General features: G+C 36.3%; 13 protein-coding genes across 29 annotated transcripts in view; 7 read left to right on the plus strand and 6 right to left on the minus strand.

The window, feature by feature from the left end:
• The first annotated feature begins 4,501 nt into the window (after positions 1–4,501).
• LOC128234223 (multidrug resistance-associated protein 1-like) lies at positions 4,502–40,161 on the plus strand. 5 transcript variants are annotated; one of them, XM_052948312.1, is made up of 35 exons: positions 4,502–4,996; positions 12,324–12,500; positions 12,900–13,025; positions 13,239–13,367; positions 13,689–13,811; positions 14,302–14,363; positions 15,804–15,941; positions 16,503–16,520; positions 19,304–19,455; positions 19,824–19,962; positions 20,321–20,504; positions 20,911–21,007; positions 22,151–22,374; positions 22,654–22,791; positions 23,128–23,274; positions 23,699–23,783; positions 23,917–23,983; positions 24,691–24,817; positions 25,527–25,703; positions 26,043–26,210; positions 26,772–26,958; positions 27,307–27,415; positions 27,666–27,816; positions 28,200–28,431; positions 29,343–29,487; positions 33,526–33,691; positions 35,323–35,413; positions 35,719–35,827; positions 36,100–36,223; positions 36,484–36,585; positions 36,942–37,088; positions 37,547–37,705; positions 38,064–38,230; positions 38,628–38,822; positions 39,438–40,161. In XM_052948312.1, the coding sequence occupies exons 1-35, from the start codon at positions 4,952–4,954 to the stop codon at positions 39,547–39,549; spliced, it is 4,719 nt and encodes a 1,572-aa protein (XP_052804272.1). In that variant the 5' UTR covers positions 4,502–4,951; the 3' UTR covers positions 39,550–40,161. The 5 variants fall into 5 exon arrangements, with proteins under 5 accessions (XP_052804272.1, XP_052804273.1, XP_052804271.1 ...); XM_052948313.1 differs by lacking the exon at positions 33,526–33,691 and adding an exon at positions 34,250–34,415; XM_052948311.1 differs by lacking the exon at positions 33,526–33,691 and adding an exon at positions 32,947–33,112 and having other exon boundaries at positions 4,503–4,996.
• A 733-nt stretch (positions 40,162–40,894) lies between these two features.
• On the minus strand, positions 40,895–55,341 carry LOC128235032 (calmodulin-A-like). Of its 2 annotated transcripts, none has more exons than XM_052949722.1 (7): positions 55,180–55,341; positions 45,032–45,077; positions 44,499–44,642; positions 44,082–44,191; positions 42,692–42,782; positions 41,426–41,482; positions 40,895–41,230 (listed from the first exon to the last, which is right to left on the minus strand). In XM_052949722.1, exons 1-7 carry the CDS (start codon positions 55,207–55,209, stop codon positions 41,049–41,051), a joined length of 660 nt encoding a protein of 219 aa, XP_052805682.1. In that variant the 5' UTR covers positions 55,210–55,341; the 3' UTR covers positions 40,895–41,048. The 2 variants fall into 2 exon arrangements, with proteins under 2 accessions (XP_052805682.1, XP_052805683.1); XM_052949723.1 differs by lacking the exon at positions 55,180–55,341 and adding an exon at positions 45,927–46,235.
• A 3,479-nt stretch (positions 55,342–58,820) lies between these two features.
• On the plus strand, positions 58,821–103,289 carry LOC128234502 (nicastrin-like). 2 transcript variants are annotated; one of them, XM_052948760.1, is made up of 16 exons: positions 58,821–58,904; positions 61,546–61,650; positions 62,121–62,244; positions 63,979–64,112; positions 65,412–65,554; positions 67,318–67,569; positions 68,173–68,331; positions 69,243–69,443; positions 74,617–74,789; positions 84,546–84,741; positions 89,263–89,350; positions 90,925–91,112; positions 92,656–92,749; positions 93,654–93,751; positions 97,710–97,842; positions 99,038–99,174. In XM_052948760.1, exons 1-15 carry the CDS (start codon positions 58,850–58,852, stop codon positions 97,839–97,841), a joined length of 2,142 nt encoding a protein of 713 aa, XP_052804720.1. In that variant the 5' UTR covers positions 58,821–58,849; the 3' UTR covers position 97,842; positions 99,038–99,174. The 2 variants fall into 2 exon arrangements, with proteins under 2 accessions (XP_052804720.1, XP_052804719.1); XM_052948759.1 differs by lacking the exon at positions 97,710–97,842 and having other exon boundaries at positions 99,038–103,289.
• Positions 103,290–104,226: 937 nt separating this feature from the next.
• Positions 104,227–117,230, plus strand: LOC128235364 (ribosomal RNA processing protein 1 homolog A-like). Of its 2 annotated transcripts, none has more exons than XM_052950174.1 (11): positions 104,227–104,354; positions 107,327–107,409; positions 107,946–108,089; positions 108,563–108,757; positions 109,528–109,592; positions 110,219–110,345; positions 111,299–111,396; positions 111,565–111,722; positions 112,351–112,457; positions 114,021–114,822; positions 115,114–117,230. In XM_052950174.1, exons 1-11 carry the CDS (start codon positions 104,228–104,230, stop codon positions 115,398–115,400), a joined length of 2,193 nt encoding a protein of 730 aa, XP_052806134.1. In that variant the 5' UTR covers position 104,227; the 3' UTR covers positions 115,401–117,230. The 2 variants fall into 2 exon arrangements, with proteins under 2 accessions (XP_052806134.1, XP_052806135.1); XM_052950175.1 differs by having other exon boundaries at positions 114,021–114,810.
• A 2,607-nt stretch (positions 117,231–119,837) lies between these two features.
• LOC128233377 (N-chimaerin-like) lies at positions 119,838–152,527 on the minus strand. Of its 6 annotated transcripts, none has more exons than XM_052947027.1 (14): positions 152,429–152,527; positions 145,465–145,596; positions 139,093–139,131; positions 138,020–138,075; positions 137,617–137,648; positions 135,811–135,927; positions 134,125–134,425; positions 131,761–131,838; positions 130,242–130,398; positions 129,088–129,261; positions 127,468–127,545; positions 126,185–126,322; positions 125,759–125,864; positions 119,838–125,377 (listed from the first exon to the last, which is right to left on the minus strand). In XM_052947027.1, exons 2-14 carry the CDS (start codon positions 145,538–145,540, stop codon positions 125,200–125,202), a joined length of 1,530 nt encoding a protein of 509 aa, XP_052802987.1. In that variant the 5' UTR covers positions 145,541–145,596; positions 152,429–152,527; the 3' UTR covers positions 119,838–125,199. The 6 variants fall into 6 exon arrangements, with proteins under 6 accessions (XP_052802987.1, XP_052802989.1, XP_052802990.1 ...); XM_052947029.1 differs by lacking the exon at positions 152,429–152,527 and adding an exon at positions 152,218–152,237; XM_052947030.1 differs by lacking the exon at positions 152,429–152,527 and adding an exon at positions 146,099–146,117.
• Positions 152,528–152,599: 72 nt separating this feature from the next.
• On the plus strand, positions 152,600–163,010 carry LOC128233378 (protein amalgam-like). Its single transcript, XM_052947031.1, has 8 exons — positions 152,600–152,759; positions 153,710–153,852; positions 154,525–154,747; positions 155,515–155,675; positions 156,016–156,127; positions 156,840–156,996; positions 160,962–161,104; positions 161,502–163,010. The coding sequence occupies exons 1-8, from the start codon at positions 152,714–152,716 to the stop codon at positions 161,624–161,626; spliced, it is 1,110 nt and encodes a 369-aa protein (XP_052802991.1). The 5' UTR covers positions 152,600–152,713; the 3' UTR covers positions 161,627–163,010.
• Positions 163,011–167,258: 4,248 nt separating this feature from the next.
• On the plus strand, positions 167,259–181,436 carry LOC128236158 (protein amalgam-like). Its single transcript, XM_052951043.1, has 8 exons — positions 167,259–167,402; positions 169,171–169,313; positions 169,930–170,152; positions 170,501–170,661; positions 170,990–171,101; positions 171,654–171,804; positions 174,442–174,584; positions 180,652–181,436. Exons 1-8 carry the CDS (start codon positions 167,348–167,350, stop codon positions 180,774–180,776), a joined length of 1,113 nt encoding a protein of 370 aa, XP_052807003.1. The 5' UTR covers positions 167,259–167,347; the 3' UTR covers positions 180,777–181,436.
• An 860-nt stretch (positions 181,437–182,296) lies between these two features.
• Positions 182,297–184,871, minus strand: LOC128235159 (protein toll-like). Of its 2 annotated transcripts, none has more exons than XM_052949903.1 (2): positions 183,410–184,871; positions 182,297–182,848 (listed from the first exon to the last, which is right to left on the minus strand). In XM_052949903.1, the coding sequence occupies exons 1-2, from the start codon at positions 184,866–184,868 to the stop codon at positions 182,502–182,504; spliced, it is 1,806 nt and encodes a 601-aa protein (XP_052805863.1). In that variant the 5' UTR covers positions 184,869–184,871; the 3' UTR covers positions 182,297–182,501. The 2 variants fall into 2 exon arrangements, with proteins under 2 accessions (XP_052805863.1, XP_052805862.1); XM_052949902.1 differs by having other exon boundaries at positions 183,389–184,871.
• An 11,077-nt stretch (positions 184,872–195,948) lies between these two features.
• On the minus strand, positions 195,949–199,222 carry LOC128234916 (uncharacterized). The gene is made up of 3 exons (XM_052949537.1): positions 198,771–199,222; positions 197,542–197,703; positions 195,949–197,172 (listed from the first exon to the last, which is right to left on the minus strand). The coding sequence occupies exons 1-3, from the start codon at positions 199,077–199,079 to the stop codon at positions 196,810–196,812; spliced, it is 834 nt and encodes a 277-aa protein (XP_052805497.1). The 5' UTR covers positions 199,080–199,222; the 3' UTR covers positions 195,949–196,809.
• A 2,687-nt stretch (positions 199,223–201,909) lies between these two features.
• On the plus strand, positions 201,910–224,165 carry LOC128235896 (transcription factor RFX4-like). The gene is made up of 16 exons (XM_052950683.1): positions 201,910–201,984; positions 203,757–203,802; positions 210,584–210,688; positions 210,992–211,052; positions 212,202–212,325; positions 214,786–214,847; positions 215,154–215,231; positions 215,573–215,606; positions 215,773–215,871; positions 216,024–216,101; positions 216,286–216,449; positions 220,990–221,090; positions 222,045–222,248; positions 222,482–222,576; positions 222,965–223,082; positions 224,020–224,165. The coding sequence occupies exons 1-16, from the start codon at positions 201,910–201,912 to the stop codon at positions 224,163–224,165; spliced, it is 1,590 nt and encodes a 529-aa protein (XP_052806643.1).
• A 368-nt stretch (positions 224,166–224,533) lies between these two features.
• Positions 224,534–225,367, plus strand: LOC128234158 (uncharacterized). Its single transcript, XM_052948194.1, has 3 exons — positions 224,534–224,664; positions 224,887–224,950; positions 225,065–225,367. The coding sequence occupies exons 1-3, from the start codon at positions 224,635–224,637 to the stop codon at positions 225,274–225,276; spliced, it is 306 nt and encodes a 101-aa protein (XP_052804154.1). The 5' UTR covers positions 224,534–224,634; the 3' UTR covers positions 225,277–225,367.
• Positions 225,368–245,230: 19,863 nt separating this feature from the next.
• On the minus strand, positions 245,231–266,788 carry LOC128234909 (E3 ubiquitin-protein ligase TRIM33-like). Of its 4 annotated transcripts, none has more exons than XM_052949529.1 (2): positions 266,615–266,788; positions 245,231–250,574 (listed from the first exon to the last, which is right to left on the minus strand). In XM_052949529.1, exon 2 carries the CDS (start codon positions 250,518–250,520, stop codon positions 247,791–247,793), a length of 2,730 nt encoding a protein of 909 aa, XP_052805489.1. In that variant the 5' UTR covers positions 250,521–250,574; positions 266,615–266,788; the 3' UTR covers positions 245,231–247,790. The 4 variants fall into 4 exon arrangements, with proteins under 4 accessions (XP_052805489.1, XP_052805486.1, XP_052805485.1 ...); XM_052949526.1 differs by lacking the exon at positions 266,615–266,788 and adding an exon at positions 265,433–265,606; XM_052949525.1 differs by lacking the exon at positions 266,615–266,788 and adding an exon at positions 258,071–258,210.
• Positions 266,789–273,159: 6,371 nt separating this feature from the next.
• The window catches only part of LOC128236172 (heterogeneous nuclear ribonucleoprotein A2 homolog 1-like), a 12,396-nt gene continuing 11,066 nt past the window's right edge, over positions 273,160–274,489 (minus strand). Inside the window, exons 11-12 of the transcript XR_008261276.1 lie at positions 273,838–273,948; positions 273,160–273,269 (exon numbers count right to left, since the gene is read on the minus strand). The gene's annotated coding sequence lies outside the window, so the exon portion shown is untranslated. The remainder of the gene's footprint in view (positions 273,270–273,837; positions 273,949–274,489) is intronic.

Raw genomic sequence — 274,489 nt, forward strand, 5'->3', positions numbered from 1 at the left:
AGTTGAAAGCGTCGACGGACCACGGGGCTATGTCGTAACCATATGTTGAATAAGAGCGTCACTTTAAGATAATTAAAATAAATACAGATAATACTGTACTTGCTTTTTGGACTATTCCCAATAGGGCTTCATGTTAGTAAATTGTTATATTCATTTACGTCAATGCAATGAAGTTAATGTATTCCATAACTGTTGTGATTTATTTAATCTCACCCTTTATATCTGATTTTCACTAATTGTTCTTAAGGTTGTTGTCGAAATTTTCATATTCCCTAACGGAAACTGGCAAACGTCATGTATTGAAGAATTCCATTACTAGTTTGTAAACAAACAAAACGATCGTAATGAACCAATTACCTGGTGGAAAATACAAGCTTTCAACGAATAGAAATGGAATTAGACTTCACAGCCATGGGACACTGTAAGGTCTAATGGATGCTTTCATAGAACACATGTCATATGTGATCAAACAGGAGTGCTCTAAGGTAGGCTCTGACCTCTTTTGTGCCAATAGACACGCGCATGCTATATCTGGGTCAATTTTTATTTAAAGAGTAGTTAAGGATGGACAGTCTGAAAACAATAAACCGACTTTATGAAGTAATCTGATAGCTATGTTTTTGTTTATTACTGGCAATCCTTACTTGTCCAACTCAATTGAAGAATTTAGTATTCATATCCGCCACTTTAGTTTTTTGCCCATCTGAGCACGAAGTATACACTAGTGTTTATTGTATACGCATAGAAAATGCAAGCAATAGCAGGGGCGGATCCAGGAATTGACGTTAGAGGGTTTAACTTAAGGGTGCAAGCTTGTGACATGCCAAAAAATGAATTGATATTGTTTTAATTGTTGGCAGAGGTGTTTGGGGGTACTACCCCATCTTTTACAATTAAAATCCGAAATGGTTTATTTTATTACTTGTTTTCTTTGATATTGACATTAATTGTTAACTTGGACGATTAAAGTGTATCTGCTAGTCATTACATATTCGAAATACAAATGTCTTTAGGAACACGACCATATCCCTTGACGTCACATCATAAGAAAGTATCATTGCGTAATGTTAACGTGACGTTTTAAAAGGACCAGTGCGTTAATAAAATGCATTTCATATAAACAATATTATATTACAAAGTTATTTTAACCAGAACTGTGTATATATCCACACATTTTGACCAGCCCAATTGCGTTCATACCCCGATAATGACATCTATCCCGCAATTCAATCCTTAATTGGAAATACAATTGTCTATTGGAATACGGCCGTATCCCTTGACGTCACATCATAACAAGTATCATTGCTTAATGTTAAAATCACGTTTTAAAACAAATGGGCGTCAATAAAATGCGATTAATTATGTTACAACGTGTAATTTAAGTGAGTTTCATCGATACTGTATATGATTTAAGGGTTATTAGTACTGCGTTTTTAACCGGAAGGTCGTATTCGATTCTCATGAAGGTTTTTTTTCAAGAGAGTGTTGCTTTCATTCGGCCAATGCCTTTTGCAAAGGTTCGCTGAAGTCAAATACAAAATTCCGAATCAAAACCAGGCACAAAGTGAGCGAGGTATGGGCGTGACCTCTTATTTTCAGTAGAACGATAAAATATACAACATGGATGTTTAGTGGATGTTACCATTTGTCGACCAATAAGAACCGTGTTTTATTCCAATGTCTGTGTCAACGCACGTTTCCGGGCTGCATCCTCATTTCGGACAGTTCTAATTTTGTAGAAAGTTAAAATATACACTATTATAAACATAGAAGTTGAAAACAAACTCTATTATTTTCTTTATGTACACATTACTGTCGATGTAACTTGAGCGTTAATGATGCTCGACTAGGGTAATGTGTTTAGCATTTCTAAGAATTTCAAAATAATGTCGAACCTTTTCAAGTTAACGTGACACTCTTATGCAATATCAATGCATACACATGAATAACAAACATATATGTTGACTGATAAACTTTTAACTACTTACTTAATAATGCATTTGTGGAAAATATAAACTACTGATAAACATATTGTAACAGTGGATTTAATAACAGAAAGCGCAAAAATATTAAATGATTGGTCAATGCTAAAAGGTTTACTGTGATCTACAACGATCTCAAATGGTAAAAATACTGTGTTTTATGCACATTTCTGTCAAATTAAAATAGTTATCCCTCGTTAGAGCCATTGTTTTCGACATTTATTCATCCTTTTTAGAATAATAAAACAATAGTTTTAATTGTGGTAAATCTTATGTGGGAGTAAAAGTGCTTCTTTAACGATTCCAGTACGTTCCTGCCTGTATTGGTGGTGTTGTGTTTTTCTTCAAAATATAATGGTGTGTAATGGTTGAGATCATTTTTGAACCGATGGGACGCAGTAGCATATTTCAATGATAGCTTATTTCAGCTTAAAAACACAAAGAAAATACAAAAAGTCAACCGCCACAATTGTTGAAATGACGAAACATACGTACATGTATTGATATTGCTTCCGTTTCTTACGCGTACTTATATGCCGCAGAGGCAAAACATGTTCGATTGAAAGAGTCATGTCTTGTCATTGAACAAATATGATTTCAATCATTACATACGTTTTTTAAATCCATGTATTCATTTGGAGGTCTTTTTGTTATGAAATTCAACTTTTGCTTCGCTTGAATAATACAAATATAAGGCATATCCCACGCATAGGCTCGACCATAATGAACACCGGCGTCATATTGTTCTAGTTTACATAACCAATAGAATTAAAATTGCAAACTGACGAACTCATACAACCAGAACGCTTTATATACCTTTATCTAGAACATTAACAGAACTTGAGGCCTTGCTTCCAAACGCTTTTCTATACAAACAATTTGGTTATTTCTTCAGTTATTATGAATGATTATATTGCACCAGCTTATGCACCAGTCATTTGTAATCACGCCCCCCGCCACCCCCCACCCCCAGGTCAAGGGAATAGTGGGGACTTTGACTTTCGGTCCAGCCAACCCCGGCTAAACGAACAGATGGTAAAATCCCCGACAAATGCCCTCGCACCCTAGGGACCCTAGGTAAGGCACATTCCCCGTTATATTTAAAGCGAATACAAAACCACGGCATTCACCCGGCACTGCTGGGCCACCTGAATGGTAGAAACACGGCCCAGTTCCCTGGCTATCGCCGGTATACCCCCGGAACTATAACCACACACCCCAAAACAGTTGGAGTTTTTTACCACAGGACACACTGGTGTGCGACAACGTCAAAACATGATGCAGCTATTATTCTTGAATTATAAATAGTACGTTAAAAGAGTAAATACTTTATGTCATTATATGATCATACTCTTCTCATGTGCACGTGCGTGCGTGCATGCGTGGATGCGTGGATGAATGTGTGTATGTATGTATGTATGCATGTGTGTGTGTGTGTGTGTGTGTGTGTGTGCGCGCGCGCGTGCGTGCGTGCATGCGTGCGTGCGTGTGTATGTGTGCGTGTGTGCGTGCGTGTATGCGTGTGTGCGTGTATCTCCGTATGTATGTATGTCCGTATGTATGTATATACGTAAATGTAACTGCCATATGTAAAGGCGATGAACTTGAATGTTTATGCTAATGATTTTAATGATTATTTCTGCTTCATTAATATGTGAAAATTCTTTTCTGTCAATTACTTGTTATAGTTTGATTGCACTAGGCTGTATTAAACGCATACTTTTAAGATCAAAACTAGGATTTGTTTACTTACACAACGACCGTATTGTCAACATGATTGACTTCATGCATGAGTGTCGCCTAGTAAATATTTAAAGGTGCACTCTTACTGCCAAATAATATGAACCACAATTAATACATTTGTTTTAATTTACCGAAAAGAACGAAATCATACCGAAATATATCTCTCATGAAGGATCTCGCTGTAATAAACTCTAAATTTAGACAATAAAAGTTAAGTTATTAACAGAACTTATTTACAGTCGAACGCCGTTGACTCGAACTCGCTTTGCTCGAATTCCTCGTTGGCTCGTACTAGATGAAAAGGACCGATTTTTATATACTGAAGTAAACATTCCCGCTTGGCTCGAATTTTCCGAGGCTCGGGTATTTTCGCCGGTCCCTGGGAGTTCGAGCCAACGGGGTTCGACTGTACTATAGTATATAGCAGGCTTGGTGTGATTTTTCCCTGAAACACTTGCATAAGTTGTATGCAGATATAGATAATTAAGAACGGTCCAAGAAAGTGTTAGGTGTACGCTATTATTATATGATCAAGCTTCTTTCGATTGGTAGAGACGCCCTCTGTTGAACCGAAATAAAGTGTCATATTCACTGGGGTTTTTTCCCCTATAAAATATCATAAAGTTTACCAAAGTATATACATACATGATGATAATTAAGTCACTATCATCTTAGAGAGAGCATGGAGTGAAATTATACCCGCAACTGATAAATACCATACCCTAATATAGAACGCGTATTATGTATATAGGAGATCTTTAGTACATACACTGGAGGTGTATATGAACGTTTACAGGTCGTTTGTCCTATAAATCGTCCTAGTTAATTCAGTTTAATAACGCTATATAAAGCAAACAAACGTGGGGAAAGGTGAACACACATCCAGAATAAACATGCTTGATAATTAGAAATTGAATGGATTATGCCTCTAGGAACTTACAGTGTTATATAACTTGATTTGTTTTTGCGTTTAATCACATCTGTCATATAACCTGCTCAACGAGTGTTCATATCACACGTAATTTCAGTAAGGATTATAACTCCAAAAAGTGTTTAAAAAAGATAATGGTGCATTCGAATTATCAGGAATGGAACATTATTTGACGTTCGTATCGTCCAAGCATTGACCGCTTGTACGAATAAAGTCAGTGCTATTGAACTGCATATTATAAATTATACAACTTCTCTGATTCTGAAGATTTGTTTCGGGTGCCACAGTTTACACAATGGGGCAATCTTTTGACGAATTCTGCGGGGAAACGAAAATATGGGTAAGCTTGTATACGATTTTAAACGAGTATTTACAGATCTAGGTCATTTAAACTGAGTACATATATATATATATATATCCTACGGTCAACGATTTCATATGAAAAAGTGTCATATAAGTATTCTATATGCAATCCAGGGGCGGCTCAAGGGTTTAACGTTAGAGGGGTGTAACTTCGGGGGCGTAACCTTTTGACTTGCGCCCCTTCTTTAGAACCAAAATTTATATGCCTGGCCCCGATATCTCGAATCTTCTTATATATATATATATATATATTAATCCCTTATAAGAAGATTCACTTAGCTTACTATTTTTGTCTTGGTAAATTTTGTGTTTTGTTTACATTATTAAGAGAAATTAAATTAATGATAAACACGATAAACTAATTGTTTAATCTTGTAAAATCATTATTAAGTAAGACATTGTTCATAATGAAATAACCTATTTAAGCATGTAACCATTAAGAACTTTCAGAAAAATGGGGACCTGGTGACCTCATCCTATTGATATATCATTTAAAAGGGTTTAATATGTAGTACAAAGAAATGTTTAAAAAGTAAACTTAACATTATTTTACTTCAATAAACCGTTTTTGGTTCAGAAAGCCTGCAAAAGTGGCCATTTTAAGCCAAGCTTAGACTAAATACATACGGCTATCGACCGACCTATTGACTACCTATAGTTGACAGTATATATCAGACAGTTTGATAAAGTACTTTAAATTGTTCTCAAATATGACCTGGTACCAGTTATTATCAATGTTCTGTTTTATATTCAATTATTATCAGTTATGACAGTACCCTATTTTTATTTAAGTGTATATTCAGGTTATTGAATAAGCACACAGTCAACTATCGTCATACAAACGAAAAATGAAGAACTATTGAATGTATGATAAATTCATATTGAGCCGAAATTCCGTATTAGCTTAACCCCTGTTTTACGCGAAGGTTACTCAAATAAAGCGAGAAATAAGAGTACTTTTAACACAAACTCGATTCTAAAGCGTTAAAAGTTTCAAATCTCAGTTTACCTTACACGCTATCAAACCAGTGTTTTTTTTTGTTTTTTGTTTTTTAAATGAGGTAAATGTCATAAGAAGAAACAAAATCATGACAATTTACGCATGCTCTTTTTTTAAAGTTACGATATTGAAAATGAGGCTTAAAATCTGATTCATAGTATATATCTTTAATTATGCAAGCATTATATAATGTAAGAACTGTGTCTTTATGCGATTTTTATCTTTATATATGTTTATTGTTATTTGTATTTACTTAAGTTCTATATTTCTATACTTCTAATATAGAATCGTTTTTTGAGCATCTCCAATAAACCTGACCGGTTCGGCAAACATCTTACGAGAGGTTTATTACAAAGGAAATATCGTAATGACACTTTCTCTGATGTGATATTTCGTAATGATTATCTCAATTCACATATGTAATGATATCATCTGTTGATACTGCAGATACCATTAGATTAAATACATGTACATTAGCGAACCGGGTTATACGGCGATCAAACGTGTTATCTTGAAAATGATAAACAAAAAAGATCACTACAATGATACGCATGAAAAAGATCTCTACAAACGATCACTACATTCACACACATGAAAACTATCATTACAATAAATACTACAGAAGATAACTACAGAGGTACAAGTGAAAATATCAGTACGGAAGATTACCATAAAAGATCACTCAAGTGATACCCATGAAAAAGATCACTACAGAAGATCTCTACAGAAGATCACTACAGAAGATCACTACATATCAACAGTTTAAAAAAAAAACGACTAACGAAATTACGTAAAATCCTAGCATGCACCAACGATGACAGGGTTTATAACCACAGTGGGTATTATCTGTGCGCAATTATATATATATATATATATATATATATATATATATATATATATATATATATATATATATATATATACAAATCATCACATAAAACACGAAGTATACAGTCATTTCTGCGTTCTACGCTTGCCAGACTTGTGTTTAATCAATAATTCAAGCAAAACAACGTATTAAACATGTGTAAAAAATGTCTTTAGAGCACAATTTTCTAATTGTCAAGTCAAGTCAACAAATACGATGTGATTTAATATGCAATTTAACGAATCAATATGAGGGCAAATAATACCTTGAATAAAATGTTTTGAGAGAAGCTATTTGAGAGCATTGCCCCACATATATTAACAATGTTGCATCATTATTATCTAAACTTTAATTCTCACGTCTGTGATCATGATTAGATAAGTCATATTAGTTGGAAGTACCACGTGTTCATGAATAACTTTAATCTAATTATTACATCATTTGTATTGATATATAATTGAACAATAGTAACTACCTAGTAATTGCTCTTAGCAAAATAAAAAATAAAAAAACACATCGAAGATTGTGTTGTTCTTTAACACGATCGTGCGCGAATATTTGAAGAAAAAAAATAAATCTAACGTTCGCTCCCTCAAATATAAGAAATCATTTTTACATAGTCTTTGTAAATCAAAAGATATGGTTTGTCAGACGTTACAGCCTTATGACGTTCCGGCGCGATGAAGTACTTATAGTGCATGGTGTCCAACAACATGGTAAAACAACTATACAAAGAAATGTGGAACAACGCTTCTACAGCACACATGACCTCTTTAATTGGTACAACAACCGAAATGCACTTGGATTGGTACGACATGCTCTTAGAGTGGTACGACAGTCGACATGCTCTTAGAGTGGTACGACAGTCGACATGCTCTTAGAGTGATACGACAATCGACATGCTCTTATATTGGTATGACAGTCGACATGCTCTTAGAGTGGTACGACAGTCGACATGCTCTTAGAGTGGTACGACAGTCGACATGCTCTTAGAGTGGTACGACAGTCGACATGCTCTTAGAGTGGTACGACAGTCGACATGCTCCTAGAGTGGTACGACAGTCGACATGCTCTTAGAGTGGTACGACAGTCGACATGCTCTTAGAGTGGTACGACAGTCGACATGCTCATAGATAGGTACGACAATCGACATGCTCTTAGATAGGTACGACAATCGACATGCTCTTATATTGGTACGACAATCGACATGCTCTTAGAGTGGTACTACAATCAACATGCTCTTAGATTAGTACGACAATCGACATGCTCTTAGATTGGTACGACAATTGACATGCTCTTACATTAGTACGACAATCGACCTGCTCTTAGAGTGGTACGACAATCGACATGCTCTTAGATAGGTACGACACTCGACATGCTTTAAGCTTGGTACGACAATCGACATGCTCTTAGAGTGGTTCGACAATCGACCTGCTCTTAAATTGGTACGACAATCGACATGCTCTTATCGACATGCTTTAAGCTTGGTACGACAATCGACATGCTCTAAGAGTGGTACGACAATCGACATGCTTTTACAGTGGTACGCCAATCGACCTGCTCTTAAATTGGTACGACAATCGACATGCTCTTAGAGTGGTACGCCAATCGACATGCTCTAAGAGTGGTAAAACAGTCGACCTGCTCTTAGAGTGGTACGACACTCGACATGCTCTAAGAGTGGTACGACAATCGACCTGCTCTTAAATTGGTGCGACACTCGACATGCTCTTAGAGTGCTACGATAATCGACATGGTGTTAGAGTGGTACGACACTCGACATGTTCTTAGAGTGCAACGACACTCGACATGCTCTGAAAGTGTTACGACAATCAACGTGCTACGACAATCGCAATGCTCTGAGAGTGGTATGACAATCGACATGCTCTGAGAGTGCCACGAAACTCGACATGCTTTGATAGTGTTTCGACACTCGACATACTCTTAGAGTGCTACGACACTCGACATGCTCTGAAAGTGTTACGACACTCGACATGCTCTGAGAGTGCTACGACACTCGACATGCTCTGAGAGAGCTACGACAATCGACATGGTCTTAGAGTGCTACGACACTCGACATGCTCTGAGAGTGCTACGACGCTCGACATTCTCTGAGAGAGCTACGACACTCGACATTCTCTGAGAGTGTTACGACACTCGACATTCTCTGAGAGTGCTTCGACAATTGACATGCTCTGAGAGAGCTACGACGCTCGACATTCTCTGAGAGAGCTACGACGCTCGACATTATCTGAGAGAGCTACGACACTCGACATTCTCTGAGAGTGCTACGACAATTGACATGCTCTGAGAGTGCTACGACAATTGACATGCTCTGAGAGAGCTACGACGCTCGACATTCTCTGAGAGAGCTACGACACTCGACATTATCTGAGAGTACTACGACGCTCGACATTCTCTGAGAGTGCTACGACAATTGACATGCTCTGAGAGTGCTACGATAATCGACATGCTCTTAAATTGGTACGACAATCGACATGCTCTTACGAGTTACTTTTTTTTTAAACTTCGTGAACCTTGCTTCGCTGCAACGTATGTGCTAGCTACCACGCGATGCTTCTGCTATACAAACTCGAACTATGTAATAATCTGAAATACAACATTGGACACCAATGATAAATTAATGTCTTTAATTCATAAATTATCATCCTGAAGCGATTATCAACAAGTTTTTAAAGAGTCGATCAAGAAGTTCAGCGGCCTAGTGTCGTGAAGTAAGCGGACTGGCGGCCTAACGGCCTAAAATTGTTTACTATTTTAAAGCATTTTTATATGCGTTTTCTTCTAAAACAATGATAAATTGATAGTGTGTATTCGCAATTAACACCCATAAGCGAATATCAGCATTTTCCCCCAAACTCGATCCAGCAGCCTAGAAAGTTTATTTTTTATTTTAAAGCAATTGTGTATGCGTTTTCAGCTAAAACAGTGATAATGTGATGGTTTCTATTCACAAATCAACATCCTTTAGAAAATATCAGCATTTTCCTCAAAACTCGATCCAATAGCCTAAAATTGTTTTCAATTTTTATGCATTTTTAAACGTTTAAAAACAATATGCGATTAACATCACAATGGTTACTTTAAAGTAGACTTTTCGCTTGATAGTAAACATCTTTTGACTGTTTACAACTCCCGTTAAACAATGGTGACGTTTTTAATGATGGGGTTCTTTTCCTTGTATCTTATCTTTTGAAACTGAACTTCTTGATTTACTTGTTAAAATATTGTCGATAATCACTTCAGGATGATAATTTATGAATAAAAAACATTCATTTATTATTGTTTTCCGAGAAAACGCATGAACAATTGCTTTACAATAGGGAACAAGTTTGGGCCGCTAGGCCGCCAACTTCACGCACCTAGGCCGCCAGGCCGCTATAACGCTAACTTCACGCCGCTAGGATGCAACGCCCCTAACTCCACTCCGCTAGGCCAATAACTTCACGCTGCTAGGCCGCTAGGCCGCTAACTTCACGCCGCTAGGCCGATATCTTCACGCTGCTATGCCGATAGGCCACTAACGTCACGCCGCTAGGCCGCAAACGTCACGCTGCTAGGCCGCTAACTTAACACCGTTAGGCCGCTTACTTCACGCTGCTATGCCGCTAGGCCGCTGAAGTCACGCCGCTAGGCCGCTAACTTCACATCGCTAGGCCGCTTACTTCACGCCGTTAGGCCACTAACTTTACGCTACGAGGCCGCTACACTGCTAGCTTCACGCTGCTATGCCACTAACTTCACGCTGCAAGGCCGCTAGGCCGCTAACTTCACGCTGCTATGCCGCTAACTTCACGCTGCTATGCCGCTAACTTCACACTGCTAGGTCGCTAACTTCACACTGCTAGACCGCTAGGCTGCTACCTTCACGCCGCAAGGCAGCTAACTTTACGCTGCTGGGTCGCTATGCCGCTAACTTCACGCTGTTAGGCCGCTAACTTCACGCTGCTATGCCACTAACTTCACGCTGCAGGGCTGCTAGGCCGCTATCTTCACGCTGCTAGGCCGCTAACTTCACACTGCTAGGTCGCTAATTTCACTCTGATATTAGGCTGCTAACTTCTAGGCCGCTAGGCTGCCTACTTCACGCCGCTAGGCAGCTAACTTTAAGCTGCTGGGTCGCTATGCCGCTAACTTCACGCAGCTAGGCCGCTAACTTCACGCTGCTAGGCCGCTAATTTCAATCTGCTTGGCCGCTAGGCTGCTAACTTCACGCCGCTAGGCCGCTAACTTCACACTGCTAGGTCGCTAATTTCACTCTGATATTAGGCTGCTAACGTCTAGGCCGCTAGGCTGCCTACTTCACGCCGATAGGCAGCTAACTTTAAGCTGCTGTTTCGCTATGCCGCTAACTTCACGCAGCTAGGCCGCTAACTTCACGCTGCTATGCCATTAACTTCACGTTGCAAGGCCGCTAAGCCGCTATCTTCACGCTGCTAGGCCGCTAACTTCACGCTGCTAGGCCGCTAATTTCACTCTGCTAGGCCGCTAGGTTGCTAACTTCACGCCGCTAGGAAGCTAACTTTACGCTGCTTGGTCGCTATGCCGCTAACTTCACGCTGCTAGGCCGCTAACTTCACGTCGCTATGCCGCTAACTTCACGTCGCTATGCCGCTAACTTCACGTATATTTAACATGCAAACATTTTTCGGGCATGATTCTTCAACAAAACAGCTCCTACCAGAGATTTTTAAAACATATTTTCAAAAACTATTTTTCTGCTATAGATGCGTACTATTTTTCTTGAATTTGCTCTTAATGATAAAATATACTTTGTGTGACATCCAGTGTACTTTACTTTCAATTCAAGACATACACCTTCTACTAAATAGATGAATTTGTCTCATTGTTTGGTCTAAAAGGTTTAAATTCCAATACTGATTTCAATTTTGATATCTTTTCGTGACCTGATTTTTCCCCAAAATTGTTGTTTTGTAACTATTTGATTTTAAATACTGTCAAACATAATTTCTGACCTCTGAACAAGCACATGAGATAACATTCCAGTGCTACTAAAAGTTCTTTCCCGAGCAGCACCTCAATCGCCGGCAGCCACGGTACTTAATGCCGTTATACTTCATAAACAGCGCATAGCGTAGTAGCGTATCGAGGGTATCCGACGATGGTAGACCTCCTACTGAACCGTTCCTAGCCGAGGAGAATGTTTATGGACAAGACACTGACGCCGGATTTTAAAACTCAATCTAATTTTTTTTAATCCAAAAACATCATATAATTCCAAACTAAAAATTACTTTACGAAAATGGTAAAAAAATATCGATTAAAAAAGAAAATGTTTGGGTTTGAAAATCCGCCAGTGGGGCATGATTTTTTTCCAGTGGATACAGTATGCGTAGCTGTATGTATGTATATCTGTATTGTTCGCCGCCGTAATATGTGCCATTCCTCTTCCAGGACACAGACATCCTACTGAACAGCTCCTACCCGAGGTTCACGGAATGTTTTCAGAACACTTTACTGATATGGATCCCGTGCGCGGTCGTGTGGGTGTCACTTCCGTTTTACATGAGGTTCTTCCTGAAGACAGACAACATGGCGCTCCCGCTGTCGTTTCTAAGCGTCACAAAGACGGTAAAATGAATGTTTTTACTACGAACAGTTTGGCATCCCAAATTTCACATAAAATAAAAAACTTCTATTCTGACAATGTGAAAGCGTAAAAAATAGAACAGATGGCACCCAACCTTCTATTTTGAGTCCTCGAAAGGTTTGCGAAAAGTAATGCACAGGCACCTTGAAGCCCAACCAGGTGACCGTTCTCCTGGCCTTTCTAGAAACTAATATATATATCCCGAAAATTGACACAAGGAGGACAAAATCAATATGTATCATCCTAAAGCTATCTCCACGATCGATTATATATATATATATATATATATATATATATATATATATATATATATATATATATATCCATACACAAATTGATATACTCTTTCACGTTAATTATATTTCATTTGTTCACCCCAGTTCGTCTCTCTCGTGCTGTTCTTGCTGACATGCGTGGATCTTCTGTACTCCAGTCAGAATCAGACCACCGGTCTCAACGACTTCACGGCCTTCTTCGTGGGCGGCAGTGTCAATGCGGCGACGTTTGTAAGTCTATTTAATACATTATTCCATTGTCCTACCCGGCTCCCTAGTCAGGGCAACTTGATTGCCAACACTGTCAGATGGTCCATTTTGTCCTGGTTCCTCGATCATTTTATGAATATTAGTCCCAATTGAGTTTTAATTTTGGACATTCGATAATTTGCCCCAGGGCTCAATTTGATGCGTTCAAATAAATGATTCGCTGTGTCTTTCCAGCTGCTTGTTGCGGTACTGGTTCAGATGGAGAGACTCCGAGGACTCACGACTTCCGGTGTGATGTTCATATTTTGGTTCCTAACTGCCATAGCATCTGTGGTACCATTCTACACGCGAATTGAAGAAAATGTAAGTAGTCAACGTCTAAAGCTGCTCATGAATATTTTAGTCAGTCACATGCCGTTTTCTTTGACAGGGCAATACTCCGTCTGGACTGGGTTATGTCGTAGTTTCGAAGTAACAAACTTTTTGTATTCTACAATATATCAAATCGAATAGTCTAAAACATGCATGAGTGAATCAAGAAGTGGAAGTAAACAAGTTATTTCTGCCTCTATTTAGATGCTGATTCGCAACCGATTGCTTGCATTCCTCGAAGTGCTGTATGTTATAATATCTGCTTCTTCTTCTCCGTGGAACAAGTAACCTTTGCGTTTTTGTCTTCTACAGGAGACAGACGACACCTTCCGTTTCTCTATGTTCTGTGTTTACTTTGGTCTTGTTTTGGTCCAGCTGGTTCTCGCCTGCTTCGTGGAAAAGCAGCAGAGACGCGGGTACCAGGCACTGGAAAAGGTACAGAATCAGAATGAATATCATGTTGAACACTCCAGTAAATATTATACTGTGATAATTTTATTTCATCGTATGATGTTATATCCAAAGTATTTTAAACTTCATGTGGTTGTCATTTCGACCTTTTTACTTATATTATGTTAAAAAGCTTAAAGACCGCCAATGTAACCATCCTTTGTTTTTACCTTCGTAGTTCTTATGACCAACCTCTTAATTTACTGTTGGTTACAATGATGTTATTTTTCAAATTAAGTGGTGAGTATTTAAACGTTCGCAATGTGTTCGGACACTTTTCATCTTCAATAGCTGGGTTAACTAGCCTCTTGCGCTTTCATTGCTTTGATTTTTATGTGTGTTTTTTTATCAATTATCAATATCGAATTTGCTGTGATTTAAGCGCTTGTTAAATGCATTTATAGCTGTTATATATACCCTTTTATCTTTAACATTTAAGCTTTGTCACTGAGATCCAATTTGGTCCATGTTTCAGCCCCAGTGTCCAGAAGCAACAGCCTCGTTTCCATCCCAGCTTACATTTAATTGGATCACATCGTAAGTTCTTTTACTTCAAACAGATTTGTTCAGATGTATTAACTTTGCAATAAGCGATATTCGAGAAATACGTTTCAATGATCTATGCTGCTATTAAATGGAAACTTTCGTTAATGTTGAGGATTTTGTTCTAGTCTCTAATCCCCTTTCATGTCGCGAAAAAAACACCTTTATTGATAGGCTTAATTGAGCCAGATATTATGTTACTTATTAAGTAGAATTTGTAAACCATAACTAGTCAACCTGTTAGTGTTGTACAGCTAAGGGGGGTAGAAGGTGGCAACTGTGGGCACTTTCAATCCTGTTTTTTAGTCTGATGATATTTAACTTACCATAAAAAGTATCGCGAATATTAACTAGATGGCTAGAAAAGTATCGCGAAAATTAAGTGGTTAACACGAAACAATTAGCAAACGCTATCTGGTTATCTTACGGCAGTTATATTCCACCATAGTTTTCCTCATAACATTCATGAAACCTGACGAAAACTTTCACAGCTTGATGAACACAGTTGTGCTTAAGTTTCAAGTGTACCGTAAGATTAAAAATAATCAACATCATGGCATATTTGTCGATGTCGCACATTTGTATTTGGCGCATAGTAACTGTGGCTCTCAAATGAAGTAGATAGAATGCTACATGACTGTGTTTTCGCCTAAAATCGACTGTGAGCCAAATATGTAATGGGACACACTTATGATGATCATATACCAGTGTGTGTATACCACGTGATAAATTTAGTCATAAATGCTACGTCGGAAGGCAATATTTTTATTTGAATGAAGACTTTAAACTAAGATAATATTACTATATCTTCACCATTTTAAATGAAACATAGCGCAGTCTACGCCGCTTACAGAGCACCGCCTTCGGTTTTTCACAAGAGTTTGATTAAGAGTTTAGTTTCTTAAAACACTTCGATAAACCTTTTCACAAAACGGCCGCCTGATGGAGCACTGTCAATACATTATTTGGGAAACAGGTTTGTCAAAGTGTTTGAGGAAACTAATCATCAAAAAAACAAACAAAAAAACACCGATTATAAAACACAGGCTGGGCTCTTTAAGCAGCATAGATGTCCATATGATTCATTTAAAATGGTGAAGAAAAAGAAAAGTTTATATCTTTGTTTTAAGTTTTCATTTGAAGCAAAATGTTGCCTTCCGGCGTAGCATAAATGACGTAATTGATCGCGAGGTACACACACACACACACTGTATATTATTATTATTATTATTATTATTATTATTATTATTATTATTATATAATTAAATATGATTGATCTTATCCTCTCGCATACCGGAGTTAAAAGCATGGTTTCAAAGAAGTTAATTTATTGAAGTTGCACGTAGGCGATCAGTCTTTCATAATATTTATGTTAATGACGTCACGATATCTTTCCTTAATAATTGTGCATAACTTAAGCCCTGTCTCCTACAGGTTAGTGGTCCAGATCTACAAACATGGAATCAAAGATGGGGAATTATGGGAACTTCATCCTCGTGACCAATCAGATTCATTCATCCCTGACGTCTTGCGCGCGTGGAAGCACGAGCTCGCGAGAGCGAGACAAAAACAGTAAGTAGTCGTCTGCTTTTTTGTCGTTTGCTGCTGGAAGAAGTGAATGACGTTTTCAAAGTATGATATTATAAGAAATATACTGTTGGGGACATTTAAACACTTTAACCTTTATAACGTTTATTCGATTGTGTTGCTGCTACTATTTAAACACTCACACCTCAGTATTACAAGTATTTCATAATCTACCATACAGAGTATCGAAATATTCTTACTTCCTGCTGGTTTCAATCTTTAGTTCTGGTTGTATGTCTTCAAAAATGGTCGGTCGTTGTAGTGAAGTATTTTTTTAGTCACTGACCAACCATACATTTTCACACCTAAAGTAAATCAGAGATCCTTTCGTTAATATGCTGTTCTCGTATTTTGTGACCGCCTTGTTATTCACAAACACGAACAAACATCACAGTCGGGCTACTGTAAATATACAAAAAAAAAGGACTAGCGTATAGTCTAAAAACGTAGACATTTGATAAAATAATGTCCATCTCCGCGTCATTAGATTAACCTTTTGATAGGAACGGTCACATATACAAATATTACGTTTTCTGCTTTTTACAGAAAATTAAAGGAAAGACGGTAAGAAACAAGTAGCTTCCTAGTTTCTATTGTATAAATAACATGTTGGCTGTGTGTTAAATCCCTTGCCATAATGTTAACAGTCTTATACGTGTGTTACAATACAACATAGTGAGTAGATGGGATGCGCTTATCATTGACATACCATAATGTATCATATCATACCGGTATATGTATTGCCACGCATGGCCTTCCACACATAACGTATGATATCATACCGGTATATGTATTGCCACATATGTATTGCCACGCATGGCCTTCAACACATAACGTATGATATCATACCGGTATATGTATTGCCACGCATGGCCTTCAACACATAACGTAACATATCATACCGGTATATGTATTGCCACGCATGGCCTTCAACACATAACGTAACATATCATACCGGTATATGTATTGCCACGCATGGCCTTCAACCCATATACAAATGACATAATATGTTAAATATAGTTGTAACTGGATGTGTCATATGAAAGCATGAAAACGATAAAATCTTGTGTATAAATACAATGATCCTTATGAATAATGTATATTGATTCAATGGAGGCAAATATTTAAAATAAAATTTATATTCAGATCACGAATGTTCGTGACTTTCTCCATTCGTCCTAACTTTGAATGGCAAAAATGTCTAATGAATCATGCTTTCAACTTTTTGAATATGTTTTGCCTTATATTGATGAAGCCCCTTCATTCTGTAAGAATTCTTCTCTCGCCCTCCCTTTCTTTCGAAATACCTTGTACAGATGTAGCTTAGTATGGTCTGTATATGAAACCAAGACAGCTGTTCTGTCTATGAAACCAAGGTTCTGTCTATGAAACCAAGGTTCTATCTATAAAACCAAGGTTCAGTCTATGAAACCTTGGTTCTGTCTATGAAACCAGGGTTATGGCTATGAAACCAAGGTTCTGTCTATGAAACCAAGGCTCTGTCTATGAAACAAAGGCTCTGTCTATGAAACCAAGGCTCTGTCTATGAAACCAAGGTTCTGTCTCTGAAACCACGGTTCTGTCTATGAAACCAAGGTTATGGCTATGAAACCAAGGTTCTGTCTATGAAACCAAGGCTCTGTCTATGAAACCAAGGTTATGGCTATGAAACCAAGGCTCTGTCTATGAAACCAAGGTTATGGCTATGAAACCACGGTTCTGTCTACGAAACCAAGGCTATGTCTATGAAACGAAGGTTATGTCTATGAAACCAAGGCTCTGTCTATGAAACCAATGTTCTGTCTATGAAACCAAGGTTCTGTCTATGAAACCAAGGCTCTGACTATGAAACCAAGGTTCTGTCTATGAAACCAAGGTTCTGTCTACGAAACCAAGGCTCTGTCTATGAAACCAAGGCGCCGTCTAGGAAACCAAGGTTCTGTTTACGAAACCAAGGTTCTGTCTACGAAACCAAGGCTCTGTCTAGGAAACCAAGGCTCTGTCTACGAAACCAAGGCTCTGCCTATGAAACCAAGGTTCTGTCTATGAAACCAAGGTTCTGTCCATGAAACCAAGGTTCTGTCTATGAAACCAAGGTTCTGTCTATGAAACCAAGGCTCTGTCTATGAAACCAAGGTTCTGTCTACGAAACCAAGGTTCTGTCTATGAAACCAAGGTTCTGTCTATGAAACCACGGTTCTGTCTATGAAACCAAGGCTCTGTCTATGAAACCAAGGTTCTGTCTATGAAACCAAGGTTCTGTCTATGAAACCAACGTTCTGTCTATGTAACCAAGGTTCAATCTATGAAACCACGGTTCTGTCTATGTAACCAAGGTTCTGTCTATGAAACCAAGGTTCTGTCTATGAAACCAAGGTTCTGTCTATGAAACCACAGTTCTGTCTATGAAACCACGGTTCTGTCTATGAAACCAAGGTTCTGTCTATTAAACCAAGGTTCTGTCTATGAAACCAAGAAGGCAGATGTATATCACTGTTGTAGGCTAGTTCATATTTTGCAATGTTTGATTTTATACATTTAGAAATTTCAAGACAGTAATATCAAGACAAATCATCATGAATTTTAGAAACAATTCTATAACATGTACATTTTATACATGTTGTTATACCTTGTTGGTGTATATAAATTGAATATCTTACAATGTACTTTCCATTGACATATATAATATAAATTTAATGGTACATATGAAAAGACGATATACCTATGTATACGCTTAATTAATAAACATATGTTCTGTTCTGTTCATGATCTGTTCAGTTTTGTTCTGCAAATTTAAAACAGAAACTCGATTACTTGTTAGTCAACAAAAATGTTATTTATAAGCCATCGTTGGAAACCACGTTGCTTTTTCCGTATTTTAATAATTTTTAATAATCCTTTATTGTCAGTTCTTTCCTCAGGCTTTCGCCAGAATACTTTTTCTACGGAAATACATGAGTATGCGTATGATGCATGTTTCCGCATTGGTACCTTGCGGAACCAATGAAACTACCTCATTAATTATTCATGAGTATGCGTATTGATGCATGTTTCCGCATTGGTACCTTGCGGAACCAATGAAACTACCTCATTAATTATTCATGAGTATGCGAATGATGCATGTTTTCGCATTGGTACCTTGCGGAACCAATGGAACTACCTCATTAATTATTCATGAGTATGCCTATGATGCATGTTTTCGCATTGGTACCTTGCGGAACCAATCAAACTACCTCATTAATCATTCATGATTAGGAGATTTTCCTAGCCCACGGTACACAACTATGCAAATCGCAGACGTATATTGGTGGTATCCCCCGATGTTCACAGCTTTTGTTTTGAATTACCAGGGCGAAAAAAGACAGTTACCATGGACAGCACGAGACGAGCTTTACCAACCGGCTGACATCATCATCGGAACACACGCCGCTGCTTGCGTCATCGGGCGGGAAATATGGCATTAATGCATCCACCAAAAAGGAAGATGATAAAAAGAAAGGTAGAGTTGTAGTGCACATCATTCTAAGAAACACTTTTATGTTCTTGAAACAACAGGAAAGGCGCCAATTGAAATTTTCTTTTTGTTATATGTGTTTCGTCATCTGAGAAATCTTGGGAACACCTCATTTACATAGGCGTTTTGTAAATGCAATGGGTGCAGTTAAAAATGGAAAAAGACTGTACGCCGCCATATTGGATGGAGTATCACAAGAACATCCAGATTGCCGATATAGACATTTTTATATCCCTTTATTACACAACGTGTAGTGTTAATTGTTGAATGGTGGTAACAGTGACATGTATAAATATTCAATTTAATAATTATATATAACGACATTTGACATACGTATAATGATTGTATTACAGAAAATGAGACAAAAAAGAATCAAGCTAGCCCGTCACTGTTAAAAGTGATCGTCAAATGTTTTGGATGGGCTATATTGAAGGGTTGGGCGTGCAAGTTGGTATATGATGGTCTACAGTTTGTCAGCCCTTTGGTGCTCAGGTTAGTGTACTATGATGCTACTGTGTGTTTTCATTGAAGGTGAAAATCAGGAGTATTTTTGGGTAATATTTTCAAGGGTTTGGCGTGTGTTATACGAATATAATACTTATAATATTAATTTTGCTCCGGCGTAGGTTTTATTAAATTGCCGTGTTATCGGGTTGAAACATCCTCGGCACCTATGTAATACTTTTATGTAGGTTATGATACACTGGGGTGCCGAGGATGGGTTAAAAAACGTCGGGAGATATTGTATAAGAAATCAAATATGACCATAATTTCTTTCACTTCAGCGTTAAATTTTCTTGTTGCTGATCGGAAACTGGTTCACTTCCATGCAATGTGTTTCAAATTTCAGCCTGCTGATTAGTTACGTTGAAAACAAAGAAAACGAACCTTACGTATGGAAGGGGTACGTCTACGCCGCCTCCTTATTCGTCGTTGCAATGACCCAGTCCATCTTCTTCCACCAGAATTTCCACGCCAGTATGACCGCGGGTATGAGGGTCAAGTCGGCCCTGATTGCGGCTGTTTACAATAAGGTATGAGCACGTGATTAATGGGGTGTCGTGGAGAAGGTGGTGATGAATACGTGTTTATAAGGATGTCGTAATTTAGTTGTTAAAAAAATGAAATTTCATTTTTGCTCCTGTTACAAAAAGTGAATCGATCAAATTCTATTTAGGACGGATATATGTGCATGTACCTGTTTTTCGAAAGCTAAGCTACTGACGCTTCCAGAAATCCGACCACATGGGCTAATTGCTTTAAAACATCCGGACTGTATCCCTGTAAACGTATGCAAGTATTTGTAGGCTTTTAACACTATTTTGCAATTTCAAAAATAGTTACATTAGCGCAGTCAAACTAATAGACATGGCACTTGCTGTGTCAAATTGTGACGGTCGAGAATTTTAAGCCAGTATTAATCCAGTTTGACTTTTGCAGGCTCTGACAATGACGAGTGAAGCCAAGCAGACATCTACAGTAGGAGAAATTGTCAACCTGATGTCTGTGGACTGTCAACGCCTGCAAGACCTTACAGGTAAAGGAGAGTTGGCAGTCACTAGTATGTGTGTGTATAGCCAGTTAGTTTTGACCTATTGACTGGTATTTATAAAACTTCATATTATGAATGGATTTCTTATCTTAATTAAAGGGACTGGACACCAGATTGGCACCAAAAAAGTTTTTTTTCTGTAACGAATCTCAGGACAATTATTTAATAAAATGTTTTACTCTTTGATATCATAATTTTAAAAAACATACCAAAATGTAAAACTAAAATCGAGTCGGAGACCGGGTTCGAACCGGTGTCGCCAAAATTGCAGTCCAGTGCTGTATTCACTTTGCTACGAAGGCTTACTCTAACTGTTGGAATATCTAAGCTATATACCTAACATGTTCATATCACGTGATAACATCGACTAGCCAATCACGCATAAGGAATGAATTCTACTAGGTAGACATACCTAGATATATTTTTTAATGGAAAAATACGAAAAAACAGCGAAAATAAATTAATTGTAAACTATGTGGTACTTCAGTTAGTAAGTTCCAATGCATTGTACTCATCGATACCAAGTTTATGTCAGTTTTCGACATTTTTTTTTCGCTGTTTTATCATACGGAGTACCGTCCCTTTAAGTCACTTTCCAAATTTTAGTATCAACCTGATCATATGAAAAAATAACTTAATCACTTATGAAATACTTTATTTTCATTGCTTTATAGAAAATACATATTTATATATATATAAAAAACATATATATAAAAAACACTTATACTTTTCTTGTAATTTGGCAATGATTCTTTTTAGGAAATCGACATAAGATAGGACATGATCTAAGATGTTTTATGAATACCTACCCCGATATGATGTTACAGCCTGCCTGAAAGGGTTTATTATTCATGATAATATGCAATAAGTCGAAACATTTATATACAATAACCTTCAATCACGGAAAAGAGTTTTTATATATAGTGTTTACATGTAACCGGAACCCTTTCAGTTCCATTGCAACATGACATTCTGCCTTTATTAAGCGGATTTGGCTAATTCATTCTGGAAGGGTGATTCCTCTGAGCATAAACAAGATCAAAGTTTAAAAATTGAAGTTAAAGTTTGAGTGACCCTGTGAACTAAAAACAATGCAAACTGTGTTTAAATTATTCGCCTACCTTCCAGGCTACCTGTGGATGTTATGGTCTGCGCCTGTACAGATGATTCTGGCCATGGTATTGCTGTGGAACACTTTGGGACCGTCCGTCCTGGCTGGGCTGGGCATACTGATTCTGCTAATGCCCGTTAACGCCGTGATCGCTACCAAGATGCGGAAGTTCCAGGTCCAACAGATGACCTTGAAAGACTCTAGGATCAAACTAATGAATGAAGTTCTCAATGGAATCAAGGTGAGTGTGCCGCTTGGATAAGTGAACTAGTTACAATACATAGTCTATAACGTACACACATTTTGACAGTTTGCAAGAGTTTTCAAGAACATTGATTTAGTAGGTTTTCTATAAACAAGAGGTCATGTACCTTCAACTCAATAAACTTCCCACATTTGTAGCGATAAAGTAATTTGAGCAATAGCCGTTCTCGCTGTACCAAATCGCTTAAAATAAGAAAAGATGTACCTTTATGATAAATAAATAACTCATAAACCTACTTATGTCCCTCTGCTGCAGGTTCTCAAACTGTATGCATGGGAGCCGTCTTTTGAGAAAAAGATCCTCGAAGTCCGGAATAAGGAATTGAACGTTATAAAGAAGGCGGCATACCTGGGAGCCGTTAGTACGTTCTTCTGGTCGTCTGCACCGTTCTTGGTAAGTTCTTAAACACTTTTTTTTTGGAAATATTAATCGGATTTATACAATGGAATGGAATTTTCTTTTTATGTATCATTTACATGATTAAGGATTTTTTTCCAGAATGTAGGTAGTTTCTTGTCCGTGGAGATCAATAGATGTTATAACCGCTAGTAATTCATTAAAACATTCCATTGCAAAGGAGTTTAGCTATAATAGAACTGCCTGGCGGAGCGGCCTCACTTAAAAAAATAACAATTAGCGTTGTGATTGTCAATTGAGCGCCGCATGTAATAATGCTGTCAATTTATTGGCTGACGCGATAAATGTATAAACTTCAATTCCAAAAATCAGGTGACGCTAGCGACGTTCGCTACCTACATCCTGATTGACGACCAGAACCAATTGGACGCCAACAAGGCCTTCGTGTCCCTGTCGCTGTTCAACATCCTCCGATTCCCCATCAACCTCCTTCCAATGATTATCTCCTATGTTGTTCAAGTAAGAATGATTTTATGGCGTGAAACATTGGTCGAACTTTTCCCTTCAAAGTGTTTACTATAGTAAGTTTTTTTGAGTTCTAAACACTTTTTAGAATTTCAGCCCATTCAAAATCTAAATTCAACGATCGAATATTTTATTTTTGTTAGTGATTTGACATCTTCAAATACTATTTATTCTTTTGGGAGGGTTCAGCTTCTGTATTTTTATCAAAATACCGTCGTTCCTCGAGTCCTTTGTTTTGGAAGACTTTATATATGTATTCATCATTATCAGCGCCTTTCTTGACCTACAGGCCATTCATAGTAACACTCTTCATGTGTTTCCTGTTTGAATGCATGTAGTTAAATAATAAAACTGTTACAACTCAACATCTTAAGTTTTGATGAAAATTGTTCTGTTATCAATAACTGTACTTTGGCAGTGTAATGTGTCCCTCGGTCGAATCAGCCGATTCCTACAGAACGAGGATATCGATCCCAACAACGTGATCCGAACCGACTTTTCAGGTAGCTAAGTCACGTGATAATTCATGCTCTTGTATTTTTCGATTTCATTCCGAAAACTACTATAATTTAGTTTTTAAATTTAAAAATAAAGACAGAGTTTATGGTTTAAACTATATGATTTTTTCCCTTGTAGATCACGCGATGTCGATAGAAAATGGCGTCTTCTCTTGGTCAAAGACGGGAACACCAACTCTGCAAGAGTAAGAATTTGTATGCTATGTTAAGATATATTGTCGGTTATGTCAAACCCATGACAAAACGTAGTAAGTATTACCAGTACAAGTATATTCCGTTTCTAGCAGAGTATATTGTCTGCCGGCCTAACAATCCTCCCTTGACATTTTAAAGGGGTACAATATAAGTTGATGCCAATTTTGATTGTAATGCATTATTATAGGTTTTACTCATTTGACTTACTAAATGATCAAAATAAAACAAACAAAAAAATGTGATTTGTGTACAGATGTACGATATTATCCATTATAAGTAAAGTTTTATTTTCAATTAATAACTACTTGGCAACAAATGAAAAGCTCCAACATATCCATAATACATTATTTTTACTCAAATCATATATTGTTTTGTTTTAATCATTAAAGTCAAATGAGTTAAACATAATATTGCATTTAAATTTACATAAAATGTTTGCATCAACCTATTTTGTGCACCTTTGAATATAATTTATAACAATAGAATTTGGGAAAAAATGTGAGCAATTGACACTGGCACCTGATTTTCAAACTCAATCATTTTTTATTTTTATTTTAAATAAAAAAAAATATAATTCTAAACTAAAAATCATAATACCGAAGATTTTTTTAAATGATTGAGTTTGAAAATCCAGTGCCAGTGGCAATGGACTAGTCCTCAGTCCGAACATGGTTGCATTTACGTTTTACTTTTTCAGTATCAACATTGAAGTGGGTGATGGTAAGCTAGTCGCTGTCGTGGGGCAGGTCGGAGCGGGAAAATCGTCTCTTGTTTCTGCCTTGCTCGGAGAAATGGAGAGAATTTCCGGTACAGTAAAAGTGAAGGTAAGTGTTGAATATAACTTTATTCAGACGGTAATAATTGCATATTTAACACTTTCCGGGTTGTTTTGTATGGTTCTATGGTATGTTTCGTCATAGGAAATGTCGAAACAAAACCTTCGGTGGAACAACAGACTTAAATCGATTGTAAAGAAGTTTTGATTGGTCATATAAGTTTGGAACTCATCTAACAAAGCAAGCAATAACTTTCAATGATCGTTTCAATATAAATTGAAAACCTGCGATATTAAACTCTACTGCACGGAAACGCATATCGTTCAGATGTTGAAATTCGCTTGTGATTGGTAGATGCTGTATATGACACATGCATATAATCTTAAAGCCTTCTATAAGTCATCCCCAAACCCAACCCCACACCCCCCAAAATAAAATTACAATTTTAATATACAAATCCAGGGTTTGCGCGAGGGTTTAATTGGTCCTAATATGCATTGCCTTCTGGTGTTTGTCCTCGTCAACCAGATAGTCCTCGTCAACCAGATATCAGAACAATGCATGTCTAAGGATAACCGATGCAGTCCTTTAACAATGAACTCGGCCCCTGTTGGCAAATCACCTATAAACAATACACGTGAAATTTTCCTCCCTGCTTTACCAACATGGCAATACAAAGGGGATGCATAGCTGGGGTGGACACGCCAGACATTTCTTAAACCAGGCCTTTAATGTTTCGATTATGGACCTTTTCCAGGGCTCTGTGGCTTATGTCGCACAGCAGGCTTGGATTCAAAACGCCACCGTCCGGGACAACATCTTGTTTGGTAAAGAGCTGGACCAGAACAAGTACCGCCAGGTGATTGAAGCATGTGCTCTCGAGCAGGACCTTGAGATACTCCAGGGTGGGGATATGACAGAGATCGGCGAAAAGGTAATGTTAAAACTCATACTTTCGTTGAGGTGTTGAAGCCTTAACACAAGGGGCTGGCTTTACCCTCAACTTGAAAGTGCTTTTATGAGGAGAAGGAAACTTTGCATTAGGTACATAACAACTGGTTACGCCTATTCATAATAAAAACACGATAATTTTGTTTAAACTTTGTTTGTGTCATCAACGAAACAAAAGAAAGTGTTTTCGTTAAGATGTCTTTTTATCTCAAGTACAGCTAGATCATTCCACTCCCAAGTAGCGGTTCTTGCAGGGGGTTATTTAAAAAAGTGGTTAGTATTAAAATGTTATAATTTTGATGTGTTATATTGTATGTATCAGGGTATCAACTTGTCGGGAGGTCAGAAGCAGCGAGTAAGCCTTGCGCGTGCAGTGTACCACAACGCCGACGTCTACCTCTTTGACGACCCGCTCAGTGCCGTCGACTCTCACGTCGGCAAACATATCTTCAACAAGGTCGTCGGATCAAAAGGACTGTTGAGAAACAAGGTCAAATATACCATTACACAGTATGGCAGTATTTTTTCAATAACCAGCAGCGATTTGCATAAAACTATGATAAAGTGTCTACAGATTATTTTTGGCTGCGTTGCTCATGAAATCGATTTGATTGGTTAACAGTTAATATTGGATAAATATTGACCAATCAATAGTCGTTTTAAATAATTTGACAAGTCCCTATATTATACTTAACCAGTTATACTATTTCCTACAACAGTCTACAGTATGTGAAAAGCATTTTGTAAAATCAAGCACCAGGTGGAATAGAACTTAAAAATAATATGTGAGATAACAGTAAAAACTCGTTATGTCGAACTCGTTTGGACCTCTGGAAATACTTCGAGATAACGAACATCAGATATAACCGAAACACAAAAATGTATGACTAAACCTAACATGTTCGAAATAAATTTGACATTACCAGAACATTGCTTTTAGACAAACATGAATCCACGTAATTTACTACAATTTGTATACAATAAAAGTCACATGTCATATGTCTTCATTTTCTCAAGCCCAATTTAGTTACACGTTATTCTGTCTTTATAGACACGTATCTTGGTGACGCACGGTGTTCACTGGCTGCCGATGGTGGACACAATCGTCGTAATGATTGACGGCCGTGTGTCAGAAATGGGCTCTTACGAGGAGCTTCTATCACACGATGGAGCGTTCGCCCAGTTTCTCAAGACATACCTGACACAGGAGCATGACGATGAAGATGACGACCCCGAGGGTAAGTAAGGATGATGTAGGGATTTGCAAATGAGTAGGGGTTAGGGGAAAAGTTGTTTTAGTTACGTTCATATGAAGGGCTGCTCTTACATGATATCGCATTCGCTCAATTTCTCAAGACGTACGTCACCCAAGTGCAGGAAGATAACGGAAGGTATGCGTTGGAAAGTGGAAATAAGAAAATTCTTGTAAGATATCTCTTGAATAGTCAGTGTGTAATACCTTATCGTACAAACAGTAATACAGATTATTGTTAATTCGCATTGCTGTTTTTTTCTCACTTTCTATATATGTTTAGTATGTATGAAATGCACTATATGATTCATAGCCTGGTGTTTTATTTAAACAGTTCAACAAATAAAGAGCCGGATATTGGAGCGGGTTGACTCGGTCACATCCGGCACAGATGGAACAGAGAAATCAGGAGACGAAGACGTCGTCGCCCGTCTAAGAAAAACGTAAGCAAATCTCCTTAAATATGATGTGTTTTTACTCTTTTGCACAGTTGGTCATAGGTACAGGTAATAAGTGTATACTGGTATATTCTAAGAATTTACTCCGAATGGCCCTTTGCATGTTTGATTTTATTATGTTGATTTCAAAATGTGTGATAAAGCCTGCATGTAATATTGGTTTCATGCAATAAAATAGTATTATTTCAATTAAAAAATCAACAGCTGTACTTGTCCGCATGTTATTTTTCAACAGTCCGGCGAAGAGTACTAAAACCTCTAAACCCCCGATGGCGCGTTCTATCTCGGCCATGGAACCGGAAGTCGGAAAGGGAAAATGGCAAGAAGAGAAAGACCCGAAAAAAACAGACAAACTCATCGAGGCGGAGAAGGCGGAGACCGGAAACGTACGATTCATTACAATTATTCTAATATGTTTTCATATCATAAAGTTTCCTTTTGTTTGGTAATTAAAGGTTGGAAAATGGCTTAACGTATATTAAGGATTGTATGTTAACGAAGATTAACGAATGCATGAAATAATATTTGTACATAAAATGTTGTTAACATGACTGATTTATCAGTCCCTAATATGAGTATGGGTTCAAGCGGACCATGGTCATCTTTTAAATCGGTATATTCAAATAAGGTTATAGAGTATGTTTGTCTATAATTCATGCCGTACCATATAGTAACATTTAGTTTCATTATTGCATTTAAGTTATTTTAGTTTGCCATATTGAAGTAAACTTGTGTGAAGAATAATGATGATATTTGCGTGATTTTACAGGTATCATGGCGCGTGTACTTCAAGTATCTTGCGGCGATCGGAGCCTTCTACTCGGTTCTCATTCTGGTTTGCTTCATCCTGTACCAAGGTGCGGCTAACGGCGCCAACATCTGGCTGCAACAGTGGACCGATGACAAATACCTTCAGGACCTCAATAACGTTAACACGACCGAGTACAAGGACAAGAATTACATGTACCTTGGGGTTTATGGCGTGTTTGGTGTGGGGCAAGGTACGTTTATAGTCTTACTGGTTGCCATTTTGTGACAGAATCTCCGAAACTAACTTAGATAATTACATCGTTTTATTGGTCGCCTTTAATAAGAACGAATTTACTCCAGAACACAACGTCGCTTTCTTCTGATCACAGTTATATTGATGGCGAGATACAACACGGTTTTCTACATTCGGAACTCCTCGGCCATTTTATCGAAAACAACCTCGGATGTATGCCGGTACATCAGTTGAAGTAGTTCGTAAATTTTTGAATTATATCATTAATTAAATGTATTGATTTAGAGTTGTATTTATTAATCTAAGTTTAAATTGATTGCCAGTGAAGTGAATTATTGTAAACAAAATTAAAATTCCCACGAGTAAAGTCATAAAGTTTAACTGCTTAATAAAATTACTACGCGATCTACTTGCAGCGGACTTAAACGTGCCACTTTTTGAGTATGTAAACCGTCCAAATACATCCGAGGTTGTTTTTGAAAAAAAAAATGGCCGAGGAGCTCCGAATGGGTTTTCTAACCAGTATGCTCTAAATATGTAGTTCCATTGGTATTTCCCATTCTCATTCATCAGAGGTTTGGTAACGATAACTCTAACAAATGTGGTAAGAATAGCCTCAATGCTCTTGTGTAGGAGAATGCTGAATCCCTGATCTTTTTGCAGCGATTCTTGTGCTGGTGTTACTTATCTTCGAAACTATGCTTATGATGCACGCGCCGGGTGGACGTGATGCACAACGTCATGCTGGCTGGAACGCAATAAACCGCGTAGCAAATTAAGCATCACATTGCTCTTTTTGTAGCGATTCTTATACTGGTGTAGCTTATTTTGAATGGTATGCGGATGATCCACTTGGCTGTTGAAAATTGAAATACGTAATATCTTACCCGTTATATTGCTCTGTTGCAGCGGTTCTTGTGCTGAGTTACGCTGTTTTCGCGGCTATGCGGATGATCCACGCGGCAGGCGTGATGCATAACGGTATGCTGGCGAACATCCTCAAGCTGCCCATGGCGTTCTTCGATACGACCCCGCTTGGCAGGATTGTCAACAGGTACCAGGCCTATCTAATACGTAAACCAATAATACTCATACAAATTTGCGCGCTATGACGTACATTACAAACATGAATATAATAAAAGCAAGTTTTGCAATGTACTTGTATGGTTGAATTTTAATATCAAGCTATGAAGATTAAAGTGTTTTAAATTTCTATTTATGATAAAATTTATATTGATAATTATAATGATGTCAAACTATCTTACATTGTGTTTTTCACATTCTGTATCCACTATATATAAATATCTGATACAAATTGTTGTCATACCAAAAACAAATGTCTTTATAATATTTTTTATTTAAAAATGGATTATTCCAGAAATATATACAGCAGACTTTAACCCTCTTTGCCATTGAACCAGGTTTTCTGCAGATATAAACGCACTCGACAGCATCCTCCCTATGAGTGTTCGCCTCTTCCTTCTGACGTTTTTTTGAGGCTTTGAGTGCCATTATTATAATAAGCTATTCTACGCCATTATTAGCTCGACTATTCGAAGAATAAGGAGAGCTATACTTCTAACACTGGCGTCGGCGGTGGCGTCGGCGTCGGCGTTGGCGTCACACCTTGGTTAAGGTTTTGCATGTAAGCACCTTTAAGTCATTATCTCAGTAAATACATCAGTTATTGCATTGAAACGTTGGATATATATTCCCAACTATCTTAGATACTAAATTAATGAAGTTAGATAACAATTATTTGAATATAATGCAAAAAATAGGCCTTTATTATTCGACTTAGAAATTCTGGTTAAGGTTGCGCGTGTAAGCACACATAGGTTAATATCGCAGCAACTACTTGAGGTATTGCATTGATACTTGATACAATGGTACTTAACCATCCAACCTACTAAATTAACCAAGTTAGATAACTCTAGTTTGCATTTAATGTAAATAATTGCCCTTTATTATTCGACTTAGAAATTCTGGTTAAGGTTTTGCGTGTAAGCACACATAGGTTAATATCTCAGCAACTACTTGAGGTATTGCATTGAGACTTTATACAATTGTAGTAAACCATCCAAACTACTTAATTAACCAAGTTAGATCACTCTAGTTTGCATTTAATGCAAAATAATTACCCTTTATTATTCGACTTAGAAATTCTTGTTAAGATTTTGCATGTAACCACATTTAAGTCAATATCTCAGCAAATATATCATGTATTGCATTGAAACATTAGATATGTATTCCCAGATAACACTTTTTGAATATAATGCAAATTATGGGCCTTTATTATTTGACTTAGACATTCTGGTTAAGGTTTTGCATGTAACCACACATAGGTTAATATCTCAGCAATTACTCGATGGATTGCATTGAGACTTTATACAATGGTACTCAACCATCCAATCTACTTAAATAACCAAGTAATATAAATCCAGTTTGCATTAAATTAAAAAAATGGCCCCTTTTTTATTCGACATAGAAATTCTGGTTACCGTTTTGCATGTAACCACTTTTAAATCAATACCACAGCGAATACATCATGTATTGCATTGAAACCTTACACACAGGCTCCCATCTATTTAACCTTATTTAATCAAGTAAGGTAACTCTATCTTTTATAATATATAATTTTTGCCCCTTTATTATGCGACTTAGAAATTCTGGTTAAGGTCTTGCATGTTAGCATACATAGGATAATATCTCAGCAACTATTTGATGTATTGCATTGAGACCTTATACAATGGTATTCAACCACCCAACTCAATTGAATAACCAAGTTGGATAACTATATTTTGCAAATAATGGCCCTTTATTATTAGACTTAGAAATTCTCGTTAAAATTGTGCATGTAACCACATTTAAAACTTTTCAATCCTTACATTAAAAAGCGACGGAATAGTCGAGCGCGCTGTCTCTGTGACAGCTCTTGTTTTTGATTGTACTGATACCCATTGCATTCTTGTACTATCTCCTTCAGGTAAATAAGAAGGAATTGTGTTACTCAGAAAAAGGATCCTCTGCACCGAAACATCTGCGAAACATTGCATGCACGATTGAACCGAAACACAAACATTTTGGCCAAACTATACTAATATGAAACACAGTAGTTATATGGGAATTAACTCCAGCTTTTGTTGCATGACATATAAAGAATAAAGTGACATTTAACCTATATATTTGTTCACTTCTTCAGAAAATGTCTCTCTTAACAACGATCTAGGATAAAGTAATATTAATTACTACAGTTTAACAATATCAGAAAATTTCAAAATGCAATGTTCACTGCAGCAATGCATAGTTATTTTATGCTGGACGGTTGGTACAAACGACCCATTTAATTAATCTGATTTTTAGGTTAAATGTCACTATATTTTACAGGTCATATGACACCAAAGCAGGAGTTCATTCCCAACAAACTATTGTGATATGAAAGGCAAATCACACATGTCAACTATTCAGCTAGCTAAAGACTGTTTAATTATGTTATATGTACCAGACCATGTTGAATACAAATGTCCAATTTTTATCCAGGTTTTCAACGAAAACCGGGTTATTAGAATGAGGTTGTCGTTGGGCGGGCGGGCGGGCGTCAAACATTGGTTTCTGTTCAATAACTTTAGTTAGCATTGATAGATATTGATGAAACTTGGTGTGTATGTAGCTTATGGGAAGAGCAAGCTTGGGATTGCTTTTGAGGGGGTGTGGCTAAGGTCAAGGTCACTGTTACTAAAAATAGAAAAATGGTTTCTGCCCAATAACTTTAGTTAGCATTGATAGATATTGACGAAACTTGGTGTGTAAGTTGCTTATGTGAAGAGCTAGCTTGGGATTGCTTTTGAGTGGGGAGGGGCTAAGGTCAAGGTCACTATTACTTAAAATAGAAAAATGGTCAAGGTCACTGTTACTTAAAATAGAAATCTGGTTTCTGCTCAATAACTTTAGTTAGCATTGACAGATATTGATGAAACTTGGTGTGTAGGTAGCTTATGTGAAGAGCTAGCTTGGGATTGCTTTTGAGGGGGGTGGGGCTAAGGTCAAGATCGCCTGTTACTAAAATAGAAAAATGGTTTCTGCCCAATAACTTTAGTTAGGATTGATAGATATTGACGAAAGTTGGTGTGTAGGTAGCTTATGTGAAGAGCTAGCTTGGGATTGCTATTGAGGGGGAGGGGCTAAGGTCAAGGTCACTGTTACTTATTTTATATAATATTCAAAACAAACGATAGTGTTGCAAACAAACCTACTTCAAGTTCTTAAAACTGTCCTGAACTTAAAACTAACATTTGTGAGATTTATTTTCGGCCGCAATAAGTCCAGGGGTGAGCTATAGAAATGTTCAGTCACACAGCCTATTCATTGAAGGATTCCGCATTGCCTATTATCTAACCCATTTTTGTTTTGGACAGAGTTCAGGCAAATAGATGTCAATGATGGATATGAAGACACCGACTAGACACATAATGCTGTACACACCTGTACCAATTACCATTCCTTTCATCACCAGGTTTTCAAGGGACGTGGAAACCATTGACAACACGCTTCCGATGAATTTCCGCATGTTCCTTCTGACGTTTTTCGGAGCCCTGAGTTCATTCATTGTCATAAGCTACACTACCCCATTATTTTTGGTTGCCATGATACCCATTGCATTCTTGTACTATCTCATTCAGGTAATTACGGTGTGCATAAGAAACATATTACCAATACACTGGTGTTAGTATGCACATATGTCAGTGATTGAATTTAGCTCCGGTACCAGAAACGTAAAGAAGATTTCTCAATGCAATAAGTATTTATAAAAGCAGGGTTTTTTTTAAAAAATGACCAAAATGTAAAATTTATTCTTCTAATTTTAAATAATTATAATCTTTATTAAAGTTTTCCTCACTGACAAATGACAGAATAGAGACTTAATCCAGTAGCGCAGCTGAATATATTCGCGGCTTCTATATGCTCTAACCCTGTACTTATCACTTACATGTTTCAGACCCATGAAACCTGAAGGATTCAGCAATAAGTTCATCTTACGCCATACATACATATAACACGTTTAACATGCACTCTACTTACCATTCACTACCAGGTTCTCAAGAGATGTAGAAACAATAGACAACGCTTTGGCGATGAATTTCCGAATGTTTCTCACCACGTTTTTCTCAGCTCTCAGTACCGTGGTGGTAATCAGTTACACGACACCAACCTTTTTGGCTGTGTTGGTTCCCGTCATGTTACTGTACTACATGGTCCAGGTTGGTTTCCGGCTTTGGAAAGCTTGTAGTTGTGTTGGGCGTACAATTTGGGTCAAAAGTGTATGATATATACATTCAGAACAACTGTTTGATAGCAGTTTGTATAGGCTGAACCAATTGGAACACCGTAGATTTGCGTTTAAATGTTATTCATTTAGATATATTTGTTGTGTCCTCTCTTGGTGTGTTTTTGTAGAAGTAATGCTTTTGAACTCTATAATCACCTTAGATCTTTAAAGAGGTACTGGGTTGTTGTTTCGTGTTTACGATAAAGCTCCAAACTGTATACACCTGATAAGCCTCTGCTACAAGTACTAACAAACTATATCAATATACTACACTATAAATAAAATATTGTGTTTTTAGACGTAGAGTCTTAGCTAGAATACGTTATGTAAAATAGTATACAAGCGATGTACAGATTTAATGAGGGGTTTTTCATACATGTATCCAAGAATTAATCATAAGAGTATACACAGAAAGTTAATTCCTAAAGTTTTTGCTAAACCACAATGATGTAGGTTGTAATATTTATTTATATGCGACTATCACTCCCAGATTTTCTCGAGATGTCGAAACAATAGACTTCACCCTCCCTATGACCATGCGGAACTGTCTCAACCAATTCTTCACAGTCGTCTCAACTATGGTCGTGGTCACATACACTGCTCCATTTATATTAGTCATTATTGTCCCGCTGTTGGGTGTTTATTACATTATACAAGTAAGAATTAGTTTCTCCGCATGTCGCCGATCCTTTTTGGGGCTGCATGGGTCTGAACTTGTTTTAACATGTGATAGTTACTTAACTTGGAAGAGCATTCAAAATGACGCATATGTATCTAGATATCTATATTATTACATCATATAAATAGTTTACCCGCAAAAGCACGCTGTCGTTTTATTGATTGTTGCGCCCTATGTGTGTTTTAATATACACATGCTGGATGCTTAACAGTAATAATTCCGACTGCATCTTTGTTCTACAAAAACAGTTGAACCTATGCACGTGTCACACTTGTATATCTAGTTCCAAAGATATTTTAACGTGTGAAGGTTATGTTATCTGAAGTAGAGAAAGCACTTTTCTAGACATGAAGCTAAGTGTATGTTTGATTCATTTTTATCATGTTTGTGCCAATCATTAACATCATACACCTACAGTTTTATCAATGTTGAAACTATGTTAGCATCTTGCCACATTGCTTCACGCTTGTACAACCCTTTCTCAAATGTAAGCTTACTCCATCCCTGCCCTTCTCTCCTGGGCTTAAATGTGCCATGCCTAGTAATTGGCTAGATTGCTTGAAAAGTTTTGCACTTCTTGTTTTACATAAAAAAATATTTTAAAGATAGTCATATATTTCATAGGAAGAAATTGTATTTAATAATTGTTTCGTTCGAATGAATATTTACATGTGTATTTCATCTCTCTTAACATAATGTGTTTTTGTTAAACTCTAAGTATGATAATACTGCATGAAATCGTCAAATTTGCATATGTATTTCAAACAAAACATACTTTATTCCATGTTCAGTTAGTATCTTGATAGAATTAAGAAATGTTTGGACATCCGATTGCATGTGCTCTGAGGGTTGTACTCATGTATGTACCTTTCCGCGTGTTTCAGCGTTTTTACATCCCCACATCTCGCCAACTGAAGAGAATAGAATCCACTACTCGCTCGCCCATATACAGTCACTTTGGGGAAAGCATAGCTGGTATGTTAGGCGTTTTTACTTTTGTTTGGAACTGTATACATGAAATAGAGCATATAATAAAGCACGTAACGATCAATGGGGTGATGTTAATTTTCGCAATAAGGGTTGGTTTACTCTGATACATTATTGATACCTTAAACAGTTAAATGACTATAATTAACTATACAAAGGAGTTATTTCGTTTTGGGACTATTTCACAAACAGATTTAGGTATAGAATTGTTTCTTGGAGTATTGATGAAAATGCCCTGTATTATGATTAATGAGTGTAGCCGTTTGATAAATAAGTCTTATTTGGATACCTAGGTGCAAGCAGTATCCGAGGGTACCGTGTAGAACAGCGCTTTATGTATGAATCCAAAGAAAAGGTGGATAAGAACATGGTATTCTACTTTGCTGGGATAGCTTCGAACAGGTGGGTTTAAAATTCATGTTAAATGAAATTAAATTAAATAAGGAACTTGGCTGTAATGTATATTACTCACAATATGAGTATTATCCATTGGACATCTCTAATAATGTCTTGTTTTTCTTCGTGTATAATGTTGGCATAATAGTTATGAGCATGTAAACATCTGTCCTTTTTCATCGGCATCGTTTCGAGATGATTGAGCTAATGGAAAACTCCAAATTATGTTAAGCCCCTTACAGGAACAACCAATTTAGATTAGTAATTCAATTTAACAGATGGCTTGGTTTCCGACTGGAGGTACTCGGCAACCTCATTGTGCTAGCGGCGGCAATATTTGCAGTTGTCAAAGACGGGAACACCGGAGGTTTAGTCGGGCTATCTATTTCATACGCTTTACAGGTATGGTGTTCCTATTAACTGTTTTATTGTCCCCAAAGGGCAACATCCGAAAGACTAATTTTGCAAAACACAAGTGTACGAGAAATCAAATGATATGGTCTATAACGGCATTTAAAAAAACAACAACAGATGATATTCTTTAGATGAGCTATTTTAAATAATGCTCGTTAATACTCTTTTCGGTAAGCTTTATGATCAAGCATTATATTATGTCAATGTAATCACAGAATCATGGCATAATAACAAATGCCTGTTTGTAGGTGACGGGCGCTCTGAACTTCCTGGTGCGAAACACGAGTGATGTTGAGACTAACGTGGTTTCTGTTGAGCGCGTGCGGGAGTACACGGAGGAACCCACGGAGGTACAGTTGTTGCCCTTTTGTTTTGAAACAATTAGTGAAATATGCATTAGATTTGGGTTATTTTGTTTGCTTAAAAACAAATATATAAAGACGGTAAAAATCGTACAAGCGATAGTGGCCAGAATTTATACTACAAAATAAGTATATCTCGATTTTCTCACACCAAAAATGATAAACGCTTCCTCGATTAAACTGCACCGTCTTAGTCTGTTTTGGCTGCTTTGCATCAAGTAGGTGTAACTAGGATTACTGTTTCAATACGGCATCTCGAGAAGTACATGTATAAGGATGCCATTAAAGAGAGTTAACCTTTTAAACTTCAATACTTACTGTACTTTTACTATGTTCAATTACAGGCCGAGTGGGTGTTGCATTTCAAGCGTCCTTCATCAGATTGGCCTGACCAGGGTAACGTTCGCTTCAACAACTACTCGACCCGTTACAGGGACGGTTTAGATCTGGTGCTGAGGGGCATCTCTTGCGACATACGAGGAGGAGAGAGGGTAAGGATGATTTCACGTCGGTGATATACCCTTTATGATAAAGAAACAAGCACTCGGTCTGCTTTAGTCTATTTTGTGGATACTGGCTCGCACCGAAAACACTACAAATACTTTCGCAACGTGGTGCAGCTAATCATTTCAGAGCAAACATACCCAAAAGTTGACTTGACGTAATATGTCCGTTCTTCCTTCCTTCAAATAAAGTGTATGATCACTAAATATAGTAGCATGCATAGTACTCCGGACGAACGTGTGTATGTTTTATTTTGTTATCCCGGTTGATCGAGCGCATCGACATCGAACAACAGTTGATATCATTATTTGATTAGTTATCGTTACACATAAAACGAAACCATTTGTTCAATACTCAGGAGAGTAAGGACAGATGAATGTGTATATATCGTCTTACACAGTAGTGGTTCGTTTGTGTTTCAAACATATTTGTTTACTATCTATAGGTTGGAATAGTAGGACGAACAGGCGCGGGTAAATCTTCCCTGACGGTGGCGCTGTTCCGGTTGATCGAGGCGGCGGGAGGCAACATTGTCATTGATGGCCAGCGGATATCAGACCTCGGACTGCATGACCTGAGGTCCAAACTTACCATCCTACCACAGGTTAGATTACACATAGTTCAGCTGTTTTAGTGAGATTGCGCCGAAACACTTTATTGAATGTTCAAAACAAATGCAAAAATGTAAGCAAGTCTTGTGCGTGTATGTTCGTGATGTCTGTTCGTTTGTATCTCTCGTTCAATGTCCCTTGTGCTCTTATCTTGTGCCTCTAAACAGGGTTTGTATTTGAATTTTTGACTACCGAGTTTGTCACTGTAGTTTCCATTGTATTATGAGAATGAAATTCGAACTGGCGATAAAGGTTTTCTAGTTTCGGTATGAAAATAAACCGTCTGTATAATTATTTGATTTTAGAAAGGTATATACAATTGATAGATGCTTCATTTTTTCAACTTGCCAGGACCCTGTACTTTTCTCCGGTACCTTGCGAATGAACCTTGATCCGTTTGACCAGTACACGGACAATCAGGTGTGGGTGGCCCTCGAACACTCGCATCTTAAGGCGTTTGTAACCGGTCTGCCGGATGGACTGGAGCATGAGTGCGGGGAGGGAGGACAGAATTTGAGGTTTGTAATAAATGAATTGCATGATAAAAAAATAGTTTGTCCCAATAATAAACCTGTCGCTTTTAGTCTGACATATGGTCTTAAGCATGGGAGAGGGAACTGGAACAAATTTATGTATTGTATGCAATCGTGATGGGTTTAGGAGTAAGTAGAATTATTGGCCCGGGTCCTTGCGTCTAAATTTGGCCCAAGGCACTTTGTGCGTAAAAGATAAATGATGAATTACTGAAATCGAATTATTTATGTCTAATTCGAATATCCACGTGTTTTCGTCGTGTATCACGGCGACATGGGTGTAGTATATACAGAACGCTTCTAAAGAACACGAAGAAAAGAAGCAAGTGAATGCATTTAATGTCTGTCAATTGCTAGGGCGTGGTTTGTTTTCTATTTCTAGCGTTGGACAAAGGCAACTGGTGTGCCTAGCGCGGACACTCCTCAGAAAGACCAAAGTGTTAATCTTGGATGAGGCAACCGCAGCTGTGGACATGGAGACGGATGATCTTATCCAGAACACCATCCGGGAAGAGTTCAGGGGCTGTACCATACTGACAATTGCTCATAGGCTCAATACTATCATGGATTACGATAAGTAAATACATTTCTGGTGGATCCAAAATTATTACGTACTAAATATTAAAAGGAAGAAACAATCTTTTAGAAAGTTGGCATCTAACCAGCTTTAAGCTTTCATTAATTAAGCTCAATCTGTTCAAATTATTCACGCAGTAGTATCACTTACTAGTGGCTATTTATAGAATTAATTGCGTGATTGGCGTCATTATCGGGATATGAACGCAGTTGGGCTCGTTTAAGTGTGTGATATCCGAAACACTGATAAGTATGTAAATGTACACGGTTATGCCAATAATGATGTATGTGTGTTTTATTGCTGGATTTTTTCTCCGTTACAATCGGATTTTGTTCTACATGAGATTATGGTAGTTGTAAGGGTGATTGTGGTCTAGGGGCTTTCACCCCAGAAAGAGGGTTCGATCCCCACCAGGTGTGCTTGTTTATGGCCTGTTAAAGGGACACCAGTACTGGTTTCTTCCCAGGAACGGACTCGAGAGAGATTCATATCGTCATTCAACTGTCTTCATAATCCAGCTAAAATAAATTAATAGACACAGACTATAAAATGTATGTCTAAACATGTTATCTATTAGGCGATTAACACTGTAAGACTCTATGTATTGTATTTCAGAATATTGGTTCTTGACCAAGGTCTCATAAAGGAATTCGACTCGCCCGAGAATCTGCTAGCCGATACCACCACAGTCTTCTACGGCATGGCGCGCGCAGCAAATCTCGTCTGAAACAAAGTTACGAGTAACTAGTTGTCCCCAGTGAACAGTTGTCCCGAGTATATGAACAAAGCTTAATTCGAACAGTTTGAGAATTACAGGGTTGGACTAGAAGTGAAAAGTACTGATTCAAAACAGCCAAACAGGGAAGAAATCTAGTGCAAGTGAAAAAATAACTTATATCAAAGGGTTGTATAAACCAAGGCAGCAACTTGTATTGAAATTACGATAGCAAATAAGATATTCATGTATGGAACTAAATAGTTTTGTTCAAAGTGGAAATACATCATCTTTACTGTTGTATGTAATCTTTAGTATGTGAGAAATGTGTTTGCTTTCAAAAGGCTTTCAGACCTGAATCAATTAATTTCATATTATACATGAATGCATGATTTATAGATTGACATGTATATACATATGTAGTTTGCTCACACGTATGTATTTTTCTTATATTAGCAGTATTTAATCATAGGACTTTCATTCCTATAGGGAGAACTTGGCCGATCGAACTTCTGTGATATGGCAATTAGTTTTTTTAGAATAAATATTTACTGGTGCTTGTTATATGGATGAATATGGAAGATTTGTATTGAGTGATTAGTTAAATAAATATGTGGACTCTTTTGATTTGTTTCTTCTTAAAGAAAGTATACCCTAGCGGATCCAGCCCCCCCCCCCCCCCCCCCTAAATCTTCTTAGTTTTCACTTTTAATTTCTATATAGAAGAGAAAAAAGCAATTAAGTACGTCCAAACTGCACCATTTCAGACCAGCAATTGTTAAACTTTACTTGAGGAAATACCAAAAAAAAACCTTACCAACATTTTAAGACGAATAAATTTCGGTTCTGAAGGAGTGGCGCAGTTCAAAAGGTTTCGCCCCTTAGTAACGCCCCCTCTGACGTCAAATCCTGGATTCGCCCCTGGTGTATATCACCTTCATATAGAATATTTCACGAGCCGTCATATAATACACACTTCTGCTCAGGAATTTGTAAGTATGCGAGCCTTTAGCGTGAATACAGTATTGTCTGATAAACACGGTAAAGTGCATGTACTTAGAGGATCAGCGATAATGCAGTAAGAAGGCGCAGCTCAAATTGTTCAAATCAACGTCGGGAAATTTGCAAAATCGTACTAGTGCGTTCATAGTCTAAATGAACGCACGAACAATAAGAATCAATCCTTACTGCATTATTATCTTTATTACATTTTTACCCTTGTCTGTTTTAATTTGTATGCGTTTTAATTACATAAGAAGAAATAATAAGCTTGTAGTGTCTGATTCAGAATGAAGATTAAATAGTTTACAAATACAGTAGTTCAATCATTTTTATAATAAAAACAATCTAAGATGGGTTTTCAGTACAACATTTATTACTGAATTGTTATTCATTTTAGAACGTGTACAGTATATTATTAAAACAAAAAGAAGAGAATACAAAACTTAAAACAACACAAACTTAGAATTTGTCATTCATTTTCTGATAATACTGATTCTAAAAACTCATTTCTACTCTGGTCCATCTTGTGCCTTCGACTTGCTGGGATCAGCGTTTCTTGCGACGCCTTCTTTCCGGTCTCCAACGGAGGCACCGCCCAATTCTGCGGGTTTGGCTTTCGTCTCTGCACGGGGCGTTTCCGGTTTGTCGTCTTCCTTCTCATTGTTTTCCGAGCACACGCACGCGATAAACTCTGAAACGCAACAACGGCGTTTAAACTAAAATGTACACAGGTTATAGTTTGGCTGGTTTGCACATACAAGCAATATGATTTTTATCTGTAATTATTGGATAAATATTGACCAATCAATAAAATATTTCGGCAAACTTTTACCACACCAAAAAAGGTTTTATACATCTGGCTGCAAAACTGCCATGGGTTATTTACCGTCATAGTCAATCCGACCGTCACCATCTATGTCCACCTCCGCTATCATCTCGTCAACTGTGGAAGAAAGAAGCCACTGGTAAAGAGACTGACAGTAAGAACTGTAAATGGTGGTTGTTGTTGTTGTGGTAGTGGTGGTGGTTGTGGTTGTGGCAATTATGGTGGTGATGGCAGTGGTGGTGATGGTGCTAGTGATGGTGCTGGTGATAATCCTAATAATGGTGATCTTGCTGGTGATGGTGCTGGTGGTGGTGATAGTGGGGGTATGAGGGGTGGTGGTTGAGGTGTTGATTGTGGTGATAATGGTGTTGATTGCATTGGCTTTGGTGGTAGTGTTGGTGATTGTGATGGCGGCTGTGGTGGTGTTGGTGGCGATGGTTATGAATGTTAAAGTAGTGATGGTGGTAATGGTTTGAGTGTAGCGGTTTGGGTGGTGGTGATAATTGCGATGGTGCTGAATGATGGTGGTGGTGACAGCGGTGATGGTGATAGTGGTGGTGGTGGTGCTGGCGGTGATTATGATGGCGGAAGTGGTAATGATTGCGGTAACGAAGATCATTGTTTTATTGATAACGATGTTTTTGGCCAAACAATTAAGTGCGGAATTAAACTAACCGAGAATTGGATCATGCTTACTGGATCAAACATAACAACTACAATGAATAACAAATGATGAGTTCAAGAGATCTCCAAACATTTGCAGCGACCGGGTTGAAATGAAGGCTTGTAAGGAGCAGTCTGCTCTAATGAACCGCGATCAATAACGTAGCAGAATTTGTCGCATTTCAAAATAATTCAATGTTATTTTACCATCCATGTACACATTCCCACAAATGACCAGTAGCACATTTGAGTCTGGATCTATTTTTGTTAGTGTGTGTTATATACACGGAAGCTGGGAGCAAAGGTTCACCAAATATGCACATGCGATGCAAAATGTTCGTTTCAATAAAAGACTTAAGTCGTATCTTCAATAATTTAAATTCTGTATAAACGTCACAAATGGCAACACATTGACTTTATTTCAACTTTGTGTTCATAGTGAACATTGGCTAAAGTTAAATTCACTCAAGCATATAGCAAAATAGCGAATATATGATAATATCAATTTACGTCTTGGACTTTAATTGAAACGGCCCAGACTGTTATTATAAATGTTGTTGCTGTTGGATTTTTTTTCCTTTTGGAATAAATATCAGTGATGATAAATTTAAATGTCAATGATCATAGAGATTATGCCAATGACAAGTTCCGGTGAGTACGTACTTTCCTCCTCGGTCAAATCCTCCCCCAGACACTGCAGGATTGCCCGAATGTCGGAGGCGCAGATGTAGCCGCACCCACTCTTGTCGAACACCTGAATAATACAAACTCTTAACCTTCGAAAGACGAACAAATGTGCATTTAAAATATATTTCTGAGTATTCGTCTACACACATGTATAGTATTCTAGGAGCAGTGAGCATTTGGGTATTATTAGGGATACAGGTTTACAATTTCTGATGGACAAGGGTTTATGGATAACTTTTTTAGATTTAGGAAACTTTTTGATGGTGAATAGATAAAACACCGATATAAAAAAATGTAAAAAAATAACCAGACCATAGCGAAAATTAATAAACTTATTTGCTTCCTTTTTATTTAGGCTGGTCGCTGGTCAGCTAAGTGGTTATTTCTCTTTGTCAGTGGAAACACTGTGCTTGTAAATCGCTATACATTCACGCGCATACCTGCCGTAAGTTTTAACGATAAGAAACATAGGGCACCAGTATTGGGCTTACCTCAATACTCAGATGATTGCAATAAATTTAAAGAAGGCGATAACGCACCTGGATATCGACCGTACGTGTATGGCACATTTTCCGCATATCTCTTTAATTGTTCCGCATAAATTTAATAGGAAATGACGTATTGGCTGATATTCGGGTGATACATGTCTCATTTAATATTTAAAATGTTTCTGACAACATGGCGCTATCTTGATTTGATATCTATATTGTAGGTTAACTACGGTGAACGCTTGTCAGTTACTTACGGTGAACAGTTGTTTGTTACTTACGGGAACGCATGTTTGTTTCTTACGGTGAACGCTTGTTTGTTACTTACGGTGAACGCTTGTTAGTTACTTACAGTGAACACTTGTTTGTTACTTACGGTGAACACTTGTTAGTTACTTACGGTGAACACTTGTTTGTTACTTACGGTGAACACTTGTTAGTTACTTACGGTGAACGCTTGTTTGTTACTTAAGGTAAACGCTTGTTTGTTACTTACGGTGAACACTTGTTAGTTACTTACAGTGAACACTTGTTTGTTACTTACAGTGAACACTTGTTAGTTACTTACGGTGAACACTTGTTTGTTACTTACGGTGAACACTTGTTAGTTACTTACGGTGAACGCTTGTTTGTTACTTACGGTGAACACTTGTTTGTTACTTACGGTGAACTCTTGTTTGTTACTTACGGTGAACGCTTGTTTGTTTCTAACGGGAACGCGTGTTTGTTTCTTACGGGAACGCGTGTTTGTTATTTACGGTGAACGCTTGTTTGTTACTTACGTTAAACGCGTGTTTGTGAGTTACGGTGAACGTTTCTATGTTACCTTCGTTGAACGCTTGTTTGTTAGTTACGGTGAACGCTTGTAAGTTTCTTACGGTGAACGCTTGTTTGAGCTCCTTTTCTTCATCCTCCTCCGACTGTTCACTGAGCCCACCCATGTTAGCCATCACTTGAACAAACTCTTCAAAGCTAAACGTGCCATCACCTGTAAACATACACAAACAACAATCGTTGGTGAAGAATGTGTCCGACTGTACGAGGAGGCCTTTAATGTTGGCCATCATCAGCACACACTCATTATAATAAGCTTAAGTGGTCATCACCTGCGCCATTTGCAATCCACGTCAAATTTAAAGAAATATCCGGCAACCTGAAGGTAATTTGGGCACTGCACTTCCTGAAAATAATAACATCATCTGCAAAGAGATAACCAAATACCGTGCCGATGCAAAGAGGTATTCTTAACATTTTGTTTAGTATTGAAGAATCATTTGAACGAGTTAATATCTCACCGTCAATGTCAATCTCCTTCAGCATCATATTGAGCTCGTCCGAGGAGGGAAATTGGCCCAGGTTCCTCATCACCGTACCTAACTCTTCAGCGGTGATGGACCCGTCCCCATCTTTGTCGAACAGTTTGAACGCCTCTCGCAGTTCTACAGGAAGTGATGTCATAATTTTGAAAGAGACATAAAGTCCCTTTAAGCATGTTCTTGATAGGTATGTTATGAGTATTCTATGCGTTATGTTACAGAAATAAGAAAAAACGCACACTTAAAAGATGTTGAGCACATACCAGTTTAATATCAAGGTGCATATAAAAGATTTCGTTTGTAACTAAATACCTGTGTATTGTTCTATCGAAGTTATATTTGTCTTTGTTTATTCAAGATTGATTTTTTATACTCGAACATCTGGCTACGACGGAATATAATAACCCAGCTGTATCATTTGCAATTATAGTGTGCATGGTTGTATCTCAAATACAGCACTGTTTCTATGGAGATAAAAACATGTATATCGGGGGGGGGGGGGTATATATTACCTCGAATCTGCCCGGGTGAATACCTGGTCAAGATGTCAGAATCTTTCTGAAATGGACAATGGTTATTGAATAACTTTAAGAAAAATACTTGTATTAGGATATTTGCTTCGCCTTTTTTTACAGCCTTGACGAGTAAGTTTGTCAGTCCGCCCGTTACTGCTTGTCTCTGTCCGTCCGGCTGTCGGTCAGAACGTACATTCTTCGAATATCAGTCAAGTTGTGTCGGTGAAGCATAATACTCATATAACGATGCATTTGTACAAATCATTCAAAAATAAACATTCATAAAATATATCAAGTTTGTTTGCAAGGAAATGGGGCTATTTGCTTGCTATATACTATGGAAGTGTAAATCGTATTGACTGATGATGTGATCGTGCAGTTGTGTCGGCTTATTTTAAAGTGGATAAGTTAGCTCCACTTTGTCGACAAGACTACTTTAACATGCAAATGCCAACCTCATGTGTGTAAAATCGACAGAAACGCGTTTAACCCGATTTGTCGACAAAACGTATAGGTGATCATATTCAGTCAATAATAATTCGACATAATTTTGACGACATGTGGTTTTATAACTCGTTAAGTTCGCAGGAAACATGTCGTCAATAATACATGATCATATTATCAGAATAATTATACGATATACGCTTCCATATGTATTATATGATACAAACATCAATCGAGTGACATACTTCTGCATATTATTGAAACACTCAAACACTTGCATTGTCAGCCTCATGTGTAGAGAGTACATGTTTAGCTATGTACGGTGTAGCTGAAATATTTTCAAGCCACGACACAATTTATACACGTATACAAAACCTCCTGTATAAAACATTAAGACATTTCCCATTTCAAGTAAAATACTAAAACGATTACTGAAAGACACATTTACCTTTTTCGACATTTTATCCGATTTCTTCCTTGTTTAGAGACTCAAAATCACAGATTCCTTGTGCTGTGTTCAAATTAAGATCAATGATGCCGGCTGCTGAGAATCATCAGATACCAGCCCTGTCCTCATTAGATTACTTCATTGGTTACGTGTGAGGAATATCCTCGCTTTTAGGACGCTGTTTGCGACTTTATATCCTCAGAATATCCACAAACGTTGAGAAATTAGGAAGTTATTTACGCCTTTTTACCGAACCATTATCACCTATCTATATAAATCTGATAGCTTGCAACGTAGACGTTTCGTCACAGATATAAAACATGATATATATTGGTATAAAAAGGACACACACTATTAACTATGGCATTTACCAATGGATGACAGCGAGAAGGTTCTAAATGGCATTGAATTGTGAAGCAGATAGAACGTTTTCGCCTTCAATTTCGAATTATGGTAGTAGATTTTCAAACAGCGTTGGCTTTAAAGCTGCACGCACACAGATTGGCGGTTTTGACAACTTTTTTATGTCTTAAAATCAATCAATTTTTGCGTAAATGCCTGGAAACCAGTGATATAATACTGTTGCCAAAATATCAGATCGCAGGCTGCCATATTTACAGTTTATTTATGCCAAAAACTCATTTTTCTGAAAAAGTTAGAAACGCTTTTAGCCATAAAACATTATTTTTTAACGTGAATATGAAAAGTGCGATCTAATGCACCAGTCAATTGTAACAACGGCCTCCCCAGGTCCGGGGCTATACCGGGGATAGCCGGGGAAATGGGCCGTGTTTTTACCTTTCAGGTGGCCCCGCAGTGCCGGGTGAATGCGGTGGTTTTGTCTTCGCTTTAAACATAGCGGGGAATGGGCCTTACCTAGGGTCCCTGGGGTGCGAGGGCATTTGGCGGGGATTTTACCACCTGTTTGTCCCCGCATAACGGGGATTTTAGCCGGGGTTGGCTTGACCGAAAGTCAAAGTCCCCGCTATTCCCCGGACCTTGGGGCATTGGTTACAATTGACTGGTGCATAATATTTTGTCAGCAATCTTATGTCAATGGTTTACAGTGATTTACGCAAAAATTGGCTCATTCCAAGACAAGAAATTAAAAAGTTGTCGAAACGGTCGATCGTGCTGTGAGGGTGCAGCTTTAAGGGATTTAACCGTACGACAGTTTTAGTCTCGTGAATTATGGCAAAGCGAAATGCATTTTTAAGTGGTAAGCAAACACATATTGAATATAAAATCTCAATTGATCGGTGAACCATTGATTAATTGCATGTGTAAGTCAAGTGGTCAATTGCAAATGTCAGATACGTATTGGGACAATGACTTTCTGATTATAATTTTATTTTGGTTCGTCCAGGTTTTCCAGCAAATATCGAGTGTCTGCCGCTGACGTCTGCTATATACGTAAATAAAGCGGCCTGGGGGCCTAGCGTAGATAAGTTGGCGTCGTAGCGGCGTTGGCGTCGCAGCGGCCAGGCGGCGTGAAGTTGATGACCTGGCAGCCTAATGTGTTTTATAGTCTGTAGCAGCACATTTGCATTGAATAAAGTGCAAAATAATTGTTTACCCCAAAATCTACCTTGGACAACCCTTTGGTGAATTTGAGTAAAAACACGTTATCTTCTAACGGGACGCTAAATCAAATATCAAAATATTCAAATAAAAGTAACTTTATGCAATGAAAACGCATATGCGTTCGTGCAGTTTTAACGTACAAATGAATGAGAGTCATGACACGATCGGTAAAGTAATACCTGTAAAAATTGTTATTTGGTACTTTGTTCAATGAAAATATCAAATTGATTTGCTATAGTTTTATATGTAAACAAATTCGTTTGCTGAGGCACTAGGACGCCAGGCCGCTAACATCATGCTGTCAGATCGCAAGGCTGCTAGGACGCCAGGCCGCTAACATCAATCATGCTGTCAGATCGCAAGGCTGCTAGGACGCCAGGCCGCTAACATCAATCATGCTGTCAGATCGCAAGGCTGCTAGGACGCCAGGCCGCTAACATCAATCATGCTGTCAGATCGCAAGGCTGCTAGGACGCCAGGCCGCTAACATCATGCTGTCAGATCGCAAGGCTGCTAGGACGCCAGGCCGCTAACATCAATCATGCTGTCAGATCGCAAGGCTGCTAGGACGCCAGGCCGCTAACATCAATCATGCTGTCAGATCGCAAGGCTGCTAGGACGCCAGGCCGCTAACATCAATCATGCTGTCAGATCGCAAGGCTGCTAGGACGCCAGGCCGCTAACATCAATCATGCTGTCAGATCGCAAGGCTGCTAGGACGCCAGGCCGCTAACATCATGCTGTCAGATCGCAAGGCTGCTAGGACGCCAGGACGCTAACATCAATCATGCTGTCAGATCGCAAGGCTGCTAGGACGCCAGGCCGCTAACATCAATCATGCTGTCAGATCGCAAGGCTGCTAGGCCGCCAGACTCATATTTATGGACAAAATCCATATAAGCGGGAGGAATGGTACAATATTATGGTAAGGGACTTGATTAAATTTGAAAAACCCATAGTTGGCTACATGCCTTTAGTTTTTCATATGATTTATTTTGTGCAAATTCAAAGTTCAAATCGGCGACAAATGGCTAATTATAATGACACGTTCAAAAAGAACTTGAACGTACATGTCTTAACTCAAATTTGGGAAGTGACAGATTATTTTGACAAGAAACAAAAAGAAACGCAACTGCATATTGATTATATCTATTACAAAAAAGTGTTGCCTCCCGTGCAAGTTTTTTTTTCCAGCAGACCTTACAGTATTCAGCATTTCTTTATTATTATTTTTTTGTTCTCCAGACAACCAGGATTCCGCATGAAATCCATTACTTCGAACAACTTTGAAAGGGACCATATAATGATGGAGTGCTTAGACGATGGCCAAACGGGATTTGACGTTAAGGGGGCGTTACTTAGGGGGCGTAGCCTTTTGACTTCCCCTTCCCAAGAACCGACATTTATTTTGTTTTAAGTGCTGGCAGGTGGGTTTTTCCCCAAGAAAAATATAACCATTTCTAGTCCGAAATGGTGCATTTTATTGCTTATTTTCTCCTATATCGAAATCAAAAGTAAACTTGGTCGATATAAGGAGCGGGTCACCCTCCGGATCCACTAGTGAGCACAACTAGCTCCCATTGATTTGGTTTATTTATTTAAGTTAGCAATGATATTACTAATAAATGCTGGTGCAAGTGTGAGGTACTGTACGAGTAAACTAGTTAAACCCCCAGTGAGTTCATGTTTTACTGACCGTTCCAAGGCGATTCCTCAAATAATTTGCTAATAAATATATACTGTTGCAAGTGTTGTATGTCAATGTTGTTGTATGGTTTATAAGGTTTATAAGAGCTAATGTATGTGGTATATATGTGATCTTATATGTGGTATGTATGTGTTCTTGTATGTGTAATATCTGTGTTGTTGTATGTGGTATGTCTGTGTTATTTTATGTTGTATATATGTGTTGTTGTATATGGTATTTTTGTGTTTTTGTATGTGGTATTTTTGTGTTTTTGTATGTGTATGTATGTGTTGTTGTGTGTGGTATGTATGTTTTGTTGTGTGCGGTATGTATGTGTTGTTGTGTCTGTTATGTATGTGTTGTTGTGTGTGATATGTATGTGTTGTTGTGTGTGGTATGTATGTGTTGTTGAATGTGGTATGTATGTGTTGTTGTGTGTGGTATGTATGTGTTGTTGTGTGTGGTATGTATGTGTTGTTGAATGTGTTATGTATGTGTTGTTGTGTGTGATATGTATGTGTTGTTGTGTGCGGTATGTATTTGTTGTTGTGTGTGGTATGTATGTGTTGCTGAATGTGGTTTGTATGCGTTGTTGTGTGTGGTATGTATGTGTTGTTGAATGTGGTATGTATGTGTTGTTGTGTGTGGTATGTATGTGCTGTTGTGTGTGTTATGTATGTGTTGTTGAATGTGGTATGTATGTGCTGTTGAATGTGGTATGTATGTGCTGTTGTGTGTGTTATGTATGTGTTGTTGAATGTGGTATGTATGTGTTGTTTTGTGTGGTATGTATGTGTTGTTGAATGTGGTATGTATGTGCTGTTGTGTGTGGTATGTATTTGTTGTTGAATATAGTATGTATGTGTTGTTGTGTGTGGTATGTATTTGTTGTAGAATGTGGTATGTATGTGTTGTTGAATGTGGTATGTATGTGTTGTTGAATGTGGTATGTATGTGTTGTTGTATGTGTTATGTATGTGCTGTTGTATGTGTTATGTATGTGTTGTTGTGTGCGGTATGTATGTGTCGTCGTGTGTGGTATGTATGTGGTGTTGTATGTGGTATGTATCTGTCGTTGTGTGTGGTATATATGTGTCGGTGTGTGTGGTATGCATTTGTTGTTGTATGTGTTATGTATGCGTTGTTGTGTGTGGTATGTATGTGTTGTAGAATGTGGTATGTCTGTGTTGTTATATGTGGTATGTATGTGCTGTTGTATGTGATATGTATGTGCTGTTGTATGTGGTATGTCTATGTTGCTGTATGTTGTATGTATTTGTTGGTGTATGTGGTATATGTGTTGTATGTATGTGTTATGTATATGTTGTTGTGTTTGGTATGTATGTGTTGTTGTGTGCGGTATGTATATGTTGTTGTGAGCGGTATGTATGTGTTGTTGTGTGCGGTATGTATGTGTTGTTGTGTGCGGTATGTATGTGTCGTTGTATGTGTTATGTATGTGTTGTTGTGTGCGGTATGTATGTGTTGTTGAATATGTTATGTATGTGTCGTTGTATGTGGTATGTATGTGTTGTTGTGTGCGGTATGTATATGTTGTTGTGTGTGGTATGTTTGTGTTGTTGTGTGCGGTATGTATGTGTTGTTGTGTGCGGTATGTATGTGTTATTGTGTGTGGTGTATGTGTCGTCGTGTGTGGTAAGTTTGTGTTGTTGTGTATGATATGTCTGTGTTGTTGTGTTTCTCTCATATAGTGTATGTCCGGCCTTGTTTGTGTGCCTTTTAAAAGGATCATCGTTAGTGTTTGGATACTGGGAATGAACATAAAGATTTCATTGTATGTTTGAGCTAAACCCTCATGTAAAAATAGGTAAACAAAATCAACACCAGTTCATTTATGGTCTGCGCGGGTCTGCTTTATAAGGATGTACAATAAAAAGACCATAAAATAAGATTTCACAACTCATACATATGAGGATTCTGTTTAATCTCAAACTGTAATCGAAAGTCGAATATATGAATTAAGTCGTAAATTTATAAATTAAAGGAGGTCGATGTGCTATTTTCATTGCTTTGATGTAAATGCCGTGAGACTAAATTAATTTTCCGATTCCTATTCAATAATGTTTCATTACCCCTTATTCCTAAATAGAAACATATAACCAACGTAGGAGAGGGAGGCGGTTATTTTTGTACCAGGATGTCGGTCTCTTAAGTCCGTTGGCATGCCATAAAGGGACTCGCTCATGTTTTTGTAAAATGCACTATTTTTTATTACGAAATAAAGTGTGGCAAATCATTAGGAGTGTTAAAAGTAAGATACTGACAGCTGAAACCCTTCATCAAATATTGATCACAATTTTCAAAAACAATTGTTCCGAACATCTTTCGGCGATTTCGTTGTTGCGTGTTTTGTTGATTGACATTTCACAGTATCACGTGATATTTCCAATGAATTGTTGTAAAGTCAAAATATTCAACTCCATAGAACAATGCGTAATGGCCTTGTGGTTAAGGAGTCGGTTCTCTATTTATTCTAGACTTTACCTGCGTGGGTTCGCACCCCACTAAAAAGTGTTTTCATTCTTTAATTGCATTTCTTTCAGCAATTTCGATATTCCATGGTGCAATATGTGTTTTTAGATTAATTACCGGGGAAACTTATTTTTGGGACGAGTCCCTTTAACCCGACCCTTCTTCAGAACAATGACAAAATTGTACACAGTGAAACTCTAATGTTTGTTAGAAATTAGGAAACGCAAATAACGTGTTATTTACATGTGCAAAGTGCTATAATTCAAAGGCACGTGAAATATTTGATGAAATTTTAAGTGATTTTACTTATCCTGGGCGTCAAAGCAAAGCTTTTATTATAGTTTAAAAGCTTTGATTGAAAGGCAGACGTCCTTTTTGTTTACTGTAATGCAAGCGAATAATGCATCAGGAGATTATCATATTGTTAAGTCTGTCATGTATCATATTTCTATCGTTTACACCCTAAAATTATTGTCAAACATATATATAAATATGACATTTATTGCCTTAATCGAATTTCGAGCGCAATTTAATTAGGCAAGTTTAGTTTTCATTGAAGTTCTAAATCATTTTTGAGATTTTTAAAACCTTTTGCAAATCAATTTTCTTTTAATGGATGACAAATTAACACGTCTGTTCTGTCAATGGAATTATTAAATAATTTCAAACATGGGCACACTGTACAATGTGTAACTAGATATTTAAAACATAATGTTACGATGTCTTTCCACATATTAACAAAGATAACACTTAAACTGTGTGACTATTCCAACATGAGTTTGACTATACCCACAGGAGTCTGACTTTACCCACAAGAGTCTGACTTTACCCAAAGGATTGTGACTAAACCCACAAGATTTGACTATACCAACAGGAGTTTGACTATACCCACATGATTTGACTATACCCACATGAGTTAGATTTTACCCTCAGGAGTGTGATTATACCCACAAGATTTAATTATTCCCACAGGAGTCTGACTATACCCACAGGGGTCTGACTATTCCTACAGGAGTCTGACTATTCCCACAGGAGTCTGACTATACCCACAGGGGTCTGACTATTCCTACAGGAGTCTGACTATTCCCACAGGAGTCTGACTATACCCACAGGGGTCTGACTATACCCTAAGGGGTCTGACTATTCCTACAGGAGTCTGACTATTCCCACAGGAGTCTGACTATACCCACAGGAGTCTGACTATACCCACAGGAGTCTGACTATACCCACAGGGGTCTGACTATTCCCACAGGAGTCTGACTATACCCACAGGAGTCTGACTATACCCACAGGAGTCTGACTATACCCACAGGAGTCTGACTATTCCCACAGGAGTCTGAGTATACCCACAGGGGTTTGACTATACCCACAGGAGTCTGACTATACCCACAGGGGTCTGACTATACCCACAGGGGACTGACTATTCCCACAGGAGTCTGACTATTCTCACAGGGATCTGACTATACCCACAGGAGTCTGGCTATACCCACAGGAGTCTGACTATACCCACAGAAGTCTGACTATACCCACATGAGTCTGACTATACCCACAGGGGTCTGACTATACCCACAGAAGTCTGACTATTCCCACAGGGGTCTGACTATACCCACAGGGGTCTGACTATACCCACAGGAGTCTGACTATACCCACAGGAGTCTGAGTATACCCACAGGAGTCTGAGTATACCCACAGGAGTCTGACTATACCCACAGGAGTCTGACTATACCCACAGGGGTCTGACTATACCCACAGGGGTCTGACTATTCCTACAGGAGTCTGACTATTCCCATAGGAGTCTGACTATACCCACAGGAGTCTGACTATACCCACAGGAGTCTGACTATACCCACAGGAGTCTGACTTTACCCACAGGAGTCTTACTATACCCACAGGGGTCTGAATTTTCCCACAGGAGACTGACTATACACACAGGAGTATAACTATACCCATAGAGTTTGACTCCACAGGAGTTGGACTTTACCAACAGGAGTTGGACTTTACCCACATGGGGTTGACTTTACCCACATGAGTTTGACTTTACCCTCAGGAGTCTGATTATACCAACAGACGTTTGACTTTACCCACATGAGTTTGATTATACCCACAGGAGTTGGAGTTTACCCACAGGAGTTGGACAATACCCAAAGAAGTTTGTCTATACCCACAGTAATTTGACTTTACCGACAGACGTTTGGCGATACCCACATGACTTTGACTATACCCACATGAGTTTGACTATACCCACAGAATTTTGACTATACCCACATGAGTTGGACTATACCCACAGAAGTTTAACTATACCCACATGAGTTTGACTATACCTACATGAGTTTGACTTCACCCCCAGGAGTCTGATTATACCCACAGAAGTTTGACTATACCCACATGAGTTTGAGTATACCCACAGGAGTCTGATTATACCCACAGAAGTTTGACTATACACACATGAGTTTGACTTCACCCCCAGGAGTTGGAGTTTACCCACAGAAGTTTGACTATACCCACAGAAGTTTGACTTTACCCACAGGACTTCGACTTTATCCACAGGAGTTTGACTTTACACACCAAAGTTTTACTATACACACAGGAGTTCGACCCTTTCCACAATAGTTCGACTATATCCACAAAAGTTTGACTATATCCACAAAAGTTGGACTTTACCCACAACAGTTTGACTATACCCACATGAGTTTGACTTCAACGTTAAAATTTGATGCCATACCCATATATTTTTCTGGATTTATTTTTTAAAGATGTGTGCTTGCGGATAACTTATTCATGATATAAATTACATCATATATGTTGTAATTACAGTTTGCACAATAAACAGAAATCGGACATAAAATTACGTTATTATAATCTTTTGGGCCAATATGACCAAACCTTTTTCGTTACAATATTTTTGGTAGGTGTTTTACATTTACATTTTCTATGCCCTTTCAAATGATACGAACATAATAGTGAGTCATCAGGCATCAAAATCTAATATATGTTTGGCTGAATACCTAAACATGGCAATGCTTGGCCAATATGCATGAAACTGACAATACATGTATATAGGGAAACAACTTAACTAAGTAATTTAGATTTGATCGTAAGGGACTTCATTATCCCACAATGCAATAGTACGTTATCGTATTAATTAAAATAGTCATTGTCATCACGGTCAGAACAACATTTAAGTGGTTTCTTTGTTTAGTGATTTTAAAGGGAACTTTAGTTGTTTGTGTTTTATTAATCAAAAATATCTTTTAGCATCCATTTAAATAAAAAAAAAAAACTCTGAATAAAGTAGAGATTTACACTACGAATGTTAAGAACCTTACAGTAAGGTTTATGCTTACGTTAAGTTATTAATATAATACAAGCTACTAGTACTATGTTAAAACATCATCCAGTTCAACGCCTCGTTATACTAAAGCAAATGCCAAACCTTGCACCATTTTACATTTACGTGAAAGAAAATAAACATTCAAGCAAACTACTTACAAAGTTGAAAATATATTCATCCTCACTCATTTTGCTCGCGTTTTGGTAATTCCTATCCAGTCCTTCAGTGAAAACTAGCAACCCGACCGAACCGTTGACAATTATACGCCTCCTCACAAACGAGATAAGTTCCGATTATTGCAAACGCCCCGGTCAATATTTCATACCTCACTGTAAAGGGGAAACCAAACACCAGGAATAAAATGCTCAATAAATATTGCTATATGACTCTCCTTTATATGTTTTAATGGCTATGAAAGGTACGGAGTCTTTTGAATGTTCAGCATGTTTTAATGTATAAAGGTATGTTTTACTTAGAGCGAATACAAATGAGTCCCAAATTTGACGATGTCTATGTAACGACCCGTTAATTTTATCTTTTCATGAAGATTAACGCGCGATTTTAGTCGATACATGGATAGGCCGACTGTTCATAACATTTTTTAAATAACAACGTTGTTAACTTCATCATTGTTAACTTTAAAATCGATTCTGCTCTTAAAAGTTTAAAGGATACACTTGTTTTCTGGTATATGTTTAAAAAGATGCGAGACAAATGTTTCAGCTGTACTTGTTTATAATTAAATAAATGAGCACATCATCAGATAGTTTAAGTTTACAACAATGTTGTTAATCACGTTGTTAAGTTCATTGTGTGTAGCTGTATTTTTTATGGATCGTTTGTATGTCGTGAATGAATGTATATGTTATATGCTTGTATAGTTAGAAAGTGGCGAGTCCGGCTTTTGTATAAGAGAGCTATTTATAGGTATATAACAGGCGCTTTATTTACCTAATTACCCGTGCTAACTTCCTAGACAAAATCACTTCTATCTCTTATTTATTCAGTCTATCACAATAATCTTGCAAGAGAGTATTTAATACACTGCTCCTGGCTTCTTTATTAATACGTATGAAGAAGTAAGATGGCATGAGATCAAATCAAGTAAGAATGTACGGAGTGAGCGTGGCGAACGAGCACTTCTTAATCATTAAGGTTTTACTTCAGGTCATCTTACTGACTTTGAATACAGCATCATTGGCTGACAGACCTTTGAACATTCGCGAAAGTTGAAATTCTTAACGATTAAGCACATATCTGCAATTTTATTGGCTGAAACTGTAGGATGAATTCTAAAAGCGAATAAAGAACCCCCGGTTATACGTGTTATATACTGGTAGATGAAACCGTTCACATGCATATGATAAAAACACTCACAAAACGGTATAGGAATTGCAGAGATATAGGTATGTATGCAGGTCGAACATTTCGAAAACCCACAGTTTTATCCCATATAGTTTCTTGGTCCGTTCACGTTGTCAATATCGTTGAATGCAGGGAATGTTATCATTATTATTTAGGCCTTAAACTGATTATTATTGGCTACATTGTTGAAGCATTGAGTTATTGCGGCAATTAAGAGGTCTAATTTAGCGATAGTGTTTGCGATGCCGAGACAAATCCACATGCGACAGATTGGAGCGGTCGATGGGAAATCCTATAAACCAAATAGTGAACATAAATCATATTAAATGTATTTAAAACAATTTCGTATTTAAATACTTAGGACTACGTTGTTACGATATCTGACCTGAAGAACCCTTTCTGATGTTCCACTCACTTTTAAGAGAAGTCCCAATACTTAACCATACCACTATTAACGCATGCGTATGAAAAAAAGTATGTTTGAGTGATCTTTAAAAGTGTATATCTTAACACGTTTACACCTTTTTTATAAATACAACCGCGCAATTTTGAATAATTTAAACATGAAGAGTTGGTCGACTCGATCGTGTCGGCGGTATGCACAGTCTGACTATACCCACGGAGGTTTGACTATACCCACAGGAAATACCATACTACAAGGGGTTTGACAAAACGCGATCGTACGATGATGAAAACACGACAGTACGATGATGAAAACGCGATAGTACGATGATGAGAACGCGACAGTACGATAATACGATGATGAAAACGCGATAGTACGATGGTGAAAACGCGATAGTACGATGATGAAAACGCGATAGTACGATGATGAAAACGCGATAGTACGATGGTGAAAACGCGATAGTACGATGATGAAAACTCGACAGTACGATGATGAAAACGCGACAGTACGATGATGAAAACTCGACAGTACGATGATGAAAACGCGATAGTACGATGATGAAAACTCGACAGTACGATGATGAAAACGCGATAGTACGATGATGAAAACTCGACAGTACGATGATGAAAACTCGACAGTACGATGATGAAAACGCGACAGTACGATGATGAAAACGCGATAGTACGATGATGAAAACACGACAGTACGATGATGAAAACTCGACAGTACGATGATAAAAACGCGACAGTACGATGATGAAAACTCGACAGTACGATGATGAAAACGCGACAGTACGATGATGAAAACACGACAGTACGATGATGAAAACGGGATAGAACGATGGTGAAAACGCGATAGTACGATGATGAAAACTCGACAGTACGATGATGAAAACGCGATAGTACGATGATGAAAACGCGACAGTACGATAATACGATGATGAAAACGCGAAATCACGATATAACGATGGTGAAAACGCGAAAGTACGATGGTGAAAACATGATAGTTTATCGCATTATCATAATGTTACTGTCTTGTTATCGCGTTTTTGTTATCGTAATATCGCGTTTTCATCATCGTTCGGTCGTGTTTTTACCATCGTAGTTTCGTGATTATGCGTTTTCATCATCGTCCTATCAAGTATCGCATTTCAGATCAACACATTCATAGGCGATGGCCCTTACGGCATTCCGTACTAAAGAGGCTGAGTCTCACCTGTTTTTTTTTTGGGGGGGGGGGGGGGCTCATGAGTTTTGATGGATTTTGGTTCATTTTGAGAATTGGGCATAACTTCTTATATATATCAAACAGGTTTTTGAGTCACACATTTGGAAGGGTAGGGGAAGTGTGGGGGGGGGTATTTTAGTATTTTTGGACTTCGTAATTTTTAGCTAGTCTGATTTTCTGTGCTTGGGTCACTTACAAGCAAACCGAGTATCAAAATTATCACTTTCAAACATTGGAAAACCTGTTCACTATCAATTGTACAATATGAAAAAAAAAAACAGTACAGAAGTTAATTTCTATATGCATGACATTCAATTTAGGAATCCGACCAATAAATAAGCCGGCCTTGTTAGCTAAATTAACCTTAATGTTAAATTTTAATGCCAACTTCTGGATCCATTTGAGAACTACCTGGTTTCTGATTAGCTTAAATTTAAGTCCAAAATTATTTCATACAAGAAATGTTAGTTTGTTCTTTATTTCAACTGAAATCATAAACAATTTTAAACTTTTCGTGAGGAACTCTCTCTTTTCGGTTCAAAATTCCGATGGATGTGGTGACGTGTTACTGTTTGATGTACATGTATTTCGAAATTAGTATATTCATCGTTTCCAATTTACCCTATATTTCCAATTCATTTTATGATTTCCTGCAAGAGCAGTTATTCTTATATCAAACATATTATACAACATTTAAAAATGAGTTTCTGCCATAGCAAAAGTCGAGAACAATGACCGTTTAATTATGACCGTTTCTTATGTAGACGTTATTACTAAAAAGCCATTATACAGTACAATATTTTACAACCAATGCGGAAGACAAACAACAAAAAATGAAATTGAAAGATATCTTAGCATTTTGTGTCATAAATCTAATGTGTTACAGAGGTAAGCTGTCTTTTAGAAGTTTTTTTCTTAGCTGATACAATAATTCCAAGCAGTTGATAGTTTCGTTTTTCTGTATCACCAAAAAAATGTCTGAAGTAGACATCATTTCGGACACACAATTTGTGACAATGGATGAATCATCATGTGCTTATCGGTATAAAAGACCATTTGCCAGTTTAAACCATAAGCTCTGTCAAGAAAGCATAGTGCTAGTGTTTTGATGGCTGTTTGTCCAAGTCCAGCACTTGGCCACTCCCAGCTTTACTTAGTCCATATAAACATCCACCTCAGATTCGTGACAATTTTTGCTTTGGTCAATTGTGTCTCTATGCGTCCATATCGCACTTGTTGTTTTCCTAGCCAAGAATGTCAGATCCAATTGCTAAGTATATTGAGCAAAAAGATAACAGGCACCTGCTTGATAGTTAAAAAATGGCGATGCTTTGTTGACAGATCGATCTGAATTTGTGTTTCATGAAACACTAAGTCAATAAGTGTAATAAGAGAAAGGTGTTGGCTAAAAATAATTTATGTGTAACTTTGGAGTTTTTATTTAACAATGCAGTGCTATATATTGTTGAGTTACAGTTGAAGGATATATTTTACATTTGTATGGATCATTCGACTTGTGGCATTTAGGGAACAAAATGAATATCCAAATGTTAAAAAAAGTTCCTACACATGCATTATTGTGGCTAAGCTTTACTAAACTGGTGTGAGGAGTAGGTTCCAAATAAAAGTAGTGAACAGATTTCTAATGATTTATTGTACGGCAAATTTAGACATACCAATCGTTATGTCGCCTTTTTGGGCCATTCATTCTGATTTGTATTCTGAGTTAAAACATATTTCCTCTTTTAAAAAACAAGCCACATTACCATTATCATTATATGCTATTTGGTATTAGTTATGTGCAAGAAAAGTCCATAACAAACGAACAGTAACGTCAGTTATGAGTTTAAAGGTGTTTTTCATTTCTTACTGTCAAACCAAGACGGTTTATACATGAAGGGCACCTGCAGCTCACAATGATTTATAACATGCACCTTACCTGGGTCCTCAGGTACCAAAATTAATTACAGTACACTCAATGAGTGCCTACTTTCCTCGATAGCGGGTAAAACTGTTTGCCTTGCTGAAATCCCCCGAGTTTCTATGAGTGGCAGTTTAACTGCAGAGTTTAAAATGAGCGGTAGCGAGGGAAATGCCAATGGTACGATTTTATGACCCTGCGAGTCTAATCAGATATGCAAGAAATAATCTTGTTCTGAATTATTTTTTTATGCTAATGAAGTTATGTACATTGTAAATCCGTGGAGGGAAACAGAAAGTAGATCTCATTCGTTGAGTGTACAGTAACTATAAAAAATATATAAACCCTTTTTAAATAAAAACACAGTATGGGTACCGCTGGAAGACATATTTTACATATGTTTGAGATGCAAAAATGTTGTCTGTGTCATTAGAAGCTTTGTTTACATACTTCTCTTATTACAACTCATTATTTTTCAAAACACCCCCTGTTTTTTTATCCACCTATTTAGATGATTAGGGATAAGAGGAATCCTGTTTTACATGTCTATTATTTTAAGACTACCACAAAAATGGGCTTTCGATCAGTTTCAGGGAAATTTGATTATTATTTGGTAATTTGGTCACTTTTTAATGAAAAAAAGGATTTGCTTTTACTCCACAACTTTTAAATGTATAACCCTTGTAAAATATGTTTAAATTAGATTAAATTCCATTTTAATTTCTCAAAGAGTAATAATTTATTTTCAAATACACAAAGACATAAATTTGTTGCTAAAAAATAGTTCATTGTTTACACTATTAAGGCATTCCTCATAACTGGAAGGCAATGACTAGCACTTGCCCATCATTTTATACCTAATATAAGATTTAGATTTTAATTCAAACATTTTTTTCTGAAGGAACATTAAGCCAAGAGATCGATAAAAGTGTTTGATATTAATATTGACTTTGAATAGCTTCTGATAACATAAAAAAGGAACCAATGGCGCTGCATTCACTATTTAATTGACGGCAGGGAGTATGGGCGCTCAAGTCTGCCGATACCGATATTTGTCAAAAGACCCATGGGCGTTTATTAATATGGACTAGTGTTAGGAGAAACAGACAGAAACGCCTGAATTGTCATTTTGTTCATCAGTGGAAGAGTGTAATGTGCATTGTCAAGAACAAGCCACCCTGTTTCCTCAGTGTTGAGAGTGCCATGTATTCTGGCATTCTTGGTGTAAGCCTTTCACCTCGCACATTGTTTCCAGAACTAACTGCGTGATTGGTAGTTTCAATTGCTGTACTTCTGATCATGCTAGGAGTATATTTATCTGCAACCTACAACCTTTTAAAAGTCTGAAGTTACAGATACAGATATTATTATTTTCTTCATGTTAAACCAGATTCAATTGCAAACTTAAACGTTGTGTATGGGAAATTTCGGCTTGATCAAATTGACTTGATATTTTTTTATGTCGTATGAATAAACACACCATTACTGGTTTTTAATGTTTGATTGGTTAAGTCTTCAATATTGACTGGCAAAAAAAAGATAAATGAACCAACTTCAAGAGTTAACATTCATACCAAGATGTTTATAATTTACACTCTGACTTTTCAGTTTATTCCGAGAGAACAAAGGGAAAAATATATTACGAGATTAATGCAAAATCTGGATTGGCTTGCATACGGCGTATGAATGGCACGCACCAAATTGGATGTACATGTGAGTATAATTGCTTTACACTATTATTATGAGGACTTGAGAATTATAAAAAGGTAGTTTTAATTACAAAAAAAATATTTTGGAAGTCTCTAATTTAAATACATGTATACGGAAAGTTGAATCTCAGGAATGACAAAATAATCAACATTATAATTTAAGCTTTTTTAAAATACTTGTCTTTTGACACTTGCTTTGAGGAATTTTTAAAAATACTTTAATAATAAAAAATACTTTAATAATAATAGTAATCCATTATTGATAAATTATATGTTGTTTTTACCCAGCACTCCATACCTTAAGAAGCGGTCTTTTGGGCTATCGTGTCGCTACCAAAGTTCTCTGCCAATAATAAATATTGTAGACCACTCAAAATGGACACACAAGTGCCTTATTTGGTGTCTTCAAAATGAGGGATTTCACAGAATGTATAACTTAAGTATTAAATAAGTTTCACGTTTTTATTTTTCCAGCTGATCCAAAGGGGAATGTTGGCATTGTCCACTATATTGAAGACGAGAGTGATATACATTGGCTGATAAAAAGTGGTCCTCACCAGCCATATGCCGTTTTGCTTAAAGCCACCAACTTCACTAGGTACAGTAGATTATAACTTGCCTTATACTACATTTGGGTTATAATTATGCAAAGCAGTAGATATTGTTGTCCTGATTGTTCAGACTTTGTTTAAGTTAACAAAGTGATTAATGACATCATTGTTTATACTTAAACATGAAAGATTTGATCATGTGCCCACATATTTAAATATGTTCAGTTTAAACAGTTGCCTCAAAGTAAACTCAGAGAGGTGATTATAAGTATCTTCCATGGTCGAGAGTGTAAGATAGGTTCATTCAGATCTGAGCGTAGGGTGTTTTGCGGATCGAGGTTTACCGAGTTTCCGCAAAACACCCTGTGCACGGGTCGAGATGAGCCTATCTTACACTATGGTAGATGCCTTTTCTCCCACCTCAGTTAAACAAAATTAAGTGAAATGTATTTTTTGCTGAAACTCTTTTGTGCTTAGTGAAACTTATTGCATATGGATATGCGATAATTTGTGGTTGCCATGGATATGCGCGCAGTGATTCAGATTATGTTAATAGTCAAATCGGTCTTTAAATAGTTCTAAGGAGAGTGAAGCATTTTTTATTTTAAGGTGCGTGAGAACTGTTTTATGGTAAAATATGAAGCGAGAAATAATTAATTAGCGGTTTAAATATTGCCACAAAACAAGGTTTCCATGATGCTACAGACAACAGTCTTCAACAAGGGAGGTAATTACAATGTGATGACCATTAAAAAGGAGTTCCATACGGGCATTTTATCTTCGCCCGTGGGCAAGATAAGAATTTCGAGCATGGTTAAATTATTGGATCTACTTATCTGAGGTGGGAGAAACAAAATAATGTGGACTTTTCTTAAAACTTTGAATGCATTGCTCTAGGTATATTCCCCAGGCTGGATATTTAGATTTTTGTCTAAAATGCTAACAACTTGAACAAATGTTTGGCCAATTGTAAAGGCTTTTTAAGCCCTCTACAGAGCTTATATTTGTCCTTTTTGGAAAATATTTTAATTCTAACACTACGGTGCATTTAATCTTTCTGGTAACATTATGGAAAGTCACCTGCTGTTATGGTTACGTTAGATTTATAATTTGATTGAAAATTCAAATTTCATGTCCATGTATAATTTGAATAATAAGAATTTCAATGTAATAGACTTAAAATCCTGAATCAATAAATGAAATGCCAAATTGCTCCTTTTAAGGAAAAGCCATGCATTGAAAAAAAAAACTGTGGTACATACTTTGAAATAGGCATTATGACAGGCGGTGCAAATAAAAAAGTAAATGATTGATCTGACTTTTGTGTCTTCAGTTGAAATGGACAATTTCTTCATGAGTATGGACCTTATTTTAAAGAATTACCATTCTACTTAAGTATACTAATGATTTCAAACAATGCTTGCATAGTTTCCCAGATGTTTTTAATGTTAATTTAATTCATCATGAACATGTGCTTTGGATACCCTGACATGGCTGTTTTTAAATTAATGTAAATTCCACACAAATTTTGTAAAATTCACTAACAGTCACACAGATCATTGATCATTGTCTTATATTTGTTTAAAGATATTTGAAAATATATTTTACAAACAAATGGAAACTAGACATTTCTTAATTGATTTAAGGAAACAGGACATTGCATTGACTTTAATGTTTCATGTTTTTACACATTTTGAAGGATAAAAGCATTACGTTATATCATGTCACATTAAACAACTTCGCTATAGCCCATCGAAATTTATCTTTCTGCACTTTAACAGGACAAATTTGATGCTGTTGAAGGACTCAGGGAAAGTGAATGGCTTCATGATAATGCACAATTCGTCCATTGATCCAATACCAGATCTACCTGAGGGCTTTTCTCCTGACTCCACATGTCCAAATGATGCATACGGTAAATTTGATTTTAAGTCATTGTAAATTTACAACATAATGTTTACACTTCAAATTTCATTTTGTAAATGAACTGCCTTTCAGCAATTGTGAATATTTTCCAATGAATGCAACATCTTTGGATGTGTTTGGATCGCGATTCTTCACATAACAATATATACATGTAAGTTGAAAATTGTTTATCTTGTTATTGTTTGTATTGTGTCAGCAGGTCCCAAAAACTTAAATCAACATATTAGAAAGAGTTTTAAGGTCGGGTCGTCCTATTTACGGAATGGGTGAGAAAGAATTAAGTGTAAGTTTTTCTTAAATGAAATAAATTTTTGAATAAAATAAGGACTTTTGGTGTAAATATAAGTAATGAAACACTTTAACCAGCCCAACTGCATTCATACCCCAATAATGACATCAATCCCACAATCTATTTTGTTATTGCAAACTGCATGGTAATTATAACACAATTCTGAATTTGAGTTAAATTAGAACAATAGGAACTACAGTGGCAGGCCTATGAATACTAAAACAGAAACTACAGGTGCAGGCCTATGAATTTTTAAATATAAACAAAATGGGCAGGCCAATGAATGTTAAAATATGAAAAATAGGGGCAGGCCTATGAATGTTAAAATATGAAAAATAGGTGCAGGCCTATGAATGTTGAAATATGAAAAATAGGGGCAGGCATTGGAATAATGATGTAAGAACTGAACATGCAGTATAAGTGCCATCATACAAGAAGTATGAACAGCTGGACTTTTGTCTCAGGTCAGTTGTTGAGAGGATTCCAAATTTGAATTGTGTTTGTTAGACTGTTTTTCATTGACTATATGCAATACGCATGGTTTGCCGACTCCAAGCAAATTTATAAATAGAAAACCACAACACGGCTCTGATTGGCTGAAAGTTACGCTGTCTGCACTCAGAATCTGGGGGATTGAACCAGAGTATTGTACCCATAGCATCATCGCTCTGGTCCTAATTTCTCGAAACTTCTTAACCTTTACAGGCTTAAGTACCTTAATTGAATAAGTCAAAACACATGCTTGAATTGGATTTTGATTAAGGATAAATGGTTTATAATGATTATCATAACAATTATTCCAATCTAAAGTATAAAAACTCTTAAAGAAGTAAATATTACGCAAACTATTTGAATACAAAAATAGTGAGCTTAGCTTAATCCTGTTATAAGGGACTTAATTGAAATGGTCTTACATCGTATTTGACCTGTCCTTGCTTGTTTTCACCAATTAACCAAGTAATGAAGTAGAACTACATATAGTATTCTCAATGTCTTCAGGTTTCTACAACAACCACAGTGAATATAGACAGTGTTCTAAAGTGGAGTGGAACCCATACGGGAATGGCCTCATGTGGACAGACATCAGTCTGCCAGTGTTTATATTGAATAATGCTACTGATATTGATTTCATCATCAATAAGGTAAGATTTTGTATTTCATTTTATTTTTGAAATTGTTAACTTTTTAGCTAGACTAGACTTTTTCAAGAATAAGGCGAACTTTACTTCTCCCTCTGGTATCAGCGTTGTTATCACACCTTGGTTAAGGTTGTGCATGTAATCATATTTAAGTCAATATCTCAGAAAATACATCATGTACTGCATTGAAACTTTAGACATTTGTTCCCAACTATCAAACCTACTACTGTGAAATCATTAATGTTCGTGGGGCATTAATGTTCGTGGTTTTCGTGGGTTGGGTGATCCACGAATTCAAGATCCCACGAAATATAAACCCTTTATTCACTTTTTCAATTGCCTTGTTGCGTACATACTCTAGTATATTCTTTACAGAGGTCGCAGTATACAGTGTTAAAACCTGTCTCACTGTATAACTTACGATCATTATTCTGTTAATATATTATAACTGCCTTTAACAAATAATGAACCAAATCAATTAAATGTGTTTTATGCAGCAAATGACAGTTATAAGCACGTGCTGAAAATCTCCAAAATTACAAGATGTGCGTGATGAGTGTCCATACTCGATTTTTTTTATTTAATAAAATAATTAATCGATTACTAGTATATTGAAGGTTACTAAGCACCGAACGTGACAATATACGCACCTTTTCGATGTTTTCACAGTTTGCAAAATTCTTAATTGGCATTCAATGGCTTCCCCTATCTGTATTTATGATCAGGGTACATCTTCTTTTATTACCTTTATTCCCAATTAAATCGATAAGTGACATGGGTATATGCACTAATTGGCATGTCGTACCTTATTAGCGAGTGTCATAAACTGAGTGACGTAGAAGACGGAAATCACGGACCAGCGCGTGGATATTATGCAGACGATCTAGGACGATCGCATCTTCGATTATTTTTTTCAAAAATGAAAATCCACGAATTCAAGTACCCACGAAATTGTATTTTTTTGGCAAACCACGAAATTTCATGCCCACGAACATTAATGATTTCACAGTAAATTAATCAGGTTGGTAAATTCTATCTTGCACATCATGCAAATTATTGCCCTTTCAACAACTGCCCTTTATTTGTATAAATTGCAAATAATGGTCCAGGACCTTTATTTTTCCACTTACAAATTCTGGTTAAGGATTTGCATGTAGCAACATAAAGTCAATATTTTAGCAAATGCATCATGTTTTTTATCGAAACTTTAGACATGTGTTCCAAACCATCCAACCAAATTAAATAAGTAAGATAACTCTATCTTATATATATGTAAGTAATTGCCCTTTATTATTTGACTTGAAAATTCTGGATAAGGTTTTGCATGTAAGAACACTTAAGCTAATATTCCAGCAACCGTTTGATCTATTGCATTGATACTTTACACAATGGTGCTCAGCCATCAAATATACTTAAATGATCAACTTCCATTACTCTATTTTGCATAAATTATACAATGCAAACTATGGCCTTTAACATTTGATTTAGATATAGTCTGGTTAAGTTTTACATGTAACTTTATTTAAGTCAATATCAGATTATCTCAGCAAATACTGTATGTATTGCATTGAAACAAGGGTTCTCAATCATCCATTAAACCCTATTAATCAAGTTAGATAACTTGAAATTTGAAATAATGCTATTTATTGTTTTTCTTAGATTTTCTGGTTAGATTTTGCATGTAATCTAATTTAACAGTGACTATTAAGAGTCATGTCAAGCAGTAGAGTAGTCCACAGTTTACATAACTCTCTTCAACTTTTCAGTGTTATAAAAAATTCAACGAACCAATATCAGGGAGTCCACGGGAATATCCACTGTGTGCGGTTCAGCTCAAGAGCCGTATGGACGGTGCAAAGGACGCAGAAACATGTATACGGCGTACACGACATCAGATGAACCTCCAGCCGGACAGATATTGCGATCCGCTAGGGGATAAAAATGTCTTTGCTACAGTGAAGGCCACAAATGATACTAAGGATCATCCCGATCGCAGTATTATTGTTGCTGCTACAAGGGTAAGTCTTGGTTCTCGATGGTTTAAAGGTACTAGAGTCCAGATAGTCCCAAAATCCGCAATTTCAGTATTTCATCAAGACAAGCCTCTCACTGTCAATACCAGCTAGTATGAGGCCAATATTACATCACTTAACATAATTAAAAAGAAACACTCCATCGATGTGTTCAAACTTAAAGTCTATCATATCGTCAAATTTGACATGTACAGAAAAACCCTACACATTTATAAAAGAAACTATCCGTTAATTAAATTTAAATAAATAACAAACCATTGTTTTTCATTAAAATTTTATTGACATATTGTTTCTGTTATAAGTGTGTGCTGTTTTTATTGTTATTTAACTTCGTAAACAGAAAGTTTTGTTTATTTAAATTTGTTCTTGATGAAACACTGCCCTTGTTTTTCATCATTGCAATAATAAAACATCCTTTAAATATACAACTTATTATTAAATAGCAGCAATAAGTAGAAAATTCATCAAATCGAAAAAAATCGAATTGACATGTTTGATATAGGAATCTAATTAAATCGAGCTATAAGTGAATAGCTGCAGCTCGATCAATCAGTATCTCGCATATAAGATGTTGCTATATCGGTTTAGATGGATTCCTTCTCCATGTTTGAAACCTATCCTGGTGACGACTCCCAGGTGTCTGGTATCGTGGCGCTACTGGCGGCGGCCGAGGCAATCGGGAAGATTAAGGATAATATAAACAACTCACCCTCCTCGTATGATATAATGTTCACTTTCTTTACCGGGGTGAGTATTAACCACACTTATGTTTTTTCTAGCTTACCTGGGGCGGTATTCATTAAACTATATAGTCATTTCTTAACCTAAGTCACTTTCCTAATTTTAGTTTCTCTTCTTCCATATGAAATGAAATAAAGTTTTTAATACATAATTTTCATAAAATTTCCCATAAAAAATCATACTTTAATGTTAAAAACACTTATATTTCTTTTAATGAACTCTGAAAGTATTGAGAAATTGACTTATGTTAGGAAAGGACTTAAGACGTTTATGAATACGGCCCCTGATGTTGTTTTATCAAAGAAAGCAATGTACTGGGGTAATAGCAATTACCACCTTCACACAAGATCTTCATCATAACTACATGTAGCTAAATTTCTTACTTTTATCTTGAACCTACTAATTAAAGATTTGTTTATCGGGATCATCATTAAGATAAGTTATGTAAAGTCTGAAAACTCAAAATATACCATAAAGATAATAATAATGAGCTTAAAACCCTGTTATATTGTCTAAAATAATTTGAGAAATTGGGGTCTGGATGTCTTGGGAGTCAAACAAGATGGTTGTTGGTCATATAACTATGAAAAATTTATTCTGCGTTAAACATTATCTGGCTGGTAGGTTTTGGTCATCGAAGACTGAAAAAACAACAATCTATATATGCCTTATAGCCTTATATAGTACAGCAGTTATACTGTTGTTTTTCTCTCCCAGGTATGAGATTGTTCCCAGAATTCATGATCAAATGGCCCCCAGTTTGTTCTACCTTACTTTCAAATGTAGATTTATTTGTGAGATGCATTGCTAATAACGAAATTTAAAAACTTCAAAACTTGTTTTACAGAAAGAATAGTGTATTCTCCTTTTTAAAAGTAAACAAAAGAATGATATTTCTTTGACATTTGCCTTTTCAGGAAGCGTTTGACTACATAGGTTCGGGCCGAATGGTTTACGACATGCAAACAAAAAATTTCCCAGAATCACGCAACAAGAAGATTAATCTCAACACTATATCCCACTTTGTGGAGGTTAACCAGCTGGCATACAGGGATAATGGGAAACTATGGATTCACACTGATCCAGTAACAAGGCCACAATCAGATGTCAACAATGAGGTATAGAATTGGAAATAAATTGGGTGTTTAAGGGGTTAAATTACAGTCTGCAAACTAAAATTTTTGGCCTATAATCTTAACAAATCCATAGGCCTGAATCATATTTCCTAGGCCCCCCAAAAAGATTGTAAAAAATGAAGAAAAATAACAAGTTTGACCACTTCATAGAGTATTTAATGCTTTTCTCTTGTAAAAAAAGACATCAAAGAAAACACATGGTCCTCCGACAGCAATCTCCACATCATCATCAGCATCTGAGTCCTCGGAGTCTAAGGTGTCAATGTTCTTCCTCTGAAACATTCATATTTATTATGTCTGTCAGAGGAATTGATGACTTTTAGTAACATATACAGTTCAAATATGTAGGTTATTTTGTAATAATTTCCTTACTACCGTAAATGACTGGTTATAAGACACACTTTTTTCCCTCAGATTTCTATGTTAAAAATGCCTGCATCTTACAAACAGTAAGAAGCTTTTGACATTTTTTTCTGAGGTCAATTTCAGGCCAAAATTGGCTCTTTTTCGAAATAAGAAATTCAGAAAAAAATAGAATCAGAATTGGTATTTTTCAACATACGGTATACAACTGACCGATTTATAGTCTGTTGATGAAACCCTAACAAAAGTGACAAGATCACACCCATCGGATTAAGACGACCATCTGCTTTGTTTCGCTTTGATGAACACTCGATATCTTCTAATTGGCAAACAAAATTTCACCTATGAACACATGTATTGTCATCAAATGGCAGATAACTTAAAACATGGGATTATTAAAAGGGTGTAAACAGTGACGCATTGTAATTCTATGACACGCTTTAGGATTCGGATATTCCATTTAGCGGACATGAAAAAGAAAAGGGATTATATGTAAAATAAAGCAAGTAATTGTCCAAAACAAATCATAGGCCCCCCAGGGGTACTGATTGCCGAAATTGACAGGCCTGACGGATTTTTTATACGCCACAAACATAGGGAGTGTGGCTTATTTCGCAGACTGAAATTAGGCATAAAATACATTTTTCATTGGCTAGGTGTTGTCTTAACATGCTTTATTACATAGGTCATGTGAAATTAGGCATAAAATACATTTTTCATTGGCTAGGTGTTGTCTTAACATGCTTTGTTACATAGGTCATGTGAAGATGTAAGTTAAGATCTTAATAGGCCCTTATTTCTTGAAACAGTCTTAAATGGACTCTCTCATGTTTTGGCACAATTTTTTTTCCCCTTGTTATGGATCTGAAAACACTTGTACTAAAAATGTTTAATTTTTGATACCGAAATAATAGAAAAATATGCAAGTATAAAAGAAAAATCCTGATTTATTGGGGAGTAAACCCACGCTTGCACAGTCAAGGAAAAATGGAAACTGACAACAAAACAGCAGGCACACAAGGACTCATACACAAACATAAGAAAACTTTTCCCCTTAAGTCCTTTGTTGAAAAGCTGTTCAAAATTGTGGACTGCAAAGACAATATTTAAGCATATGTCAATATTTGTTGAAGGGTTCCAGCCGTGTGTATTTTAGTTTTAACATTCCTAATGATTTACTACACTTTATTTTGTTTTACATAAAAGCTCACATCCCTCAGCTTATGTAAGAGTTTGTGTGGTCGAGCGGTTTTATTGTCAGCAGGGCTCTCACTAGGATGAAAATTTTGGGAGAAGTGACTTCTCCCTCCAGCCAAATTAGGGAGAAGTGAGGAGACTTTTAGGAGAAGTGATACTTCACCTTCACCATTGTTAAGATTTGATCATTCCCGTTACATGGTATACTATATAATTGGATGTTTTTGTCCATTGGATACCTTTTCTTATTGATATGAAATAAACACAGATAAATATAACACTTTTAATACAGTTGATCTGCTGTAACTGCCCTTCACTAACCGCTTGTACATCTGATACTCGGTTGTTATATCCATTTTGTTGGGCAGGTGGGACTCAAAGTGTGTTGCTAGTCGTTGAAGTTCCTCAACACCATATTTTGCCACTGAATCAGTGGCACAGATGTTTTCTGGGATGAGGACTTTCATGCTCTCTAGTATTTCGGTTTCACTGAATCTGTTCTCAAGGTTGTTCGTTAATTTATTAATGTAGTCAGGTGTTATTTGCTCAGGATCTTCTGTTGCTGTGTGTAATACCTCAGTTCAGGGGAAAAGCCAACATTGTCAGGTTCATCTTCACTCTCACTCTCACTGAACCCTTCAAATGTAAAGTTATTCCTGATGGCGTCATTCACTGACTTACAGTCTGACTCACTCAATGGTCTGGTGTTGGTCACTTTATTTCCCTCCACTTTACAAACTTGGATAATTTGTCAACAAATACACCATCAACCTCTATCAAATCCTTCAGACACTCACATGTGCTCATGACTACTGGCTTCACTGAACTAAAGTCCAAAGTATCTTTCTTGAATGTCTTAGACAAACGACTAATGAAGGGAAGTATATCCATCATCAGGTGTGTTATGGCAATGAACTTGAACTGGTTCACCTCATGAAGAAGACGTTTAGCAATAGGTTCAACTGTGGCCTCTCACTCTAGCACCATACACAAGGCTGGACATGTCTGGTAAACCACTTGAACTGCATGCTCTAGGCTTAACCATCTTACAGAATGGACCTCGGCAAACTTAAGTTCTGGTATATTTAGTAGGCTTTGGATGGCACGAAGTCTGTTCGACCGTAGAGCTGAATTGTTGAAGTATCTGAAGGTGCTTGCAATGGTCCTAGCGTACTCCTCCATGTGCGGAACAAGCTTTGCAGCCTACGAAGTTGCCAGCGCGGTTCTGTGAGCTGCACAGTGTACTCCAATGAGAGATGGGGAGTGTCCTTGAAGTAGTTTGACAACACCACCTGTCTTCCCTGTCATAACACTGGCACCGTCAGTTCCAATCCCCACCATTTTTGTAATGTCAAGTCCTTTGGCTTTGAGTTCTGACACCACTAATGACACAATAGTTTTAGCATTTGCTGAGCCTTCGCTGATCAGTTTATTTGACAGAAGGAAGTTGTTAAGACACACTGAGAATAAATGATTAGTCGTTTCTTGTTGCCCCTGTCAGTGCTTTCATCAATTGTTATTGAAAATACATCTGAATTCTTAATTGTCTGTACACTGTCTTCAAGGATGACTTGGGAAATAGCACTTTGAAGTTCAGAAACACTGTGGCTGGAAGTGTAGGACAGGTAGTCGGATATACCAAAATTAATCCCTATGAATTTAGCATAATCCACAACATGTTTCATCTCAACCTTTGGGAGCTCGCGTTTGGCAATATAGTAGGCTGTTTTAAGGAGGTTTAAGGCCATGTCATCATCCTTGGTAATTTTGGTGGCCAGTAGTTTCTGCATGGGCTTCTGTGAACTGAGTGATGATCGCTGGATTGCATTCAGATGTTGTTTTGCTGAAATATAAAAAAAAAAAAAATTCAATATCAATTTAACAAAAACTGTTTTAAAAATTGTATACTAACTAAACCTTTTTAATGAATTTGTTTATACGTCTATTAAATGGTGCTTATTCTTTTATTTTTCATTATTTATTCTCTTTCCCACCAATGTTTAATAGTTATACTTACATGTTGCATGGCTAGAGTGGTTTGTAGTTTTTCCTGGTTTTTCATGCCCAGTAGCATAGGCATTGTCAATTTTACATTCTCTACATAATTTACAATGCCAAAGTTTGTTCTCATCTTGAGTGTACCAGTCAAAAGATGCCTGATTCAATGCTTTTGAGAATTGACGTTTTGACGGTAATTCAATTTTGCTTGCAGCAGTCTCTATTTCTGTTACTTTACGTTTTGAGCCAGGTTTGGGCGATTTGCCCTTTAACCTAGATGCTACGGACATAACGGTATTGCCTAACCATTTTTCTACATAAGAATGATCGTAACGAAGGTCATAAATTGAAAATTTGAGATATTATTTATTTTACCTTTAATTATTTTCACTCGCGAAATGGCAACATTTAACAGTTTAAGATCCAAACAATAAGTTCAGAAGTCGCCGAAATATAATTAAATGTACTTACCCTCTACTCAACAACTTTTAGGGGACCATTTTACAGATATGGCCAACTTTTCGGGCCTATCGAGGTGTTAATTTATGCAATTATCGCCATAAAACAAACACATGTTTTCATTGTCACGCGCTATGACCACTTAGGCGACCACTTCGCCCAAGTTGCCCTCTCGCGAGAGCCCTGGTCAGTTTTTAGCTCACCTGAGCACGAAGATCGCCCTGTGTCCGTCGTCCGTCGTTGTCCTCCGTCCTCCGTCGTCAACAATTTGATTGTTATCAAGCTAGAGGTCACAATTTGGGCACTATCTTAATGAAACTTGGTCAGAATGCTACCCTCAATAAAATCTTGGATGAGTTCGATATTGGGTCATCCGGGGTTAAAAACTAGGTCACCAGGTCAAATTAAAGGAAAAGCTTGTTAACATTATAGAGGTCACATTTATGACTGTATCTTCAGGAAACTTGGTCAGAATGTTAATATTAATACTCTCTAGGTCAAGTTCGATTTTTGGTCATGTGCGGTCAAAAAGGTTACCAGTTCAAATTGAAGAAAAATCTTGTTAACACTCTAGAGGTCTCATTTATGACTGTATCTTCATGAAAGTTGGTCAGAATGTTTATATTAATAAGTTTCAAGTCAGGTTTAAAACTGGGTCATGTGCGGTCAAAAACTAGGTCATAAGGTCAAATTATAGGAAAAGCTTGTTAGCACTCTAGAGGTCACATTTATGACTGTATCATTGGGAATCTTGGTCAGAATGTTTATATTAATTACCTCTAGGCCTTCTCAATCCTTACACTGAAAAGTGGCGGAATAGTCAAGCGCACTGTCTCTGTGACAGCTCTTGTTGTACTTAAAATGTATTTTTTTCTGCAATTTCAGTATCAAAGAGTTAAATATTATAATGTTATGAGTGAGTCCCTTTAAACTCACTACCTAAAATACTTGCAGTTGGGGTTACCATATCAGTTTACTTATTTGACGTGTAATAATGAACAGTACATATTACTTTAATCTTAATTCCTTTGGTATGATATGTTATTTTAGAAATTATAACCCTTGATGAAGTTATGAATTTGCATCTTCGACAAAAAAAGTAGATTAACTTTTCCATTTATTTTTTTGTATATTCCAGACAACCAGACTGGTTTCACTGTTGAAGGATTTAGACAGTTCACTGATAGATGAAGCCGACCAGTCCATCCCCTTACCGCCCGCCTCTGTACAGTCATTTCTCAAACCCTTAAAGGACAACAGCTCATTCCCTTCACTTGTGTTGACTGACCACAATGCCTCCTTTACAAATAAGTAAGTGACTTGATCAAAGTAAGGGATTTTTACAATAATAATGGCTGGCCTGTCTTATACTATGATAACAGCTTGCCTGTCTTATACAATAAAAACAGCTGGCATGTCTTATACAATGATAACAGCTTGCCTGTCTTATACAATAAAAACAGCTGGCATGTCTTATACAATGATAACAGCTGGCCTGTTTATGCAATAATAACAGCTGGCATGTCTTATACAATGATAACAGCTGGCCTGTCTTATACAATAAAAACAGCCGGCATGTCTTATACAATGATAACAGCTGGCCTCTCTAATACAATAATAACAGCTGGCATGTCTTATACAATGATAACAGCTTGCCTGTCTTATACAATTAAAACAGCTGGCATGTCTTATACAATGATAACAGCTGGCCTGTTTATACAATAATAACAGCTGGCATGTCTTATACAATGATAACAGCTGGCCTGTCTTAAACAATAAAAACAGCTGGCATGTCTTATACAATGATAACAGCTGGCATCTCTAATACAATAAAAACAGCTGGCATGTCTTATACAATGATAACAGCTGGCCTCTCTAATACAATAATAACAGCTGGCATGTCTTATACAATGATAACAGCTTGCCTGTCTTATACAATTAAAACAGCTGGCATGTCTTATACAATGATAACAGCTGGCCTGTTTATACAATAATAACAGCTGGCATGTCTTATACAATGATAACAGCTTGCCTGTCTTATACAATTAAAACAGCTGGCATGTCTTATACAATGATAACAGCTTGCCTGTCTTATACAATAAAAACAGCTGGCATGTCTTATACAATGATAACAGCTGGCCTGTTTATGCAATAATAACAGCTGGCATGTCTTATACAATGATAACAGCTGGCCTGTCTTATACAATAAAAACAGCTGGCATGTCTTATACAATGATAACAGCTGGCCTCTCTAATACAATAATAACAGCTGGCATGTCTTATACAATGATAACAGCTTGCCTGTCTTATACAATTAAAACAGCTGGCATGTCTTATACAATGATAACAGCTGGCCTGTTTATACAATAATAACAGCTGGCATGTCTTATACAATGATAACAGCTGGCCTGTCTTAAACAATAAAAACAGCTGGCATGTCTTATACAATGATAACAGCTGGCATCTCTAATACAATAATAACAGCTGGCATGTCTTATACAATGATAACAGCTTGCCTGTCTCATTCAATAAAAACAGCTGGCATGTCTTATTCAATGATAACAGCTGGCATGTCTTAAACAATGATAACAGCTGGCATGTCTTATACAATGATAAGAGCTTGTCTGTCTTATACAATGATAACAGCTTGTCTGTCTTCCACAATGATAACAGCTGGTCTGTATTATTCAATGATAACAGCTTGCCTGACTTATACAATGATAACAGCTGGCCTGTTTATACAATAATAACAGATGGCATGTCTTAAACAATGATAACAACTTGCCTGTCTCATTCAATAATAACAGCTGGCATGTCTTATACAATGATAACAGCTGGCCTGTCTTATACAATAATAACAGCTGGCCTGTCTTATTCAATGATAACAGCTGGCATGTCTTATACAATAATAGCAGCTGGCATGTCTAATACAATGATAAGAGCTTGCCTGTCTTATACAATGATGACAGCTTGCCTGTCTTATACAATGAAAACAGCTTGCCTGTCTTATACAATGATAACAGCTGGCCTGTCTTATACAATGATAACAGCTGGCCTGTCTTATACAATAATAACAGCTGCCTGTCTTATACAATGATAACAGCTGGCCTGTCTTATACAATAAAAACAGCTGGCCTGCCTTATACAATGATAAAAGCTAGCTTGTCTTATACAATAATAACAGCTGGCCTGTCTTATTCAATAATAACAGCTGGTCTGTCTTATACAATGGAAACAGCTGGCCTGTCTTATTCAATAATAACAGCTGTTCTGTATTATACAATGATAACAGCTTGCTTGTCTTATACAATGATAACAGCTGGCCTGTCTTATACAATAATAACAGCTGGCCTGTCTTATTCAATGATTACAGCTTGCCTGTCTTATACAATAAAAACAGCTGGCCTGTCTTATACAATAATAACAGCTGGCATGTCTTATACAATGATAACAGCTGGCCTGTCTTATACAATAATAACAGCTGGCCTGTCTTATTCAATGATAACAGCTGGCATGTCTTATACAATAATAGCAGCTGGCATGTCTTATACAATGATAACAGCTTGCCTGTCTTATACAATTAAAACAGCTGGCATGTCTTATACAATGATACCAGCTGGCCTGTTTATACAATAATAACAGCTGGCATGTCTTATACAATGATAACAGCTGGCCTGTCTTAAACAATAAAAACAGCTGGCATGTCTTATACAATGATAACAGCTGGCATCTCTAATACAATAATAACAGCTGGCATGTCTTATACAATGATAACAGCTTGCCTGTCTCATTCAATAAAAACAGCTGGCATGTCTTATTAAATGATAACAGCTGGCATGTCTTAAACAATGATAACAGCTGGCATGTCTTATACAATGATAAGAGCTTGTCTGTCTTATACAATGATAACAGCTTGTCTGTCTTCCACAATGATAACAGCTGGTCTGTATTATTCAATGATAACAGCTTGCCTGACTTATACAATGATAACAGCTGGCCTGTTTATACAATAATAACAGATGGCATGTCTTAAACAATGATAACAACTTGCCTGTCTCATTCAATAATAACAGCTGGCATGTCTTATACAATGATAACAGCTGGCCTGTCTTATACAATAATAACAGCTGGCCTGTCTTATTCAATGATAACAGCTGGCATGTCTTATACAATAATAGCAGCTGGCATGTCTTATACAATGATAAGAGCTTGCCTGTCTTATACAATGATGACAGCTTGCCTGTCTTATACAATGAAAACAGCTTGCCTGTCTTATACAATGATAACAGCTGGCCTGTCTTATACAATGATAACAGCTGGCCTGTCTTATACAATAATAACAGCTGCCTGTCTTATACAATGATAACAGCTGGCCTGTCTTATACAATAAAAACAGCTGGCCTGCCTTATACAATGATAAAAGCTAGCTTGTCTTATACAATAATAACAGCTGGCCTGTCTTATTCAATAATAACAGCTGGTCTGTCTTATACAATGGAAACAGCTGGCCTGTCTTATTCAATAATAACAGCTGGTCTGTATTATACAATGATAACAGCTTGCTTGTCTTATACAATGATAACAGCTGGCCTGTCTTATACAATAATAACAGCTTGCCTGTCTTATTCAATGATTACAGCTTGCCTGTCTTATACAATAAAAACAGCTGGCCTGTCTTATACAATAAAAACAGCTGACATGTCTTATACAATGATAACAGCTGGCCTCTCTAATACAATAATAACAGCTGGCATGTCTTATTCAATGATTACAGCTTGCCTGTCTTATACAATAAAAACAGCTGGCCTGTCTTATACAATAAAAACAGCTGACATGTCTTATACAATGATAACAGCTGGCCTCTCTAATACAATAATAACAGCTGGCATGTCTTATACAATGATAACAGCTTGCCTGTCTTATACAATTAAAACAGCTGGCATGTCTTATACAATGATAACAGCTGGCCTGTTTATACAATAATAACAGCTGGCATGTCTTATACAATAAAAACAGCTGGCATGTCTTGTACAATGATAACAGCTGGCCTCTCTAATACAATAATAACAGCTGGCATGTCTTATACTATGATAACAGCTTGCCTGTCTCATTCAATAAAAACAGCTGGCATGTCTTATACAATGATAACAGCTGGCCTGTCTTATACAATAAAAACAGCTGGCCTGTCTTATTCAATGATAACAGCTGGCATGTCTTAAACAATGATAACAGCTGGCAAGTCTTATACAATGATAAGAGCTTGCCTGTCTTATACAATGATAACAGCTTGTCTGTCTTACACAATGATAACAGCTGGTCTGTATTATTCAATGATAACAGCTTGCCTGACTTATACAATGATAACAGCTGGCCTGTTTATACAATAATAACAGCTGGCATGTCTTATACAATGATAACAACTTGCCTGTCTCATTCAATAATAACAGCTGGCATGTCTTATACAATGATAACAGCTGGCCTGTCTTATACAATAATAACAGCTGGCCTGTCTTATTCAATGATAACAGCTGGCATGTCTTATACAATAATAACAGCTGGCATGTCTTATACAATGATAAGAGCTTGCCTGTCTTATACAATGAAAACAGCTTGCCTGTCTTATACAATGATAACAGCTGGCCTGTCTTATACAATGATAACAGCTGGCCTGTCTTATACAATAATAACAGCTGGCCTGTCTTATACAATGATAACAGCTGTCCTGTCTTATACAATGATAACAGCTGGCATGTCTTATACAATAATAACAGCTGGCCTGTCTTATACAATGATACCAGCTGGCTTGTCTTATACAATAAAAACAGCTGGCCTTTCTTATACAATGATAAAAGCTGGCTTGTCTTATACAATAATAACAGCTGGCCTGTCTTATACAATGGAAACAGCTGGCCTGTCTTATTCAATAATAACAGCTGGTCTGTTTTATACAATGGTAACAGCTGGCATGTATTATACAATAATAACAGCTGACCTGTCTTATACAATGGTAACAGCTGGCCTGGCTTATACACATTTGGTAACAGCTGGCCTGTCCTATACAATGGTAACAAGTGGCTTGTCTTATAGAATGGTAGCAAGTGGCCTGTCTTATACAGTTGTTACAAGTGGCCTGTCTTATACAGTGGTTACAAGTGGCCTGTCTTATACAATGGTAGCAAGTGGCCTGTCTTATACAATGGTTACAAGTGGCCTGTCTTATACAGTGGTAACAAGTTGCCTGTCTCATACAATGGTAACAAGTTGCCTGTCTTATACAATGGTTACAAGTGGCCTGTTTTATACAGTGGTAACAGCTGGCTTTTCTTATACACCGATAACAGCTGGCATGTCTTATACAATTGTAACAGCTGGCCTGTCTTATACAATGGTAACAAGAGGCCTTTTTTATACAATGATAACAAGTGACCCGTCTTATACAATGATAAGAGCTGACCTGTCTTATACAATGGTAACAAGTGGCCTGTCTTATACATTGGTAACGAGTGGCCTGTCTTATATAATGATAACAGCTGGCATGTCTCATACAATGGTAACAGCTGGCCTGTCTTATACAATGGTAACAAGTGGTCTGTCTCATACAATGATAACAGCTGGCTTGTCTTATTCAATGGTAACAAGTGGCCTGTCTTATGCAATGGTAACCAATGGTCTGTCTTATACAATGGTAACAGCAGGCCTGTCTTATACAATGGTAACAAGTGGCCTGTCTTATGCAATGATAACAAGTGGTCTGTCTTACACAATGGTAACAGCAGGCCTGTCTTATACAATGTTATTAAGTGGCCTGTCGTATGCAATGATAACAAGTGGTCTGTCTTATACAATGATAACAGCAGGCCTGTCTTATACAATGATAACAAGTGGCCTGTCTTATGCAATGATAACAAGTGGTCTGTCTTATACAATGGTAACAAGTGGCCTGTCTTATGCAATGATAACAAGTGGCCTGTCTTATACAATGGTAACAGAAGGCCTGTCTTATACAATGGTAACAGGTGGCCTGTCTTATGCAATGATAACAAGTGGTCTGTCTTATACAATGGTAACAAGTGGCCTGTCTTATGCAATGATAACAAGTGGCCTGTCTAATACAATGGTAACAGGTGGCCTGTCTTATAAAATGGTAACAAGTGTCTTATACAATGGTAACAAGTGGCCTGTCTTATGCAATGATAACAAGTGGTCTGTCTTATACAATGGTAACAAGTGGCCTGTATTATGCAATGATAACAAGTGGCCTGTCTTATACAAAGGTAACAGCAGGCCTGTCATATACAATGGTAACAAGTGGCCTGTCTTATGCAATGGTAACAAGTGGTCTGTCTCATACAATGATAACAGCTGGCCTGTCTTATACAATGGCAACAAGTGGCCTGTCTTATGCAATGATAAAAAGTGGCCTGTCTTATACAATGGTAACAGCAGGCCTGTCTTATACAATGGTAACAAGTGGCTGTCTTATGCAATGATAACAAGTGGTCTGTCTTATACAATGGTAACAAGTGGCCTGTCTTATGTAATGATAACAAGTGGTCTGTCTTATACAATGGTAACAGCAGGCCTGTCTTATACAATGGTAACAAGTGGCCTGTCTTATGCAATGATTACAAGTGGTCTGTCTTATACATTGGTAACAGCTGGCCTGTCTTATACAGTGGTAACAAGTGGCCTGTCTTATACAATGATAACAAGTGGTCTGTCTCGTACAATGATAACAGCTTGTCTGTCTTATACAATGATAACAGCTGGCCTGTCTTATACAATGGTAACAAGTGACCTGTCTTATGCAATGATAACAGGTGGTCTGTCTTATACAATGGTTACAAGTGGCCTGTCTTATGCAATGATAACAAGTGGTCTGTCTTATACAATGGTAACAAGTGGCCTGTCTTATGCAATGATAACAAGTGGTCTGTCTTATACAATGGTAACAACAGGCCTGTCTTATACAATGGTAACAAGTGGCCTGTCTTATGCAATGATAACAAGTGGCCTGTCTTATACAATGGTAACAGCTGGCCTGTCTTATACAATGGTAACAAGTGGCCTGTCTTATACAGTGGTAGCAAGTGGCCTGTCTTATACAATGATAACAAGTGGTCTGTCTCAAACAATGATAACAGCTGGTCTGTCTTATACAATGGTAACAGCTGGCCTGTCTTATACAATGGTAACAAGTGACCTGTCTTATACAATGGTAACAAGTGGCCTGTCTTATACAATGGTAACAGCTGGCCTGTCTTATACAATGGTAACAAGTGACCTGTCTTATACAATGGTAACAAGTGACCTGTCTTATACAATGGTAACAAGTGGTCTGTCTCATACAATGATAACAGCTGGCCTGTCTTATACAATGGCAACAAGTGGCCTGTCTTATGCAATGATAAAAAGTGGCCTGTCTTATACAATGGTAACAGCAGTCCTGTCTTATACAATGGTAACAGCTGGCATGTCTTATACAATGATAACAAGTGGCCTGTCTTATACAATGATAACAGCTGGCATGTCTTTTACAATGGTAACAGCTGGCCTGTATTATACAATGGAAACAAGTGGCCTGTCTTATGCAATGATAACAGCTGGCATGTCTTATACAATGGAAACAAGTGGCCTGTCTTATGCAATGATAACAGCTGGCATGTCTTATACAATGGTAACAGCTGGCATGTCTTATACAATGATGTCAAGTGGCCTGTCTTATACAATGATAACAGCTGGCATATCTTATACAATGGTAACAGCTGGCATGTCTTATACAATGGTAACAAGTGGCCTGTCTTATGCAATGATAACAAATGGCCTGACTTATACAATGATAACAGCAGGCCTGTCTTATACAATGATAACAAGTGGCCTTTCTTATACAATGGTAACAGCTGGCCTGTCTTATACAATGATAACAAGTGGCCTTTCTTATACAATGGTAACACGTGGCCTGTCTTTTACAATGGTTACAGCTGGCCTGTCTTATACAAAGGCCAAAGGCCAGAAGAGCTTATGCGATGGTAATGTGTACGTTGTAGGTGCTTCTTTACGCACGTGCGTCTGTGCAGCGGTACGCCTGTAAACAATTGCTTGTGAACACGATACAGTCTTCAGTTTTTATTGTATCTCTATGAAGCTTGTACATTATTAAGATATCGGTCAGATCTCGGTTCCTTTCGAAAACCAGCCAGATCAGCCCATGCATGCCTAGATTATGGCCCTTGAAAGTATAAAAAAATGTTATTTTAGCCAAGTCTGCATGTATAGCCAAGTCTAGGATTAAAGAGAGACAACTCCTTTGTGGATGTGCAGTTGGTTTTATGTTGTACTCTCCTTTACCCTTGTTGAAAGAAATAAAAATAAGAGTTTAAAGGAGATTGTTGATTTTTAGCTCTATTGGCCAAAGGCCATTTTAGGCTCTATTGGCCAATGACCACTTCTAGAAGTGTCTGTCGTGCATCCAACTTAACACTATTGCTTGTGAATGTTTGTTCAAATAATACCCCTAGGGTCATTATTGGCTACGCCCCCGGTTCACAGGTTTGGTATACTTGAATTGAGAAATGTTTGAAAATCCTTTTGTCTGAAACTGCTAGGCAGACCCTTGCTATTTTGAATAAGGCATAATTTAGTCGTCAGCTACCATGGCAGGGATGTGATTTGTCCGCGGATTCGCGGAATTCCGCGGATCTAATGGCCCCAGGGCCCCCCCCCCAAAAAAAAAAAAAAAAAAAAAAATATTTTTTTTTTTTTTTTTTTTTGCTGATGTGAAAGTTTATATAGTGCTTTTGGTTGTAAGTATTGATGTTTCAGTTTGCTTCAAATTTGAAGTCAGAAGAAATCACAAAAGAGCATCTAAAAAGCCAGTTTTACTTATACGGCAGTGTGCTTTTGACCCCAATATACCCCTAAGAACCCATGGCGGAAATGGTTTCAGCCCTCCAGTTGCCAGGTCGATCACGTCCCTGCATGGTTGTTCAAATTATGCCCCTGGGTTCAAAACTGGCACTGCCCCAAGGGTCACAAGTTTACCAGAGACTTATTTAAGATTTTTTTTCAAAATCTTCTTGTTTCAAACCACTAGGCTCATTCCTTTGATATTTTTTGTGGAGCATCATATGATGACCATCTAGCAAATAAGTTGAGTTTATGCCCCTGAGGCCAAAGCTGGCCCACCCATTTTGATCTACTTTTTTTATTTTCAAAGCTACAGCAATGTTATTTGGACCATGGAAAAAGTTTTGCAAGCATGCATCAATGTAGTCCTCGGATGACCTTGACTTTGACCTTTTGATCTACCTTTTATTTTTAAAGCTACAGCAATGAAATTTGGACCATGTGTACAGTTTTGCAAACGAGCATCAAAATTGTCCTCAGATGACCTGAACTGTGACCTCGACCTACTTTCTAATTTTGAAGCAACAACATTGAAATTTGGAGCATATGTACAGTTTTGCAAAAGTGCATCAATTTTGTTCGGATGACCATGAGTGTGACCTACTTTCTTATTTTTGAAGCTACAGCAATGAAATATGGACCATGTGAATTGTTTTGTAAACAAATATTTATTTAGTGCTTTGATGACCTTGTTTGTGACCTCTTGACCTACTTTCCGCTTTTTAAAGCTACAACAATAACATTTGGACCTTGTGTACAGTTCTGCGACAAGTATCAAAGTTGTCCCTGCTTGACCTTGACTGTGACCTTTTGACCTATTTTGAAGCTACAAGCAGTGAAATTTGACCATGAAAACAGTTTTGAAAACAAATATTTTTTTTACTCAGATGACCTTGACTTGGCCCATATTAAAATAGCTCATGCAACTAATCTGCTTACAATACTTTCTGTCCTCAGATGTTGAACACGCAATGTTTTCAGCTAAACCAAACACAAAATGTTAACTATATTTTTGTTGCCTTTAACCCATACATCCATGCTCTGGATTGAAAATGACCACAAGAGCCATGCCAGTAGAGTATAGGCCCTCATAGGCCTCATGTTTGTATCAGATTCAAACATTTTCAGTACCAACCTTGTTATCTAATCATCCTATTTCAGGTTCTACAACAGCAGGTTTGAGATCTTGAAGGGCAAATTGAACTATACAGGTATCAACAAAACTGAATGGTATGACCAGGAAACGGAACTGGCTCAAGAACTCACAGATATTGGGGGGATATTAGGGACATTCCTATATAGGCTGGCAATGAATGATTCTGATGACTCAACAAATTTGACTGCTAATGTTACTACAGTAAGTAATTGAAATTTTGTCCTTGGTACCCCCATTTGGCACAAGCTTACTTACATCATGAAATTGTTCATATATATCAGAACAGTACTTAGTTATAGATTCAAATGGTTGCACTATATAAGAGACGAATAGTCAAATTTCTTCTCTTGTTTTAGCTCACAAGGTGAGCTATTGTGATTGGTCTTTGTCCGTCATCCGTCAGTCATTTCGTCCGTCCGTCCGTGCGTCTGTCCGCACACAAGATTGGGTATATATTGGGTACTAATTCCTTCATTCCTTATAGAAGATAAATTTGTTAGGTAGCACTTGTTGGTTAGGGTAAGTCAGGGTAAGTAGGGCATTAGTAAGTATATTTATACCCCCGACAAACGAAGTTTGAAGGGGGTATATTGGAGTCACCCTGTGGTCGGTCTGTCGGTCCGTCGGTCGGTCCGTTGCAATTTACCTTGTCCGGAGCAAATAACTTAAAAGTTACTGGATGGAATAGGATTAAACTTCATACAATGGTAGAGCATGATGAGAGGAAGTGCAGTGTACAATAACCATAACTCTATTCTTGCTAATTACTGAGTTATTGCCCTTTGTTACTTTTTTTGTCACGATTATAACTTGAAAAGTACTGGATGGAATTCATTGGAACTTCATACAATGGTACAGCACAATGAGAGGAAGTGCAGTGTTCAAGAACCATAACTCTATTTTAGCTAATTACTGAGTTATTGCCCTTTATTAAAAAAAATTGCTGTCAATTTTTTTTCCAGACATTAACTTGCAAACTACCAGATGGAGTTTATTAAAACTTCATACAATGGTAAAGCACAATGAGAGAAAGTGCAGTGCACAAGAACCATAATTTTATTTCAGCTAATTACAGAGTGACTGCCCTTTGTTACTTTTTTCTTGTCTGAAGCATAACTTGAAAACTATTGGATGGAATTTAATAAAACTTCATACAGTGATAGATCATGATGAGAGGGAGTGCAGTGTACAGGAACCGCAATTATATTTCAGCTAATTACAGAGTTTCTGCCCTTTGTTACTTTTTCTTGTCAAGAGCATAACTTGAAAACTATTGGATAGAATTTAATAAAACTTCATACAGTGATAGATCATAATGAGAGGGAGTGCAGTGTACAGGAACCGCAATTTTATTTCAGCTTATAACAGAGTTACTGCCCTTTGTAACTTTTTCTTGTCCGGAGCATAACTTGAAAACTGTTGGATGGAATTTAATAAAACTTCATACAGTGATAGATCATAATGAGAGGAAGTGCAGTTCACAGAAACCGCAATTCTATTTCAGCCAATTACAGAGTTATTGCCCTTTGTTATTTTTTTTCTTGTTCGGAGCATAACTTGAAAATTTTTGGATGGAATTTAATAAAACTTCATACAGTGATAGATCATAATTAGAGGGAGTGCAGTGTACAGGAACCACAACTCTATTTCAGCTGATTACAGAGTTACTGCCCTTTGTTATTTGTTCTTGTCCGGAGCATAACTTGAAAACTATTTGATGGAATTTAATAAAACTTCATACAGTGATAGATCATAATGACAGGAAGTGCAGTGTTAAGAAACCATAATTCTTTTTCAGCCAATTACAGAGTTATTGCCCTTTGTTACTTTTTTTCTTGTCCGGAGCATAACTTGAAAACTATTTGATGGAATTTAATAAAACTTCATACAGTGATAGATCATAATGAGAGGAAGTGCAGTGTACAGAAATCACAATTCTATTTCAGCTAATAACAGAGTTACTGCCCTTTGTTATTTTTTTTCTTGTCCGAAGCATAACATAAAAACTATTTGATGGAATTTAATAAAACTTCATACAGAGATAGATTATAATGAGAGGGAGTGCAGTGTCCAGGAACCGCAATTCTATTTCAGCCAATTACAGAGTTATTGTCCTTTGTTACTTTTTCTTCTCCTGAGCATGACTTAAAAACTACCGGATGGAATTTAATAAAACTTCATACAAGTACAGCACAATGAGAAGGAGTTCAGTGTACATGAATCATTACACAATTTTAGCAAATTACAGAGTTATTGCCTTTTTATGTGATTTCTTTTGTCAAACTTTTGTCCGGACAGTCACTTGATAACTACTAGACGGAATTTCAAAAAACTTCATACAATGATAGATCATAATGAGAGGCGGTGTTCGGGGGTATTATCTAGTTTTATTATGGGAGTAATGGGAAAGTAACAAAGGTTGATATGTGAGAACGCCCGTCCATCAGTCCGTCAACAATTGCTTAAAAAACATCTCCACTGAATTTATGTAGCCAAATTCAATGAAACTTTACAGAAAGCTTCCTTGAGTAACCTTCTACAAAAATACAACAAGGCATTGAGATTAATCAACAACAACAACAACAACAACAACAAAATGGCCATCTTACTGTTTTGCTTTAAAAAATCTCTGAAACTACCTGGCCAAATTCAATGAAACTTAACAGATAGCTTCATTGCATGACCCTTTACAAATATAAAACACGGCATTGTCATCAGTAAATATATGTTTTAATTGCAACAATTTTATTAATGCTTTATCACAGAGTTGTGGGGCCATTTTGTTGTGGGGCGATTAAGGGCCATTATGGCCCTCTTGTTTTATGTAGTATTCATTCTGCCAGCTGAATTGCTTTGAAATGATGTTACCAAAAAAGTCTCTTTCCAACTATCACCAATATTTATGCTCTAAGATCTTAGTATATGAGAAACAAAAAATGTGTTTAGACTGAAATGTATTTAACTCGTGAACTCAGGAAAAAATATCTGTGAGCACTCATTGAAATAAAACCTTGATCTTGCACTATGGGTAGACAAATACCCTCTATTTACATACTATTGAATCAGGGATGTGATTTGTTAGCAGACCCCTGCTCCCCCCCCATCCCCCCCCCACAAAAAAAGAGCCCTAAAAAGAGCTTAAAATAAGCCAGTTTTTCTTCTACGGCAAGTGTGCTTTCAGTGCAAGAGCGCCCCATGAACCCATGGCTGAAATGGTTTCAGCGTAGGTCAATGAGATCCCTGGGAATGAATGGGAAGGTTGTTTCAGGCTTCCCGCTGGCTTTCCCAATTGTTTCCATTTGCGACAAAATTGCATAAGTGGGGAATTTTTATGCCCCCTTTTGAAAAAAGTGGGGTATATTGTTTTGCACATGTCGGTCGGTCGGTCGGTCGGTCGGTCGGTCGGTCTGTCGGTCGGTCGGTCGGAATACCAAATGGTTTCCGATCAATAACTTGAGAACGCTTTGACCGAGGGACCTCATACTTGGTATGTGTATTGGTCATCACCAGCAGATGAACCCTATTGATTTTGAGGTCAGTGGGTCAAAGGTCAAGGTCAGTGTGACCTTTACATGAAAAACGGTTTCCGATCAATAACTTGAGAACGCTTTGACCCAGGAACCTCATACTTGGTAGGTGTATTGGTCATGACCAGCAGATGAACCCTATTGATTTTGAGGTCAGTGGGTCAAAGGTCAAGGTCAGTGTGACCTTAACATGAAAAACGGTTTCCGATCAATAACTTGAGAACGCTTTGACCCAGGGACCTCATACTAGGTAGGCTTATTGGTCATGACCAGCAGATGAACCCTATTGATTTTGAGGTCAGTGGGTCAAAGGTCAAGGTCAGTGTGACCTTTACATGAAAAACGGTTTCCGATCAATAACTTGAGAACGCTTTGACCCAGGAACCTCATACTTGGTAGGTGTATTGGTCATGACCAGCAGATGAACCCTATTGATTTTGAGGTCAAAGGTCAAGGTCAGTGTGACCTTAACATGAAAAACGGTTTCCGATCAATAACTTGAGAACGCTTTGACCCAGGGACCTCATACTAGGTAGGCTTATTGGTCATGACCAGCAGATGAACCCTATTGATTTTGAGGTCAGTGGGTCAAAGGTCAAGGTCAGTGTGACTGTAAGCTGAAAAAAGGTTTTCTGATTGTCCATATTTTATTTTCTTATATAGTAGACAGTAGAAATTTATATGTCACTAAATGCATGAGTTGAAGTATCAGTTTTCAGTGAACATCTAGTTTAATTATGCCCCCCTTCGAAGCAGAGGGGTTATATAATTGCTTTGCACATGTCGGTCGGTCTGTTGGAAGACCAAAGCTTGTCCGAGTGATAACTCAACAATTCCCGGACCTATGGTCATCAAACTTGACATGAAGATTAGGTATGACCAGTAGATGACCTGCCTCATATGCATCCAATGACAAATCAGCTGTCATTTCAGTCCATGCATATTTCATTCAATTGTCCAAATATTTCTGGCAACTTGGCGCTCAGGGGGCATAATGTTTGACAAACATCTCTTGTTCCACATTAGTTTGATTTATGGTGACAAATATTTATTTTTTTCAAAATATTATATTAAATTTTACATTAACAGCGCCCATTCAGCCCGCATGATAGTCGACTCAGTCACTGCAATCAATCACAGCACATCCGCTGTTGTGACAGTTTTCTTATACTTGTGTCTTATTGTTTCTTTTCAGGTGTCTCACCTACTGTATTGTTTCTTGGTGAACCCAAATTGTACACTGTTTAAAAAAATACTATCACAGGAAGATGCCAATAAATTGCGTAAGTGTGTTCCATCTAAGTTTATCTGTTTTATGAAGAAAACATCACAATAAGGAATGTAATAGCATTTGTGTTGTTATTGTAAAGTTAATGTCATCATACTGCAGAAATTTAACTAACTCAAAAACAACCTGTGTATATATATACAGTGTATAGGTCTGGGCTGCTCAAAAAAAGTATTTTAAGTAGGGATGGAAGCGAATATCCGACTATCCGGATATCCGGATATCACGCAAGTATTCAGATACCAAAATGGGTATTCGAATATTCGTTAAGAATTAAACTTTCAATGAAATAGCTTAGCAGAGACATAGCAATTGTTATAAAACTTTTCAGATGAAATATTTCAGGTGATCAACAGTGTCTGTAGCGAAGCGGGTATGTGTCACAAATTGTCTGCTAATTGGGTGTTTGTTTGCACAAGGCATGAAATTGTGTCCTTGTGCAGCACCCTGTGAAGTTCTATGACCTTGTTTACAATGACAAGTGTTGTTTTATGATCTCAGATGTGCTTAATTGACACTTATTGGCACTAGTTGATATTAAACGGATTGATCATTAACTCGTAGGAATTGATCGTCCAATCACAAGATAAGGGTCGTGCAATCAAAGCTATTAATGACCAATCGTATTTTTGATGAATATGCATGAAGAAATTATTGCTATCTGAACAATAAATACAAAAACAAATTTGTTTATCTTTTCACTTTTCAATCAAATTTCCATCATTTTGCATCTTGTAATTTATTTTTCATATGATATGTAAACATGTTTAGTTTATTGATAAATAAAAAAGTACACACATGTAAATAAAGAAAAATCAGATCGTCTTTTTGTCTTCTTATCTTTTCCGCAATTATATCCTTCATTACAAAACACCGCAGAAATTGTAGGTATTGCATTAAATCAAACAATGTAATGAAATAAAATTACAATCAACTATCAAATAATCAAAGCGTCATTTAACATGAAACCTGCTGATAAATAACAAACTCGGAAGCACGTGGCAGTAACCAAGCAACCGACTTGGCCGAAGTGACTATCAAATTCGCGAGGTGTTTATGTGGTATTCATCATGAGTTTTATGACGTAAAATGAGTTGTTTAGCTTTAATTATAACATTATAAATTATTAAGACTGAGAAAGAATGAATGAAAAAGTGAAATTGCCATATGACGAATTATAATTTAAGTGGACAATTATGTCAAATAACAGAAGGTGGGTGACATATAATAGGAAATTTACTTATTATGAAAACAATTCGATACGAGTATCCGGATAGTATTCGAATACTTGATACGAATATCCGGACACCGATTTGGTATCCGGTTTCCATCCCTAATTTTAAGGGCAAATTAATTATAACTTGTTAAAGTACTACTGTGCATATGTGAGAAAAGGCTTTAATTGGACAAAATCACCAGTTTTGTTGTTTATTTTAAGAAGGTTCCTACAACTACTATTGTCTAACTTGAATCTGACTTCTTTTAATCTACTTTCTGGATTCATGTATTTTCCTCAAGGGTATAAATTATCATTCTACATATATATATATATTTATATATATATTTCAGCTGACTATAAACTGTTTCCATTCTACGTCAGTGTGGACACAACTGATAATCATGTCACCACACTAGTGAAGAATCTGCTGACCTACTTTCTCGGAGAATTCCATAACAGAACAGATGAATTCAACTGCCCATGTACAGAAGCTAACTATACTGATGACAAATGTACCCATAAAGATTGGAAAACTCCGGTATGTTGCAATGATAGTTAATCATTATATGCTTGTGGTTTATTGAGATTTATCAGGGATATAAAAATGATATTTCACTGTTTGACAAGATGAGTGAAAATATGAATCTGATAATCAAATTTGCCACTGTTTTTAAAGTTTGATCCCCTAACACTTTCAAATCGCACGTCAATATGAACTGGGCTGGTGACACAATGATGTCCTTTCTAGAAATAACATTGTGTTGGCTTATATTTTGCTGTGCTTATCTGAAAAACTACAATTTAATGTCCTTTATTGTCCCTATTATGCATATAATTTTGAGAAACAGATTGTTTGTATTAGTTTAAGATTGCAATTTATTTCACTTACTGACCAACAAATGTAAATATTTCATGCGTTGATGTGATGAAAAAAACAATTTTCTTCTACATAATAATTTAACCCGTAAATTTGTCTTATCACTATAACCAAAAAAATTGTCATTATGCCGTTAAGCAAGAATGCCTTTCCATCAAAGAAAAGGCATGATGAACCCACTCTTCTGTGTCAATTAAAAACTATCAACGATTGGACTGATATCTACCAATGTGTCCAATAAAAACTCATGATATAAACACAACCAGTGTCAAAGATGATGCGTCCTGCCTGAAATGTGTGTATCTCTGATGCGGGACACATGCACGAATCACTGCACTCCTTATTCTTATCCTTAGACATGCCTCAGTGATTCCATTCAGTGTATCCTTAGACATGCCTCAGTGACTCCATTCAGTGTATCCTTAGACATGCCTCAGTGATTCCATTCAGTGTATCCTTCATTCAGTGTATCCTTAGACACGCCTCAGTGATTCCATTCAGTGTATCCTTAGACACGCCTCAGTGATTCCATTCAGTGTATCCTTCATTCAGTGTATCCTTAGACACGCCTCAGTGATTCCATTCAGTGTATCCTTCATTCAGTGTATCCTTAGACACGCCTCAGTGATTCCATTCAGTGTATCCTTCATTCAGTGTATCCTTAGACACGCCTCAGTGATTCCATTCAGTGTATCCTTCATTCAGTGTATCCTTAGACATGCCTCAGTGATTCCATTCAGTCTGTTGAGCAGTTATTTTTACAGTCCAATCAAAACACTCAGATTTTACTCATAAACTTTAGTAAGATCTTAGTTGGTGAGTGAATTCGGTTCCATAGCTGGTATTCATAAAACTTATTAAGTCATTTCTTAAGTTGAGTCAATTTCCTTGAGTTGAATAAAAAGCAAAGTAGAAGTGTTTTTAATATAAAAGTTTGCATTTCTGTTAAATTATTGAAAATGAAGTGTTTTAGATATTATAAAGTTATTTTACCACATGCTTAGAGAGATACTTAAGTAAGGAAAGCGACTTAAGTTATGAAATGACCTATTAATAAGATGTTTTATGAATACCGCCCAAGAGCTATTGCTCTTTTATTGACATAATAATACAGATATACACTTTCCACTAGCCAATTATACATGAATTTAGCCACCATATTCCTTGTTTGGTTAATAACAGAAACATATTTTTACATTTACAGCATTATTCTTACCAGTGGATTCGATTTGAAAAGATCTGTATGAGAGGTACAGTCGGTAAATCGAAAGCTGTCTCCATAGCGTTTGATAAAGATGGTAGGTTCTTTTTACTCTATTGAAGTGAAAGACTTTCTGTTTTAGCAATAATTATAACCAACATGGCTCTTCTTAGTCAAAGTCTTTTTCTCTATGGTGCTTACGGAATTGAATCATGAATCTAGTATGGTTAATGCAACTGTGTAGCACCTTGATCTTAAATGGCCAATCCACAATCAATTAAGTTTAACAATAAATTTGTCAATATAGGACATTAACAATTAATATTGAATGTGACTGGGATAAATATAGACGGCGCAAATATTTTTTGACAACTTGTTATTATCCTTCTTCTATAAAATTATTGCCAGAGTACAAATATTTCCAAATATTAAATAAAATGATTGCTGTTTTATTATTGATTGTTGATAGGCCACATGTTAACCCTTTAAAAAGTAATTTCTAGCATAAAGCAATGTAGTTTTGACATTAAATGTTTATTTCGTTTCAACTTTATTTACTTTACGTTTATTGTAACTTAAGTTATATAAAATTATGCTAAGTTTATCTTGTTGGCACAATGGTGCACAAGGGTCTCCTGTTGTGGGGGAAACCACAGTACTCGTGAAATAAACATTCATTATTTCATACCTACACTTACCAGAAAAAGTTTTATGTTATGAAAGGCATCACTCAATTTTTGTACTTAACTTTTGTAAGTGGTATCTAATGTTTAGTTTTATATTAATTGAATTTTTGAAGTTAAATTAATAGTAACAGGAACACACAGAAACTTATTTGACCAACAGAAGATGACTTGAAGAATTCAAAACAAATAGATGTATTTTTCATCATTTTTAACTAAATGTTATGTGAATGTGCCTTAGATGATTTCTTAAAAAATCTAACCAATAATCAAGTGGTTAACACTCACTACATTTTGCTCTGTGCTGTTTTGTTTCAGACTACACATCTGGTAATTACAGTACCTGGACAGAGAGCAGTTGGGCAGGAGATGCAATTCTTGCCCGGGTTTTCCTTGTGCCTAGTAAACAACTTGAGGTAAGGCATGGATAAACAGGCTGCAGTGAATATATTATACGCTGCAGTGAATATATTATACGCTGCAGTGAATATATTATAGGCTGCAGTGAATATATTATAGAATACAGTGAATATTACTGGCTGCAGTGAATATATTATAAGCTGCAGTGAAAATATAATAGACTGCAGTGAATATATTATAGGCTGCAGTGAATAAATTATAGGCTGCAGTGAATATTACTGGCTGCAGTGAATATATTATAAGCTGCAGTGAAAATATTATAGGCTGCAGTGAATATATTATAGGCTGCAGTGAATATATTATAGGCTGCAGTGAACATAACAGGCCACAGTGAATATATTATTGGGTGCAGTGAATATTACAGGTGGCAGTGAATGTATTACAGGCTTCAGAAAATATTACAGGCCGCAGTGAATATATTATAAGCAGCAGGAAATTTAACAGGCTGTAATAAAGATATTAAAGGCTATTTCAGGCTGTAGTGAATATAACAGGCTGCAGTAAATATTACAGACCGCAGTGAATATATTACATGCTGCAGTGAATATTACATATTCATATAACATATTACATATTATATATATTATTGGTCACAGTGAATATATTACAGGCTGCAGTGAATATATTATTGGTCGCAGTGAATATTACAGGCTTCAGTGAATATATTTAAGACTGCAGTGAATATATATTACAGCAGCAGTGAATGCTTTTTTGTTTTTCTTGGAAAAACTTTCATGCCCCACAGGGACTTTCTAGCATTTATAATGATATTTACTACAACAGAACATTTGTTTATTATCATTTAGAAAACAAGAGAACCGGCAGGCAAACGCTAATGTGGATGTCTGTTGTTATTTTCTATCAGTTGAACAAATGACATAGGTTAAAATAATTAAAGCCAGAGTTATGTGCCTTGCCTTACATGTGGATATTGTCTCTGGCAACATGTGTACCAAGTTCCATTTGAATATCTTGAATGGTTATGGATTTATATAGCGAAGGTCATAGTTTTGCGTGGCAATGACACGGACAGTGACATTAAGACTGCTTGACAATACCTTCACTTTCTTTAGAAACACAGACAAGCTGAAAATTAATTAAATTGTCATACGTCAAAAATCTAAAAACTCTTGTTGGTACGAATATATTTCATTGTTTAAGAAGGCATTCCACTTTTGGATAATTACCAAAAAAAATAAATAACTTTTATTGTGTTTTTCTCACTTTTACACCTTTAAAAAGGACATTTTAGACTTTTGATAGACAATCGCATCAATTATGATGTTTTAGATTGATTCTTTGAAAGAAATATATAAAATACGTTTTGAATAATTTCATTTCAACTAAATCGCTGTTGAATATTTTTACTCATCTTTTGACACTAACAATTTACTAACTCCCTTGCTAAATCATAATGAAATTTAAATGAAAGCAGCCAAAAGCTATGATAATGTGCCGGGTTCATATATTTGCTAGTTTGTTGCACATATCCATAATATATAAAGGGGCTATCTTATAACTGAAAGTATCAAACATTTTATTTTTCTAATAGATTATTCATGGTCATAAAGAAATACATTTGACTGGGCATGTTAGACTATTATTTCAACATCTTAAAATCTTAAATGATATTGATTTCTGACTTGACTTTTTATTCAACTGGATTTCCTGATCTTTCATATTTTGTTTTTCGTTTGTTGTGAAGATGTTCCCATTATAGAAATACACTAAACTATATAATAATCATTGTATAAAAACCTACTGTGAAGCCATGTGAGTCTGTTGCAGTATTATACTTTGTTATAAATGGAATATCAAACATGAGGATCTTGATTTTTCATAATTTTGACAAGTATGAAAAATATGATAAATGTTTTGAATTCCAAATCCAGTAAAATTAGAAACTGCAGGATAATAGTGGTTTCACAGTAGGTAGCTTTCTCATGTATATCACAGTTGTTTCCGTGCATCAAGTAAACAATGTACAATTCTATGAGTTTGAGATGCCTGGTGACCTCATTTTATTTGGCAAAAATATGCCAAGTCGTAAATCAACATACAAAAATATGCCAAGTGCAAAGGGCAAAACACAATAATGTGCCATGTTGTTGGGCAAAATACAAAAATATGACAATTTGTGGGGCAAAATACAATAATATGCCAAGTGGCGGGGTAAAATACAAAAACATGCCAAGTGGTGGGACAAAATACAAAAATACGCCAAGTGATGGGGCATATACAAAAATATGCCTAGTGGTTGAGCAAAATACAATAATATGCCTAGTGGTAGGGCACAATACAATAATATGCGAAGTGGTGGGGCAAAATGTAAAAAATATGCCTAGTGGTGGGGCAAAATACAATAATATGCCAAGTGGTGGGGTAAAATACAAAAAAAAATGCCTTGTGGTGGGGAAAATACAATAATATGCCAAGTGGTGGGGTAAAATACAAAAAATGCCTTGTGGTGGGGAAAATACAATAATATGCTAAGTGGTGAGGCAAAATACAAAAATATGCTAAGAGGTAGGGTGTAATACAAAAATATGCTAAGTGGTGTGGCAAAATGCAAATAAAAATGCCAAGTGGTGTGGCAAAATGCAAATACAAATGCCAAGTGGTGGGGCAATGCAATAATATGCCAAGTGGTGGGGCAAAATTCAAAAATATGCCAAGTGGTGGGGCAAAATACAAAAATATGATACATATGTAAGTGGTGGGGCAGAATACAAAAACATGCCACGTGGTGTGGCAAAATGCAAATAAAAATGCCAAGTGGTGGGGCAAAATTATAAAATATGCCATGTGGTGGGGCAAATACAAAAACTGCCAAGGTGTGGGGCAAAATACAAAAACATGCCAAGTGGTGGGGCAAAATACAAATATTTGCCAAGTGGTGGGGCAAAACACAAAAATACACCCAGTGGTGGGGCAAAATACAAAAACATTCTAAGTGGTGGGGCATAATACCAAAATACACCAAGTGTTTGGGCAAAATACAAAAACATGCCAAGTGGTGGGGCAAAATACAAAAACATGCCAAGTGGTGAGGCTAAATACAAACATACACCAAGTGGTGAGGCAAAATACAAAAATACGCCAAGTGTTTGGGCAAAATGCTAAAATATGCCAAGTGGTTGGGCAAAATACAAAAATATGATAAGTGGTAGGGCAAAATACAAAAATATGATAAGTGGTGGGGCAAAATACAAAAATATGAGAAGTTGTGTAGCAAAATGCGAAAATACGCCTACTGGTGGGGCAAAATGAAAAATATACTAAGTGGTGGGGGAAAATACAAAAACACGCTAAGTGGTGGGGCAAAACACAAAGACAATACGCCATGTGACAGGGTAAAAGAACACCACTATTAAGTTGAGGCACAAATTTGCCAATGAGTAGGGCGAAAAAACTCCTGATTATAATTTTTATTTTCACAACCCCACATGGTGTATTATCATATTTTCGCTGCACAAATCAGCCACCATATATAAATTTTGGTTGTCAGAATTGCCCATTGCAATGTTGCCAAATGATAGAGGGTCATTAGGCATCAAAATTAACATTACTATGAATGGTTCAAGTACTTAAAGAACTTACATCTTAACTTGTACCCACGTGTGTTGCAGTGTTCTGGCTAGGTTTAAAAGTCGACCTAGTTTGTCTTAATAAGAGCAGAAAACTATGATAAATTAAGGACAACTAGAGGTATTTCACAGAGTTGTCAAAAAGGGGAAGTTCTTTAAAAAAGATCTTTTTCATTTCAATTATTGAAGAAAATAAATGAAATAAATTTTGTACTTAAAATATTTGGTTGGCAATTTCTCCCATATATCTCTTGAGTCCAGCTTAAAAAGAAGCATTGCTGTACTAAATAAAATGATAAAAGTTGGAATTTATAAATCAGCTTAGCTGGATCACTGCACTGCACACATCTCTCCGCCTCTGTTGCAGGTGAGCACGCTAGTGACAGGAGTTATCATCCTAATTATCTCCCTTTTCGGGGGCTACATTATACACAAACGTGCCGCCGCAATATTTGACTCAAGCAGTCCCACTGCAACCCCAGAACCAGTCTCATTATGAGGTGTGTGTGTGTTCATGTTGTTTTTCATATGTGTAAACAGAAATTGCATGTGGATCAGAATGGTGAATGTTAAACAGTTCTTCAACTCTTGGTTTATGTATAGGTACTGATGCATGTTTTCATGTATCTTCTGCTCCAGTTGTGAACATTTTATTAAATTGAAATACAAAAATTTTGTTTTATGAAAGGACAATTCTGTCAGAACTGTGTTAGGTAAAATTTATCACAAGAAATGTTTGGTCCTCGAAAAAACCACATGGTGAAATTGAAGTTAAGCATCTTCGGGCATCAACCCCTTATAACTGTATAACATGTGGATGAATATAAAAAAGAGATACCACCCATTTCCATTTCATGTCAGTGATTTTTTTTGCGGCAATTTACTGCCTTCTAAAGGCCGTTTCCCCTTGTGAAAAACTGTCCATTTTTCCCAAAATTTTATTAGTTTTTCCCAATTTGATAAATGTCCATTATGTGAATGAATAAAAAAGCAATGAATTTCTTGTAATATAAACACAATCTTTACAAAACTTATTCTTTCACAGCATTATGTATGCATAAAAAAGTTCAAACATGTATATTTGCCATTATATTAGCTATTTTGGCCTGATTTTGTATTTTTCCCCAAAGGCGAAATATTTTCCCAAATTGCAAGGCACAGGTGGTAAAAATAATTCCCAAAAAATCACTGCATGTATATGAAATTCCCACTACCAACCTCCCATTCTAGTTTACCTTAAGTATATAGTGTAACCTTTTTTTCCTTGAAGCTAAGTTTTCTATTTCAACAAATGTTAGATCTCACGTTTTTGAAGACAGATCTGTTCAATTTCCTATAATCTGAGAAACTTGTAACGTTTAACTCTTACTAACTACAAGGTGTTAGGCTACCCATGTTAAAATCATGTTGACATCCATCATTTTCAGTAACAATCTTCACTGTTTTATTGGCTCGATTTTTTTTCGATGAAATTTGGCCATAACTCTTACACTGATCAAGATATTTAGATAATACTTGGTATACAGTCATGTTGCCAGAGATAATGTTCATAAGCAAGGCCTTTAACTCTTGCTTTCATAGTCGTTTAGTTATGGCACTTTTTCAAATGAAAAAACAGCAATCAAATGCTAGCGAACACTGACGTTGCCCTTGCCCAAATAAGTTAACCATTCAGATTGTTCTTGTATATTTCAGGTGACAACATTCGTTGTTGGTTTGCTCCTGCTTCTGGTGTCATGTCTCATGATTTACTTAATCAACAACCGCGTGGACATCATCTTCCAGCAGTCGAATCGAAACGTGTCTGATATAAATAGCTACACTGCTGTGCAATATACGGAAAACGACGTGCGGTTATGATGAATGTGTTATGGATATGAAATTTTTAACAATTTGACAGCATGGTTTTCCTTATGTTTGATGAGATTGTGTTGTTGTTTTTGTAATATTTATAAGATGTGAAGATTGTAAATGAGTGATAATTGTTGCTTTTGCGAATACCTGTCTTTTTTGTTAATGTGTGTATTTGTGTTTACATTGCATTCCAACGTCTCCTACTGTACATTGCTTAAGCTGTTACACTCTATTTAAATTCAGGTTGTTACATAGAAAGTCTGCATCTGAAATAAACCATGTTGACTATATCACAGACGTATAAACCAGTTTATAGGTCAGTGACCACATCTGTGTGGGGATTATAAGTATCTATCATGTGTTTCCGGTAAGGATAGAAAAATCCGACCCGAGGGCACGTGCGTAAGCCGGTAACGAGGCTTGCCGAGTTACCGGTCACGCAGCGTGCCCGAGGGTCTGATTTTTTGATCCGGAACGGAAAAACATGATTGATATTTTTTCTTGCATACCTAAAATTATGAATTTGTGGAAAAATGACTAAGAAAAAATTAACTTTTGTACAATTACACCAAAAAGCGCGTGCGACGTTGTTTACTGACGTCATAGAGCGCAGTAGTTTTAAATAACTGAAAAATAAAGCGTTTTTTTACGATGAATTATTTTTTATTTTAATTAAAAGTCTTGCAAACATATATATTTGATTGCGCTTTATTGAAATGGCATACTATATCTTTCATAAACCATACTGAAATAAATTAAATAAGAAGTGGCGCGTTGTTGCGCGTGATTCATCTTACATGGGGTATGTAAGATGGGTTTTTCCAGCACTGGTCACATGACCGGAAACACACGTCCAGTATGCAAGAATAATGTTCCCACTGTTTTTCTATTGATTAACATATTCCATTTTAAGCTTAAGTCTTTTAAAAATTCAGGTTGTTGCTTAGGTATTTAGGACTCTTATGTGGTTTTCTACAAAATAGTGTTCTGCCTGCCCACTTCATACCAGATTATTTGTTTTGTTGGCTTATAAAAACATGCAAGTTTTAAAAATATTTCTAGCTTGTCTTTCCATGATGGTACTGCAAATATATGTCGTTTTCCCATCTTTAAATGAAACGAAGGCCTGCCATGGGTCGTAATCACAAAACTCTAAATGAACTAAGTGACCTTTTTCTACTGCTTGAAAACGATTATATCAGATCCCCTCTGATTTTCATCATATTCATTCATATACATGACAATTTTCTGATGTACAAACATCGTAGTTTCCTTTGATTCACTTTAGAAAAGAAGCAATTAAGAAATTCATTAAGCAGAAAACTTAACCCTAGGAAGTTGCTTTGTAAATATGGCCTCTGCTTGATACATTCTATTTTTACCAAACCCAATATGTTGCTTTGTAAATAAGGCCATTCTGTTTTAGTGTTTTTTTTTCACATGACAAAGATGTGCTGTTTTTGTAAATACATTTGTATTTTCCATTGTAAGATTCAATGTTCATCCTTTTTTGTTTATTTTTAGCCATATTATCTGTGATGAAATTATATTTTCACATTTGACTGATTTGTTTTAATGTAAGAATGGTGTCATGAAATGTAGACAAAACATGGCTGCGTGTCTTCAATGTATGTATATGTACGTATTGAAAATAATTAACAAAAATTTAAATACTAAATCAATAAATGGTTTGTAATAAAAAAAATGCTTCTGTGTGAAATATGTAATAATTTCACTGCTGTTATTTTCACTGCAGTGAAAATATTAATATCACTATGCGGGGCTGAACATTTTGAAATGATGTAACAAAAAAGTTGTCATGACACGATGTTTTTCACTTGAGTTTCCATTTAACGCCAATTAAGTAGACATAGTTTGAATATTTGAGCTTAAAAAAAACAAACCTGTTTAATTTCAGTGTAACTAGCCTCTTAGTAATTTATCTCCTATTCAAACTAGGTTTACCTGAATTTGTGCAATGATATATTTTGGCTTTTTAACCAGGTTTTCACAAAGTGAAACCTGGTTATTAGAATGATGAACGTTGTTTTTTCGGGCGGGCAGCCTGGGCAGCAGGGAGGCCGGGCGGCGTCAAACTCACATATGAAACTGAATAATATCAGTAATGGTTGACATATCTTGACCAAACTTGGTTATGGATACCTTTCATGGGATTGCGTTTGAGGTCTCTAGGGTCAAGGTCATGGTCACTGTTACTAAAAATAGAAAAACGGTACAAACTGAATAACTTTAGTTAGGGTTGACATATCTTGACCAAACTTGGTCTATAGGGGAAGTTTATAAATACCTTTCATGAGATTGCATTTGGGGTCCCTAGGGACAAGGTCAAGGTCACTGTTACTAAAAAAGAAAAACGGTTGAAACTGAATAACTTTAATTAGGGTCCACATATCTTGACCAAACTTGGTATTAAGGAAGAGTTTATGGAGGCCTTTCATGGGATTGCGTTTGGTGTCCATAGGGCCAAGGTCAAGGTCACTATTACTAAAAATAGAACAAACAGTTGAAACTGAATAACTTTTGTCAGGGTCCACATGTCTTGACCAAACTTGGTATAAGGAAGAGTTTATGGAGACTTGTCATAGGATTGTGTTTGGGGTCCCAAGGATCAAGGTTACTGTTACTTACAATAGAAGAATGGTTGAAACTGAATAACTTTAGTCAGGGTTCACATATCTTGACCAAACTTGGGTATAGGAAGAGTTTACAGAGACCTGTCATGGGATTGCGTTTGGGGACATCGAGTCAAGGTCACTTTACTAAAAATAGAAAAACGGTTGAAACTGAATAACTTTAGTTAGGGTTGACATATCTTGACCCAACTTGGTATATAGGAAGAGTTTATGGATAGCTTTCATGTGATTGCGTTTGGGGTCCCTATGGTGAAGATCACTGTTACTAAAATAGAAAAACAGACATAGGCTGAAGTTCTTTTGTCAATCATTGAAAACCTGGTTTCGTCGCATTGTGGCGTTTCTTGTATTTACATTTTCAGTGACATTTCATGTACATTTTATTTTTTAAAGAAAATTACATATTTATAATATAATGTGTTTATCTCTTTCTTGTAATACCTCAATGGACTATTTCCTGAAGTTTCCCTTTTTGCTTTCAGATGGTTAATAATCTGTACTTTATGTTTACCACTGGCCTATTTCAATAAGGATCTAAGATGCAGCCACAATTACCGGTATCCTAAATCTGTATAAACATCACAAATTGCATCAAGAAGTATGGGTTTTTTTCCTCAACATTTGTGGTCGTTTTTAATAATTTACACAAAAGTGTAACAAAATAACACATATGAAGCTAAGATGATTTTAGTTGACAACTAAGACTGACTACAATCTTTATTGAAACTGGCCTCAGACTGGATTCTTGTTCTTGACCCTAATTTCTTTCGAAACTTATTAAGGCCCTTTTAACAGGATTAATCTAAGCTCAATATTATTATTTTGGTTTAATGTGTGTAATATTTACATTCTTAAAGAGGTTTGGGACTTTAAAAGGAAGTTATCGTTACAATAGTCCGACACACAAATTATTATTTAGTAGAATCAAGATAAAGTAAGACCTTTTGCTTAATGAAATAAGCTATTGAAGCTTGTTACACTAAAGAACTTTCTAGAAATTGGGGTCTGAACTTGTTTGCTCCTAAGTATGTACTTTTAAGTGTCTCAAAACATTAGGATCACAAGTATATGCAGTTATCGAAATAAGACCGGATCAATAAGCCCGATTTCTTACATTAGAAATCACTGCTATATAATATCCAGAATTTGAGCAAGCATGGAAAGCAATTAACCAGTGCAGGGCTTGTGGGCTGGTGCCCTTGCGGGCTTGTGCTTATTTCGACTGCTACATATGAAATGTTGTTTTAAATTGATCATGTTTTGCCTGTTTGACTGTCTTTAATCATGTTTGATACATGTAAATCCACATTATGACTTAGATAACTAATTAGTACAAATACATGTACATAATATCAAATACATGTACATAATGTATATTTGAAAAATTAATATTTGTACTATTGATGTGTCTAAATTTGTAATAATAAATTTCTGGCAGATTTGAATGTTGTTGTCAGTTGACCAACTTGGGGTATTAAAGAATGATTTAGTTAGATGTCAGTTAAGTACCTCTGATGACATCTAAATAAATTTGCTTCTCTGGTATTGTAAAATATGAAATTCCAAAATTATGACTGCTTTTCACCTAGAAATAAAGCAGAAATATTTGGAAATATAACAAATATATACATTTCCAATATCCTATGATACCTTTCAGCTGTTTTATCTGTACCTTAATTCATTTAAGTCCACGACTCATATAGAAGGCCAATCTGGGTGCAGCTATGGAACCCATGAAATTTAGAACAAAACTTCAACATTGGGCAGGGACATCTCTTGCCATTCACAGATCTCAATTCCAATGATCATCCATGGTGTGCTTGTGGCACTCCTCAAAGTTGTCTGCTTCATTTTTTTGAATGCCTTGAGTCCAAAGTTGAAGCATTATAATTCAACAAAATTGGCTGTACTATGAGCCTATGCAGATGTACTTGTCAAGCTTGTCTGATTTTTGAAAGAAAAGGAAATGTCATACAAAACTAGTCTTGGTTTTGGAATGCCTTGGCTATAATTCTAAAACATTAAAAATTGTGTGCATATGTTGCCAGATAGGAGACGAGCATGCGCATCAAGGCCCAAAACACTGGCATTAATACATATTTTGAGTATGCTCTTTTAAATGAAAATTACACAAAAGACAAGCATTAGGGGTTGCTCTGCAATTACTCTGACCTAGTGTTACCCTTGAAAAGTTTGTGTCCTAATCATTCGCTATTTATTATATTTACGTAATAAATTTATTTATTTTTCAAATATTTAGAACACAAAAGATTCCCCCTTTTCATTTGATTTTATAAATTTAGTGTAATGTAACCGTTTATTTCGAGTGATTAGTACAGTGAAAAATTACTTTCATCACCGGACATGTGGGGCAAAGATGGCGAATATTATGCCAGTTGAAGTTAAATTTGCGCAAAATCTCGCAGGAAATGAAAAGAAAACTCGTTTCAAGGCAGTTAAAAAGTTAAAAAAATATCTGCGTGCAAAATCATCATCGAAGAAAGGTATGTTATTTGATAAGAATTGAAAATGTCAATGAAGCAACATATTTTCGCGGTATTTAAACATTTTCATGAGTTCTTAATCTCTATATCTGTTAATGTACGCAACTGGTCGGTTCTTTTTATATGGGTAGTTGTTCTTTATTTGTTGATAAACGACAAGCTTTACAAGGGACAACCGGGAAGTGTTCATGATCTTAATAACGGATAAGCAACACAAACTTTGACAAAATGTGAATACTAAGCCGAAGTAGTCTAAAATAATAGACGTGTTATACGGGATTCTTCCAATCCCTAACGTCTAAACGGGAATGTGCTAAAAACGGGGGTGTTTTAAAAATATTGAAATTGTTTTAAGTGAAGTATTTTATGGTTGAAATTGATCATAAAGAGTTATATTCATATTTTACTATGTAAGTGAAATGTTATTTTGCACTAAACAAGCATTTAATGCATTAAAACAAGTTGTTTACCTTTCCAATAAAACGAAAGTTGACTGACACAGACAACAATTATATGAAGGGGAACAACTCGATACAATCGTAATAGCTCGGCCTCCTCCGTCAAAGCTTCGAGATAGACCTCGTTTTACAATCGTAACAACTCGGCCATGGCCGAAATGTTCCGAGCGATTTAAAACTGTGCCCTAAAGCCTTGCAGGTGCCCTTCATGTATATATCGTTATGTTTTGACAGAATGAAATGAAAAAAAGCCGTCAAACTCATAATTATAAGTTGGGTATTTATTTTTTTGTGTATAGAACTAATATGAAATAACATTATCTGGTAATATTTCTTGTTTTTATGATATTTTATAGACGCTATATGCTTTAACCCGGAATCCTGATCGGAACAACTACCCACTTTTGATACTAAACAATTTGTACGTGAAGGATTTGCCATATCAAAAATCTAAAAAAAATCCGTCAACGTACAATTATTTGGACTATAAGCCGAAGATGCATTTCGCTTCAGTCATGTCAGAGTAATCCATGTCTAATAGTGTGAAAACATTGATATCTACGCTGTTACCATAAATGTTTTCACCTGATCACAATTCCAAGTTTGGCGATAAATATTAGATCAAACTAGGACAAAAGTCTAAAATAATAGACATGTTAAACGGGATTCTTCCAATCCCTAACGTCTAAACGGGAATGTGCAAAAAACGGGGGTGTTTTAAAAATATTGAAATTGATTTAAGTGAAGTATTTTATGGTTGAAATTGATCATAAAGAGTTATACTCATATTTCACCATGTAAGTGAAATGTTATTTTGCACTAAACAAGCATTTAATGCATTAAAACAAGTTGTTTACCTTTCCAATAAAACGAAAGTTGACTGACACAGACAACAATTATGCGAAGGGGAACAACTCGATACAATCGTAATAGCTCGGCCTCCTCCGAGAAAGCTTCGAGATAGACCTCGATATACAATCTTAACAACTCGGCCATGGCCAAAATGTTCCGAGTGATTTAAAACTGTGCCCTGAAGCCTTGCAGGTGCCCTTTATGTATATACCGTTACGTTTTGACAGAATGAAATGAAGAAAAGCCGTCAAACTCATAATTATAAGTTGGATATTTATTTTTTTGTGTACGGAACTAATATAAAATAACATTATCTGGTAATGTTTCTTGTTTTTATGATATTTTATAGACGCTATATGCTTTAACCCGGAATCCTGATCGGAACAACTACCCACTTTTGATACTAAATAATTTGTACGTGAAGGATTTGCCATATCAAATATCTAAAAAAAATCTGTCAACGTACAATTATATGGACTAACTAGGACAAATGTGTGAAATTGGAGAATATCTCAACAATGTTCAAGTCATGTAGGCCAAGTTACTTCAGAGTTATTGACCTTCAATTGCTTAAATTACATACACAATTATGATACCAAAATGCATATCATGTGACAGCTGACCACCACAGTAACTTGGTATTTGGACTGCATTTTTTGGCCAGTCAAGCTACCTGATTCAAGAAATTGGTCCCTAGGGTGATCTCTTGGACTGAGGATCATAAAAATGTGTTTTAGTACTCTATGATACACATTATAAATAAATAATCCACTTTTAATCATATTTTTTTACATTAAATATTTTAAAATTTCATACAATCTTTATCATTCACAACAGCAGGTTAGAAGGTTAGCAGATTTCGGATCGATAATTATGTATGGAAACAAGCTCAGATCTACGAATTTTTTGATAAAACAACTGTATAAGTCACATGCATTTTTTCATGATTCTCAGTCCAAGAGGTCTTAAAAATAGCACCATATTTGTTGTGAAATTGATCAGTCAATTTACTGATCATATGTAAAACTAGCACTTGATTGGACCTGATAACAAAGGCCCAGGCCAATCTAGACTATGTGCAAATTTCAAATTTGAAAGTTTTATACAATTATGCTTCAAAGATAAAACATAAGTATACATATACCATTAATATATGTTTTCATGATCAATCTACTTTTAGCAAGGGTTTGTTTATGAAGTAAAGTCTCTTATCACACCTTTTTGTAAATTTGGACTTAAATAGTTTGTAAAGAAAAAATGTCTAAAATTATGAATATAAATTTTGGTTGTATTTCAATCAGGAATGCCCGTTTAATAACAAGGGTTTGAAGAATTTTAAGAGCCTATGATTTGATTAAAATTGATCGTATCTACTGGTTTGAGAAAAATATGTGAATTTTGAGTTTTAATTTTTGTGAAAAAAATTAATATTTGGGGATTTTGTATTACCAATTTTCAACCAAAAGAAAAAAACACTGATGTAGGTGAGGCTAGAATATATTTTGGCATGATTGTTTCTTTGACGTTTTTTGGTTTTTATTATATTATGTATTTTTTATATATTGTTAGCTTTTCTGATTTTTCATCACTTTGAATTCATATATGTATTTTTATTTTTTTTCGAGATAGCATATTATTATCATTTGTTTTTCTCTTCTGTAGATGGCTTCACAAAAGATGATCTTCTCAAGATATGGAAAGGGCTTCACTATTGCATGTGGATGCAAGACAAACCAGTTGTCCAGGTTTGGAAAACACTTTTAGTAAAATTTCAATTGTATTTCCAGTCATTTGTTTTACATTTTAGGAATCAAAAAGCAATTGACTTAAAATGAAAACCTGATTATGTGATTGCTGGTACCAAGGTCTGATAGAATCATTTAATAGCAATTGTTGGAAGAATACCTTAAACCATAAAGCTTATCACTACAAAAAAAAATATGAATACATCTTACACAATATTTAACACTGGTTTTATGTCTCTTACACAATATTTAACACTGGTTTCATGTCTTTCCATTGTTGACTATCATAGTCTTCAAGTAAATGCTATTTGTAACTCATCTATGAATATATAAACATAATTATTGACCATATTTCCCATCTGATGATTGAATATAATTTTGGAGTTTTCTAATCCTTGTCTGTTGGTACAAAAGCTCTTCAAAGCATATGCTGCTTGTTTTAATCATTGAGAAGTGAAATACATCTAACTTTACATTTACCTTTATTAAGATACCTTTCCTTCGGATAAGTTTGCTATGTTCTCAATGACTTTCAGGAGGAGCTCAGTACAACTCTCACCAAACTGGTTCATGAGCTCGCCAGCGTGGAGGCAAAGATGCTGTTTATCAAAGTATTCTTCCTCACAGAGGCACGAGAATGGAACAGTATTGATGTCTGGAGACTGGACAAGTTCATGATGGTAAAAAGGCATTTGCTTGGCTATTTTTATGAACATATGAAATAGGTTTGTTTGCTTTAATATGGAATTGCCATTGGGGTAAAAACTGCATGAATGTTTAACTCAGCTTTTAATTCTAATATTGCATAATAAGGTAGTGTGGTGTTTTTTTCTATTTTGACTCCTTTTTTAATGCTGAAACTTGTCTTTTTTCCTTCTTTTTCTTTTAAATTTTCATAAAAAATGGTCCTGTAGACTGTTTTTGTATGGAAGAATTTGTAAAAAATTAAGCAAACAAACTTCAATGTATATCACATTCTTTTAGCTTTTTTGTCTATTTTTAAAATCATTCTTGTACATTTCGAGGCAAATTTTGAAGTCACAATTTTAGTCAACAGCAAAATTCAAATGTTCCTAATCAAAAATGGCACTGTCATACTCAGGGAAGAAAAACATTGAGTGATACTACTATACATGAGTTTTTGGTGTTTCAGATGGTGAGAAATATGCTAGAAGAATCACTGATCGTTGTGCGTAAACTGAACTGGGGTCCCTCAGCTTTAGACATGCTGGTCGAGATATATGCTGACTTTATAATGAACCCAAATGCTGACATGATTCCGGATGGTCTGAAGATACACTTCTCTGACATATTCCTCGAAGAAGTGGAGAAAACTGGAGGGGAACAGGTATGGTGTTGTTTTTTTCAGTTACTTTTGTTTAACTTCTCCATGAATTATTTTGTTAAAGTTTAAATCAAATGCTGTTATGATTAATGAAAATTTAAATGAGTGTTAACTGTTTGCTGTGAGGTCATATACTAAGGCCTAAAAAAAAAATGTTTGGTTAGAGTTACATCCTTTTCATGTAGGTCAATTAAGGTTTTAAACTACATAGGCCTAAAAATAAAATACATTTGGTTCGGGTTACCCGACCCTACTTACGGAATAGGCACCGACCCTAACGTTTTTATAGTCAATTTGAAAAAAAAAATGAAAAACTAAAAAAAAAAAAAAATATTTTTTTTGCTTTTCAATATGTAGTTTAAAACCTTAATTGCTTATATAGAAGATAACTTTAACACCATTCTCCAATGATGAAAATGACATTCTTATATAAAGCCTAATAAAAAAAATTAATAAAAAAAAAAAAAAGCCTACCTACCCTACCTATTTTTGAAAAGGATGTAACCCTAACCAAACAATATTTTTTAGGCCATATTGAAAAGCAAAAATAAAAAAAGAATTTTTTTTTTTTTTTTTAGTTTTTCATTATTATTTTTTTCAAATTGATCATAAAAACGTTAGGGTCGGCGCCTATTCCGTAAGTAGGGTCGGGTAACCCGAACCAAATGTTGTTTTTTTTTTAGGCCTAAGGCTTTTAACTTTAGGCATTGATTAATTGAAATGTTAATTTCTTGTTGTCAAACAACGTTAGAAATGCTCATTTTTTTTTCCAGCTGAATGGAAAACAGCTTCTTAAACTGCTGCAGCCGTTTATTACATATTTACAGTTTGCAAAGAAGTAAGTGTTTGCTTTAGTCACAGTCTGTGCATGAGCATTTTACATTTTTTACTTCCTCTGTCAAGTTGAAAGCACTGGACCAATTAAGCAGCTTGAAAACACCTGTTAACAACAGTGTTTTGATTTTTTTCCTCTATATACTCTGTACGCTAAGTCTTAAAAAATAACAATGACCATAATATAAATACACATTGTGTGTTCATATATGATCAGTTTCTGTTATATTTACATGTATTTATGTCTTTTCCCCTCTCCCCTTATGGGAAAAAACATTTTTTTTGCCATGTTTGTCACAGTGACCTTCAGGTGAAAAACGATTTGTTGGTCACCAGTCCGTACGTCAGTTTGTTTCTGCTGAATAACTAAAGAACCTTTGGAACCAGGTACTTCATACTTGGTATGCAGGTTTGTCAAGAATCATAGATGACCCTTATGTTGGTTTGTCTCCAGTCAAAAAGTACAAATTCATGTCCATCATTCATTATTTCTCACCTTCGACCACACATTTTGGGGACAAGCCCTTTTTAAAAAAAAAAGCAATCTTTAGTACTTGTAAGCAAGTAATGATTATTTTCATGTATTAGTAATATTTGTCAATTTCATTACACTTTGGTGTGTTATTTCAGCGTAGCAATTCAGAGGCGTGTGATATCTCGAGTATTCGAGCCCATTCTGGAGAGGGCTGCAGAAGTTGTGAGACAAAGGGAGACAAGTGGGCAGGAGGAGAGTGATGTCCCTTTCATGGCTTTACAGGTAGGTAGAACTTGCATACCTGTACTTCATTTATTTAACAGTATCATGCAGGTGAAAGTGGACATTGGACTATGTGTCCTCTCACCCAAGATGTCGTGGGCTCAATCACCACCAGGGGTGTTGTTATTGCTTATCAAAATTGACATCAGAGTTAAGTTTGATTATGTATTGGTTTATGGCATGGTTGAATGTCTGTCTGTCACTAATTTGTTTCATGTGTATCTCCAGAAGTACATTAGCCAGATTGGTGAAACATGACATGAATGTTAAGCAGCATGTGAAGTTTGGGTTGGTTCAATGTGTGGCTGCACAGTTTTTGAAGAGTTATGGCCCTTGACTTTGTTAAAAACAGCCTATTGAGCATGTAATCGAGTGTCATGTGTATCTCCACAAGTACTTGAGCTACAGCCATGAAAGTTTACCAAAAAAAATTTTTTGTAACTTTGGATTTGTTTGTGGTGAAGCCCAGATACACAAGCATTATGGCCTTTTGTAAAAAATATTGTTAAGAGGTGTGAAATTTGTGTTGTACATATGATATTGATAAAATAAATTAATTCTTTATTCTGCCAAAATCATTTGAATTATTTATGCTTATAAATGAGAGGCAGATACGATAATAGCATACATCTGGGGTCAAAAGGTACATAGTAATATGTTTATGCAGTAGTTTTGCAAACAAACGGATAATATGAGAGACATAAAAATGTTTGTTTTCATGCCAAAATCAAACCTCTAGTTCAAATTCAATAAGCTAAAAAAGCTATCAACATTTATAAGAATCAAGCTTAATAAAATTAGTTCCTTCAGACTAAACTACAATGTAGCTGTATTAAACGATGTGTTGCTGTTCACTGATGAATCCTGCCAAAGTATTATTTTCTTTGACATATGAATATGAACTTTGAAATGCTGTATACTTACAGTAAAACGCTGTACTTCTGTACTTTCAGTTTGACAATAAGTTGCTGGCTGACCACATGTTTGCTGTAAGCCAGGATAGCTCCGTCCTCGCTAGAAACAGGCCTCTGCTGTATAACCTTGTCAAAAGGTATGCAATATCACATTGACTGCAGTAAATACTGTAAAACACAATAAATACATGAAAGCTTATGATGCAGGTGACTTAGTTGTATTGTTTTTGAGTACTTGCTGAAAAAAATATCTAATTCACTTCAGTAAGAATTTTCTTAATCTTAATAAAACAAATATTTTATAGGTTACAAGACATTGAGCAAGGGGCGTTACCACGACAAAAGCATATTGTGATCACTCCCGGAGTAACGAACAATGACATGCAGAAAGCTGTAAGCACGCTGATAGACATTGAAACCAATAAGAAACGAAAACGCAGTAAGAAGAAAAAGAAGTCAAAGGGTAAATTATGATAGTTTTGGTAGACTTTTGATTTGAAAGTTCTTTATTCTTTAATCAGAAATGAGACTATATTTGTAGTTAATTCATGTGAGGTTAGCAAAATGTACTTATATTTATTGAAGTCATAGAGGCATCAATGAGAGTGGTTTAGGTGTCAGAATTCCACTGAAAGGGTAGTGGTTTAAAGGCCAAAAAGGGCTTATTCTTTTGGCCTCTCCAAGATGATTGTACTTATTTAAACCCAAGAAACAGGCCTTAGTGTGAGTCTGCTTATGGCTTCCTTTTCAATCGAGCTCAAGTAAACTATTGGAAAATAAAGAAAATATGCACAGGAAGAATTTGGCAGCCTTTATGATCATGAATTTAAAGGTTATCTGTTTTTTGGGGAAAAAAACAAGCTTAGGTTTTGTCATTGCCCTGTTTATAATATCAATGGTGTTTTCATCTGCATGCAAAATCTTGTATTTTGGCCACAAAGTTGTGAAAAAGATACTTAAATGGAAAAAAAAACTTGGTTTACATGTTGCTAGGGATGCAAGTATACAAGGCCCGTAACAGATGAGCATTGGCTTTTGCTGTGCAGTGTTTTTGTTATTGCAGTACGACTGTAAATCTGTATATCTTTCAGAGGAGAGTGAGAATAATGATCCCAACAACAATGCGGTAGACGAGTCTGATGAAGTCCCTGGACCCAGCTCAAGTAGCGAGAAAACAGGCAAACGGAAACACTCACTGGTAAACCTGCGTTTCAAAGAAATGGGCTCTCAATCTTAAATCAATTAATGATATTCTATTAGTACTGACTATAGGAAAGAAACAATTTGTACCAAATTTAAAAAAAATAGGTATTTAAAGACTGATTGATAGTTTGATGCGAAACTTTAATGCTAAACACTGCTTTTTTTCATTAACAATAAAAGAATCAATATTAAGACAGGAGAGAAATACCAGTACATGTATTTACCCCATATTCCACTATTCTTTAAAAATACACATAACATGTTAGATAATGGCATTCACTTTTACTGCCATAAATTGTTCAAGTCAATCAGTCAAAGTTCTCCTAGGTGTTGAATTGTTAGAAGTATAGTGAAATAATTGTTTTTAATGTCCTTTGTATTTTATAACATGGAGTGAAACTCAAAATTCTAAGATGATCTTGTTAATTACAAAATAATTGACTTAAGTGCTTGAGTTGAACCTTTATTCTCATCTCCATACCTGTAATTATACTCCTTCTCCTTGAATTTTTGATAGAGGTGTTAATTTGTTAGCAAAGCTTAATTAAAAATTATTAAATTTTAGTACATAAATACCAAATATTTCTTGATTAGAAATAACAAATCTGAAGATTTTTGAAGTAGAAAACATCAAGTAGATTTGCGTTGGAGATAAAAAATGGAGTTTAAACAATTTATGAGACCTCAGTACACCTGGACATATCCTGTGCTGAAACTGATACTGGTAGATACTTGTGTAACTTGCTACATACTATTTCTTTAGTTGTATGATATTTTCTGTATTCTATATGAATTGGTAAAAAATTATAGAGAAACTAGTTTTATAAACATTATACGTTTGGTAGAAATAATTGCCCATTCAAAATCTCAAAAAGTATATTTTTCTTCAAAATCAAAATCTTTAAAAAAAATGTAAAACACTCTTAACAACTCAATTTAAGTCTCTTTATCTCTTCAAAACAGAACTTTAAAGCTGGCTTTGCCTTTGCTCCTTTGTAGTTAAATTTACTGTATGGTTAATTCACAATTTTAAGGGCCCTGGCCCTCTTAAAAAAAGGTGGAAGAGAAATAACACTAGTTATAATTCCAAAAACCACACAAAACAATTTTAGAAAAAATGCTGAAAAACTACAGCAGCCAATTGTATTACATTTAAATGAGTTAGCCATGATGGCTAGCTTGCACATAAAAGCAATTCCATGTTGATAGTAATTATTTGAAATGTTTTGATTGCTCGATCAGTTTTGGTAACCTTAAACCAAACCTAGAATGTCAACATCTTCTATACTTTTTTATATGATCAGGCTTTGCAGTCATTTCGTCGTTCCGGAAAAAAAATGATACTTTTTTAAGCTTTTCAAGAATTCCTAAAAATGTGTAAGAAAGCCGAATAAAGCCCTACAGTACCTGTTCTTTTTATTTTAAATCCCAAATGTTCATAATCATAAATTACACCAGAATGCTCAATTTTAGACTACAATTAGTAAAATGTGTCTTTGCCAAGAACTACAAACACCTGTATTATTTTAGGATAAAATACTTGTATTTATTTTGGCAGGTGAATTCAAAAGAAGAACCTCTGACAAAGATAAAGAAAAAAGATGCGGACAGTGAAAGTAAAGGGAAAAAATTTCTCAAAGATGTTTTTAAAACTAAGATGAAAAAAGACGGTAAAGCTAAGGCAGATAAATCAGACGCAGCAAAAGACAGTGAAAAGTCAATTGAAAAACCTGACATGGGTGGTGCTTCAACTAAAATAAAGTTGAAGGACTGGGATGTATTTACACAAAAGACTGATGAAAATCAGGTCCTAGAAACAAAAGACTCTGCCAAGAAAGCTAAGAAAAGGAAGTCGGAAGCTGAAATGCTTGGAAGCACCACAGGGACGGTTATAAGTGCCATGATTCCAACCTCAATGACTGTCAGTAGGACGGAAACTGTGACAAGGTCTAAGCTGAGACATGGTGATAAGTCAGTAGAATCGAATGCAACTCCTGTGACAGGCAATGACAGTTCTAACAAAGCAGTACCTGAAATCGTTGTTAGCACAGCGACACCAACAACTCCCAGTGTACAAACACCGAACAGTTCCAAATGGGAAGCACCAGAAGAAGGAGAAGTCGAGATCTTTGTGCCCAATAAAAAGTTCAAGAAAAGCTCACAGAAAAGCCCTGCGGCAGATTTTGCTGTGTTTGATAGCTCTAAGCCCCCAGCAGCATTCGTTAGAAAAGCGTATAGTAAGGTCAACAAGCCGCAAACTCCAACCAGTATTGTTAATACTCCAGGGTCAGCTAAAACACGGTCTAACAAGAGAGTCAGCTTCGATATGAAGAAAAATAAAGCGCAAGGTAGGAGCTTACGTGAGTGATTGTTTCCTTAGTACAGCACAAGCTGGTCACATAAACATTATTTATGTATAAGTTTGTGACAGTTATGGAAATACATTAAATGCTAGCTTTTGAAAACCTTTTTTACAATTCGTTATTAAAATGTGTCTTACTTCTATGAAAGTATTAAAGTATGATCCAAGATTGTTTTGTGCAATATTTTGATTGTAATATTTCTGTACTGTTTTTAAATATTTATTACAGCAAACATGGATAATATATTATATACATCTTAATTTACATTGTTCTTTTGTTCTATTTTAGGTTTTAAGGAAAGCCTAAACAGCCCCTTAACCCCTTTTGTCCCAACGAAGAAACCAGATCAGGGTATTCTCAAATCCCCCAACTCTGTCGGGACTCCCATACCTCCAGGGGGCAGAAAGGACACGCCCCCTTCTCCAAGGACCCAACAGATCATCCACAAAGTCAAGACCAAGAGGCAACAAGGTCAAGGAACGCCAGTTGCCCATGTGACTACACCGGTATTGGCTATTGGTCAAAGGCCTACACCAATGAAAAGACGTCCTAAAGCAGCTGATTTCTTTTTGTGATGAATGCACATGTAGTGGAAATATGTCTGTAAAATATTGTATAAATGAGCATTTGTTAATGATTGTGGAGGGTAACATGTTCCAATATTAGTTTGAATTGGGCAGGCTCACCATTGTAAATTGAAATGTTGATGCTGCTGACTATTACATTACTGTGTAAAGTATATCTTATGTTTTCATTTGATTGATTGAGTTCTGAAATGCATGAACTATATTTTTATTGGAAAAACCTGACTTCAATTGAAAAATGTTAGTGATGGATTTTGGGTTATAGACTGATAAATTGGTTCTTAATGTACAATTTATAGTCAAACTACAGGATTAATTTTAATATCAGAAGTTTTTGTTTTGACGTATATTTTATAAATCTTTTTTCGCTTGGTTTATGGATTTAAAATACATGTATACAAAACAGTTATGTAATGGTATGAAAGAAAACAGATTAATAACGTAATGTTGTTTTATGAAATGTATGTAAGGGGTCATTGTTCATTCGCTTCTAAAGGCTTGATAAGGATAAATGGTACAATTACCTGTGATAAAGCTTTACCTAAGTAATATCTTTTCACTAATCTTCTCTAGGCCCTGAGGTTTAGTCCACACTGTAAGGTGTTATATGTTGACTCAATTTTGTGTCCCGTTAATTTTGGCTTCAGCAGGGTAGGCTGAACCTTGCGAACAATCACTGAAGTATTCGGCATCCAATCATGAAGAAACGCGGAGACAAAATCTGTTGGTATTATGTCTCAATCAGGTTAAATCGTGCAATGGACACCTCTGACAGTATCTCCATAGTTAGGCACCTTACAAATTGAAAACTATCTTGGTTTGAAAGTCACTCTGTATTGATTACCTAATTATAATGAAACTTGGCAACAGGGTTTGTGGCCACAATGTCCATGTTTAGTTTGAGCCTCAGGTGAATTGACCCAGAAACACCAGAGTGTCTCTTTTATATTAAATTCTAGTTGGTTGATTTCTTTGGTGCCGACAAAAACTAAGTATTAATTATCCAATCATGATTAAACTTGGTGACAGTGTTTATGGGACATGATGTCTTGTTTGATGTGAATGTGAGACAATTTCTGTTGTTAACCTAAGTTGTGACCCTTTCAGATTTAAAAAAAAAATAGGTTTATGTCTTGTGCAGACAAGAACTTATTTGAACATGTAATAATTTTGTACATTAAGTGCTTAGCAAATTGATTAGAATATCTTAACATAATGCATGGTTTGAAAGTACATACTTTTTCCTATGGGTTGTGCAGTGTTATTTTTTCACATACATGTATATCGAGTGCCTTATTCCCTTCTTCTACTTTTGTTATTCTTCAAAATGGAGATCTATTTTGAGGGATATTACAGCGATAATAAAAATAAGAAATTATTTAAACTGTTTCTGAGCGTATTCTTTGCTTTGACTATTACATTTTGAACTTGACCTGCTTCCTGTTTAGTTTTAGGCTCTTAGCCGTTAGTTCAAAAATCAATGCTATGGGAAAATCACGTTGTTGTTTTTTTTCGTCTTTTTTTCTTCAATTTTGTGTATAAATTTAATGCTTGCTCAAATACAATTAGCAAAAGTATACATAGAAAAAAACGGGGGGAAAAAGGAAATATCACATAAAGATAATTTTGATTCATGATAATTCTTGATAATTTGCTGTTCGCTTGTTTCTTATCTCACCACACTAATCTGTATAAACATGGATGACTTAGTGCTGGACACGTGAATGAAATAATATAACAATGTACATGAATGAACTTACAAGTTCAGCATTCAAGCTTGGTTTGTACAGTATCTATGATGAAAATAAAAGTTTTATGGAATGTGTCTTTTTTTTTACATGTATATTGAATTAATTGATTTGGAAACAAAAAATGTGAGAGTTGTTTCTCTACTACATAATAGCCTTTACAAAAGCTATGACCTGGATCAAATTAGCGCTTGCCACAAGACTACATAATCCTAGCCACAGGGAACAAGGTGGCTCTCTCTTCCAACATAGCAGCATTTAATAGTAGTTGGATGTATAATACAAACAGCTTCAGCAGTGCACTCAGTTGCATAATATACACAATGCTAGTTGTCATTCTAACATACAATTGACCAATAATGGAAATTACCGGTATATTTCAATAATTGATAATTCAGTGGAATACTTTGACCACCTGACAAGCTCCAACAAGTGGTCATGCAGAGCAAGGTTCCCAATCCCGTTCTGTTTAGTAATCTTGTGAGAGAAGAGACGGACGTCAAATTCATTCCAGAATCAATGCTAAGAAAAAGTTTGAATCTTCGGTCTTGAAAGTGTTTCTTTTACTGGAATGCCAATATCAGGGGCCATGATTACAAACAGTCCAGGTCAAGATTCCAACTCGGAAAGGCAAATTGATTTTTTTAAAAGAATTGCTTCTGTTCCATACTAAAGTAAATTCGCATAATTGTACAATTTTGATTAGTAATTTCATCTACAGATAAAGTTGCAATGAAATGAAGACTTTTGGTTTTGTCACTTGAGTCTGACTTACTGATTGTGATCATGACCCCTGTTATTTTATCAGTTGAAAAAAGGGCATAACTCCCCTTTTTTTTAAAAGGGTGCATTAAAAAAAATGAATGTGAATATTTAAATCCTTGCAAAACTTCGGCTAGCGGTCGGTAGGCAAGTTTGTGGAGCAATCTAGTCCAACAGATGTAGAGCTACCACTCGGTTATTTGGGACACATTACCACTGATGAGAGGTGTCGGGCATACTGGTATTTTTAGTGACCTATGGCCATTTTGTAAAATGCCTTGAATATGATTTTTTCAGGAGTAATAACCAAGGGAAACAACAACTGTTAAATTGAATGCCAACATAAAATACAAGTTGTTTCCCTTCAATTAAATTACCTAAAATAAATTTGACGGCTTAAGGAGCACAGAGCAGATCAAGTTGTATGATTTTTAAGCTAAAAACATATCAGCAGAACATGACTGAAGAAGGCATACTGAATACATTACAGGCCAATTCAGAGACCTGTTGAATTTCAGCAAGGGCTTATAATCAAAACTGTTGATCCCGGCGGTGGTGCGTCAGCTTATTTATACTCGCACTCGGGCCTTGCCCATTTGGCGAGTGTTCCGTTAAGATTGTTAGTCATTTTAGGTTTTTGGAGCAAAGTGCACAGACGGAAAATAACCCTGGTTAGAGCTACCCTGGTTCTTTAATGTGCACCAGTGTATAGAACTGTAGCACGGGACTCCCATTTAACGTCCCTCCTGGAAGACGATTTGGATTAGTATTTTTAGTGATGCGACGGGGAATCCAACCTGTGACCCTTGGCCTTGGATTGATAGTCAAGTGTGTTACCACTAGACCACAGATCTGCCACACTGTTAATCCCGATGAACATGACACATTTATTGTTCCCCTACTTGGGCCAAAGGGCCATATGACCCCAATAAAGCATGTTACCACAGTAATCTGTACCAAGAAGCTGTGATAGTAATTTCTACCCAGACTCTTGAGAAAGCTTCACACTATGTACATTATAAACAATTGATAATATCCTGTGTCAAGGCAGCATATGTTGGTAGACATACCTGCCGTGATACCCCTAGTATTAATAGTTTTTAAGTTCTCCATGCGTACGGTGAAGATATGGACAATATTGAAACTAAAGCTTTGACAATAGCTAGATAGACAAGTAAATAATTCTTCAAAATAATATTAATAATATTATCGAACAAGGCTATGACAATAGCTAGACAAACAAGTAAATATGGTAATTCTATAAAACTTTTTATCAGTATCGAATTCTGGTACCATCTGACAAAAAGAAAATCATTAAGGAAGTTTTCTCTTATTGATGAAGTTAAAATGAGAAAGGCAGGTTTCCTATCACAGGCCAGTTAGCGCTGTGGTTAGGGCACACACTTCTCACCAAGGTGTGCCGTGGGTTCAATTCCCTTCATGGGTACATGTGAGTTTGGAGTTTTGTACATCAAGCAAGACAAGTTGTCAAGTCAGCGCAGTGGTAAGCCAGTCACTTCTCATCAAGGCGACACGGGTTCGATTCCTGGCATGGGCACATGAGTTTGGTTTGTGGTCACCAAGCAGGACAAGTGGGTTTCCTAAGTGGGTTTCCTCCGGGTACTCCTGTTTCCCCCACAACACAAGACCATTTCCTCCACAAAACAAGACCACACTCTTGCAGAACATTGTGCCAACAAGAGTGATTAATATAATGTTGTAATAACTTACTAAGTCCGACAAGTGCGTTTTCCCCATAGCACAATACCACCTCTTGCATAGTACCAACGAGAGTGATTTATATAATGTTGACAATGTAATGACTTCATTCGCAATTGTTGTCAAAAAGTAAGGTTAGTAACATGTTTTTTTGCCAACAAAATACTCTCGTTTCCCACAGCAGTAAATATGACAACTATGTTTTATCAAAAACAGATTTATTGTTATCAAATACCAGGTACAACATACAAGTACATTTTAAAATACTGTTGTAATGTATATAACATATGAAAACTGTACAAGGAATTTATATACATATACACCTGATCAAAAATGTGGTATGAATTTAATTATGATTTTGGGATTTTCGATAAAAAATAATGCTTTTTGATAATTTGTGGCATACAACACAAGCAAACTAGCAGTTTGGAGCAGTACAAATATATAGAAATTCTGGAATTATCAACAATTAGCAAATTTTCTCTGAAGAGCTTTTCTCTACAATCGTTTTTTAAACTAAATGGAATGCAGCTTGTTTAAAAATAAATACCGTAAATGTTCTATTATTTGTGCTGAGCGAGTTCCTTTTTGAGAATCCTAGTAAGAACCATTTATCCACATTCAGGAAACTTTTAAATGGCACATAAAACAAGTCAGCAGCCTGAGCAGGTGATCAATAATACAGCATATACTGACACCAACCCCCCCCCTCCCTCCTATAAGGTCATGCACACTTAATACGACATTTACGGTAAGTTGACATTAACAGTTATGTTTTCTAACTCTATCAGTGCACAGTTCATATTGAATGCACATTAAAAATAAATCTAAATAGTTATGACAAAACCTGGGGAAAAAAAAAAACTTTAGCAGAAAGCAACTATCTGTTTAACTTAAGCATTTACATGAAATAGCAAAACCAGACACAATCAGTGTGAGTATTGTACACTACAAAATAGACATGTATATATGTATTAGATTTTTTAAGCTCCATCAATCAATGCTATGGATTATGGGGGCCATCTTTATCAAAAAGCGGCCATATGAAAAGTAAGCTGGAGTAGTGTTTTTCTTTAACTATTAAACAATTTCTGGACAGTCCTCAAATGCACTTGACTTAAATTAAACTGGGCTACACTGCTTAAAATTTTGGAAACATTATGAACAGTGCTTTGAAATATCAGCGATGAAACAGTTCCATGACTACCCTAATACTGAAATCAAAGTTGAAAGCTTTCAAATTTAGTTTATCATAAAAGCTGTAATTTTTTTGCTGAACAATTTGCATTTAGAATAGTAAGAAGAACTTTCAAATGAAATTTGCTTTCCGGCCTGAATCAGTTCATCACCCTAGTGCAAGAACTAAATATTTGCTTCTATTTCTATATGCAATTATTGAGTTATTGCACGAAGGTGACGTGTTATATTCTAGAAAATTTAGTTAATCAAAATACAAACATGTACACAATTGTAACGAAGAAGAAAAACGATAATGAAACAGAAACAATGTGGAAATAACTGAAAACAGCAAGGAATCAACAACAAAAATGTGTAAACAAAAAGGGAAGCTACAACAACAAGACTAGACTATGATATGCAACTGGTATTGGTATAGCATTGACAACACCAAAACCATTGTTGTTTAGTTACAGCTGCATTGACAACACCAAAACCATTGTTGTTTAGTTAGAGGTGCATTGACAACTAAACCATTGTTGTTTAGTTACAGCGGCATTGACAACATCAAAACCATTGTTGTTTAGTTACAGCGGCATTGACAACACCAAAACCATTGTTGTTTAGTCACAGCTGCATTTACAACACCAAAACCATTGTTGTTTAGTTACAGCTGCATTTACAACACCAAAACCATTGTTGTTTAGTTACAGCTGCATTGACAACACCAAAACCATTGTTGTTAAGTTACAGCTGCATTGACAACTAAACCATTGTTGTTTAGTTACAGGTGCATTCACAACACCAAAATCATTGTTGGTTAGTCACAGCTGCATTGAAAACACCAAAACCATTGTTGTTTAGTTACAGCTGCATTGACAACTCCAAAACCATTGTTGTTTAGTTACAGCTGCATTGACAACTCCAAAACCATTGTTGTTTAACTACAGCTGCATTGACAACACCAAAACCATTGTTGTTTAGTTACAGCTGCATTGACAACTCCAAAACCATTGTTGTTTAACTACAGCTGCATTGACAACACCAAAACCATTGTTGTTTAGTTACAGCTGCATTGACAACTCCAAAACCATTGTTGTTTAGTTACAGCTGCATTGACAACACCAAAACCATTGTTGTTTAGTTACAGGTGCATTGACAACTCCAAAACCATTGTTGTTCAGTAACAGCAAAAGTGAATTTCTGATCAATTTCGTAAATCTGATCTGAAGAACGTTTTAATTTGATTAATGATAAAAAAATTATGAAGCATTTGTTAAATTAACTTAGATTTTTTGCTATGAATAAAAAAAAAATGGTGAACCAGATATTTATATGTGCTTTCAACAAAACAAATGCATGGAATAACTTAAGAAACAGGAACACAGAAACAAAACATGACATAGTAAGATGTGAAAAATACACTAAATTATTGCACCTATAACAATGATTTCAGTACAAAATGAACTGGGATACAAACAAATACATTTCCTTGCAAAACAAAGGAAGGTAGAATTGGCACAAGTAAAATGTAACACAAGTATGTTCTAGCGGAAAAATGAAATTGCATGATGATAATGTTTCTAAATTATTATCAGATGCTCTTAGATAAATTATTAAATATATCCAATGTTTCAAATGAAAGAGTGCAGTAATTCTCCCTAGAATAAAACAAATTATTGCTATTATATAGATTGTATTGAGTGCCTGAGATTTGTTTTCAAAGTTCTTTCAAGGCCAACTTAAGCACTAGCAGTTTTTTTGATGAGTATTAAGGGTTGTATGAAGAGTTTTAACCCTATTTTTCTCACCATATACCCCCAGTTTATTTTCTACTCTAGCATATTACCCACAGTAAGTTTCAGTATCAATGCCACTATGATAAATTGGGGATTTTCCTCATATCGTGGGATAATTTTTAGAATTTTATACTTCCTTTTATGTTGCTATTTCTGGAATTGTGTGAGAACTGGTCAGTTTTACCGTGCCACATGTCCTTTTTTCTGCTTGTTATAGTATTGGTAGTACATCAGATTACATGTATGTTTCACGCTTTTTTTAAGTTACAGCACTTAAAGCCTAGTGTAAATCATTTCGTTATTATCTATAACAAAATTATAATACTATGTACCTCTTCTATACTATTAACTGAGAGTGTTTGTAATATAATCAAATTAAGTTGTTGACCTTTATGTTCCAACTTCCTCAAAAGGTAAAGTATGACCAACTGATCTCCATTGGACATATATTTGTAAAGCAGATTGAAGGCTAACGCTTGTCTGTTGAGTTTTAGTCTAACAAGGGACATTACCCTTCAAAATTAAAAGCCAGAGTAATGGGTCTTGCTGTAAATATGTGTATTGTCTGTGGCTACATGTTTACTGAGTTTCATTTGAATATCTTTATGTGTTTAGAGTTATGGCCAAGGTTGAAGTGTGTGTACTATGCCAACACCATCACGACTATCACAAAACCTAAACTTTGTTGTTTTTCTGAAACAGACCAGCTAAAAAAAACATCTTAGAGAAAACTGGTTGTTGTTTTGTTTTTAAATCTGGGACAAACACTAGTATTATATACATGTATGTCAACCCTATGTAAAACTTGTACCATTTTGCATTTTTATAGTGCAAAGCTGATCATTAATTGAATATCTTTCTATTATAATCATTCATTTGCACATTAAGAAATGATCAAACTTCAATTGTCAACATGATCCATAGTCATACATATCATAGACAACTAAGCCCAAACATCGAATTGTTGCACTAAAGTCTAATAAAAGCTACATGTTTAATATATAAATTAAGCAAAATCTCATTATCTTGATATTCAATGGGCCAATTGCTCAAAACTTTGTTAAAGTTAACAACATGATTAATAACATTTTTGTTAACTTTTAAATGTGAAACATTTGGTGATGTGCTCACATATTTAAAAATAAACAAGTACAGCTGAAATGGCTGCTTCAAATCGTGTTAGGGAAATAGCAGATCAAAAGCTTATTCATTAAACATTTACAGCAGTAATAATTGGAAACAATGAGGACATTAACAGCATTGTTAACTTACACAAATCCTGTACAATCAGCCCAATGTGCATGAGGTAAAGGTGATTAAATATTAGTGTACATGTGATGTTTCATTTCTAATGTGATTGTCTACTACTAAAATGCTATTTCAAGTGGATAAATTGTCAGTTAAAAAGACTGGCCCTTTCTTTAAGGATTTCACAAACCAACAGAACTTGAATGATACAAAATGATTGCAAACAGTAATCTCAACTTCAAACAAAACATGACATGAAAATCAGAATTCATATCTAAGAAATAAATCTGAAAAGGTTATGGCTGATTGCATGTAAAACAAGCGAAAATAATCGATGAATGCCTCAAAAAACTACTACCTTAAAAAATAACAAACTCAAGTTAAAAAAGAGAAAAATAAAAGTGTCAATCTTATAAAGGTCGCAGGCCACTAAATCATATTAATTTAACATTGAATCCATGCCCATATGCATGCCTGTAAAGGAAAATCATTTCACAAGTGAAACTCTCCATTGGTTTTAACGCAGTCTTGAATGCTATATAAGGATGACCCCAATCAGGGCTATGGTATTGATCATATGAAATACATATGTCTTATTTAAAGACATCTGTTGATGTTTTACAGGGGAAACAACCTAATAAAATTAATGTCAACATGAATATACCTCAAGTTGTTTCCCTTTGATAACAGTTTATATTTGGCTTGGCTTATTATAAGCTGTATTATGAAATAATGAGTGGATCTTAACTTATTCTACGTGACTGAAATGCGAGGTCAATATTTATTATATGTATGTAATAATATAGCACTTGAACATGTTATATACTTGCATGCATTTACCTGTATTAAACAGCTGATAGATATTTACAACGATGTTGCGCATTCTGAATACCTCATTTTCCATACAATGTCTTTAACCAGTCAATTTTACGATGTACCTCATTTTCCATACAATGTCTTTAACCAGTCAATTTTACGATGCCTTCATTCCATAATGCCTTTTATTTGGTACAAACATGTCTTCTGAAGACTTCAAGAACATTGTCATATAAACTGAAGTACAATGGACACTAAATGTCATGTTTTTAAAAACACCACCTTCAAATTATTTCACAATATATAATAATGTTTAAATTCAAAAACAATTCTGTAAAATCAATAAATTTTACAATGTTAAAGCATTGTTTCATTCACAATTCCAGACGTATTTCAATAACATATTCCTTATTAAAGAATCCACAAATTCTGCAATCATGTCATATGTAAAAAATAATAGTGTAATACAAGAAATATATGCCTTATTTCAAGTGTAATTTCGTAATACAAGAAATATATGCCTCATTTCAAGAACAACTCTTTGTTACAGGAAAGAAGCATTTCGACCGCCTTTTGTTCTGCTCCAACAGACATGAGGTTCAACATGGGGTCGGAATCGGGACTCCGCATCAGAGTCGGGGCAAACACAATTGCAAGATTATCTGTCGTCATCATATTCTTGGCTTTATGCTCGGATACCCTAAAACAGCAAAGAAATAAATTCATGTTTAAATTCTATGTAATACATTTACCAGTAGGCAAGTAGTTCTCTGACAGTAGTAGTTCTGTGACAATTTCGCCTCATTTCTGAAGTTACATGTCAAACTCTTGGGTATTATTGATCAGGTGGTGATAAACAATAAAATGTCATGCCCACCTTTTTTATTTGTATCAATTATTATGAAAACAAAAAACCTGACAAGACCGTTCACCAGATACTTCATTGTTTTGTAGTGGGCTGGTGGCAGCATAACCAACACTTACCTCAAAAGATGGCCAAAACACAGGACAAGATTGTTTATAGGATACTTGAAGGTAGCCAACATGGTTTACTAGATACTTTTGGATGGCCAAAACTTACCTGACAAGATGATTCACCAGATACTTGAGTGTTTGGTAGTGGGCCGGTGGCAGCATGGCCAAGCCTTCTCGTAAAAACGTGACTTTATCCTTCTTACTTTCCTGGTCTGGAAACAAAACATAATGCTTTACATAAATCAATTCAAAGCCTTAGTTTACAAGAAAAAAGTACAACACATAAGTATTTCTTCACCAACTAAAGGCAAAGAAACGCTATTTTTATGACAGTTAAGATATCCTACATAAATGCACCTTCCAAACCTGTACCTTATAATCACTAAACAGAACTTACCTTAGGATTTATCATATTTTTATGTAGATTCAAAGTGTGTGAAGACAGAAGGGCAAGCAAGCAAATTCCACATGAAATTTGCAAGCCCAGCCATCTGCTTAAAATTTATTTTTTTTCACTAAAAGTCAAACTTACTCATGCCCTGGATGATTTTGCGATATGATTCGAAGGTAATGAGAGGTATGGGTAGTAACCGGAAGTACAGCTTGAGGACACTAGTGATTGTATTGATGTCTTCATACTTTCCCGAAGTAATGTCCGCTTTCTCACAGTCTGAAAATACATGTAAATGATCATTTTCTTTTTTTTCATTTTTTTTTTTTAATAATTAAAAAAATATATATTTTGCAAAAAAACACACAGACACTGGGTCCTTCGTTTTGCAAACAAATTTTTCTGACTTCAATAAGTCTGAAATTTGAGCACCATTTCCAGTCCGAAATGCACAAAACATACACAGTTTGTTATAAATTACTCAATTTTGTTTTCAAACATTTCCTTATAAGAAATCTTAATTGACTGGTATAATATTGTCAAAGTTGTGAAAATTAGACGAGTGGACAGAAAAGAGGTGCAAACATCAAATACCACAGTTGGAGCAAGACCCATACTAATTGAAAGGTGCTTTTAAGAAGATAGTCCATTAAAAATTTGTTTGCATCTGCTCATTTTCTTTTTTGTATATGAAAAATATAAACAAATGTTGATAAACCTTCGAGTACAGTCGTCGTTGGTGACCTACATACAATTTTTACAGGTATATACATTAAATCACTCACTGCACAAGCACATTTCAATTCATCATAGTAAAATTTTAATTCTAATTCTAAATGAAAATGTTTCTACTGTTTTGATCTTATTCTGATCAATATGATTGTTATTGTCATGATTACAATGATTTATTTTGACCAAAACCTAATCCACGCGACTAAGGCCTGACTGGGTTAGGCATGAAATCAAGTTTGTGTACGTAGACAGCACTCGTCAATGCTTTCTTGAGGAAGAAAATCAAGGAATTGTTGTGCAACTGTTTTGTTAGGATATTAAATGTTTATATCACAATAAAAACAAAATATTAAATTTTGACATCTTATGAAAAAAAAAATTGAGTGATTTTCATGATACAAGGGAAACAGCGGGGAACTTGAGTTTTTTAGTTTGTCCTATCTCCCTTTCGCCAGTCCATTGTATCGTTAAATCAAAATCAACGGCCATGTTTCCAATGTCAGAGATGATATTCTGACAGCTAATCAAGCGATAAAATCCTGGACCTCATAGATGAGATGAATATAAAAGGATGTTTGTATTACTCGCATAGTATTAAGGAGTCTACCATTAGCACTAATACATCCTGCCAAGTGCCTATTCAGTTGTTTCAAACCTTTAACAAACAGCATAAGTCCTATTTATGATTTTACCTCTATCAAAGGACATTCTGATTTCTTCTACGTCATCATGCAGGCCGGCCACACGGTACAGGCCCTCTGCCTCCATACCTGAAATTTAGACATAAATTCAGCATTAAAGTACACATTCAGTTTATGTGGCCATCCAGGTTTCCTCCACTTTGTCATGCAGGTCAGCCACACGGTACAGGCCTCCATGCTTGGGACGGTGTGAAAAAGTAAAATTGATTATTGATTATTGAATTCCTTACCTGTATACCCAATTCATGTACCAACGATATTTTAATCAGCACAAGCCACAAACTAAGCATGTTCCTGTTCAATATAGCATATTCCCGTCCATTAAGGTCATGCCAATGACTTTACATACTTTCATACTTTCATGCAATATTGAATCAATTCGCAATAAAAGGATGAGTTACATGTATAGCATAGCATGTATGGCTTAGCACGCATCTTAGTTGTATAAATTAACAAACCAGGTCACAATCAATGCTAATACATCATGGGGAAGTACTATTGAGATGATCGTATAAACAAGAGCCATCACAGGATGTGACAAGGGACCTGAACGATAGGATATTTTAATGGGGGAGTGGTTTGAGGGCATGTTCAAAGTGAAGTGGGGTTACTATGTAAATATAAGCAATTCTGAGAAAAATGTTTTCCTTTGATCAGGAATGTTTTATTGTACAGAAATATTTAAATTTGTGTCAATCAATAAACATGTTTTTTTTTCCAAATTAAGTAAGTTAAATACTTTGCACATATTTATATTGTTTTTTTGGTTGTGTACTTTAAATAAGCTTAGCTTAGCTTTCAAAGCTTCTGGATTTAATGTAAAATAAGTTACGAAGGGCCATTATAACATATGACAATATGAACAATTGGAGTCATATAACTTTTCCAGAAAGAGCATGTTACTGTGAGTACGGTAAGTGTATGAAGTTTGATGTTGATATCTTAAATGGTTTAAAAGTTATTAAGAAACAAAAGGAAACATGTGTAATTTTGAAAGTTTCAAAGGGCCATAAATCTTACAAAATAAATATTGGAGTTATATAACTTGCCTTTAAAGAGTGCATAATAACTATGAAATTTGAAGATGATACATGAAAAATATGTAATTTAAAAAAATAAAAAAGGACCATAACTTTAACAATTTTAAAGTTAGAGTTAAATATCTGGATGTGGACGGACGGACAGGGTGATTATTAAAGGGCACCCACAATGTTTCGCATGGCCCTAATAATGAATACTACATTATGATACATGCATAATCTTGAATAGTATGTTAGATACTATAAGGTATCTACATGTATTTCTTGTTTATTGAAGTTTAAATTTTCTTTAGTTTTAGCAATAATGTTAACTTGACTTGATATTTGTGAAATGTTCATAATCTTTTAGTTTCGTGTATTTTGTTTGGTGTTTGTATGGTCGTGATCCTTGTGCCTTCAAAACTGACCCTGATTCAATATGTCGTGATCCTTGTGCCTTCAAAACTGACCCTGATTCAATATGTCGTGATCCTTGTGCCTTCAAAACTGACCCTGATTCAATATAAGGCTATCAGGTTTGTTCCTTTCGTTTTCTATTGTTTTCATACATTATTATAACAATCCGGCCTACCTCGAGATTCAATTTCCTTCACACATCTTTCCACAACCAAAGGTAGCGGGGTCTTCAGAGCCTTTATGACTGTTGTAAGGTCCGCGCCGAATATCGACTTGACAAACTTGATGTCTGGCATACAGTCGTTTGGCACTCTCTCTGAGCATTTCTTGTGGGCTTCAAAACCACAATCTGATGAACGGAAAATACAGAATAAGTTTTGAAACATTTATATTAGTTCTTATGAAAATTTGTACTAATTTACTAATAATTAAACTTCACAACTATGACCACCAACATAAGCATATTATAAAAGAGTATGTGATGTTAATAAGGTCGAAGCATCAAGAGTCAAGCGAATAAATGACTAACATGTAATAAGTTTCTCTCATGTGTTTTCGGTGTTGATGGGAAAATCTGATACAAGGGCACTTGCAGAACAAGTAATGAAACTAAACACATGATTGATACTTTCTCTGGCATTCTTTTAATATTTGCAATCTTTCTCCAAAAAATGGCATGTTGATGATTACTGACATCATGACACACATTTTTTTTGAAATCACGTTTGACATCAAAGAATTACTTAAAACATTTTTTTGTGACCACGGCTGATAGCTTTTAATCACACTCCAGTCCCTGTACTGATGTCCATTTTCGGTTGACCATGAGAAAGTTCCTCATGTGGGAGTCGAACCCTCAACCTAAAACCACTAGACCACTCTCACCATTGCATGCGGTTGCTACTCATGTGAACATTGTTGCCAGAAATATCAAACATGTGTATATACCAAATACAACGGCACTAATATCAGGTGCGTCCAGGTTTCCTGGTTCATTGAATGGGGTGAAAAACATCCTCGATTCAGTGAGTATAAAAGTTGTGCACAAAATGAAGAGCAATTGATTGTTGACGATGACACCTGTTTTAGATGAATATCATGTCTGTGTCAAAATATCTTGTGAAAACAATGCACATTCTTACTAGGCTTACCAACGCACCTGACCTGACTGCCCTTGAAAAATCTTGTTTGTATCTTCGACAGATTTAAAGCCATGGTCAAAAATTAAGTTTTGCATAATACCAACTACAACACAAGGGCTATGGTAGTACCTTGACCTATTCCTTCAAAATAAGACAAGAAAAAACCCCAAATGAAGACCCTTCTGACCTTGACATTTGGAGCCCTGCGCAATGAGCCCCCACATGAAGTTGGCACAGAAGTCACACCAGTGGAGCCCGATAAAGTTCTGGGTTTTAAACACATGGGGCTTCTCAAATATTGAGACATCCACGTCCATGTCCGTTCCATCTTCTTCATCTAAATCCTGTCAAAAGGAAAACACAAACTTTCCGATCAAGTTTACTATATACATGAATTTCATCCATTTGCCACTGATATATCTCGAAAAGTTTCAAAAACGAAAACAAACCATTAGAAGACTGATGCTTTTAGCACAACAAAACATTTTTAAATTTGTCCTCTTGTATCTCGATCCTTTTTCATTAACAGTTAATAGCACCATGACTGTCTTCTCCTTTTTTTTAAATAAATGTGAATAAATGCTGTTAATCATGACATATATAAGAAATTGATTTCATCAAAAAAAGGTTTTTCCATGAAAAATTGAGGACATTAGTCAAAGGATTATTTTGAATCATGAGTAAGTCTTCTATCCATTGGCAGACCAACATTTTAAGTAATAAGTACAAGTATAGATTTCCCCTACTTATTTGTGAACATGACACAATTATACATTCTTAATTTAATCAACAATTAATTTATTAGAAGAACCAGAAACCACTTTCTGAGAACACATAAAGTTTAAGTGTCACACATAAGTTAACCATATAATATACCAATATATTCATGTACCTATAATAATTATCAATAAAAAAGCTGCAATATCATTAGATATAGTCGAACCCCGCTGGCTTAAACTTGCTTGGTTCAAATTCCTTGTTGGCTCCAACTGAATGTAAAGGAATGATTTCTTTATACTGAAGGTTAGGAATCCAGCTTAGCTTGGAATTTTTCAAGGCTCATGGTAAATCTGCTGGTCCTTGAGAGTTGGAGCCAACGAGGGTCGACTGTATTTTAAAGAGAAGTGCAACCTGGTTGGCTATTCTACGCTATGAGAGAGCCAGCCACTTACATTTTCACCATTCAAAGCATCAATACCAAGCCAACACTTGAAGCAATTAAAATCAAACATCTCAAAATAACGCTCTTATGAAGTATGCAGCAATTAGGTCACCCATTCTAAAATGATGCAGATATGATATTGAACATTACTAAGCATTCATGTGCAATCCATGATAAAAAAAAACATGAAGTTAAAACGATTTCTTTTTTTTTTTCAATCAAAAACTGTATATTGATTTAATTTCGTGAGGACATTTTTTCGTAATTTTGGGGTATTTGCGATTTTAGCTGGGTTTAAAATTTATCAGGCTGTTATAGGATCATTCGCAAACTTTAATTTAAAATGAATATTTTTCAAAGTTTTAGATTCAGCATCTGATCAATTTGTTGAAAATCGTGAAAATAAAACACTCACGAAAAATCAGCAATCTACAGTATTATGTCTACTACAGAAGGGATGGGCTTTCAGATGGTGATCTAATATGCAAGTCAGAATTTAATGATGAACTGTATTAGTAAAACAGTGAAGCCACATCACGCAGACCTTATCTGTAATAATGATTTTTAAGCTGTTAGAACTGCTGGATTTCCGTCTTGCCGTTGATTCTCGTTTATTTTTTTTCTGAAATGAAGATATTCTTAATACACCATAGACGATGCATATCACCAATTGTACCTTTAACTTTATTTTTGTGTACTATATCTCTACTAATGAACTACTCCAACTATTTGAACTTGCTAGATAACAAATCACATTCCATTTGTTAGCATTTCAAACCTAAAAGATAACTTGGTTAGCGTAACAACAAGGAATTTACATATCCAGCATATTTTTCACGCATCAATTTTTGGGGGGGCTTTTGACCCTGAAAATCTTCTCGCCCTACACAAAATTTATTCATTATAGACATACAAATTTATCATCTAAGCTATGGTTTCAAATTTTTATTTTATTTCATTAAACCGTAAAAACTTAATAATGTAATAGTTAATAATTTGTTTTATTCAATTTAATGAGGACTTCTCGACAACATATTATCAATTCAACAGTCTCTGCATTTGACCATGTGCCTTTAATAAACTAGATGCCAAATGGCGACATGTTGATCCCGCTGAAAGAGCCTTTGACACAGACATAATGCTCTTCCATGCAATTGTAATACAGAATAACTTAAGGAATGAATTTCGAGCTTGATGTCATTATCGGGGTATGAACGCAATTGGGCTGGTCAAAGTGTGTGGAGTCCGATACACCAATAGTTCATTATCTCATTCAATAATTGTTTAAAAAATACTTTATTTCATTTAAGAAAACCTTTCAGTAACTCTTTCCTACCCATTCTGTAAATAGAACGACTCGACTGTAACCTGAAGCATTTTTTCAAATGACGTAACAATAATCGATTGATGAACGCAATTGCCGAAAGGCAGTTCATTTAAGGAATGGAAGTTGAGGTGTAAATATATGGAGTTGAACAATACGTGAAACCTACGACACTACGCCTCAGCATGGTAAACCTCCATGTAAAGATTTTTGAAAAGACATGGCCGAGATACAGCCCTTATAAGGTTTAGTCCAGACTTGTCCTATCAAAAGTACACATTTTGTTTTTATGAAAGTCTTTTAACCTATAATGGTTCATTCAACATCCTAATGAGTTGTGATGTAAAGTTTTGGGGATTATTGAATTCAAAAATCATTGTTTTACATCGCCTTCAGAGATCAGTATGCAACATCAACTGTCATGATTTATTGCAATAGACCATTTCAGGTCTTTTAAAGGGGAAAAGGAACTATTATTTAAATAATTTCCTCATTTTCAGGAGCCAGAAAAGCTTGTTCTTTTAGCTGTAAAATTTCTTATTTTTTTTATGTTAAGTGATTTTTTCCCGATAATGGCATATTTTGGGATGCAAATTTTCCCAAAATGTCTAGGGTCTTTTTGGTAACGTGGGCAGAAAAAGGCCTGCATTGTGAACCTTCATGCCTAAATCCTAAAATGCATGGTCAAGATACAGCCGGGTCAAGGTCATTTCAACCTTTGACCTGTAATAATGACCTTGACCTTTGACCTTGGTCCTGTACCTGATCATGGGGATTCTTCATGGCAAGTTTTATTGAAAATAATAAAATTTATGGTCAAGATATAGCCCTGACAAGGATCAATTTTACCTATGACATCAGACCTTGATCTTTAGATATACAGACCTGGGTCTTGAGGGCGACACAACACCTCATAATGGTTAACCTACATGGCAAGTTTTTTGATAATCCAATAATGCATGGTCAATATAGAGCCCAGACAAGGATCATTTTAACCTTTGACCTCTAACCTTGACCTTTCACAACTGACAAGTTATTTGAAAATCCTATAGTGCATAGTCAAGATACAGCCCAGACAAATGTATTCCAGAGGCACGCACATACACGAAACTACCATTGTGACAACTACCGTATGTCTCGCTCACCCAAATCAGGCTAAACAAATATTATACTTACCCATCATAAGATCATTTTTTGGGTAATGATTTAACTGTTTTTATATGGTAATTTTATTGGAATGTTTTTCGCAATCACAATCTTTCTGACATTAAATATAATTTTTATTTGGAGAGCTTTACTCGCTCAGGCTGACGAGTCTGATTGAAGTTTTTTAGCCTGAACTCCATATTCACTGGTTAATTTGCGTGGGCTAGTGGATTTGTCAAGGCCTGCATCAGAAGGAATAATTTATATAATGCAGTAACAGTGCTTGATTTCAGACAGGCCAGATTTTGACAGAACCACTGAGGTTTCAGACATATAATTTTTAGGATTGTCTCTACCCACCTCCAAGCAGGCATATTTTTTACTTAAACATAAATAAATTGAAGTTAAACAGATGAATTACTTAATTAATGTACATACTGTTGTGGAAGAGACTAGTTCTTGTTGACCAGTCACCAGCTGACTAGCGTCCACTCGATGATGAGCTGCATTCTTCCTTGATTTCTGGAGACGCTTTTTCTTCACACTGTATGCCAAATATGGGGACTGGGCGTAATTAGATGTGTCTGACAACGAGGCTATGTAGTCCGCTGCCCGTGATTCTATGTAAAAATGAATGAGTCCATCTTCCACTAACTGTTCCACGGTCTCGAATCGTTTCTCACCGACATAATGAAGCCCATCGTAATAGAGCTTGTAGTTTTTGGTCTGGTTATCGAATCTAAAGCGCACAAAACATGTGATAGAAATAATTGCTGATATAACTTACAAAGAATACTCAAACATCTGGCCCAAATATCACGAAAATACTTAAGTCAAATCTCAAACTCAATCACAACTCATTTTACCATATAACAGCAAAATTTATTGAAAAATGTTTTTACACATTTTTAAACTGCATTCTATCATTAAATATGTTGATTGAAACCTTTGGTCTAGATTCTAATTGAAAAATATTCTACAACCAAAAATGTACTTGAGTACAATTCATTGCCTTTTAACAGTTACTCAAGTATATTTTTTTGCTCTAGAGTAAGTTTTCTTTAAATTGTTGCCAAAATCTTTCAAAAACACATTCTATGAGAAAATATGTTTTCAGAAAGTATGCAAGAAATTGAACACTACTATGCTTTTCTGTGGTAAAATGAGTTGAGATTAAAATCTGACTTAAGTATTTTGATATCACAATTAAAGCAAACTGCAATCCTGATTATTTTCTGATACTCAAATTAAACATAAATCTGAAATAATCGTTTAAATCCATCAAATCAACAAGCACAACAGAGTGAATACCAACAGTCTCTGCTCCTGTTCTTTTCAGTCCAACAAGGGACATAACTTAATAATGGTTAAAGTTAAACTAATTTGCCTTATGATACATGGGTGTTTTGTATCGTGACAACTGAACCTGTTTCAGTTGAATATCTTGAACTGTTTTGAGTTATGGCCATTGTAAAAGTTTATTCATTCTGACACAAATGATAACACTGAGTATATTTAAGGAAGTTATGGAAGTTACTTAAAGGCCAATTAGATCCTGTTTTAATGTAGTCAAATATTATGTGATCTTTTCAAAATTTTTGAAACACATACCAAGCTGTTATTTAAAAAAAAAAAATCAATATAATAATTAAACAGAAAATTCAGAAACAAATATTTGCAGGCAGCAGGGATCAATTAAATGTCCTCTAGGTCTATGGTTGGGCATCTTATCAATTACCCTATGGTAGAATGTTTTAAACAATGGTAACAAGTACGACTGAATTTGTCAGTTTTGAAACAAATTTTGAGGTTGTTTTGATTAAAACAAACATTCTTTAGAAAAAAAAGCCTGACACAGATGTTTCTGTTGATAGGTTTTTGCTGTCAGGAAGTAAGGTAATTAGTAACCTAATTGTTGTTTTTTCTATGCTAAATATAAGCAAATTAGGTCTATAAAGCAGACAAGGCCTGCTATACTCTAAACTTAACTTATACAAACTAAACTTGGCATGTCTTGATGGCGGATTTTGAATGCCTGAGGGGCTTGGTCACTCCGTCTGACTAATAAATGATATACTTTTTAAAACTTCTTATGTACAAACTAAACTAAGCCAGCCTGTTTACCTGATGGCAAGTGTGAATGCCTGAGGTGCGCGGTCACTTCGTCTGACTAGATAACTGCCGTCCCCTCCCTGGGCTAAGATGTCTTCTGCCTCTTCTCGTAATATCAAACCATGGTACCTGAAATGTATATACAGTTTGTTTTGTTTCATATGCTGCTTGTGCTTTTGTAAAAACCTCAGGGGATATGGGTGGGGAGGGGGGACTTCAGGTCCAAAAATCATTTAAATCCTTCAACCCTTTCATGAGTAATTGTCCAGATACTGTATTTTTGGCAGATTCTAAGCTGAGAAGGGGCCAAGGGGCCATAGCTCCATAAAAAAAATAGTGGTTTGTAACCAAACTAAAACTTGACCTGAATTTTATGGTGTTAAACATGTGTAACAAAACGTATTTAAATCTGTCAACCATTTCATAAGCTATTGTCAAGACACCATGTTTTTGGCAAATTCTAAGTTGAAAAGGGCCCATAACTCTATGCAGACTGTCCGACCAACCGAACAACAAGCTCACGTCCTATTTACCCTCCAAACTTTGTTTTGTGAGGGTATAAGGATATCAACTTTCTTTATACGACCAAAAAAACTTTAAGCTTGTGTTCTTAATTCATCTTAAAATTCTGTAGTAAATACTTTATTCTCCTCCAAGATATTACTCCAAGATGCAGGCTGAAGTTTTTAACAACTAAGAAACCAGCAAAACTTCTGCTGCTTTATTCACTATAAATATTGAATTGATATTTTTTTAAAAGTATTGAAATATCTCACATAAAATCAAACAATGTATTAAGCTATGAATACCATATGATGTTTACTTTAAACCAGAGCAGGATAAACAGATGCCAAGATTGCTCATCTGATTTGTTTATGTGGTCAACAACCATAGCTCACACAGCTGTCTAAAGCTATAGAACAATGGTGCTGGTTCTTTTCAAATAAACAGTTTTCCTTTTTCAATAATAAAATAAAATATAAATGTATTCACCATTGTTGAGCCATATCCAGATTCACTTTCATATAACTAGACAGTCATGTATTAATTGCTGAAGAAAATTACCTCGCCTTTTATTTAATATGATGGTAAAATTTCTTTAAAAAAGGACAATTTGGAGGGAAATTTTGGCAATAAAATGAGAAATTTTCAGGTGGGGTCAAATTTCAGTCCAACTTCACTAGAAAGACAGCCCTGACCCAGCATGATTTTTATACAGAAGACAGAAGGGACTTTCTGGATATATGATCCTGTGTATCATATTGATAAGCAAGTTTTCATTGTAAACATGAAGGTGTTTCAAATTCCATGCAATTTTACAGAGAAATTTTAAGTCTGTTTATTATAACTATAACAGTGCCAAGCTGAAGGTACCACTTACACGTTACTGATTTGCACAGGTCAGAGAGCATGAGAGTTATGCACCAGTCAATTGTAACCACGGCCCCCCCAGGTCCGGGGGTATACCGGGGATAGCTGGGGAAATGGGCTGTATTTTTACCTTTCAGGTGGCCCTGCAGTGCCGGGTGAATGCGGTGGTTTTGTCTTCACACAAAATATAGCGGGGAATGGGCCTTACCTAGGGTCCCTGGGGTGCGGGGGCATTTGGCTGGGATTTTACCATCTGTTCGTCTCCTGGGGGGGGGGGGGGGGGGCGTGGTTACAATTAACTGGTGCATTACCCAGTACCCAGGCTGTAAGCTCGGTTGGTAGAGCTTCTGACATGCAACTAGGGGTCTCTAGTTCGACCCTTCCACTGGCCCCATATGTTTCTGAGACGGCTACACCCATTATTATGAATCAGTTATGTTTACTTACTCGTCTCCATAGTAGGTGGGTCTGTTCGGTTGCTGAAATGGAAAGACATTTTGATATTAAGAAATTAAATCGGTCACAACAATTCAGATACAATGTGAGATGCAAGATTTTGAGACTTTGGACAAATTTAAAACATATCAGTTCATTGAAATATGCTTGAAGGATAATGAAAGGTCATATCACAACTAGATTTTTACAAAAAAAAAAGGGCCACAGTGTTTACAAATGAAACATCCTTTTTGAACTTAGGTTGTAGGTTGTTTTGCCCACTAAATGTTGACTGAACAACTGAACGGGGCTTATTTGAATTATTAAACAGTAAATTTAACAGTGAAAAACAAAATTTATATAAATTAAATATACAATTATGAGGATAAAGTCTATATGGTAGAATGGAACTCACATCTTTGGTACATTTCAGAAGCTTTGGTTTCGGGGCTTCATTCTGTAACTGATATACTGAAACACAACACATTCAAATATGATCTTAATGCAAAACCAATTATAAAAAATGGTTTGTTTACAATTTAACTTCCTCAAAATAATAGCTAGGGTTGCTTGGCGGGGATTTTTTGCTTGTTTTGGGGGGTAGTATCGGAAGTTGTGTCCCACTTCAAAACAGTGCTATTTGGTCTTGATCAACACTACCCATGATTGCTTTATTAAACAATACATTTAGTCATCTTCCGAAATGAAGGATCTATGTAAAAGATGTACCCAAAGGGAAAAAACATGGCGGTCAGATTTGTCTTGTTTAAGATGGCAATTTAAATTTATCAAGGTCAGTCTTAACATGTAAGTAAAGCTCGGGATACCCGAAAAATAAAAAAATGGTTTCTCCATAGCACTGTTATCAAATATAGACTAACCTCCTTATAAAGATACTGAAATACCCAGCTGTAGTTACAATTTTCCTTGTTTATTTCAATGACAGAATTCAGAAGCCAATTTTTAAAAAACCTTGTATAGGCTTCCTTTAACAAACTAGAGTTGAGAATTAATTTTCCTTTGAACTTGGTTTCATTTTTACATTTATTCTCATATAATAACGGTAACCAGTAGGCGTAGCTTAATACCTGATTAATTGACATATTAGAGTAATTAATCTGCAGCTACTTATTGCACCATAGCTTGTCAAATATTTACTTTTCTGGAATCCAAAGTTGGGGAAAAAAGAATTATTTTTTTACGTTAAATAAGGAGGAATGTTGTTTAACTGGAAAATAATGACAAACAAAAAAAAACATCCCTAAAAGGCCTGCATGGTGGTGTTTACAGAATGTAAAAGATTCCCATTTAATTCAACTAAGCCCAACTCTCACCATTAAAATTCTACGTAACTCCGCCATCATGCTTGTTGGGAATAATTCAGTAACTGTATTTGATGGAGAGTATTTGGTGCGGTAAAGATTGCCAAATCAAGTTTAGGAGAAAGGTTGCACATATATATATTTATATGAAACAGAAAGTACTTACAGTATGTTTTCCATGTCGGCAGCTGGTTATCACTCGAGTCTGAAATCAAACAAATATAGTCAGGATTGCTTCTTTTCGAATTGTCTTCCACAATATGAAAGCGAACTTGTTGATTGCCACCTATGCTGACCCTGGGTTCTTGGGTAATATCCATCAGGTCCGAATCACAGATAGTATTATAGTTGTGATGTCGTGAGCGCACTCGCACTTCGTATTCATTTGCTATACTCGAGTCTTTGTTATCCAAGCTGCGTCTTGAATGAGTTTCCATTTTCTTAAGTAAAGGGATTTCCCCGGTAAACACAAGGAAAATTATTCAGATCTAGTTGGAGTTCAACAATGCAAACCAGATCCTGTTTGGGCTGAGGTTGAGCATTCAACTGAATTGTATGTATTGCCTTATTATACTAACCATAATTATTATCTGCAATCATCTATTTAATTATAAATTTCCTCTTTTTTTAGAAGTTGGATCCTTTAACAGAAAGTTGAGTGCTCATAACAAATAAACAGTCCTGTCGGTGAACAAACATATCCAACCTTGCATAATTAAAGCCACATTCTAATAATTTCCTTTTTTGCAAAATCAAAACCCATTAAAAATATGGTCCACTGTATACATGCCTTGATTGTCAAAAATACCTCTTTTTTTAACAAAAAAAACCCATGTCAAGTATCAAACTTAGCAAAATTCCACAAAACATTTCTGACCGCGACCATATTAATGTCTCATAAACTAAATCTTTACATTTTTACACTTCTTCGGTGCTCATATGATTATGAAGAGCATAACAAAATCCCCTTCCTGAGTATGCTTCAGTTGACGTTAAACAAACTTATTATTGGATGAGGAAGTCATTAACACCTGATTTTTGAATAGCTCTCATTCGTTTGTACAGCCTTTCAATAATATTCAACTGGAGCACTATTGAGAATTATTCTTCATATAACAAGAACTTTGAATTGTTGTCCATAATGAAAACAACACCTTTTCATCCATTCAGTAATGAATGAAAGCTAAATAAAAATCATAAAATCTAAGTTTCAGAGAAATATAGAATGATTTCTTTCTTAACAATTATCAACAGAAATAAACACAATTATGTTGTAAGAAACGATTTGGATCATCTGAGTGCACGAGTCTTACGCTGCCTAACCCATAAAATCCATAACATGTAAATTATTTTACAGTTGTTAGAAACTTTATCCCCCTGTTGTATTTCATAAAATGCTTGAACGGCAAATGGGTAATACCCCAAGTCTATCTCTCTAACGACCATGAAGTGTCTCATTTCACAAGGGCAGTTAACATACCCTTAAAGGAACAATGAAGTAGTCTATAAAGTGATCAACTTAAACATGTGCCTTAAAGTGTAAACATTTAACTATAATGAACCTTTTAAGGAACTTGTCACTCAGAATTGTCCACCCTCTGGTAACCAGTTAAGGTAACCAATCGAGGAAGAGTACAGCAGTTTGTCTGGCATTGGGTTTTTTTCCAGTTAAATTAGGGGCATAACTCAACATTTTTTTAAACTTATTATAATTTGTTATGGGCCTTGTTAAAAACATGTATAGCTTTTTTACAAGATGTGCTCCAAGTTTCATTTGAATATCTTCAATGATTTTTTAGCTACAGCAAATGTTTTAGTATTTACATAGCGCCACCGACAACGACACCAAGGCTATGACAATACAGCTGTTGTTGGATGTGTATCATACCTCCACTCTGTCTTTGAAAATTAGTCAAGCTAGTTAACATTAGACCTTTCAATAAACTTGTCACTCACAATTTTAAACCATCAGACAATCTCAAAAATTAACATCTTTTTTATTATACAATCACATGGATATTGCATAAAGAGGTTACTAAATGTATAATGGAATAAAAACAGAAGTGGGGCTGTATATGACTTAATGTCCCTTTAAGTTAGTATTTCAAAAGTCACGTATACTTCGCTGCTTCAGATGAACAAGAAATTATGATAAATATCAGTGGCTGGGTATAAATATTAAAAAAAGTGTTTGTTAGGCCACACCAAATTGATATTTTGTTCTGCGGATTTACCACTCCTATTTTTTTGAAAATGTAAAAAAAAAAATTATTTTTTTTTGTGCGCCCGCACCTCCATTTTGATCGCCAAGTAGATTTTTTTCAGGTAATAATTTATTTAAAGGCTAAAAATAATCAAGTATAATTTTTCTACGCAAGTTTTTTTGTTTTTGTAAAGGGAAGTTACCGATGCGTAGTGTTTTTATACTGTAAATCGATCGGTTTAGCATGGGTTTCAATAAATTCAATCAAAATGGCGGCTTCCGGTATAAACAATGTGGCTCGAAGTTTGGAAATTAAATCTTATTTTTTACAATAAATATGTTTTAAGCATGCTTGAAGTCATTGTTGATCGTCTCATGCACTAAAGGATCATTATTTAAAGCAATCATTATGCCATAAAGTATGAGTATCTAAGACTGGTAGCGATTATATTGCGTAATTAGTGACCAGGTCTAACTGGAACATGAGTCATTGTTTGGTCCAAATTGATGTATCAAGCTCATTTTTTATCAAATTCTGACAAAACAACAGTTATAAACAAATATCTTTTCACAAATAGCGATATAAACACTGGTCTGGATATACCTCAACATAAGTAACTGGCTAAGTTTATCACCTTATATTTTGTTTTTATTTGCAGCATAATCCGGGATTGTAATATACTTGTCAATTGTAACCACTGCCCCGCCAACCCCTCGCCCTTGTTCCAGGGGTATACCGGGGACAGCAAAGGCAATGGGCTGTGTTTTTACCTTTCAGGTGGCCCCGCAGGGCCTAGTGAAAGTGGTTTTGTCTTCATATTGCAGATAGACAGGAGTGGGCCTCACATAGGTATTCGGGGTTGCGGGGCTATTTGGCAGGGATTTTACCAGCAGTGTGTCCCTGCAGTCGGGTATTTTACCCGGGTTTTGAGAGACCGCTATTCCGGGCTTGGGGGGAGGGGGTTGGGGCATATACAATTGGCATTGGCTGGTGCATAAAAACATCTCAATAACCCCAAAAAGTACTCTGAAAAATATCCTTGTTCTTTTTGTTTTGATAAGCACATGTCATTGCATTTCCTGTGATAATAAAAACAAAATTTAGTCTATGTTATATGGAGTCTGATGTTTGATGATGCCTGTGTAAGTGATCATTTTTTACAAATCCCAAATCAATCCTAAGTTATGTCTAAATACAGTTGCATATGATGTTAAACTGATTCAGGTAGATTTATATAAGTCGTTTCAAACTTTTTACTAAAAGCAGGGTTATTTATTATTATGAATGATCGTCATGTACTAAACACGGATGAATAAATAGTATGTATTCCGACATTTTCTTAATGTCCATTAGAGGTTCAGTTCAAGATGGCATTAAAATGGGTTTAAGGGCAATTATTTTGAACAATCTTTCTTATTTATATTGAATATAACGAAAAATATATTTTTCGCTCTTCGCTTGCTTTGGTTTTTATGAAAACTGCCAAACTTTATTTATTTATTTTTTCGCTCGCTCGCTCCAATTTTTTGGGGGCAAAAATCCGAGGAACTAAACATTAATTTGGTGTAGCCTTACTAATACAAAAAAATATGTGAAAGTTAAAAGTGTGACATTTCCGTGATGTGCAATCAGCTTTAATTTTGTTTATGTTCTTAAAGTTGACTTTACCATGAACGTCATGAGTTGTTTATATTGCACTTGAAGACTGTCCCACATATTATACATAATGTCTATATATAAACAAGGGAGGTTTGAAATGGTATACAGAAGTATTTTGTCACTGATCCTAAATTATGTAGGTAATTCAATACTAATAAAATGACAATGAATATAAAATTTCAGATGAAAATATTCACCATCACACTACTACTACAAAAAAAATATTAAAGCACAAAATAGGTAGAGGCAAATGTAAGGGGGACTACTCTCAGTTCTTTGAAACAAACCTGGACAGGGTTGCCTTTACAATCGACAATTTAATAATATTGTCAATGACGTCTCCCTATTTTTCTGAACAAAATATTAACATGAAACAAAGTAGTTATTTTAGGCATGGAGAAATGAAATACTGACTTCTTTTAAAAAATAACAATTTCATAGTTTAATTTCACATTCAAATTCACTCTCAGATATATACATATAATTTAATGCCAAAAAAAACCATCGCTATAACATATAAATTTCAACAGCTATAAATCGCAATTCTTGTTCCACCTCTCATTACCAAGGTTGAAAAACTCAAGGGTAGCTGATAAGCCCAGCCAGCCATTGTAAATGATAACTACACATGATATGATTCTTTTCTTCAGGAAAATACATTAGTAGGCTATCATGGTTAGAAAGAAGCTCTTTCAAGCCTCATAAATACCCTATGTTGGATGAAATCATTAGAATTCTAGCAATCTTCCTTTGCTACAATGATATGGACAGTTCTTGAATTTTCAAGTAATAAAAAATTGAATTTCACCCATGGGATTTCAATTTTTGACTCCCTGATTTATTTAAAGTCAAAAGATCACACACATTGATTCATGGTATTTAAACAATCCAGGACACAAACATAGTTATCTAATTCAATTCCTTTTTCAGTTTCTATCCACTTAAGTTTTGCCATAACAAATTCTTGAAATATCACACTTTGTCACTTGAAAAATCAAGGTCGAAACAATTGAAAATGATATTTTAATCATGTCTGTTATCATTTAAGTGTCACTTTGGAACTCGATTTTGATAGCCTTTTTCAATTTTAACTTAATAAATCTTGTCGATAAGTTTAAAAATATTGTTTGCTGAGGTTCGGGGCACAATTTTCAATTTGTGCTAGTAGAATTTTTTTTTTTTATGAAGATTTAATAAGGTGAAAGTTTATATTTTATTATCACTGGGAATGTAATCATCATTCGGTAATTTAACTTTGTCACAATAAATGTTCTATAATATTAAAATCTTTAAAAAAGTTATCAAAACAAAAAGAGCCAATAAGGACGACCAAATGAAAAGTATCGTTATATTTTCTTGTTTGAAGCTTAGTGGACTACTAGTCCAAATAATTGTATGTTGACAGATTTTTTTAGGTTTTTTGATATGGCAAATCCTTCATTAAAAGAATTCCGTATAACTTGTCTATTATTTAAGACTAAGTGGACCATAATAAAATGAGTCACGACTTATTTTTTTCAATTTCGTTTTTGCTTTAAAAAATTACACACAAAAATAGGGTCAGTGGGTCCGATTAACGCAAAATTAAAAACAAGTGCGCCTTCACCATATGCCTTAAAGTAGGTTACAGATAAAAATCGTGTACAACTCACAACAACACAGTTTTAAAGATGTTAGAGAACTATAAATGACTACACATAATCTGATCATTCCGGATGTCCGTCTGTCATGTCTCTGATATGTGCACCTGTTTTAGAACTTCTCTCAACTGTTTCTATGTGAACAAGTCTGTGAGTCATGGAGACTTTCCAGGAACAGCATTATTGAGGCATGCTGCATTTTTGATATCATTGATAAGAACAAAGCATGTTGACAAATTCACAAGGCAAGAGAGTTGAAGTACATCTGAAGTACATCTGAGTATTCTTATTTTCCAATGAATTTTATTTTCTTGTGTACTTTTTTCTTTAATTTATTTCTTTATAGTAACATATATTTAATAACTGTCACTATGACTGATCAAACTTATTGATTTGAGATTTATACACCTTTTAATAAATAAATAAATAAATTAACAACACTTTTCCGAAGCCCTGGTATATGCCTTGTACATGTAGGACATTAAACCAATCAAAAACAGACAAACACATACCTGGTAAATACTCATTTAATACTCATTTCAAATGATCACAATTTTTTCTAGGCTATGAAGAGGATTATTTATAGAGTCAGATAATATTGGAGTACATGTTCAGGTTTAATTCTAACAATCTGAATTTAAAAGACTAAACATTTATAGTAATGGTGTGACACTGGTCAAGTGTATTCAAGTAGGTGTCCGTCTCTCCCAACATGTTGTGAGTTTGCACTGCTACAGGGCACATTGTCTTGGCCACACAGATAGGTCACTGATTCAAGTTTCTATCCAGGAAAGTGACACTTAAGTAGTTAATATTAGATTATACATGTCAGATTTTGTGTGACCCATCTGACCAACCAGCAAAGTCTGGTAAAGTTTGAGTAGGTCTGAGGTTCTTCTGCTAATTTCAGGAAGACAAAGAATTAGTTTTCAGTCTCATAAAAGCTGCAAATCTTTCACAGTGTCTGAGCCATGTACATGTAGCTACCTTCAAAATGGAGCTGAAATAAGTCATCAAACACTAAGTGCTACCAACCTGCATTCATAGAGGTCCTGTGGTAGACCATGTTGTAATATCGTGGACGGGGAACCGGATTCTCCTTCGTTGTCATGCTCGCGGCGTCCTGCAAGTCTGACCTTACTCTCTCACCATCATACGCGTGTCAACCTGCAATCACAAACAAGCTTGAATGTTACTCTGCAAAAAAAATTGTGACAAGATATATATTACATATAATAAATATATATTATTAAGTCAGATTTTTTTTTTCTTGTTTTATATTATATGAAAGCAGTTTCTTAGCCAGTTACTCTGCAACCATATTCGAAAAGATTTAATGCAACTTTATCCCATATTGTTTTATTCCTGTTTGCACATAGAGGTGAAAACGCACAAAAGAGCACTCCTTTGGTTAATGTCCAAACAAAGCCTAATATACAGTACACTTTAATCAAACTTAATATGAGGACAAAAATGTCACCTTAATCATTTGACAATAACACAATGTTAAGAATGACGTGGCACCGGTCTCTTTACAAACATGATGTCGCCGTATGACTTCAAAGTCTGTCAACATCAGTTAATATGGTGTATGTTGAGACGTGTAACATTACAGGAACAAGGTTATTAACAAAGACATATGGTTGTTTAACAATGATGTAAAACTGACTCTGAATGCTGCTACTGGTAAATAGCCGTGTTCATGCAAAATGCAATTGAATATTCATGGTTTATATGGTAGATCACTTCACTCTCAGTCAATGGTTTGAATCCTGAATGAAACAAATTAAAGAACCAGCATCCGTGTGTCACGTCCGACAATCGCTGATCTTTGTACGTAATGATAGGGCAGGATTGTATGCTCTCACAGCACTAACGATCAGGAAGTTGCCTTTCTTTAAGCTATTCTATGAAAGTGGAACTTCAAACGCACATATGCCTATTTTAAAAACAGCTCTCAACATTAATTAATTTTTAAAGTGAGCAAAGAGGGCTCTATGAAGTAGTTCTATTCTGTTGATTGCAACGCATTACAATTATGAGCAATCATTCATACATCATGCAAATGACTAATTACATGTTTCAGATTTGGGGGTTCAATTAACATGATCAGATACATGTCAAATAAAATGTAATGTCCAAATAACAAGCATTGTTAAATCGAAATTAGGAATTTCTGTTTTTATTTGAAAATAAATATATTTTGATACCAGACTCCTGCCAAAATCAAAAATGTTTTTTAATGCATGAATAGTATTTCACCTACACAAAAAGTTAGGTTAACATTTTAAAAAATGTATAACTCTTGTAACTGATAAATTTTTGCTTTGAATTATCGATTTCTTAACGTGTAGTCAGTACTTTTTTGCTGAGTATATATTCCAATGAATCAAAATATACCTGAAAAAGCAATAAAGAAGAATGCATAACTGCAGTGTATAATTGAAACAAGTTGTTACAATATAGCACTAATTGCTTACATTGATATTGTAGTTTCATGAACAAAAGCATTATTACGAACCCTGTGATTGTGTGTCCTATATTATTTAACAAACTTATTCAGTGCAAAAAATACCATATCCTATCCATTTTATCACAAATTATAATGATATAAACACTTCAAAATTATCTTTCGCATTCATTGTACAAAGGTACTGTTAACAGGTTTTGGATGGTAGTTTAACATGTAGTTTTCAGCGTGCCATTAATTTTAATGTTTTAATCATCCCAACATATTTCTGGTCTTCCTTGTTATTATCTTTGAGTGATAAATTGTTTGCAGATCACCTCAGATAAGCCTGTTATTAAAAGTTCAACCAGGTCAGGCTCAGCTATAAATTTCATTAAGAGAGTCACAGAGCAAACGCAAAGACTCATCTGTTATGTTCCTGTCGAACAAGGGACATAACTCAACAATTCTTAAAATCAGAGGTAATAGGCCTTCATTAACATGATTATGTGTTAGTGAATATGGAATATATAGGGTTTTAGCCAGGTTTGCAGAAGGACAGGGTGCTGCAGAAGGACAGGGTGCTGCAGCAGAAGGACAGGGTGCTGCAGAAGAACAGGGTGCTGCAGAAGAACAGGGTGCTGCAGCAGAAGGACAGGGTGCTGCAGCAGAAGGACAGGGTGCTGCAGAAGGACAGGGTGCTGCAGAAGAACAGTGTGCTGCAGAAGAACAGGGTGCTGCAGAAGAACAGGGTGCTGCAGAAGGACAGGGAGCTGCAGCATAAGGACAGGGTGCTGCAGAAGAACAGGGTGCTGCAGAAGAACATGATGTTACAGCAGAAGGACAGGGTGCTGCAGAAGAAGGACAGGGTGCTGCAGAAGAAGGACAGGGTGCTGCAGAAGAAGGACAGGGTGCTGCAGAAGAACAGGGTGCTGCAGAAGAAGGACAGGTTGCTGCAGAAGGACAGGGTGCTGCAGAAGGACAGGGTGCTGCAGAGGAAGGGCAGGGTGCTGCAGAAGAACAGGGTGCAGCAGAAGAAGGAAAGGGTACTGTAGAAGAAGAAAAAGGTGCTGCAGAAGAACAGGGTGCAGCAGAAGAAGGAAATGGTGCTGCAGAAGAAGAACAGGGTGCTGCAGAAGAAGGACAGGGTGCTGCAGAAGAAGGGCAGGGTGCTGCAGAAGAAGGGCAGGGTGCTGCAGAGGAGGGACAGGGTGCTGCAGAAGAAGGGCAGTGTGCTGCAGAAGAAGAACAGGGTGCTGCAGAAGAGGGACAGGGTGCTGCAGAAGAAGGGCAGGGTGCTGCAGATGAAGGACAGGGTGCTGCAGATGAAGGGCAGGGTGCTGCAGAAGAAGGGCAGGGTGCTGCATAAGAAGGGCAGGGTGCTAAGGGGGAGAAGGGCACATTGTATTTGGCAGTGAAGAGGTTGAACATTATGAATTTCAAACAAGAGATGTTTGTCAAACATTATGCCCCCTGAGCGCCAAGTTGCCAGAAATATTTGGACAATTGAATGAAATATGCATGGACTGAAATGACAGCTGATTTGTCATTGGATGCATATGAGGCAGGTCATCTACTGGTCATACCTAATCTTCATGTCAAGTTTGATGACCATAGGTCCGGGAATTGTTGAGTTATCACTCGGACAAGCTTTGGTCTTCCAACAGACCGACCGACATGTGCAAAGCAATTATATAACCCCTCTGCTTCGAAGGGGGGCATAATTAAACTAGATGTTCACTGAAAACTGATACTTCAACTCATGCATTTAGTGACATATAAATTTCTACTGTCTACTATATAAGAAAATAAAATATGGACAATCAGAAAACCTTTTTTCAGCTTACAGTCACACTGACCTTGACCTTTGACCCACTGACCTCAAAATCAATAGGGTTCATCTGCTGGTCATGACCAATAAGCCTACCTAGTATGAGGTCCCTGGGTCAAAGCGTTCTCAAGTTATTGATCGGAAACCGTTTTTCATGTTAAGGTCACACTGACCTTGACCTTTGACCTCAAAATCAATAGGGTTCATCTGCTGGTCATGACCAATACACCTACCAAGTATGAGGTTCCTGGGTCAAAGCGTTCTCAAGTTATTGATCGGAAACCGTTTTTCATGTAAAGGTCACACTGACCTTGACCTTTGACCCACTGACCTCAAAATCAATAGGGTTCATCTGCTGGTCATGACCAATAAGCCTACCTAGTATGAGGTCCCTGGGTCAAAGCGTTCTCAAGTTATTGATCGGAAACCGTTTTTCATGTTAAGGTCACACTGACCTTGACCTTTGACCCACTGACCTCAAAATCAATAGGGTTCATCTGCTGGTCATGACCAATACACCTACCAAGTATGAGGTTCCTGGGTCAAAGCGTTCTCAAGTTATTGATCGGAAACCGTTTTTCATGTAAAGGTCACACTGACCTTGACCTTTGACCCACTGACCTCAAAATCAATAGGGTTCATCTGCTGGTGATGACCAATACACATACCAAGTATGAGGTCCCTCGGTCAAAGCGTTCTCAAGTTATTGATCGGAAACCATTTGGTATTCCGACCGACCGACCGACAGACAGACAGACCGACCGACCGACCGACATGTGCAAAACAATATACCCCACTTTTTTCAAAAGGGGGCATAAAAATATAGTAGGAATTGTGCTTGATTGCAGTAAAAGTAAGTTTCAACTGATAAATATGCCAAGTATGTATGAAGGCAGGAGGGTTACAACACATGCTGGTCTCCATGAGTGCAGAAGGGTGCTACCAAAAAAGGACAAGGTGCAGTACCCTCCCATTACCCCATAGCTAAAATCCTAATATAGAGTCAATATTGTGTACTGGACCAATGAGAAAATATACCTGAATAGAATTGCTACTGTTTCATAGTGTTTTAAAACATTTAACAAATCAAAACTTGTGCAAGCAAATGAATATTTACTGAATCCACGCTTCATAATAAAACAACATAATATGCATTGTCAGCATTCTAAAAACAACAAAGGCTATCATGAGACAGACGATAACAATCTCTTCCAAGACTTTTAAAGCCCAAGTTTCTGATGTAAATCAATAGACCCTTTAAAACAATGCTGGCTGCTAAATTAACTGTCAAATGTCCAATATTCCAGTGAGTCTGGGAGGCAAACAGGCATTTCATAAGAATATAACATCACCTAAAGATTATCGTATCAACAATTACTTGCTTCCATGGTAACTTAAGATGCACTGCAGCCTTTGTTTTTATATTAGTTTTATTTTATTTTTAGTATGTACTTCACCTGAATCTCACGCAATTATTTCCATATTCACATGAATAGACTCTTTCCGTACAACCATGACATCTTAGTAAAATTAGAGTTAAAGATGTTTGTTTCTCTCACATTTATCATATCATATATAACTCATACCCATAATAGAGGATTATTTTTGTTTTCAGGATTATGGTAACAGATGTACAGCAGAAAGTAATATTTTGCCAAGTTTCAAAATCAATATTGGTACAATGAAAAATATATTAAATATCACATTGTCAATAACATACTGGAGTATATATTTTATATTAATTTAATAGGTTGAAGAGCTACCATAAAGCGAATTAAATAAGCATGCAGATAAATTTAAAAAAATCAGTACTATATTGCACACTACTTATTGAAGCATATCAAGCTTTGCCTACTGGTTACCCATCAGGATTAATGTATGAACCAACCACTCTCCAATATGGCACAATCAGATTTTTAAAAAGCATTTTGTAAGTCTGATACCAAATTAATTCCTCACAAACAAATCAATGATATTTTAAAGGAAATCTTCACCAAATGAATTTCATTTACATTTTCAACATACACATGTACATCATAGTAATCATACTTTACTTGATTAAGTTAACAATGTGCATCTCAGGAGGACGTGTGCTCAATTCTCTGTCAGACCATGTCATTCCAAAGACGAAATCTATTATATACTCAGTCTGGCTTTCTGGTGGTTTATAGCGATTAATCAGTGAAATTTAACTTATTATTAACAGTTAATTTATCAATTTTAATTTGAGCCCAGCTTCTCAGTACAAATCAAACAGTATTCCACACAAAGCTGGGATAAAATATCAACAAGGTATTGCCAAAATAACAATTTGTCTAGATTCGCATACAAATAGGTGTACTTTTGGATAAAATTAATACAAGTAAATATTTTTTCATATACAGTATTTTTGGCATGGAATAAATAGACAAAAATGTTTGTCTACCTGTAAGATTGCCAAAACATATCACCTTTTAAACTAAATGTAAATATTTCACTCTTGAAATAAAACTTTTGTTAAAACATGTTTTTCTCTTAAGCATTTATAAATAAACAAACAATTATCCTATATGAAATCTAAAAAATTGGAAATTCAGATCTTGTTAACCTCCAGTGTACAGAGAACATAACCTCAAATGGATATCTGAAAATAGTTTGATATGAAAATTCTTCAATTTACAAAATGCCAAGTAGAACCCATGAAATAACATCTAATTTTATATCACAAAAACAAAGGATTCATTGAGACTAATTTTGAAACCAGCTTTAAGAAATTAAGATATGCAGTAATCAGAGCAGATAATGCCAACTCAGATCATGCTGTGAGTTTGATAATAAACACCAATACTTTGCTCTGAAAATTATAAAATTACATCACTAACCAATACTTCACTCTGAAAATACTAAAATTACATCACAGACCAATACTTCGCTCTGAAAATACTAAAATTACATCACAGACCAATACTTTACTCTGAAAATACTAAAATTACATCACACATTTTTTTTAATACTGATTTTCGGACAGGGGCTTTTTCTGCCCATTTTGGGAAAAAGACCCTTGACATTTTGCGAAATTTTGCATCGTGAAAATGCCGAAATTGGGAATTTCAAAGTTAAAAGAAAAAGCTGTCTAGTCTATTTTTTTTATTGGGATTTTTTTTTAGAAGATTGGGAAAATATATATCTTATATTTTGCTTTGGGAATGGGTCTGATAGTCGGACCCGTGGGTACTATAGAAAAAGCCCTGCAGACTGTTCATAACTTAAGCTTTTCAGCATTGTATCAGGCATTGGTTATCTTGGTAATCATCGCTCTGTCATAGTGAAATTTGAGACCAAATATTGACATATTTGTACGGAACAAAGGATTATTATATCTTCAATGCCATCACCTTCAAGGGAGTTTTATGGATTAATTGGTAAAAAAAAAGGTCAAAGCTAGTCATATTGTGGAATTTCTTTTGATTGAGCAAATTTATAGCATCCTATTAAAATTAAATTAAATGTACTTTCATGCCATACTTACTTGGGGTATCCTAGATTGCGAAATCTGAATATTACAAATACATCTTTGTGTAGGTTACATCAGCTGGTTGTGTGTTGTTGTTTTTTGACAACACAGTCAAAAACTTAAACTATTTTTAAAATACAAGGAAATTGAAATGTTGTGTTTAATCTTATAAATACCATGCGATTAAAAAGTGCGAAAAAACATGCATAAATATATGAATTCATACCGTTTAAAAGCTCTCTTCGGTAAAAAAGAAATGTTTTTGTCAATCACTGCATTAGTCAGAGTCAGGAAATGCCTGAACGATATCATCAGAAAATTCCGAATGAGTAAGATTCAGTAAGAGTAACTTCGCTTGAATGCAAAGGGAGGCGATTTTTGGAAACAATTTTCGTCTAACTGATTCGTGAATTATTGTTTACCTGAATTTTTACCTGTCCCAGGTGTGAGTCAGAAATTAAAATTTGAAGCAAAAACAAATGAATTGAAGGGTTTACCTTCGTCTAAAACTATGATTAAGATAGGTTCTGTGTTCCTGTTGCTGTACTGTTACACAGGTAAGTGTGTACAAGCTTTATAAACAATGAAATTTTGTTACGGAAGTGACATTCAGCAGTTCAGGTATTAATTTAGTCCATATAAACAGCGGCTTTAGAGTCTTGACATTGACTTGTAAATGTACCAATGAACTTGTCAAAGCTCAGTTAAGCAAAGATGGGGACCTAGTCATGTTGTTCCCCCTAATTTACGGTCATCTTGTATTTCTTTGTTGGTCATTTTGTACACTACTGATGATCACTTTGTACCCTACCGATCGAAATAGCAGATAGAATACTGATGTGCTTATTGAGCCTGCACAAGGTGCGAAATGACAGGTTGGTGGAATTACAGAAAACCCGGAAACCCCTTTAATTTTTATAAGTGCATACAATAGAGTATGCAAGGTGGTTTGTATGCCGGGTTTGATACTGCATTGTGTTTTTGAGTGTTGTATGTCCTGGTTGTGGGTGGTTGAAGAGGGATGTATAAACCTGTATGTTGGTGGTTGGTAGTAGTTAAACCACCGCACACCTATCCTGGGCAGAACCATTACTAGGTGCCTTCACCTCTGCAAGGAACTGACAATTTCTGTACATGCCAGGGGCAGTGGTACAGTTAGTCATTCTAAAATGCCGTCCAGGCTTTTTTTTTAATGATGGTTCGCCTGGACTAACCATCATTAAAAAAAAAGCCTGGATGGCATTTTAGAATGACTAGTGGTACAGTGTGAATGGTCGTAGAAAGGATTTCATAACCAATCACAACAGAAGTGACCTGGTCCGCCCAGGAATCGAACCCGGGTTGTCCGATTCAGAGTCCAAGGCTATACTGATTGAGCTAACCAGGCAGACTAGACCTGTATGTATATATATATACACTCTATATACTTTCTGGTCAAGTTCAAAATAACTATATCTCAAGGAAATTACCGAGAATCGGAAGAACAAGGACTTGTTGTTTTTTTAAGCATGGGGTGCAGATCCAAAGGTTCGATTGCGGCAGACTTTTCCAGAAACCCAGTTGGTGTACAATTACAAGACGCTAGTGGTGGAGAAAGACAAGGACTGTTACATGGCCTGTGTAGTGGATAATAAACCTGCAGATAAAAAGGTTGGCTACTGTTTCATTATTTTGACAAGATGCAAAACTGATGGATTTTGCCCTTTTTTACTTTAACTTGACAGCTAAGTAGTTTTTTATTACTGGAGCACACACAGGAAAGTGATTACTCATTTTAACTTGAGTTCTCCTTAACTATCCATTACCAGTACTTACACACCTGACCCCAAGCAGAGGTTAGGAAATAAAATAAGTTAACTGTCAAAGTACAAGGATGATCTTTTGATAATTCTGTGATTCACAAGGTTTAAATAATTATTTGGGCAGTTATTTCCTCACTGCGGCAATTATTATCCAAATGCCCTGGTCATATTCTCATTTATGCTTCTTTAGATAATCTATTGTAAATATCTACAGGTTTAAGAATCTTCCTACGCAATGCTGTTCACTCTTAACAACTAGTACTGATAGGTTCAGATGCAATCTTAGGCTCATAAAATCCTTTAAACTCAGGAGCATAATAGGGGCTTTTGCCCTCTGTGACCCCTACTTAGACATAGCCCTACTCAGCCTTCTGGACCCTACTGTGTACAGTCTGGGGATTTTTGCTTTTATCCTTTCCCACCCCTGTGTCTGCCCATACACAACTTATCTATCTCCTTCTGGTACATCAAAGTCATTACTGAAACCTTAATAACTTAATAAATATTTCAATTATTTTAGGTACAATGGTTGATACAGAACTTCATGTCCAACACCACCATCTCCATATCTACGGACACAGACACACAGAATGCCTTCAAGTATCAGATAGACAAGCCAGCAGCCAACAACTGGAGGTTGAAGATACAGAATGTGCAGGAATCCGACCAGGCTTTGTACATCTGCCGTGTACAGCTAGGAGGACAGCAGAATGCTAATGACAGTCGAATGATTCAAGTAATACGTAAGTGGAATGTGGTAACAGTGAAGGCAAAACCCTTGCTTTCGTCATTTTCAGTTTAATTCTAATTATCTTGTCTGGGTTAGGGTTAGTATTGTTATAGCCTCGGCATTGGTGTCGGCAGCATCATTTTGGTAGTGCAAAAACTTTTACTTTCAATGGCCAAAACTCAAACAATATCAAATGGAACTTGCCACACTAGTTGCCAGACACATTAACCACATGTATAGCAAGACTCTGCCTTTAATAATTATCAAGTTATGCCCCTTGTTGACTAAAACAAAGACAAGTATTGGTCTTTGCTCAGCAGGTTTCTTTTTTTTTCAGACTATCTCTGTAACAATAGTAAAATGCTCAAGCATTCAAAAATGAGAGAAAAATGTTGTAACCAAAATACCAATGAGCAGGTTATTTCTAACTGATTTTGAAATCATTCTAGATATCTTGTATCAGGGTTGTTTTTTACCATATTTGGAGTAATGATAGAAGACATTTACACTTTTTGAGGGAATAAACTGAGATTTACTGGGGAAACTCAACTTTTGGGCTCATTTGAGACTTAATTGGAGTGAAGTTTTGGGAAATGTTTATATGATTTTGTAAATTTTAGATACTGAAGTAAGAAAAAAGTAACCAATAAATGAATTGTTGCTTCATGTAAATTTACCATAAGTGGGTGACTGCAAAGAAAAGTCTTCCTTTAGCTTTTATTCATCCAAACATTTATGTGAAATTATATACATGCTAGAAAGAATGTGTTTAATCCACAGAGAAGCCACAGGTGGTTGACATCTTCACAAGCTCTGACACCACACAGAAGGAGGGAGACCCACTTACCCTGAGGTGCAGTGCCAGTGGAATCCCCACACCCATGATTACCTGGCAGATGTCAGGAGGCGGGGTCCTACCCACAGGAGGCAGGGAGCTTACAGTATGTATAATGACAATGATTATTATTTGGTTCTCCCTATCATTTTATGACATATAATGGGAAGTAGTGTATGATTTCTATTTAGGGATTTGGAGTGTGCCCTACTCAGTCTAAATAACAAATCAAATTCCAGCATCTTCATGAATTAATTACCTGGCAAATATCCAGAGGTCCTATCGTCTGGATTGATGCAGTTTCTATCTGTTTCATTGCACAGTGCCATGCTGCTTTTGTTTATTTTTGTAAGAATACAGCATGTTGACTCTAAACTTGACATATAAGTCCATTGTTGGGAACATATAAAAAAGTTGGTAAACATTGATTCATTTTGTAATTTCAGTCCCCAGTGATAGTAATCCCATCAGTGGACCGGTCGTATCGAGGGGAGTACAAATGTATAGCTAAAAACACAGCAGGGGTGGATGTTAGACGAATATACCTCGGTGTTCTGTGTAAGTATTAGTGCATGGTAAATAAGACACTCCAATGTTTGTTAGCTTTTCTTCTTTTCAAAGAAATAGCTTGACTCTCTTTTTGCAAAAATAGTGTGTCATTTCCTTGGTAACGGCATCATAATTGTTGTCACTGTGCAAAAATTTCATTATAATTTGTGTCATTAACTTAAAAAAATATTTCAGAGTAAAGACAAAACATTCATAATATGTGTGTTTGTATAGAAAGTTCAATCTTGTTTGCCAAAACACTTGTTGACCTAAGTCCATTGATTATGTGGAAAAACCCCCAAGCAATTTGTCCTGTTTTGTCACAGATTCTCATTTTTATTCAATGTACAACATAAACAAATAAATGTTTATGTACATAGTTGTATGTGAATCTTTTTCGTTGCCTGCAAGACATGGCATACACATAGGGATTACTTTGTGCCGTGTGAAAGGTCACAGTTCTGGTGTCCTTTATCAAGAAATGCTTTTTCCTTTATAAATCCTAAACACTTGGTCCTACATCCTCCAATTCGGTAGGAATACTGATGATGAAGAGAATTACCTCTATTTATTTTCAGATAAGAAGTTGTAGTGACCCCTTGTACATTAAAATTAATGTTTATTTGAGTTTTTCAAGGAGGGGCAATCCCATCAGGCGACACATAAGATTCATGGTATATGTTTGAGAAAAAAAAAATAATTATGTTTCTTTTCAATTTAGTTGCTCCAGAGGTGTCTGTCCACCAGTTCCGTAAGGAAGTGTATCAAGCCCCGGGCTACAGTAAAGAGTTGACATGTGAAGCCAAGGGCAACCCTGTACCTACCCAGGAACAGATTATCTGGTACAAGGAGGACCAGTTGCTCAGCGATCCAAATAAGTAAGTTTATGAATATTATGTTATTGTTTTTTTACTCGTCTGATAGTTAAAGACTTATCTTGACTAGATATGTCTAGGCATCTCAACTAGGCACAAATTTGGGGTGAAATATTTTGACTAAGCACTAAAATGGGTGAGATATTTTGATTCAAGTCACTGAACTGGTAGCAAAATGGTTGAGATATTTTAATTAGGGACCAAAATGGTTGAGATATTTTTACTCAAGGCACTGAACTGGTAGCAAAATGGTTGAGATATTTTAATTAGGGACCAAAATGGTTGAGATATTTTTACTCAAGGCACCAAACTGGTAGCAAAATGGTTGAGATATTTTAATTAGGGACCAAAATGGTTGAGATATTTTGACTCAAGGCACTGAACTGGTAGCAAAATGGTTGAGATATTTTAATTAGGGACCTAAATGGTTGAGATATTTTGACTCAAGGCACTGAACTGGTAGCAAAATGGTTGAGATATTTTAATTAGGGACCAAAATGGTTGAGATATTTTGACTCAAGGCACTAAACTGGTAGCAAAATGGTTGAGATATTTTAATTAGGGACCTAAATGGTTGAGATATTTTGACTCAAGGCACTGAACTGGTAGCAAAATGGTTGAGATATTTTGACTCAAGGCACCAAACTGGTAGCAAAATGGTTGAGATATTTTAATTAGGGACCAAAATGGTTGAGATATTTTGACTCAAGGCACTAAACTGGTAGCAAAATGGTTGAGATATTTTAATTAGGGACCAAAATGGTTGAGATATTTTGACTCAAGGCACTAAACTGGTAGCAAAATGGTTGAGATATTTTGACTCAAGGCACTGAACTGGTAGCAAAATGGTTGAGATATTTTAATTAGGGACCTAAATGGTTGAGATATTTTGACTCAAGGCACCAAACTGGTAGCAAAATGGTTGAGATATTTTGACTCAAGGCACTGAACTGGTAGCAAAATGGCTGAGATATTTTGACTCAAGGCACCAAACTGGTAGCAAAATGGTTGAGATATTTTAATTAGGGACCAAAATGGTTGAGATATTTTGACTCAAGGCACTAAACTGGTAGCAAAATGGTTGAGATATTTTGACTCAAGGCACCAAACTGGTAGCAAAATGGTTGAGATATTTTGACTCAAGGCACCAAACTGGTAGCAAAATGGTTGAGATATTTTAATTAGGGACCAAAATGGTTGAGATATTTTGACTCAAGGCACTAAACTGGTAGCAAAATGGTTGAGATATTTTGACTCAAGGCACCAAACTGGTAGCAAAATGGTTGAGATATTTTAATTAGGGACCAAAATGGTTGAGATATTTTGACTCAAGGCACCAAACTGGTAGCAAAATGGTTGAGATATTTTAATTAGGGACCAAAATGGTTGAGATATTTTGACTCAAGGCACTAAACTGGTAGCAAAATGGTTGAGATATTTTGACTCAAGGCACCAAACTGGTAGCAAAATGGTTGAGATATTTTGACTCAAGGCACCAAACTGGTTGTAAAATGGTTGAGATATTTTATAAGACACAAAATGGTTAAAAAAATTCTATACAAAACGTATGGTATGAGACATAGAAATATGTTATAATTATGCACCCCTTCAAAGAAGAGGGGTACATTGCTTTGCACAGGCATGTCGGTCGGTCGATCCGTTGGTAGACCAAAGCTTGTCCGAGTGATAACTCAACAATTCCTGGACGTATGGTCATCAAACTTGACATGAAGGTTGGGCCTGACAAGTAGATGACCCCTATTGAGTTTAGGGCTCATCGGGTCAAAGGTCAAGGTCACAGTGACCTTTAATGGTAAAATAATTTTAAAGCTTGTCCAAGTGATAACTCAACAATGCCTAGACCTATGGTCGTCAAACTTGATATGGAAGTTGGGCCTGACCAGTATATGACCCCTATTGTTTTTGGGGGTCATCAGGCCAAAGGTCAAGGTCACAGTGACCTTGAATGGTAAAAGGATGTCCAAGTGATAACTCGACAAGGCCTGCACCCTTGGCCCTCGTTCTTGACTTGGAGGTTGGGCCTGACCAGTAGCTGACCCCTATTGTTTTTGGGGCTCGTAGGGTCAAAGATCAAGGTCACAGTGACCTTGAATGGTTAAAGGTTGTCCGAGTGATAACTCAACAATGCCTGCACCCATGGCCCTCATAATTGACTTGGAGGTTGGGCCTGACCAGTAGATGACCCCTATTGTTTTTGGGGGTCATCGGGCCAAAGGTCAAGGTAACAGTGACCTTGAATGGTAAAAGGTTGTCCATGTGATAACTTGTCAATGCCTGCACCCATGGCCCTCAAACTTAACATTTAGATTTTTGGTGACCAGCTGATGACTACTATGGATTTTGAGGTCATAGAGTCAAAGGTCATGGTCATAACACACTCAATCCTCAAACTTTGAATGGTCATAATCTTAAAACTGCCTCAACGGCATACAATGTCAGCGACAAATCAGCTGTCATTTCGGTCCATGCATATTTCATTCAATTGTCCATATAATCCTGACAACATGGCGCTCGGGGATCAGGATAAAAATCTTTCTCTTGGTGCTTTCATAATATTTTCATAATGAGTAAATACAGTTGACATTTTGTGAATGAATGATTTCCTGAAAAAACAACAACAATATCTTGACATGGCTAGCTCTTTTACAATTCAATGAATGCATGAAAAAGTAAAATCATGTATATTTGCCATTATATTAGCTATTTGGCATGATTTTGTATTTTCCAAAGTCATTTATCTTCCCAAACACCAGGTACTGGCAGTGAAAAAAAAACACTGGCAGCTGATCTTTAACATAGTGGATCTAAGCTTTCAGTAGATAGGAGGAGTGAATTATAACTTAGGTGCATGTCTGATTCAAAACTTATTCCAAGTCAGAAAAGTTGCAGTCTCTCTGCCTAATGTGTAATTATTAGGGATGCAAACGAATGGCAAAATTGATATTCGAATATTCGGTAATTCTTTCGATCGAATATTCGAATATTCGATAACCAAAATACATCTTTTCGAAGTTGTATTAAACTATTATTATCATTCGCTTAAGTAATAGCCAATTCATTTTGATCCTTCTTTGTCGTAGCAACTACGCGCGGCGGACCCTGATTTCCCCATATGAGCCTCTGAAATTCCCCATTTTTATATAGAAAACGGTAATTCATTATGAACAATCAAAAATCAAAATCGAATAATTCCGCTGCCTTCATATTGTGAAACAATGTGAAATTAGATGGATTCCTAATCATATGGCGTAATGAGCCAATGGAGGGTCTTTCCGTAGGACGAGCAGTCTCGTTCTGGGATAGACCTCTACCTTATATACCAAACCAACTCGGGAACTAGTAAAATGATAAAAAGAAACATTTATGAATTTGATTATTCTACATCAGTAGAGGCAATATATCCTAAAACGCTATACTATACAGTAACATTTCAAAGCAAGAACAGTGCATCGAAACATGGAAAACATTTAACAGCACATACATCTGCATTATTGTAGCAAATGCCATACATAGTATCACGGCAATTTGAGCAATGTTGCATAGCTTAATCTGCAACCAAGACAGCACATTAGTGTGAAGGCCGTTTCCTTAAATCCTTAATTGGCAAAGGCATTGGTGTCACTTGTCCAATAGCAAGTTGTAAAATTACGGGGACTTTTTATAGTACCCGGCGATATGTCCCTAAATGACATATGACGCGTGTTTAGTGTATTGTCATCACATTCACACCTCTGGCATTAGGGGCCAATCATTGTAAAAACATGACAAAAGAACTAAATACACAATTGCAGCCTTGTAGGTCAATGGTTTTTTTATTTTATTTATTCAACTTTTTTTTTCGAATATTCGAATACCGATTTTGCCATTCGAATACCAAACGTTTGATCGAATATTCGAATATTCGAATATTCGTTTGCATCCCTAGTAATTATGGATGTTTTTTGCAGATATGTGATGAAATCCTACTTCGGATCTAACTATGTGCTGATGAAACTCCGTATCAATGACATTTCCGATGCCGACTACGGTATGTATACATGCCACGCGGAAAACAACGAAGGAGGGAACGAAAATACAGTTATTCTCAGTCGTAAGTTTCATTCATTTGATTAAATCTGTATATGATGATATAAATATATATATATACATAGACAGAAACATGTTTTTAATGCATATATTAAGTGTTCATATGTCGGACATTGCATATATTATAGTAATTGTAATAGTCCATGACTTGACTAGAAATAAAAGAAATGATCACAATAAATTTCAATTAGAAATACCTCTGTTTTAATAACACTTCAAATGTTTTAATTTCTATCGAAATAAAAAGTTTCAGCCTGTTGGATTGAATATGAAATGTTCCAAAACTCTTATGGTGCTATTGGCCTTTTGCACTCATTTTAAAGATGAAAGTTGGGCGCGCAGGTGATTTACTGATGCATCTGTGTTGATAGCCAAATGGTAATATCTTGATTATTTTTCAGGCTCAAGCAGTTATGTACCGGAATATGAGATGTTCCGGGCATCTTCGGGGGGTATGGGTGTGATTGCGCTCAGTGTATCAACGTTGCTGATGTTCGTTGCCACAGCACTGCTTCATCTGTGCTGATAGCAGCATTAACATTACCATGGAAATTAATACTGCTACTTTCCTTTCAACAGTTTTCAAATTCAATTTTAAATTTAATTTGTGATATTTGTGATTAGTTTAATTTGGTTCATTGAAAATGAAAAGAAATCAAGTTTTAAACAGCATTCTTAGAAAGGCATATCCCATGATGGTTTGGGTTGTTTATTGCAATAATTCCTTTGGAAGGCATAAACTTTTTCAGTACATTGAGTTTTGAGAATTATTAAATTGATTTTAACTTAAAGGAAATACCAGTTTTGAAAAATATTTGTGTGAAAACTTGATGTTAAACTATAAATTTATGCAATAGAAGTGAAGTCCAGTAGCTTGATGTCATTGTAAAAATGCCATATTTTCGTTCTTGGAATACATTATGTCTGTTAATTATCATTCAGATAATGGTGCAACAGTGGTCCTATATAAGTGCTTTAAGAAGCAAGCATTGTGGAGCGAAGTAAAATATTATTAATAAAATCCTGCCTATAATAAATTGAATCTCCCAAAACTAAACAGAAAACAAATATACAGCATAAACAAAAATAAAATTGTTTCCTGTTTCCTGACATAGCCTTCTGTTTTCTGTCCGCATTTTTATTCGCCTTTTTGGTGCATAATTATGTTGTTGTTTACTTTGGAAATATGCTTTTAAAATGTATTGTTTATACAGAGCACTCTTGTTAATGTTATTTCAGACAAAACAGATTTTTAAGTTAATAGTTATATGTGTGCCAATGATATTCTGGGACACATCTTTACCAAAAATAAGAAACAAACTGAAACGCTTGACCTACCTACCCTACATTGGGAATTGGTTTTGAAGTGAAATCGGAAACAATTTTGTTTTTCCTTATAATCAATAACCAGACATTCTTCGGGGATTTTTAACTAGCACATTTGTTTAAGACGTGGAATGATTTAATCTTTACTGTGCACCATGTTGAAAGTTGTAAATAGTTTTAAATAATTGTAAATAGTTGTTTTTTATGACTTAAGCTTAAAAGCTTTAGACTGTATGATAAGCCTTTTTCATACCCTTATATGTATAAACATATCAACTTTTATATCATCATTCTTTTGTAAATATAAATCTAGATGAATTATTTTACACTTTATTTTTTTTGATAACCATAGCTTTTATTTTTGGAAATGTTTGAAGATAAATAAAAAAAACATAGCAAGAGTTTAAGTACAGTTATAATGAACTTTTTTTAAAAAACATTTTGTTGACACAATTATTGTATGTATATTGCAGTTCAATCTTACATTCCAAATGCAAATTACATATCATTGATATAATTCTATTTTACACACTGTATATTTTCATATTTTATGATCTTTTTAATGGAAATACACCTTATATACACATTGTTTTGTGTTATTGTGAGCTCACCTGAGCACAAAGTGCTCAAGGTGAGCTATTGTGATCGGTCTATGTTAGGCTTCTGTTGTGCGTCATGCGTTGTGCGTCGTCCAGTGTCAACAATTGCTTATAAACATCATCTCCTGAACAGCTTGGACAATTTTAATGAAACTTTAAAGGATTGATCCTTGGTTGGTGCTCTTTCAAAATTGTTCAAAGAAATGAATTCCATGCAGAACTTTGGTTGCCATGGCAACCTAAAGGAAATACTACAAAACTTTTCTTGACAAAAACATGAGACCTAGAGCTTAGATATTTGTTATGTAACATTGTCTAGTGGTTTTCTATCAAGTTTGTTCAAATTATGCCCCTGGGGTCAAAATTGGCCCCACCCCGTGGGTTTCAAGTTCACTACAAATACATTTTGTTAAATTCTGATAGTTATGTAAAGTTTACTCTTGAAGCAAAGGCAGCAAGTCTTGCTTTATGGGCTCCCTTTTTGTTAGAGATTGCATTATTGTCTATTTTTAGTAACAAGGGAATATATTTTAAATCTGATTAACTCTTCAAAATAGTCACTTCTAAGGTAATTATTGTGTTTTATATATTATAGGTCAAAGTAATTATTTTATCTCTTTACCTTTTAGAAGAATTTCATTTTTACTCAATGATGAATCTAATAATCAGACTTTTCCATTGAACTACATGTAGACCATTGTAAGCTACAATCTTATCTTTTGCGTGGATAGTGAATTAGAATACACCGTGTATAAACAAGAATTTACTTTTCATGTGTAGAAGGAAAGCTATGTATGATAGAAGAGACATTGTTATTTGATGCCGCTGTAGTTTTATCAAATCCTCAGAGTTTAAGGCAGTTTATTGATTTCATTGGATGGTGCACTGTCCGTCGTTCGTGTGTCTGTACTAAACACAATAACTTTTCCACATCAAATATGCCCGGTGGTCAAAACTGGCCACGCACTGAGGTTGCTGTGGCTTTACATAGGGTATTCTTGAAAATCTTCATGTCTGAAACCGCTAGGCCCAGACCATAGTTTGTTACAAGCATCATATATTGGCCCTCGACCAAAATTGTGCAAATTATGCCCCTTGGGTCAAAGCTGGTCCCACCCTTTTTTTTACCTACTGTCTTATTTTTGAAGTTACAGCGAAGAAATTTTGATCATGTTTACAATTCTGTAAACAAATAACAATGTTGTGCTTGGATGACATTAACTGTCTTATTTTTGGAGCTACAGCAATGAACTTTGGTCCATATATAAGGTTTTGAAAACAAATATCCATGTTTTTCTCGGATGACCTGGACTGTGACCAGTTTTTTAAAGCTATAGTAATGAAAATTTGACCATGTGTACAGTTTTTAGCTCGACTATTCAAGAATAAGGACAACTATCCTAGTCACCACTTATGTTAAAGTATGCATGCCACCTCAAATATTTTCAAAGTCCATTGACATATGGCTTTGAAACTTGTTCACCATCATGCCCCCAACCTATTCACAGGAGGAGATAACTCTATCAAGCATTTTAACAAAATTATGTCCCTTTTTCGACTTAGAATTTACGTTATTTAAAGTTTGCGTACCACCTCAAATATTTTCAAAGTCCATAGACATATGGCTTTGAAACTTTGCACGCTTGTTCACCATCATGTCCCAAACCTATACACAGGAGGAGGTAACTCTATCAAGCATTTTGACAAAATTATGCCCCCTTTTCGACTTAGAATTTACGTTAAAGTTTGCGTACCACCTCAAATATTTAAAAGGTTGGGGCATGATGGTGAACAAGTGTGCAAAGTTTCAAAGCCATATGTCATCCATACACCAAAAAGCGGCGGAAAAGTCTAGCGCGCTGTCTCTGTGACAGCTCTTGTTTAAACACATATCAATGTTGTCATTGGATGACATTGACTGTGATCTTTTGGCCTACTTTGTTATTTTTCAAGCTCCAGTAATGAAATTTAGACGTATGTACAGTTTTGAAAGCAAATATTAATGTTATCCTCGGATGACCTTGACTTTGATCTTTTGCCTACTTTCTTTATTTTTGAAGCATTATGAAATTTCGACCATATGTACTGTTTTGAAAACAAATATCAATATTGACATTGTCAGGTGACCTTTTGACCTACTTTCTTATTTTTGAAGCTACAGTTTTGAAATTTGGACCAAATGTTCAGCATTGAGAACAAATATCAAGCTATATTGATTACAAATATCAAACACTTTTACTCAGGTGAGCGATTTAGGGCTATTATGGCCCTCTTGTTTATAAAGAGCGATTGGTATCCCATAATGTCCAAGTCGGCGTTCTCATCTGGACCCTATACAAACTTGTTTAGAAAGGATCTATGAATACATCGTCAGAACCAAGAGATAATAGACTGATTACAATATTGGGCGTAAATATGTATTGCCTTCGTCCCAGACTGAATATTCCTTGTAGTTCTATAGTTTGAATGGCCTGGGTACAGAGGAGGGTTGAATAGGGTAGTTATTACAAAACAACTGAGTCTGAAATTGAACCATTTAATGTTTTCATTTGGAAACTGAGTTGAGACTGATTTAGAGATTTAACTTAATTATTTTTGTGATATTGGGGCCAGTGTCAAAGCTGCAATTACAGTTCTTGAACATCTTCAAAACCAGCATATAGTTTTGACTGCCATTCATGGAGGAAATAAAATATCCATCCATCCATCCACATCCATCCATCCATCCATCCATCCATCTATCTATCTATCTACCATGTGTCAAAAAATGTCAAAAAGATTAAGAGAAGTTATTTTATTTGGATGAACATACAAAAAATTTACATCACTAAAACATTATGGGACTTGAAGTTTTATTTAGGGAAATGTATTGAAATATACCATGCCTGAATATGCATGACAAAAATACTAAAGATCAATGTCAACTCATTTTAAAACATAACATTAAAAGTTGTTGAAAACTGTATATGTTCTTACCGATTATAAAAGCGAATAAAATAGGGCTATGTTTGATTAAAATATTTCCAATTCCAAAAAAAATAATTCTACAGTAAAAAAATAATAATTCATCGTTTTTCAGCAATGCTTTAAATACTTCATACAAGAGGTTTTTATCAGCACGTTCTATGAGAAATTCATTTTAAAACAAGTAGAAGCGTACAGTTTTTTTAATCACACCCTGCAATGGTAAAATGAGTTGAGATAGAGATCGATAATTGACTTAAGTATTTTATGTGATATTTTGGCCAAACGCGTACAAACGCATTATTTCTCTGATAGGAGTTTTACCAACAAAAATGACGCCTGAATTAATATTAACTTTTTGAACTAAAAGCCGCTGTTGTTGTTGTTTTTTGGAACCAATGTCGTGGAAAATTAATGTAAAATGTTTACCCAAAAGAGAACATAACCACAGCCTTTATTATTTATATAGTTATTAAAACTTTGAAAAAAACCGGTTGATTTGTTTAGATGATAATGCCAAAAGAAGACACACTCACTTCCACAACACATTTCAGCTTAATTGAGTCTTCAGAAGGTGAAAGCCAGCCAGCCAGCCAGCCAGACGGACGGACGGACGGACGGACGGATATTGTTTGACTTGTATATTAAACATCGTCAACAAGTGTACATTGTCATCTGGTGAAACAACTCACTATAATGCATTATGCATAGTGCGTAACTTGGGGGACCTTTTAATTTGCGCCCCTTCTTCAGATCGAAAATTTATTTTGTTTAAAATTTTGATAGGAAAGTTATGGGGTACTCCTTCAAAAAAATTTGGGCGTTATATATTGCTTTTTTCCCCTATATTGAAATAAGAAGTACACTTGGACGATATAAGTGGGGAGGAGGAGCGGGGCACCGGGTGTGTACTCCCGCCTGGACCGCTAGTGTAATGTACAGGACGTACAGTAATGTTGCTCTCAGTATTTACTTTTATGGTGTTTAGTTGCCTTCAAATGTCTTTATATGTAAAGGCTTAAATGGTAATGTAAAACCAATTAGCCATCGGTGTTATGTCCCCTAAGTAGGGATCACAGGGGATTCCAATGATGTGAGGTAACACTGTACCCTCTCTCCATTGAAGAAGGAAATGGTCACCTCGGCATTCCACTCGCAATCAAACTTGGTGACAGAGATAATAGACGGGATTGTCTTGTTTGTTATGTACATAAGATTGTTTCAGACTATCAGTACATATAACGATGATGAATATGCACGGAAATCATACCGTTTTTGGAACTACTTTTCATAAAATGACCGAAAACTGAGAACTGTGTTCATACATATTTTTAGTTGCTGTTTTCAAACGATATAAAATGGATTGTAAAGTGATATCCTGTATTTTCAACATACTCCTTCTCAATAATGTGGGTATGTAGCCAGTATTTATTTTCTGCATAAAGACATTGTTCATTCGTACAATATAATACAGTGAATTTATTTTTTACATGTGATATACCATTCGTAAAAGGTCATCTATTATTATTGTGGATAAACACAAACAATGGTTCACTATTTTGTTTATGTGAGAAAAAATTTATTTACCTTGTAAAAAAAATTATGTGTTCATTATTATTATTATTTCGATTGTATACAACATAATAATGATGTTAATAATAATAATTATCTCCTATTCTGCCATTTTAGTTAATACACATCTAGGGACCGTTTTAATATAGATCTTAGTAAATTAGTCATCTATTAAATACACGGCTACAATCTTATTATCAGTAATTAATATTTTCCATAAATGCATTATTTAGTAAGTTGTTAAAGGTGACATAGGTCCATTATTTTGCTACATATTTGTGTGAAGTAAGTTAATAAAATGAACGCAAAGATGAGGAAATAAAAAGAAATTAATGTGTACCTATACGTTTTAGGATTCAAACGGCCCCAGCTTATAATTTCAACAGTATACGAACTTGATTTGAACGCTATTAACACTGTCATAATTTAGTAACTATTGTCAGTGATACGTGTGATCTTAGATACCCTGGATTGTATCTGACAAGCGTGAGTGAAGGCTTCACTCGCTAGATTAGTCCACGCAGACTAGTAAATAAACGTACTATCAATCTTACCAGTTGCATTGTGGTTGCATATTTCCACAATTTCAAAAAAAACTTTTTATCAAAGTACAAGATCGAATAATTCTAATAAGTGTACGAAGCGGCACTTTTCATTTAAATATGAATATTGTTTGAAGTATTAGCGCCAATATCTCGAACAGGCTTTAGTCCTTGATTACAGAGTATTCTCATTTGTTTTGTATACTTTGTGTAAATTTCGTTTTTAATGAATTTTGAGACTTTCAAAGGAAATAATTTTATTTTTTTATAATCATGATAAACTAGTTATGTCAAGTATAAACAGTTTCATTTATGGCTAATTGATATAAGGTCCCTGTTATGGTGCTTTAGTAGTTTCGAAAAAAATGGGGTTATTATTTTATTTGTTTGTAAACTAAGATGCATGATTTAATTAGGCAGCAAAATAATCGATTGCAGAGAGAGGTCTAGTGGTAAAGGTGTCAGGCTCTCACCCAAAAGGTTGTGGGTTCGATCCCCATCAGGAGTAGTTTCTCATGGCCTCTCAAAGAGGACCCAGTACTGGTTGCTGCCCAGGAAACGGAATCGAGAATGATTCTATAAGCTATCTTATTTCTTCACACTCTTGCAAAAATAAAATGAATACATGTATATACTAAATAAATCGATGACCATGGAGGAACAAAACAATACTTACCAAAACATAGGAAATGTATGGCAAAAATAAGAAATAAGTATGTTACGTATGAAAAATATATAAAAGAATGGCAACAATAGTTTTATAGGACTTGGTCTAAGGTTCATGAACCGCCTGGTATCCCTCGCAATGAAGCTTGCAAACAGCTCGATGATGGCAATCATTCTCACCAAATGTCGTTATCATTGGGCCAAAATTTATGTCTGATTAAAGCCTGTTATTTTTTTTTATAATTGACGCAGGACACTCGCCGGACAATCGACCTTAATTTCAGACTTATAATAGCTTACCCTACTCACGCGGCTTGATTGTTCTATGCCTAATTGTACGGAATATATAAACGCCCGATAAACAACATCGAAACTCATTTCATTACATGGGTAATTGACAGTGTTTTGCCACGATCCTACGATCTATATGAAGTACACATTTCCTGACACCAGGAAGGTGGACGGCTACAACACCATCGTGGTCGAGAAGGATAAAGACTGTACACTGTCCTGTGTCATCGACAAGAAACCAAAAACTAGCGAGGTAAGCAATTTATTTATCTAATTGGCAGGACCCACCGTATTTGCCAAGCAAATATATATATATCGGCGGGGGGGGGGGGGGGGGGGGGCATATATAAAATAAATGGAGGTGGCCTGGCAAATATGGTGGGTCCTGTCAACAAAACCGCCGCCTGTGGTTGCGCTGCGGCTTTAGGTCATTGATGTGGTCGCTCAAAACTGTAAAGCGGTAAGTTCAAAATGACTCTACCATTCTTATGACGTATGTACATTGCTCATCACACGGAAAAGTGACGAGAAAATAATTATATAATATAATATATTTTATGTAAAAATAATAATGATAATATAAATAGCTCATTATACACCTGTTTATACTGTCCAGTATATTTGTTTCAGTATACAATATTCATATTTTCATACGAATACATAGTGTATCATGGTATTCTATAACATAGACAAATTGACCGGATATTCCCGAGCTTGCGATTAACTCCCCCTATTCGTCCAGCCAAATTGACTAGCACGTCTTATAAATTTAGCCACCAGTGAACTTTCAGGAAAACAATCCACTGAAGCGAACATTTTTTTCGTCGTTTTTTTGTCCTTACATTTGTACATCGTACGTGTGTTTACAGCTGCAATGGGTTGCCCAGATTTACCGGTCGAACACGACCATCGCCATCTCGACCTCCACGGACACTCAAAACTCCTTCAAATACCAGCTGGACAAGCCGGCCACCAACATCTTCCGCCTCAAGGTTCAGAACGTTCAGGTGGACGACCAGGGGCTGTACATATGCCGCGTTCAACTGCATACACAACAGTTTGCTAATGTCAGCAGGATGATCAAGGTCGTTCGTAAGTGTGGCCATAAAATGTCCTTTTTCTAATTGAATTCGTTCTTTCTGTATTCAAGTTCTTCAGTGTAATCTGATCATTTCTTAGTTCCAATCTCCCCCCCCACCACACACACAAGCACTCGCGTGCACGCGCGCACGAACGCACGCACCCACGCACGCACGCACGCACGCACGCACACAGACACACCACTATTATCCAATCCTTTCTGGCCATTACGAACAATTTAATAACAGTTGTAATTCAGCGTTCGACTTATTAATTTATCAGATGGATGCATGCAGATGCACATGTGCTTTGCATTTAATGTTGACATATTTATAAGGCCAATTCTTACTATATTTCCAGAGCGACCCCAGGTGATCGACATCTTCACGAGTTCAAACATGGTGAAGGAAGAAGGCGCCCCTACGGAACTAAAATGTGCCGCCGACGGGATCCCGAAACCCCTAATATCCTGGGAAAGGGCCGGTGGTGGCATTCTGCCGTCAGGAGGCAGGGAACTAGTTGTACGTTTTATAGGAAATCTTGCACATATATCGCATCTAATATCTATGTCCGAATTAACTGCCATTTTTAAATTGGCGAAAACATCACTGGTAAAACTTACAACTTTGTCTTGCTGCAGTCGCAACAAAACTGTTGCTGAATGACATGTATGAGATAAGTACTTCGTGACAGATCATTTTAGGTGCAAACCAATGTGGTCATCTTCAGATGTGTTGTTGTTTGTTTGTTATAGAACAAGTAAAAATAGTGTAAGACGTATATGAAAACGCATAATGGCGATTAGTATGTATGCCCCACTCTATCATAGATGTGTCTTGCATTTTGCAGTCCTCAAGTCTGAAAATTAGCAAGGTAAATCGCGAACACCAAGGTGTGTACAAGTGCATCGCCAAGAATACTGCCGGGATGGACGTCCGTCGGATCAAACTAGACGTCAAATGTAAGTGTAGTGCTGTAAAGAAAGAAATTTTTGCAGCGTTATATTAAACAAGAGCGAGAGCTAATGCTTCAGTTAAAAAGGGGCGTAATTCAAGTTATTGTTAATTATGAATTAATAATTAGGTTATTGGCCTTGATGTTCATGTGTGTATTGTCTCGAGCAACATGTATGTTGATTTTCTTAAACGTTTTTTAATGAGTTATGGCGAACATTTAAGTTTGTACATAACGACGGCACCACTGATGCCGTCGACGACGCGAAGGCTTTCACACTATACAGACCTTTTACTCGAAATACAGACTAGCAAAAAACAGTTTTACTACAATGAGGGTTTGTTCAAGTGTATGGCCAATTGGGATGGACGTTCTTAGCACTGAACGCAATGAATATGTGTGGTGTTAAAATGGTTCATGTTATAGTCGCCTGATTAATGAATATAGCTACATCTGTGATCGTTTATAACTTTTATTTAAGCCTAACATTGAAACTGAGTTATGGACCTTGTTCTACATGTGCGCATTGTCTTGACATCGACAAACGCCATTATTTCAGTCACTCCCCGATTGGCCAGCAAAGCCCGGGAGGTGTTCCAGGCTGTCGGGTATAAACGTGAGCTCAAATGTGAGGCATCCGGCAACCCGACGCCGACCAAAGACCAGATGATGTGGTTCAGGAACGGGAATCTTCTGTCGGCGGGGAAAAAGTAATGTGTTCCATTTGATCTGTTTCATATCAATGTAAAAACGAATTTGAAAGTGTTCTTACTCACCGTGCGAAGGATTAAACGCATTTATTATGAAGGTCAGCTATTTTAATTATAGGCTTATGCTGCTGGACTTAAAGGACTTATATCGCAGACATTTACCACACTAACAGCACTTAAAAATACATTTCAAAACTGAACGTTACGTTTGCAATATCAAACACATGTTATCCGCCCCTTTTGGAAATCCCCTTTATATCACTTTTGAACTACAACAACAACAACAACAACAACAACAACAGATTCCCTTGGCGTTTATACTGCATTTGTACTTTTTTTCCTCTGTAGCAATCCGGCCTTAAATAAAAAAAAACACAAACAATTTAATCTGAGACCCCAAACATTAGAATATAAGCTACATTTTCGGCAAATGAAACGACTCATCTGCCTGAACAAGCAATAAATCTTAAGTAAAACAACACACTGAAATCACCCACTGATTTTTTATTTTCAAAACAGTCTATTATTGGAATCTGTATCTCGTCAAATACGTAATAGTTGATTAATAATAGGTCATTAAAATTGGAATGATAGGTAAAAGTTTAGTATTATGCTTCAGCCATGTCGAACACTGCATAAACATTTTAGTTTTGTCGAATTCAAAAACAATGTAAGCTTAAAGAAATTCAATGGACAGACGGTGAAGGAAACAGTGCTTGACAGTCTAAAATGTTCTTGAGATAATTGATATTTTGCCACCCTTTTAAAGACTTTCTTCCAATCGAATTTGGTACGGTTTTATTCATAATTAAACAGGCGCCAATATTCAAAACATTGTTGGCTACATTCGATGTTTATACAGTCCAAACTCGTTATGTCGAACTCTGTTATCTCGATGTTCTGGTTATGTCGAACTTGTTTCGAATGAGTTGGGTTAAGCTATACACTTTATGTATTTCGTTTTATTCGAATGTTCGTTAGCTCGAAGTATTTACCGAGGTTTCAACGACCTCGACATAGCGATTTTTTTGACTGTAGTTAGAATATATTTATAAGATAAAGTTTTAATTATTAAAACATAACCGACTTCGTGTAAGCCTCTCCGAAATTGTATCAATTTTAAAATTAAGCTGTGTGTCTATAAAAAAGATCTGCCAATTACTGCAATATATCACGGACCTATAAACCCATGGTTTATAGGTCCGTGAATATATTGTGATGTCATTTGAATCATCGTTGACACTGACACATTGCGTCTTTGCATATGCAAACAATAGGCGTGGCTGTATGCGCATGCGCAGTTATAGAAATTTACTAAATCATGAAGAGGCTTCTTCAGCAATATTCAGCAATAAATAACGATTCTCCACAAATAAACATTTTAAGAATCTTGCGCCCCAGATTGGCTGAAAATGTGGGTCAAACACTTATATGTGATTGTAACCTGTTTTCAGTAGGCGAGGAATCAAATAATTACGCCATGTCTGTGATGTTGTAAAACTATAACGTAACAATTGAGTGTGGTACTTATTGAAAACTGATCGGCAAATTTATTGACAGGAAATATAGGTTATAATCTGAAATCAGTTAGCAGATATTAAGTTAAATCATTTTGATTGAAAAATGCGCTAGCTCCGCCCCTTCATAATCAATAAGATTTTACTTCATATATTCTAACTATTACCAATACATATGGACATTCCGTGATTATTAAACATATTTTCCCCGCCAGAAAAAGCGGGCATAAACAGAGAGTATAAATTTACCACCAAAACTTGACATATATAACATACACTTCATGTTATTAGAAAAGTGGCAATATTTATTTTTTTCTTGTTAAAAATGGCAGATTTATATTAAAATTTGTCTACAATTTGTGTTAAGCAATAACACCACTATATTGTAATTAATGATATACTTAAGAAATATATCACACCGCTGAGGGTCATATGACATTATAAGGACCGGCTAGTCAGCCCCCGAAGGTGTATATGCCTTTATGTACTGAATAAAGTTGAGTTGAGTACGATATCACATTGTCCCTAAATCATACAGTGTATTGTTGTAGATGCCAAAGGCTTGACAGATTTATGGAAAAAAATGTAAAATTTAGTTTGTGAATGTCAATGAAACCATTTAAAGTAACATTCTTATTCAAAATCAATACATACACATATATAACAAACATACATTTTGAATGATTAACCTTTAACTACTCACTAAATAATGCATTTATCGAAAATATTGGTTACTGATAACAAGATTGTAACCGTGTATTTAATAGCTGAAACGCACACATATTAAATGATTAGCGAGTGCTTAAAGATTTACTGTGATCTACTATCGTCTCATAACGTAGAATTACCGTGTTTTCTGTAGCTTTCTATCAAATTAAACTCGGTATCCTTTATCAGAACCTTTGGTTTCGACATTTATTCATCCTTTTTGGTACGTATATTAAAACAATTTTGAAAAAAAAATATGTTTGGGAGTAAGAGAGCATCTTCAAAACCGATATTTGTATATTGCTTTTTCATGTTCGAACGATATTTGTTAATATTTCACATATATATTTAATATTAACCAAATATTGATTTCACATGATGTGTAACCGGTTTGAAATAAAATATATTTCAGGTACACGTTTGAGAACTACTTCGGCTCGAACTACGTCCTGATGAAGATGATCATACACGACATTGTGGCCGAGGACTACGGACAATACAGCTGCTATGCCGAAAACATGCAGGGGTCCGGAGAAACCACGATCCTCTTGACAAGTAATGTTTTATTGTCAACTCAACATACCTATGACAATTGTTTGCCACGAATAATGCATTTTTATAACTTCGTTTTTTATCTGTGATCAGGGGCGGATCCAGGATTTGACGTTAGAGGGGGCGTAACTTGGCGATGTAACCCTTTGACTTACGCCCCTCCATCAGAACCGAAATTCATTTGGTTTAAAGTGTTTGCAATGGGGTTTTGGGTTACTTCCCCAGTATAATTTTATCAATATCTTGTCCGAAATGGTGCATTTTGGGCGTGTTTTATTATTTTTTGTCCTCTTATATTGAATTAAAAAGTAAACATGGACGATTTTATGGTGGGGGGGGGCGTCGGGTACGCCACCCCCGCCCCTGGATCCGCTAGTGGTAGTTATTTAGTTTATGGTTCTCTAGGGTCATAGAATATGTCGTATGGATCACTCATCTACGGAAGGGAATGTCTCTAGCTGGTCGCTGACTACTTGAACGTGAGCTTTCAGTTTTTTATGATCAGTTTTACTTCATTCTTTATTGTCTCCAAGTAAAATCGGGCTCCGATGAGCTTAGCATGTTTATATTTGCTATTATTCATGAATGATGAATGTTGTAATTGTTTGAGATTGGATAACCAGAATCTAGTTTAAGCTCCCCCCGACTTCCTGATTGTTTTTATTGAACGTCCCAAGGTCAAGGTGGTACCCCGGTTGTGTCAATAAAACGTGTGTTAATAGCTTCTGGTTTCATTAATCATGTTAATATTTGTCGAAGTCCCTTTGCCAAGTTTTTTCGTTTGTGTCCGCTTAATCACATTTGAGCATTCTGTAGATAGCGCGTTTGTGTCTTATATGACTTGATTTATTAATTCTACCGTATGACATTTCGTTGAATATTTCAACATGTGATTTTTATATTGTTCTACAAAGCAGTGGCCACATTCGGTTCTCTCACTGGCCTCAGTATGTTAACTTTCTTTACCAAAGGAAGATATTTGTTGATGCGATATAAAATCACCAGTTTATCAGTAAAAGTCATCGTTGTTGTGGCTGTTGTTTTAATTAGAGTTGTTGTTGTAGTTTTTGTTGCTGCTGCTGTTGTTGTCAGTGGTGGTGCTGGTTGTGGTGGTTCTGGTGGTGGTAGTCGTGTAAGACTTTTTTTGGTACTTGAAACAATCATAGATAGTCAGTCCGCGGTAGCATGCCCTGTGTTTCTCTAGATCGTCTAAATTGGACCATAACTTATAAGTACGAAAAATATCTTACACTACTGCCTACAAGTCTACCACCACCAAAACCAGTCTAAAACTTATATGCATTGGAGTATACTGCATTCCTCAGAATCGATCGATATCAACAAAATTAATAAACTGAATTTTTGAAAAATCCTCGATTGTCATTGCCCACACATAAATGTAAACGCCAAGCATATGCTACCTTTTACTACCTACATTAGTTTAACAAACAAGCCTTACCAATATACTGACTGAAGAATTCTTTAAGATACTTTTTTCGTGCATTCATCAGAAACGATATACGTAAATAATTGAACAGAATATTTGAAAAAGCCTTTGTGTCTCCGGTTGAATGTCTCTGGTTGATTGTGCCTCTCTGGTTGAGTGTCTCTCTGGCTGAGTATGTCTCTGGTTGAGTTTGTCTCTCTGGTTAAGAGTTTTTCTGGTTGGATGTGTCTCTGGTTGATTGTGCCTCTTTGGTAGATTGTGTCAGGTTGAGTGTGTCTGTTTGAGTGTGTCTCTGGTTAATTGTGCCTCTCTGGAAGAGTGTGTCTCTGGTTAATTGTGCCTCTCTGGTAGAGTGTGTCCGATTGAGTGTGTCTGGTAGAGTGTGTCTTTGCATGGCTAACTGTGCCTCTCTGGTAGAGTGTGTCAGGTTGAGTGTGTCTGTTTGAGTGTGTCTGTTGAGTGTGTCTCTGCATGGTTAATTGTGCCTCTCTGGTAGAGTGTGTCAGGTTGAGTGTGTCTGTTTGAGTGTGTCTGGTAGAGTGTGTCTCTGCATGGTTAATTGTGCCTCTCTGGTAGAGTGTGTCTGGTAGAGTGTGTCTCTGGTTCATTGTGCCTCCCTGGAAGAGTGTGTCTGGTAGAGTGTGTCTCTGCATGGTTAATTGTGCCTCTCTGGTAGAGTGTGTCTGGTAGAGTGTGTCTCTGCATGGTTCATTGTGCCTCTCTGGTAGAGTGTGTCTGGTAGAGTGTGTCTCTGCATGGTTAATTGTACCTCTCTGGTAGAGTGTGTCTCTGCATGGTTCATTGTGCCTCTCTGGTAGAGTGTGTCTGGTAGAGTGTGTCTCTGCATGGTTAATTGTACCTCTCTGGTAGAGTGTGTCAGGTTGAGTGTGTCCGGTTTAGTGTGTCTCTGCATGGTAAATTATGCCTCCCTGGAAGAGTGTGTCAGGTTGAGTTTGTCAGTTTGAGTGTGTCTCTGGTTCATTGTGCCTCTCTGGTAGAGTGTGTCTCTGGTTCATTGTGCCTCTCTGGTAGAGTGTGTCCGGTTTAGTGTGTCTCTGCATGGTTAATTTTGCCTCTCTGGAAGAGTGTGTCTCTGGTTCATTGTGCCTCCCTGGAAGAGTGTGTCAGGTTGAGTGTGTCAGTTTGAGTGTGTCTCTGGTTCATTGTGCCTCTCTGGTAGAGTGTGTCTCTGGTTCATTGTGCCTCTCTGGTAGAGTGTGTCCGGTTTAGTGTGTCTCTGCATGGTTAATTTTGCCTCTCTGGAAGAGTGTGTCTCTGGTTCATTGTGCCTCCCTGGAAGAGTGTGTCAGGTTGAGTGTGTCAGTTTGAGTGTGTCTCTGATTCATTGTGCCTCTCTGGTAGAGTGTGTCCGGTTTAGTGTGTCTCTGCATGGTTAATTTTGCCTCTCTGGAAGAGTGTGTCTCTGGTTCATTGTGCCTCCCTGGAAGAGTGTGTCAGGTTGAGTGTGTCAGTTTGAGTGTGTCTCTGATTCATTGTGCCTCTCTGGTAGAGTGTGTCCGGTTTAGTGTGTCTCTGCATGGTTAATTTTGCCTCTCTGGAAGAGTGTGTCTCTGGTTCATTGTGCCTCCCTGGAAGAGTGTGTCAGGTTGAGTGTGTCAGTTTGAGTGTGTCTCTGGTTCATTGTGCCTCTCTGGTAGAGTGTGTCCGGTTTAGTGTGTCTGTGCATGGTTAATTTTGCCTCTCTGGAAGAGTGTGTCTCTGGTTCATTGTGCCTCTCTGGTAGAGTATGTCCGGTTTAGTGTGGCTCTGCATGGTTAATTGTGCCTCTCTGGAAGAGTGTGTCAGGTTGAGTGTGTCAGTTTGAGTGTGTCTCTGGTTCATTGTGCCTCTCTGGTAGAGTGTGTCTCTGGTTCATTGTGCCTCTCTGGAAGAGTGTGTCCGGTTTAGTGTGTCTCTGCATGGTTAATTGTGCCTCTCTGGAAGAGTGTGTCAGGTTGAGTGTGTCAGTTTGAGTGTGTCTCTGGTTCATTGTGCCTCTCTGGAAGAGTGTGTCTCTGGTTCATTGTGCCTCTCTGGTAGAGTGTGTCAGGTTGAGTGTGTCTGGTTGAGTGTGTCTCTGGTTCATTGTGCCTCTCTGGTAGAGTGTGTCCGGTTTAGTGTGTCTCTGCATGGTTAATTGTGCCTCTCTGGTAGAGTGTGTCAGGTTGAGTGTGTCTGGTTGAGTGTGTCTCAGGTTGATAGTGCCTCTCTGGTAGAGTGTGTCTGTTTTAATGTGTCTCTGGTTGATAGTGCCTCTCTGGTAGAGTGTGTCAGGTTGAGTGTGTCTGTTTAAATGTGTCTCTGGTTGATAGTGCCTCTCTGGTAGAGTGTGTCAGGTTGAGTGTGTCTGTTTGAGCGTATCTCGTTGAGGGTCTCTCTGGTTAAGTGTGCCTCTCTGGTAGAGTGTGTCTCGTTGAGTGTGTCTCTGGTTGATTGTGCCTCTCTGGTAGAGTATGTCTCTGTTTAATTGTACCTCTCTGGTAGAGTGTGTCTCTCTGGTTGAGCATGTCTCGTTGAGGGTGTCTCTGGTTAATTGTGCCTCTCTGGTTGATTGTGTCTCTCTGGTAGAATGTGTCTTTGGTTGAGGGTGCCTTTGGTTAAATGTACCTCTCTGGTTGATTGTGTCTCTCTTGTAGAGTGTGTCTCTGGTTGAGGGTGTCTCTGGTTAAATGCACCTCTCTGGTTGAGTGTGTCTCTCTGGTAGAGTGTGTCTCGTTTAGGATGTCTCTGGGTAATTGTGTCTCTCTGGTTGAGTGTGTCTCTCTGATACAATGTGTCTCTGGTTGATTGTACCTCTCTGGTTAATTGTGTCCCTCTGGTTGAGGGTGTCTCTGGTTAATTGTGTCTCTCTGGTTGAGTGTGTCTCTCGGGTTGAGTGTGTCTCGTTGAGGGTGTCTCTGGTTAATTGCGTCTCTCTGGTTGAGTGTGTCTCTCTGGTTGAGTGTGTCTCGTTGAGGGTGTCTCTGGTTAATTGTGTCTCTCTGGTTGAGTGTGTCTCTCTGGTTGAGTGCGTCTCTCTGGTTGAGTGTTTCTCGTTGAGGGCGTCTCTGGTTAATTGTGTCTCTCTGGTTGAATGTGTCTCTCTGGTTGAGTGTGTCTTGTTGAGGGTGTCTCTGGTTAATTGTGTCTCTCTGGTTGAGTGTGTCTCTCCGTTTGAGTGTGTCTCTCTGGTTGAGTGTTTCTCGTTGAGGGCGTCTCTGGTTAATTGTGTCTCTCTGGCTGAATGTGTCTCGAAGAGTGTGTCTCGTTGAGTGTTTATTTGGTGGATTTTTCCCTGGTTAGGTGTCTCTTGTTGAGTGTCTCTGGTAGAGTGCGTCTGGTTGAGTGTGTCTCTGGTTGAATGTCTCTGGTTGGATGTCTCTTGTTGAGAGGATTAGCGTATGTTTCAGCGTAAGCGTTTTCAGCACCAAACGCGCATCCACGAGAAGTACTTACTTTTGTTATTCACAAGGTGAACTTGTTAAAGATTTTACACTGAAACAATGAATATCTTCTGTAGAATAAATGACTGAAAGATATAGAATGACTGGTCAAATAGAATGCGAACGGTTTGTTAGTGTCGTCGTTGAAATTGTGTACTAATCGTGTAAATATTCTTCACTTAAAAAAATCTACAGACCAGCAGAAAGCTTATAACAAATCTTTGCCTCAGTTTGATTAGAGGTGTTCATTTAAAACAACGGCTATGGTCTAATGGTCTAAATACGGGTAGCTCTTTAATTTGATCATTTCAGAGTTCAATAATGATATCGTGATATATTTTTACAATCGTCGAAAAACCCATCTGAAATTATTAAGAAGTTACGAATAGTTGATTACATCTACCTATATTTATTCTAGTGGTATTGAACAAGAATATAAGAGGATTTTATTTTGAAAGACTGCCATTTGCTGAATGATTCATGTAAAAGTTTAAGGGGGTTTCCTATTCTATACTCGGCAAAAAAACCTCCTACGACACGATGTACATCTCAAAATAATATTTGTATAATTCTTACAACGATTAATTATTGTAAACCACCGTATTAAGAATAATTTAACTAGGTATTCTGCACCAAACTTTAAAACAATTGATTAGAAATAGCATTGTCGTGTATTTGCTCTTAATACATATTGATATCAAAAGGTCTTATAAAGCCCCCTGTTTGTAAATGGCAAACAACTGAAAGTGCACATCAATCAAATTATTGACGAAATGATCCAGTATATTTCACGCTCATGACAAGTAATATAAATTAATTTCACATGTTTACTAGCAGATAGAAAAAAACGACCCGATGGTCGGTTTTTTAATCGCCCCGCATACATACAAAGTTTATTTCGGTAAGAGTTTACATGATAAATTAAACTGATAAGCATTAGCTATGATATATTCTTAAACAAATGATTTGTCGCAGGACGTTTTTCGCCATGTATAGTATTTCAAAATTTAATGAAAGTACTTTAATATCAGGTCCGCACAGAAAAAGTGAGAGAGAGAGAGAGAGAGAGAGAGAGAGAGAGAGAGAGAATAAGAATTATAAAAAAAAAATGTGGCAATATAAATGTACTTAACAAGTGTAGGAACCAATGATGCATTTTCAGAAGATACTTCTAAGTTCTTGCTTTTCATTTCTGTTTCAGGGTCCGACACGGAAGTCCCTGACAGACTGGTGGCCCCAAGCACAGGACACTTGCTATCGCTCTCCTGGACTTTAATATTCACGCAGTTCATGTACATGGTCTTGATAGTTCCACTCTCTAAATGAGATGTTGTCTCATATTGTCATAATAATTATGTTTTTGTCATTGTTTTTTTCTTTTGCTGAGACATTTATGTTAAAGATTATGTTGTGTGTTTGTGCATTTAACATGGTCTTAGTAGTGTGACCTATTGGCAGGACCAGTAACACAGTCAATAATGCACCAGTCAACTGTAACCACCGTCCCCAGGTCCGTGGGTATACCGGGGATAGCCGGGGAAATGGGCCGTGTTTTTCCCTTCCAGGTGACTCCGCAGTGTCGGGTGAATGCGGTGGTTTTGTTTTCCCGCGGGGAATGGGCCTTTATAGGGTCCCTGGGGTGCGGGGGCATTTGGCGGGGATTTTACCTGCAGTTTGTCCGCGCAGATCGGAGATTTTACCAGGGCTTGGCTAGACCGAAAGTCAAAGTCCCCGCTTTTCCCCGAACCTTGGGGAGGGGGAATGGGGGGGGGGACAATTGACTGGTGCATAACACCAAATGAAGTCAAACAACGTCTTTCATACACATTGCTAAAGTGATAGTTTATAAATGATACACTACTAAAAGCCTAGTTAAACAGTCTGAAACTAGCAAACCTCCCTAATCCTCCTCGAACAGTCCAAACATCTGCCTTGTATAGCATTCCTACGCGAAATGATATTGCCATGATTCAATAGTTGATGCAAGTTTGGTTTTATTACCGTTGGTTTATAACAATTTCTCGAACATTCTGGCTCACGTGGATTACCACGTGTTTATTTATAGTTTCTTAACATACCGTCCAAAGGCCGAGATTCTGGGAAAGTTGACATATGTGTGCCTCTGGGAATACAGCTTTTAGACTGTGACTAAGTGACTCTATATGTTACATGCTGTTGATAAAACTAAACGGGTTTTCATTTAAGCTCAGTCCTAATGAAGTATTGGCCATTATGCTGCAGTATAGAGGCAATCGTTTATAATCCTTATTTCAACACTTTATTTCTTTGATACGCAGTCATTATTCACAAAACATGCAAAGTCATCAACGCAATGATCATAGCATATTAAGATAAGTAGGAAGTTTATTAAACACGCAAACGTTTACACGGACATAGCTTAACAATCCTTTATGTCTGTGGAGCTTAATACCTGTTTGTTTCCTTTGGTAAATTATATAAAACAATTATACAGTCGAACCCCGTTGGCTCGAACTCCCAGGGACCGGCGAAATACCTCGAGCCTCAGAACATTCGAGCCAAGCGGGATTGTTTACCTTCAGTGTAAAGAGTCGGTCCTTTACATCTAGTTTTAGCCAACAAGGAATTCGAGCCAAGCAAGCTCGAAGGAACGGGGTTCGACTGAAGAGGTTATGTGTTATATATTCGGACTTTTTAAAACCTACTTCTTAGAGATTTCATATCTTAATATTCAATATTTTGTTTCGTGTTTATGATATGGCTATGGGTAAATATATTGAATATGTTTCGCATTATGATTAAATAATATTTTATTTAAAAGAATGATAAACATATAATACTGTATACACGAGTATAATGCATGATATTTCAAAACAGATAAGGGAACACAGGCTTAGATAGTTAGAGTTAAATACACATTAGTATAATAATATATGTAAGCATATTAAAATTCCTTTTGATAAAACACAAATCAGTTTAAAACAATCTTTATAGAAACAGAGAGAAACACAAATGCACACAAAAATATCCTTGTAATACAAAACTCGAGCTAGTAAATCATTCGCCAACTTTTCAATGTGCACCGTTGTTCATACTGTCTAGAGCTTCGCTGTGCAGATAACATTTTCGGTATTTACAATTGCATAATAATGGCTTCGGTTCATACAATCGCTCAAACACTGATTTTGAGTAACCATCTACTTTGCCATCACCAGAAGTTACACTTTTTCTGTCAAACAAATCATACTCCTTTTCAAAATCTTCTTTAGGTTTATCGAAATCATCATCTGCCTTGTTGCATCTTTCTCTTTGATTCGCTGGTGGACCTAGTTTCCATTTTAGTCTGTCCAACATGGTAGAATTCCGTTCTTCATAACTGACAACATCTTGTACTCTGTTCAGAGCACGAAGTTTAGGATCTGAAATATCGAATGTTTCAACATTATCAAAATTAATAATCACAATATTCCTGGACGAATCTGATTTAAACCTCGTCCAGATGGTTTCGAACTCCGACACGGTGTTATAGTCTGTCTGATACATGTTGCAAAGAACGATCACGTAGATCCTACTTGTCTCAACGCCTTGCATTACACCATACTCTCTATCCTCTCCGTAATTAATGTCATAGTAGGGCACAAATATTGAATAGTTGCTATTTTTCAATTCTGGTACAATACAGTTATGGACCAGTTTGAACGACTCCTTATTTTCTTCGCACACGGATATAAAAACATCCAATAATTTTGCACCAACTTTGTTTTTCTTCTGTTTAAACCGTCGTACTATCAGCATTAATTCGTATCGAAAACTAAAAATGAGTCCAAGCAAAATGAGGAGTAAGGTGATTAAAGCCCCCAAGGGAACAACGACACTTGCAACATCTATAGTTGTTTCTAAGCAACCAAGGAAATCAGTCGTAACATCTTCTGCGGGCATCACTCCACTGACTGTCGTACATTTTAACCTGTTATACGCACGGTTGATTCTGATCCAATCCCCTACCCAAAGGTTCTGGCAGTCACATCTAACGGGATAGTCGCCAAATCTGATCTTGTGTGGATCCTTTTCTTCAAAATCTTTTCCAAGCGTGTCTAACATTTGGCCATTAATAATGAGTCCTTCTTGGTCCATGTTGTCGACATGTATGTTTTGCAAGGCATTCTCATTCATTTTCCTTATTGTATTTCCGCTCATGTCTAGTTTTATCAATCGCCACAAATAGTTTGTGTCGGGGATTTCAGTTATTACATTCCTAGCTAACAGTAACTCGATGTTTTTGTTGTTCCAGTATCCAAATGGCATTTCATCAGGAAACTGTGTCAGACCTTTGTCGGAGCAGTTAACAATTACTCTATTTTCACTCGGTTTGTCAATACATCGGCAGAAACTAGGGCAGTTTTCTAACTCACAAATAAGCTCATCATATTTGTTCTCCTCAAGGAGCGTTACCATGTCTTTACCTTTCATCCAGTCGGGATGATTACAGCTAAAAGACTGGTTTAAGTTTGTCCAGAACTTAGCATAAGCGACACCTGTACTAACCAGTGGGTAAATGTTGCAGTCGCAGTTGAAAGAACTTGCATCAATGCGGATCTCACCCTCGAAGTATTTTGGGAGTTCATAGAAATGGATGCCGAGTGCCGTAAAATTGAAGAAATGTGTGATGCCTGCCTGTTCTGCTAGTATGTCACCAGGCCCATTCATTGTGTCCAAGACGTAACCAAGCTCATTTGTGAGATCCCCAATGTTTCCATTAGACACATTTATCTTGCAGAACGGCCCGGGCGTGAACAAATTAGTGACATCAAATGTAAGAAAATCGTTCTGAGAAAAATCCACAATACATATATTCTGATCGCCAATGTCAAGGACGTTCGGACCTATATTTTCCAACTTATTATTATTTGACAGTGTAAGAACTCGAAGATTCTTCATTTCACTAAATGTATCATTGCCTACGTCTCTCATTAGATTGTTATCCAAATGTATCGTATCCAACTTTCTCAAGCATTTTATCATTGAAATGTTTTTAATATAGTTGTTTGAAAAATCAATCTTTACAAGAGTGTCCGCAAAGTCACAAATGTTCTCTGGTATCTTCGTCAATAAACTTCCTGGATAAATAACTTCAGTTACGCTCGCACTCGGATTTCTAATAATGATCGCATTTCCAAACACGTCCACTATTTCAATATCTAATTGTCCGAGTGTCTCGGGACAGGAAAAGTTCTCGTTGTTTCTCCGTATTTCCCAACATGGCTCTGCCGTACACGAGCAGCACTGATCCGTTCTTTCCTCGCCAAGACACTCATTTGGACAACATAGAGGTTTTCTCGTGCCGGAGTGCCACTCAAAGTATCCAGAATTGTTGTAACACGCCAGTAGGCATACAGTGGCATGTGCCAGCAAAAGTGACTGAATGAATACAGCAAGCATTATGTTTCCCAACCGAACGTTCTGTCTCAATAGACTTAGTTTTGTGCATAGCCTGAAGTTATATAAAGTACGGGCTGTAAATACGTATACATAGCCGGTCGACTGAACCAATAGCGTTAGATTTAAAAGGAAGTGAGTTAATAAGGTAGCTCCTCATTTAATAATAGATTTTAATGTAAACAATATATATTTGTAAAGCCTGGATCAGAAGTAACTCATTTATAATTGAAATGACTCGTTGTCGAACAAAATGTGTCTTAGACCCATTATACATATATGGCCCACAATCTCTATATTAATTTAACACTGGGTACAAGTAATTGGCGCATTGCGACTCAGATAATTTCCGTTATTGAATACTTTGAATAAAATTAAGAGTATGTCGATATTACGTAAAGTGATACGCTTTATAGAAATGAGTACTACGATACATCGTTGCTGCAAATTTGGTGCAATTTCAATATGCCACTTAAATGTAAACTTGAACATTCGTGGCTATGTAAATGCGTTAATCGAAAACAGTGAAATATCTTAATAAGCGTGTTTGCAGATCCTGATTTAGTTTTGGCAGTTTGAATGTTTGTTTTCGTGTCGAACAAGAGAAGATGATACTAATGTTATAAAATCAAAATTCAGATTTACAAAAAGCGATGACATAAGCATACTCTGTGTTTGTGTCTTTTGAAGTGTTTGTATATGTGCGGTGTGTATATGTGCGGTGTGTATGCGTGTGTCTGTGTGCGTGTATATGCGCGGGCGTGAGTGCGTGTGAATGCGCCTGTGTGCGTGCGTGTGTGCGTGTGTGGCGTGCGCCTGTGTGTGTGCGTGTGTGTGAGTGCGTGCGTGTGTGCGTGTGAATGCGACTGCGTGTGTGTGTTTGTGCGTGTGTGCATGTGTGTGTGTGTGTGTTGCAAATGTTGCAAATGCATTTTTAAACTTTAATATTTGATCCCAATAGAAAAGAATTTATAAACGAATGCTATCTTGAAACTGAAATAAAATCCCCCTCGACTTCCACAAAGTGGTGTGACCACTGACGATATCTAAACAGTTGAGTTGACCCATTGTGAACTCTGAATGGAAGAAAGAAACACATGTAGCAGTAATAGGAGATAGAAAGGCTTTCAATCAATAATTTAAATGAAATTTTCAATACTTATTTCTCTCACAAATTTAAATTAAATACAACTGGATCAACTAACACTCATAACTGTTAAACAGCAGCAATATCTTAACTCTTATATGAACATAAGATTAAAGATAAAACATGTATCAAAAACAGAAATTATTTGTCATTGTAGGATATTTAAAGCTTTAATTATTTCCATGTAAAGGCTTGCTCTTGCTCTTTCCGTTTTGTGGTGTGACGAAATTCTATGTTATGTGGCGTTCAGAAGAGATGTATGGATATGTGTTCATACAAGGGACCTGTTAATTGTTACAACGGCCCCCAGCTCCGGGGGGATAGCGGCAGAAATGGGCCGTGTTTTACCTTCCAGGTGACCCCGCAGTGCCGAGTAAATGCGGGTTTTGTTTTCGCGCCGAAAATAGCGGGTAATGGGCCTTACCTAGGATGTCCCCGGAGTGCGGGGGCATTTGGCGGATTTTTACCAGCAGTTTGTCCCAGCAGGGCGGGAATATTACCCAGGATTGGCCGAACCGAAAGTCAAAGTCCCCGCTATTCCCCGGACCTGGGGGAAGGCGCGTGGTTACAATTGACTAGTGCATAACTATACTTTTATAAATGGGTATCGCTGTAACTTTTGTGAAGCAGAAACTAAGACAAACAAGAGGGCCATGATGGCCCTAAATCGCTCACCTGAGTAAAAGAGTTTAACCTTTGTAATCAATATAGCTTGATATTTGTTCTCAAAGAATATTGAAAAACATACTGGTCAAACATGTTGCCTGGATAATCACTGACAGGACTTTTCATAGTTGCCTGCACACTGACAGGACTTGTCACAGTTTCCTGCACGCTGACAGGACTTGTCGATTGACAGCACACGGACAGGATTTCGTTCAGTTGCCTGTACACTGACATGACATGATGATTGACTGCACACTGACATAATTTGATGCTCGTACCTGTACACTGACAGGAGTTTGTTCAGTTGACTGCACACTGGCAGCACTTGGTACAGATACCTGTACAATGACAGGACTTTTTTCAGTTGCCTGCACACTGACAGGACTATGTTCAATTGCCTGCACACTGACAGGACTTCGTTCAATTGCTTGCACACTGACAAAATTATGTTAAGTTGCTTGCACACTGAAAGAACTTTTAGTATAGATACACAAACAACAAACAGTGCACCATCCAATAAAATCAATAAACTGCCTTAAGCTCTTTAAATCAAATAGCAGATCGCTTTCAAATTCTAGTGTTGCTTCTTCCATCTAGGACAACATCTCAATCCTTCCAATAATAAAAATCTTTTTTTTCTGTATAAGGCTTATTCACTTTCCACACAGAAGATAAGATTGTAGCTTTAAAAAAGATTAATCTACATGAAGTTAACAATAATCTACATGAAGTTTACAATAATCTACATAAAGTTTACAATAATCTACATTAAGTTTACAATAATCTACATGAAGTTTACAATAATCTACATTAAGTTTACAATAATCTACATTAAGTTTACAATAATCTACATGAAGTTTACAATAATCTACATTAAGTTTACAATAATCTACATTAAGTTTACAATGATCTACATTAAGTTTCCAATAATCTACATTAAGTTTACAATAATCTACATGAAGTTTACAATAATCTACAGAAGTTTACAATAATCTACATGAAGTTTACAATAATCTACATGAAGTTTACAATAATCTACATGAAGTTTACAATAATCTACATGAAGTTCAATGGAAAAGTCTGATTATTAAATTTATCATTAAGTAAAAATAAATTTCTTCTAAATGAATAAAGTGTACAGTAATTATTTTAATCTATGAACCTAAAATGAGAACACTAATTACCTTAGAAGTGACTATGTTGAAGACTTAATACAATTTAAAATCTATTCCCTTGGAACAATAAGGGAAACCATATAGCAAGACTTGCTGCTCTTGTTTCAAGAGTAAACTTTACATAACTATCAAATTTTAACAAAATGTATTTATAATGAACTTCTTACCCACTGAGTGAGGCAAAATTTTCTTCAGGGGCATACTTTGAATAAACATGGTAGATAAGCAAAAGATAATGTTACACACCAAATATTTTAGCACTAGGCCTAGCAATAATATTTGCCAAAGAAAGTTTTGTAATTTTACCTTTAGGTTTCCATGGCAATAAGAGTTCTGCATGGAATTCATTTCTTTAAACAATTTTGAAAAAGCACCAACCAAGGATCATTCCTATGAAGTTTCATCAAAATTGTCCAAGGGGTTTAGGAGAAGATGATGATTATAACCAATTGATGACGTCGAACGACGGACGACTGACGACGGACGACAGACGCCGGACATAGACCGATCACACTTTGTGCTCAGGTGAGCTAAAACACATGCATACATGTTGATAATAACATACTTGAATTTTCAAGTCTTAGCGGCCTAACCACGATAAATAAAATATTGACTCAATACAATTGACGATTGTTCTTCTTCTTCTTCTTCTTCTTCTTCTTCTTCTTCTTCTTCTTCTTCTTATTATTATTATCATCATCATCATCATCATCATCATCATCATCATCATCATCATCATCATCATCGTCATTATTTATTTATTTATTTATTTATTTATTTATTTATTTATTTATTTATTTATTTATTCATTCATTCATTCATTCATTCATTCATTCATTCATTCATTCATTCATTCATTCATTCATTCATTTATTTATTTATTTATTTATTATTATTATCATTATTATTATTATTATTATTATTATTATTATTATTATTATTATTACTTATTTATTTATTTATTTATTTATTTATTTATTTATTTATTTATTTATTTATCTATTTATTTATTTATTTATTCATCATTTATTTATTTATTTATTTATTTATTTATTTATTTATTTATTTATTTATTTATTTATTTATTTATTTATTTATTTATTTATTTATTATTATCATTATCATTATCATTATTATTATTATTATTATTATTATTATTATTATTATTATTATTATTATTACTTTTATCTTAATTATTATCAATACCATTAGCTGCTGTTTTCTAAATGGATATTTGGGACGTTTGCATATAGGTTTGTATAAAATGATTGATAACAAATAGCTCGCCACAGTAAATGGAATACGAGATCAATCACATTTTATATGAATTGTTAATTGTTAAATTTGAATTACACATAGACCGAATCATCTGAAAGATCTGTAATCCATCTGTCCACATGGGGTATGGAGATTTTGACATAAGCAAAGGGGATTTTAGAAACGCTTCTAAAAACGCGTCACTATCTCGTACATGTCATATTTCTGGAAGACTTCCAAGGTTTTTTTTATTTAAAACACCACCTTATTTTGCCCTCACCTTGGGGCGTATCATTTTTTATTGCTCGCGCGCAGGCATTTTTATGTTTGTCCCTTTTAACTGAAAAAGCTCTGCATATGCAACCCCGCCCGTCACGGGCCCGGTAACCGAGAGATATATTGCATGTATGAGGTAATATTTCTACTTAAAACTAATAATTATGCACCAGTCAATTGTAACCACGGCCCCTAGGTCCGTGGGTATACCGGGGATATGGGCCGTGTTTTCACCTTACAGTTGGCCCTGCAGTGCTCTGTGAATGCGGTGGTTTTGTCTTCTGATAATAGATTATACCAGCAGTTCGTTCTACCCGGGCTAGGCTGGACCGAAAGTCGAAGTCCCCGCTATTCTCCGGCCTGGGGGGGGGGGGGGAATACAATTGACTGGTGCATTAAAACGAAAGATATCTCAGAATGATTGTATGTTATGAGACATTCACTGAAAGCAAACTGTTTCATATTTGTTTTTGCTGTCAATTATGATACAGGAGTGTTGCATCGCTGTGTTGGTAATGTTAGTGTATAATAACTTTTCTGTTTGATTTGTATAAAAGCACATGCAATCATATTTTTCGGAGTAACGTGGTCATGTACCTTAAGAGATAAGACGTGATTGATTGCGAACTGTAATGTATTTCAACATCATGCATTAGATTAATGTCAGATATATTATTATAGTAGATAGGGTCGTGTTTTCTTTTCTGATAAAAACATATTGGTTGTAACTAGATATATAGAATTATATATTTGTTCAGTGTTAGATTGTTATGTCGTTCATGCTTGTTGATGAAATATATAGTTTTATCAATGAAATAAAAAATGCAAAATAAGGAGTGAAAATATCCACTTTCAGAACTTTTTTTTAAATCCATTGTAGTTACTTCCCCTTCATCAAATCTAAAAGCGTCACATCTGAAACAGAAAATGTTGTCAAATAAAAATATAATTTAAAGTTTAAAAAAAGGTTTTACACTTTATTTACCAATTTATTAGAAAAATAGTATTCCTGTTTTTTAAGCGAGTTTTTGAAAATTGAAGCTGAATGTTCGAACATTTTCTTTCATAAAAAAACTAAGTGCAGACGAAAACAACTGCTCTAATATAAATACGATGTCATATCATCGTTCAAATATTTTTTGAACTGTTTGCCTTTTTAATACGAACGTGGAAGTGTCCCCCTGAGGAGCTCATAGCAATGTTTGCATTCCGTTATATTTAATAAAGAAAATAACTGACGTTACACGATATACCTCAAGGTCATTGAAAATTGGCCATAGTACCTACTGCTGATAGGTGTAACCACGGCGCAATCTATACGTTCACAGCAGCACTTAAATGTTTCGTCCAATGTCCATGAATGCCAGAGCTTCAACGCTAACATAATGTTATGAGAAAGGTAGAATATCCAAACTGAATATTGAACTACATTTGCAAAAGTTAAACTGTACATAGTGTCTACTCTTCAATGGTATAACTTTAAGTTCGGAAACAAATCATGGCCAAGTCCGCCCAAGGACAAAAATAAAAAGTTGCTTTCAAAACTGTTAACATTGTCTAAATATTAATGCTGTACCTTAAACATATAAAACTTTATTTATTTTTGCAACGATTATGAAGAAAGTTATGTTAACTTATACTATGCCACTCTCGTTGGCAGCCGCACGTTTTTACGCGAGTGTGTGGCTTCTGTTTTTGTCAATATTTTAAAGCACTAAATAGTTCAATACTGTTAGATTTACCACATGCCACCAAAATGGTAACTTTCTTTCAATCAAAGCACACTGCTTGAGGATTTTCCAACCGTCCGGATTCCTTAACTGTGACATTGACCTCATTTTTCGTCAAGATCATTTCCACAGGAGCGTGCAATTTGCTATCACATACAATACTATTGCCACAAGATGTTTCACATATACCACGTGGGCTAGTAAAATCTGACTGTGTAGGAACAGTGTAGTGAACATTTCTTCTCGTATCTATGGTAACCGCACCATTTCTCGCGTCAGTCACTTGCACATGTTTGACGTCATCACTGGCGACGATTTAGAGCGGCTCATAAATTAAAATTTTGCGTAAATATCTGCAAACCAATGATATAAGATTGCTGACAAAAAATCAGATCGTAAATTTTCATATTTCGTTCGAAAATTAATGTTTTATAGCCTAAACGATTTAAGAAAAATGCATCAAACATCCATTTTTGAACTGCAAAACAAATAACTGCGATCTAATTTTTTGTCAGCAGTCTTATTTAACTGTTTTCCATGGATTTTCGCAAAAATTGGCTCGTTCCAAGACAAAAAATAAAAAAGTTGTCCAAACGTTCAATCTGTGAGAGTGCAGCTTTAATAAAATGTTAATTTATAACTATTTGATTGTAAAAAAACAAAAGCTCATAGTTGTAATTTAACCTATACAATGTCAAAGCTATCCCAACCTGCTTTGTACAATGATATTGTTTTTCGAGTCCTGAAGTGTTTCGTTGTTATGTTAATACTCGGTTAGTAATGTCATTATTGTTAACATAAGGTCAAACGATTAAAATAAGAAAATTGGAAAAAAGATATCAAACAACAGTGGCAACGAGTAATCAGTGTGAGTGCTAAAGGGAAATAACTGTATTTTACTTTTCTAGATTCAAGCTTATCTATCCCCCTACATAAAACAAATACATGTTTACAAAATACCATTTCGTCAGAAGAGTTTGGTATACAATAGTTCATTGTACCATTAAAATAACTAAGTAGGCATTCTGCTACAAATTTTAGAACATTTGATCAGAAATAGCATTGTCTTTTTTTGCTCTTAAATATTTATCAACACTATTTGAAAGGTCACAAAACACCCTATTTGTTAATAGTCAAACAACTGAGTGTGCACATCAATGAAATCATCGACGAAACAATACAGTTTTTGTCACGATCATGGCGTGTAATACAAATATATTTCACATGTATGCAGGCAGATGAAAAAAATCTGACCCGAGGGCACGTCCGGAAGCCGGTACGAGGTTTGTCGAGTTACCGGCCACGCAGCGTACCCGAGGGTCGGATTATTTCATCTGCCATGCATACATGTGAACGAAACTTTTTCTTGCAAACCGTTATTAACTCCTCAACTTTCACTCCTTAAATGAACTGCCTTTCGACAATTGCGATTATCATCCAATGAATGCTTTTCAATATCAGAACATGAAAGAAAAGGTGCATTAGGTGTTTTGAACATAACATTCACGATGGAAATGTAACATGATAGATAACAAAATGTTATGGAAATGAGTTAAGCATTATTTCAAAGACATAATTATATAAAATAGAATTAAAATTGCTTTTTATTTCTGTTTCAGGGTCCGACACGGAAGTCCCTGACAGACTAGTGGCCCCAAACAGAGGACACTTGCTATCGCTCTCCTGGACTTTAATATTCACGCAGTTCATGTACATGGTCTTGATAGTTCCACTCTCTAAATGAGATGTTGTCTTTGCTAAGACATTTATATTAAAAAGTATGTGTGTGTGCGTACGTGCGTGCGTATGCGTGCGTGCATGCGTGCGTGCGTGTGTGTGCGCGCGTGTGTGTGTGCGCGCGCGTGTGTTGCAGATGTATTTTTTTCAACTCAAATATTTGATCCCAAAAGGAAAGGAGTTATGAAGGAATGTTTACTTAATCCCCCTCGACTTCCACAAAGTGATGTGACCACTGACCATATCTAAACAGTTCAGTTGACCCATTGTGAACTCCAATGGAAGAAATGAGATACATCTAGTAGTAATATAGATAGAAAGGCTTCCAATCAATAGTTTCAATACAATTTTCAATATTTATTTCTCGTACAAATTTAAATTAATACAAAATTAGATCAACTAACACTCATAAACTCGTTTATTTAAATTAGATTCAAGATAAAACATGAAACAAAAACAGAAATAATTTGTTATTGTAGTATATTTAAATTTTAAAGCTTTAATTATTTCCATATAAAGGCTTGCTCTTATTCCGTTTTGTGGTGTGACGTAAATCCATGTTATGTGGCGTTCAGTAGAGATGTACGGATATGTGTTTATACAAGGGACCAGTCAATTGTAACCACGGCCCCCAGCTCCGGGGGGATAGCCGGGGCTAGCGGGGGAATGGGTCGTGTTTTACCTTCCAGGTGACCCCGCAGTGCCGAGTAAATGCGGTGGTTTTTGCTTTCGCGCCGAAAATAGCGGGTAATGGGCCTTACCTAGGATGGTTTGGCGGGATTTTACCAGCAGTTTATTCCGCAGGGCGGGGATTTTACCCGGGTTTGGCTGGACCGAAAGTCAAAGTGCCAGCTTTTCGCGGGACCTGGAGGCGTGGTTACAATTGACTTTCGTGTAGTAGAAACAAATAAAAAGGACACAAACATACATAATGGTGATTGTAACATACTTGAATTTCCAAGTTTTAGCGGCCCATCCACGATTAAAAAAATATTAACTCAATACAATTGACGATTGCCATTATTATTATTTTTATTATTATTTGAAATTCTATTATTATTACCATTTTTATTTATTTATTGTTGAGTTGGGGTGGGGTGGGGGCGATTTCCAACTGCGCAACCATTTTAGTAAATGTTTAGTTTTGCTTTATATGTGTTCAGAACCCCATTCTATAATAGTAAGATATTAAAGCGCATTGTTTACATTATAATTTTTTTGCTAAACTGATATTTGAGACGATTGCATATAGGTTTATATAAATAAATGATAACAAATAAATCGCACGATAAAGGGAATACGAGATCAATCACATTTCATATTAATTGTTAATTGTTTAATTTGCATAACAGATAAAACGGATCATCTGAAAGAACTGTAATCCATCTGTCCACATGGGGTATGGAGATTTCGACATTAGCAAAGGGGATTTTAGAAACGCTTCTAAAAACGCGTCACTATCTCATACATGCCATAATTCTGGAAGACTTCCAAGGGTTTTTTTTGCGTAAAACACCACCGTATTTTGCCCTCGCCTTGGGGCATATCATTTTTTAATCGCTCCCGCCCAAGAATGTATCTGGGACCTTTTAAGTGAAAAGAACTGGATATTCATCCCCGCCTGTCCCCCGCCCTGGTAGCCGACATATATGGCATATATGAGATAATATTTCTACTTAAAACTAATAGTTATGCATCAGTCAACTGTAACCACGCCCTCCCCCCAAAGGTCCGGCGATATTCCGGGGATAGCCGGGGATATGGGCCGTGTTATTACTTTCCAGGTGGCCCCGCAGTGCCTGGTGAATGCGTTGGTTATGTTTCGCACCAAAAACAGCGGAAAATGGGCCATACCTGGAGTACCAGCAATTCATCTCCGCAGGTTTTACCCGGGCTTCGCTGGACCAAAAGTTAAAGTCTCCACTATTCCTCGGACCTGGGGGGCGTGGTTACAATTGACTGGTGCATTAAAAACGAAAGATGTATTAGTCACATTGTTTGTTATGTCATATTTGTTTTTTTGCTGTCAGTTATGATACAGGAGTGTTGCATCGCTATGTTGTTAATGTTTGTTTATAATAACTTTTCTGTTTAATTTGTAAAGCACATGCAATGGATCATCTGTACGTATTGTAAATGAGTTGTTCACATAGGCCATAATCATCTGAATTATGTAGTTCAAATATTGAATCTTACTATAAACATAGAAAAAGTCCCGAAGATATCAAATGACGTACATTTATTCATTTATATAGCTAATTTAAGAGATAAGACGTGATTGATTGCGAACTGTAATGTATTTCAACATCATGCATTAGATTGATGTCAGATATATTATTATAGTAGATAGGGTCGTGTTTTCTTTTCTGATAAAAACATCATTGGTTGTAACTAGATATATAGAATTCTATATTTGTTCAGTGTTAGATTGTTATGTCGTTCATATAGGTGATATTATCTATGCACCTGTCAATTGTAACCACTGCACCCAGGTCCGTGGGTATACCGGGGATATGGGCCGTGTTTTCACCTTACAGTTGGCCCTGCAGTGCCCTGTGGATGCGGTGGTTTTGTCTTCTGATAATAGATTATACCAGCAGTTCGTTTTACCCGGGCTAGGCTGGACCGAAAGTCAAAGTCCCCGCTATTCTCCGGCCTTGGGGGGGGGGGGGGGGGGTGAAGTACAATTGACTGGTGCATTAAAACGAAAGATATCTCAGAATGATTGTATGTTATGAGACATTCACTGAAAGCAAACTGTTTCATATTTGTTTTTGCTGTCAATTATGATACAGGAGTGTTGCATCGCTATGTTGTTAATGTTAGTTTATAATTACTTTTCTGTTTGATTTGTATAAAAGCATATGCAATGGATCATCTGTACGTATTGTAAATGAATTGTTCACATAGGCCATAATCATCTGAATAATGGAATTCAATATTGAATCTGACCATAAGCGTTGAAAAAGTCCCGACGATATCAAATGACGTATATTTATTCATTTATATACCTAATTTATGGAAATCTATAATAATAATAATAATAATAATAATAATAATAATAATAATAATAATAATAATAATAATTATAATAATAATAACAACAACTTTATTTAACGAAGTTTACATACTAAGTGTACAATCATTACAGACATACTATTTATTTCCAGCATGGCCTTCACACAAAGAGTATTACAAAAACACGTATACTAAGTTACATATTAAGCAACATACAAAACATACAATCACACTATCACTATCATACATTTCTTCGACAAACACAACTCAGTTTAATAAGATGATTATAAATTACAATAATTTCATACGGTAAATAATGTAGATATATTCAGTAAAACCACATTTAATCAATATATTTTCAACATTTACATATTTGGTAGTATCCATTACAAGTTGTTGCAAGAATGTCATATACGTACATTAACACAATTCATGTAAACAATGAACTATTTATTATAATGTGAATTAAATAAAGTGTCAAGATACGTATCCAACTTACATGTCTCACCCAGAGCTTCAACGCTACCATAGTGTAATGATAAAGGTTATTTTTACTAAACTGTACACATTTTCTACTCTTCAATGATATAGCTTTAAACATCAGAAAACAATCATGGTTAAGGTCACTCAATGACAAAAAATGGTTGCTTACAAAACAGTAAACATTGTCCAAATGTCGATGCTTTACCTTAAGAAATATGTGACAGACGGACAGGCATGGTGCTTACCATAGGTCACTTGCAAAAATCTGCACATCCGTCTCAAATGCTAATTATTACAAGATATATAACCCTACTAAAGCTTTGGAATTAACATTATGCCGCAGGTAAAATACTTAAATAAAGATTGCTTTGTCAAACCCTGCATGTTCTTCAGAAGTATTACCTATTTGTTCAAAATGTCCGTACCCTACGCTTTGTTTTAGTTTTCTGTTTTTGTCAATAAGCACTAAATAGTTCAATGCTGTTAGAATTACCACATGCAACCAAAATGTTTCCTTTCTTTCCATCAAAACACACTGCTTGAGGATTTTCCAACCTTCCAGATTCCTTAACTGTGACCTCGACCTTAGTTTTTGTCAAGATCATGTCCACGAGAGCGTTCGATTTGCTATCACATACAATAATATTGTCACAAGATGTTTCACATATACCACGTGGGCTAGTAAAATCTGACTGTGTAGGAACAGTGTAGTGAACATTTCTTCTCGTATCTATGGTAACCACACCATTTTTCGCGTCAGTCACGTGCACATGTTTGACGTCATCACTGGCGACGATGTAGAGCGGTTCATAAAATATCTGCAATCAAAACGTACTCAAAAAGTTTAATACAATGCTAATTTATAACTGTTTGATTGTAAAAACAAAAGATCATAGTAGAAATTTAACCCGATTCAATCCCAAAGCTACCACAACTAACTATGTACAATGTTGTTGTTTTTCGGTTCTCAAAATGTATTGTAGTTATGTTAATAATCGGTTTGTAATGTCAATACTGTTGTCATAAGATAAAACGATTATAATACGAAGTTTAAATAAAAGGAATCAAACAACAATGACACACGAGTAATTAATCAGTGAAAGTGGGGAATAACTCTATTTTACTTTTCTAATAGATAGATTCAAGCTTATCCCCCTAATTAAAACAAATACATATTTGCAATATACCATTTCTTCAGAAGAGTTTGGTATACAGTAGTTCATTGTTCCAGAGAGGGAATACAACCGAATATGGCCGCCATCCTTGTTATCGTCTGTATCGAAGGTCCTTCCACAGCAGACGTACAATAATCCGCCAGTGTAGGCAATACCGTTACAGCGGCAGGGTACCTGGTCAATTAACGCGAAGATATTTAATATTGTGGGTAAGCAAAACAAGGATATTTGTTTGTATGAGTGTAAGCAATAACGTTTGCCAAGTGAGCACCAAAAGCAATATTGTACGAGTTGCTACGCTCATGCTTATGACTCATCAACAATAATAAATACTTGACATATAGTTGGAAAATCGCGTAATATTTTAGCCAAATGACGTCATGGATTTTTCTTCCCAGCACCACAGGGGCAGGGTGCGTTTTTTTGACACACCCCGTTGAACACGCCCCTCAAAGTTATGGCCTCTTGAACATGGTCATCTGAGCAAATATGGGGAAATACAGGGGCATGTCGTCACCCTTTACAAAGATAATAGAATTGAAAAAAAATAAGTTATCAATAGTAACAATTCCCCCATCATTATTAATAAGCCTGGGATATTTTTTAGAAATGGGGGAGGGGAGGGCAGCGGTAAAAGGGGTGTGTCAAAACAACGCACCCTGCCCCTGTACCCAACACCGAGTGTTTTTATGTTCCCTTTTTTTACCGTGAAACTGACAAAAATGAGAGAAAAAGTGAAATTATGTTTTAAAGAACTTACTGTTTCACACGGGGTTTATCAGGATATATCCAACCGTTACATTTTAATTAAACAATTAAAGTTCCGTAATGCAACATATAAAGATAGATTCATCGAAAACTTTTGAAAGACAATACACTTGTACTTTGATACTAGCATCACAGTGCCGTTAGGAAGATAAATCCTGGTCAGCGGACATTATGTTGAAAGTGAATATATTAATGATATGGTCATGTAAAGTGGTACTTAATGAAGTTCTTCCAAATTGTTTTCATATCATAAAGTTTATATAAAATATATATAAACAGAGTAAATAAATTATTTGCACAGAACGAGAAGATACCTTACATAAAACAAAATCGAATACCAATTAGCAAACAGCTAGTATCGATGATCGTCTTTATTATTACAAACTTTCATATTTAGGAGCTATATACTAGCAATATACATGCATATATTAAACAATTCGACTTGTTTATTTTTTTTAAACAATTTTGTAAACCTCAATATCTCCTTTCTTGGTAAGTCCATTATTGGTTGAAATCAGCTGGATTCTGTCGGGACCTCTCGGCGTTTGGCAGGTCACCGCAGCTTGGCTTAACTCTGTTTCACAGACTCCGAACGGTGACCCTTCCAATGTTATTGATGTTATGAACTTGTAAGCAGCGTTCAGAATTTTGAGCCTTGAGTTAGCTCTGTCTGTAAGCAAAAACTTTCCATCTGAGAGCCAGCAGATATCACTGATATCACACGTCTCCGAGTCCACTGCTATTTCATTTACTACAATAGAGGTCGTTTGTGTCTGTCCCATGGTAATGGAAAAGTCCCGTTACATTTAGTATAAATTATATTACTAATGAATATCCAATCTATAGTAGCTATGTTTATGATATTATATCGTGTCCTAAATCATTGTTATCTTAATATATGACTATGAATCAATCCGAAATAAGATATAAATGATAATTTGAATACATGTATTTTCACTAAACTGTGCGTTTATAAATGAATTGGGGATTGATTGTTTAATTGTTATAAACGGAATGTTATAAACGGAACTATATCTTACGGTCAAATGTTTCCAGTTACAAGTAATAAATAATTTCTTCCGGCTACAATTTTCCCTATTGGCAATAAACATCCGCGTCCTTTCAAGTTCTTGAAAATGAGAGACAGCATACACATACAAGCGAGTCATTGTAAACTCGAAAGAAGATCCTATTCCGAACAGCCATTCGGATTTTGTTTTCGATTTCGGTTCTTATACGTTGATTTGTTATTGGGTTGTTTAATACAATGGGAAATAACTGGGAACAGCCATTTTTTATCCATATATATAATATGCACTTTTCAGGAGCGTAGTTAGCCCTCGACTCATGTGGATTCATAATTGTGCTAGGGGGGGGGGGGGGTCAGGGGCATGCCCCGTCGGAAAAGTTTGAAAACCATGGTGCAATCTGGTGCATTTTGGGCGTTCCTAGGTGCTTTATTTAGTACTGTAAAATGGACAGTTTTAGGATCATGTCGCCATGTACGCATAATGCTGAATCATGAGGATTCGGCCGCGTACTCGCGTATAGGCAGCTACGCGCCTGCTTTTTTACAGTCACACTGAAATCAAACCGAGTTCAATTGTTGTAAATACTGTTCCTGTCACGGTTTTTTTACTACAATGGACCCCGTTTAAAACAATCATGATGACAGATAGCGGGCACGTACGTGGTCGACAAGAACCGGGAAGAGCATCTCGAGATATCGTGCGTAGTTAGATATTTCGGGATGGGCTAGGAATGTTTACTACTGTTCAAAAATGTAGTGACGCAAAAACGATGCGAAACCGGAAATACGTGCTAGCGCTATCGTCCCTCGATACGTATGTATATAGTCATTTGTTTACAAATGATATATATGTGACATTCTATTTCTGTGTATTTAATAATGCCAGTTAATTTCAATTTAATGTTAACTAATTAAATTACCAAAAATAAAAGCTTTTTTCACGCTGTTTTAGATCAGCCAGCATATCATGTTTTCTTTCAAGGCGATTACCTTAACATAATATATTGATACTTATTATGAATGCCTTATATATATTCTGTGTGTTTGTTGTCTGACGTTGTTAGTCCGCCCTTGACTGTCTGTTTGACTTGACTGAGCTGGCGTTATCGTCGATGATCATTACTCAGATGAAGATGGGACTGCGTTATAATAAGAGTCCGACCGCATATCGTCGATGATCATGACTCAGATGAAGATGGGACTCCGTCATAATAAAAGTCCGACTGCATATCGTCGATGATTATTATTCAGATGAAGATGGGACTCCGTCATTATAAGAGTCCGACCGCATATCGTCGATGATCATTATTCAGATGAAGATGGGACTGCGTTATAATAAGAGTCCGACCGCATATCGTCGTTGATCATTACCCAGATGAAGATGGGACTCCGTCATAATAAGAGTCCGACCGCATATCGTCGATGATCATTACTCAGATGAAGATGGGACTCCGTCATAATAAGAGTCCGACCGCATATCGTCGATGATCATGACTCAGATGGAGATGGGACCCTGTCTTAATAAGAGTCCGACCGCTTATCGTCGTTGATCGTGACTCAAAAGGAGATGGGACTCCGCCTATATTAGAGTCTGACCGCTTATCACCTGTCCTTATTGTACCAGAGTTTAAATTGTTAATGTTTAAATTCACGTTTTTTGGACATTAAAAATGCTTCTATTCGCTTTAGCACAGTGGTTGAATCTCTATAGGCGTAATTTTGACCGACTGGCTCCAATAATCTGACAATGTCAGATTTTACAGCACGATTTCGTTGATGCCATACATCAAAGTAAATATTTAGGGTATCTGGGTATGAACGTTTATGAAAGTGTGTGGAGTCCGAAGGATTCCACGCGTACTTCGACGCGTACTTTGACCAGCCCAATTGCGTTCATACCCCCGATAATGACATCAACCCCGCAATTCATTATTTTATATTTACACCAATATTTCATTATTTCATTCAAAAATTGTTAAAACAATACTTCATTTTATTTAAGAAAACTTTTCAGTAATCCTTTCTTACCCATTCTGTAAATAGACCAACCCGACTGTAACCGGAAGCATTTTTTTTCAAATGACTTCACAATAACGCGGGAAAAGATCAAAAACTTTTAAACGTAAAATTGAAACACTTATGGCAACAATACACTTTTAAAATTTTGATTTATATTTTACGGGACCTGCTGACACAATACAAACAATAACAAGTTCAATAGTTTTTATGTATATTGTTATGCGATGAATTGCGATCCAAACATATCGGATGATGTTGCTTTCATCGATTGATAAACGCAATTGCCGAAAGCCAGTTCATTTAAGGAGTTTTTAACGTAGGTAACTGAGTGACTGTTAGCCTTAACTGAGGGCACACGCATCAAAGCGCAAATTTCAATTATCTAACTGTAAAATTTTATGAAATTTAAATTATGACATCGAAATAAAGCAAAATCAAAATTGAGCACCAAAGTACAGAAGTCAACTCAAATAATTGGCGCATCATGAGAGGATATACAACGACACGCGCTTTTTAGTGAAAGGACGAGATAGTTAGAGGAAAGAAAAAAACTGAAGACAAGAATGTACAGGTCATTCAATGAGATGGAGTTGAGAGGACAGTTCGAGATAGGTCTTGCTAAGATTAAAATCACCAGGGTTTGTTGAATGTAGAACTTCCATGGTTTGAAGATATAAGTGTTATTCCGTTAACGAACATCGTCCACGACTCCATTCGATCCCAAAAGGAGAAGTATATAACTTACTGGTTAAACCAATAAAAAGAAGTGATATATTCTATGTTGACTTTTAAAGAATTTGTGTCTTGATTCTTTGCGTAACATGTTATTCAGAAGGTATGCAATTCCGTTTATGTTTTGGTCCAGTTTGGAATAAATCTGAGAAAAAATATCTAAATATTTCAAAACCACACATGGTCAACTTTATATTTGTTCTTCTCGGCTGTCCTGAATTTACATATTACGCAGATCAAGTTGATCCTAATACAATTTATTCCATCCTTATTCAAACTGAACGACGTTTCCTTCCGTCTGGGGAAGATTGAGTCGTCAATGGTTACGCTTGATTACATCGAACATCGTCAAGGAATCTTGGCGACAATTGGTCCTTTCACTTGGCGGGCTTGATTCACTAATCCGACGAATAAACCGGGTTCTCAAAACGTGACCATGCGCAAAATCGTAATTTTATTACAAACCTTTGACGCTGGTTTTAAAGAATTCACGTAAATTGAAAAAAGATGAGGGTAATATAGGCTTAATGTGATTTTTTGTGGGCTAAGAGCGTCACAATAAATTAAATGCTCAGCGGGATTTTTCACTTTTGATTTTCAATAAATTTAGATTTACTTAAAGATCTGAAGCACGTTAAAGCATCTGTACACACAACTGCACAATCTCGGTGCATTTGAGTGACGATTTCTTCAACAGGATCAAACATTGACTTATTCGAATAGATGGATTATGTGGATAGTCTGAACGACCTTTCGCAGTCTAGACTCAATTTTGAAGCATACATTTTTGATGGACACATAAATTGCTAACAATAAAATAATTAGAAAACGTTAGCACTACATTAGCACGGGTGGTTTGGATTTAGCCGAGTGTTGTTGGTATCAATGTAGGAGAGAAATTATATATCTGTGAATTTGATAATATACGTGAATGATATCCTGTATTACGAGTGTATGCATCTTAAATGCAATTTAATACACGAATGAGTACATTTAATACCCTTTATAAATATACATTAATGCTGTCAAATAGTGCACTTTTATGATAAATGTTATATCATTCAAACTGAATATTTTAGCTATGAATATCTTTTGAGTCACCCGTTTGATGTTGTATATCTAATCTAGTGAATTTCATTCACATCAAGTTAAGTCATTGACATTTAAAAATCTGTTGATTACGATACAAACTGGTAATATCCAGAAAAAGAAGAATTTGATACATTTATTGAGTCTCAACTATTCGTTTGTATACTGAAACCAAATGTTCTTATATATTTTTACATTTAAACTATTATTTCGGATCAAAGTTTTGAACAATATCTCAAAATATTTCGAGTTTCAAGCTTTGAACAAGCCGGCGCTCAAGTCATGTTATATATATATATTTCAAAATTGATGTTTAATGGTATCAAGAAACAATAAATTTGAATATTCATATCCACCGTAATTACCCGCATCGTTGAGCCGCCCGCATCCTTGTTGGTTGCGTATTTCTCTGGCTTGCTCCTTGACTGTTGTTCGCATTTTATACGAGCGTTCGCGCACTCCACTCGTCACTGCGTTTAAACCCGCCTACTTGTCATTGGCGTATTTGGCGTTTTGGAGAGGTCCCAATGAATAATGGAGCTCGGGGCTTTTATCAGAGTGCCTGTCTCCGGGCTATGGAATGCTCTAGAGTGGTCGCCACAGTAACACAATGGACAACCTGACCAGTTACCCAGGTGAGTCCAAAATTTAACTATTTAATTAGTTCTCGTAGTTCCTCGACATTTCTTAGATACTATACGTTACCTAGCAATAATTAAGTGCCTGAAAAATGCAGCTTTCGTTGAGAGTGGTTTGTGGTATGGTTGGTTTTCGTTACCAACTTGACATCTCTTTTTGCCTGGAGTGACTCTTTTAATCATCGTAAAAGTGTTACTACTCGGTATGTTCAAGGAATATTTTTAACGTAAGTGATAAAATATATTTTTAATTAATTATTTATTGAACAAATTAAGCGTATTTAGGGTCTAAAAGAATGGACGATTTGATAAAAAAAAATGTAAACATACTCAAATTCGTTGTGTTTCGTTTTGTAAAACATTAATATTTTACTTTTATTAAATTTGTACTAATAAGTTATTAATAGCAGTACTTTCTGGTATTTGTAATATTTGCAAATTGTCTTCACCGATGACATATTTGTATTTATTATGATATATTTATAAACAAATAATGTAAATTACAATTAATTCTAAATAACACATCGTGAAAAATGCTACTTGCTACAGATGTATTTCGTGCACAAACGGCTCAGTTTATATGGCGAAAAAGAATTTCACTAATAAGATCCTGGAATTAGAAGCATGACTTGAAAAATACTAAAATGGATTTTTTCGTTACTTAACAAAATCATTGTTATTAAAACATTTGCTTTCCCTAAACTATTGTAAACTATTGTATCCATTGACTGTATTGAAAACATTTTTCTTCTGCTTTTTTACTTTTATTTCTTACATGTAATATGAAGAGAAAGTTGGTAATCTGTTTGTATGTACAAACATCTTATACAGTAGAATAGTACAAATGAAAGAATATACTCGTATATAAACATAAAGAATAACTCTTATACCCACTGATGCTTGTTTTAAGATGATACAAAACAACGTGTACAACTTGTTATGGAATGGAAAACCTTATCAAATATAAAGAAATCAAATTATTCAAGAGTATGGCAATTCTGGATTTGAAATGATCAACATATCTCTATTTTTAAAATCAATTAATGTGAGTTGGGTCAAAATAATACTGTTAAACGATCATGAATGTAAATGGTAAAACATTTTGGAGCGACTTAGTTTAAAAAAAACACAATTTGGTTCCAATGAACATGCAGCATATTGAAAAAATATTTATTTCTTAGTGATGTATATAATTATGGGCATCATTCATATATAAATAGGGATGTTGGGATAATATCAAAAGAAACCAAATATGGAACAACAGCCAAAATAAAACAATAAAATAACATAGCATTTGTTTATTAAAAAAATATGACAAGGGCGTCAAATATATCAAACATTTCTATGATTTTCTTGAATATACCTTTGACTGATCCGTGGTATTCACTAGCGGGTTAAGACGGGGGCGCACCCGGCGCTCATCTCCTTTAAAAGTGTTAAATCTTACTTTTTTAAATATTAATATCGGAGGAACAGTATGAAAATAATGCATTTGAACGCAATATTTCTCAGTCTTTCGTTGGGGACGATTTCAAGCCCCAGTTTACCCATTAAAACCATGTATTGTTCTTATTCTTTGTGAAGCGAGCGTTCTTTGTTGCGCATCCAAAGTCCGCCCCCTCTAACGCGAAATCCTGAATACGCCCCTGGTATTGCTGATGCCTGGAAACCCCTCTTAAAACGACGATATATCATATCACACACGTACTTATTATGTAAGTAAAATCAAGGAAATTACAAAAGTAAGTAAACTAGTCTACAATTACTTATTAAACAGCTGAAACCGGACTTAGTGGAAATACGGAAGCAACTTGAACTGAACTCTATTCAACTGAAACTTCTGTATGTGCAGCCACTTAAACTAACAATTGAAACGAAACTTCGGGAATTCCAGTACACTCCATAATGAATATATCATTCCAAATCATAACAAGCTGTATGTAAACAATATAGTTGTTTTTAGAGAATATGACTAATGTATAAAGGACTTTGACTCCATGATCCTCATGTTTCTGCAATGTCATATTACTCGAATGTTTTGTGGTGTGAATTAATACTTTTGTTGACTTTTTTTTAATGTTAACAACATTGTGAATGTCATCGTTGTTAACTTAAAAAACTTTCCTTCTCTGAAATTATAAAAAATACGCTTGTTATCTGCATTATTTTAAATAAGAATTGAGGACATTGTTTCAGATGTATGCGTTTGAAGAAAATATATAAAATCCATCAGCATATATTTCACGTTTTAATTAAAACAATAACGACAATGTTTTTAATTTTATCAAAGTTCTGAACCATCGGCCCATTGTGGACAATGTGGTGCCAATGAATAGGTTTATTTTTTATATATTTTTTATTCGGCTTAGATCAATTCCTTGGATTCTGTAATATAGTGTTTCCACGTATTAAATTCGGTGTACATTGAATTTCACTAATACTCACAAAAATGAAACGTTAATTACGTATATTAATTACATAGCAAACATTAAACAGACATATTCAATTAGGAAGAAATCGATTAACGAATTTCAGTATACAATGAGTCACCAAGTTAAAATATTGCTTCGACACCCGCTACATCCGCTACTGTTTGGTGGATAGGTCCTGGGTTTCATCACACCGGCCATGTACACTGGATACAGTTCCATTATCTTTAGTATTCTCATTTCAAACCTTGGTTACCCGAAGGATGCCAATTTAATTAGTTTATCTAACGTTTGATATGACAGTGATGCGTATTTAATAAAGTTGAGGTTGTGGGCTCAATCCCGACCAGGTGAACTTGCTCATGGCCTCTCAAATTGGGCCTCAGCACTAGCTACTAACTAAGAAACGGACTTCGAGAGAAATTATATAAGTTATAAATTTTCATCACAATCGAGCAGTATTGTTGTTAATTTAAGGTTTTAAATGATAACACATATTTTATTTAAATTGTATAGCCTATATTTTAAGTTCTCAAAGAAAAAGCCGAAAACAACAGACTTATTCATTTTATAATTCAGTCTCCTCAATCCTTTCAATGATATATGTATAATATTTCATCTAGGCTGCTGAACTGCTTGATTGACTTTTTTAGAAAAAAAATAATCGCTTCAGATTGATAATTTTAGCATACAAACAATTAATTTATCATTAGTTTAGAAGAAAAAACATGTATACATGCTTTGAAATAGGAAACTATTTTAGGCCGCTAGGCCGCCAGGCTGCTAACTTCACGCCGCCAGGCCGCTGAACTGCTTGATTGACTTTCTTGAATTTTTTTATAATCGCTTCATTTTGATAGTTTTAGGATACAAACAATTAATTCATCATTGTTTTAAAGAAAAAGCATGTATACATGCTTAAGGAAAGGAAACCATTTCAGGCCGCTAGGCCCCTAGGCCGCCAGGTCGCTAACTTCACGCCGCTAGGTCGTAAGGCCGCTGAACTGCTTGACTGACTTTTAAAAAAAAAGTATATAATCGCTTCAGGGTGATATTTTGAGCATACAAACAATTAATTTATCATTGTTTTAGAAGAACAAAACATGTATACATGCTTTAAAATAGGAAACCATTTTAGGCCTCCAGGCCGCTAACTTCACGCTGGTAGGCCGCTGAGCTGCTTGAGTTTATAATCGCTTCAGATTGATAATTTTAGCATACAAACAATTAATATATCATTGTTTTAAAAGAAAATACATTTTAAAATCCTCTGAAATAGAAAACAATTTAAGGCCGCTGTGTTAATGTTTGAATAAATTTGTTTATTGAATTATCATTGTTTTCCAAGAAAACGCATGAACAATTGCTTTGAAATAGAGAAAAAAAGGCCGCTAGGACGCTAGGCCGCCAACTTCATGCCGCCCGCTACGCCGCCAACTTCACGCCGCTATGCCGCTAACTTCACGCCGCTGGGCAACTAGGCCGCTTCCTTCACGCCGCTAGGCCACTAGGCCGCTTTCTTCACGTATATAATATTTCAATGTATTAATAAAGTAAAAAAAATATTTACCGTAGTGAGTAACTGCTATTATTTCTTAGTGTTCAGTTTTGCCTTGTACAAGAAATATTCGAAGTACATATTTCAGAAAGATTTAAGACAGACAGGCATACAGACAGACAGACACACGAGATATATCACTGTGTACAATAAGTAGTCTACTATTTTTGATACAACGATTCTGATTTCTAAATGACATCCCCACGAACATCTGATTATGTTTCCAGATATAAAATACCTCATTTTGTCAACGTGTTTGTCTTAAACCGTTATTCTCTTATTTTTGAAGCATTCGACTGTTATTTTTATAGTATTCGACTGATTTTTTTCAAGTGTATACATTGTTTACAAAAGAAAGCTACAGTTTATATTCTTTTTCTAATGTTTCTGGTGACACACATCCAATCAATTCACATTTTTGGTTTATTTAATTGCGCTCTATTGTTATATTTTATCCACAGCCATGTAAAATAAGAGCCTTCACACATGACTTACAAATGGTTCTTTAAAGTTATGAGTTTAAAAGAACAATTCAAAATTAATTTAAAATGTAGTCAGGCAAAATCAAACGGCTTACCATTTTCAAATAGGGTCAACAGTATACATTACTGCTAGTCCACCTAAATGGCCGTCAACCAGTCTTTTGACAATTTTTCGACTATGGCAGACTGGTGGACTGCTACGCTCATTTCGTGACCCAGATTATATTTATGTGAAAATAACGACTCTAACGACAAATCCAACCCAGTTAAGATCACTGTTAGGTACATTTGTAACAATTATATCATTATTAATCAACATCGATGCATAATATTACTATATATTCTTTCGCCCAGTGTTAAATGGTAGAGAGTTGTAGCGTTACAGGGATCCACATGAAATGTCAAAATAATAAAAAAGTATCCCTGATCGCTCATTATTGTAGCTAACATTACTGCGAGACCTTTGATACCCTTTTTGTTCCTTATAAAACAAACAATTTGCCAATTAGTTGATGGTGCAACTATCTTCACAAGGCTGTTTATATACGTTTTTATTTACCTTACCGATGCCTATGACCACAAGCATGTAGTTAAGTTCTTGTTTGAGTTCACACTGGAGCCTATCCCAAGCCCTAGTGTACATGCTTGGAGTAATTTTTTCTAAGCAGACTACATATACGTTCTTTTTTATTTTAATTAAATTTTTACATTGTGTAGATTTTTAAATGTTCGCTTTATGCATTGCTTTCAGAAATGAAAGTAAAATAAATACATGTACATTATATTAAATCGAAAAAAAGCATGGATAATATATATGATTGCTTGTACAAAACAGTCGCTATGTTTGTAAAATGAAATTAGTATGTCATAAGAAAATTGTTCCATCTAATAACTATCTGTACGAATATTCAATTTGATTCTATTTCACTTAATGTACACAATGAATCACCTTTTTATTAATCGGAATTCAAAAATCTTTTTTTAGCATTCTTGATTATACCCTTTAAATGCAGTACAAACATAAAGAAAATGACAAATGTATCATTTCAAATTGACAATTGCATTGTACATTGAATAACCTCTGCCAAAATATAGCGCTAAAATTTGATTTTTTTATTATATATAACTTTCTGAAGTCCATAAGAATACAATAACGAATTATTTTAATATTTGTTGATGATTGAACAGGCATTAAATATTTTCATAATACCTTTGCATCACGTACATTAACACCTGATTTTAAGGTATAGAGTGTGTTGTTTCGAGTATAGAATTTTTTCGAAAATGAATTTAGTTACATTCTTTAATAATTGATTTACATTTACTCAGTGTGTGTATACCACGTGATAAATTACGTCATTCGAAGCAAAATGTTGCCTTCCGATGTAGCATTTATGACGCAATTTATCACGTGGTATACACACACTGGTACTACAAATTTAACAATATTTTAGAAATATACATATTACAGCGTCAAAAGAACACACATTCTATATTTTTTATTAATAATTTTACATAAATCATAATGGTATTTACAAGATAGTTAATTAATGAGTTCGTTATAGTATTAATAGCTTTTTGTTATAGCATTCTATATAAATGACAAAAGATAAAAGACCGTGTATATGTTTGTCCAAAATAACATTAGCCAGGTAAGTGTCTCCCCTGGTGTATTAGTAGTTCAAAACAGTCAACAAGTTAAAACCGACTATCCACATTAGCATATCGACCAGAGCATTAATACTATACACGTTCATCATTTGCATATTGCTTTCATCAATAAAGGGCTCCCACAAACTTGACAAATTGCCGTTTGATGACATTTACACGCATGCGCGAACATTGCATAGCAACGGGATACCTTTATGTTAGGAATGCCCGTGAAAATCCACCATGTACCTGTTTTATAATAAAACTGCTGAAGTTTAACAATTTCATCTTAAAGAAGGTAAAACTCTGAAAGTTTTATTTGTTTAGTGGCATGACATTTATTACAGAAAATGGCTTAGAGAACAATTAAATATCTTTTGCGGCATTTAGTACATGCGTCATATATTTTATTCAATTTCTTTTGAATTGTTGTTTGCTGATTCTTCAATAGTTATGTATTTCATTTCAAGAATTAAATCAAACAATAAACATTGCCCTAAATATCAATGTACTAGTATCAGAATAGTTAATTTTACAAACCATCATATTCAGGCTTTGTCGGCGAAACTTGGTTCTTCTTTCTTCAGATTTGGGGGTGCGAAAATTGTGTTCAAAGCATCGTTGCTCTCTTTTTGATACACGACTTATTTGATTTTTAGACTGGCTTGAGAGTTGCTTGTCAAATGACCAGCGGTCAGACAGCAATGATGGTGAGACGAGTGGGCAAAGTATCAATAGCAATCTGTCATCGGAGGACCGCAAAGGTTTGTTATTTCTGCATCCTCTGCATCAGCGCATTTGTGAAGGTCCAAAACTCATTTCAATAAAAAGGTGTTTTATATACCAACAATAACAAACTAAGACCTATGTCCGGAAAACAGTAAATTATGATATTTGTTAAAAGGACCGACAAGGTAGCCCCCGTAGGTAGGACCGGACAAACATATTATAGTGACCGCTGTGTCATAATACTGGATTGTTATTAAAATATACTGAAATACGGACCACTCGACTGTATATGTACAGAGAAGGGACAAATTAATTGTAGTAAGGTATACTTTTTTCAGGTACATATGCCAGATTGAGATCAGCTTCAAAACCACACTCCACGCCACTGACACTGAAATGGTAGGCAAATAACATTTTAAGTTTTAAATTAGTTTTGATTTAAAATCGCATACTGTAGGTTGATGCCAGATTCTGTTTCCTTCTTTTATTTGATTTTAATGATCAAAACAAAAGCAAATGATTTGCTTACAAATAAAGTAGTATAAGAGATTTTTGGCGCTTTTTACTTTGATGTTTGTGGCCACGTAGATATTATTTAAAAAATCCATTTATTAAGTTTTATATTTGGTTATTGGTACACAAATAATATGATTGTTTTTGTTTGATCATTAAAGTCAAATGAGTGAAGCATAATACTGCATCAAAATGATTTTTTGCATCAACCTAAATACATGTAGTGCGCCTTTAACATCGTCATGATCTGGGGCCATATTCAATATCAAACTAAGATTTAACTTAAGTTTAAGATCAAAATCCAAATTCTTTGATTGGACAGTAAAACTAGTTGAACAATATAACTTGAATTAAATCAGGCATGTATAAGGATAAGGATAAGGATAAGGATAAGGAATTATATTGAATGTTTAGGGGTTGATATTCAATAGTTATCTTAATAAATTGGATATAAGAACGATGTAGCTAATAAGATTACTGTTAATACTAATAATTGACCAACATAGAGAATGGAGTCAATGAAGTATGACCATAAGATTAACCTAAGTTGAATGTTGAATACCACCCCAGGTATATACAATATGCTTTAACGACGTTTATATTTAGTGGAACTTCTGTTTTTACTGACCGTGTAAAGCATGTAATCTTATTTGCATGTAGAATATAAGCTTTTTATTTATACTTAGATATGAAGCTATATCCTGCAATGTTTGTATAAATATTTTGACACCAATATGCAATAATTTTGAACTGTACTATTATTATACATATATTATATCCGTTCTATGTCTATAAATGTTTGTATATACCATGAATATCTTCAGCCATGGGGGAAATAAAGATGTTGAGTTGAGTTGAGTTGAGTTGAACTCGTTATATTTTGGCTAGTTTGCAAATTTAAATTATTCGATTGGTTAATACTAATATGGTAGGATGATCTTGAACATGTTCAATGTAAACATTAAAGCTTCTTGCTAAAGCTTCCATTGTTTTAGGGTTATTTTTGTTTCCATTATCAAGAATTGCTTTTCACAGGCTTGAAGAGAACTATGAAATAGCCGAAGGAGTGTGCATCCCGCGTAGCACCTTGTACGTTCACTATCTGGACTACTGTGAGAAGCACGACTCCCAGCCTGTCAATGCAGCTAGTTTCGGCAAGGTTAATTATTTTTACAACCTAGTTGAAGGAATATATTATGAAGGTTGAATTCTAAAGAGCACTTTTTATGTTTATTTTCTGCAAGAGAGAACGACGCATAGCTTGTCAAAGTTTTGCCACGGTATGTTCCCACATGTCATTATAACTAAGCTGATGGTTGGCAGATATTGTTTAATGCACTCTGTATGTTGCTAGTCTTGTTTGTGTTTAATAGGATGCACTCTGTATGTTGCTAGTCTTGTTTGTGTTTAATAGGATGCACTCTGTATGTTGCTAGTCTTGTTTGTCTTTAATAGGATGCACTCTGTATGTTACTAGTCTTGTTTGTGTTTAATAGGATGCACTCTGTATGTTGCTAGTCTTGTTTGTGTTTAATAGGATGCACTCTGTATGTTGCTAGTCTTGTTTGTTTAATAGGATGCACTCTGTATGTTACTAGTCTTGTTTGTGTTTAATAGGATGCACTCTGTATGTTGCTAGTCTTGTTTGTGTTTAATAGGATGCACTCTGTATGTTGCTAGTCTTGTTTGTGTTTAATAGGAAGGTGTGTTCGACCTTGGTTCACTGACAACTTAAGTTTAAGTTTGGGACTGAGGCTCAGAAAACTGAATTCTAAAATTTGTTGAAATATCTACACTATAACTCATTTTGACGAAATGTAAATGCCTGATTAAAGAACAGATTATCTGTAACAGACCTTTTTTAAACCATCTTTGTTACTATTATAGAATTTCAACAATAAAATTAAAAGTTAGCTTTTCTGAACGTAAGGGAATATTGTTGTGTATATGGGCAGTCTGGGGTTGCTCTCCGTTTAGGAAATAGTGGTGTGTAACCCTTACAATTTTAGTCTCGTAAATATAGGTAATAAAAAGAAAATAAAAAGAAAACCTGTGTTTCTTAATTCTATTCGTTCTTCCCTAAATAATCAGTAAAGTAAAAGCAATAGCAATATGGGCCCAGTAGTCATTCAAGTTTGATTAAGAAGATTCGACCTAAATTGGTATAACAATTGATAATAATTTTACTATAAATACTTTATACACCTAAAGTATAGTCTTAATCCTATCGTCACAATTAAAAAAGATATAATTTATAAAGTGTCGCATGGACACATGATGGATAATGCTTGGATATGAAGAGCCTAGCATTAAACGAGATAAACATAAATTGGTGGACCTGTTAAGATCCTACAAAAATTCTCTTTATAAATAGTCGAGCATATAAAGAAGAGCTATACTACTCACAATTAAATTAGTTGGATGGTAATATATACTATCAATTTATATCATACCATTGCATACGAAAATAATACTATTATAAATTAGATTTAAAAACAAGTAATTTTATGCTGGATAATGTTTTATATAAATAAATCATGGGTTAACATCATCCAAGGGAGATAATAATAATTTCATCAAACATTTTGAAACTGTCAAATGGTGGTTTAATAAAAAATAATGTTAACTTACAGTTTTTAACTTCAATGGGTATTATACATACTAGTACTGTACATTTCCATAGCACAAATATGCCGTAGCTGCCCTGTGTGTTGAGGTTGACCAATCTTTCCCGTGCCGACCGGCCTCATTACATACATTCAGTGGGAACTAATTTGTGTGTGTGGGATGGTGGATGGGGTCTTTTTCTACATGTTTGGGTCTTTTTTGTATACAGGGGGTTGTCTTTTGGTAAAGGATATTGACTACCCGGCTATTATTCGTCAGGGGCAATTATTCTATGGTTGGGGTTGATTACTTTATGAATGAAGGTCATTATTGTATGGTGTATGGTGGGACTTCATTATTCTACTTTACCAAACCGAAATATATCTTCAATATTAGTTATACAGCAATATGTTACATGATAGTATTATTATTCAAGGAAATGTGCAGCATATCGCTAAGGAGGCATTGCCCATGGGTTTATCGTTAAGCTGAGATATACAGAGATTTACCATGTGGCATAACATTATTTAATGTTTAAAGTGACACTCTTATTCAAAATCAATACACACACATGTATAACAAACATCATTTTTGACTGATAAACCTTCAACTACTTACTAAATAATGCTTTTATGGAAAATACCAATTCCTGATAACAAGATTGTAACTGTGTACTTACAGCAGAAAGCGCACAATTATTAAATGATTGATGAATGCTATAAGATTTACCGTGTGATCTCCTATATTTTCATAAGGTAGAAATACCGTGTTTTCTGCACCTTTATTTCAAATTAGACTCGGTTTCCTTCATAAGAACCATTGTTTTCGACATTTATTTATCCTTTTGGGAATATTAAAACAATACTATTAATTGTGGTAAATCTTATTTGTAAGTAAGTGTGCAGCTTTAAACACTGTATACTTACCCTTAGAAATATCCTGGTTATCATTCATGATAATTGATCCTTTGTTGTCACTATTACATTCTGGTTCACCTACTGATGCCTTGCAGATCATTCGGCAACAGTTTCCACAACTGACCACGAGAAGATTAGGAACACGAGGCCAATCAAAGTAAGTCACAGTGACTGCTCCGATAAACTTACAACACAAGAAAGTGTTGTTTGTTTTGGGAAGAAAAAAACAGTTTCCTTTTTATGGTTTCAACTTTTCTCTGTTCGTCCGTCACAGTTACTGTTCCGGTATACTTACACATTGTTGTCATAAATGTCCCATGTTCCTTCGTCAAATTTACAACATAAAATGGAATTGCTGTTCTTTAATAGTGAAGATTACATTTAACAGTCTCTCTAAAGAGACACATGCATACGGGATAAAGTTTTCTAATGCACTTCGATGTATATTTAACTTCCCTTCCAGGTACCACTACTATGGAGTCGGCGTCCGTGAAACTTCGCTTTACTATGAGGTTGGATACTCGGCAAAAGGTGTTCAAAGGTAGGATTATCTGAACATTTTCGAACGTCTGTCCTAACCATTATTTACTACGAAAGTTAACTTACCATTTATTTATATTAGTTTCACAATATTCATATAATATTCAGAGGCTTCATTGGTTAAGGATGTTGGCAGGGTGGTCGGGGTACTCCCTTATTATTCTTTTAACAATTTATATTTCGAAATGGTGCATTTTGGGCGTATTTTTTTACCTTTTCACCTATATTGAAATAAAAAGTACCCCCCCCCCCCGGATCCGTTAGTAATATTCACTCTTTAATGTTGACGTCATCTGAAACTTCAATTTCATATTTATGATGACAGTTTATAAACTTTTACAGCTCAACGGATGGAAAGAAAGATCCGGCAAAACAGGTACGCGTTCTAAATAAGAATTTTGTTCGTTGTTACCACCTATCAATGCTAGCTGCATAGTTTGATTTCTGTCTTTTTGAAATTTAAGATATACGCCGTTAGAACATCATTAGTGATACATGTATAAGTTTGTATGTCTCCTTACGCATGTGTAAATGTTTTTTAGATAGTGGCCTACTCGCCTCGGTCCAAACTTGGAACTCTTTTGCCCGAATTTCCTGAAATCAAAGACATCAAACTCCCATCAAATGTCGCTGAGGAGAAGGTACAGACAATCTTTAAGATATTGTCACAACTTGCTAATACTAGTTTAGAAGAATTATTCAAATAATGTTGCCGAGGTTTTATTTTAGATACATTTGGATATATTTTGTCATCATCGCAAAAATGTCTTTTAAATTAATTTTGTTTGTACAGGTACTGACTTTTCTAATGATGTATAGAACCCATTGCCAAAGAATTCTGGACACAGTCATCAGAGCTAACTTTGACGAGGTATGTAATTTATTTCTTAACTGAATTTTCACCGGAGACCCTTAATTAGCATTACTAATACACCGGAAACTGAAACGAGTTGATTTTCTTATTTATACAGCTACAAGAGTTGCGTTACATTTTACTCCTAATCTGACATGAACACGTATTATGTTATGTTTTTTTAACAAACATCTTCCAACAGGTACAGAGTTTCTTGCTTCATTTCTGGCAAGGGATGCCCAGCCACATCAAGACGATCCTTGAGTGTAAAGTGTTGGTCACATTGGTCGGCGTTTGCGACTCCATACTCTATAGAGCCATCGCCAATGTGCTCATGCCGACCGTGCTGCAGCCCTTACCGGATAGGTAATTCAATTACATAGATATGAAAGGTCATTTCATTACAGTCATAAAATATGTACGTGAAGTTAGCGGCCTAGCGGCCTAGCGGCCTAGCGGCGTGAAGTTAGCGGCCTAGCGGCCTAGCGGCCTAGCGGCGTGAAGTTAGCGGCCTGGCGGCCTAGCGGCCTAGCGGCGTGAAGTTGGCGGCCTAGCGGCCTAGCGGCCTGGCGGCCTAATTATTTTTTCTATTTCCAAGCAATTGTTAATGCGTTTTTTTTTTAAAACAATGATAAATCAAGGTTTTTTATTCATATAGTTACATAGCGGCCTTAAATTGTTATATATTCAGAATATTTCTCTTTACCTTTTATTCTAAAACAATTTTAAATTAACTGTTTTATGCACAAATTATCACTCTGAAGCGTTTTTCAAACTTTTTTCAAAAAGTCGATCAAGCACTTCAGCGACCTAGCGGTATAGAAGCCTGAAATTAGCGGCCTAGCGGCCTAGCGGCCTAAATTGAATCCTATTTCAAAGCATGTATACATGCATTTTCTTCTAAAACAATAACATTTTAACTGTTTTTATGCACAAATTAACACATTGAAGCGATTATCAACAGTTTTTTTCCAAAAACGTCGATAAAGCAGTCAGCTATTTCAAAGCATTAAACATGCCTGTTCTTCTTAATCAATGATATATTAACTGTTTATATGCACAAATTATCACTCTGAAGCGTTTTTCAACTTTTTTTCAAAAAAGTCGATCGTGCACTTCAGCGGCCTAGCGGCCTAGCGGCCTAGCGGCGTGAAGTTAGCGGCCTGGCGGCCTAGCGGCCTAGCGGCCTAAAATGGTATCCTATTTCAAAGCATGTATACATGCATTTTCTTCTAAAACAATGACATATTAACTGTTTTTATGCACAAATTAACACTTTGAAGCTATTAGCGATTATCAATATTTTTTTTTAAAGCGTCGATAAAGCAGTCAGCTATTTCAAAGCATTAAACATGCCTGATCTTCTAAAACAATGATATATTTACTGTTTTATGCACAAATTATCACTCTAAAGCGTTTTTTATTTTTTTTTCAAAAAAGTTGATCGAGCACTTCAGCGGCCTAGCGGCCTAGCGGCCTAGCGGCGTGAAGTTAGCGGCCTGGCGGCCTAGCGGCCTAGCGGCCTAAAATGGTTTCCTATTTCAAAGCATGTATACATGCATTTTCTTCTAAAACAATGACATATTAACTGTTTGAATGCACAAATTAACACTTTGAAGCTATTAGCGATAATCAACATCTTTTTTTTTCAAAAAAGTCGATTAAGCAGTCAGCTATTTCAAAGCATTAAACATGCCTGATCTTCTTAATCAATGATATATTTACTGTTTATATGCACAAATTATCACTCTGAAGCGTTTTTCAACTTTTTTTCAAAAAAGTCGATCGAGCACTTCAGCGGCCTAGCGGCCTAGCGGCCTAGCGGCCTAGCGGCGTGAAGTTAGCGGCCTGGCGGCCTAGCGGCCTAGCGGCCTTAAATGGTATCCTATTTCAAAGCATGTATACATGTATTTTCTTCTAAAACAATGACATATTAACTGTTTTTATGCACAAATTAACACTTTGAAGCTATTAGCGATTATCAACATTTTTTTAAAAAGCGTCGATAAAGCAGTCAGCTATTTCAAAGCATTAAACATGCCTGTTCTTCTAAAACAATGATGTATTTATTGTTTTTATGCACAAGTTATCACTCTGAAGCGTTTTTCAATTATTTTTCAAAAAAGTTGATCGAGCACTTCAGCGGCCTAGCGGCGTGAAGTTAGCGGCCTGGCGGCCTAGCGGCCTAGCGGCCTAAAATGGTTTCCTATTTCAAAGCATGTATACATGCATTTTCTTCTAAAACAATGACATATTAACTGTTTTTATGCACAAATTAACACTTTGAAGCTATTAGCGATAATCAACATCTTTTTTTTTTTCAAAAAAGTCGATTAAGCAGTCAGCATACATGCCAATCCTTCTCAAAAATATGTTGATAATCGCCTCAGAGTGATAGTCTGTGCATAAAAACAGTTAACATATCATTTTTTTAGAAGAAAATGCATGTAGTCATGCTTTGAAATAGGATAGCATTTTAGGCCGCCAGGCCGCTAGGCCGCTAACTTCACGCCGCTAGGCCGCTAGGCCGCTGAAGTGCTTGATCGACTTTTTTTTTAAAAAGTTGAAAAACGGTTCAGAGTGATAATTTGTGCATAAAACAATAAATATATCATTGTTTTAGAAGAACATGCATGTTTAATGCTTTGAAATAGATGACTGCTTTATCGACGCTTTTGAAAAAAAAACTGTTGATAATCGCTAATAGCTTCAAAGTGTTAATTTGTGCATAAAAACAGTTAATATGTCATTGTTTAAGAAGAAAATGCATGTATACATGCTTTGAAATAGGATACCATTTTAGGCCGCTAGGCCGCTAGGCCGCCAGGCCGCTAACTTCACGCCGCTAGGCCGCTAGGCCGCTAGGCCGCTGAAGTGCTCGATCGACTTTTTTGAAAAAAAGTTGAAAAACGCTTCAGAGTTATAATTTGTGCATATAAACAGTAAATATATCATTGTTTTAGAAGATCAGGCATGTTTAATGCTTTGAAATAGCTGACTGCTTTATCGACGCTTTTAAAAAAAAAATGTTGATAATCGCTTATTGCTTCAAAGTGTTAATTTGTGCATAAAAACAGTTAATATGTCATTGTTTTAGAAGAAAATGCATGTATACATGCTTTGAAATAGGATACCATTTTAGGCCGCTAGGCCGCTAGGCCGCCAGGCCGCTAACTTCACGCCGCTAGGCCGCTAGGCCGCTAGGCCGCTGAAGTGTTCGATCGACTTTTTTGAAAAAAAGTTGAAAAACGCTTCAGAGTGATAATTTGTGCATATAAACAGTAAATATATCATTGATTAAGAAGATCAGGCATGTTTAATGCTTTGAAATAGCTGACTGCTTAATCGACTTTTTTGAAAAAAAAGATGTTGATTATCGCTAATAGCTTCAAAGTGTTAATTTGTGCATTCAAACAGTTAATATGTCATTGTTTTAGAAAAAAATGCATGTATACATGCTTTGAAATAGGAAACCATTTTAGGCCGCTAGGCCGCTAGGCCGTCAGGCCGCTAACTTCACGCCGCTAGGCCGCTAGGCCGCTGAAGTGCTCGATCAACTTTTTTGAAAAAAAATAAAAAACGCTTTAGAGTGATAATTTGTGCATAAAACAGTAAATATATCATTGTTTTAGAAGATCAGGCATGTTTAATGCTTTGAAATAGCTGACTGCTTTATCGACGCTTTAAAAAAAATAAATATTGATAATCGCTAATAGCTTCAAAGTGTTAATTTGTGCATAAAAACAGTTAATATGTCATTGTTTTAGAAGAAAATGCATGTATACATGCTTTGAAATAGGATACCATTTTAGGCCGCTAGGCCGCTAGGCCGCCAGGCCGCTAACTTCACGCCGCTAGGCCGCTAGGCCGCTGAAGTGCACGATCGACTTTTTTGAAAAAAAGTTGAAAAACGCTTCAGAGTGATAATTTGTGCATATAAACAGTTAATATATCATTGATTAAGAAGAACAGGCATGTTTAATGCTTTGAAATAGCTGACTGCTTTATCGACGTTTTTGGAAAAAAACTGTTGATAATCGCTTCAATGTGTTAATTTGTGCATAAAAACAGTTAAAATGTTATTGTTTTAGAAGAAAATGCATGTATACATGCTTTAAAATAGGATTCAATTTAGGCCGCTAGGCCGCTAGGCCGCTAATTTCAGGCTTCTATGCCGCTAGGTCGCTGAAGTGCTTGATCGACTTTTTTGAAAAAAGTTTGAAAAACGCTTCAGAGTGATAATTTGTGCATAAAACAGTTAATTTAAAATTGTTTTAGAATAAAAGGTAAAGAAAAATATTCTGAATATATAACAATTTAAGGCCGCTATGTAACTATATGAATCAAAAACCTTGATTTATCATTGTTTTAAAAAACGCATTAACAATTGCTTGGAAATAGAAAAAATAATTAGGCCGCCAGGCCGCTAGGCCGCTAGGCCGCCAACTTCACGCCGCTAGGCCGCTAGGCCGCCAGGCCGCTAACTTCACGCCGCTAGGCCGCTAGGCCGCTAGGCCGCTAACTTCACGCCGCTAGGCCGCTAGGCCGCTAGGCCGCTAACTTCACGTACATTCATAAAATATATATCAACATGATACTCGAGTGTAAGGTTATTGGTTGAGGTATTTGACTCCATATTTTATTAAGTCATCGCTAATGTTCTCATGTCGACCACCATTTAATGGAAATATAAGAACTATAACATTGAAGTCCGAGACAAATACTTTAATGAGTTGTTAGTTTTTCAGGTTTAACAACTTGTGTTTTGGAAGTATTCGTAATGAAAGGACACAAATACTTTAAACCATTTTAGACAAATACTTACATACAGGTTGTCCTGTTCCCAAAAGCGTACTGTTAATAACAAATAAATAGTTAATATAAAAAATGAATTTGTGCTTTCCAGTTTGACACAAGTGATTCGACAGTTTTCTGAACAGCTGGACGAGTGGCTACGTAGAGCTTTGGACTCTCTTCCGAGACCACTGCAGAGAATAAAATTTGATTGTAAGTTGGGCTCATGTTGATAATGGCACCAATCCGGCATTTAATTTAAATTTGGCATGAACGTATGAGGTTTTATATTGTCCGACAGTATTAACCTGTTCTTGGTCTTAATGCATGGACGTATTATACGGTGATAACGGAAAAGAACTCGGTTTCTCTGGGCTTTCCGTGCATTCCGGGTCACGTTCGTGACGAGTTCGGCGATGGTTGATTATATTCAGTAATTTGTTATCAGAACAAAGCACTAAATATTTATTCATCCTCAGTAGCCAAATGGTTAATGGACAGGACAATTAATGTTTTGTCAACTATAACCCGATCGAATCCCGTCCAAATCACATGTTTGTTGATGTTTTCATTCACATTTACTATATACCATTTACAAATACTAATATTATTACTGTCCTGTAAATTTATTTAAACGAGACTTTTGAAAGAGGATACCAGGATCAGGTCAATGTTGTCGAGTACTATACATACACTAGTTCAAGTCCCTAGTGAGTTTAATAGAGCTGACCACAACATTAACTGATATTGATAATGTTATTGTGATGCCAATGAGGTCTATCTTTGTTTTTTAAACGTTATGTGTCTCTTTAAGTGTCTGTGAGGCGTAAGCCTTTAAACTGCGTCTTCGTTATCGTTTTTGCTACTGGAATTGCTCTTGTAGTTTTTATTGTATGGTCAATTAGCCTTCAATATTTTTACAACTACACTCGCTCCGTTCCTGTTTTTAATTTGGTCTTATTTCTGTTTGTGAGCAATCTTAGAATTAAAATTTTCATTTGTTTCACAACTTAGCATTTTTTGTATGACATAACAAGAATTTGCCCATTATGCCAGGTTGGCTCGGAAACGTTTCTAAAGGTTGTAATTGCTGTTGGTTCTTTGTCATAAAAATTATGTGAAAATCCACCGTTTGACTTTCATGAATATCGTTCTTATACCATGCAGTAGCACGAGGGTTCGCGCAAGTCCTGAAGCGACAAACATCCCTAAACCATCTGTGCCAGGCTGCTCGGACAGTGGTCAACTCTGCGGACATAACTGCACAGATGCTGGACGATTGGTTCAATGTGGACCTCAATAGTATTATCAAACAGACTCTCTATACCACGGAGACGGGGACCGACACGGATAGTGTCTGTATCGTCAAACGTAAGTTAATGATCCGTTTTAACGGAATTAAAACTTTGAAGGAAAGCGTTTTACAACTCTTTTTATCGCACAAGTTGACGACAACCATAAGAGACATATGATATTTTTTATCAGTTTTGAATGTAAAGCAATCAAGAAATTACTACGGTCATTACAATTATTTGTATCCTGTGGCAAAACTTCTGAAAGTTCATGTACGTACACAATTTTGTGTCTTTTTCAAAATGGTACAGTGGCAAGGGACTTCGAGATACTGCTGGAGGATCAGGCACCTGTAGAATCTTACATAGAGTGGCTGGACGGAATGGTAGATAGCTGTGTCGTCCAGGTAAATAAGACTGATGTGCTTCTCACTATATTCATATAACTCAACATATAACGCAAATTGTACGTACATGTTCATTTGACATCATGCACGTTCTGTCAAACAACCCGAGCACTCTCGTTTACAATCTGTATTCGGGATAAAGGGGGTAACTTTTGGGGTTTTTGGCATTTTTAGTTTGAAAAAGTGCATTTTGGTGTTTTTGTTATTTTGTTTTTCTCCAATATTGACTTCAAAAGCTATCTCGGAAATCCTGAATCGGGGGACGGTATTTAATTTCAATAATGACTAAGACATGTTCAATGTTCACGAAGGGTCAATCTTACTAGATCTGAAAAGAATCTTATAGGTTTTATCAAACCATATGATAGTCACATTGTATTATTTCTAGAAATGTGGTCAGCCATCTCGGGCAATGCAGAAGACAGCGCGGCAATTTCTGTTGATGTGGAGCTGCGTAGGAACAAGAGTCATACGGGACATGACGCTGCACAGCGCTCCTAGCTTCGGTAATATACTACCATGTGTGCATCCTTAGAAAAAGATGTTGCAAATGCTTGCTTAATATGGTTTGAGTGGCATGACATATCTAAATAAAATTGATATTTAAATGTGTCCGATATTTGTGTTACATCGAATGACAGAAAATGTTTCACTTTGCGTCAATACAGTCAAACCTGTATTAAGTGGCCACCCTTGGGAAATGATCAAAGTGGCTGCTCAAGACAGGTGGCCACTTAATCCAGGTTTGACATTTCCGCCACTTTAGCTTTATTCAAGGATGGAGTATGTATCTTCACGCTTACGCTTAATATAAGAAATTGATTTGAGTCCTTCCAGTTAAATTCCTTGGCAACACTTCTTGCACTGCGGCTGTTTTCTAATAACTTTATACACTCGACACGTTCTTTTAGAGTCAAACACTTTCGATTAGTCTTATTTTCAGTCATAATCAAAGTTAAAAAAAAATATCAAGAACAATGCATTGTAAATATCCGTTCGTAGAAATATAAATCCGATCACTTTGAAAAATAATATTGATGTATTAGTAATTGGACTTGAGTGTTAGTTTTGCCATATTTGAGGGTGTTTCCTTTGTTTTTATCTGTACGTTAACTCCACTATCGGAACGGCAACAAGAAGGCGGAGCTTTACCGTTTACTAACTAGCAAGCGGATAAATTACAACGCTTTTCAGTTATATCGCCAGTTATTTAACGTTGCCCTTGGTAATATTGTACAATACAGTTACGTCGCCAACTGCCCGCTCGTATATAATTTCAGAACCTCGGGTTGTATATGCATTAAATATTATTTCTTTCTCAACAACTGCAGCATTGCAAAGCAATTGTCCATTGGCACATAATGTATATTTTACTGGTTAGGTCCATAACTCAACGATATATATGCATCTTGATCAACATTACATTGTCTGATGCCTTTACAGGTTCATTCCATCTTCTACATCTGATGTTCGACGAGTATGTTCTGTATGTGGTAGAAAACCTGCATAATCAAGATAAAGCACATGAACTTTTGAAAGCAGTGAAAGGGGAAATAAGCATCAGTATGTCAAACAGTTCTGTTCCTTGACATATTTTACAGCACTCGAGTGTTCATGACATATCATTTTGATTAATAATTGGGAAAGTTCAATTCGAGACAATATGTTTTAACGGTATGCATGTATATTTAGGAACAAATGTTTTCTTTAAATAATTGATTCAATGTAGTATAAAAGTTGTGATGAAACAATGACATTTACATGGACAATTCCAGTAACCTATAATTTAATCAAGATTTTGCTTAAGGCACAAGTTTCTTTAACAAACAAACACTAAACAAGAGACCCTAATCGTCACACAACAACAAAAACATTACACAATTATCCCAAAATAAAATGAATGTTGTTAATCGTAGTCCTAACCCTGAGCAATTTATTTTACGTTCATAGATTTTCTAGACGAACTGTTTACTGACCTACCTGCGGATATTGAAGGAGAGGTTGGAGGAAACGTTAGGAACTCCTGTGAGAGGGGGACAGTCATAAAGGGCCCCGGGCATGATGCTATCTACCAACAACAGGCGACAAGTATGGGATTGTTTATGCTGTGTGTGATGTTCCTATTTTTATTTAAACACCAAACAGCATGTCAGACATACATTAAAATGGAAATTCTTATGTTTGAGATATTAATATGACTTTATAACACTTAAAGTTCATTGAAAATATATCAATCCCAAAATAAAGTTCTGTGGAAATGGTTTGTGGTAAATGTAAACCTCTCAAATGCGTGTGACTTTTTACTTGCAGGTCCGGAATTATATACCAGTAACAGTGACAACCAGTATTTTCAACAAAGTCCTAAATTTAACAGGTAAATCGGTCTGATTGAACTTCATCCTATATATAAATGATACAGATAATTATATGTCATAATTCATCATTAACAATGCTGTTCATTTGAACCTTTTTTATATCTTTTCAACAGCGGAATTCCTGGACAGTTCCCTCATGTGTATAACCCAGTTGAACAACGATCCCGCCCTTGTCACATGTCAACATTTTGTGGTTATTCTCAAGGATCACCAACTTCCGCTTTTAGTGCAGGCCTTAATTCCGGGGCGAATAATTTTGAGCATTATGATTGGTCGAATACTGCACATACATTTACATCTTCTGCTCCGCACCAAATGGGTTTAGAGAAAGACAGTGAAATGAATTACCCATTCAAAAACAACAACAACAACAAAGAAATGTACACTGACCAGTTGGGCGATTTTCATTCCAGTTGTGCTTCAGAGCCCTTTAGACGCCATCCATTTTTTGAAGAGAGAAATTCAAACAGTGCTTCGGATGCATTTCAGTATAATGTGACTAGCCTTATATAATGATGAAATACAGATAAATGGTGTTACTACTTATAAAGAAACTACCAAAGAAGTTGATGCAGTATACTGTGTATACTGTTGTCTTTTACATTCTATTATCAAATATTATAGCCATAAACAATCATTTTAGAATTTTGCATTTGTTTTAAAAGTATATGTTAATGACACGAATGTGATATGGGTAAAATGCAAACTTTAATCTATTTGAAGTTAAGATGGTAGACTATTAAATAAAAAAGAATATGCATGGAATATATTAGCAGAGACCAGTATTACAACTGTAAATGTATAGTTTGATAATTCTTAGGTATCCAGGAAAACATTATCGTTGGCATTAGTTACATATGTGTCTGTACGTTTGCGACCAGCCAATCTGAGCACTGGCCTTAAATTGTATTGCTTTTCCATCTTTATAGAATAACTTATAAACAAGACTCTAGACTTTGGATCTTTATTGACATTTTACCGAGCAATGAAGCGATGATTGTGTTGTCATTTATATGAAAAACATATATTAATTAAAACACACATGCCGTTTTTTAACAGCTTATACATGTATCAGAAATGTAACAAATATTATCAGATTCCATGTTGTTTTTAACAAAACAATACATCTATGCAATTTAAGGCATATAATGAAGTTTTTTAGTGCAATATATTTTACCTCGTGAACACTAAAAGTGAATATTTCTCTCTTGACTAAACCACTCGTAAAATATAATTGTCTTTGCTCACTCAGTGAAATTTATTGCGATCTTACACTGAAACAAAGAGTTATCTTCTATATTATAAATGTTTTCCTGCGATTAATAGAGATTTTTGATTTGAATAAAAATGAAATATCACTGTTTCAGACAGTGAAATAGCAATTTTGATATTTTTACTGACTGTTTTAAAATGTTAGCCCGGACCGGCATCTTAATAAAGGATGCAAGGCTGTGAAACAATTTCAACGACGGCATTTCCGAAATGACTTTTCGGCCGCATCAATCACATTAAAATCATATCGTGACGTTCACTTCATTTCATTACGTTATAAACTAAAATAAACAAGTGTTTGATTCAGTGTAATATCGGAATCAAATTCTCCTCGTGAACCCCTAAAGGTAAATATTGCATTCGATGCTATACAACTCCAGAAATTTAACTTTAATGATCATAACGATCTTACATTAAAACAACTAAGAATCCTCAAATCAATGCTCACAAGGCGTTGAATGTTCAGATATAGAAACACTTCAAGAGGTTGTTTATAAAATAGAACTGCATTAAATAGCTAGCGACACTTAAATCAGATCGGAATGCGATGGTCTGAAGAAATGTTATTGGTCTCTGCATTGGCAAATCATAGTATTCAGATAAATTTCTTTAAGGCTAAAGCCTAAATAAAACTGGCAAGTGCTTTTAGAAATTAAGATATGTTTTACAGCCCAGAATTGATGCGATTTAAAACCTTCTTTATGACTTTTGACCCAATTACCGAATTGTACGAGGTTTTTTTCTGCCTAAAGTAAGCTCGTGTAACTTCCCATTGGCCAGCAGTAATATCCAACGAATCCTGCCGATATCAAGTATAATATACCAAGTATTAAAATGAAAATTCCTTGAGCTGTGTGTCAATATAACAATACAAATAGGGCCGGTTCCAGGGTTTTGCATGAACCTCAGGGACCACACATATATACCCCCTTCTCTCAGGGACATCACACATATACCCCCTTCCCACAGGGACCTTACACATATATCCTTCCCTCAGGGACCTCACACGTATACTCATTCCCTAAGGGACATCACACATATACCCCCTTCCCAGATTTAAGTACACGGGTTTTGCAGAGAAGATTTGGCTTGGACGCTTCGGAAATAAGTATCTGCTTCTTCCTTTTTACTCGCCTTTTTGGCAAAAGGGCCTTATAAAAGAACTTGCTTAAATGTATCATGCACACTTTACTGACTACGGTATGTAAAATGACGTGGTTTTAAAAAAAAGCATGACATGTGAATTTTCATAACATATAATCATATGTTGTCCAAACAATGACAATATTAGGAATAAACTCTAGTTTGCAAAACATATTACGGAATGAAGTTTCAAACTGTTTTGTGAACTGAAACCGTACACTCGTCATGACAATTATTGGCAGAATGTATGAGTCAGGTACATTCTCAATGTTTTACCAAGTTACATTGATAAATACCGTAAAAGGTGAAGGTGTGCCGGTTAAAGATAATTACACATAAAAAAATAAACGACATTAAACGGGTTTATATAAATGTTTGAATATGCAAAACAAGTTACAAATAGGTGATGAATTGCCTTAATACATTTATTGTTTATAAAAAAGGTAAAACAAATTGAAAATGACATTATCATGAAATGTTTATCAAATTATCAATGGATAGTATCAAAACGACTCGTATGCATTTCATTTCCGAACGATATGCATTTTAATTCACTGTAATTTTACATTGAACAAGGGTCATTATAAGCTGGTTTCAAAACACTTCCTACGTCTATCTTGACAAGTTGAAACAGGTTTGGACAAACGCTCGAAAACCAGATTCCGTTGGACAGGTTTCGTCCTGATCTGGCCAAAGTCATATTCCAAGGGTTCTTCTTCCCTTTCCTCGTCATGTTTATCTTTGCCATCCAATGGTTTACGTCGGATGGCCGTAGGCTGACCAAGTTCGCTCTTTAAACGATCAAAAAGCGACCCATTTGTATTCTTGAAGTCGACCATTTTCTTTACTCTTACAAAGGCGCGAAGTCTTCGGTCGTCTATTTCGCTGGCATCAAATGAATCGAAGTTGATAACGATTATATCAGTTGTTTTATCCCTTCTAAATTTGGTCCAAATCAGACCAAATTCATTCAAGCAAATATAGCTTCTCAGATATTCGTTGCAAACAATTACAACAAATTTGTGACTTTTCTCTATGGCTTTTGGAAGTTCATCGTCCAAGTTACATCCGCCATTTATGTCAAAGGCAGGAACAAAGGATTTAAACAAAGCTTCAGATAATTCGTTCCTAACTTTCCAAACAAAACGAAAAACGTCATCATTCGAATCACAGAACGATAGGAAAACGTCATACAGAAAATCACCGTCATCTGTTTTTCTGGAATGCAGTTTTCGGGACAAGATGATTGATTCAAATCTGAACTGATGACCAAACAACAAGCCCAATGAAATCAGAAAAGAAAACACCGCCAATGGTATCACAATTTCTTTAATGGGTAAAATTTTAATGTCGCAGGCCAATGTTTTACCGAACACACGTTCTGCTGGTATAACACGATCGGTGTCAACCAAACAGTTCAATACTCCATGACCTCTGAAGTACCTTATCCAATCTCCAATCCATAAGTTTGAGCAGTCACATCGAACGGGATGATCCCCAAATGTAACAGAACGGGGATCCTTGAGTTGGAACTCTTCAATAATTGTGGTTAAACGCTGATCATTCATGTTTATGAGACATGTTATCGACTGTAGTGCCTTGGGTTCAATGTGGATTATATAATTTCCACTTATATCAAGTCCCACGAGCCTGAAAAAGTAATCTCTATAAGACAAGTCGGTTATTCTGTTTCGAGCTAGGAGTAAATCTACGTTAGTGTTATTGTTATAGCCAATAGGCATTTCATTAGGAAACTCCATAAGACCACCATCAGAACAATTAACGATAACTTTGAAGAGGTCCGGGATATCTGTACACCGACATCCATACGGACAATTTATAAGGTTGCAGGTAAGAGCTTCAAAATCATGATGTCTGATCAACTTCAGAAGATCTTTGCCTTTCAACTGTTCAGGTCCGGTGCAAATGAAATTGCCTGTGCTGACATTTGCTTTTGGCCAGAATTTAACAACGTTTTCACCATACACACTAAACAAGGGATATATCTTGCAGTCACACATTATGGAACTGGAGTCAATGTTGATAATGCCTTTGGTATATTTCAACAGTTCATCAAATCTTATCCCATACTCAGTGATGTCCAAAAATGAGGTCATTCCTGAATGTTCCATGTATATATCCCCAGGGCCGTGCATGCCGTGATCTTTAATGTTATAGTTTTGAAAGTTTGTGATATTCTGTATAAATCCATCGGAGTAATTCACTTTGCAATACAAACCAGGCCTCAAAATGTCAGTTATATCAACACTGTCGAATTGATTATGTGAAAGGTCAACGGTGAATATGTTTCCATTTCCGATGTTTAGCGTGTTGGGACTCAGAGCACGAATTTCCGGATTATATGTCATGCTTAACACTCGCAAGTTCTGCATTCCAGAAAACGTCTGATTGCTGACGATTTTTATTTTGTTATGGTCCAAATGTAGCGTATCCAGAACAACAAGGCAGCTTATATCAGAAATATCCATAAGTAAGTTCCATGATAAATGTAACTTCAGCAATTTGTGCCCGAATTCACACAAATTATTCGGCAAGACTCTCATCCGGGCATTTTCGTGAATAAACTGGTAATGTGTTGCGTTAGCCTGTGTATCATCGTTAGAAAGTAAGGAGCGACCTCTCAGATCTATGTACTCGATATCCAAGTCGCCGACAGTCTTGTTGCAGGGTATCTGTGGTATACTGGTCGTCAACTCCCAACATGGTAAAGCCCAGCACGCGCAGCAATTTTCAATACGTGTCAAGCACGAAGTTGGACACCACATGTCTTTAAGGTGTCCTTCAACCCAATTAAAATATCCATGGATGACGTTGATATGCGGGCTTCCTTTTCCTAACGAGACGCTGCAGCCAATTAAGAGTGTTATTTTGAAGAATAACATTGCAACTTTCATCCTCACCCTCAGTTACCAAGTTTAAAATTGTGTTCAATAAATACGTGGTACAAAAACCCCTTTGTCAGGTGCTCTACGTTATTCCATATTGCTTCTCTGGTGTATTTTCTATACATTATAATTACAGTCGAAAGGTTTTGTTGATACGTGTGGAAAACAGGAACGTCCAATTTTAAGCAAGTTTTTTCGTCCACATAAGAATTCGTTTTTCAAATAAAGAATATTCTCTGGACCAATCGGTTTTAGTTTTTATACAAAACTGCTATTGATTATGCGTTATCTACAAGTGGGACAGAGCTTAAGTTGAATTTCATAAAATATTTTTTGCCATCGAAACAGAAGTAAACCATAGATTATGACTAACAATTTAGCTTGAAATATTCGTGTGTGTTTGAAGAAACTGTCTCATGCGCTAAATCTATTTGTGCCAATACACATACCTTCGGCTACAACTCGTAAATTTCCTTGTAGCATTTAAAAAAGTATTTTTATATTGCTTATTGTAGTTTTTTCTGGATAAAAACGGTCGTTCTTTTTAATGAGCCGCTCGGTGTTTTGATGTCTGACTTAATTATTTCATTTCTGCACTCGGATATACAAGCGCTATGCCATTTAAAAAAGGGAAGACCTTTCGAACATCCCCCGTTCCTTTTTACAGACGGTCAATGTCGATAGAGCTTTCTCTCCCCGCAGGTTGTAAGATGCAGGCCCTATATTGTCTGTTGACCTCTGCTTATCGTGTTAATTGACCTCCGAACCAGGAACGCAGTAGGTTCTTGGATCCTGGACTTATCTTGTTGGTTTACCTCCGAACCAGGAACGAAATAGGTTCTTGGATGCTGGACTTATGTTGTTGGTTGACCTCCGAACCAGGAACGCAGTAGGATCTTGGATGCTGGACTTATGTTGTAGGTTGACCTCCGAACCAGGAATGCAGTAGGTTCTTGGATGCTGGACTTATCTTGTTGGTTGACCTCTGAAACAGGAACGCAATAGGTTCTTGGATGCTGGACTTATCTTGTTGGTTGACCTCTGACCCAGGAACGCAGTGGGTTCTTGGATGCTGGACTTATCTTGTTGGTTGACCTCTGAACCAGGAACGCAGTAGGTTTTTGGATGCTGGACGTATCTTGTTGTTTGACCTCTGAACCAGGAACGCAGTAGGTTCTTGGATGCTGGACTTATCTTGCTGGTTGACCTCTGAACCAGGTACGCAGTAGGTTCTTGGATGCTGGACGTATCTTGTTGGTTGACCTCTGAACCAGGAACGCAGTAGGTTCTTGGATGCTAGTCGTATCTTGTTGGTTGACCTCTGAACCAGGAACGCAGTAGGTTCTTGGATGCTGGACTTATCTTGTTGGTTGAGCTTTGAACCAGGAACGCAGTAGGTTCTTCAGGGACGCAATGGGATTTTGGCTTCTTGACATATCTTGTCTGTTGGAACGCAGTATGTTGTTCGATGCTGGTGCTATCTTTTTTGTTGACTTCTGAACGACGAACGCCGTCTGTTGACTTTCAATCAGGAACTCAGAAGGCTGTTGGTTGCTCAAAGACTTTTGTCTGGTGTCCTCTAAATCAGGAACATAGAAGGTTGTTAGTTGCTCGGTTTATATAAATATATCTTGTCAGTACTTAGACATTTGGCGGTTGACTTTTGAATCAGGAATGCTGAAGGCTGCTCGGCTTATAGTGTTTGTTGATTTCTGATTCCAGAAAGCAGAATGATATTGGCTGCGGGGGCTTGTCCCGGCACATTCCATTGCACCACTTGTCATTTTTTTCTGATTAGGGAGTTAATGTAAAACACCATCGAACATTGTACAAACATAATCTATGATAGTGTAGTATTTCCGTCATTTTGATTGATATATTTACGTACATTACCTAATTATTTTGTTTCATATTTATAACATGTTATATAACAGCTTTGACTTAATGCGTTAAAATAATAAATACATGATTATTCTTTATTATTCTTGAATCGTTATAGGAGGAACCACGATCTAGACATATTCAAACAATTATGTACAGGTTATGTAGATTTTCCTTCGTTTTAAAAAATGCATATAGTAATCAGTTTCATTCCTACACTCATATCTGTTAAAGGTTATTTAACGGAGTTAGGCTTCAACACAACGACAACGAATGAAATCATTTAGAATCTCATCGGCATATCAATCCCAGGTCCAGTGAAAGCCTAGCCATATTTTAAATACGAAAAGAGATCCAGGATTTTATAAGTCAAATCGAAAATCAATTGATTGATTGATTGATTGTTTGTTTGATTGATTGATTGATTAAGTTATGGATTAAGTTATTGACTGATTGATTGATTAATTTATTAATTGTTTGGTTGATCGATTTATTAATTCATTAATTGATTGATTGATTGATTGATTGATTGATTGATTGATTGATTGATTGATTGATTGATTTAAAATAAAAATAACATGTGAAATAGAAATACAGATTGGATTCATTATGATTTCAAATAATGCATTTAATATCACATCGCTTATACACAGCTAAATAAACGTTTCAAAATGAGGTTCTCCAACAACACAAAAAAACAGGCGGGAACCTGTCTGACAGAATTGAAGTAATACAATTATTTATGTCATTCACGCTGACTTCCTATTTAAACTTCTTGAACACATCATGTTTAGTCACTTTAAACACGCTTTCATTATAATAAATGATGAGTGTCAGGTGATCCTTTAATCTTATCAAGATTTCATTTTCATTACTGGCATATGATTGAAAACTTCCTGTAATCTGAAAGTGTTCAATGCTTAAACATGCCCTATACCAACGGAATGTTCATTATGAAGACGTTGCGATACAGACATGCCTATTAATAATCAATAAAACCTTCTTAGCTTTGATATGATTTAAAACAGATAAACGCTGAATATATTTTATATAAAAAATATAATAAAGTTGTTCTTCGAACATGATTGCTTCACACATACTAAGTGGTCCGAATTGACCATGCCCTAGATCCTCGTTACACATGTCCTATGTGTTTCACTACTGGCGAAAGAGTCAAGTCGAAACGGTTGAAAAAAGTGTAGTTGATTTTTTGGTTTAATATTGTTACGAGTTCAGCAACCAACACCCTTCTTCCCATATTATAAAAGTGCCTGATTCAAACGTCGGCAAACAAGATAAGCCGAGATTCCATAGAATAACGGCGTTCCTGGTTCAAACGTCAGCCGATAAAATACGCCCAGCATCAAGCAAACATACGGCATTCCTGGTTCCAAGGTCAGCAGACAATATAAGCCAAGATTCCAACAATTACGGCGTTCTTGGTTAAGGGGTCAACTGACAATATAAGCCCAGCATCCAACAACTTACTGCCTTCCCTTTTCAGTGGTCAACATATAAGATTAGCCCAACATCCATTACCTTCTGTATTCCTGGATCAGGGGTCAACAGACAAGTGCGTTCCTGTTTAAGAGGTCAACAAACAAGACCCAGCATCCAACAACCTACGGCCTTCCTTGTTCAGAGGTCAACAGACAGGTTAAGGCCACAAGCCAACAACCTAATGCCTTCCTTGTTCAGAGGTCAACTGACAGGTTAAGGCCACAAGCCATTAACCTAATGCCTTCCTTGTTCAGAGGTCAACCGACAGGTTAAGGCCACAAGCCAACAACCTACGGCCTTCCTTATTCAGAGGTCAACAGACAGGTTAAGGCCACAAGCCAACAACCTAATGCCTTCCTTGTTCAGAGGTCAACCGACAGGTTAAGGCCACAAGCCAACAACCTACGGCCTTCCTTGTTCAGAGGTCAACAGACAGGTTAAGGCCACAAGCCAACAACCTAATGCCTTTCTTGTTCAGAGGTCAACCGACAGGTTAAGGCCACAAGCCAACAACCTACGGCCTTCCTTGTTCAGAGGTCAACAGACAGGTTAAGGCCACAAGCCAACAACCTAATGCCTTCCTTGTTCAGAGGTCAACAGACAGGTTAAGGCCACAAGCCAACAACCTAATGCCTTCCTTGTTCAGAGGTCAACCGACAGGTTAAGGCCACAAGCCAACAACCTATGGCCTTCCTTGTTCAGAGGTCAACAGACAGGTTAAGGCCACAAGCCAACAACCTTATGCCTTCCTTGTTCAGAGGTCAACCGACAGGTTAAGGCCACAAGCCAACAACCTACGGCCTTCCTTGTTCAGAGGTCAACAGACAGGTTAAGGCCACAAGCCAACAACCTAATGCCTTCCTTGTTCAGAGGTCAACCGACAGGTTAAGGCCACAAGCCAACAACCTACGGCCTTCCTTGTTCAGAGGTCAACCGACAACATAAGGCCAGTGGCAAACAATCAACTACCATCTTGGTTCAGAGGTCAACTAACAACATAAGGCCAGTGGCAAACAATCAACTGCCCTCTTGGTTCAGAGGTCAACAGCCAACATAAGGCCTTGGCAAACAATCAACTGCCCTCTTGGTTCAGAGGTCAACAGCCAACATAAGGCCTTGGCAAACAATCAACTGCCCTCTTGGTTCAGAGGTCAACAGCCAACATAAGGCCAGTGGCAAACAATCAACTGCCCTCTTGGTTCAGAGGTCAACTGACAACATAAGGCCAGTGACAAAAAATCAACTGCCCTCTTGGTTCAAAGGTCAACAGCCAACATAAGGCCAGTGGCAAACAATCAACTGCCCTCTTGGTTCAGAGGTCAACAGCTAACATAAGGCCAGTGGCAAACAATCAACTGCCCTCTTGGTTCAGAGGTCAACTGACAACATAAGGCCAGTGGCAAACAATCAACTGCCCTCTTGGTTCAGAAGTCAACTGACAAGATAAGTCCAGCAGCCAACAATCTACGGCGATCCTGGTTCAGAGGTCAACAGACAAGATAAGGCCAGCAGCCAACAATCTACGGCGATCCTGGTTCAGAGGTCAACTGACAAGATAAGGCCAGCAGCCAACAATCTACGGCGTTCCTGGTTCAGAAGTCAACAGACAAGATAAGGCCAGCAGCCAACAATCTACGGCGATCCTGGTTTAGAGGTCAACTGACAAGATAAGGCAACATTCAAAAACCTACGGCGTTACTGATTCAAAGTTCATACCTTGACAAACACACAAACCAAGACACATGGAAATAATAGCCACTTTCTGTTTCACATAAACCTTTAATGCTGCGAAATAAGATTAAACAATTTGAACTTCCATCCCGTGATCGGAAACCATCAGGCATTGATATATGGTATGTGTCTGTCCTTTAACAACTTAGGATTGACTCGTTGCTTCCGTGCATATGAACACTGCGCTTGGTCAAATGTCATCGGGCTTGTAGACACCGGATGCAGTAAATAAAACAAAAAACAGTCGAATGTAAATATTCGTGTTTAAATGCAACGTCGGCATATAATATAGTCAATGGTTAATGCAATGATACACATCATACAATTGCTTGAACATGTACAAAGACTAAGCTAAATAATGAGTCATAATGTATGGCTCACTTATGTTTCGATGGTAAAAATATTTTAAAAAAAAACCTGAAACCCTAACCCTCTTATAGTTAACTCCTAACCAATTAAGTTTTGCATAAAAACTGAAAACTATTGGTCCAGAGAACATTCTTCATTAAAAAAACAGGCAAACGCAACACATAACCAGTTTATTCACCAAAATGCCCGGTTGATCTGTAAGGCTTGTCTTGTCTGTTGACTCCTGATTCGGAAACACATAAGGTGCTGGCTGCCGGACGTAATATTGTCTGTTGACATCTGATACGGGAACGCAGAAGGTGTTGGCTGCTGGGCTTAATTTAGTTTGTTGACTTCTGATCCAGGAGCACACAAGGTGTTGGCTGCCGGGCTTAATAGTGTCTGTTGACTTCTAATCCAGGAACACAGAAGGTGTTGGCTGCCGGGCTTAATATTGTCTGTTGACTTCTGATAAGGGAACACATAAGGTGTTGGCTGCCGGGCTCAAAAGTGTCTGTTGACTTCTGATACGGGAACACATAAGGTGTTGGCTACTGGGCTTAATATTGTCTGTTGACTTCTGATACGGGAACACATAATGTGTTGGCTGCCGGGCTCAATAGTGTCTGTTGACTTCTTATCCAGGAACACAGAAGGTGTTGGCTGCTGCTCTTGTCTTGTATGTTGACTTCTAATCCAGGAACACAGAAGATGTTTGCTGCGGGGCTTAATTTTGTTTGTTGACTTCTGATACGGGAACGCAGAAGGTTTTGGCTGCTGGGCTTGTCTTGTCTGTTGACATCTGGTCCAGGAACATAGAAGGTGTTGGTTGCTGGGCATATTATGTCAGCTGACTTCTGGTTTTGGAGCGCAGATGGTGTTGGCTGCTGGGCTTAATATTGTCTGTTGACTTCTGATCCAATACTCAGAAGGTGTTGGCTGCTGGGCTTAATATTGTCTGTTGACTTCTGATCCAAGACGCAGAAGGTGTTGGCTGCTGGGCTTAATATTGTCTGTTGACTTCTGACCCAAGACGCAAAAGGTGTTGGCTGCTGGGCTTAATATTGTCTGTTGACTTCTGATCCAAGACGCAGAAGGTGTTGGCTGCTGGGCTTAATATTGTCTGTTGACTTCTGATCCAAGACGCAAAAGGTGTTGGCTGCTGGGCTTAATATTGTCTGTTGACTTCTGATCCAAGACTCAGAAGGTGTTGGCTGCTGGGCTTAATATTGTCTGTTGACTTCTGATCCAAGACGCAGAAGGTGTTGGCTGCTGGGCTTAATATTGTCTGTTGACTTCTGATCCAAGACGCAGAAGGTGTTGGCTGCTGGGCTTAATATTGTCTGTTGACTTCTGATACGGGAACACAGAAGGTGTTGGCTGCTGGGCTTAATATTGTCTGTTGACTTCTGATACGGGAACACAGAAGGTGTTGGCTGCCGGGCTTAATATGGTGTGTTGACTTCTAATACGGGAACACAGAAGGTGTTGGCTGCCGGGCTTAATATTGTCTGTTGACTTCTGATACGGGAACACAGATGGTGTTGGCTGCTGGGCTTAATATTGTCTGTTGACTTCTGATACGGGAACACAGAAGGTGTTGGCTGCTGGGCTTAATATTGTCTGTTGACTTCTGATACGGGAACACAGAAGGTGTTGGCTGCCGGGCTCAATAGTGTCTGTTGACTTCTAATCCAAGACTCAGAAGTTGTTGGTTGCTGGGCTTAATATTGTCTGTTGACTTCTGATCCAAGACGCAAAAGGTGTTGGCTGCTGGGCTTAATATTGTCTGTTGACTTCTGATACGGTAACACAGAAGGTGTTAGCTGCTGGACTTAATATTGTCTGTTGACTTCTGATAAGGTAACGCAGAAGGTGTTGGCTGCTGGGCTTAATATTGTCTGTTGACTTCTGATCCAAGACTCAGAAGGTGTTGGCTGCTGGGCTTAATATTGTCTGTTGACTTCTGATCCAAGACTCAGAAGGTGTTGGCTGCTGGGCTTAATATTGTCTGTTGACTTCTGATCCAAGACGCAGAAGGTGTTGGCTGCTGGGCTTAATATTGTCTGTTGACTTCTGATCCAAGACGCAGAAGGTGTTGGCTGCTGGGCTTAATATTGTCTGTTGACTTCTGATACGGTAACGCAGAAGGTGTTGGCTGCTGGGCTTAATATTGTCTGTTGACTTCTGATACGGTAACGCAGAAGGTGTTGGCTGCTGGGCTTAATAGTGTCTGTTGACTTCTGATACGGTAACGCAGACGGTGTTGTGTGCTGGGCTTAATAGTGTCTGTTGACTTCTGATACGGTAACGCAGAAGGTGTTGGCTGCTGGGCTTAATATTGCCTGTTGACTTCTGATACGGTAACGCAGAAGGTGTTGGCTGCTGGGCTAATATTGTCTGTTGACTTCTGATACGGTAACGCAGAAGGTGTTGGCTGCTGGGCTTAATATTGTCTGTTGACTTCTGATCCAATACTCAGAAGGTGTTGGCTGCCGGGCTTATTTTGTCTGTTGACTTCTGATACGGGAACGCAGAAGGTGTTGGCTGCTGGGCTTAATAGTGTCTGTTGACTTCTTATACGGGAACGCAGAAGGTGTTGGCTGCTGGGCTTAATATTGTCTGTTGACCTGTGATACGGTAACGCAGATGGTGTTGGCTGCTGGGCTTAATATTGTCTGTTGACCTGTGATACGGTAACGAATAAGGTGTTGGCTGCTGGGCTTAATGTTGTCTGTTGACTTCTGATCCAATACTCAGAAGGTTTTGGTTGCTGGGCTTAATGTTGTCTGTTGACTTCTGGTCCAAGACTCAGAAGGTGTTGGCTACCGGGCTTAATGTTGTCTGTTGACTTCTGGGCCAAGACTCAGAAGGTGTTGGCTGCTGGGCTTAATGTTGTCTGTTGACTTCTGGTCCAAGACTCAGAAGGTGTTGGTTGCTGGGCTTAATGTTGTCTGTTGACTTCTGGTCCAAGACTCAGAAGGTGTTGGCTGCCGGGCTTAATGTTGTCTGTTGACTTCTGGTCCAAGACTCAGAAGGTGTTGGCTGCTGGGCTTAATGTTGTCTGTTGACTTCTGGTCCAAGACTCAGAAGGTGTTGGTTGCTGGGCTTAATGTTGTCTGTTGACTTCTGGTCCAAGACTCAGAAGGTGTTGGCTGCCGGGCTTAATGTTGTCTGTTGACTTCTGGTCCAAGTCTCAGAAGGTGTTGGCTGCTGGGCTTAATGTTGTCTGTTGACTTCTGGTCCAAGACTCAGAAGGTGTTGGCTGCCGGGCTTAATGTTGTCTGTTGACTTCTGATCCAATACTCAGAAGATGTTGGCTGCCGGGCTTAATGTTGTCTGTTGACTTCTGGTCCAAGACTCAGAAGGTGTTGGCTGCCGAGCTTAATGTTGTCTGTTGACTTCTGGTCCAAGACTCAGAAGGTTTTGGTTGCTGGGCTTAATGTTGTCTGTTGACTTCTGATACGGTAACGCAGAAGGTGTTGGCTGCTGGGCTTAATAGTGTCTGTTGATTTCTTATACGGGAACGCAGAAGGTGTTGGCTGCTGGGCTTAGTATTGTCTGTTGACCTGTGATACGGTAACGCAGAAGGTGTTGGCTGCTGGGCTTAATGTTGTCTGTTGACTTCTGGTCCAAGACTCAGAAGGTGTTGGCTGCCGGGCTTAATGTTGTCTGTTGACTTCTGGTCCAAGACTCAGAAGGTGTTGGCTGCTGGGCTTAATTTTGTCTGTTGACTTCTGGTCCAAGACTCAGAAGGTGTTGGCTGCCGGGCTTAATGTTGTCTGTTGACTTCTGGTGCAAGACTCAGAAGGTGTTGGCTGCCGGGCTTAATATTGTCTGTTGACTTCTGACCCAAGACTCAGAAGGTGTTGGCTGCTGGGCTTAATATTGTCTGTTGACTTCTGATCCAAGACGCAGAAGGTGTTGGCTGCTAGGCTTAATATTGTCTGTTGACTTCTGATCCAAGACTCAGAAGATGTTGGCTGCTGGGCTTAATATTGTCTGTTGACTTCTGATCCAAGACGCAGAAGGTGTTGGCTGCTGGGCTTAATATTGTCTGTTGACTTCTGATCCAAGACGCAAAAGGTGTTGGCTGCTGGGCTTAATATTGTCTGTTGACTTCTGATACGGTAACGCAGAAGGTGTTGGCTGCTGGGCTTAATAGTGTCTGTTGACTTCTGATACGGTAACGCAGAAGGTGTTAGCTGCTAGACTTAATATTGTCTGTTGACTTCTGATACGGGAACGCAGAAGGTGTTGGCTGCTGGGCTTAATATTGTCTGTTGACTTCTGATCCAAGACGCAGAAGGTGTTGGCTGCTGGGCTTAATATTGTCTGTTGACTTCTGATCCAAGACTCAGAAGGTGTTGGCTGCTGGGCTTAATATTGTCTGTTGACTTCTGATCCAAGACGCAGAAGGTGTTGGCTGCTGGGCTTAATATTGTCTGTTGACTTCTGATCCAAGACGCAGAAGGTGTTGGCTGCTGGGCTTAATATTGTCTGTTGACTTCTGATACGGTAACGCAGAAGGTGTTGGCTGCTGGGCTTAATATTGTCTGTTGACTTCTGATACGGTAACGCAGAAGGTGTTGGCTGCTGGGCTTAATAGTGTCTGTTGACTTCTGATACGGTAACGCAGACGGTGTTGTCTGCTGGGCTTAATAGTGTCTGTTGACTTCTGATACGGTAACGCAGAAGGTGTTGGTTGCTGGGCTTAATATTGTCTGTTGACTTCTGATACGGTAACGCAGAAGGTGTTGGCTGCTGGGCTTAATATTGTCTGTTGACTTCTGATACGGTAACGCAGAAGGTGTTGGCTGCTGGGCTAATATTGTCTGTTGACTTCTGATACGGTAACGCAGAAGGTGTTGGCTGCCGGGCTTAATATTGTCTGTTGACTTCTGATACGGGAACGCAGAAGGTGTTGGCTGCCGGGCTTAATAGTGTCTGTTGACTTCTTATACTGGAACGCAAAAGGTGTTGGCTGCTGGGCTTAATATTGTCTGTTGACCTGTGATACGGTAACGCAGAAGGTGTTGGCTGCTGGGCTTAATAGTGTCTGTTGACTTCTTATACGGGAACGCAGAAGGTGTTGGCTGCTGGGCTTAATATTGTCTGTTGACCTGTGATACGGTAACGCAGAAGGTGTTGGCTGCTGGGCTTAATGTTGTCTGTTGACTTCTGGTCCAAGACTCAGAAGGTGTTGGCTGCCGGGCTTAATGTTGTCTGTTGACTTCTGGTCCAAGACTCAGAAGGTGTTGGCTGCTGGGCTTAATATTGTCTGTTGACTTCTGATCCAAGACTCAGAAGGTGTTGGCTGCTGGGCTTAATATTGTCTGTTGACTTCTGATCCAATACTCAGAAGGTGTTGGCTGCTTGGCTTATTTTGTCTGTTGACTTCTTATACGGGAACGCAGAAGGTGTTGGCTGCTGGGCTTAATATTGTCTGTTGACCTGTGATACGGTAACGCAGAAGGTGTTGGCTGCTGGGCTTAATAGTGTCTGTTGACTTCTTATACGGGAACGCAGAAGGTGTTGGCTGCTGGGCTTAATATTGTCTGTTGACCTGTGATACGGTAACGCAGATGGTGTTGGCTGCTGGGCTTAATATTGTCTGTTGACCTGTGATACGGTAACGCAGAAGGTGTTGGATGCTGGGCTTAATGTTGTCTGTTGACTTCTGATCCAATACTCAGAAGGTTTTGGTTGCTGGGCTTAATGTTGTCTGTTGACTTCTGGTCCAAGACTCAGAAGGTGTTGGCTGCCGGGCTTAATGTTGTCTGTTGACTTCTGGTCCAAGACTCAGAAGGTGTTGGCTGCTGGGCTTAATGTTGTCTGTTGACTTCTGGGCCAAGACTCAGAAGGTGTTGGTTGCTGGGCTTAATGTTGTCTGTTGACTTCTGGTCCAAGACTCAGAAGGTGTTGGCTGCCGGGCTTAATGTTGTCTGTTGACTTCTGGTCCAAGACTCAGAAGGTGTTGGCTGCTGGGCTTAATGTTGTCTGTTGACTTCTGGTCCAAGACTCAGAAGGTGTTGGCTGCTGGGCTTAATGTTGTCTGTTGACTTCTGGTCCAAGACTCAGAAGGTGTTGGCTGCTGGGCTTAATGTTGTCTGTTGACTTCTGGTCCAAGACTCAGAAGGTGTTGGCTGCCGGGCTTAATATTGTCTGTTGACTTCTGGTCCAAGACTCAGAAGGTGTTGGCTGCTGGGCTTAATGTTGTCTGTTGACTTCTGGTCCAAGACTCAGAAGGTGTTGGTTGCTGGGCTTAATGTTGTCTGTTGACTTCTGGTCCAAGACGCAGAAGGTGTTGGTTGCCGGGCTTAATGTTGTCTGTTGACTTCTGATCCAAGACTCAGAAGGTGTTGGTTGCTGGGCTTAATGTTGTCTGTTGACTTCTGATCCAAGACTCAGAAGGTGTTGGCTGCTGGGCTTAATGTTGTCTGTTGACTTCTGATCCAAGACTCAGAAGGTGTTGGTTGCTGGGCTTAATGTTGTCTGTTGACTTCTGATCCAAGACCCAGAAGGTGTTGGCTGCTGGGCTTAATGTTGTCTGTTGACTTCTGGTCCAAGACTCAGAAGGTGTTGGCTGCTGGGCTTAATATTGTCTGTTGACTTCTGATACGGGAACGCAGAAGGTTTTGGTTGCTGGGCTTAATGTTGTCTGTTGACTTCTGATCCAAGACTTAGAAGGTGTTGTCTGCTGGGCTTAATATTGTCTGTTGACTTCTGGTCCAAGACTCAGAAGGTGTTGGTTGCTGGGCTTAATAGTGTCTGTTGACTTCTGATCCAAGACTCAGAAGGTGTTGGCTGCTGGGCTTAATATTGTCTGTTGACTTCTGATACGGGAACGCAGAAGGTTTTGGTTGCTGGGCTTAATATTGTCTGTTGACTTCTGATACGGTAACGCAGAAGGTGTTGGCTGCTGGGCTTAATATTGTCTGTTGATTTCTGATACGGGAACGCAGAAGGTTTTGGTTGCTGGGCTTAATATTGTCTGTTGACTTCTGATACGGGAACGCAGAAGGTGTTGGCTGCTGGGCTTAATATTGTCTGTTGACTTCTGATACGGGAACGCAGAAGGTTTTGGTTGCTGGGCTTAATGTTGTCTGTTGACTTCTGGTCCAAGACTCAGAAGGTGTTGGTTGCTGGGCTTAATGTTGTCTGTTGACTTCTGATCCAAGACTCAGAAGGTGTTGGCTGCCGGGCTTAATGTTGTCTGTTGACTTCTGGTCCAAGACTCAGAAGGTGTTGGCTGCCGGGCTTAATGTTGTATGTTGACTTCTGATCCAAGACTCAGAAGGTGTTGGTTGCTGGGCTTAATATTGTCTGTTGACTTCTGATCCAAGACTCAGAAGGTGTTGGCTGCTGGGCTTAATGTTGTCTGTTGACTTCTGGTCCAAGACTCAGAAGGTGTTGGCTGCCGTGCTTAATGTTGTCTGTTGACTTCTGATCCAAGACTCAGAAGGTTTCGGTTGCTGGGCTTAATATTGTCTGTTGACTTCTGATCCAATACTCAGAAGGTGTTGGTTGCTGGGCTTAATGTTGTCTGTTGACTTCTGGTCCAAGACTCAGAAGGTGTTGGTTGCTGGGCTTAATGTTGTCTGTTGACTTCTGGCCCAAGACTCAGAAGGTGTTGGCTGCTGGGCTTATTTTGTCTGTTGACTTCTGATCCAAGACTCAGAAGGTGTTGGCTGCTGGGCTTATTTTGTCTGTTGACTTCTGATCCAAGACTCAGAAGGTGTTGGCTGCTGGGCTTAATATTGTCTGTTGACTTCTGATCCAATACTCAGAAGGTGTTGGCTGCCGGGCTTATTTTGTCTGTTGACTTCTGATACGGGAACGCAGAATGTGTTGGCTGCTGGGCTTAATATTGTCTGCTGACTTCTGATACGGGAACGCAGAAGGTGTTGGCTGCCGGGCTTAATATGGTCTGTTGACTTCTGATACGGTACCGCAGAAGGTGTTGGTTGCTGGGCATATACTATCAGCTGACTTATTGTTAGGGAACGCAGATGGTGTTGGTTGCTGGGTTTATTTTGTATGTTGACTTCTGATACGGGACTGCTGAAGGTGTTGGTTGCCGGGCTTATCTTGTCTGTTGACGTCTAATACGGTACCGCAGAAGCAGTTGGCTGTTGGGTTTATCTTGTCTGTTGACTTCTGATCCAAGAAAGCAGAAGTTGTTGGCTGCTAGGTTTGTACCGGCACTTTTATTTTGCACCTCTTGTCATCTATGCGCAATAGTTGAGGCCACCAAGGGAATCTTTATTGGACTCCCATGAAAGTCTTCAAAAAAGTGAATAATTGCTGGTATTTTAACCATTTATATAAAGATAAAATGATCACCTGATATTAGAAAGACTCATTTATCATAGGAAAACTAGTTCAAAGTGAGACAATAGGATGCTTCTAGAAGTTTACATATGAACTTTTTTGTTGATACCAATCCAGATTCAGTTTTGGTTTCAATGGTTTCAGCAGTTTCGGAACCGGTTTTGATAGTTAGTAACAAATGCATGGTTGTGTATACAGTTTCAACAACATGGCGGAGCTACTGCATGTAGCCATTATTTCTAATTATTAATATTATCTTTTGCATTTAGCTCATTTGCCCATTGTAAGGCCTTGTTATCAAAAAGATTGAGTTTAAACTAACGTGGTTGATCACTTTCCACCATGTTGTTTTCAAAGTAAACTAGTTTTCGGATGGAACGAACCGATGAAACCGCCTCCGGTAGGGGTTTCGATTGTTTCAAAAATCGGTTTCGGTTTTCGTTGAAAAACGATTAAAACTGGTTTGGGTTTTATTTGAAATTTAAACAACAAATACACAGTTCGTGAAACCCATATACAACCGAAACCAGTTTATTACCAACAAAACGCCCTTATTGTGTATGACATTATTTATTGATTAATTTCAATTGTGTCTCACAAATTTCCCGCCCGTTTTCTTTGGAGTCCAGCATTTTGCTAACGTAAATTAAGATGCATGCAAGCGATGTGATATCAAATGTTTCAGTTTAAATCATATTGAATCTAAATTGTATTTCTATTTCCATATGTCATTTAAGAACAATCCGTCAATCAAATAATCAGTCAATAACTCAATCAATCAATAAATCGATCAAAGATATTGATCATTAATTTAAGTAAGTCATGCACGCAATCAATCAATCAATCGATTATAGACGTTTTGCCTTATAAAAATTTATGGATCTCTTTTCGTTTTTAGATTGACCGCCGGGACTTAGCTGTCCCTGGGGCTTGACATGCCCATGATATTCTCGATGATTTCAATCATTGGTAAAGAATCTTAAATAGATACAATCTTAAGAATGGAAATGATTACCATGTATATTTTAAAACTGTTAATGTTCAACTGTTCTTACATTGAAGATGATACAAATCCGAATAACCCGTACATAATTATATGAATATATCTAGATCATGTTATCTCCCCTTGCGATTCAATAAGAATAAAGTCAAACTATGTTATATAGTTTATCCTTTTATTTGCATGTATTTCCATCCTTTAATATAACATTTTATAAATATGAAACAAATAAATACATATGACGATATCACAAATACAATACACGTATATACATCAATTAACATGACAAGAAATGTTAAACTACTATATATATATATAATTATGCTCTATGTTATTTTCGTTTATATATAAACTCTCATATCATAATAGTTAGAACTAACTGGGGCTCTACCATGCAGAAACTAGTGTGTGGATAAATTACAACACAATTCACATATACGCACACAAGTTATTGAACGTTGTTCATGACAACATGATACAATACGGTAACTTCATCCGCTATCCTCGTGGTTGAAATAATGCACTCGCGAAGAAGCATGTGTGTACAATGTCACCATGATTGATGTTGCTGTAACTATTACTGCATCCATGTTAATAGTGTTGCTTTAACCACACACACATAAACTTTGTTTTATAAACCTGTCATACATACTTATATTTACTAGCATAACTAAAAACTAACTAACAGCAACACGTGTATTAACAGCATTATAACAGCCTTTGAAATGTTATTAATTGTTTGTTGTCGTTTTTTGCTGCCCTGATCTAACCCCGCAATTGGCGTATATACAATTGTCTCAATGTCGTTAAGGTTAAAGCACAACAAGATCTCGGAAATCTTATAAAAAGATGCTGGCTTGTCTCAGGTTATAAAATAGTGATCGAGTGTATTCACAAATCAGAGTAGTTTACGAATTTCTTCAGTCCATTATGTTGACACTTACAAAGAATACATTGTACATAGCTAAACATGCTTTCGTTGAGCATAAAAAGAGCATGTCAACCGAGTGAAGCGTTATAATTCGCATTTAAAATACGACATTACAGAAAGAACGTGACAAAGATATATCTTAATAATTCGTTTGTACAAGTTATGCAGATAATCTGTTAACTAAAAGGCATGTCAAAAAACATATGTGAATTTAAATAATGTAAGACTGACTATACATGATAGATCTTACCCTAAAAAATGCAAATATCAGAATGTTTTACTGAAAGTATCAGATGTATACATGTATTGTTGGTGTGGTCTTGCCATTGGCTGCACTGTTAAATGCTGATGCCTGTAGCTGGTGATTCCATTAACATGTTGCACCATTCGAAAGGGCATTTCTTCTGGATAACAAATATGTAAAACAAATGACCAAAAAACGTCATAGATAAAGTCATTGCATTTCTAGTTTTTGATCATTATTTCAACTGAAATCCGACGTTTGATGGCCAAACAAACATTTTTCAGTATTAATTGTTCGGTATATTTAAAATATATTTTCTTAAAATAAAATTATTTTGAATGACGGCAAAGCAACTTGGGGTGATCAGGCCTCCAGTGTACATCGGTACCATTGTCCATCAGTCCATGTAGAGTGCATGCAGCACCGTGACTATTTCTGCACGTGGCGAGTAATTTAACATATTATCCATCACTTCCGGGTCTATAAACAGTGTTCACCTGAATGTACAAATTTTTTAAACACACCATGCAAATTCAGTCGTTAACAGGTTCAATAAGTGCGATGCATTTATCTGATATTAATTGATTTAGAAAGCACATTATTTACAGCAAATAATGCAAAAGACATTTTTTATAATCGTGCAGATTTTTTGATACATTTGCTTACACACGCATACTAACTATAATAGGATGTTATAACATTTCAACCATTAGCTCCAGAAAATGTGTGTGTGTGTACTTATTTCCATTCTTTAATGTATTTGTTTATATGCTATGGACATTATATACTGTTTCATGCAAGGCACATATCGTATTGTATCATTTATCATTTTTGTATTACAGAATATTTAATTTAGTTAATGTCAATGGGCTGACTGTTCAGAACTTCTTTAAAGTTAACAACTTGTTCACAGCATCTCATTAAGGCTTGAAATAACAAATTTGTATTCAAATAAGAATTTTCAGTTAAAGTTTGCTGTTTGTTCATAAACTTTTAACAGCGATGAATAAACACTTATGAATATTAAATTTAATTGACTTATACATAACCAATCAAGATTGTATCTTTTCCAATAAACAATGGCATTAAAATCTCTGTTTTGAAAACCCGATTGCCATAAAACTTTAATTAATAAACTCAAAAATGATAAAATCAACATTATTGGTTCCGAACATTTTCCGATGTTATATTTGTAGAAAAATTTCAACCGCAAAACAAAACTAACTATTTAAACTATGTAAGATTGTAAACGTGTTCGGTAATTGGAGATATTTGACTTGATTGTCCAAGATTCAGATTTTTAATAATCATATATATGCTCGATTGTGGAGAACTGTATTAAAATGACTTGAATCACTTTCTAAGAAAACACCAGTATAGTCCTGACGTCAGCAGACTGATTTGTTTTGTACCGCAGCGCATACACCGCAAGCGGCCAACCAAATCACAAACAGTAGCCGCAAGCGCATTTATTGAACGCAGGGCGGTGCATGTCTATTATGAGAAGCCGAGAGGATGTTCCCTGATGTGGGTTAAGCCACAAACAAATCTAGTCTATAGCATACACTTTAATGTCTCCGTTGTCTTGAGTTACAATGATATGTCCAAACGGGCTAACGCACACAGCGATTGGCTGAACGAGCTCGTCACGTGCGCTAACCACACACTTCCTGTATTGACCGTCTGCTGTGAGACTATGAATAGCGTGAGCAGATTTGTCCGCCAGATAGACGTTACCATCTAAATCCGTACAAATTCCACGAGGGTCTTGAATAACAACTCCTATGGCAAGATAATCGTACTTGACGTTCCCTTTCTTGTCCAAATACAGAAGTCCAGTTTTCGTTTCACAGTCGGACACAACTATTTCGCCGTCGTTGTTAACGGCAACGTAGTACGGCCATGTAAAGAGATTCCGGTTCGGTTGGCGGTTATCTTGTCGGTGAGTAAATAGAACCTCGCCTTCGAGAGACAGGACGTCAACGGACTGGTTGTTTGAAGCACAACAAGACACGATAATGGTTGGTTTGCAGTCGCCTGTTTCTTCGTAGCAACATATGCCCCGATATTGTTTCACAGTCTTTATACGCTTTTGCAGCTTCATCGTCGTTTCATTTACAGTCACAAACACAAGCGTTGATATTTCGGGTAACGTCACAACGACGTCAGATTTTTCAACGTTTGTAATTCCATGAGGCCACGACGGTAAGAGTACGTCACACATAACAGCACCGGAGGCGTCAAACGCTTTTATTTTCTTATTATGGAAGTCAGTAATCACAGGTGTACCATCACATAGCACCGTGACGTCAAGAGGCCAACATTTCTTGCCGTCATTTTCCGTACGTCCATTAAAAGCACACAGTAGCTGAGCATTGGTTTTCTCCATTATTGGCGCCGGTCGCGGTTGCTTCGGTGATTTTGGCGGTGTAATTTCCGAACGTCGAGCTAAGGGCGGGGACAAAACGCTTTCAGTCTTGCCTACGCTTGCATCACGTTTTCGTATACCAGGGGAAAGTATGCTATGATCCGGTGTTTTGGAGCGACGTTCGGGTCTGACTGGTTTATCACCTGAAGGTGGGCGTCCGTTAATAGTGCTCTGTGAGCGACGTTGCGTCGGTGGTGTCCGCGAGCTTCTTTGAGCCGGCGTAGATTGTATTGCCTGAGTTTTGCGAAACTCTACGGAACTTTGGACCCTTTTTGGGCGCGGGAGTGATCCAGTAGAGCCTGCGGTTAGACGCGCGCATGCTTCCTGTTGTTGCTGACGGCGATGCGATATAGCGTTACGTCGAGGAGTGTCAAGGGGATCTTGAGAGCTCATTGATTCGTTAGATTCGCTTGAATTCGTTGAGAGACTGGCGTGGGAGGAAGTTTTTGTAGACGATGGAATTGTTTGGAGTGTTTGGCGCTGTTGAACTCTCTGAGGAGGAGACAGAAGTGTTTGCTGTTTAGTGGTCCCTGCCTGCTGCTGAGGAGGAGAGGTTTGTTTTTCGTTCTCATTTTTATCTACCCTGAACGTCCCCGTCCGTTTGATAGAACTGCGACGTACGGGGGACAGTGGTTCCGTACCGTTTTCACCGTTTACCATGAACGTATCTTTGTTCATATCGATAACGTCAACTATCTTTCCCATTTGTTTTAAATCATAAACACGTGCTAGGGCGGGGTCAATGGCAAATTTATGCCGGAATAGCAGTTTAGCGACCTTCCGGCGGTTGATCCCAGTATTCATCTCAATTATTTGGTTTTTAACTTTGTCGAACACAGTCAGGAATTCGGAGTCACTGCCGTATTGAGTCAAATGTTTCAAGAACATCTGTGTATTTTCCAAACTCTTCTTTAAACCTTCAATTTCATTGAGTCTATCCTTAACTTCCACAATGGCCTGAGTATGTTTCAAATCCAACTCGTCGAGAGCTAATTGTTCTATTCTTGCTAGGTGAAAATCGATATTTTTGCGTACAGTCTTTATCTCAGTAATCAGGGACGATTTGTTTTCTTCTAGCTCTTCAATTTCTTTCACATGATCTTTTTGCCAATCAGTCAAGGATGAACCTTGAAGGTCAAGGTCTTTCAAAACGTTGTCAGTTTCAGGTTTTAGTCTCTTTGCGGATTCTGCACATGGCTCTACCATTTCACATCTCCTGTGATACATGGCTACACACATTGAACAAATCGTTTCACGACAATCCAAGCAGTAAAATTCTAAAAGTTTATCTTTGTGTTCGACACATGGGATTTCGCGTTTTGCATTTTGAAGAGATTTCAATGGATTCACCTTCATATCTTTTAGGGATGTCACTACGTGATCTCTACATGCTTTGATGACATTATGTCCCTTTATACAACCATCACAGAACGCCATTTTACAATTCTGGCACCATACTTCCGCTTTCGGTTTCTGACCTTGACCCTGCGATGCGCGCGCAGCACAAGATTCGCATGATTGATCAGCTTTGTAAATATTGATTTTTTCAACTAAACTAGCCATCAGATGATTATCAGAGAATCCCTTTTCTATCCTTTGACCGTCTTCGGACATCAAGAAAGCTGTATCCGTCTTACAAACGGGGCAAGTGAAAACAGAAGCATGTGGCTCGTCTGCTGTTTCGCCATTTTGAACAGAGTTGTCATTGTTGTTGCTATGTTGAAGCACGTGGTCTAGGAGACATTTGTAACAAAATGTATGCAAACATGGAAGTAGTTTTGGATCCTTAAAGTGACGGCTGCAAATAGGGCAGACGATAAACTCCTCCTTTATCTGCTGAAGAGTATCCATGGTAACGCACGTTGAACGTGACGTCAGACGTTAACTGTCGTCTGCCTGCGTACTCTGAAAATATACAAAAACACACTGATAAAACATAAAGGAATAAAAATAAACACAATCCTTCTATGGACATTTCATTCATTTTGAATAAACCTGTCATGTCTGGGTGATTGATAAGTGAAAACACCCAGAAATCAGTTACGGTAAGAAAAATACATGATATACAAGTTCGACATTTTTTTCATACATCAATAAAATGAACAGGTGGCAAGTATATTTTGATGAATAACTAGAGAATGTGATATTAATTGTACGTACGAGTAACAAATTTCATATTTTTGCTTAAACTCAACTATAATTCATAAAATACTCAAAACTCACTCATGTTTACTCCTTAATATTAAAACTCAATCCTAGCATATGTTTTTCATTCTTAACTACCTTATTAAAATGACCCAAATGATGAAAGAATTATTAATATATTCACTTTACAGTTTATGTCATACATTACGGGACAATAAAAGTATACAGCCTTACAACATTTGCTGTTGTTGGTATTAAAATAGCATACAAAAAGGTGATACATTATGTTCTTGTTCACTGGGTCGAGAAAGATGTTTAAACTCAAAAGAAAAAGTTTATCTCTTTTAAATTATTACTTGCTTGTAATTTAGCAGAAAACTGGTTATTTGTGATATTTAAAGTAGCTGCAAATATGTTAGTTAAAGTAATTTGAAATAGAATATGTACTTATCTTTGTATTTAAAGTAATTTAAACGAATTTAAGAAAACTATATTAACCCAGCCTTGTAAATAACCGATCGGGTTTTGTTGAACTAATGATCAAATGAGAGACTATTTATCATGAAAGAAAATCACGCAATTATTTTTAAACAGACAAAATGTGATTGCCTGATACCAGTATTATTGAATGGCAAAAAATACACACAGGATAATGATACAAAACAGCATACGACCACAAGAGAGCATTCAAGAAGTAATTGTAAATATTTGCATGAATATACGAGATATTATTGCAAATGTGGCTTAGATAAGGATTCGTTAAAAACTATATTAAATATAACATAACTACTAACATTTTGTCCTTTAATACAGGGCTTTCTATTGTGGTTGTGTATTAAAAATACGAACCGCAAAGAGAATTTATTAAAAATTTAGTATAATAAACATCTGTTTAATGCATATCTTACGTCTGAGCTGTCATTTACAAGAAATAAAATAACATAGGCATGGCAGACGTGTGCAATCAATGTATTCGACAATTTCAAGTTTCACCAATCTCTATATATGTCAGGCGCTTTATAACGCTGCGTATAAGGGTGTGGGTTTTATCAAAAATATACAAACTAAATGATTGAATACACAATGGGCTTCTTTCAAAATGTGAAAATATCTTAAGCCCCTCTTGACCATGGCGAACACTGAAGGTTCATAAATCTTCTGTATTCTTTTGTAAATTTGAGTGGTCGTAAATAATTGTTGTTTACTTTATATATGCGTATCTTCATGGTATGAACACAGAACGTTTCATTTAAATTTTAATACGATACCATACTAAATCCAGACTTAGTCATATCAAACTATGATACCCGAACGCTGTGCCCTGTAAAACGTGTGACAAAATATATCAAATCATTCCATAATGTCGAATAAACTTATAGCCTCGTGCAAGATAGCAGCTTTTGGAATCTCAAATATGATTATATACTTATAACTGACGCCATTATTTAAGAAATAATGAATCAAACGAACTTGCCTTAGTACCGCCATTTATGTCTCAAATATTTGTGGGAAATGCTAAAATATTACATGTTTTATACCGGTATTCATATACACGCATACTCGCGCATCGGTAGCAAAGATAATAGTTTGTAACAACAAGTACATGACAAAGGAATTTAAGTCGTATCCAGTGTCAATCTGCCTTAAGTATATAATAGTGCGCATTCATAACATTTATCAGAAATTAGTAGAGGCTGAAATGAGAGCGCAGCCCGAGCGAGGTATTTTATTTTTTGTAGAACGTTAACAATATATAAGGACATCTTTACGTTATATTCTCAATAGTTCAGTCTGAAGCACGTCTGGCCCCAATTTCTCGAAAGTTCTTAAAAGCCTAGTTTAAGCCTTATATAAGTGACCCCCCTCCCCCCCCCCCAAAAAAAAAAGAACCGTGTATTTGTACACAACCTCTGTTAATTCATATTAATCTTAATGCCTAATTGGCTTATCAGATCTCCAATCTGAGTATCCTGCTGTGCAGTTTGGGATGTTTTATTATAAAAATGGACCCTAAATGGCTCTGAGCCAATAAACGAATACACGAAAATACGAAATTGGCCCCTACTGTGACACCAGTGCAGTCAGCAGGAGATGCACAGCAGGGGGTTATCATGCCAAACATTCCTTAAACTAGGCCTTTAAGCAAAATTTCATTCTTAATCGTGATTTTGCTTTAGAAAAAAAAAATTAATCGTGGTTATCGTAAAGATAATTTTATTTTCAAGCCCCAAAAGCCTTAAGAATAACAATATCACACAATTTATACCCAAACAAACATATTGAGCTCAGCTTAATGCTGTTATAAGGGATTTAAGATGTTTCGAGAAATTGGGGTAAGATTACTAGTCACAAATGACATTTCGTGGAAGACGGCAATCACTTTAACATTTGTCTGTAACATTTACTTAAAAAGTCATTTAAAGTGAACGATTCATTCTACAAACTACAGCCAGTGACTAAGCATCCGAAGTCAGATAAACAGGTTTAAAATTTTATAAACCTCAATTTGCATGGGTCCACAAATAAGTTCATAAAATAAGTATGCTGTACATTAACATACTAAATTACGAGCTCATGACAGTTAAAGCATTTCCCGTCCCTTTGAAAACAATCACTTTCATTCTTCGAGGGTAATGGATGCTGTCAGGAACACATCTTAAATTACAACTGATAGTGTATATAGAAGAAAGGGCTAAACATATACTTTATCTAAGTTGAACAATGACATTCAGACAAAAACAACAATACTTCTGTGGCTGAGAAAATTGATCCTGTATAGGTCCAGTTTTTTTTCTCTGCCTTAAACGGGGGCTAAAAGTGGGTATCATTCACTATTTCAAGACTACTTTTTCATAAAATCATTATTAAAAATTATTATTTTTAACATCATTTCTTATTGTGAATCATACATTAAAATGCACATACAGGAAGCGAAGTCCAAATATCCATATAATGCAGTGTTAACAGCATACTTGCTTGCACATTACTTTTTTAAATTGAGTTTTTTTTGTGTCCAAATTTCTTCACAATCTAAAGGGCCTTGGTCCCGTACACAAACAGAAGGGAAGAACGCAGAGGTGGACATGTGTTTGTCTGATGACTAAAGCTCGTGCCAAAGGAATTTAATCCAAACATTTATATATAATAGCTTGTCATATCCAATTTGCAATTTCTGTCCATGAACTATTGAAAACATTTTGTCTGAAGAGATCCAATAAACTCTTCAAGTGTTTGTTATAAACTGTATCTCTAATTTTCATCTGAAGACACCGTGTTTTATTTCACTGTAAACATTCGAAACAAGATACATAAACATTTGCCTTTAATGCTGTGTGAAAGAGCATCCGCATTTTCCCTGTTTCATCTATGAAAATAATTATAATTACGAATACTTTATGAAAACGTACAGGGGCGTAGCTATCACTCTATTCATGTGGATTCATAACTGTTCTAGCACTGAGGGTTCGGGGCATGTCCCCTCGGTAAATTTTGAACAAAAAATGCAATCTGGCGCATTCTGGGCGTTCTGGGGTGCTTTATTTAGGAAAATGGACAGTTTTAGGATCATGTAGTAAAGTAGGCATACTGCAACTTTGGCTGATTCTTTGTCAGAATCACGTGGATTCATTCGTTTAGGCAGTTACGCGCCTGACGTATATACATGTATAATGATTAATGAATCTTTTTTATGTTCCCCTTCTTTAAAATGTACTTAAATGATTGTTATGGAGAAATTAACAACTGTTTCATAAGAAATGAACTTTTATAACACGAGAGCAATAGCATAGATAGTTTTACGCGTTGCGCAGCCACGAGTGAAAATATTATTTTTTCTATGACCTGAGTGAAATAAATTGCATATATTCGATAGCATAATTGTTTTGAATTAAAAAACACACTATAAAACATGAAATGCAATTATAACAAGTGAAACAAATTTTTTTGCAACATTGACTTAATAATGATGTATAAACTTTTAATCAGTTTATTCCCTTTAAAAGAGAAACTTTCGTAAATGTACTTAATGACATCATGACAGACTTTTTGTATCATGATACACCAGGACTGATGTCTTGTTAAGTGAAAAACTCATTATCATTTTCAAAATCTCATACATTGTAAGCTCATACAGGCTCAACATAAAGGATAAATACCCCCCAAAAAACAGCCATTAACCTGAAATACAAACAGCAATAAAGCTACCCGCCATATTGTCATATAAATGGAAAATTGCAAAGACATGCTACATTTATTACAGCATTATGAAAATGATTGAGGTTTATGATGTACGTATACATTTGTCATACCAGTTACCATGACGACGGTTGTTATAACCTATCTATACATGTTTCTATTTTATGAAATATTTAGGTACTTTACAAATGAATTAAACTTTATTTATCTCGAAAGGCATTTTGAATAGTGTGAAAGGGGGTATCAAATTGTCCCAAACAATCTTTAATACGTCTTAAAAACTCTTAAAATGTCGCCACGTATTGTCCAAATGTAACAATATACAGGATTGTTAAAAGGCTATGGATAAAACTCCGCATAACACGGCATAACAGCCCAAACCTCTTTAACTTTGGTGTTTACGGCCTGTTTACGGTCATTAATGATCCATTTTTAATGGTATAATTATGGTCACATATGTAATATTAGAGGTAAACATGAGAGTGCAAATTGTATTCTTAGATTTTGTGGTCACTTCCAAACGTGTTAGGGAGTCAGAGATGAGTACGACGTTAGAACAGAACAGAACAGACGAGACGAGGCCAGACCAGACCAGACCAGACCAGAACAGAACAGAATGTTTATTTAACTTAAGCGTAAATAGCTCATCGTAATATACATAAATACCAAATTGCATCTAATACCAAATTGCATTAAATACCAAATTGCATTAAATACCAAATTGCATTAAGGTATTTCATCCATTATTGGTAACCCCTCATTCAATTTGTGGCATATATCATTTTCAAGCCTTTACCCGTAGAGGAGGGATATATGCATTCAATAACAATTGAAACTCGATGGGCGGCCCTAGTCCTTTAACAATTACTTTTAGAGCTTAATGACAATAGTTATATACAGGAATAGAATACGTGCCTTCTCTTCTGTTTTGCAAAAGTTTATGTTTGGACTCAGATGAATATCTCCGGCTATGGCGGATTTTCTTAGCTTAGTTGAGACTGAAATACCTCGTTTTAGATATAAAAAGTAACATTGGGTATCTACATTTTTCTTATTTATTGTTATCTTTCAAATATCGAGTAACTCTTAAGAAAAACCTGTATTTGCAGTCTGTATTTCTGATAAAATCAGTGTATTCGATTCAGGTGGGCAAATATACCTATTCAGCACAATCACTGTTTTGGTTAAGTAAGTTCGATTTTGGCAAAGGTTTCTATTAAGCAAACATTCAAAATTTATGTGATTTTGTGATCGATCTAAAATGAGAGGAAAGCTAGCTTGTAGTTTTAAAATACATCAGAAGGTCTCGATTTTACATCTGAGTGCGTATAATGTCTCATTTGTGAAATAAAAGTTGAAAGGTGTTCACACGGCATTTTATCAATTGAAAAATAATCTTTATAATCAGCTACCTTGTTTCACCAATAGGTGTGGAGATTTCGTTTTTCTTTCAACTTCAATATATCCAATTGAATTTCAAGCACGAGGGCAGGTCGAAGGACCTCGTTCGTATATCTTATGGTTTGAATTGAGTTATGTTGATTTCTTTTATGAACAAACACCCAACAGCAACTGGCTAAGTACATATTTAAATATATACTTGGAAATCAAGGCCTAAAACAACTCATTTCCAACAGCCTTACTAACGCATTTAAAAACAACAACAATAGAGCTGTATATAAACTGTCGGTGACTTTTTATCATTGAACTAATCATTTTGTAATTAGTAAATTTATACAGACTTATTTGTTTCTATATCTCACCCTGAAACGTTAATCAGCCTCTTTAATATGCATATACAAGGTCCGTTAGCAGGCATAATGCACACATACGTATGTTCAATAATTTGTTTAAGCGCATTTGTAAACTTTTTTTACATTTTTCTTTCATTATGTATGAAATCAAAATGATTCATGGTTTTGAGCCTGACTCAACGTTCATAAAAAAAAACCTCCAACGAAGATGAGAACTAATGATTAACTATTTAATCAAACAATTAGACAATTGTTTCGCTTTGCACCTGAGCAAGGGTGAAATAGATTACTTGTTTCATGACGTCATATAGGCACGAGTGTAGCGTACGATAAATTCAATAAACAAGCTTTTGCTTTGAACAAATATTACAGATATATATATTAACTACATAGAAAATTTACATTCAAAACTGTGGGCTTTACTTCGAACATTTATCGATATCTATATACACAATTTATATAAATTATGCATGGATAGCATGTCTTGAAACAACTAAATAATTAAATACAATTTATGTCCCTGTACTTTTTCAAAGCCTTAACAGTGTGATAGTTTGTGTAGATAAAAACCAATCAGTATGCATAATATATGTAGTTGAGACTTCAGCCCACAACACAGTAAATAAATGCAATTGGAAATGTACACATTTTTTTCTTATATATATATCAGAATAAATAAAGCATTAAATCGACGTTTACGTCTCATGTTTTTCTTGGTTTGTTAAACAGAAGTTTAAACAGAAGCGTATTTAATTATGAAGTATTCTTTCAATTCCGTGGCTTAGTCATATAGGAGTTTGATGGATCTGTACGTTTTTTCTAATAAAAACAATGAATTACTTGTAATTGAAACATATAAAAAGAAGGTTTCGAATCAAATAGAACACGTATAGACAATCCTTCATTATTACATCACACTCATGTATATACATGTGCACAAATGAAGCTAAACGATGTTATAAAATATACAGATAAATTGAAAGTGTGTGCAATTTTATTGTTTTTCCGATACAAAAAAATAAAATGTAAGCTTTACGGAAAAGATATACTTTAAAACAAATAGATACATTGATAAATTAATAAACGACAACTCGAACATCTGTGTTGTTATTTATCAAATTGATTATGATGTATTTATCCGTTTTACTGTGTGTGTTTTTCCAAATAGTATCTGCACCAAAGTGAACCCTACATGGTATGAATCTACCAGAGATAACAGGAGCGTCAATGAATATTAAAGTTTCCCTTAATAGGTGGAAAAAATACATAAACTACAAGCTAACTTCAAAATATATAGCACAAACATACCTTAACTTGTAGATCCTAATCTACATCTGTACCAGTCCTCATATTTCAAATCCAAATATGACATTGTACATCTCTATAAGTATCGGGTAGGTACGTAGGTATTTTAACATGTTAAACACACTAGCCAGCCTTAACGCCGACTGAACATCGACTAGTGAAATGATTTAAATCGTTGCACAAAATAAGTGGCCTTCAATAGAGAAATCGGCCTTTAAGGGTGTTTAAAAAAACATAAAGTACTGCTCTTAAACCTTAGGGTATTTAATACAATTGGTGTGAAAAACATTTAATTTACATAGATTGAAGTGTGTTGTGAAGTCCTTTAGTTTGCCGTACCCGAATGTCTCATATAATACATAAATCTCTTGACAAAGTGAAGAAAATGCAAGTCTAAACCAAATTCCCTATCAAATCAACTAATTCCCGGATTTGTTTTTTTTTCTGGTTGATATGCAAGAATGAAAACAGTAAATAACAGGTTACAATAAAATCTCTCGTATAACCCAACTATACGTGAGAACGAAAACCGACGAGAAAATTATAGCTATGTTCAATTCAATTAAAATAAAAACAAACAAAAAACATCAAAATGTTGACAAATTACGCCTTTCATGAATATATGCTATATAAAACACAATGGGTTTTTAGCCGCAGTGGCACAGTCGATAAGGTCACAGACTACAGACCCACTGAGCCCCCCCCCCCCCCCGACCCCTCCTGGATGCATTAGTGGTAACATATCAGAGCATGTTCTGTTCTTCTTACCATCAGATATAACAATGGACTGCGAAGAAGACCAATAGGTAGCTACAATGGGTATGATTATTACTGTTAGTAAGTTGAATATGTTCAATTGAAACATCTTGGTGAGTTATGAAATTGTTGTACCTAGAGACAGTTTATACATAAAACAGTAATTGCTACTAATCAGCAAGATGTTTGGCTCCAATGGTAAACCGGCTGATTACTTATAGAATCCACAATGTTTATTGACTCACTGGTATGTAGATTTGTTCGAAGACATGTACAGGTAAATGTTTTAAAGCAAATAAAGCGCTACAACACCATTATATGATCATAAATGGTTAATACTTTAATGAGTTGTTGTTGGTGGTGGTGGTGATGGTGGTGGTGTAGGTGGTGCTGGCTGTGGTGGTGTTTGTGAAAATGATGGAATGGCGACAGCAGCGACGAAGAGGACGATAATGATGATAATGAGGATATTTCTTAAGGATATTGTTTTTTTTGTGTGTGTTTTTTTAAAGTATTCCATACAAAAAATAGGTATAATGTGGATGCCTGAAACAAATTTAACACACAAATTTGTGTGGCCTTAAAAAATATCAAAACGTCATTACAGGTGCAATTTCAGTAGAAATAAAGAGCAAAATAACAAACTTCCAAAAAAAAAATAATCAACTATCTTATGTTTTATATTTTAAATATAAGGAGTCAGCAAGTATAGTAAACTGTTCCAAATGACACCAAACTAACACCATATCACCAAGGCTGAACATAATGGTGAATGGAGGTACTTGCTAAATTACTTGTGGTTCGGATTCCTTAACAAACCGTTGTCTCATGATTCAAACAACACAGTGCCATTCCCTAGTCAATGGCGTGTATTTTAGAAGCCATTTTATTAAGTCAGGGGCAGATCCAGGACTTGGCGTTAGAGGGGCGTATCTTACGGGGCATAACCTTTTGACTTGCGCTCCTCCCTCAAAATCGTATCCATTCGCTTTATACAAATTGGAAGAGGGGTATATCCCCCTATATAAACAACTTTAGTCCTAAATGATGCATTTTGGGCGAATTCTATTACCTTTCTTCTCCTATATTGAAATTAAATGAATTAAAAAAACTTGGTCGATGGAAGGGGGAGGTGGGGGAGGGGGGGGGGGAGAGAAAGTGCACCGGTTGCAACCCTTCCCTGGTTCCGCTATTGTAAGCAGTAAGTATCCTTTATGTATTTGTACCCCAAAAGTGGCAATAACCTTCAAAATCAAAGCAAACAAGCAAGGTCAAATGTATAATTGCTTATTTAGGCTACACAGGAAAAGTAAATATACTTAATACAACAATGCCACAGTGTAACAACGGAAGGCGTCTTTATTCAGTTAGAATTGTAGATACATTTTCAAGTAGTACTTTTATCAGAACATAAACTATTGTGTGCAATAAGTTATAACAGACATTTCCTTCCTTATATCAAACGCGGTATGCAAGTGTTCAGAGAAGTCTTTTAATTACTGCACATTGTAGCCTAAGACGAAGAACAAACACGAATAAACTGTCAATGTGAATGTATCACAACTCTGGAAGCTTAAGGTATCCAATCCATCAAAATGGGTTGTTTTGAAGCTATAAACATCCACCTTGTTTTGGTATACGGCTTTTAAAGGAGAGGCTAGCTGGCTGAAATTCAAAATTTGGCATTATTCGGTACCAGACTTATTTAACTATAAATAAAAAATATTTAACTTAGTATTTGTTACGCATATTTGAGATAAAAATAGTGTTATTCCGTACAAAAGGGTAAAGGGTCCCGTTTTTTAGATATCGCAGTCGTTAAACTTATTCTGCTTAAGAGTGCTCAGGTTACCACCCATAAAGTGAGGGACAGAATCTATGCGATAGTTTTATTGAAACGCAGTTACGACAAACACGGAGTTACGCTTTAAAAGTTAGGATCTTAAAGATGCACTCTTACTCCCAAATAAGATTTACCACAATTAATAATATTGTTTTAATATTCCAAAAAGGATGAATACATGTCAAAAACAATGGTTCTTATGAAGGATACCAAGTTAGTCGGAAATAAATGACCTTATGAGACTATAGTGGACCACAGTAAATCTCATTCACCAATCATTTAATATTTTTGCGCTCTCTGCTATTAAATACACGGTAACAACCTTATTATCAGTAAATAATATATTCCATAAATGCATTATTTAGTAAGTAGTCAGTCAAAATTGATATTTGTTGTACATGTGTATATGTTGATTTTGAATAAGAGTGTTACTATAAGCCTTACGTTCTTTATTGAAACGAGACCCAGGAGATTACACCTTTGATCCATTATATGTAATTGCAATACATCACCATTTTAAAATGATTAAAATGGTTTATAATGGTTTATAATGGTTAAGGAACGTACACCTTTATGATAGATTAAAATGATCGATCAAAAAAAAAATGCACCGTATGCAATATACATATATACATGTCCATAATTGAGACATTTAACTATTTTACAGATCTTAATTTAAGATAAATGACACTGTGCTTTTTATCTGTAATGTGAGCTGATATATATCGTGTCAAATCTTTATAAATTGAACAAATTTAGTTCATGTCGCAGATACCGTATCTATTTTCGTCTTTATTCTTATACATTGTCACCCGGTATTTGTTTGTATGTTTCAATATTGTTTTTGTATCAAATTTTAATCCAAACATCTACATAATTGTGAATTGATAATTTTATAGCAATTATACTGATAACAAGAGAGTAGAGTTACAGTTTTATAGACAATAAATATTTCAATTGTGTTTTTTTTCTTAAAAAAAAGTGTTTGAACAAATAAATGAAATATATTTAATTTTCCCTCTTAAATATTCAATAAAAATGATCAGTTGAATAAGAATTAAACACTGGCTAAATCAAGGAGAAAAATAACGGACTTCATTCACATCACTATTTGTCTAGACAAACACATTTAGATCATCTGAACATGAAAAATATCCAAAACAGTCGGATATACAAGTAGTGTCCATGTCCTGATTCGACAAACGTTCCACAGCACCTCTGGAGTTGCGCCCAATTTGATATATAAGTTTATTGGATTAAGTTATCAAATGTTGTAATCTGTTTGAAATGGCCCCATACTATTTGATTTGTACAGGACATTAGTTGAATACTTTAACATTGATAAGTATAAAGCATACGCATCAGCAAGAATAATGTGCTAATGGCTATGACCAGTGTCCGAAATTCAGAGCACGAGAACATTTGTACAATATACACTGGGACGAGAAGAGAAAGTCTCATGATGCACATATCCATTTTTTTTTCAAATGAAACTACTTTTCGTGATTACAAATGTAACCATTTCCAAAGCATGTTAGAACCAAAGCATCCATCCTCACGTATGGTAGAATCGCTTTTTCTAAACTTAATGTATATCTTTTAAAAACTAATAATGCACCAGTCCATTGTAACCACGGCTCCCTCAGGTCCGAGGAATAGCGGAGACTTTGAATTTCGGCCCAGCCAACCCCGGGTAAAATCCCCGCCCTGCGGGGAAAGATTGCTGGTAAATATCCGCCATATGCCCCAGCACCCCAAGGGACCCTAGGTAAGGCTGATTCCCCGCTAACTTTGGCGCCAGGACAAAACCACTGCATTCACCCGGCACTGCGGGGCCACATGGAAGGTCAAAACACGGCCCATTTCCCCAGCTATCTCCGGTATACCCCCGGACCTTGGGGCCGTGGTTACAATTGACTGGTGCATAACGTAGTTGGTTAGTTAATGCAAGGGCAACCACTAGTCCAAATAATTGTACATTGACTGATTTTTCAAAGATTTTTGATAGGGCAAATCCTTCACTTCAGAGATTAGAAGAATCCCGTAAAACACGTCTATTATTTTCGACTAGGGCAAGTACATATATACAAAGTGGCTCGAATGTTGGAATTAAATGGATATCATTGACAATCAATGTGTTGTATCCATGATCGAAGTCAGTGTTCATCATTACATACACACATTAATCATTAGTGATGCAATATAAAAGTGTACCTGCTACTAGCAGCTATACATGACTTCCAACATTCGAGCCACTGTGCATATTTCAGTTAAGTTGAGGACATATCTCTTAAGGATGCACTCTTACTCCCAAATCAAATTTGCCACATTTAATGCCATTGTTTTGATATACCAAAAAGGATGAAAAAAATGTAAAAAAAGCAATCGTTCTTATGAAGGATAGCGAGTTTAATTTGAAAGAAAGGTGCAGAAAACATGGTAATTCTATCTTATGAGACGATAGTAGATCACAGTAAATATTTTCGCACTCACCACCAATCGTTAATTATATTAGTGGGTTATCAGCTATTAAATACACGGTTACAATCGTGTTATCAGTAATCAATAGTTTCCATAAATGCATTATTTAATAAGTAGTAAAGGTGCATCACTCAAAATGTATTAATGTTATATATACATGTGAATGTATTGGTTTTAAATACGAGTGTCACTTTAACGTTCAATTGTAATTCTTGATCTGACGACATTAAAGGGCTAATCTTATCAACAATCGTACGACAGTATATCGTAAGATCAAGAATTTCACTTCACCACTTAGTGAGTGTCACAAATTAAATAGGGTGTTTTGATTGCAAAAACATATACAGTTTGCCTGAACGTACCAATAATGCTTTTTCGAAATAGATAGTATAACTACTCAGATATATTCGAAATAGTGGTCGTACGACGCGTGCGTACATACGGTGCCTTCTATATAAAACTTGACAGTTTTACTTTGTCTTTTGACAAAACTGTGTTTATGTCATTACACTTGGTGGATGTGCTTTATTAAACGACGCCACTTGAAGTTTCCATGGGCGTCGGCCCCGCTGAGAGTTTGAGTCGCGTAAGGTTGTGGAATATAGTGCACCGACAGACTGTTACTGTATTTAGATCTATCCTGGTTATCTAGCGGGCGCCGGCGTATAGCACATTAACTTGGGGCAATTTAACATTTAATGTCCACTCCGGGAGACGGTTATTATTTTAATGGCGATGCGGCGGTCGAACCTGCAACTCCTGGGTTGGTGGACACGCGTGTTACCCTTAGACCGCGGATCCGCTACAATCATTTAACTGTCGTTTACATAACATTTTTATAACGATGCATTACCCCTTATACAGTCAGATTGGGATAATATCTATTTCACTTATCATTTCGCCTTTTGTTTCGCTAATCTGCCATTATACAAGACAGACATTGTATTTGACCCAAAATGCTGTAGTGCAACATAAACATGTCTTGTCTCTATGTCTAAACAACGATGCCACAATGATTGATGACTAAATCGAACAATAGTAAAGCTCAGAAACCAAAATCCGATGTTTAATGTATGGAAGCGTATATCGTATATACTGGTGAAGTGATCATATTGCCTTGTCGACTTGTTCTATGTCGACTTACTTATAACATGACAAGTGTCGCCCTGTCCACATATTAATTTGATATGACGACCTTTTCTATCGACAATACTATGGTTGAACATGCTATGTCGACAGCCAACGTGACGTGTTTAACCTGATTTGTCGACAAAATTTATGTCATCTTATCCACTTAATAAGTGTCGACAACAAAAAAAATGTGGTTTAATTAAGTCGACATGTAAAAAGTCGATCAGACTACACTATCATATTATCAGTATATAAGATATACGCTTCCAAACTAATGCATGATTGACTTTTTGGCTTGATTGTTTTACTCTCTTATATTTTTTGTAGTTTATATCGTCGCTCGTTCTGTATACATTAAGTAAAAATGAATTTAGCTTGATCTTGACTATTGGTGCTGTGAACTGGTCTATGATTCAAGTTATTTGTCCACCTTGTATGGTACACTACATAAATATTTGAGACCTTATCATTTATACGCATAGAAAACAAACATAAATTGGTACATATATATACATTATGATCAGGGTAAGTTTGCATATAAATCAAGAACTATTTTACATACACAGTTTATCACTACGACAAGTCGTCAAACTCATGATCAACGAACTGTAAGATGGTTTCAACTTTCACACCAAGTTTCGATTTCAACAAGTACACAGCAGGCAAATAGTCTCTATTCTACAAGTCGCCTTTTTACCCAGGTCATAAATGATTAATTGTGTCTATGTTTACATATAACCATTGCAGTCATCGACCAAGTTTGATTAGAACCAAACAAAATGGCTGTGTCAATAATTTACGTAGACATGGACAGATAGCAAATATAATAGTTATTGAACTTAGATATCATATGAATTAATTGCTTAAAATCTAAAAATCTCCTATCCATGCTAAGAAACGAAAAGGTACAGAAATAAATGCTTTAAGTTTATCATAAATTGTGTGTTATTAAAACAAACAAAAAATAATACCACATATGTTTTTGTTAGTTGTAACTTAAATATCTAAATAAATTATCAAAATGTATTACATCATCATAAGATAAATACATTAGTTTGTTGTACAGTATGCTAAATTTAGTTAACAAATATTCGACAAGCCGAATATAATGTTTTAAATAAGTGTTTTGTGAAATATCTTCGAAAACAACTTACCCAAATTCTTAAGCCCTTAGCTTTAAGCCATGGAATCGATGTCCTTGCCTTCCAAACCTTGATAGTTTAATCTTAATCACGTTACTTTACATTGCAGTTGATAAAACTGTTCCAAAATACATAACATTGCGAGAGAAATATTCCATTCGATTTGAACAGCCCGAAATCGATCACATATCTGACTATCTGAAAATGCAGATTTAAAATATGTATTTAAATGGCAGGTATCTGACATGGCCACGCAAGGGTCATGACTCTGAATACATTAATATAACAGATATATTAAGTACATTGAGCGTCATTCTCTATCATGTCCATGCCTTTGTTTCATGCATGTAATGTTTGTTTAAGATTGTACGATCGAGCGTTTGTTAAAATGTTTTTATATGGCACATACTTGGAGGTTAGAGGTATGACAGCTATCAAAACGAATATTGGACAACTTTAGAAATGGTCTTATGACCATTTTTTAAAACAAGATCTAATAATTATGAAGAATACGAAACTAGACGTGTACTTGTGTGTGTAGCTATACCTACATGTAAATGCTACAGTTGGGCCTAAATCTCGTTTGCCAAAATTATATTTTACTTGTACGTTGTGTTGTTTCGCTGATTCTCGGATAAATCACTTACGGATCTATAAGTTTACCTTATATTTCAATGTATGAGAAAAAAGGAATAGAATACGCCCAAAACGACCATTTCTGACAAGGAATTGTTAAAAAATTGTCTTCGTAGAGTACCCCACCCTACCAGCACTTTAAACCATAAATTGATAGTTCATATGGAGGGGCGCAGGTCAAACTGTTACGCACATAAGTTTGTCTTACGTCAAATCCTGAATCCGCCCCTGTAAATCACTTTACTCGTTATATCTTACATGCTATCTAACACGTGTATATTGTACACATAGCTTGATGGCGTAGTGTACACACAAAATGCACAAGTACAGTTTTGTAACCTTCCCAATCATCAAGTTGTTTAATGAATTGTGCGTTAGTATAGTAATAGTCGCATCTCAAATTTTTCATTTGATATTGCAAAATAACAATTCAGTGGACATTCATTGTTCATGCATTTCGTCGATGGTCGAAACTTGCCCTTAGTAAGAGTTAGACAAGTGCATTAAAAACATTCTAGATGAAATGCGTGAAAATATCTCACTAATAAAATATCTTACAGTTTCTCACTCGACATGAACTGTTTCCACGATGTATATCGTCAGCTGCAGTTTATTTTCAAACGATGAATCACTTTCATTTCTTACGTCTTAATGGATTTCAAATCCTTTCATGTGTATCTTATCAAAAAGTAAGCTCCAGATTTCATGGTTACTTCTTCAATAAGCCGGTTTAACACCAAAGGAGATAAGAAATAATTTCTACAATTTATCAGCCATATATCAGAAGTATAGATCTTTTAACAATGTGTTCCACAGTGATTCACCATTCAAACATAGCTATTACGAGTCCCTAGGCTATGTATAATAGATGCGTATACAAATTGAATAGCAAACATGAAGGAAAATTTAATACATAAAAGAACAAGATCTATGATTTAATTTTACAAGTCGACCGACCAAATCTTACAAACATATAAACCATTTTGTTTGCTATGAAAGACGGCTCGTCAGTCAATGATGTTCAAGGACATTCGTTCGTAAACATATTTCATGAAACATTCTTCAAGATTTAGCCAAGTCCTGCAATCTGGCAGTGTATCAAACTTGCGTAAAATGTAAAAGCTATGAACAGTGTTATTAAGTTTGGTAAAGACTGGATAAGAAATCATTTAGGAAAACAAACGACTTATTGAAGTGCTGTAATACCTGAATGAGTAGCGTGATGATGTTATTTATTAAAATCAGTCGCGAGACAATGTATATAAATAAAGTGATCAACAGGATTGATGATAAAGTCAGAAAGCGTTGGTCAGATTTGGATAAATCAAGGGCAATAACTTCTTTAACTACATGGTTTATGATATGACAAACATCAAGAGATTTTATTTAATATTATGTAATCAAGTGAGGTAAAGTTTGAAGAAGAAATGCTGAAGTTTGAGAGCAAAACACGGACAATTTAAGGGCCATAACTGCGATCTGGCTGTTGAACGCCTTAAGTAGACTAAGAGATAGTATGCCAATTGTAATGTTGACCAAGATTGGACAAGAAATGCGCATGAAATGATCGGACAGAGTGAATTTGGTCATGTGTTGACGATTCAAGGGCCATAACTCTATTAACGCCATGACAGTTAATACTTATTAGTGCGATATGATTGTTGGTCGAACTCATTCGTTATAAATACTTAATTATTATACCAATACACATTGTAACCAAGTCAAGAATATCAAGATGAAGACCGCAGGAAAAAAAATCATGTGCAGCTGGTGTGTAGGTGACATAAATTTGCAAAATCGGACATGTACTATGCATGGTTCTGCACGTCCGCTTGCTGTGGCAGACAATTGTTGTCATTTCTAAATCCGTATTTTGAAGCCGTTGAAGAGTAATGCACTCGGCACAATTTCATAGCTTTGACCGCCGACATGACGTTGACCTCGAATGATTGTGACCAGGATATGCGTTCTGCAGGTCCATTCAATGTGATGAACATTTTGACCTTTTATATCATGAATGTTAAAAGGTTGAAACAAGAGGGCCATGACGGCCCTAAATCGCTCACCTGAGTAAAAGAGTTTAACCTTTGTTATCAATATAGCTTGTTTCTCAAATAATATTGAACAAGAGCTGTCACAGTATGAGACGAATGCCCCCGAATGTGTCATTGACCTATGAACAAGTACATGAAAAGTTGATCTTGCCTTTACGTGTCAAATTGTTATGGCAAGTTATTATAAATTGCCTCTAAAATACCACCCATACTTGACAGCCTACACTCTTATGTCCTCATATTCAGCATTCCATTGTGAATAAACACTTAGTGTATCTTTCACCTTAGAGGTAGGGACATGGGTCTTGCACACGACATGTCGTCTTGATATGTCGAAAATATGTGGCTAGTCATTTTAAAATCTGTCCATTCAAGAGAAAGTTACAGCCCGGTTACGACAGCCTAACCTCCGTGTACTTATATGCAACATACCATTGTGAATAAACACTAAGTGTGACCTTCAACTTAGAGGTAACCGCCCTCAAAAAAGGGGCTCGCTGGAGCACTGTACTAAGGTTTTAGATTATTTTAGGAACAGTTTGTTGTTCTTCTTGATACTAGAGCATTGTGTTAACAATAAATTGTGAAATTCAAGACATGAAAAAAGAGTATCAGTGATTTGTAAAGAACAAATTCCTGGATTATTCATTCAAAGAATGGAAATGATGGAAAAACAAATTTGCAGCATGTGTTGTTTTCTTTCTTTTGACTTGGCTGAAAGGTACCGTATTATATCATGTATAGGACGCTAGAATAGATAGGACACAGGCAAAAAAATAGTTGAAAAAACGGGGTAAAAACCCTCAATATATAAGATAGGACGCAGCGGAAAAATGTAAAAATCGGAGCCGAAAAATTGAGGTTGGTAAAGTATTTACTAATGATGTTCTGATGATCGATTATAATCGAAAATCGATTGGTTGGGTCTGAAATCGGCGACAATCGATAGTATTTTGTTATAATCGATTATCGAAAAAAAATTTTTTTAGTAAGTGTTAAGATGTTTTCTTTAATAAAATGGCTGATGAAAGCCACAATGAGCAAGGAAATGAACTATTTTTAATACAACAACACTTAATAACTTCAATCATAGACATAAGGTATATGCATATAATGATTAAGAGTTTAATACTCTACATGAATAAAACTACAACTCAGGTACTATCTAGTATTTTAAAAACCGATTGTACTATCGATAATCGGTTACTTGAGTGGAACCGATCATCGATAGTAAAATTGCAACCGATTCCCAACACTAGTATTTACAACATATATTGAAGTAAAAATCAAACAAAAAATTGTATATAAGGCATAATTCGATAACTGTCTTGTGTATTTCGATAATTATCATCGTATTTCAGTAATTTAGCGTACACAATGATTTAAGTCTCGACATTTTGAGAACATTCATGCATATTATAAGAAATATGAAAATAAAAGAGACCAAACAAAATTATTTTAATACATTTGAGAGAAGTCTATGCAAGGGTGCTTCAGACCAAATTTGGTAAATATCCATCAAGAGGTTCAGAAGAATAATCGTTTTTTACTCTATTTTTAGCTAAAAGGGGCCAAACAAAATTATGTGAACAAATTTAAGAGAGGTCCATGCAAGGACACTTCAAACCAAATTTGCTGAAGATCTATCAAGGGGTTCATGCAAAGAAAATGTTAAGTTTTTTTCACTAATTTTAGCTCTGGTGGCCCTAAAAAGGGGCCAAACAAAATTATTTGAGAAGACCTGACAGAGGCCCATGCTAGGATGCTTCAGACTTGAAGATCCATCAAGCAGTTAATAAGATAAAGTTGTTTAAAGGTTTTTCTATTTTTTGCTCTGGTGACCCCTAAAAGGGGCCAAACAAAACCATTTGAACAATGTTGGGAGAGGACCATGTAAGGATGCTACATATCAAGTATGGAGTCATTCTGACCTTTACTTTCAGAGGAAAAGATGTTTAAGTGACAAGACAATGTAAAAACAAATGACCCCTGAGCAAGGCCAATTTGACCCCGGGACAATAATTTGAATACCTTTGGTGTAGGTCCACTAGGTAACACTATATACCAAATATGAAAGCTCTAGGTCTTATATTTTGGAGAAGAGGATTTTTAAAGTTTTATTATATAAGACTATATAAAAAACAAATAACTTTCAGGGCGGGGCCAATTTTGACCCTGTGGCAATAATTTGAACAACTTTGATAGAGGTCCACAAGATGATGTTGTATACCAAATATCTAAGCTCCTGGCCTTACGGTTCTGGAGAAGAATATTTTTAAAGCTTTACTATATAACACTACGTAAAAACAAGGACCCCCTAGGCGGGGTCAATTTTGACCCTGTGGCAATAATTTGAACAAATCTGGAAGAGGTCCACTAGATGATGCTGTATACCAAATATCTAAGCCCTGGGCCTTACAGTTTCGGAGAAGATTTTTAAAGATTTACTATATAACACTATGTAATAAAACTAGTGACCCCTGGGGCGGGGCCATTTTTGACCCCAGGAGAATAATTTGTACAAATTTTGTTGAGGACCACTACATGATGACACATACCAATTTTCAAGGTTCTAGGCCTTGTGGTTTTTGAGAAGAAGATTTTTAAAGGTTTCCCTATATAAGTCTATGTAAAACAAGTGACCCCCGGGGCGGGGCCATTTTTGACCCCAGGGGGATAGTTTTATCAATTTTGGTAGAGGACCACTAGATGATGCTATATACCAAAAATTAAGGCTCTAGGCCTTGTGGTTTTGGAGAAGAAGATTTTTAAAGTTTTTCCTTTCCGTTGCCATGGCAACCAGAGTTCTGCATGGAATTCAATTCTTTGAACAATTTTCAAAGGGGACCACCCAAGGAACATTCCTGTGAAGTTTGGATGAAATTGGCTTAGCGGTTTATGAGGAGATGTCGTTTAAAGTAAAAGTTTACGGACGGACGGACGCCGGACAAATTGTGATCACAAAAGCTCACCTTGTCACTATGTGACAGGTGAGCTAAAAATGGAGCGAATCTGAACGTTGACATCTTGGTGTGACCCTTCCTTTCTAAGAACAAAACCGAAACAAAATTCACCCTGCATGTGAGCTCAATTTAATTGTACAGAAGTGAAGTTATATCAAATATGTTTTATCGGTTGAAGGTTTTCAGACATAAAAGGGAACAGATAGACGAACAAAACGGCAGCAAAGGCTGTATATGCCAAGAGCTCGTTCATGTTAATCTTGCGTAGATAAAGCATTTTGGCCGGTCACGATTACTACCATGGGGAAACTTGGTTCTTCGCCACGTCCATAAAGCTTATCTAGTCAGATGACATTCTAATGTCAACATTTCAACCCCTGAACATGAGAACTAATTATTACAGCTTCGTCATTGATCATATGAATCTCGAACTAAGATTTGAGTAAACTTATACAGTATACCCTAGTACATAATGTGGGCCAGTCCAATGGGAATAGTGCCATTTCAAATCTTGGGCTTGTTGTTCACTTTCCTTCGTATACACTGGAGTTATTGAACTCCCTTCAGACAAAGCCTGTTACTAAAGTTTATGACCTAAATTATCGTTCGACAGAGCGAGATGCAACTCCTAATTGCTCGTTCACAAGAATCGGCCAACTCCTATTAAAAAAAGGCTTCATGCAACGCATAATTCAGTTAAACGTCAGGGGCGTAGCCAGACCTTTCTGAATGTTCCGCACGAAAGGGTGAGGGTGAATATCCCTGTAGCCGGCGAGTTCGAGGGCCTCCCCAGGGAAAAAATACAAAATGGAACTAACATGTTGGGCTCTGACGTGTATTTAGAGGTCCCAGGCTGCCGACTCTATAGTCACCAAGTGATTGATTTAGGCTCAGTAACTAGCTGATCTTCCTTTTATTCTATAAATTTTTAGCTTAGCCCTCAACTTTGATGCCATTTTTGGCCATTATTTTCGTTTTATTAAATTGCTTGCACACTGAAAGAACTTATAGAATAGCTACACAAACAACTGACAGGACTTTGTTCAATTGCTTGCACACTAAAATAACTTTTAGTGTAGATACATAAACAACTAACAGTGCACCATCCAATAAAATCAATAATCTGCCCTGCGCTCTAACCATCAAAGAACAGAACAGTACACCATCATTCGGCTTATTCCATCTAGAACACCACCACCGTACTTCAAATATTGTTAATGAAAATTTTCTGTACAAGGCTTATTCACTATCCACACTGAAGATAAGATTTGTAGCTTAGAATAATCTACATTAAATTTTCAATAATAAACATGAATTTCAATGGAAAAGTCTGATTATTAAATTTATCACTAAGTAATAATGAAATTTCTTCTAAAGAATCAAGTATCTATGATCCTTAAAAAAGAACAATCATTACCTTAGAAGTGACTATGTTGAAGACTTTAATTTTAACAATACATATTTTTTTTAACAATTTTGAAAAAACACCAAGCAAAGATAATTATATGAAGTTCCGTTAAAATTGTCCAAGGCGTTTAGGAAAAGATGATTATAACCAATTGTTGACATTTTCCTTTAGGTTGCCATGGCAACCAAAGTTCTGCATGGAATTCATTTCTTTGAACAATTTTGAAAAAGCACCCACCAAGGATCATTCCTATGAAGTAAAATCAAAATTGTCCAAGCGGTTTAGGAGAAGATGATTATAACCAATTGTTGACGGACAAAGACCGATCACAAAACCTCACCTTGAGCAGTTTGTGCTCAGGTGAGCTAAAAATAGAAGTGACCAGTAACTACGCGATCTATGCTCCTTTTTCAATTTGGGGCTTGAGCAGTTGGCTGGTCCGACCTAGTAAATTGTTCCCTTTTTGAGAGCGTGATCGCTTCATAAGAAATTTCATCCTCAAACAGCTCCTGGTCGTAAATGGTTTGGTAATATGTAAAGTATTAATTATTAGCATTCGGTTTCACTGATTTTTACATTTACGATTGAACGGAGATAAATATTTTGTTAAGCAATTCTATTATTTCAGCGATTTGGTTGTAACCAACATTAGACTAGTGCATAACGAATCAAAACAGGTACAATTCATAATTTTATTCAGCTCTCTCCAGTCAAAGACATTCAACGATTTTCGACCCATCACCCTCGCCTTGAACTTCGGTCGTCGGTCATAAGCACCCTTCACTGTCCTGAAACATATTCAAGATCTTATTTTATTCAAGAGCCAGTTTAATTTTTCAAATTTACCAATTTTTTAAAATATTTTCTAAAAGCAGATTTGAAAGCAAGTCGTATTAAGTTGGCAAGTTTCAATTTCACATAGGCAAGATGGTGTCATCATATTTACAAAATTAAAGATTTAATTATGTCATACTTCATCGGTCAACTACATTCATTTACTGGTCTCCATGATCTAAATTGGCACAAATTCTCCACCGCGTAGTAACATGGTTGCAAGCATTGCTTTTTAATACCATTGGTAATTATTCTATCGAGCTTATGTCGAACTTTGACAACGAAAAGTTACAGCTTGGAATTGCTCTGCAGCACGACTTCTATCCCGACTTGAAACAATTTCTTAATAACCTTCAAACCAATTTTGAGACTATTATAGGTAAATATATTTATATAAACCTGATACCGAAGGAATATAGAAAAGACGAATCAAAGTATGTTCCGAAAATAATGTAGTAAGTTTTTATGTAAAATCATTCGACATGAAACTATGCGAGACGATCACAATGTCTTGTTGCTTACATGTTCGAGATTTCTCCTGGCAAACTTTGCCACCGCAATTGGTTCTGCTCGCAGAAGCAACTGCATCTTACTGGTCCGTACCAACCAGCAGATTCTCAGCGGCTGTTTCAACTGTTAAATAGTGAAAGTTGCAGCTTTATACAAAGAAACCGGCTAAGGGCAGCACATACAAGTCCTTAAAGACCTAGAATCGAGCTTTTATTAGAAATACAGTGTTACTCAAATTCTGATAAATTACTTAAGCTGTGGCTGATGTCAAATTGAAGAATTAATTCTTAACCTAAATAGATACTAAGAAATCCAAACTTATGTTAACTTAACCGGGTCTTACCTCAGTAACAAATTCAAGGAAATTTGGAACACCTTAGATAGGACCATACTAATTTGACATAGCTGGCTATAATTTCAATCACTGTAAACTCACTCAGAACATCCAACTCCATTAATATGATGCAATTTGATGTAGAAATAATCAGATTCACTTCATGAAATACAATTTAAGTTGTTCGATTAATCTCATCCTTAATGGATACAAAGAACTCAGAACTTGAAATGTAAACTTAACCTGTTCTTACCTCAAATACCAATTCATGGAAATGGAACACCTTAGATAGATAGGACCATACTTATGATTGACATGGCTGGCTTTATA

The sequence above is a fragment of the Mya arenaria genome, chromosome 5 (assembly GCF_026914265.1).
Source record: "Mya arenaria isolate MELC-2E11 chromosome 5, ASM2691426v1".
Classification (NCBI taxonomy): Eukaryota; Metazoa; Mollusca; class Bivalvia; order Myida; family Myidae; genus Mya; species Mya arenaria.

Coding starts and splice junctions, on each gene's coding strand:
- LOC128234502 (XM_052948759.1), top strand. CDS start 58,850: ATGAAATTGAAAGATATCTTAGCATTTTGTGTCATAAATCTAATGTGT. Junction 68,332..69,242: donor TGTTCACTTTCTTTACCGGG/GTGAGTATTAAC, acceptor TTGCCTTTTCAG/GAAGCGTTTGACTACATAGG. Junction 69,444..74,616: donor AATCAGATGTCAACAATGAG/GTATAGAATTGG, acceptor TGTATATTCCAG/ACAACCAGACTGGTTTCACT.
- LOC128233378 (XM_052947031.1), top strand. CDS start 152,714: ATGATTAAGATAGGTTCTGTGTTCCTGTTGCTGTACTGTTACACAG. Junction 152,760..153,709: donor GTTGCTGTACTGTTACACAG/GTAAGTGTGTAC, acceptor TGTTTTTTTAAG/CATGGGGTGCAGATCCAAAG. Junction 155,676..156,015: donor CAGGAGGCAGGGAGCTTACA/GTATGTATAATG, acceptor TTGTAATTTCAG/TCCCCAGTGATAGTAATCCC.
- LOC128234916 (XM_052949537.1), bottom strand. CDS start 199,079: ATGGGACAGACACAAACGACCTCTATTGTAGTAAATGAAATAGCAGTG. Junction 197,704..198,770: donor CCAAGAAAGGAGATATTGAG/GTTTACAAAATT, acceptor TTAATTGACCAG/GTACCCTGCCGCTGTAACGG. Junction 197,173..197,541: donor CAAACTCTTCTGAAGAAATG/GTATATTGCAAA, acceptor TTTTGATTGCAG/ATATTTTATGAACCGCTCTA.
- LOC128235896 (XM_052950683.1), top strand. CDS start 201,910: ATGTACAGGTCATTCAATGAGATGGAGTTGAGAGGACAGTTCGAGATA. Junction 210,689..210,991: donor GTCATCGGAGGACCGCAAAG/GTTTGTTATTTC, acceptor TACTTTTTTCAG/GTACATATGCCAGATTGAGA. Junction 215,872..216,023: donor CAAATGTCGCTGAGGAGAAG/GTACAGACAATC, acceptor TTGTTTGTACAG/GTACTGACTTTTCTAATGAT.
- LOC128233377 (XM_052947025.1), bottom strand. CDS start 139,363: ATGGAAACTCATTCAAGACGCAGCTTGGATAACAAAGACTCGAGTATA. Junction 125,865..126,184: donor CAAAATCATCCAGGGCATGA/GTAAGTTTGACT, acceptor TTTTGTTTCCAG/ACCAGGAAAGTAAGAAGGAT. Junction 125,378..125,758: donor CTGGTGAATCATCTTGTCAG/GTAAGTTTTGGC, acceptor TTGCTGTTTTAG/GGTATCCGAGCATAAAGCCA.
- LOC128235159 (XM_052949902.1), bottom strand. CDS start 184,868: ATGCTTGCTGTATTCATTCAGTCACTTTTGCTGGCACATGCCACTGTA. Junction 182,849..183,388: donor TGCGTATAACAGGTTAAAAT/GTACGACAGTCA, acceptor TCGATATTTCAG/ATCCTAAACTTCGTGCTCTG.
- LOC128234158 (XM_052948194.1), top strand. CDS start 224,635: ATGATGCTATCTACCAACAACAGGCGACAA. Junction 224,665..224,886: donor CTACCAACAACAGGCGACAA/GTATGGGATTGT, acceptor TTTTACTTGCAG/GTCCGGAATTATATACCAGT. Junction 224,951..225,064: donor CAAAGTCCTAAATTTAACAG/GTAAATCGGTCT, acceptor TCTTTTCAACAG/CGGAATTCCTGGACAGTTCC.
- LOC128235032 (XM_052949722.1), bottom strand. CDS start 55,209: ATGAGTGAGGATGAATATATTTTCAACTTT. Junction 45,078..55,179: donor ATGAATATATTTTCAACTTT/GTAAGTAGTTTG, acceptor TGTCCATTTCAG/AAAGATTCTGACATCTTGAC. Junction 41,483..42,691: donor GGATTTGACCGAGGAGGAAA/GTACGTACTCAC, acceptor TTTCTTCCACAG/TTGACGAGATGATAGCGGAG.
- LOC128234909 (XM_052949529.1), bottom strand. CDS start 250,520: ATGGATACTCTTCAGCAGATAAAGGAGGAGTTTATCGTCTGCCCTATT.
- LOC128236158 (XM_052951043.1), top strand. CDS start 167,348: ATGGATTGTAAAGTGATATCCTGTATTTTCAACATACTCCTTCTCAAT. Junction 169,314..169,929: donor AGAAACCAAAAACTAGCGAG/GTAAGCAATTTA, acceptor GTGTGTTTACAG/CTGCAATGGGTTGCCCAGAT. Junction 174,585..180,651: donor AACCACGATCCTCTTGACAA/GTAATGTTTTAT, acceptor TTTCTGTTTCAG/GGTCCGACACGGAAGTCCCT.
- LOC128235364 (XM_052950174.1), top strand. CDS start 104,228: ATGGCGAATATTATGCCAGTTGAAGTTAAATTTGCGCAAAATCTCGCA. Junction 107,410..107,945: donor AAGACAAACCAGTTGTCCAG/GTTTGGAAAACA, acceptor AATGACTTTCAG/GAGGAGCTCAGTACAACTCT. Junction 108,758..109,527: donor AGAAAACTGGAGGGGAACAG/GTATGGTGTTGT, acceptor TTTTTTTTCCAG/CTGAATGGAAAACAGCTTCT.
- LOC128234223 (XM_052948312.1), top strand. CDS start 4,952: ATGGGGCAATCTTTTGACGAATTCTGCGGGGAAACGAAAATATGG. Junction 20,505..20,910: donor TTGCGGCTGTTTACAATAAG/GTATGAGCACGT, acceptor TGACTTTTGCAG/GCTCTGACAATGACGAGTGA. Junction 22,792..23,127: donor GGTCGTCTGCACCGTTCTTG/GTAAGTTCTTAA, acceptor TCCAAAAATCAG/GTGACGCTAGCGACGTTCGC.